The sequence below is a fragment of the Camelus ferus genome, chromosome 13 (genome assembly GCF_009834535.1).
Source record: "Camelus ferus isolate YT-003-E chromosome 13, BCGSAC_Cfer_1.0, whole genome shotgun sequence".
Classification (NCBI taxonomy): Eukaryota; Metazoa; Chordata; class Mammalia; order Artiodactyla; family Camelidae; genus Camelus; species Camelus ferus.
Window position 1 is genome coordinate 18,091,709 of NC_045708.1, and position 233,879 is coordinate 18,325,587.

General features: G+C 47.7%; 12 protein-coding genes and 2 pseudogenes across 29 annotated transcripts; 10 read left to right on the top strand and 4 right to left on the bottom strand.

Moving 5' to 3' along the window:
* The first annotated feature begins 7,862 nt into the window (after positions 1-7,862).
* Positions 7,863-9,488, top strand: LOC102507555 (annotated as a pseudogene).
* A 19,111-nt stretch (positions 9,489-28,599) lies between these two features.
* Positions 28,600-39,885, top strand: PDIK1L (PDLIM1 interacting kinase 1 like). The gene is given in 4 exon segments (XM_032495557.1): positions 28,600-28,954; positions 28,957-29,100; positions 31,584-31,885; positions 35,862-39,885. Coding segments are annotated over 4 exon segments (1,296 nt in total). The 5' UTR covers positions 28,600-28,845; the 3' UTR covers positions 36,603-39,885.
* Positions 31,749-44,979, top strand: LOC116656665 (annotated as a pseudogene).
* A 13,414-nt stretch (positions 44,980-58,393) lies between these two features.
* Positions 58,394-61,563, top strand: FAM110D (family with sequence similarity 110 member D). 2 transcript variants are annotated; one of them, XM_032495559.1, is made up of 2 exons: positions 58,394-58,539; positions 60,325-61,563. In XM_032495559.1, exon 2 carries the CDS (start codon positions 60,419-60,421, stop codon positions 61,229-61,231), a length of 813 nt encoding a protein of 270 aa, XP_032351450.1. In that variant the 5' UTR covers positions 58,394-58,539; positions 60,325-60,418; the 3' UTR covers positions 61,232-61,563. The 2 variants fall into 2 exon arrangements, with proteins under 2 accessions (XP_032351450.1, XP_032351449.1); XM_032495558.1 differs by having other exon boundaries at positions 58,397-58,539; positions 60,322-61,563.
* A 252-nt stretch (positions 61,564-61,815) lies between these two features.
* On the bottom strand, positions 61,816-67,435 carry C13H1orf232 (chromosome 13 C1orf232 homolog). The gene is made up of 4 exons (XM_032495560.1): positions 65,984-67,435; positions 64,607-64,690; positions 64,398-64,495; positions 61,816-62,938 (listed from the first exon to the last, which is right to left on the bottom strand). Exons 1-4 carry the CDS (start codon positions 66,065-66,067, stop codon positions 62,653-62,655), a joined length of 552 nt encoding a protein of 183 aa, XP_032351451.1. The 5' UTR covers positions 66,068-67,435; the 3' UTR covers positions 61,816-62,652.
* Positions 67,356-68,433, top strand: ZNF593 (zinc finger protein 593). The gene is made up of 3 exons (XM_032495561.1): positions 67,356-67,747; positions 67,983-68,045; positions 68,136-68,433. The coding sequence occupies exons 1-3, from the start codon at positions 67,548-67,550 to the stop codon at positions 68,275-68,277; spliced, it is 405 nt and encodes a 134-aa protein (XP_032351452.1). The 5' UTR covers positions 67,356-67,547; the 3' UTR covers positions 68,278-68,433.
* Positions 68,434-68,572: 139 nt separating this feature from the next.
* On the top strand, positions 68,573-81,174 carry CNKSR1 (connector enhancer of kinase suppressor of Ras 1). Of its 6 annotated transcripts, none has more exons than XM_032495550.1 (21): positions 68,573-68,942; positions 73,704-73,861; positions 73,966-74,147; positions 74,753-74,837; positions 75,261-75,302; positions 75,384-75,488; positions 76,123-76,182; positions 76,298-76,366; positions 76,638-76,739; positions 76,826-76,896; positions 76,970-77,046; positions 77,196-77,302; positions 77,380-77,410; positions 77,808-77,980; positions 78,893-78,966; positions 79,131-79,202; positions 79,472-79,545; positions 79,700-79,761; positions 79,889-79,988; positions 80,072-80,253; positions 80,507-81,174. In XM_032495550.1, exons 1-21 carry the CDS (start codon positions 68,768-68,770, stop codon positions 80,774-80,776), a joined length of 2,271 nt encoding a protein of 756 aa, XP_032351441.1. In that variant the 5' UTR covers positions 68,573-68,767; the 3' UTR covers positions 80,777-81,174. The 6 variants fall into 6 exon arrangements, with proteins under 6 accessions (XP_032351441.1, XP_032351445.1, XP_032351442.1 ...); XM_032495556.1 differs by lacking the exon at positions 68,573-68,942 and adding an exon at positions 70,333-71,886 and having other exon boundaries at positions 76,298-76,399; XM_032495555.1 differs by lacking the exon at positions 68,573-68,942 and adding an exon at positions 70,334-71,886.
* A 737-nt stretch (positions 81,175-81,911) lies between these two features.
* CATSPER4 (cation channel sperm associated 4) lies at positions 81,912-96,968 on the top strand. Its single transcript, XM_006189493.3, has 11 exons — positions 81,912-81,983; positions 82,111-82,185; positions 82,590-82,733; positions 85,839-85,940; positions 90,598-90,695; positions 90,855-90,975; positions 91,165-91,298; positions 92,579-92,753; positions 93,570-93,781; positions 94,112-94,259; positions 95,323-96,968. The coding sequence occupies exons 1-11, from the start codon at positions 81,912-81,914 to the stop codon at positions 95,374-95,376; spliced, it is 1,335 nt and encodes a 444-aa protein (XP_006189555.1). The 3' UTR covers positions 95,377-96,968.
* LOC116668310 (putative GPI-anchored protein pfl2) lies at positions 96,967-108,989 on the top strand. 4 transcript variants are annotated; one of them, XM_032495563.1, is made up of 7 exons: positions 96,967-97,046; positions 99,656-100,738; positions 102,325-102,530; positions 103,882-104,037; positions 104,496-104,739; positions 105,223-105,254; positions 108,629-108,989. In XM_032495563.1, the coding sequence occupies exons 2-4, from the start codon at positions 99,970-99,972 to the stop codon at positions 103,936-103,938; spliced, it is 1,032 nt and encodes a 343-aa protein (XP_032351454.1). In that variant the 5' UTR covers positions 96,967-97,046; positions 99,656-99,969; the 3' UTR covers positions 103,939-104,037; positions 104,496-104,739; positions 105,223-105,254; positions 108,629-108,989. The 4 variants fall into 4 exon arrangements, with proteins under 4 accessions (XP_032351454.1, XP_032351455.1, XP_032351456.1 ...); XM_032495564.1 differs by having other exon boundaries at positions 104,519-104,739; XM_032495565.1 differs by having other exon boundaries at positions 102,325-102,507.
* Positions 108,990-111,804: 2,815 nt separating this feature from the next.
* CEP85 (centrosomal protein 85) lies at positions 111,805-146,004 on the top strand. Of its 3 annotated transcripts, XM_032495566.1 has the most exons (16): positions 111,805-111,951; positions 117,051-117,124; positions 119,932-120,084; positions 127,772-128,460; positions 129,267-129,400; positions 129,816-129,933; positions 130,986-131,171; positions 134,602-134,754; positions 134,952-135,103; positions 136,215-136,329; positions 137,202-137,252; positions 139,603-139,710; positions 141,033-141,258; positions 141,652-143,882; positions 144,373-144,709; positions 145,554-146,004. In XM_032495566.1, the coding sequence occupies exons 2-14, from the start codon at positions 117,070-117,072 to the stop codon at positions 141,810-141,812; spliced, it is 2,301 nt and encodes a 766-aa protein (XP_032351457.1). In that variant the 5' UTR covers positions 111,805-111,951; positions 117,051-117,069; the 3' UTR covers positions 141,813-143,882; positions 144,373-144,709; positions 145,554-146,004. The 3 variants fall into 3 exon arrangements, with proteins under 3 accessions (XP_032351457.1, XP_006189552.1, XP_014418821.1); XM_006189490.3 differs by having other exon boundaries at positions 141,652-144,709; XM_014563335.2 differs by lacking the exons at positions 111,805-111,951; positions 117,051-117,124; positions 119,932-120,084 and adding an exon at positions 127,230-127,460 and having other exon boundaries at positions 141,652-144,709.
* On the top strand, positions 144,529-146,004 carry SH3BGRL3 (SH3 domain binding glutamate rich protein like 3). The gene is made up of 3 exons (XM_032495569.1): positions 144,529-144,709; positions 145,275-145,442; positions 145,554-146,004. Exons 1-3 carry the CDS (start codon positions 144,662-144,664, stop codon positions 145,617-145,619), a joined length of 282 nt encoding a protein of 93 aa, XP_032351460.1. The 5' UTR covers positions 144,529-144,661; the 3' UTR covers positions 145,620-146,004.
* Positions 146,005-146,704: 700 nt separating this feature from the next.
* Positions 146,705-167,495, bottom strand: UBXN11 (UBX domain protein 11). Of its 5 annotated transcripts, XR_004325437.1 has the most exons (16): positions 167,423-167,495; positions 163,582-163,687; positions 162,800-162,828; positions 162,113-162,211; positions 160,542-160,642; positions 160,007-160,061; positions 159,471-159,547; positions 157,020-157,146; positions 150,128-150,336; positions 149,770-149,847; positions 148,685-148,802; positions 148,463-148,566; positions 147,340-147,386; positions 147,177-147,250; positions 146,963-147,103; positions 146,738-146,877 (listed from the first exon to the last, which is right to left on the bottom strand). XR_004325437.1 is itself a non-coding variant. In XM_014563315.2 (15 exons), the coding sequence occupies exons 2-15, from the start codon at positions 163,650-163,652 to the stop codon at positions 146,721-146,723; spliced, it is 1,440 nt and encodes a 479-aa protein (XP_014418801.1). In that variant the 5' UTR covers positions 163,653-163,687; positions 167,423-167,495; the 3' UTR covers positions 146,705-146,720. The 5 variants fall into 5 exon arrangements, 4 of the variants coding, with proteins under 4 accessions (XP_014418801.1, XP_014418804.1, XP_032351458.1 ...); XM_014563315.2 differs by lacking the exon at positions 147,340-147,386 and having other exon boundaries at positions 146,705-146,877; XM_014563318.2 differs by lacking the exons at positions 147,340-147,386; positions 162,113-162,211 and having other exon boundaries at positions 146,705-146,877.
* A 10,788-nt stretch (positions 167,496-178,283) lies between these two features.
* On the bottom strand, positions 178,284-206,795 carry CRYBG2 (crystallin beta-gamma domain containing 2). The gene is made up of 22 exons (XM_032495570.1): positions 205,524-206,795; positions 203,443-203,512; positions 201,130-201,869; positions 192,634-195,109; positions 192,162-192,209; positions 191,964-192,076; positions 191,668-191,797; positions 189,626-189,765; positions 188,714-188,840; positions 188,438-188,473; positions 187,935-188,071; positions 187,657-187,783; positions 187,239-187,378; positions 187,015-187,141; positions 186,738-186,770; positions 186,502-186,614; positions 183,408-183,537; positions 182,010-182,149; positions 181,505-181,628; positions 179,725-179,883; positions 178,568-178,727; positions 178,284-178,464 (listed from the first exon to the last, which is right to left on the bottom strand). The coding sequence occupies exons 1-22, from the start codon at positions 205,937-205,939 to the stop codon at positions 178,376-178,378; spliced, it is 5,775 nt and encodes a 1,924-aa protein (XP_032351461.1). The 5' UTR covers positions 205,940-206,795; the 3' UTR covers positions 178,284-178,375.
* A 450-nt stretch (positions 206,796-207,245) lies between these two features.
* Positions 207,246-219,975, bottom strand: ZNF683 (zinc finger protein 683). 3 transcript variants are annotated; one of them, XM_032495571.1, is made up of 7 exons: positions 219,859-219,975; positions 213,766-213,839; positions 212,767-212,894; positions 211,925-212,129; positions 209,797-210,491; positions 208,601-208,729; positions 207,246-207,593 (listed from the first exon to the last, which is right to left on the bottom strand). In XM_032495571.1, exons 3-7 carry the CDS (start codon positions 212,878-212,880, stop codon positions 207,270-207,272), a joined length of 1,467 nt encoding a protein of 488 aa, XP_032351462.1. In that variant the 5' UTR covers positions 212,881-212,894; positions 213,766-213,839; positions 219,859-219,975; the 3' UTR covers positions 207,246-207,269. The 3 variants fall into 3 exon arrangements, with proteins under 3 accessions (XP_032351462.1, XP_032351464.1, XP_006189583.1); XM_032495573.1 differs by lacking the exons at positions 213,766-213,839; positions 219,859-219,975 and adding an exon at positions 213,523-213,583 and having other exon boundaries at positions 212,767-212,891; XM_006189521.3 differs by lacking the exons at positions 213,766-213,839; positions 219,859-219,975 and adding an exon at positions 213,523-213,581.
* Positions 219,976-233,879: the final 13,904 nt, after the last annotated feature.

Sequence of the window (233,879 nt, forward strand, 5' to 3'; positions counted from 1 at the left end):
CACGAGGTCCTCAGTTCGATCCCCACTACCTCTGTTAAAATAAACAAATAAAATAAGCCTGATTATCCTCCCTCAAAAAAATCTTTTTAAAAAAAAAGTAAGTGGCAAAGCCAGGAATCTTATTCATTCATCACATTTTTCTGAGTACTAATATACATCAAGCATCAAGGTGACAGATAAATGAGTAATCCTTTTCCTTGCCTGGAGATATTCACAGCCTAGGGAGGGAGACAGACAGAAATAACTATTATGTAGTGCCATGAAACCCTACCTAGCCACTTAAAAGTTATCCAGATGTTCCCCTCTGCTGTCTATGCAAATCTAAATTTTTCTCCATGTCTTTCTGGACCATCTTCCATGTTGGCAGGCAGAAGCCATTAGAGCAGCTCCAATGGCTGTCTTTAAGGTAGAATGTCATGCAAAGGGACACTGGTATAAGGTGCTGGGGTGAGAGTAGGAGCAGTGACATCAGGCTTCAGAGTGAGCCTCAGAGCCTGTAGAACCTATGGGAGGAATGTCTAGGATCTCACGAAACAGGGGTGGCAGGAGAGTAAGTTTGATCACCTCAGCCTGGAGAGGAGTGAATGATTGGACAAGACCTAGAGACCTGAGACAAGACCTAGTGAGTAGTGAGGACAGATGAGCCAACCTTGGGAAGGGGAAGGAATGGGAGGGAAAAGAAGAGGGGGAACCAGTCACAGAAAGGGGAAGACGCTTAGAGGACAAAGGGTGGGTAATTTCAAAGAGATAGTGGTCCTCCTAAAATGTCAATATGCTAGTTTTTGCTGAGCACTTACTATGTGCTGGGAACTCTGCTAAATACTTCATATGCATTAGTTCATTTCATCACCTCAACAGCCAACAACATAAGAACTATTGTATCCCTATTCCACAGATGAGGAAACTCAGGCTCAGAGAGGTAAAATAACTTTTATGAAGTCACACAGCTTACAAGAAGTAGACCTAGGACAAAACCCAGATATGTTTGACTCAGGAGCCCATGCTCTTCACTTCTGTGCTGAACTGTAAGTCAACACTGCCAGGCCATCCAGGGGCTGGAGGAGGGTAAGGGTTGAAAGGAAACCATTCCTTCTTCCTTGCTCAGTTTTGTTCAGGCCTCAGGCAGCACTGTTCTCCAGGAAAGAGGTCCTCTCCACTACCACAGGAGACAAAGGCTTCAGCCTAACATGGAATTTCATTCTCCTTTGCCTAAGTGACATAGTTATGGCCAAGGAGACCTAAGGGCTGGTGGGCATGGGCTAAAGATAAAGGATTTCCTCCCTGCTAAAAAGTAAAGTGCAAAGCTTCATTTTTGCCTTTGAATGAGGTTGTGAGAGGGTGAGGCTCTCTTACAACCAAGAAGGGACAAGTCTGAGGAAGAAATCAGCTCCCTGAGAATGGCAAAGAGGAACTATAGAAAGCACTGAGGGCACTGATCCCACCACTGTGCTGCCAGTTTACCCACCCCTGGAACTGCCCGCCTCTTTATCCAAGATGTGAGATAACAAATGTGATGACAGTGTAATTATTCTGTTACTTGCAGCAGAGAGCACTCTATATCCCTTCATGATTCTCAAATCTCTAATTCTAGTTCAGAACTCTTGCTCCCCTAAGCTGATGATTTGCTGGGATCTCTACTGGGATGTTCCAATAGCACCTCAAACTCATCATATCCCAAGCAAAATACACCATCTTCCCCACCCCAAGCTCCTCCTTCTGTTTTTCTTGTCTCCGTGTCTTAGTGAACAGCACTCCCATCCAGCCATTTGCATAGACCATGGCTCCTCCTTCCTCCCATTGCCCTTCCAGTCAATCTCTGCATCAAGCATGTATCCGTCTTTACATCTCCCTTGTCATCTTACCATCTGTGAGTCTGACTCTCCCTCTGGACTTTGAAGACTTTGAGGGCAGAAACTGTCTCTATTCATTTCCATACCTCCAGTGCCTGGCTCACAGTAGGTGCAAAAGCAAATGTTTTTAAATAAGTGGACAAATGATTCAGTGAATTAAACATAGAAGCAGCAGGGTTACTGTCAGACTTGGGGGAGACTGAGGTACTTGAGCAAGTTTCTTTTTTTCTTTTTTTTTTTTTTTTTGGCTGAGATGATGCAGCCAGTGGAGATGGGGTATTGGGGTTGATGGAGTAACTTCTAAAGCCTTGGGGGTGGGGGTATAGCTCAGTGACAAAATGTGTGTTTAGCACATGCAAGGTCCTGGGTTCAATCTCCAGTACCTCCACTAAAAAATAAGTTAAATAAAGCCTTGGGAAGGAGAAGGACACTCCAATCTTTAAGCTGGTTGGATAGGAGAGGGGAAAGGATGGATAGGAGAGGAGAAAGGATGGAGATGAGTGAGAATCAGAGGTGTTAGTAGATGGAGAGAAAGGTGCTTATATTGATGACCTCTGTCAGTCAAGAGAAAGATGATGTCACTTTCTGATGCTGAGGCAGGGAAAAGGGTAGCAGAGCAGATGGTGGAAAAAGTTTGGACTAGCCAGTGTGAAACACAGGAGGAAGTGCCCTGGAGAAGGGTGGAAGAACCGTCTGGGAGCAGAAGAGACTCCCTGATGTTTCCCAGCACAGATTTGCCATTTGCAAGGAGCCACTCACATGGCTCTGCTTACTTTCTCCGGCCACACTTGGCAGTCCAGGTGCAAAAGCCAAGCAAATGGACAGTGGGATTGACTCCAGCCTGGGAGTTGGCAAGGCCAGCCCTGCTGAAAGTCAGGGGGTGAGAAAGGGAAATTCCCTCATGGGCCATGCTGGGCACCAAAACATTTCTTGTCATTTAATCCTAACAACAGCCCTGCAAGGGAGCCATTATGATCTTCGTTTTTCCCAGGAGGAAGTGAGATTCAGAGAGTTGATTGGCTTGGCCAAAGACACAAAGCCCAAAGTGGCAGAGCCGAGCTGGGGTTCACATCCAAGGTAGTCTGACTCCTAAACCTGTGCTCCTCACACTGAAGCATCTACTGAGTGCTTATTGCATGTCAGGCATTGTGCTAAGCCCCTTCCATCTGTCCCTCTGGTTCAGTCTTCAAAATAACTCAGTGAGGCAGGGATCATGATTTTCCCTGTTTTGTAGCTGAGCTATAAAGGCTCAGGGAGGCTAAGAAACTTGGCCAAAGTCCCCAAACAGTGAATGGCAGAACCAGCACCAGGAGCAGGAAGTTATAAACCAGTATTATTACCAGTTATTAGAACATACTACGAAGCTATGGACTGGCAAGAGGAAGACAAACATGGACTATGAGACTGAGCCTGAGCCCAGAGCTCATAACTACTACATATTACTGCTTCTCTCTCTGCAAGTCTCTGCACTTCTTCATTTTACTGTTTATTAATGAAAATTCCGAACATACAGAAGTAGAACAGTATAGTGAATTCATGTGATCAAACCCAGATTCAATTGTTATCTACATGTTTCCAGTCTAATTTCATTTATACTCGCCAAAAAGCTTATTTTTTCTGGAATCTTTTAAAGCCAATTTTAGTCATCAAGTCATTTCACCCATAAATACTTTAGTAAGCATTTCTAGCTGATAAGGATTTTTTTTTACATAATTACCATGCCATTATCACAGCAAAACTAACAAAAAATTCTTAATATTATCTAAATCCCAGACAGTTTTAAGAGGCTGCTGATTGTCACAAATGTCTTTCTAGTTAGCTTATCCAAATTAGATCTAAATACAGTCCTACACAGGGCATTTTGTTGTTTTTGTCTCATTAATCTCTTTTAATTTATAACAATTGCCATCCCTACCATTCTTTGTGCCGCTGATTTGTCTGAGACTGATTCTGGGTATTATGATTCTCATTTTGACATATCGGAACTGAAGTTCAGAGAAGTTAACTGACTTGTGGACTGTCACCCAGCTAAGAGACAGAATTCTCATTTGGGACTGCCCCCAAAGTCTGTGTTACTAGTAGGAGGAGCTTTAATGCCAGAGGCGGGGGAGGGTCCCAGCTGGGTAGGGGTCAGGCAAAGCAATAGGGAGAATGGTCTGGGCCTGAAAAGAAAAGGTATAGATGGAAGGTGAGAGCAACAATAATACTATTTTTGACTAATTCCGTGCTTACAAGGAACTGGGCATCTACTAAGAGCTCCGTGGCACCATTTCATCCAGTCTTCACCACAATTATGAGGTCATAGTTATCCCCATTTTACAGATTAAAAAACTGAGGCTTAGCTTGGTATATGGAATTGCCTCAAGTCCCACAACTAGTTTAGGTGGAGCTGGAATAGGCCAGTTTAACCCCAAAGTCTGTGCTCTTTCTGATTGTCACTAGAAGTGGTGGGGCAGAGGTGCTTTCCAGAAACCTGAGATTTTGAGGCCACTTGGTTGGGGGAGAAAACCCTGACCTGGGGCCCAGATACCTGGGCTCCATTTTCCGCTCTGCCAGAGACAAGCAATATGATGCCCAGTAAGCCACACCCACCTCCAGTATCTTCTGCCAAATAGAGCAACCATAAGAGATGATCCCCGAAGGTCCTTGCCCCTCCCCAGTGGCAGGTTTCTTGAAGGAACTGCTCCCTGGAGGGATGACGCAGGCCTGAGGGTAGTGATGCTGGGGAGGAAACCACCCTCCATCTCCCCTTTCATTTTCGCATAGTTTGGGCTTGCTTAGATGTTTTCTTGGTGCATCACAGAACAAATCCTTTCCACGTGCGTGCTGTTCTCCTCCGCAGCCCCCATGACCTTCCCTGGAGGGTGGGGTCTGCCCTGCCCCTTCCTCTAGATTTCCCCCATGAGCCTCTGTGGTGCCTGGGGGTACCCTCAGAAAGGGGAGTGGGGTGGGGACTGTTTTTCTTATGATTTGAGATCCCTGTCACATGCTTCGATGTCACCCTCATCGAAGAATCATCCCAAATCACAGGATCAAACCAATAGGTCATCTGACCTAGAGGCTAAAGCCAGAGCAGTTGCCAGAGGCAGGTCCACAGGGTCTAGGGCATGATTCAGTGCCCCAGGTGCCAGGGCAAAGCCTACTGGGCCTGCCCAAGTGCCACGGAAGGGGCGTAGAGCATCCCGGGATCTCACTATTCAGGGCTGGAAGCCCTATAGGCCTCTTCCCTCCGTCCCCAGATCCAGATGACCATTGTGGGCAGCTACAAGGGCTCTGGGTAGTGGGTGGCATTTAGAGAAAGGGACTGCCCTGGGGGACATGAGGTGCCAATAAGGTCTGGAAGGGGCGCTACATAGATGACCCTGAACTAAAGTATCAAAAGTGCTTTATAAACAGTGAGATGCAATAAACCCTTACTAGAAGGCCCTGAGAGTGTAGAGCAACAAGGAAGAGGCTGCCAGGCACTAATGAGTAGACTGCCCTAGGATAACATGGCTAAGATTGATATCAGATGTTTTGCCTATGTTTTCTCCTAGGAGGTTTATAGTCTTTAAGCCATTTTGAGTTTATTTTTGTGCATGGGGTGAGGAAGTGTTCTAACATCATTGATTTGCATGCCACTGTCCAGTTTTCTCAACACCATTTGCTGAAGAGACTGTCTTTTCTCCATTGTATATTCTTGCCTCCTTTGTTGAAGATTAATTGACCATAGGTCTGTGGGTTTATTTCTGGGGTCTCTAGTCTGTTCCATTGATCCATATGTCTGTTTTTGTGCCAATACCACACTGTTTTGATTACTATATCTCTGTAGTATTATCTGAAGTCTGGGAGAGTTATTCCTACAGCTTTGTTCTTTTTCTTCAGTACTGCTTTGGCAGTTCTGGGTCTGCCAGGCACTAATGGATCTGAGTTCAAGTTTAGGCTCCTCTACATATTAGTTTTGTTAACTTGAGCACATTATTTAACCTCTGTATCTGAATTTTCTCATCTCTAAAATGAGAGTTAGGTAGACAAATTATATCTCTTGGTCTTTCCAGCCTGGAAAGTCTAGGGTTCTGGATGACGGTCTGCTAACGGGCCCTGGAGCATGATTGTATAGAAACGATAGACACGATCTAGTCCAGTCACCCTGACCTAGGAAGTGAGCTGAAAAGGATATGGTTCACAGACAGGAGCAGAGAGGGGGAAAAGCTGATGGGATACACAGTAACCTTCCAGACCCAAGTCACAGAGGCACAGAGCCAACCCTCAAGCACTTGCCCAAAAGGCCAAGCTGATAGTCCTCACCTGAGCCTTAGAGCTTGGCACAGGGAAGATCTTAAATGTTAACACAGATTCCCAGCGTGTGTATACCATCCTACATAGACATGCATTGGACTGTTTGGAAGAAAAGAGGTAAGTTTACTGCAGAGGATAAACAGGTGAAACATACTGAAGCTCTTAGAAGCAGAAGATCTTCCCAAAAAGGTGGCAGTGATTCACTGTAGGGGTCACCAAAGAGGGATGCAGAGATAATAAAGGGAAACAAGGCAAATGCAATCACCAAAAGGGCAGCCCTAGAACCAGTAACTTGGCAACTACCTCTCATAGCTTCAGATCCATCCAATTATTCCCCAGTCTACACAAAGGAAGAATTAGACAAAGCCCAGGGCTTTCAACAGAGATCTAGGAGGCCATGGGTGGCTAGTTAACAAACATGGGCAATGCTTCTTTCCCCAAATTGCAGCTTGTTAAGCCATCAGGGAGGCTCATCACGGAACTCACTAGAGGTGGGAAGTCCTTTATAAATGGCTGGTTGAAGTCATGGTAATTTCTAGCATGGAAAGTATAATCAGTCAGACAGTTGAGACATGACCCATTTGCACAATAAATAACCCCAACACCAGACCCCCCAGAGGTCCCTAGATAAGACCCATTCAGACTAGAGGGACATATCCTGGGGGAGATTGGTAGATTGATTTCACTGTCAGGAGGAGCGTACTTAGTAATTTCATCCATCTCTTGATGCTATTAGACACATTTTTGGGGTGGACAGAAGAGTTCCTGCTAGAACTGAAATGGTAGCTGAAGTGGCTAAGGCATTACTAAAAAATAATCCCCAGGCTTGGGCTCCCAGGATCCCTTCAAAGCGATAATGGTTCTGCATTTGTGTCTCGAGTGATGAAGGGGATAACAAGTGCCCTGGGAATAAAAGGGACCTTGCACTCAGCCTGGAGACCCAATCGTCACGGAAAGTAGAGAGAACTAATCAAAACTTGAAACTGGCCTTAGCCAAGCTATGTCAGGAAACTCAAGAAAACTGGATTAAGTTGCTTCTGATTGCCCTGCTCCAAATGTGGTTAGCCGCAATAGATAAAGTTAAGGTGCATTGAACTTATGTATGGTAGATCCATTGCCCAAGCCTTAACCCCCTTGAAATGAAACAACTCAGGTGTGCCCTCCAGGTGGGAGAAACCATGAAAGCTCTCATGGAATATGGTAACCAGGTGCTGCCAGCTCCCACTGACCTGGCCCTACATCCCTTCCAGCCAGGAGACTGGGTATATCTAAAAACCTGGAAAACCGACAGCCTGCAGGATACCCTGGTAACTGCTGTCATTGTTCTGAGTCTTCTTTGTGCCCCTTCCCCCTAACCCTGGACACCTTCACCCCTATGCTTGCAAAATGAGGGCTCTATACTTCCAATTTATACTGCCCGTCTTGGGAATTGAAACATTCCTCCCCACTGTCAAACAAATTTCTTTTATAATGTGACCAGAGATATTCAGGAAGGATGGAACTTCACTGATTGTTGGATCTGTAATGCCCAACCTGAAACATGAAAAGACCGTCAGACATATTTAAGAGGAAATCCAATAACCAAGAAGGAAGCACTAAATACCACCCTCTTCCCAGAAGATGATAAACTGTAAACAAGTTGAAGTCACAGCTAGTCCTAGTTGTGACACATATGGACCAACAGCACCAACAATATGTGACTCAGGCAGCCCAACGAGGGAAAACACAGTTGAGTTTGGTATCTGGGTGCCCCAATAGGAGCCTAGACATATTTACATGGATGGGAAACCAGAGCATCGACCCTTCCAGGTTTCAAGCCAATAGGACAGGGTTGGCGTGCTTACAAAGAGGAAACATGTTCTTGGGTGAGCCCCAAACTCAGAGAGAGACAGGGCATCCAATGCTTAGACAGGGCCTAGGTGAGGGGATATGTCACCTTAAGAACTGTGGGGCCAGATCCAAACTTAATTAGGGTTTACGATTGGTCCATGACCCCTAGGAAGAAGCCACAATGCTCCAAAAGAGCCACCAAGACAATAATCGCAGGAGTCATTGCACTCATAGGGCGCTAAGGACCCTGGCCGGGGGAACCACATATAAACTGTCACCATAAAAAACATAACAGCCACAGTGGAGACAGTGGCCAGTGAGACTAGCCTCGACTTCAAACTATGAGAACAAATTTGACATGTGGGCGACGGTGGCGGTGGCGGTGGCGGCGGTGGCGGCGGCGGCGGCAGCAGCGGGTTTGGTTGTGCGTGGCACACGGGGTGGGAGCGAAGCCCAGACCCGAAGGAGGTGCTGCCGCAGGCAACCATGGGGAACGTGTTGGGTGCTAACTTGCTGCCCGCAGGGCCGCCGCCTCCGCAGCCTGTGCCTCCCTCCTTGGGACTGCCACCGCCTCTGTCCTCTCCTCCGGGCTTCACGCTGCCGCCACCCGGGGGACGGCCTGGGCGCTGGGGCTGGCACAAGTCGAGGCTCCGAACGGACCCCCGGGACTGAGGCTGCCAGCTCTGGAGCGACCGCGGATGATGGGGCCTGTGGCTGCCTGCTCAGTCCGGGCACGTTTGAGGAGTGCCACCGGAAGTGCAAGGAGCTGTTTCCTATTCAGATGGAAGGTGTCAAGCTCACAATCAACAAAGGGTTGAGTAATCATTTCCAGGTGAACCACACAGTAGCCCTCAGCACAATCGGGTAGTCCAACTACCACTTCGGGGTCACGTATGTGGGGACAAAGCAACTGAGTCCCACAGAGGCATTCCCCGTTCTGGTGGGTGACATGGGTAATAGTGGCAGCCTCAACACTCAGGTCATTCACCAGCTGGGCCCAGGCCTCAGATCAAAGATGGCCATCCAGACGAAGCAGTTGAAGTTTGTGAACTGGCAGGTAGACAGGGAATACCAGGGTTCTGACTTCATGGCAGCTGTCACCTTGGGGAACCCAGACATCCTGGTGGGTTCAGGAATCCTCGTGGCCCACTACCTCCAGAGCATCACACCGTGTCTGGCCCTGGGCGGAGAGCTGGTCTACCACCGGCGGCCTGGGGAGGAAAGCACTGTTATCTCACTAGCTGGGAAATATACATTGAACAACTGGGTGGCAACAGTAACGCTGGGTCAGGTGGGCATGCATGCCACGTACTACCACAAAGCCAGCGACCAGCTGCAGGTGGGTGTGAAGTTTGAGGCCAGCACAAGGATGCAGGACACAAGTGTCTCCTTTGGGTACCATTTGGACCTGCCCAAGGTCACTCCTCTTCAAAGGCTCCGTGGACAGCAACTGGATCATGGGTGACATGTGGAACAGGCTAAACTTTTAAATCCCATACAAAAATCTGTTGGCACACTGGCCAGTACAGTCCTAGATAACTGAATTGCCCAAGATTATCTGTTAGTCGACCAGAGAGGGGTCTGTGCACGTGACAATGCGTCATGTTGCTTTCACGTCAGTGCAAGTGGCCTGACTGAAGAAAGTGCAGACAGCCTACTGAAAAAAAGCAACTTAACAGAAGGCAGCCAGACTGATCTAGCCAAACAAATGAGGAGTGGGGTAAAACAGACTCTCCCTGCGTCACTTGGTTTCTACTTTTCCTGGGCCCCTCAATAACCATTGTCCTCTTGCTGATATTTGGGCCATGTATCTTAAATTGTCTGATGTCCTTTGTCTCCAAAAAGTTAGAATCTATAAAACTTCAAATGGTGGTCACTCAGGGATGTGAACAGTGGGCTAAGGCCTGGCGACAATCAAACATCTAAATGCAGCTAGGGAGAATTTCTGCTCTTCTCCCCGGGTCATGACAAGGGCTAAACTCAGCAGGAAGAAGATGGACTTATTTACTCCTCAGCGCCCCTCAAGAATGAGGAGCAGGACAAAAGACAGAGGAGGGTTTGTCACCACCAAAGCCCATGAATAATTTCCGGGGAATAAAAATAGAATCTGGGTAATAAAGTCTAAATTTTTTTTTCCCTTTGTGCTTAGTGTAGCATCACATGCTCATAGGGCACCGCATGCAGAGGCCTTGCACCTGGCACTCCAAACCTGCGTTCCTAGTGCAAAATGGCTGCACTCAACACTACAGCTTGGCGGGCCATGTGCAGAAGTGCTGTGCCCAACACCGCAACTCAAGATGGCAGCAGCGGGCCGGGTGCAGAGACGCCGCACCCAGTAGGGCATCTGGAGCGTTAGCAGCTCAGGCCCTGTGAGAACTCCACTGGCAGAACACTGAAGCAGCCTGTCCAGGGAAAGCATGTCTAGAGCACACGCTTGCACCCCTCTGTTCTTCGATCAAAGATTAAAACGTTCCTTTGCTTCTGAACCAAACTCATTCTCATTCTATCAGCTCCAATGACACTGGGCAGAAGGATCAGTAACAGAGTGGCATTGTCTTTTATGACCAAGCCTCAGACATCTCACAGTAACATTTCCACTGTATTCTATTGGTCACACAGATCAACCCAGATACAGTGTTGAGGGGAGCGGTGCGGGGGATGGTGGTAAGAGCAGGGAACCACACAAGGGCGTGAGTACCAGGAGGCAAGAATTATCCAGGATCATCTTGGAGGTTAGCTATCAGTCTTTTCTAAGTGTTTTATAGCTATTAATTAATCTATTAATTCATGAGGTCAATGCTGTTATCATCATCTTACAGATAAAAAAATTGTGTCAGAGAGATTAGGTAACTTGCCTAAGGTTAGACTTCCAGGAAACGGTCTTGGAGCAACTATTATGAACTTAATGTTTGTTAAATTCCTTAAATGTTTGTTAAACTCCTTAAAATTCATACGTTGAAAGACTAACCCCCAGTGTGATGGTATTTGGAGATGGGGCCTTTGGAATGTAATTAGGGTTACATAAGGTCATGAGTTGGGGCCCTAGTCTGATGAAACCAGCACCCTTAGAGACCAGAGAGTCTGCTCGCTCTCTCTTTTCATGCACACACACTGAGGAAAGGCCACATGAGCACACAGCAAGGGGGAGGCCACCTACAAGCCAAAAGAAGAGTCCTCCTAGGGAGACGCACCTTGCCAGCACCTTGATCTTGGACATTCCAGCCTCCAGAACTGTGAGAAAAAATTTCTGTTGTTTTAGCCACCCAGTCTGTGATATTTTGTTCTGGCATCCTGAGCAGACTAAGATGGCTACTGAACTTGTAATGCTCAGCATTTGAATGTGGATGGTTGGGCTGCTTAGTCCTTGCTCTTTAACTTTCCTTTCCTCTATTGCCCCATCAACACTGGCCCCGACTCACCCTGACCCCTGCCTAGCCCCGGGGCTGTGTGGAAAGACTCTCCTCACTGACAGGGGGGCCCTGGCGGCACTGGGAAGACCTGGAAAGGGAGCTGGAGGCAGCCATGTGGAAAACTCAAGGCCCAGGGCCCAGTGCTGACCCAATGTTCTGGTGCTTGTATCCCAGAGAGAGTCTAGGGGGCCAGCCGCCCACCCCACCTAGCCTGCTGCTCCCCACTCCAACTAGTTTGAACCTGGGATTTGCCACACACACCCTCAGGATGATCCAGATCATAAACAGTAAGCAGGTGGAAAACAAACTATATTTAAACCTGCAGTTGCTCCATAAACAAAGCTAAGAAACAAGTGACCGTTGGGAGAAAACAGTAGAAACACACATAAAGACAAAGCACCAATATCCACAATGTATTAAAGTTCTAAAAACAAGCAAATGATACAAAAAGGCAATTTACAAAAGAATAAATGCCAATGCCCCCTCACCAAAACCAAGAACAAACAAAACAAGGCAGCGGTTCTCACTAATTTAAAAAATCTCATTAAAACCGCAATAAAATCTGGTTTTTCTGCTATCAGATAGACAAAAATATTAAAGATTAATAGTATCCAAGGTAGGTGAACGTGTAGGGCAATGAACACTGCCACTACTCTCGACCTTGGGGGAGGAAGTGCAATTTGACAAAATTAAAATGTAAAATATTTATACGTGTGACTCAGCAGTTGTATTCTCAGGAATCTATCTTATCAAAAAACCTAGAAAGATAGTGGCAAAAAGACATACATAGCTAGACAGGTATAGGTGGATATTCAGATCTAGAGATCTATTTACATACAGGGATTTTTTTTTGCAATATTGTTTGTAGTAGCAAAACCTTGGAAACAACCCCAATGTCCATCAATGGAACAAATAAATATATTGTTGTGTGGGCGCGTAGTGACTAGTATATAGCAATGAGAATGAACAAATATTGTCACATGCAACAGCGTAGATGAATCATATAAAGAATGGTGGAGAAAGAACTACCTACTGTATGATTCTATCTTTACAAGGTTCAGAAAAGCCCAAACTGATCTAAGCTGTTAGAAGTCAGGATAGTGTTAGCCTTTGTTAGGGGTGGGGTGGGGGCTAGAAGAGGGCACAAGCCAGGCTCCAGGAATGCTAGTCCTGATCTGGTCCCTGACCTGTGTCTGGGTTACACGGGCATATGCATTTTGTGAAACTGCCTTGAACTGTATGCTTACAGACTGTGCCCTTTTTCTGAATGTCTATTATACTTAAAGAAAAAGCTTACTAAAAAATAAAACAGAAGCCCACCCCAATAATCACTCCAATTGTCTGTGCATAAAAAATATATATATACATAAATATTCCTCCCATTTAAAAAACAACATTGAGCTTTCTATGTGGAATGCCAATGTGAAAAGATGTCAACAATATATTGTTAGGCACAAACAGAAAAATATATGACACATATATGTCATCTGATTCTTTTCTATTGAAAAAATAATATACGTGTGTGTATAAATAAACTTATATATCAAAAATATTCTACAGGTATGGAAAATGGCTGGACAGAAATCCCCACTGTTAAAAAGTCACTGTTCTTATGGATTAGAACCCAAGGAGCTCCTTCCTGAGGCCCTCTAACAGGGTCCAGCAGGAAATCTGAGCTACAGCTGAGTGAACTGGGCTCTCCCCTTGGTCAGAGCTGGGTCCTGGCCAGGAGGCAGAGGGGACTTAGGAGCAGAGTTTCTGGAAGCATGGTGAGAACCCAAAGAGCCAGGTCAAGGCCTGGACAAGTGCGTTTAAAGGCCCCTCTGGGCAAAGGGAGGAGGAAGAACTAGTCCTGTCCTCAGGGGCCCCAGTGGTGTTGGGAGAGTGGGGGAAAGTAGGGAGGCACAGCCCTACCCACAGACAGCACTTAATCAACACAGCCCTGTGAGGTAGGGCTGTCTTCATTTCTAGATCAAGGTTAAGTGCCTTGCCCAAGGTCACAAAGGTAGTAAATGGAGCAGTTGGGCCTTGAACCCGAATCTGTCTGAACCTCAAGTAAGGAGCTCTGCACTGAGCTGGAGAGGAGGGGGAGAAAACAGCCGAGAGGTGCAGGCTGCCCCTGGAAAAGACTCAGAAACCCAGGCTGCAGGTCTTCGCTGGGCTCAGAACCCTGGGAGCCCCCAGCCTACAGGGAATCTCAAAAGCAGGTTCTGCCCAGGGTCTGCAGCCACACCATTCAGCTGGGGTCAGGGCTCAACCACTAAATCTGGCCGAGGGGCCCCTGTGTTAACTCAGCACTAACACCTCTGCTGGCAGCTTGGAGGCTGGCATCATCCAAAATAGATCCCAGGAGCAAGAGCCCAGTCAGTCTGCTGCATCTCTGCACACAGCCACCCCCTAACCCCCAACTCCCTGTCTACCCCCTCACTTCCCCTTCCCCCACCCCAACTCCAGCCCCTGGGTTCTGAGTCACTCAGACTATTGGATATTGGGAAGAAACAAAGGATGGGGCCATGGAGCTATGGAACCTAGAACAGCCTGGATCCTGGGTTCAAGTCCCTGAAGGCTGAGCCAGATGTGACTTGGCTAATTGTCCAAAGCAGCATAAGACAAGCTGATTTACTCATTGCTGGGTGCAGGGTGGGAGCAGTAGTTAGTGGCTGGGAGCCTACTCTGTACCAGTTTTATTCAGTCCTTACAACTGTGAGAATTAGATATTAGTGACTCCATTTTACAGATAAAGAAACTGAGGCTCAGAAGGGGAGTAACTTGCCCAGGGTCACCCACAGCTTAGACTCTGGAACCAAGGAAGACCTAGATTTTGAGCCTGGTCCTGTTACTGGCTGTGTGGTCTTGGGCAAGTTACTTTACTTCTCTAAGCCTCAGTTTCCTCATCTATAAAGATGATTTTAAATTAATATCCATCATAAAATTATTGTGAGGATTAAAAAGATAATGTTAAAACTCTTAGCATGATATCTGGTACAGAGACGGTTTTCAGTCCATGTTATTATGATTGAGTCAATTATCTGACCAATGAGAGGGTCCACTCCCTAGGAGAGTGGGGCTAGGGAAAGTTTTTAACCTTCCCAGATCAACGCAAGAGGTCTTCCTGAGAGAAGCAGCATTTCTGTCCCATTTTAACTCAAGACCTTCAGTTCACTGGATGTGTATGGAGGAGGGGGTGTGGTGCGGAGGGTATTTGGGAGAAGGTGGCACAGCTTGGGTAGGGAGAGTTGCCTCAGTCTGCTGTCAGGGGGTCAGGTCAGGTCTAAACACGGGCAAACCTCCAGACCTCCCTCTCGGATGACGTCCTAACAGCCTGCTTGGGCACCTTGGATGATAAACAGGTTGTCACCCTCCAAGCCCCAAGTGAACTTGATAAATCCTGGCAAAGCCGAGGAGAAGAGGCCCATCTATAAATACCCTGTGACTCAGGCTCAGTGTCCTGTTGAAAGAACCGGTTGTGTTTATGGCTCTGTTGCTCTGGGGAGGCATTCCAGCTCGGGGAGGAAGGTCTGGGCCACCCTGAGGTCTCAGTTTGTTCTGTGGGGACATGTTTAGGGTCTGGGGCCAGGCCCACCATGGCCTGGCCTACTGTCCAGTTCATTATGAGACTCTAAGGAGATCTCTCGTCTCCCTGGGTCTCCTGTCATTCAGGAAATGAAACATGTTGGCTCCCCTGTTTTTACAGATGGGCTATGAGGCGGGATGGCCTGGTGACTGGACACACAGGTTTGTTTCTTTTGTTTCCTGGTTTTTTTGTTTTTGTTTTTGTTTTTTGGTGCTGGGAAACCATGGGCTCAAGTTCCAATTTCACACCTTAACTAGCTATGTGACCTTAAACCAGTCACTTCACTTTTCTGAATCTTGGTTTCCTGAACTACAAAGTGGGGATAATAGTGGAAATTCCTTCGCAGGACTGTATGAGGATGAGAAGAGAGTACATAAGGCACTCAGCACTCAGTAACCAGCATATAGTAAACTTTCGGCTGATGATAGGTATTAAGATTTTTAAATATTTTGAAAAAGGAGTACTTCAGGGTTTGGTTCCTCCAGAGAGATATTTAGGGAGTTGATGGTTACCCCAGACCTTTACCATCTCTTATCTCTATGTTTCGAAATTATGAAGAGCCAAGGTATGAAGAAAACAAGACAGTTCCCAAGACTGGTAGGGAAAGGGCAAGTTACTATCATTCATCAAATACCTACTGTGTGCCAGTTGCTGTCACTAACATCATCTCATCTGACTCCCCAGACACCAGCAAGGTATAACTCCCGGAAAACCAAGGCCCAGTGAGGCTAACTAGATGGCAGAGATAGGATTTGAACCCAGGATCTGGGTGCAGTTAAAGCACTTGTTGTGTGTGGCCCACTGCACCACGGTACCTGGCTACTACCTCCCTGGATGAGAAGGTGTCCAAGAAGGGATACAAGTGAGAGAATGAGGAAGGAAGAATCGGGAGCTTGGCAACAGTCTAGGAGAGGACAGAGAACTGGAAGGACATTGGGAGCCAGTTGGGGAAGACACATTTGAGGTGGCTGCTCTGAGGGGTCAGCCAGTGGACAGATGGACAGATGGAAAAGTACAGCTGACTTCAGAAGAAAAATCATTCTGGGATGGAGGGAAGGGCCCTTTGCTCAAGACTGTCTGAAATGATTTCTGAACTTACAAACCCCACAAGACCCTCTTCTACCTGACTTTGAACGCTCTCTCTGAAGCACTCACCTCTGGGCCTTTGCACATGTTGTGTGCTCTGCCTAAAATAGTCTCTTTCTCTTCCCAACTGAGATGTTACCTCTCCAAAGAGGCCTTCCTTAACCACTCTATTTAAATGGGTCCCGATCCCATTACTCCTAGACCCAGCACCTGTTCTTTCCTAAGATTTATCACAATCTATAATTGTTTTACTCAACTTCCTTGTCAATTTATGTACCCAGCCCTACTCAATAAAATATCTGTTCCATAACTACAGGGATTGTATGGGCTTGTTCACTGATATGTCCATAACTTCTGACATACAGTAAAAGCCTAGGAAATACTTGTGGAATGAATGAAAGGTCCAGCCCTGCTTAATCCCCCTGTTTCTGATTCTCTGCTTTTTTGAGACTGGTTTCTCACTATTTCCCCATCACACCCTCCTCATTCTCTCCTCCTAGGTGCCTTTACTTGGAGTGCCCTCTCTCCTCTGCCCATCGAGATCCTGCCCAAACCTTAGCTCCTACTGGACCTCCTCTGGGAAGTCCAACCACCCCTGGATTCAGGGCCCTTGTGAAGTGAACAACTTGCACACCTGTGCATGAAAGCCCTACTCAAAGCACCATCACTTGTATGTGACCTTGGGCAAGTCACTTCAGGGTGACTTTGGACCCCATTTTTCCCCAGTTAATTTAATCCTTCGGATTGGATTATTTCTAAGTGAAATAATTCAAATGTAGAAAAAAGACATAAATGTCGCAAGGTATACTTTGAACTGTTCTTTAAAAGAGAAGATAAAATCTAACAATAATAATGTTAAATGTTATAATAATGAAAGCTACTGTTTAATGAGTGAACAGATCAAGCAGTGAGCAAGGCATTAAGAGCTGTGGTTAAGAGCACATGTTTCAGAGCCTGAGCCTTACCACTTACTCTCTGTGATCTTGAACCAGTGACTTAACCTCTTTGAGCCTCAGTTTCCTCATCTGTAAAATGGAGATGATAAAGATTCCTACTTCATAGGGCTTTTGTTGTTTGTTGTTGTTCAGCAAACTTTTTATTGACTATAATCCAAACACAGAAAAGTATACTGAAAAATGGTGCAGCTCAATGAATTTTCACAAAATAAGCATGGTTGTGTGACCAGCAAGTAGGGCAGTTTTGAGGATTACATGAGCCAACACCTGGACAGTACTTGGAACACTGGTAACGGATGGCTAATGTTACTTGCTCTGTATTTCATGGGCATTGTGATAAGCATTTTATGTACATTATTTTTATTCAATCCTCACAGTAACTCTGTGATGTAGGCACTAATATTACCCTCATTTCAAATAAGGAAACCTAGATTCAGAGAAGTTAAATATACTGGCCAATGTCACAATTAGTAAATGGCAGAGGTAAGAGAAGAACCCAAGTCTTTTACCAAAGTTTTCCTCCCAAACCCCTTGATACACTGATTCTCTAAGACGTCTACGGCAGCATCAACCAATAAGTTAAAAAAAAAAAAATGGTACCTCAATGACCAACTTGGAAAATTCTGGTCTTCTGAATTCTTTTTCTAAAATAATTTCTTTTATTTTTAAAGCCAGCATTTTCTTTTATTTGGTTTTTTGTTTATTTGTTTGTTTGAATTTGATGGGGGGGTAATTAGGCTTATTCATTTTCAGAGAGGGTACTGGAGGTTGAACCCAGGACCTTGTGCATGTTAAGCATGCACTCTACCACTTGAGCTATACCTTCCCCCCCCCAGAATTTTTTATTCAGTTAGATAAATATTTATTGAATACCTACTACGTGCCTGACACTGTTATAGGTACTGGAGGTACAGAGCAAGGAAGATAGAAAAGTTTCCTGTTCTCACGGAGTTTATATTCTTGTAGGAGAAGTCAGACACAAATAAATAAAGCTAATTTCTGATAGTAATAAATGCTATCAAGTAAATAAAACAGGATAATGGGATGGAGAGAGACTTGCCATCAGGGAGACCGCTTTGAGGAAGCAGCAGGTCAAGTAAGGCCCAGAGAAGGTGACCTGGACAGTGTGGAAGAGCAGTTGTGGGGCATCCTAGGGGAAGCCCATTCCGGAGCAGCCATGTTGGAATGTTTGAGGAAGAGATAGAATATGATGCAACTATTCTAAAATACTGCTTTGAAGACTAAAACCTGGAAAAAAGTAAAATTAAAAAAGTACAACATACATTAAGATGATACCTTGTCCCAACCTTTGCTAGCTAGCAAGATTCTCAGAAAAGTGAAATGGTTGATTTATTGAGGTGTGATTGGGGTGGTTTTTAAATTTTTTCTTTTTTGGATAGTATCTGCTGTTGTCACATTGTGGTTTCTGCAATTTTTTTAAAGTCAAAAAGAAGCATTCCAGAAATCTCATACAGACCAAATAAGACAGTTCTCTGGTTACTGTGAAGGTTGTGCACATGAGATGGATGTATCATCTTGGTGAATATGCTGTGCAATCTCCAGCAAGTCACACTCCCTCTCTGGGCCACAAAATAGAACACGCAGGATGCTACATTCCCTGGTACACCTACCAAAAGTGGGCATTGGCAAAGCAAAGCCTTTCTGCCATTCCTGTGACACATAAATACACGATTACTTTTTTCTAATAATAGGAGAAAACATTGAATCATTAATAAAAAATCAATCAAAAGAATGAGATGAGAAGTCATAGACTAAGAGAAAATATTTGCAAAAACGTTTGGTAAAGAACTGTTATCTAACAAAGACGAAGAACTCTTTAAAACTCAACAATAAGAAAATTAACAACCCGATTAAAACGTGGGCAAAAGATCTGAACAGCTCACCAGAGAAGATATACAAATGGAAAATAAGCATATGAAAAGACACTGAACATAATATAGCATCAGGGAATTGCCATTTAAAAAAACAGTACGATTCCACTACACACCCATTAGAATGACCGAATCATTCATTGCCAGGGGTTTGGGAAGAGGAAGTGATTAATGGGTGAAGTACAGGGAATTTTTAAGGCAGTGAAATTATTCGGTATGGTACCATAATGGTAGATACATGTCATTATACATTTGTCAAAACTTATACACACAAAGAATGATGTAATTTATCAACTTTGAGTGATAATGATGTGTCAATGCCGATTCATTGATTGTGACAAATGTACCACTGTACTGCACAATGTTGATGGTGGGGGAGGGTGGGGGGCTGGGGAGGACGGGGTGGGGGCTATATGCAGACTGTACATTCTGCTCACTTTTACTGTGAACCTAAAAATGCTCTAAAAATTTAAGCTTTTTCTTTTTTTAAAGTCATATAAGAAAACAAAGGAGCACTGTCTGGTAAAATTATTAGCTCAGGTCAGGGAGCAGGAATTTCTTGGAAGATCTTTGTTCCCTGAAGTCTGCCACTCACAGGGGAAGGAGCAAAAAGGAAGTCACATGTGAAGGAAGAGTTTAAGCTACCAACACTTACTTTCTACGGGAAGCAGTATACACTAAGTTCTGTGCTTTATATGAATTATTTCATTTGTTCTTTCAATAGCCAGATGGAAATGTTCATATTACACAAAAGAGTTGAAAATGATTATTATTCCCAGATACAGATTTTCCTAGACACCCTGTCTGTCTGAACTCAGAGGTTGAGCTCTAAGCCACTAGTGTGGGTTGGGGGCTCTCTCAGCCTCCTTCCGCCTTCGACATTTCATGATCCCATAAGTTACTTTGTCTCTTCTGGGGGCCCAATTGGGGTGCCTGTTAACTTGGGCATTGGATCCCCTGGAAAGACAGTGCTGTGTCCTTAGGGGACTGAGAATTTAATTGCCTGGAGCTTGACTTCATGCAGGAATTTCACACCTTCCCAGACCCTAGACTGCAGGTGGATGATGTCTAGCTGGAGAAGGGGCCAAGTCTTGCCTGGAAAGGCTGTGCCCACAGAGAGAGTGGGCTCCTTCTCCTGCCCTCAGCCACCTGTTCTTGGCTGCACCCTCCCACCCCTCCACCTTGTCTTTGGAATACTAAATCTAAGAACTGGTGGGGCCAGTTGGGTATTAATATCTGGACCCTGACGTTGGTGCTGATTAGAAGGGCATTCCCTCCTGGCAGCCAAGACATCTGAATGCCTTTTCAGCTCATCTCTCCAAGTCTTCCGTGGCCCTGAAGAGGATGGATAATCATTATAACCACAGCGACCCTGTTTTGAGTGCTGTAGAGTGCCAGACTGTGGTGCTGAACGTGTCACCCACCTGGCTGCATTCAATCCCTTCAGGTGCTTTTAGTGTCTCCGTTATGTACGTGGGGAAACTGAGGCTCGTGAGAGCTCAAGTAGCATGACGCAGGCCACAAAGCAGATGAGCGGCTGGGCAGGAACTCAAATCCCATCTGCCAGCAGCACTGAGCCCTCCGTAGACGGTGAGAGCCAAAGACAGGCGTCCTGCTCAGGATACATAAACACGGCGGCCCAGTTCCTTTAACTTCCAGGAACAGAGTGACTGGGAGGGTGTGGGGTTGGGAGGAGGGTGAGCTTCCAGGAAGTGGATGGCAGGACCAGACCAATTGACCTGGGCCTTATGACAGCACAGCCCACCCTGGGAGAGGGGCCCTCCCCAGGCTTCCGGGTGGGGAATCAGGTGACAGAAACCTCTGTTCCTGTCCAGGGAAAACACGGCTCTGCTTGGGACAGGCCTGGACCCACCTGCTGACCTGTTCTCTTCTGGTGCTGGTTCTCCACCCCTCCTTCCCCTCTTTACTCCTTTTCAGTGCTTGATATTTGGGGCCTCCCAGGACACAGGGTCAATCCTGGGGAGAGGAGAGCAAAGGAGCCCATTGTCCAGGGGCTCACAGTCACAAAGGCCTCAGATTTAGGGTTTGACATTTGCTTTTGAGGGACAGCACGGTGTAGTGCTCCCCTTCAGCTCAGTGGACTCCCTCAGCTCCCAGTCCTTAAGGAAAACTGAGTTCAGTCCAGCATTCCTTGACAGGAATTAAAAAGCTTAAAAAGCCCAGATCCTGTGCACTCTCCCGCCTACCCTTCAATCTACTTCTCATTTCCCTGATCACAGCCTAGCCTACACCACCATCATCTCTTGACTAGACCCATGCAACTGACCTCCTCACATCTCTCTGGCTCACCCTTGATCCAATCTCCACCTAGTCTTTTAAACTAGAAATCTGATCATGTTTCAAATCTCAACTTAAAACCCTTTGGTGATGGAAGGATAAACAAGAATCAATGGGTGAAAGGATAAACAAAATGTAATATGTACATACAATGGAAGATTAATCAGCTTTAAAAATGAAGAAATTCTGACATGCTTCATGAGTGGAACACATTTTGCTAAATGAAAGAAGCTAGACACAAAAGGATAAATATTGTTATATATGCTAGCATGCTTATATGAGTTACCCAGAGTCATCAAATTCACAGGGACAAAAAGAATAGCCCTTGCCAGGGGGCTGGTGAGGGAGGAAATGGAAAGTTATTGTTTAATGGGTACAGAGTTTCAGTTTGGAAAAATGAAAAAGTTCTGGAGATGGATGGGGTTGATGGTTGCACAACAATGTGAATGTACTTAATGCCACTGAATTGTACCCTTAAAAATGATTGATTTTATGTTTTGCATATTTTACCATGATTTTAAAAAAATCAAAGTCACTTTTTATCTCAAAATCCATGACATAGTCTACAAGACTCTGCAGGATTTGGCCTGCTTTGTGTGGGTGTTTTTAGGCTGATCATCATACCTCTTTCCCCTTCAGTTGGGATCTGGACCTGTCAGGAAATGGGAAAGGAAATCAAACAGACGGAGAAAGAAAAATGGAGACTTTGTTACTGATTAAAGTTGGGCTGGAGACAATGCTTGTAACTATAGCTGCAAGGGAGCTTCCTGATACCTTCCTCCGTCCGTTGTTTCCCCCAACTCCTGATTTGAACTTCCACCTCGGTCCTCTGTAGAGCCATCAGGCTCATATATTCCCTCTGCTCAGGGGGTCTTCCCTCCACTGCTCACTTGGCCAGTTGCTACTCACCGGTCATTTCTTAGCATGATGACCCATCCTACCTCCACTCCCTGCCTCTAACACATCTCCTTGTGGCCTTTAGGGTTTCTCCTTCACAGCACTTTTCACAGCTGTGTTTATGTGTCTCTTTCCACGGTCTCCTATGGACGTAAATAAGAAAGTGAGCTCCGGAAGAGCAGGCCCTGTGTACGTTTTGTTCCTGGCCATGTGCCTGGTGCCTGGCACAGCGCCTGCTCTTAGGCTCCACACATGCTGGAGAACTTTATTAGCACCTGTTTCAGGAGAGCTCTGTATACTGTTGGAAGGAGGATCCAGGTAAGACTTTGGGGTTGGGAGGTCAGGGGTAAGCCTAAACATCATTTAGTGCTACGCTGAGCAGCAGGCCTTTTTTGTTTTGCTCTGTGGGGCCTATAGGTTTGTCTAGGGCCCAGTGGCTCAGGACCAGGAGAAGATGGAGAAGCTAAATGCAGTTACCTGGGGCCTCCTTCTCTGCCCTTTCCTGGAACAGTGCTCAGCCCCTGCTCTAAGTAACTGTTGACCAAATATTCAAACAATATCAGTTTGAAGGAGTGCCCAAGTGTATCATTTGGATCCTTAAGTGTCAATTTCAATGCTACCTCCTGTCAAACGCTTTCCTTGAAATCCCTAGGCCCCTTCACATAAGAACAGCTGAGGGTTCCCTCCTCTGGGTTCATGTAACCTCCTTCTGACACTAATCTCATTGTACTGTCTCTGCCCATTTAGGTGTTTCTGTCTCCCCTACTAGACTTTGAGGGCCACAAAGGCAGGAGCCTTGTCTTCTTCACTGCTTTTTCACCAGCATCTGGCATAATTTCTGGCACATAGTAGGTACTCACTAAATAGCTATTGACTTAGTGAATAAAGCGCCCATCATGTGCCAGGCACTAGTTGACTCCTCAAGAGGAATATGTGTAGTGACACCTGCTAGCTGTCCCCCCAGCCTCTGGATTTAAGCCAGTGAGTAAGCTCCATCCTCCAGGACAGGGAGTTTGGTCAAGGACAGGCCCACAACCCTAGGTGAGTCAATCAGGTCCATTCCAAGGGCAGGGCATGTGGAGTTTGGTCTTAACTACCAGAAGCTCCAGATGTTCTCAGTCCTTACTGAGGAGATAACTAGGACCCATCTAAAGACAAAACAGCTAAAGTTGTACCTGGTACATGATCTTCTTGGGCTCCTAAATCTCTTGTCTAGGGGCTGGATCAAAAATGAACACTTTTAGTCTTCTTGGTATAAGCATAGTGAAGGTAAAGGACTAAAGAATCACAGAGCCAGAACTGGAAGAATCCTTAGACATGAGCTGGTCAGACTCTTCATTTTGCAGATGGGGAAATTGAGGCCCAGCGCAGGGAGGAGACTTGCTCAAGGTCACACAGCATATTAGTCCCAGAGCCGGCATTCTCCTTAAAGGAGTTTCTCAAGCAGCCTCCCCCTGCAGAGATGGGGCTGGGGCTCCCCCAGCTGGGTAAGGAGAGAAGAAGGAATACTGATAGGGATTCTCTCTGCTATAATCAGAAAAGAATCACTGGTGGGCCTGGTTATTCAACTTGAAATCTGGTAGCATTTTGATGATGCCTTTTGGTTGGCCTCAGATGAGATGACTTCAGAAGGTACTAAGTCTTTGACAAAGCATCAATGATGCCTCCAGAATTTCTGCAGGGGAGGATATAGGGCCAGCAATCTGATGGGAAAGGGGACCAAGAGATTTGTCTTGAAGTAATATTTGCATAGCAAGCCTACTGTTGTTTCTTAGACCAGGGCTTCTCAGTTTCCACACTATTGACATTTTGAGCAGCACAAATCTTTGTTGTGGAGGACTGTCCTGTGCATTGTAGCATGTTTAGCAGCATCTTTGGTCTCTACCTACTGGATGCCTGTAGCACCTATCCTCCCAGCTGTGATGAACAAAAATATCGCCAGACATTGACTAATGTCCTCTGAAAGGCAAATCGCCCCATTTAAGAAGCTCTGAAATAACTGTATGTCTAAGTGACTGAGAGGGCATGATGGAGATCCTTCTAAAAGAAGAGAGGAGATAAAACTATAAGGAGCCACCCCTTTGTACAAGAAAAAAAAGTCATCAGAAGGATGGTCAACTCTAGGCAGAACTGTGAATTTTGACCTTACATGCTCACCTTTCCTTTCTTGACTATTTTCTTCTCTTTCTTGGCTCCCATTCCTACTCAGAAAAAAATTAAAACTATCCAGGAAAAAAATTAATATCTGCATTCATGCTAAGTGAGACAAGCAGTATACAATAGTCACTAGAGCTTAAAAACACAAACAGTATACACTTAAGATGTGAACATTTCACTGTATCTAAACTATATCTCAAAAGAAAAAAAAACTAAAACACATAGGAATTGTAGTTAGACTAGCGTTCAAGTTCCAATTCAGACATTTTCTAGCTGTGTGACTTTGGACAAGTCTTGTCACCTCAGTTGTAAAAGGGAGCAGTAATAGTATATCTCACAGGATAGCTGCAGAGAGTAAATGAGATGATGTATAAACAGCACCTTGCACAATGCCTGGCGCAGAAGGTACTATGAATATTATCTATTATGTATTTATGTTTATATTACCTATTTACATTTATCTGTAGCTTATAGGTGAAATTGCTCCCTGATGATCTGCTTCCTGTGGACCTGTTCTAATTAGGGGCATCTCCACTTGCCTCTTCCCATGTGACCCCTTTGTTAAGATAGGAAAAATAAGGTCTGGAAACACAGCAATTTACTGGGCTTCACTCCCTGAGTCTTGGCTCCATCAGTGACTTATTAGTCCCTCTGAGTCTCAGTTTATTCAGTTGTAAAATAGTACACTAATACTATCCATTTCGTAGGGCTCTTAAGAGATTTATAAACGACATGACTCTAGGCAGGTCGGGGAATTCAGACCTGCCCTAAGGCTGGGGCAGCAGCTGCACCAACAGAACCTGCCACCAGGGGGCAGAATCGCTACATCCAAGTTCCCACTTATCGAAGACATTTCATTTTTTGAGAGTGGTTGTCTAACTTTTATTATGGAAAAATTCGAACATACACAAAAAAGTAGAATAGCGTAATGAACCTCATGTACCCAGCGCCAGATTTCAACACTTACCAATATTCTGCCAGCCTTCCTCCCTCTTTTTTGTTTGCTATGCTGCTTGTGGAGTATTGTAAAACATACCCCAAACATCATTTCATTTTATCCAGAATACATCAGTGTGCAGTTCTAACTGAAAAAGGCTTTTATTACCACAGGTACTATGTCATCATCACACCTAACAAAAAAAAAAAAACAATTTAATCTATCAGTTCATATTCAAATTTCCCTGATTGTACCAAAGATGTCTTCTGACAGTTAACTCACTTGAATGAGGATCCAAATAAGGTTTTTGCATTTGGTAAGTGTCTTGAGTTTTATGCTTTAACATTCTACCATCCTTTTTTATTTCCATGCCATGAATTTGTTGCAGAAATGAGGTCACTTATCCTGTAGAATGTCCCACATTTTGAGTTTGGCTAATGGTAGTATTTGTTTATGCCCCATATTTCTGGTAAACTGGTAATTAGACCTTGGTTAGATTAGGCTTAGATCCTTTTTTTTCTTTTTTTCCAAGGCAAGAATATTTCATGGAGCGCACTGTTTTCCCCTTTTAGGGATTTTAAGATTGGTCAATGGGTTCAAGTGCTGTCAGCCTAAGGTCTCCTTTACAAAGTTTCCCAACAACTTAAACTCCAGTTGTTTCAGGATCATTTCACGATTATTGCCTAGACTCCTTGTTTCATTAGGTTTTGTAAAACCATGCTTTTCTAATCCTATCATTCCTTCTGCATTTATTAATTGGAATTCCTCTATAAAAATTTATTTTCTTATCTACTCTTCGGTTACCTGCAATATAACTCATCCAGGACAGATATGAAAAAAATTAATTTTCCTCTATGGCTGTTCAGAGTAAATCAGCTGATTCTCTATAAAGCTCTACTGGTAACAAATGTGTTGTTTTCTTTAAGTATCATTAATTAATGGATTTTTACATATTTATATGTTGCAATCTATTAAAGTCATTATTTTTCTTTTAATGCTAAAATTGTTCCATCTTTGGTCAGTGAAGCCCCTTTGTATTGGTTCTTCAGTCATTTTCACATGACTCCTAGAGCCTTTGAAAGCTTCCTTGCTTCCAGGCACAAGATGATCCAACCTCATCTTTCCTGCTCCAGGTTTGAAACTAGTCATTTATCAAAGGAGCCTTGACTTTCTCTGCTTTTTTTTTTTTTTTTTTAAACTGGAAAATGGTATTTAGAGGCCAAATCTGTGCACTAGGGGTGTTCATTACTACTAGGGTTGGTCCCTGTGTCTAGGCCTTTTCAGCAGACAGAGCTTGGAAATATGTTTTTTAAGAGAAAAAATATATATTTTATTCATTCTGCTATCTGTCTCAGGTCTAAAATCATACTAGGCTTCTTTAACACTTGTAACTCTTTTTTTTCATAACTTGAGAATCTTGATTCCCAGTGTCATTAACATAACTAGTTTATTTGCTTTATTCTAAAATATACCAATGATAGCTTCAAAATAGCAACATTAGTATTTGTTACTAACAATATGACTAATGAATGCAATTTAATATTTCTTTGCAGTTCTAGTTTGTCCTTAGATTATATGCCATTAGGGAGGTATAGTCAAAATACAGCCACTTGAAATTACTTTCTCTGTGTAGTTATGCCACTTCATTTGTTTCTATTTGTTTTTAATCTTTATGGAGTATTTTACTCTTTTTATTGAATTTTGTTTTATAAACATTCAACATTTACAACGTTCCAAAATAGTAACTATAATCAGGTACATTCATGCAAGTCTCATTTCCATCCCTACCCACTTCATCCCACATAGGAAACAATTTTTAGATTGAGTTTATTCTTCCATTGCTTAACTTTTAAATATAAGCAATTAATGTATATTTATATCTCCCATTACTTACAGAGAAGATAGTATACTATAAACACCATTATGCAACTTGTTTATTTCCCTTAACAACATATATGGACATCACTACATACTAGTTTGTTTATCAGTATATATAAGAACTCTTCCACATATCTATTTACAGCTGCATAGCACTCCATTTTGTTTATGTACTATAATTTATTCAGCCAGTTCTTCATTGACACAAAAGCAGTTTCCAATCTTTTGCTATAAAAATGCCATAATGAATAGCCTTGTGCATACAGTTTTTTGTATTTTAACAATGTATCACTAGGATAGACTCCTGGAAGTCTAGCCATGACCTAGGATTACTGGGTGAAAGAGTAAATACACATGTAATCTAGCTATAGATTGCCGAATTTCCTTAATTAGAGTTACATCATTTTGCCTTTCCACCAGCAATGTATGACAGTGCTATCCTCAGGTATACTTTGGTACCATATCAGATAGAGGAGGATGAATCACAGACAAGTTTCCTATCTGGGGGAACTCTCAGTCTAACAGAAGGCCTAAGGGCAAACATAATAATATAACGTAATCTTCAGGGCAGATTTATTCTGAGGCTTCAGCTTCAGAGTCCCTCACTTACAGTGATCCTTTCCAAGGCCCCAGCAATGTGTTCACAGGTCCATTTTGTAATCTTTTTCCTAAAGAGGACATCCCTAATTATTTAAACATCTACCTCACAGATGTTAGAGTCAGTTTCATAACTTTGGGGTTATGGGAATGGATTTCAAGTTCTGCAATCGGCTCTAGAGGAGGGGTTCCTGTATTTAACGTCTGAGACAGACAAAAGGAAAAGGCTCCTCATGACCAAACGAGATACCCTTTCCCCTGATTCTGATCAGTTACCCACATACGCAGCTAGCTGTCTACACAAAGCCTCTGTATTTCCCTCTACTTTCAAGGGCAGCAACCAAGCCATGGAACATATCAGTAATTCCAGCAGACAGCTCAAGACTGGTACACGACACTCAGGGCAAAAGTCAGAACAGATTACAGAGTAGTGTTGCCGGGACGAAGGGTAGGAGGAGTGGTTACGCCAGGAGAGTGGGTATTCAAGGCAGGTGACCCCCTACCAAAGACACCTTTCTGTCAAATAAGGCAGAGGTCTACTTCCTCACCTGTAAAAACAGGGCTAGTAATAAAGCCAGACCTTGTGGGATTTTGTAAGGATTAGGAGACACCATTTAAAGATAACCCAGTCCCCGATTCTCAGGACAAGGTCCAAAAATGGAGGAGAGAAAATAAAATGGGTAATTGGTTGATCCTTGAGAGTAGTAACAGGGATTCTTTGCACATCATGCTTTATACAGCACTGGGAGGAGGACCAACCACTTTATTGACAAATAGCAGGTGCTGAATAAATCGTGAAGGAAAGGACATCTGGCGGATGCATACTGATCTGTGTAACTAACTGAATGACCGATTGGTCCGGGTCTCTGAGCAACTGACAGTCCTGGGCTGGCTGTCAAGCGAACGCGTCTTTGGATCCGCTGACAGCTGTCGGGTGCCTCTATGACTCAGACTGACCGTCGGGCCCTGAGAACGGCTGTCCTCCCTGTCAATCCCGGCCCTAGCCGTCTCAAACCTCCGCCTCTCGCCGCGCGCCGGGGGCATCCCGACTCTCCCCGAGGAGCCTGAGAGTGCAGCGGCACCTTCCTCCCCCTGCCGGGCAGGGCACCCATACTCCCGGCGGCCGGGGCCCTGAACAATGAGGCGCCGGCTTCTTTAAGGGAGATACCACCGCGCTGGCCGGGCAGGGGACGGCGTCTTCCCAGATGATCGCACCCAGCCCCGCGCCGCCGCCGCCACCGCCGCCGCGGCAACTGCACCGCCAGCAAACATGGCTCAGTGACTCTGACAAAAGGTGCAGCCTCCCTCCCGGAGGGCGGACGCCAGGCCTCCCATCTCTGGCCGTGCCTCCCCGCGGGCCTGCGGTAGAGGCCCGCATCCCGCGAGCATCCCAGGCCCGCGCCGAGGAAGATGCACCAGGCGATCCACCCCAGCGACCCCGCACACCTGCCCGCAGCTCGGTAGGTCGAGAATGGGGGCGGGGCAGGGGCGGAAGGCCGCGCCGAACGCGCGCACCCCCAGGCCCCGACCTGCTGATGGGGACTACTCCGGGGCCGCCGGCCTCGCGCGCCCGCTACATTTTCAGGGCGACCGAGCCCCAGGCGTGGAGTGGCCTCCGGCCGCCCGAGCCCGGCCACCCCTACGGGGAGGGACACGAGTGGTGCCTTCCAGAGCGCGCACCCCTTCCGCGACTCCCGGCTCCTGAAAGCCATAGGAGCCGGGATGAGGCCAGCGGAGCGCGGGGCGCGCGCCCAATAGGACTAGCGCTTGGCGTCCCGACTCTCACTACGGAAAGCCGGAGGGGGGCGGGGCCGCGCGGCGTAAGGGGGTGTGTCCGCGCGCACCACGGGGGCGCGCGCAGGCCTCTGACTGGAGGCCGCTGCGGCGGAGGCGCGAGCTGCCCGATAATGGCGGCCTGCAGAGCCCGTGAGAGGGAGAAGCGGCGGCGGCTACCCTGAGGTAAATCTGGCTCCTCGGCCTGGCAGAGAGGCCTTGCTGCAGAGCTGAAGGCTCTGCATGTGCCTCCCGCGCCAGGGGGCCTGTCACAGAGCTGTCAGCGGAGTCATCCTAAGGAAGGCCCCCTGAGCCTCAGGCCACCGGCCGCAGCTGCGGCCTCCTCGTCTGCCTGTGGCCTCCTCCCCAGGCCCCGGGCGTCAGCCGCCGGCCCCCGAGGAGTCGGGGCAGTTGCAGGACTGGCTCCTCGGGGTGAAGGGCCTCGGGAGGATCCCCTCCGGGTTTCATCTGGAAGCAGCCGAGGAGGGGGAGGGCCTGATACTTGTCCAATGAGCGGGGCCCTGAGCCGCCGCGTCCGGCAACACCTCTGCCCAGGACTGGCCCTTCCCGGGCGCCAGCAGGTGTACGGCCTGGCGGGCCCACGTCCGAGCGCTGGGTTCGCCTGACAGGCACGAGGGCCCGGGGGTTGCAAGTCGTTAAGTCACCCAGGTTCGCACGGGACGCATCACCGTGCAGTGTTTTCATTCAAGATCTTATGGATTTCATAAACACCTCTCCTCCACTTTATTCAGGTGTTCTTTGTAGGGCGATATGGGACAGCTTCAAAGACACGAGCCACTTTAAGATAGGTAGTAATTGGAGATCCACGGAGAACAGGAAAGAATGTCCACTTGCATATTTGGGGCAGAGGATTCTGTGACAGGAAATCAGACGCTAGGAAATACAGCAGGAATTCGAAGAGTGGGTGTCCAGTTAGAGGAAGTGGGACTAAGAAGCAGCCTCAGAAACTTTCATTTTCTTTATTAAATCTATCCTACGGACTTAAAGTAGCTGGTCCCAATTTCTCAGGCTCTGGTGTCGGTACCTTTTTATTCCCCTAACTGTACAATATTAAAAATTGTACAATTTCAGGTTACTTTTCTTGCCCATGGTGGCAATCTACAGATGAGAATTTTTTCCCGAAGCTCATTAAAATTTTGACATTCTTCGTAAAGGGAAGAGGCACGCTTGAGAGTTTCTTGATTCAATACGTGAGCATTTCTATGTAGGGCCTTTGCCCCTGTCTTTAAATGATTCATCAAGTTGAATTCCAAAGAACTTAATATGAACTCCAGAGAGCCTCTTAATATGTAGGACAGTTTTTGTTGGCAAAAAAATGACCTAGACCTAAATAGCTATTGTCGAAACAACAGAAAGATAACCATATTCTAGGTAACTTACTTTATCTTTAAAGGAACATTTTTCTCCATAAACTTCATCTATTTTGCGAGAAATAAAGAAATAACAACAGCAAAATTAAAATAAGAACATATACAGTTTGACTGTTTTAAATAATAAAAGCAACTACACATTTTCACTTCTATATGTGATCTGGTTCACTTTTAGTCCCTAAACATAAGCCAGGTGTTTGTACTTCTAACTGTGTGAGTTTGTTTTTCATTTTGCCATGTTTATGACCTTTTATGTGTGTGTCAGCTTTCAGGAGAAGCTGGAGTTTTGTTTGTTTTTTCATGATCAGTAAATAAGAGTACTGAATTTTTTTGGTTTTAGCAGTGATGTTTTGAAGCAGTTCATGTAAGAGGCAGTATAGTGTAGTGGTTAAAATTAAGGATGTCAGAGCTAGATGGCCTGGTTTCAAATCCCAGGTCCACTAGTTACTAGCTGTTTGACCTTGGCCATATTGCTTAAACTCTCTGTGCTTTAGTTTCCTCGACTATAAAATGACCATAATAGTATCTACCTCATCATATTGTTAGGATTAAATGAACTTAATATTATAAAGTGTTTGGAACAGTTCATGATACATGGTAAGTACTACATGTTAGCTGCTTTACTATTATTATTAAAATATTTAGATTTGCCCAAGGCATAGCAAATATTGCTCAAGCACTGCAAACAGTGAGACAGTTGGCAACTAAATTGTATATAAGAAGGAATACAAGCCAATAGGTATATTAATTTCAACAGAGTACTTTGTTGATTTTTCCAGAAACCTTGACCTTGAAGATGGTGAGTAGCCAGCCAAAGTACGATCTAATACGGGAGGTAGGCCGAGGTAGTTACGGTGTTGTGTATGAAGCAGTCATCAGAAAGACCTCTGCACGGGTGGCAGTGAAGAAAATTCGATGCCATGCGCCTGAAAATGTTGAACTAGCCCTGCGTGAGTTCTGGGCACTAAGCAGTATCAAGAGCCAACATCCAAATGTGATTCACTTGGAGGAATGCATCCTGCAAAAAGATGGAATGGTGCAAAAGATGTCCCATGGCTCTAATTCTTCCCTTTATTTACAGGTATGTGTGGTTGAATGGGAAATAGTAATAATTTGACCATAGCATTGGTCAGCAGTAAGAGAAATGAGTCAGACGAACTTTACTTTTAAACGCAGGTGTTTATACAGTTAGGAGTAGATGGGGTCTGCCAAGAATTGAGTAGATGTTTGCTTTAAAGCAAGGTTTTATTTAAACCTGTGATGCAAATACCTAAAAATAACAAAGCCACCTGTTATGCCATGATACTTGCCAATCTGCTTAGGAATGGGGCAACATAGGAGCTAGAGAACTGATTGAGACTAGAATCTAATTAGTTCACTTATTTGAAATCAGTTTTTTTGGAACTGAAGGCAGAAGAAAGGGAAAAACTCCACAACCAATAGCAGCACCCATAGGTAATTGAACATTTCTTTATGTATCACTGGCTTGAACATAAGCCTCTGCTTTTTTAGGGGGTTATTTTATTTCTTAACTATGCAGTTCCAGTTAATTTTCATGGAGTGTGTGGCTTAGCACCTGAATGTTATTAACAGTACTAATAGCTTACTATTTGGGTTCCTACTTGTTCTGTGCTCTGGGCTAAGTGCTTTAAAGGCAGTTGCTCAGAACAATCTTATGAGAAAAATACTATTATTATCATCATTACAAATGAAACTGAGGTTTAGAATCGATAATGAATCTATCCAAAATCATATAGCTAGCAAGTGGCAGAATTGGGAGCTAAACATCTGACAGCTAAAACTTGTGCTTTCTTAACCTCTAAATTGTTCACTTGCCTCCAAATTACTCTTCTGTAGACCTGGAGAAAGCATTAACATAAGAAAACAGAAAAGCTTTTTTTTTTTTAGATTGGCTTCTGCCGTAGATCAAAATCTCTAGTAGCTCCATACTTGATAAAGAGAAAAGATACTTAAGACATAGCTAGCTAAAGGCCAGAGCATAATTTCTTAAGTCCAGTCATTCTTGGAACAGGAAACAACTTTCCATGAGTGTGTCTAAATTCAGAATTCACCATCAGGGTACAAAAGTCTGTTTTAAAACAACAAATGCTTTTGGACTAGAAACAACAAAGAAAACAAACACATTAATCTGTGTAAGTAGAAACTTGAAAGTTTCATTGAATGGTGAACAAATATCAGTCTTGAGAACCTAGTTTATACTGCAAGTTTAGCATGCTATAACCTGAAGTCTTAAGACAGGGACTATAAGACACAACCATTTAGCCTCTATTTATTGTTTATTTTTCTACAAGTGCTTATTATGTAACTTGCAAGGATAGGAAATATCAGAAACATTCTTACTATACTCCCTCCTAAAAAGGGATAGACCGTTGCTGGACTTTGCATTGAGTTTTAGATACTAAAATGTGTAATCTCTTTCAGATTACACATGCAAGTACATAAACATATGACTTAGTGTTGATGGTATTCTTGAGTCCACATCAAGCAACCGTCATGGTAACTAGGCATTAGTTAGCTAATCTTTCAAGACTTTAAGATTTCAAGTACTTTCAGACTTGATTCAGTGATTTTTTGTTTTAATCTACAGCCCCTTTTTGTTTAGTAATCTCTTTCATCTTTTTAAAGCCCAGTAGACTTGTGTTTCACCTGTGGTTCTTTTTGCTGGCTGTATGACCTTGGATAAATAACCCAACTTTTCCCAGCACCTATATCTTCATATGTAAGGAATGATAATTTCTACCTTCCATGGGAGTTGTCTAAATTAAAAGTGATGCAGATACAATAATTGGCACATAGGAAATAGTCAGTAATAGGTAGCTCTATTAAAAGTTGTCTTTTGTATGGATTTATTTAGTTAACCAGACATTCATCAACACATTAACAAGTGCCTTCTCTAAATTTACACTAGTAAAGGCAACCAATATTTACATCTAATAAAGACAAATCTGTAGTGTGACCACACAGCCCCTACACATGGTCTTCTCCATTCTTTTACACGAATTTTTTTTTTCTCCATGTTTTTCTGGATATCTTCCTTGTTCTCATTTGGAATTATTCAGTTAGTTCCTCATAGCTAAAAACCTCATCTAGAAGAATTGTAAAGCAAAAATTGAAAGAGGACATATCTTATGCATAGGAACTTAGTGGCCAGTCTGTGTACTTGTAATAACTTGTCAAGAATGAAAAGTACAGGATGGTATAGGTGCATATAGTAGGGAACCTGTCATAATCCCTAGGTTCAGGAATTATGAACTGTTTCAGCTGAAACTTGTGGGGTGAACTGGAGTTAGCCAGGTGAGTCAGTGAGAAAGGTTCCCAGGCAGAAAGAACTGTACATACAAATGTCTAGAAGTAAAAAGCATGAAGCGTTCTAAGAATTGAAAGAAGATAGTAAGACTGCAGTGTACAGGGAGAGTTGTTTTAGATGAGGATAGAAAGAAGCAGGGATCAGAGCACACAGGGTCCCACAGCACATGTTAAACAGCTTAGACTATATCCTAAGAGAACAGGGGAGCTATTAAAGGATTTTAGACAAGAGAACCAATGGCTAACATTCTCTACACTTGAAAATAAGCAGATTGGGCTGTGTATTTCTGTAGCTCTCAACCAGGGGTCCTCAAACTATGGCCCTCAGCCTGTTTTTGTATAGCCTGGATGCTAAAAATAGTTTTTACATTTTTTAAGAGAAGAAGAAAAAGAAGAAGAATATGGAAGAGACCTTATGTGACTTGTCAAGCCTAAAATATATACCGTCTGACTTTATTCTAAATCATTATTTGAATGATGAGACTCTGCATTGCTCAAAATTATTTAGGAAGTTTGCTTTTGAGAATGAAGACAGAAGAAGAGAAGAAATGAAGAAAGAGTGATGGTGCTAGTCTTTAATCTCATCATATTAGTAACAGTGCATCTGGTAAAATAATTGTGTGATCCGGACCTTTCTGTTCTTTCTTTTGGTGTCTCAATGGCAAACAGGCAACAAGGAAAATGCACGCAAAAAAGACATCTGCAAACCATTGCAGTTATGGCTGTTTGCTGTAGGAGGAAGGTGACATGGAGAGGTGTTCCTTGCCCCTGCCCACCAAAATGACAAAAGAGAATACTAGTAGATATACACTTAAAATTAGCGGTTCACTCCCTCTTCAATAACTCTTCACCTTCCCTACTGAGTTTCTGTTCAACTCTTGAGTCTGAAAAGGACACCATAGGGCAAATGCTTTCAAAACACTGTATGCCTGTATTTTAGAATGGTAGTTCATGTTCAGTGAGGTAATTAATACTCTTGAATTTCACATAGTAGGAGAGTTATAATTAGATAATGATACAAATAAAACAGTAGTTTATTCTAGATTTGCAGCTTGTATCAAAGAAATACTTGTATTCAAATTCAGGTTTGAATTTGTATATCAAAATGCATATATGATTTTTATAAATTGGTTCTGAGAAGCCATTTAGTGATGGAGATAACCAACATATTTGTATTTTGCTTGTAGAAGTTTATGAAGTAATGATGTCAGTCTTTATTTTTTATCAGTGACTACAGGAGCACTTTATTTCTGTAACAACTAGTTGCTCCTTGATCATTTTTCCAGATTATGTTGGTAGCGTATGTGCAATGAGCAAGGAGTAGATTTCAGGCAGTTTCATGGAATAGAATTTCCTAATTGATGTTTATACCCCAGCTGGCAGTCTCCCAGGTCTAGCTGCTGAAACTTTGATCTTTTCAGGAAGCTATTAGCTAGATCGTTAGAGTTCAGCTCCATTGACACATGCATGTATAGCCAGTTGGACACTTTTCAAAATAAAGCTATTTTGAAATAAGTTTTTACCTGTCGACTTGGAGATTAGGTGTATTTGTTAGGGGCAGATTGACAGTTTGAAGCACTGAAGTTTAAAATAAAATGCACTGACTGAATAAATATTCATGAAATTTCCTTTTAAAATTAGAGACTAACTTAACCAGTAACTCTTTCTCTATAGCTGAACTGTATAAACTGAGCAGATTATTACAATATGGTTTTTCTTCCTTCTTATAGCTTGTAGAGACTTCATTAAAAGGAGAAATTGCCTTTGATCCCAGAAGCGCCTATTACTTGTGGTTTGTGATGGATTTTTGTGACGGAGGAGATATGAATGAGTATCTATTGTCCAGGAAACCCAATCGTAAAACTAACACCAGCTTCATGCTTCAGCTGAGCAGTGCCCTGGCTTTCTTACATAAAAACCAGATAATCCATCGAGATCTAAAGCCTGATAACATCCTGATTTCTCAAAGCAGGTTGGATACCAGTGACTTGGAACCCACACTAAAAGTGGCTGATTTTGGCCTAAGTAAAGTTTGTTCAGCATCTGGGCAGAACCCAGAAGAACCTGTCAGTGTAAACAAGTGTTTCCTTTCTACAGCATGTGGAACAGATTTCTACATGGCTCCTGAAGTGTGGGAGGGACATTATACAGCAAAAGCTGACATCTTTGCTCTGGGGATTATCATCTGGGCAATGCTGGAAAGGATCACATTCATAGACACAGAGACAAAGAAGGAACTCTTGGGGAGTTATGTAAAACAAGGAACTGAGATTGTGCCTGTTGGGGAGGCGCTTCTGGAAAATCCCAAAATGGAACTTCTCATTCCTGTGAAGAAAAAAACTATGAATGGGCGAATGAAACAACTGATTAAGGAAATGCTGGCTGCAAACCCTCAGGATCGTCCAGATGCTTTTGAACTAGAACTCAGATTAGTACAAATTGCATTTAAAGATAGCAGCTGGGAGACGTGACACATATATTATTTGCAAATATCTTGGATGATATGCTGCTTCTGTTTTAACAGTGATGCAACATAATGTGGCTGAAAAAGAATATAAAAAGCTAAACTCCACCATCTAAGGGTTAAGACTTTATTGTGGGATTTTTTTTTTCTCTCATTTTTCTTAAGTCCAAGCTGGCCATTTTGTTAATACGTTTTAAATGTGTATTACCAATGTGGGTGTAAATTTTTTTAAATGGTCATTGGTAGAAGTTTGGCAGGAAAATTCTCTAAGAGCCAAGAAAAGAAGAGAGTCCAGTTTTCTGGAAATATGTCTCTAAGTATTTTAGACATTCCTTGTCAGTATTAGGAATTTCCATGGAAAAAGAGGTTTGCATGCTGGTAATGCAACCTTTGAAGCTTTGTAAAGGAAACATATATGTATATATTTATGTATATGTAGGTATGTGAATGTGTGCATTTTGCATTCCATATGAAAAAAATGCCACTTCTGTTTAAATTATTTGATGTAGGTTTGGGTTTTTGAGATTTGCTGGTGAAATCAGTGATGAAAAATAAAAGAACCTTCCCTCATCTTCCTACCCTGCCCCTCCCTCTAATGAAATCATACTAATTTTTTTATTTTTGTAATATTATACAGCTTTTTTTTAAGGCATAATTTTGGAGAGTCTAAAATTATCTGATTAAACATAAGTAAAATTAAGTGATCCAAAGCTGCTGAAGTATGCTTGAGCTCTCCAGTGCCCTATAGCTGCAGGAGTTGAATTAGCCATGCAGTCATGTACTGGCAGGTTGGCAAGGACATCCATGATTCAGTCATACCTTGTTTAGGTAACCAAGCATGCAATTAACCAATTAAGCCACTGAACTGGGACATGTCTGCACTTGAGCATCTGCAATCTCAATCTGTTATAAATCTGGACGCAGGAGTCTTCTGTTTCTGAAAACTTTGCTATATATAACTCTAGTACTTGATACATTAATTTTTTATTTCAAGGCTTTGTCTAGGCCTCAGCATAAAGTCGAAGAAACCAAATGAGCTCTACCCTCACATTGCCTGCCCGAATGGTCTTTTGTTTAGTCACTGGAATTCCTTTCTTTTTGGCACTAATGCTGTTTTCTCTTGTCTAATTTGACAGAGTAATGGTAGTGATATAGTTGTATTCAATGTTGATCACCTTTTTCTAAACTGGGAGATGATATCTATACAGTTTGGCAAATGGGTAAAATATTGTGGCATCAGTTATATCTTTCAAATAGAAAAGTTATCAATTCTATACAATCACTTGGTATGGTCTTTGTCAAGAACTAATAGACCATTATTCTTCTTGAAGTCACTTTGATTTTAAACCTATATATAGGTTGTCTACAATTTGTTTTCCTGTAAATGCAGATAGTTCAAATCTAAAAGAAGAAAGTTTTCCTAAAACAGAACATTAACCTTTAAGGTTGTTAATAGTTTGAGACCATTGTGTATAGGTTAATCTTTATAAAGCACTAGAATCTTTGGTCAAAAGTAAAAAAACAAAAAAAAAGAATATTGAAATCATTGATAGTCTCCATAGTCTCCTGAGCTTTTTGGAACTTCCACAACTTTTGGAATATTGCTATCATAAATTTTCCTTATTTAAAATGTGTTAAGGGGACTGTAGAAGGTAAAAAAGCACACAAAAAAAATTGCAGTACATAAAATTTCTGAACTATGCATTACTTGGTTTGGAAGTTTAAAATTCAGACTGAAAGATTTTATTTTCAATAAAATCTTTTAAATAAAAAAATATGCTTTTCAACATCACTTTCAAGCTAATAAATGTAAGAATTCTTTTGGAAATTAGAGATGGAAATATACTGAAATTTCATGATAATTGACCCTGTAGATCAAATTATTATAACATAGATCTGGCCAAGGAGATTGAGTTACTGGAAATAAAAAGTGTCATTATAATGTCTCTTCAATAACAGCACTTCAGCAGAGGTTCATGATGATTTAGGTGACGGTATGCCAATGCTTCATTTGCTCTTTAAATATCTACATGTCATGGTTTCTGAAATACATATTTTTTGTCCAGCTTCATTTAAAATAGTTAATGATTATAATTTATTTTGAAAGTTTACCTGTGAAGTAGAATTCTTTCTTTCATTGGCAGTAAGACTGTGAGGTGATCAGGAAGTTTTTTCTGAAATTTTCTCAAGTCCTTGTGTTCTAAAATAACCTATGATACCAAGCAAAATGATAGTTAAATTCTTTGTCTTTATTTGTTTTTTCAGTTAGGAGGTATTTATTAAGTACCTACTGTGTGCTCAGCACTAAAGGTCAGTTGATAAAATGACAATTTAAAATGGTGTATAGCCACAGGTCTTTTCCAACCAGGAGTAAGAAATAAAAGATGATTAGTGATATTTGGAAATTCCTGGATATTTGCTAGAGGAAAAATTAAAGCAAGAATTTGTGCACAGTGCCTTGCCCATAATAGGTACTCAATAATTAGTCCTCATAGAGTCTCTTGCCATGGTTTGTAGCATTTTTATGAAATTTGTCTTAATTGAAAAAAGACCAAATATTTCAAATAAGCTTATAGGCAGCTGTGGCCAGTTAAAATATGGGGTTGTACAGTTAGTTCCTAGAATGTTATTTTGCACTAGTTGTCACTTAGAAAGATGGGGTTCTTTGTAGATTTTTGGTGCTAAGGGATACTTTGTCATTATGATGAAGTAAGTGTTAAGTGTCAGATAAATAGCACACTGAATAGTTCTTTCTGCTGGTCTGTTTCTTCCTCTTTGTTGTTGTTGTTTTTAACTGTAAAATGTTTATCAATCAAACTATTGTAGCAGCTACAAATAATTCACCAGCATGACAAAATGGTCAAAAAATAAGTCATCAGCACTTCAAAAATGAAAGCAACTTCTGAAATTTTCTTTTAAAATTGTCAAATATATTTTATGAAGAATTTATAAAAGGGGGAAATGATTGTAATTTATTGTTCATGACTTTTTTTTTTAATAAAGTGAGTTTCAACAAAAACGCTGAAAATTCTACATTGCTGCTTTGGTGGCTCTCTGAGAAGTTCTGTAGTGCTTTACTTCATGAATATAAAATAGAGCGTATAAAATGTGAAACTGTCATTTTCAGCCTTATGTGTTAAGTGAAACCTATATATAATACAAGCTGTTGCTGAGGAAAAGATTGAATTACAGGTGTTTCAGAATTTCAAGTTCTCTAAATTTTCATGCTTACAATCTTGCTGTATTAGAAGAACTTGTAGTGCCTGAAATAAATGATTTTTTTTCCTTTTTTCCTTCTATCTCATTAAGCTGAGAATGCATCCCAGACTCAGAATGAAGTATAGTAAATGTACTAAGGATGCAATTTTTCAATCTATAACTTGAGACCGTGGTTTCTTTTCTATAAAAAAAGTCATCTGAGCCACTTTTTTGTTTTCTTTTATAGGTTTTGTTATGTATGCCTTCTCCAGAATAAAGTACTGAGGATGCAGTGTGCTTAGTGGTACAGTGAAACAGCAGAGGGAAAATGGAAGATACAAAACATTAACCCTACATGTGATCTAATGATGAGTAGGAAAGTAGGCATCAGGAATTGCGGCTGCTTCTGACTCTGCCACCTCCTGTATAGCCTTTGCAGACAGGTAAATTTTGCTGTGTATTTAGAGATTACTTTTTAAATTTTAATCTTAAAACTATAAATACTTGTATTTACTAGCCTTTTTGTAATCCTTTGCAGTTTACAAAGCACTTTCACATGGTTTTTACATATCTTTTCAGTGAGTTTTACTTAAAATAGGGGCTGACTTCTTGATGAAATTAACAGTAATTTAATCCCAGTTAGTAAGGTAAAGATTTTACCTTAACACAGGGTTTTAGTGCCTAATCTCTGTCTCCAGTCTGAGTCTTCTCTAACAAATCTTTATCTTTCTCACTGAAGTAATGACCTTGGTTGTTTTGGTCTTTTCTTTAAATTCAAATGTTGCCCTCTTAGTCGACCAATCATAGATGTCCTCTAAAGTGCAGTGTAATGATAGACAGTTGGTTTGTGGTTAGATAATAACTCCCACTTGAGAAAACCTCCCAGCCACACCTCTCAGGGCCACACCTCTTGAGGGCAAAGTGCATCTTTTAAAGGCAGTACTTTCCCTTTTGCAATTGTCATTGGTTCAAAGGGAATGTTTAAAAAAAAAAAGATGCCTAGGCTTTTGACTTCACTCTTTCATTTCCTGTTCAGCCCTGGTATTTCAAGCTTAGCTTGTTCTGAGCAGAGGTTAGGCAACTTAATATTACCAAAGGCACTGTGGTCTTACAGCAGAAGCAAAGGCTTTGGTGTAACAGGTCTCATATTGAATGCTAGTGTTCACCAACTAGCTTTCACCAACACCTACATAATTAATGTATGGAGTTGGGCAAGTCACTTCATCCTGAGCCTCAGTTTACATGTCTATAAAATAGAGATGATACTTACATTTCAGGGGTTTTGTAAGGGTCAGCTATAACACACATAAAGTGTCTTGCATATTAAGTTCTCAGTTGGTTACTGTCTCATTGCTGTTACTGTGTTCTGATTTTGATGTTATGTTGAATGAAAAAATGGATTCCCCAGGAGCCAATGTTCAGTTGTAACTCTGATCCTTCTCCCCTCTGGGAGAATCTGATGAAGGCACTACATCCTCTCCTCAGGAAAATGTTTGCCTGTAATTTTAGGGGATTTATCGACCCTCACATCGACCCCGTGTTAAGGGACCCTGAGCTATAGTCTCCCACTGAGTACCTCTGTGCTAAAGCTCTTGAGTCATACATGAGGAGAAAATGGGCCGTATGTGAGGAGACTTGTAGGGTACTTGCACTGTTTTGTTTCTTAACCTGGTGCTGGTTAGATGAGTATGATTACATTGTGAAAATTCATCAAGCTGGATTCACAATTCTTACACTGTTCTCTAGTTATCTATACTTCAGTAAAACTATAATTTAAACAAATATGCATTGGGGCTGGAGACTACGGTGACAACTATTGTCAGAGGCAGAAAGGGAAAGGAGACAGACTTTGAAATCAGACACTACTTTTCTATTACTAGCTATGTGACTTTCATGAGTTCCCTAACCTCTCAAATCCATAGCTTCCCACATGTATAAAATAGAGATGGTACCAGAGCACTGTGACGATGAAATGAGATGCATGTAGAAATGCACGGCACACTCAACAAATCATTGCTTCTGATTCTCTTTGGAGGACTCAGAGATTGACTCTGAGCCACCTCTACTGCTAATTTACACCCCTGATAGAGAGCAAGTTTGTTTGTTTGTTTGTTATTTAATTTAGATTATATTTTTCCACAATATTTGAAAAATATCTTACATTCCATCACTATAGTGTCCTGCCTGGTTCTTTACCTTGTACCCTCCATAGGTATAGTTCTTAATTAATAATCTCCTTAGCCCAATTTTCTTTCCTCTTTCTGTTTGCTGATAACATGATCAATAGCAATTCAGGATTTCTGCTGTCTCTCTGACATAGATTACCAAGCCTGGAAATTTGGAGAGTACTCATAAGTACTAAATACTAGAATGTCATGCCATTTCTCCTAGCTTTGGGTATAAAGCGGGGAGAGTGTGATTTAACCAGTATGATTTGAGAGGTGACAGCAGAAGCACAGCTGCAAGAGGGCGAGAGAAAAGCATGTCAATACTGACCAAAACTCCAATATCAAGAATAGAGTGAAACTATAGTGGTTTTCAACTCCAACCCACATTAGAATTTTAACTTAGGAAGGTTAAAAAAACACAAAATGAAAACTTCTGCTTCTGCTTCTGACCATTAGAGAGTGGCAGGGCCTAGATTTGTCTTCCTGCCTTAAATGACTAAAATGCCAGACACTGGACAACTAGCAGTGCAGGACAGTGACCCCTGAGAGAAGGGAATCAAATGAAGTAAGTCCTGTGATTGCCCCAGCCTACTTCCTGGAGAGAATCTTCAGGCTGCAATCTCCTTGAGTTGAGGATACAGCATTCAGAGTTCAGGAAGTTCAGGCCAACTAGAATTCATTGGGGAGAGGGAGCTGAACAGAGAAAGAACTCCAGGCATTTGCAGAAAGTTTTTTTTAAGACACTGGCTGAGCACTGATCAGTACGTGCTTGTGAGGAAACTGCCGGAGAGCAGGAGAAACTATCTGAAAGGATCAGGTGGAACAACTCTCTGAGCTCACACAGGGCCAAGGATCATTGCTGTTCCCACTAGCCAGAATGGAAAGACCTAATACATCACGGAAGTACACACATCAAGAGTGAGGCCAAATTAGTCCTAGGCTAGCAAAGCTTAAAAGTAAGTCTTGAAAGGATAATTTTTCCCCCTAAGAAACTTAATGTGCTAGGAGAAAGCTCAAAATTACCTAAAGGAGTACAAAAAATTTCAGTCCTCAGTAACGTAAACTTCACAATGTCTACCATCTAATTAAAAAGTATTAGGTATGCAAAGAAAGCAGGAAAATACAACCCACAATGAACAGAAGAACCAATGGAAACAGACCTCAGAAATAACAGATAATAGAATAGTATACACGGAGGTTAAATATACTTCATATGTATATTTAAAGGCAGAGGAAAGCATGAGCATGGTAAGGAAAGAAGGTATGGAATATATGTATTCCAAAATGAACCTTGAGAGATAAAAAATGTAATTACTGAGATGAAAAATACACAGAAATTTTATATTATAGAAGAAAATATTAGGGACCTTGAAGACATATCAATATAAGCTATACAAAATAAAACAGAGAATGGGGAAGGTTTAGCTCAGTGGTAGAGAACATCCTTAGCATGCACAAGGTCCTGGGTTCAATCCCCAGTATCTCCTCTAAAAATGAATAAATAAATAAACCTAATTACCTCCCTCCCAAAACAAAATAAAACAGAAAAGAGAAAAGACTGGGGAAAAAAAAAAGAATCCAGCATTAGTGAGCTGTGAGACATCAAGTGGCCCATGTACCACTGTGGTCCCAGAAAGAGAGGCGAGAGTTGGAGACAGAGAAAATATCTGAAGTAATAATGGTTAAAACTTTTCTTAAATTTGATGACAGTTATAAACTCAGAGATCCAAGAAGCTCAGCAAGCCCAAGAACAAGAAAACTACACCAGGGTGTATCAGTTACTTAAAATCAATGATAAAATCTTAAATGGAGCCAGAGGAAAAAGTTGCCTTGCATACAAAGGAAAAAATTTAATGACAGATTTGTTGGAAATAATGCAGGCCAAAAGACAGTGGGACAACATCTTTTAAATACTTAAAGAAAACAAATAGTCAGGACCGGCTGCTGAGACTAATGATTCACTGGGGCAGTCTCTGCACATCATGGGGAGATAGACACTGCTGCTTTTGATTGGCCTTGGTCCTCATAGCTCCAAAAAGAAACAGGATCTCGATAAGCTCTATGAGCTGAAGTCCAAAGCGCAACAGATTATGAACCAGTTTGGCCCCTCAGCCCTAATCAACCTCTCCAATTTGTCACTGATAAAACCGGAACCAGCTAACACCCCTCCACAAGGCTCCATGGCCAATAGCACTAGTGGTAAAGATCCCAGGCACTCCTGGGACAGGAGGGCATCTCAGCCCTGAAAACAATGAGATATTGACCAAGAAGAAATTACAAGACTTAGTAAGAGAAGTGGATCCTAATGAGCAATTGGATGAAGATGTAGAGGAGATGCTGCTGCAGATTGCTGATGTTTTTATCAAGAGTGTGGTGACAGCAGCCTGCCAGCTTGCCTGGCATTGCAAGTCCAGCATCCTGGAGGTAAAGGATGTCCAGCTGCATTTAGAGCACCAGTGGAACATGTGGATCCCGGGATCTGGCTCTGAAGAAATCCGACCCTACAAAAAAAGCTTGCACCACAGAAGCTCACAAACAGAATGGCACTGATCCAGAAAACATCCAAGAAGTAACACGCAGAAAGGTCAGGGAATGGACAACAATGTATTTGGAGATACTTGAGCTGAGACCTCAGCTACCTCATCCTTGGATTATTTTTTTAATGCTTTACAGAGAAGCATATATTTTTTGTTAACAGAAATGCAATATCTATAATGACTGAGAGGATCTGCCAAAAGAATAAAGCCTCCTACCCTAACTTCCGGTCCCTTTTCCCTGCCGTCTCAAAGAGGAGCCATGTATCTTTCAGAGAAGATTTTATTTGTGGTTTATTATATAAGTGATTGAATAGGGGACAAAGGATTATGGCCTTGTTTGGTCAGGCAATATTAGCAGGATTTGTAGAGATTTTTGTTTCCTTCTCCTTTCCCCCTTTCCCTGTACTTTGTAATGTCAGTATTTATATGAGTACAAGTTTCATTTGCTTTTCCAGGATAAAGAAGTTATCAATCAAAAAAATTGTCAATCTAGAATTTTACACCCAGATTAAAAAAATCTTTCAAAAATGAAGATAAAATACTTTTTTCAGAAGTCCAAAAGCTGGAAGAACGCATCTCCAGTAGACCAACACTACAAGAAATATTAAAAGAAGGCTTTCAGGGAGAAGGAAAATGACAGCAAATGGATCTGGGTTTAGACAAAGCAATGAAGAGCAACGGAAATGGTAAACGTGTCAAAATACAAAATACTTTTCTTACTTTAAAATCTCATTAAAAGAGGAAAAATAATAACAATGTATTGTGGGGCTTATGATATATGTAGAATTAAATATAGGACAATAATAACACAAAGGCCAGAAGAGGGGTAAAGGAAGTCCGCCATCATTATGTTCTTAAACTATGTGAAGTTATATGAAATTTGAAATAAACTATAATAAGTTAAAGGTACATGCTTTAAACCTTAAAGCAACTACCAAAAAACAAAACAAAACACCAAAGAGATATAGCTAGTAAGCCAATAAAGGACATAAAATGGAATCATCCAAACTACTCAATCCAAAAGAAGGCAGAAAAGGAGGTAAAGGGAACAAAGAACAGATTCGACAAGGAGCAACGTGGCAGATTTAACAATGTGATTTACTGGGCGAAGAGGATAGGTATAGCTCAGTGATACAGCATGTGCTTAGCATGCATGAGGTCCTGGGTTCAATCCCCAGCGCCTCCATTAAAAATAAATACACACACACACACACACACACACACACACACACACACCCCTAATCCTTCCTCCAAAAATGTGATTTACAATGAAGGCTTTGGAACATACCACATCAGTTCTAACCTTTGAAGGGACTGGAGACTCACAGTATTGACCTGAACCTCTAGGGGGGGCTGGACTGAAGGTCAGCCATTCAGATAGTATGTGACCAAGCCCCCATTCAAACTCTGGGCCCCAAAGGCTCAGGTGAGCGCTCCTGGTTGTCATTACTCTGAGTATTGTCACATTTCAACACCAGGAGAGTAATGTGTCTTTGAGGATAACAGAAACTTCACTTTTGGAACCCTCCCAAATTATACCCTTGTGTGTCTCTGCTTTTGCTTTCAATTCTAGTGGGTCTGGTTTTAATGTGTATCCTTTTGCTACACTAAAACTGCAATCATCAGTATAGCACTTTCCTGGATGTCTCCTTCCAGCAAATTATTGAAACCGGGGGTGGCCCTGGGAACTCCTGAATTTGTAGCTAGCTCCTCTGAAGTGAGGGTGGCCCTGGGAATTCCTTAAGTTGCTGTTGGTGTCTGCAGTGAGGGGAGTATGCCCTTAATAGGAGACCGCAAAGGATTATAACTACAATGCAAGAGTTGATGTGAAATAAACCCTGACACTCAGAAGGGAGGGAATATGAAAGTTTCCTATATCAACTTTGGCCTAGGGAAGAAGGGAAAATAAAATTCTCCTCTAAGAATTCATAACTTACAAGCCAGCTCTTTCATAAAATCTGAAGTCAAATCACATTACTTACGTAATGCTAAAATCCTCAAGCAGAGAATTTAAAGTGGTATAGGCTGGTGGTACCAACACATTATTGACAGAAGTACGTGCACATTGTCTCTGAAGGAACTCAAGACCAGCACAGGCCTCAATTCCCACAAATTCATAAGTAATACAAGCAGCTCATGATAAAAAAAAAAAAAAATCACCAAACACACAAGGTAACAAGGCACCATGAGGGAGAATAAGTAGAACTGAGAGATGGCAGAAACAGACCTTCAAAGATACTGGAATTATAAGACACACAACATAAAATAAATCTGTTTGCTATTTTAAGGAAACAAAAGAGAAACTTGATACTCTGTGAGAACTAGTACATTTGAAAAAAGAACCAAACACAATTTTTGAAAATTCAAAAATAAGTTAATTGAAATAGAAAACTCTGTAGACATTAGGTTAGAATTGCTGAGGTAACCATTAAAAGACAGAGCCTATAATTTCCAAGCAAGCAGAAGCGAAGGGTAGGGAGATCAATCTACAAAAAAAGGGAAGTTTTTTTTAAAAAGAGAAGGGATTGCAGTAGTGAAGTTTTAAAGAAAAGTGACCTGCAGGCTCAGGTTAACCCCAAAAGATCTGACCTTGGAAACAAAATTAGGATGCTAGAACTCTCTTTCAATAACATTTCATTAGAGCCCTTGAAAAATAAAAAAGATAGGATTTTCCTTTTGACTTTATTTAATAAAAATATTGTTTATTCTTTGCTTGCTTTTTAGCTAATGTTATTCACAAATGGAGGAACCCCTATTAAATCTTGGAAAATGATGAGTGTACTTTGAGTTTGATTTTGTTATGTTTAAGAAGTTTACAGTATGAAATTAAGAGAGCTGTAGAACACAAAATATAGAGTAATAAAGTTGGATGAGTTTTCTGAAAATTAAAAGGGGAAAAGTATAACAGATATAATTCACATTATAAGAGAGAAAAAATAAATAAAAATATATTAATCTCAGTGAATGAGCTAAATTCTCCAGTTCAAAGATAATGGGTGTCAGCCCAAGTAAAAGAACAAATCCAGCAATGTTCTGTTTACAAAAGCCAGATCTAAAACATAAGAATACAGATTGACAAAGTTTGGAAAAAGAAATATTAGGCAAAAAATAAACAAAAATAAAAAGAACAAAATAAGTGTAGTAAGACAAAAAAAATATCTAGAGATAAAGAGGGTCACTACATAATAAAGTTCAATTCACCACAGAGAGAAAGCACATTTCTGAGTTGGTATACACTAATAACAGCCTCAAAATACAACAGGGCGAAATGGACAAATCCACCATTTCACAGTGGAACATTTTAACATAAATTGTTAAAATTTGTAACAGTAATTGATAGATCAAGTAAACAAATATTCAGTAAGGACATGTGAGATTTGGACCATACAATTAATAGGCTCTATATGTTCTGGTCGTCTGTTGTCTGTCCTCACTGTTAACTCCTACTTCACTGTCTTGATTACTGTAGAATCAAATAAATCAACCCTTAACATCACTCATGTCACACAGCAAGCCCTCAATAGATGTTAGTGATCACAGCAGCAGTAGTAACTTACTATGTGATTTTGGTCGAGCCACTTAACCTATGAGCCAGGTTACCTCTTCTAAAAATGGTCATAAAAAGAAATTATTTTTCCAAGTTGCTTTGCAAACCAAACGAAAATGTTTGTGAAAATATTTCAAAAACTACAAAGATATAAATGAATTATTGCTCTTAACTGGTATTACAAAGCACCAAGTGACGAGGTAAATAACCATCGGAGTGGTCACCAGGTAGAACAGCAGCACTAAGGAAGTCCTTGAAGTGCTCGGTATGCCAGTGGTGTGGACCCTTGGGCTATTGGTGCTGGGAAGAGAGGCGGCCAGTGAAGGCTGATCAGGAAGGCTTCTAGAAGGGTGAAACCTGCCCTCTGGTGGATGAGCCTGGAATACCTTGCTCAAACGCAGAAGAGCTTTCTGGGTGGCTTTGGGTAAACTCCCTAGTCAGAATTTTTACATCCTCTCAATTCCAGGGACTTGATTCCTGTATACATTGTAGGGTAGGGTGGGAGAATTTGGAAACAAAATTCTCATTGTGGCCTGTGCCTCAGTGCCAAGCTCACCTCATCTCAGATTCTTGTTAGGGGCAGTCTCTAAAGGGTGATTGACCATAGCTTACACAGTGCCTCAGTAAACAAAACGGCCTGGGCTCCCATCTCCTGAGGACCAATCTCTTTTAGGTAAGGAGATGGCAAGGGCGGCCTCCCTGATTATGGATGGAACCTCAGGAAGCCAAAGGGGAGCAGATGACTCAGGATCTAGCACTTTTCCGGCCCAAAGATTTATCCTCAATTCTCTTCTAAAGGCATTGAAACATTATCGATGCTCTGGAACTAGAGGGTGCTTAATATTTGTTTATAGAATAAATGTTGAAGGGAGGAGGTAGGAAAGGGAGTCTAAATTTCAGGTAGAGTAGAAAGAGATGTTTTGGAGGAGATGCTCAGAAGCCCCCTTCAGATGGCCTTGGGGTCTCTGAAGGGAAGCCGGAGAGAGGCTGAATTGTTCCTGGGGGCTGGGTATATCCCCAGGGTAATACATTGCTGGTGTCATGGCTGGGTTCTCTGAAAACAGACACTGAGACAGAGTTTGAGGTGCAAGGTGTTTATTGAGGAACAACACCTATGATGAAAAGGGGGGAGGAACAAGGCTTAGGCAGAGGAAGAAGTTAAACTATGATGCAGGCCTGGCAAAACCTTGCTCCACCAATCTGGTGTGGAGCCTCTGAATTAGGCTGGAAGGGCTAGACCTTTAATACTCCACCTCCTCCCATCACCAGATATACAGGCTACCCTGGGAAGGGTGTGACCTTGGGTGACGGGGCTCCTCTGCAGGTTGTGGGCTGCAAGAGATGGGCAGCAAGCCCTTCCTTGAAAGTTGGTGTCACCACAAACCACCTGGAGCACTCAAATCCACTTCCCCGTACACAGTCAAGGAGCATCTCCTTCAGGAGTCCACTGAGGGAACTTGGGAAGGAATGTTAGTGGGACTAACTACAGTCCCCAGCACTGCAGCTGGTCTTGGGGCTGCAGTTAAGACTCATCTCCCTCCTCCTCTACCCATCCCAGGCTCCCCTTACCCTCGGCTACTTACTACTCAGTGACTCACATGGTGCTTTTATCCAGACCCTCATCCTCAGGGAGCCTTCTCAAGCCAGGGTTACCTTACCCGGCCACTTACAGTTACAACTGGGCTAGGGAACACCAAGAAGCACCCAAGTAGATCACCTGAGATCGACACTTACTCCTCTGTGTCCCCGTGGTGTAATGGCAGCCTATTTATAATCAGGTTAAACACTCCCACCGCAACAGTGACCCCACTTGCTGACTACTGATCCCAGTACTCAAGAGCTCAAAGCACCCAGGAGGCAGACATAGCTTATAATTCAATGCAATTTTTTTTTGGCAGAAGCGTCCTCCCCCTTTGATGACCAGGGCCCTTAACCCTGCAGAGTGGCTGGGCTGGGCAAGGTCTCCAGGGGGTTATTAGAATAAGAGCAAATGAGGTCACTCCTGCTTCACCCCCTGGTTCCTATACTTCTACATTCTTCCTAATGGGGACATAGTACCATCAAGATCTTTGATTCAATCAATGCTTTGGAGCAAGTACTGCCCATCAGTGTCCTGTTTTGGCCAGAGCTTTACACCCTCATCTCCTTCAATTGCCAGATATGGGCCACCCTGAGGAGGACATGACTTTGGGGAAGGGGACTCTCAGCAGCTGAAGCAGACCCAAAGGAGGTGACAGCCATAGGCAGTCAGCTAACTGCACTGCCTACAGATGGGAGCTGTGAGCCCTTCCCTGAGGGGACATGATGAGTTAGGGACCCAGATTATCCACGTATGGCTTCTCTTGCCCCCACCGCCCACACACACCTTTTTCCTTAAACTTGCTCTCCTCATGGTCTCAAGATGATAGAGTAGTTCTAAGAATCACATCTAGAGGAGGAAAGGGGCCGTTTCCTCCAGTGTCTCCTTGTGAGCAAGGAACCCTTTCCTAGGACCCTGCAGCAGACTTCCCCTCATGTTTCACTGACCAGAAAGGGAAACTGCATAGTTCTGGAAAGCCTTCTGGGGCCCAAAGGTTATAACACCCTGGTGCCAAGACCCACCTTCTCAAGAGGCTCCCTCAGGCCCACTCCACAGTCCTTCCAGATCCTCTTCAAAATTCATTTATGGAACAAATGTATTGAGAACCCACTAAGCACCAAGTACTGTTCCAGGCACTTGGGATATATCAGTGAACCAAACAGAGATCCTTGCCTTCGCTGAACTTACAGTCTAGTGGTCTAGTTGGGGGTAGGGGGGCATTTGTGAGCACAAATAAGCAAATTGTTCAGTATGTTAGAATGTGATAAGTTAAAAAAAAAATCAAGAAGAAGCAAAGAAAAAGTAGAGCAGAGTAAAAAAAAGATTGGGAGTGCTGCAGAAAGATGCTGGCTGACTAAGGTCAGGGTAGGTCTCACTGGGTAGGATTTTAATAAAGTCCTGAAGTAGATGAAGGAGGTATCAAGCACAGAACTAGAGGAAGGGCATTCCAAGCAGAGGGTCAAAGGCCCTAATGTGGACCTAGTTGGCATGCTCAAGGAACAGGCCAGGAGACCAAATTACCTGGGGCAAAGTGGGTGAGAGCAAGGTTAGTAGGAGATCAGGTCAGAGATCGAAAAGGGCCAGGTCATGTAAAGCCTTGCAAAAGCAGTGAGGGCTGACTTTACTGCGAGTGAAACTTTTTCCAGGAGTTGAGCAGAGAAGTGACATGATTGACGTATATCTTTAAAAGGACTGATCAAGCTGTTATGTTGAGAGTAGACTATTGGGGATGAAGTTAGTTGAAGGGAAACTTAGAAACTATTGCAATAATCCAAGAAAGAGATAGTGGTAATTTGGACCAGGATGGAGTAGGACAGAAGTGATATAAATCTGGATGTCTTCTGAAGATGGAGCCAACAGATGCTGCTGATGGATGAGAGGTGGAAAGTAAGAGAAAGAGTTGTGTCCAAGATTACGCCAAGCTTTTGGCCTCAGCAATTGGAAGATTGCACTGAGATGGAGAGGAATCAACTGAGATGAGGAAGGCAGTAGTGGGAGAGATTTAGGGGAATAGGAGATAGATTAGTAGTTAGTTTCGGACATGTGGATTCTTGGCTTCCCAGAATTAACATCAATTCAAAGCTAACGTCTAGTAATTAGTAAAAGGCCTGGATTTCCTTCCCTTTCCTCCTTGCCTGGAGGAAGATTTACAGTATATGCTTATGGCAGCGCTACAAGGTTCTCCCTTGGGACCTGGCCTCCTATTCAATCAGGACTTTAGGTCTGTGAGTTGGCTTAGCTATGAAAATTAGCTAAAAGGTTGAGATGCTCCATTGGGACAATTTAAGTTAGGCTTTTGGCCATAAGATATGAAGGGTTTTCTGTTATATAACTCAATATTTAATAAGTTGTTCATCTGTTTCATTCCTAGGGACACTGATCAAAGATCCCTGTAAGCCAAAACATTCTGATTATCACTTCATCCTGCTGCACATTACAGTGAAGTCCCCTGCCTTGCCTCTGGCAGTTCAGCCACTTGGCCTCTGCTCCTCTAGGACCCCATCCTCCCCAATGAAATCAGGGAGCCCATCTCAGTGGTGCCTCTTTCAATCAAACTGTAGAGGACATCCACCATACAATTTTTCAAGGATACTGATGCTGCTCTCACTAATGCTTATCTCAACACCTAGGTTCTTCTGCACCCTCTTGAAGAATGTATTTGGTGGGAATAGGGAGTATAAGCAATTTCATGTAATAAATCTTCTCCAACTTTCCTATTTTTTTCTTGTTTGGTTTTTTTTTGCGTGGGAAATTACTAGGTTTATTTATTTTTTAATGGAGGTACTGGGAATTGAACCCAGGACCTCATGCATGCTAAGCAAGCACTCTACCAATTGAGCTATATCCTGCCCCCCTATCTTTTTAGACGTCAGACACATTCACCAGGAGAATGCTGGCATCTCAACCTCACTGAATACAAGTCATGTTGAGTACTAGGTTCAATTAACTGAACAAGCCAACTCCAAGAGCTACTTTCAGCTGCAAGAGATAACACATTAAATCCAGAATCTCTAGTAAGGGTGCCCATAGCAATAAAATCAGTCTGATCTAGTGTTTTATTCTTTCCTTGACCCCACCTCAGTTCTATTCAACCAAGTTCTCCAAGGGTGGAGTCCTGACATCTGTCTTGTTAACAAGCAGCCTAGTAAATTATATATAGCCAGCTGGAATGCACCCAACGAATACCTTTGGGGAACTACTGTCTAATCCACTTTCCTGCTTTTGACAGATCAGTATCTGAAGCTGGAGAGAGAAAGTGACTTGCTCCAGACCAAAAGTGAGTTCATGTCAAAGTCAAGACCATAACTTTGGTCTCCTGACTCCTTACCAGAAGTCCTGCTACTCCTCCAGGCCAGCTTTACCACAAATGTGGAGGTATGTGATCAGCACACCTGAGAAATTAGTATGGAGATGGGTCAAAATGATAGGCAAACCAAGGCTGCACATGTTCAAGCTATGGGCACTGTGATAAAGGTGACCAGGTTTGGGAGAGAATGATGTGTTTCCTTCTGGTTGATTTGTTTTCTAAGAGACTGAAAAATCAACCCAAGAGGGTGAAGCCAAAACGAAATGGGCTGGCTCACCCAAGTGTAAAGACCATGTGTAGGTTTGCTTCAGACAGGACGACATACGGAGGCTCTGCTCATCAAGGTTGGTCTTCACTGTCTCCGCTGTCTGTCAGCTCCGTTCTGGGGCAGGCTGTCCTCTCAGGGCTCTGTCTTCCCAGGTTCTTGCACAGCAGGGCAGAGAGAGAAGATTTGTCTCAGCCATTGCAACAACAGTCCCATAGGCTGTAACGGAGTTACATGTCTGTCTTTAAATAAAGTACTGTAGCCAGAGAAATGCGATAGGCTTTTGACCCAGGCCTAGGTCAAGTGCCCCACTGAGTAATGTTCCCCTACTGTGGGAGCACAGGGGCTGAGAGTGGCAGAAAGGTGGCCAAGATCAGGGTAAGAGTGCCAGAAGAAAGACAGTAATTGCTGAACAGCAAAAACTGCAGGCGTGCCCAGTTCTAGGAACGATGGGGACACTGATGATGACGACATAGCCTAGTGGTAACGTTAAGATGTTAGTTTTAATGCTATGGTGATGTAAGAGATGGTGCTTAGAATGCGCACCTCCTGGGGTGTCTGCACAGCCCTCAACCTTCACCTTCTCTTGAAAATGCCCTCCTCACATATAAAAGGGTAAGTCCTCACGGTTGGGTATGTTCAGTGTGACACAACATCTCCATGACCACAGCTCAGTGCTCCCCTTACAAGTGGCTAGAGGGACTCCTGCCCATTAAAGGGCCCCTGATATCAAAAGCACCCAAAAAGTCATTTAGTAAGGACCACCTGGGCATCTGTCACTCGGGACCCAGTGCTCAAGACTGCACAGTGTAAGCCATAATCCTCAACGTCTGCTGAGACCTAACACCAGTCAGTCCCAAAGAAACAAACACTTCTTCACATCTCTCACCATGTCCTCGAAACAAAAGAGGATGGCATCCTAATGCCAGAAGATGTGCATCGCTGCTGACATTGCAGACAGACACTGTCTGGAGTATGGGAAAGACTGGTGAAAGCACTTAGGTCAGAGAAAAATACAAATTAATTAACGTGTCAAGTCCTTCCTCTTGGAGAGCATGAATGTTGTGGATTCATGCATGAGGGAGTTTCCCAGCAAGTGCTAAGTGTCCATTTTCTTGCTTCACTTTGTGTTCCAGTGTGTAGTATTTGCCATAGTAGCATATGACGGCTGAGGGACCTCCTGAAGGTGCTGTTGGAGTCGTGGTGACAGAGGTGTAGATGATGAGGCATGGAGCAGAATATAGTGGGGGCTGCCCTCCTTCCAGTCCTTGCTTGGGTCCAGAAGACTTGAAGTCCAGCCTAGCCAACAGAGAAGCAAGGCAGGAAGGCCAGTGGGTAGTGAGAGCGGCCTGCCTGAGCCCCACACGAGCGGCAGAATGGAGGCAGGCAGTGCTGCTCCATGGCTAAGAGCCAGCTGGAGTCCCAGCTCTGCCAACTGCAAGCTGTGTGACCCTGGGTGAGTGGCTGCCTCTCCCTGCCAGTTTCCTCACCCACTTCACAGAAAGTTTTGCAGGAGTAAGCGAGGTACTGAGTGTAAAGCACTTAGCATAGTGCCTAGCACAGAGTAAGCACTCAATAAATGTATTTGGTTTTGTTGTTCTAACGCTAGGTTGTAAGCTCCTGGAAGCAGAATCCTATCTATTTTATTCCTATTGTTCCTTGGCAACATGTAGGTGCTCCAGGAAAAGATGTTTAATGATACTTTCCTTCCCACCCCCGCAGCCCCTTCCCTACCCCCCCGCAAGTACCGGGCAGTGGGTGCGCCTGCCGGCTCTGCCCAGAAGCCACACCCCTGCCAGGGAGAGCGGTGGGAGCCAGGCTATTGTTGTGGCCGAGATTCTTTCCGAAACGGAAGGCCCTGAATTAGGGGAGAGCGGCTCTAATCTCCGTGGGTCTCACACGTGGCCAGCGGAGGGGGGCTCTTCCTGTGGTGCTGGGGCTCACCCCTCCCTCTCTCTGAACTCTCCTCCTCTCACCGAACCCACGTCCCCTGCTCCAATTTGATGGAACCCCTGCACCCCATCTTCTCTCTTAGCCCTCCTGAGTGCCTCTCTCTCTCTCTCCCTGGCGCCCCTTCCCTGGCCTCTTGCCCTCGCTGAGACCCTGGCTCCTGCTGTCCTCCTGGCCTCTTGCTCTCGCCAACCCTCCCCCAACTCCCCTACCCTCTCCAGCCTCCCTATGCCCTCCCTCCCATCGCACCCACATCAGAAATCCTCTTCAGACTCAGCTTGGATGCTCTCTCCTCCTTGAAAGCTTCCCACCCTCCCTGGGGCAGAACAGATGCCCCCATGTCCCCTGCTTTGTTCGTCTCTGTCGCAGCAGCACTGCTCTCACTTGAGCTGTGATCAGTCCTTCACACCTCTGTGTCCCCCGACACCCCCACCTCTGCAGCAGGCCAAGCTCCCTGCCAGCAGAAGCCGGGTCTGACCCATCTGTTGACCCCACAGCATGGAGCAGTGTTCAGAATGGTTTGTTGACAGCAGATGAGCGTGAAACTGCTGGATTAGAAAAAAAAAAAAAAAGACTTAGGCCCACGGTGTCAGGAAGGTGGTGAAGATCTAAGAGGCAGACTCCTCTGATGGTTACCAGCACCTGAGCCACTTCTCTGTGCCACACAAGAGCTGGTCTTATTCCCATCTTACACAGGAGGAAACTCAGAGATGTGTAGTTCCAGCTCAAAGCCACACAGCCTGCAAGTGGCAGACCAGGATTAGAATCAAAGGCACCGAGATGTGGTTGGCTGTGGCAAGGGACCTGTAGCTGGCTGGTAAGGGGTGTAATACACATTTCTCCTCTGTGATGATGTGGATCTGGGGTCTGAGACTGGATCTGAAGGGTCTCCCTGACCTGTCTCATTGTTCTGACACTGACCAGAGCTGCACCCCACACACCACCCCCTCCTGGAAGGAGCCAGTTCTGACTCAGGCCCATTCCCGTCAATCCTAATCCTCAAGGTGATCCGGGAATGAGCTGGAAATAGGAAGGAAACATCCCTCAGGTTTGGCCTCCCCTCTCAACCGAGGTCCTGGCTCTAGGGACGGAAGGAGCCACTTTAAGGATCTCCCTGGGGACCCATGACCAGAAAGACAGATGATCTGGTTCAAGGCAAGTGTGGCCAAGAGGCAGGCAGGCAGGCATGCAGGCAGCTAGAGCTCCACCACACGGTCTCCCCGGCCTCATGCCATCCTCTTTCAGGGCTTACTCCTTCAGGGATCTCTCACCCGAAAAGCCAACCCAGTCTGACCTCGCCCTCATGACCCTGCTCTCCAGTATGGTAGGGGTCTGTGTCTATTGACATCCTGGGATAGGGTACTGCCACCCCTCAGTCTGGGAGCTCCTGAGGGCGAGGTTGTGTCTCCCTGCTCTGACTGGGGGCCCCAGGGCTAGGGCTGTGTCTCCCCACTCTGATGCTCCTGAGGAGAGGTGGGGTCACTTCTAGTCACCCTCATCAGACCAGGGGCTACCCCAGGCAGCACCTGTGTTGCACTCTGAATCCCCTCTTTGTGTCCTAGGTCCCTAGAAAAGAGCTGAGAAGGAGGCCCCTGCTGCCCTTCCACCCAACCCGGATGCTCCTTTAAGACCAAAGGGATGGGGGTTGTATAAAAGTCAGACACAACAGCCCCATCCTCCCCCTTCTTCACAGGCCAGGTTTCCTGCCATTGACAGCATCCCAGCTGGGCCCTGCCCAGCCTCATGCTTAACCCTTTCATGACCCAGATCTCAGGGCTACTGGCCTGCACTCCCAACCTTCATCTAGAAAATTAGAATGAAAGTACATATTTCATTGGGTTTTCAGGATTAAATGTGTTAATCATGGTGTGAAGTACTCAGAATAATGCCTAGCATGTATTAGGCTCTCAATAAAAGCTAACTATTATTCCTAATTGTGTGAGCTTAGATAAGTCATTTCACCTATCTGAACCTCTGTCTCTTCAGTAGTCAAATGGAGAAAATAATAAAACCTACTTCCCAAACATGGTCCTGGGGGTGAATTGTGATAGTGTACATGAAAGCATTTTGCAGAGTGCTGTAACAACACAATATAGGATTATCATGGATGGAAAAAAACTTTCTTTAACTAGGTAATAAAAATCTCTTACCCAGAGATTGGTTTTCTGGTTTTCAGACTTATTACCTTACTTGATAGGCAGAGGGTGCAGTGGAAAGAATGGATTTGGGATTGGAATTAGGTAAATCTCTCCTGCTCCAAACCTGTTTCCTTAACTATCAAGTGCGGTGGTCACCCCTGCTGGGTTCTGTTTAGGTTCCTTGGGAGGAACAAAGATCAGAGAACACAGGTGTGAATGTGTTTGCAAACATTAAAAAGTGCTAGAAGGGAGGGAAAGGGATTTGTGAAAAGTGGCCAGATTAGGGGGAGCAGGGAGCTGCAGGGAGACGACCTTTGGGTGGGGGCATTGATCTTTGAGCTCTGGATAGTGCAGTTTACCTGCTGGTGCAGGGGAGGAGTTCTCCTGACACCAGCACTGTGAGATGGGGCTCCTCTTTGAAACATGGAGTGTCAGATAAGAAACTGTGCCAGCTCTTAGAAGTCCCCAGTGTGGGCAGAGAAGGAAGGATATCCTTTACCCAGGCTTGGCCCCAGAATCATTCCTTCATCACCTTCTTCCCAGCCAATCCCATTTGCCATCACAGGACCTTGGGCAGAGGCACCTCCAGTAGGTTCTCTTGTGACCTTCATGTCAAGACATGCTGAGAGGGGCTCACCCTGCACATCTGCAGCACCACTGTCCCCACCCTTAGGTTGCAGATTCCTGGCCTCACCCCTGGGGAGAGCAAGCTTGATACCATCCACACACCCAGACCAGGACAGGTCTGAACCTGCCACAGAGGGGGAAAAACAAGAACAGTTAACTAGAACTCTGCTATGCTTTCCCAATCTGAACTAAGAGGATCTGCCAAGGCCCAGCAGAGGGGGCTGACCCCACCTGAATAGCATGTCCACACCCCAGGCCTCTGGAGGAAGTTTGGGAATCAGGAGACCTTGTCTGAGGTCCTGGCTGTACCCCAAGCTCACTGTGCCTCTGTGCAAATCACTTAACCTGCAAGGGCCTGTGTAAAATAAAGGAGCTGGACTTGATCCAAAAGCCTTCTCCAGCACTGAGTCTTTGACCAGGAGGGAGTTAACAGAGGCCAGGCTCCAGGTCAGGAAGGCAAGGGTTAATCTGGTGTGTGTGTTGGGGTGGGGGGGTGGAGGCTCTCTTGGCTTTTCCTGTGGAGAGTGAGGTTTGGCTGCCACCAAAGTTCCTTCCAGTCCCTGCTGTCCCTCCTGCCCTCAGTCAAGACCTGCCCAGAGACCCAGGCATTCAGCCTCCCTATGCAGAGGTGAGTGTATCCTGAGCCCAAGACTGGGGTGGGAGGGCACCCAGGGACCCAAGGACAAGGAGTCTGGCACCAAGCCAGTGAGCACTGTCCCCTAGCCTGCTTCCAGAGCCAAAGGCTTGGGCAAAGTTTGGACCACTCCCCAGTACTGGGAGAAGATAGGCAAAGGGATGGAGGGCACAGGACTGTCTGCCAGGCTGCTAGGGTGGAACGTCTGTGGTCAGGTACCAAGGCAGCCCGGAAGGCAGGGAAGAGGCAGTAGACAGCAAACTATTTTGGTCCCTGTGTTTAAGAACTTTTTATAGCCTCCTGCTCAGGGCTGGGAAGAGAAGGAGGGGACAGGAGGATACCCATGAGGTCAGACAAGCACAGTGCCCTCCTGGGACCTTGGAATCTGACCTATTGCTGGGTTTAGTCCTTGGGAGGCAGGAAGGAGGGCACTGCCAGGCTCGCCTTGCTACCTGGGTTCCCATTCATCAACTACCTATGAGGCTGACTTACCAAACGCTAGATGGGTGTGTGTGTGTGTGTTTGTGTGTGTGAAGACTGAGCAGGGTGCGCTGGGGTGTGTGGGGTTGTTTGGCAGAGTCTCTGCCCCAGGGCTCCTCACCAGGGCTCCTCCCCCTCATCCCTGGCAAGTTCTGTTCCTTTGTTGCCTACAGACCTGAGGTCCCCTCAGCCCCTAGAACTGATGTGTCCCTCTCAGCTGAATGGAGGATGGGGGGAGTAGGGGAGCAGGGATGGGGTGGAGTGTGCTGAGCCATGTGGGTGGCCCATTCTGTTACTACCAAGGGAACTGTCAGTTCTTGATTTACAACTCTTCCTGGCCCCCTTCCTCAGCAGAAGGGAGGTGGAAGAGAAGGGTCACAGGGTCTCAGGATGAAAAAGGGACAGGGACCCTGAGGGCAGATTTCTGGGAGTGCAGATTATTGGGAAGAATTAGTGGAAGGAACTTCTTACTGAAGTAAGGGGCCCATCTCTAATGGAAATTGCTTGGTTTTACAGTAGTAGGAATAGAAGCAAAATGTAGAGGAAAGTTCTGATATACAAGTTCATTCTGAACTAGTTATGGACCACAAAGGAAGAGACCTGGGTTCTAGTCCCAAGCCCTAACTCTCAGTAAGACCTAAACAAGCCCCCTCCTCTCCCCGGGCCAGTTTTCTCTTCTATGAAATGGAAATGCAGAGGTAATGTTTACAGTTGGGCATTCTGGAATTCCCTTGGCAGAGGCACATAGTGGGTGGCAGCTGGCTGACATGACCTGGTGACCACCTCCCTCTCCTTTCCTGATGGCCCTGCTGGGCCTGGGCAGGACAGTTGGCTGCAGTTACTGGAGGCTCCTACCCTGTGGTTATATCCCTGACCTCTATGCTTGGGGGCGGGATGGGTGGAGCCAGCCTGTGGCTGGGAAGCATCCTTGTCTTGGACTCAAAGTTGCTAGGTTGAGAAGAGGTATTTTTTCCGGTTGAGGCCACTTTCGGGAATTGGGCTGGGAACAGCTGAATTTCCTTTTCCAAGTGTCCTACTTGCTGATGCCTGCTTGGCATGGCCCTGTGGCCATTCTGGGGCACCCTCAAAGGGGCATATGTTGCTAGGTGGCCAGGGAGCCCCTGCCCACTGTTTTTGAGGGATGGGAGGAAGGGATACCTGAGCCTCTGCCCTCTGGGTATGGCACTAGCTGACTTGGATGGGGGAGGGGCGGCTGGCTGATCCTATTCCCGGGAGTGCCTGCAGCAGAGGGGCAGGGACATCTACTCTCCCCCTGACCATTCCTTTTTCCCCCAGCAGGCCCTAGGGAGCCCCAGCCAATTTCTCTCTGCTCCTCAACTATCTGCCTATCTCCAGTTGCTTATGGGGCACTGTCCTGCCCAGCTCTGCTGAGATGCTCCTGGCCTCTCCCTCTACCCCGTCCAGGGGACGGACCCCCAGCGCCGTGGAGAGGCTGGAGGCCGACAAAGCCAAGTATGTCAAGACGCACCAGGTGATAGCGCGACGCCAAGAGCCAGCTCTGCGTGGAGGTCCCGGGCCGCTCACCCCGCACCCCTGCAACGAGCTGGGAACCCCTGCATCGCCCAGGACGCCCAGGCCCGCCCGCCGGGGCAGCGGCAGGCGGCTGCCAAGGCCTGACTCTCTCATCTTCTACCGCCAGAAGCGGGACTGCAAGGTTTCGGTGAACAAAGAGAACGCCAAGGGCCAGGGGCTGGTGCGGCGCCTTTTCCTGGGCTCCCCTCGAGACGCCACCTCGAGCAGCCCGGGCTCAACGGAGCGACCCGCAGCTTCTGGAGGTTGGGCCGCGCCCCAAGATGCCCCGGAGGCGGCGGGAAAGCGGGCATTGTGCCCCACATGCTCGCTGCCCCTGTCGGAGAAGGAGCGCTTCTTCAACTACTGCGGCCTGGAGCGCGCGCTGGTGGAGGTGTTGGGCGCCGAGCGCTTCTCTCCGCAGACCTGGGGCGCCGACGCCAGCCCCCACCCCGGAACGTCACCGCCGCCTGGCTCCGGGGACGCCAGCGACTGGACATCCAGCGATGGCGGCGCAGATCGCCCGGACGGTGCAGAGGGCGGCGGCTCGGAGGCTGCGGGCTCAGCCCGGGACGGGCGCCCCCAGGTGTCGGTAGTGGAGCGCAACGCGCGCGTCATCCAATGGCTGTATGGCTGCCAGCGTGCCCGCGGCCCGCCGCGCGAGTCCGAGGTGTGACAGCTGCTGTTCGGGAGCGTGCTCTCGTGGAGTCTGGGATCCCGGGAAGCGCAAGGGGCGAGCGCGGGGCTGGACCCGGGCACCGGCAGGGACGCCGTGCCTCTGAAGCGCCGGGTGATTTGGGGCAAGCCCTTCCCTCTGGATCTCGGTTTCCCCTCTTGAACCTTGGGAGGATGGGACAAAATGATCCCGAAGGCCCTTCCCAGCACAGACGGCGGAGGGGAAGGGGGCGGGGGCGGCCTCTCGGCCCCTGTGGAGGCCGGGTCGGGCGAGTGAAGACAGGTAGGAGAACAGAGAACCTGCTGAATAAAGTCAAAACGTTATTTAAAGGAGTCAGGAGGTTGGATTGGAGAGGAGACGCACGTGAGTTTTGGAATGTGGGTTCCAGTCTGACTGTGTAACCCTGGGCAAGCACTCAGCCTCTCGGTAACTCAGCTACACCCGTAGGTGATCAAAGAATTTTTGAAATGGTGATAAAGTGCTTGGCAAAGTTCCCAGCACATAGGAAGTGCTCAATAAATGAAGCCGCTGTTACCACAACCGACCCCCAGGTGGGTCCAAACTAGGGCTGGGAGTCAGGAATAGTGCTTTTGGGGAGTTTTGGCGAGGGGTCTGTTTCCGAATCTGGGGTTCACCGGCCCCTAAAAGGCTCCCCCTCTTGGAGTTTTGCTGTCCCTTTTGATTACTAGGTATTGTAGGGCTGAGATGTGGAGGATCCAGAACTGAGGACAATTAAGAAGGACCCTTCAAACTAGGATTTTGAAAACCCACAGCCTCACATCCTGCCACTGCTTCCCTTTCCCTCAAAGACGCAGAAGGTCCCCTGTTTTCCTCACACATTCACATCTCTAAGTCTTTATTCACTATCCTCCTCCCTTTGCCTAGGTTACCTTCCCTTTTCTCTCTACTCATCCTTCTAAGATTACATATATGCATTCTCCCTCAGGAACTCTTGAATTTCTTAGTGGGCCTCATCTCTGAGCTCCCAAGTACAACCTTATTTCAGCCAACTAGTCATCTTATGTGGGGTCTGCTGGTATGGATCTGGGTTCCCGTTAGCCACTGACCTTCCCCTAGTCACGGGACAGTGCACGTAGCAGGGCCACAGACAAAGTTTGTCGACTTAAAAGGAGCTGGACAGGACGGCGGGACGTGTCCTCTGGGGTTCCCCAGATTCCTGGAAAGTTGTACCCTAAATCGAGCACAGCCTATCCAGATACCTGGGATGTCTCTGCATATTTTATGCCTGTACGTTTGTAGGGGAGAAGGTGAGGACCACTCCAGCAGAACCCCGCCCTGAGGTTGTCCACCCCAAAGCAGCCTTCCCCGCCGTCTGGACAAAAGCACGCGGTCACACGAGGTGTCAGGCCACGGTTTTTATCGCGGGAGGGGGCAAGCGGGCGCCCAGTTCGGCTGGCCGGCTAGTCGCTCTTGGGAGCAGCTTTCACCCTCATCTCGGCCAGTTTGTGGGTGAGGAAGCCCCACTTGAAACCAGCCGCGGGATCGGCTTCCCGCGGCTCGGGGCGCTCGGCAGCCTCGTCCCAGACTTCAGGGTCGGGCTCCAGGGTGGGTTCTGCGCCACGCAGGATGGACGCCGCCGCCGCCTGCTGCTGCTGCCACCTGCTGGCGAACGAGTCCCAGAACCCCGGCCCGCGCGGCTCTGCCGCCGCCACGGCAGCCTCCGAGGCAGGCTGCGCCGCCAGGGGGCTGTGGAAAGGGGGCGTGGTCAGGGGGCTGGCCAACAGGCCCCAGAGAGGACAAAGGACAGGAGGCGGGTTCGATGGACTAGCAGAGAGGACAGTGGGGCCCCGGCGAGGTCAGGCGCTGGAGGGGCCCGGGAGAGAGGGGGCCGGTCAAGACCTGGAGGCAAGGGGAGGGCTCAGAGGCACTGAGAAAGGGGGCTGGGGTAGGACAGGGTCAGAGGAGTAGATGAGGGATCTGGGAAGAGGAGGCCGGGATGAGTATTCCTGGGAAGAGAGACGGGATCAGGGGTTCAGGGAAGGAACCCCGGGCGAGGCCAGAGGAGGAGAGCCGGAGGCGCCGAGTTTGGGAAGCTGGGGGAGGAGCCCTGGGAGAGGGGCGGGCCCGAGGATGCTGAGAGACAGTGGGACAGGATGGGGAGTTAGATAAGGGGGAGGGGGCAGGGTCAGACTCTGGAGGCTGTAGTCCGGGAAGACAAGAGTGAAGCCTTGAGGAGAGAGGCGGGGCGGTAACAAGTTTCTGGTTCTGGGATGGAGGGATAGAGGGTTCAGAAAAATGAGAGATCCTGGGGAGATGGACAGGTGGAGCGATCCCAAGGGAAGCAGAAAAGCCTAGATCAGAGGCTTAGGGGAGAGGGGGACTGGGAGGTAGCAGGGACATGTCGGGGGAAGGGCAATCTAGGAGTAGGAGCGGTGATAAGCCTTGAGGCTGAAGCCTCAGGTCTGAAGAAGTCCTTGAAGAGCTGGGAGGGAGAGGGATGAGCAGGGAGGGAGAAAAGGAACAGTGGGGCAGGGGAGATGGGAGAAAGGAATAGGGGAAGATGTGACTAGGCTGGAGGAAAGGGCAGAGATGAAGTGTGTGTCAGAATAGAGTTCGGAGGAAGACAAGGCCCTGGGTCCGACCCCCCCCCCCCAAGCCCCCAGCATAAAGACCTGCTAAGACAGTCCCTAAACTAGTGTGCCTTGAGTCCTCAGGGAGCTTGCTGATAATATACATCCCAGGACTCAGCCAACACCTGCTGAATCAGAATCTTTGAAGGAGGGTCTGGGAATTTATGTTCATCACAAGTTCCCTGGGAGGATGAGGGTTTAGACCAATACTTAGGAACCATTGATCTGAACCTCCCTCTGTTCAAACACCTAAAGCTTCTCTCCTGGGTTCCCTGATTCTGGGCAGATGACCCCTCCCACGTGCATGGGGAGAGAGAGTCCATAATACCTTCTAGCATCTCAATCCCAACAGCTAGTAAATTCCTCATGAGATCTAACCTAATCTCCCAGATATGCTGATTTGGCCTCTTTCCTGCTGAAACAGAAACAGAAACAGCCAGGGGCTGGACCTCTCCTGTCCTCCCTGGTCAGTAAGACTAACAGACCAGAAGGAAAGGACATGGGAGAAGGGGGATCCCAGGCCTGTCCCAGACTTCCCCCACCACCACCACATACACATAAACACACACACATACTGGTCAGCACAGGGCTCTGGTGGCAGCAGCTTGTCCTCATCTTCTTTGTTAAACAGAGATGACATTGTCAGCCAACCTTTCACCCCAACCCCTTGAACCTGGGAGGAAGGGGCTGCAAATCAGGGAACTGCCCCAGCACCACCTCCCAGGACCCCACAGCAGCTTCTGCCAGGCTCCTCAAGGCAGGGGTGGATGAAGGGCGAACTCACCTGGCGGGCCAGCTGTGACAGGGGATTGAAGGCCTCTTCAGTTGGTTCTGCCATCTCAGACTCCACTAACGCTGGGTTCTCCCTCTGGGACACAAGACCGCTAACCAGCATGAGAGAGGCCCCAGAGGAACAGGACCTCTCTCCCCCACTACTAGCTTGGTACACACAGATCAGACACCTCAAACTTCATAGACAAACACATATATTGTGGCCCACTCACATCCTCCAAAAATGCATAAGGTGTACCTCTACACAGTTACCAGTCACACACACACATTACCTGTAGAGGAAATCCCTGCAGATGCCCTTGAGCTCACATATGTGCCCACCCACAGACACATTCATACACACCCCAAAACGTGGACAAGGGCTTGCATGCCGACATGGCACACACCTGTACATGAGCGAGCCTCTGCATGACTACAGCTCTTCACCTGTACATAGACATACCTGCTGTGAAGCACCTACACAAGGACACTTACACAGTTACACCATTCACACCATTCACACCTGTGCACTTCCACAACTGCAGACAGCTGAACAGAGACCCACCTACAGCACACAAAACCTCTCCACCCCTCCACAGACACAACACAGATGCACATACACACACCCAAACATTATACCTGCAGGTGCCTGCGTGCCTCCAGAGACTTTTGCCCAAAATAGACACACCTGAAAGTTCACACCTGCACACACATCTTAACTGGGGATTCCACACCAACACCAGCCCCAATACTGACCCACAGATACTTCTATACAAGCTCAGCCCTGGACACCAACCTGTGTAGACACACACTTATTCACACTCACATACACACACCCCAGAACTAGTTCCTGCCTCTGCCATATCTATTTGTGCAATTGCCACTTATCACAGCCTCCAGATGTAAGACTGTTTCGGAGCCTTTTCATTTTTTTTTTTTATTTTTTTTTAATGTCAGGACAAATATGGTCCAAGTATGGCTCTGATCTGGTGCTGCTACAGTGACCCTCTGTGTACAAGTGCCACTTCCCCAACCTCCAGTACCAGGGGGCTTGCTTTCTCCCAAGGCAAGTCATCTCACTTCTGCTCAGCTCTGCCCATTAGAAAGCTGAGGCAAACTGAGTGTATCTGTGTGGGTTCTGCCCACAGGTCCTAAAAGGATTTCTTCCGTGTGGCAGCACTTAAGATCTTTGGAGGCAGTGACCACTCCTCCAAGTCTTCTCTTCTTCCTTGGTTTCCTTAAATGTCCTGGCTTTCTGACACTGCATGCATCCCTGAATTGCCAGTTGTTTCTGCCCAAATCTCTTTCTCTCAGAGCGTGTCCCTTGCCCTTCTTTGTACCTTTCACTCCTGCTGCCACTCTGCCACCCAGCAAGCAGGACAGTACCCACCTCCGCTCCCAGGTCCTCCTCAGATTCCCCACTCAGGGTCTGTAGTACTTTAGACTTGTAGGTTTTCCAGAAGGCCTGGTTCATGGCTGCAAGGGAAATGGGCCTGGCACCCAGGCACGGGAAGGTGGTGGCTGAGTGGACACCCAGTAGGTCTGGCTCCAGGAACTCAGTGAGGCTCAGAGCCTGCCCCAGGGATCAGATGACTTCATTAAAGATACACCAGCCTCCCCAGATGGCACAGTGCCCAGCAGGCGAACCCAATCCAAAGGAGTCTGTGGTAAGAGTCGGTGTCTGCCAACTTAGCCCCTGATCTTGACCCATATTGGCCAAGAATAATGAAGACATCTCTCTCCACAGAGCCTCCTTCCTGGGCCCAGGAGTTCTTGAATTTGATCATTTGGAATGGCTCCAGAAAGATCCTCTTCCAGTCATGAAGTCCATTTACAAAGTCCTTAGGTTCAGGACCCACAGTGGTGTCCCTGTGACTATAGCTATATAGCTGTGCCCTCAACAGGGCCTTGCTCTATGTCCACACTCAGCCTCTGTGAAATAGAGTGGGAAGGTCCCAAGGCCCCCAGTCAGTGCCTTGGGCTTACATTTCACTGCTTTGTCTGGGCTGGAAACTGATTCCTCTCCCCAGGGATGCATGTGCCTGTCTCCCTGTTTCCTGGCAACACATTCCAAAAAACTAGAGCCCCTGAATTATTGCTGAGTTCCTCTGGTCAGCCTGGAAGGAACCAGGCTCTGGTGCATGGGGAAAAGCTCTCTGGCCCTCTTCCCACTGTGAGTACACAACACTTAGGTTGTACCTCTGCATTTGATGCTAGCCCATGCCTGGAAGCCCAGGACTGAGAGAAAGGGGTCAAAGATAAGAGGTCTTTCTGTGAGTACCTCCTTTTCTTGTGAGAGGAGCTGACCCCTCTTGAGTCTGACAGGATTCCTAAGAACTGTGATCTCTGGGGAGGAACACCCCTCCTTCCCAGATTTGGCTGAGGGGTGGGGGTGGATGAAAGTTGGAGACCACAGGGAATAACTGGGGAGGGGTAAGAAGTGGTGAGGGCTTTATGAGAGACTAGAGGTATCTCGGAAAGTGCTGTGGGGGCCAGGATTCCAAAACTTTGGAATATTCACTCTCATTCATTTATTAATATATTCGCATCACAGACATTTCTCAGTGCCTTCCAGAGATGTTTAAAGCACGCCCTCTCCAACGCGGAGTCTAAGATCTGGAAAGGGGTGAATAGGCCAGATTGAGATAGGTTGGGCCAGGTGGAGCGGGCAGGGCAGCGGACTGGCCTGAATCCCCCCAGGGCACGCACCGCCCCCCTGCCCCTCCAGCAACGGAACAGGATTCTCTGTGGGGCCCCGCCTCAGCTCCATCACTGCCGTCGACGGCCGCTGGGGGGCGCTCAAGGAGCAGCCCGCGCTATTGACGTCATCAGAGGCGGTCTGGCGGAGTCTCATTAGTCACCCGGCGTCACTTGGCGTCATTGATCAGTCCGGAAGCGTCCACACGTGTTCTCCTAACTAGGCTCTGGGACCCCTGGTCCCGCTGTCACCCTCCATGGGTCGCTCCCGCCGGACCGGCGCTCACCGAGCGCACTCCCTGGCCCGCCAGATGAAGGCGAAGCGGCGGCGGCCGGACCTAGATGAGATTCACCGCGAGCTGCGGCCCCAGGTTGCCGCACGGCCCCGTCCAGACCCGAGCGCCGAGCCCGACCCTGACCTGCCAGGGGACGGCCTGCATCGCTGTCTGGCCTGCGCGTGAGTCCCAGCCGGGCCTGGCCTGAGGAAGAAAAGGGTCCGCGGTACGGGCCGGGGATGTGAGGTCCGAGCCCCGGGGCGCGCAGTGTCTCCTCTCCTGGGACCCGTGGGTCTGCTGGCACCCCATCCCTTCAAGCCTGGAGCTGAGCGTCAGGGAACGAACTGGGGTCAGGGAGATAGGCATATCTGAGAGGCATCACCTTCTCACTCTTCTCCTTACCCTCCATCCCTACAGGAGGTACTTCATCGATTCTGCCAACCTGAAGACTCACTTCCGATCCAAAGACCACAAGAAGAGGTATGAAGGAGTAGAAGAGGATTGATGGATGGGTGCCGGTTGGACAGGGCTGGCTTCTGGTTAGCTCTCAACTCCTATTCTTTTTCCCAGACTGAAGCAGCTGAGCGTGGAGCCCTACAGTCAAGAAGAGGCGGAGAGGGCGGCGGGTATGGGTTCCTATGTGCCTCCCCAGTGGCTGGCAGTGCCCACAGAAGTATCCACTGAAGTCTCTGAGATGGACACGTCTACCTGACATGGCCTGAGGATGCAAGGCAGAGGAGCTGCCCATGGACAATGATGCAAGGGCCAGGCTGGGAGAGACTGTGCCAGTCTCTCTTGGCCCTGGGTCTGGGATTTGGATGGCCTCTTCTGGGTGCCCTCCCTCCCAATAAAAGAACTGGATCAAGAAGGCTTTCCTCTGACTCTCTAACCTCCAGGCCACTCCCCAAAACTCCTGCCCTCCAAAAATTCCTCTACTACTCCTGCGTGCAGGGCCCAGGGTGTCTCCTCCCGACTTGATCCAGCTTTGGAACCTGCATCCTTCCCTTCCCTCAGGGGTCCTGGCATCTGAGTTGAAGCCCCCAGTTGGAACCCAAGTGTGTGGAGGGGTAGGATCAGGTTTATACTATCCTGCTTCCAATGAGGGCAGGGACTGACCCCCAGAAATGAAGATTCCTGAGATTGTAGCCTCTGCTGAGTCACCTACCCCCCCAGGACCCAGGTGAGAGGCCGCCCGCTTCATCATGGAGCCTGTGGCGGCCGCCGCTGCGCCACCATCTTCCAGACAGCATAGCAGGAGCCGCCCAGCCCGAGGACAGCCAGCAGTGCAGCCACAACCCCAGCCAGTGAACTCTGGGGCTCTGCCTTCAGCTCCCCGGCTATCTGCATCTGGAGGTGCACAGAGGGTCCGCTTGAGGGGTCAGTTGAGACCACTGGGAAGGTGGGGAGTGGAAGGGGGCTGAGAAGCTACTGGGGGAAGGAGATACAGATGCCATTGCTGGCCAGGGAGATTCCACCCCAATCCCTCTCGCTTCACTGCCCATCTGGGCCCTGGCTGCTCAGGCGGCAGGGAACGTGACAGCCTGGCTGCTGGGTGTCAACCCAGCCATGGTACGGGGAGAAAGGGGTCGGTGCCAGAAACTGCTGGTTAGGGGCGCTTACCTGTAGCACTCGGAAGTAGCCAGGGGTCAGGCGCCGAAATCGCATGGTGGGTGCCGCTAGTCTCCCTGGTGTCCTGTGGGGTGGAAGCGGTAATGAGGACCAGGGGCGTTCAAGGTACCAGGAAGCGGAAATTGGGGCATAGAGGTTCCTGACCTCTCATACACAAGAGAGCCATGCCCTCGGAGGATGCTCACCAGTGTCTGCCTTCCCAGGTCTGTCAGGGGGCGGGGCAACTAGACCTTTAAATCTGTCCCTTCCCCCGCCTGCCCGCCCTGCCAGCCTTAGGAGCAGCTGTCAGGAGAGATCAGCATCAGGCCTGAGCAGCACCTCCCCCACCCACCAGGGAGTCCAGGCTGGGTAGGCAGGAGAGGCCTTGCCTTGTAGCATTCAGAAGTCTCAGACCTGGACCAGGTGTGGAAGGGCCTCCCCAGCCCTGCTCCTGGCCCTATCCCTGCCTCAGATGATTGGATGTCACCAGTTGGCTCTCAGCAAAGGAGGGGTTGGGTGCTTCTTAGTACCCCCCAAACAGGAGTAGGCCTTTTTCACTTGGTTTCTGTTAGGACAATCACACCTGCCTTGGAGAAGGGTGCATTCCACCTCTTTCCCCAAGACGGAGTTCCTGTAGAGATACCCCTACCTCAGTTTGGGGACTATAATAAAAGATCTGAATCTACTGATTAAGAACGCTGTCCGAGGTGCGCTAAAAAATAGTAGCTGACTGTGCCGGGCATTGTTCTAAATACTTTACGTGGGTTATTTCACTTGGTATTGATTATCTCATAAAATGGGGAAAAAAGCATATTTTCAGAATAGCAGCATGTAGAGTATCAGCTTACAGAGAGAATGGAAGGACACCCAGAAAACTTTAACAGTGGCCCACACTGGGGAATGGGATGAGGACATGCTGGGGAAAGGGCACGTCCTCCTTACACTTAATGACCTACTGTTACCTTTGAAATTTTTACAGCATATATGTCCAAAGAACTTTTATAAACTCATAAAACTACCTTCAAAATAGAAGCTGCAGTTTACTCTGTTCCTTGCTGCCTAGCCCTGCCAGTTGCTGGGGGCCCAGAGTAGAGGCACTGGTGTGGTTGTTAGGCCCCCAGTCCTTTTGGGGGCATATGTGAGTATAAGTGGTAAGTTCTTGTTCGTTTCTCTCCTACAAGATTGTGAGTTCAGGGAGGGTGGAGGCTGGCTGATTTCTCACCTCTATGTCTTGTGCCAGCTCAGGGTCAGTGTTGGATGAAATCAGGATGGTGGAGATGGGTCTGTGTTTACTGGGTTTCCCTAGAGCGCCACAGGGAGGCTAATGTAGGAAGAGGCAAAAACATTAGAGGAAGCAGCAAGGAGGAGTGTTGAAGGGATACACACCGTGCAGTGTGTGAAGTAAAGGACAAAGCCAGAGGTGAGGGCCATGTTGCAAATTTGGAACCCACTTGTTTATAAATGAGGGAGCAAGGCCTGTGGGGACCTGGAGTCCCCTTGAAGGAGGCAGCCAATGATCTGCATTCATGTTTGATGCCACCTGTGAAGGGGGAATGGGGTCAGCAGAGCTGGCCAAATTCCAGAGAACTCAATTTGTATGTGAAATTGTTAAATGATGACCATTAAAACACATTACATGGACATCCATGAGCCAAATTTAGACTCTGTTTCGGACACTCCAGAGACATAGCTGCTGTTGATTGTGCCAAGTAGAGGGTCAGTGACCAAATGGTGAATCCACCTGTTCCCACACTGGCGACCCCAGCTTCTCCATTACTCTCTTGCATTCCCTGTCTTTAGTTGTTTGCTGATCAATTAGTGTGAGGAAGTGAGTCAAAGGCCACCCCCACAGTTCAGTGTTATTCATGCTGAGCAACAACACACTGATATCATTCGAAAAGGAAAATTTAAACTTGCCAGTCTTGTTATTTAATGCTAATAAATACATATTACTATGTCATAAATTTGTGATTTTTAATATATTTTGATGGTAATTGTCCTTGTAATCTTTAGCAGTTTGCTTTATGCTTTTAAAAGCATCATTCTGAGAAAGGGTCCAGAGGTTTCCCCAGACTGCCAAAAGGGTCCCCAGTACAAAAAAAAGACGGGGCTAAAAACCAGTTCTGAAGGTTTTAGAGCTGTTAACGTGGGTACTCTGCACAGCAGCACTCTGAAATCGGACTGATGATATCCATTTTACAGATAGGGAAACTGATGCCTGGTGGGTAGCCCTTGGTCTCACAGCTAACAAGCTGCAGAGCCGGGATTTGCACCCAAGCTCTGGCTCCCTAACCTCTGTGCTTTGTTGCTCACTGCTCATTTTTTGGCCCCTCTTTGAGGAGCCTGAAGGTCAGGGTTTCACTTTGCCATCTGAGGTCAATTTTGGGCGGGGATCCCAAGCCAGTTCTGAGGTCGCCTGGGTCACACACCAGTGGCACCGCCCCTGGTTGCCCTGGGATGCCTGAAGAGCTGAGCAGGAGGAGGACAGGCAGTAGGCCAATGGTTGTTGCAGCTCCTCACCTGGGCAGCCACGTGGGCTTAGGTATGCCAGTGGCTCCGCCCTGGGCCCAGCCCAGCCCCTCCCCAGCCAGGGCTCTGGGAGCGGAAATTCCTGTGTAGGCCAGACGGAACGGGTGTGGATCCCAGCTGCCGGACTTGGCCATGGAGCCAGTAGCGACCTGGACCCCCAGGAAAGTGGCGGCTTGGCTGAGAGGTGGGTGGGGCTGGGGCAGTGTTGGGCTTGAGAGGCACTGGGACAGGGAGAGGAAAAGGAAAAATGACCTGTTGAGTCCGTCAGTTGGTTAGTAAGTCAACAAGTATTTATAGAGCGAGCGTCTGCCACGAACCTGGCAGAAGGATAGACGAGAAGACCTCGGGGTCCCTGGAGGAAACAGAAGTGGTCTCCTATCACCCTGGCAGCCTCTTGGGCTGCCAGGGTGGGAATGGGGAGGCAGTAGTTGTGTAATGAAAACAGAGGGTGTCTCCCCAGCAGGCACCACCCCCACTGTACGTCCTTCATCTTCCATCTACCCCAGGGCTTAGGGGGCTGTTACTAAACCCACTTTTCAGAAGCTGAAACTGATGCACAGAAACCGAGACAGGAAGTGATTTGCTCAGGTTTTGGAAAAGGGCCGGCCCTGATGTCTTTTCCCTTCTCCCCACCTTGAGGCTCCCAGTGAGAGAAGCAGAAGCCCCAGCCAGACTGAAGAGTTTGGTACAGCCCCATCCTAGGTCACAGGGGGAGATGAGCCTAGATGGATGCAAAAGGGCCTAGACTGCCGAGAGACTCAGAGGAGTAAAGACTCTTTGACATGCAGCTGGGAGGGCGTAGGTGAGTCAGGACATCCCTCCTCGACGGGGGAGCTGGAGTACATGGATGATGGGGGGCAGACTCAGGGTGATCAGTCTCAGTAAAAGCAGGGATTCAGGGCCAGAGTCAGACTCTCAGACTAGGTTCCAGGCCCAGCCCCTCCGCTCAACAGTTCTGTGACCACAGGTCTCAGTTTCCCTATCCATAAAGTGGAAAAGTTTCCCTATCCATGAAGTGTCTCATTTGGTCCACTTCTCCTGACAAGGGCCTGGCACGTGTAGCTCAATGTCAGGGTCTGTTTAGAGGGAGGCGACCCGGCACATTCACCGTACACAGGAGATCGTGATCAAGTAGGAGAGGTTGATACTCTGGTGCAAGAGTTTATGGAGGTGCAGGGAACAGTGAGAGCAGCAGAGGCCCCCAACTGAGACTGGGGAGTTGTGGAAGGCTTCCTGGAGGGAGTTAGATGAAAAAGGACATGAAAAGCTGGAAGAGCAGTCCAGGCAGAAGCAACAGCACATGTGAGGCAAAAGAGCATTCCAGGAGCTGCAGGGAGTTAGCGCTCTGGTTCTGAAGTGCTGAGTTTGAGGGGCTGGGCCAAGAGATGAGGCTGAAGAGGCAGGTGGTGGTCTGATCAGACAGGGCCTTGTAGATCATGGTAAAGAGCCTGGCAATAATAATATGGGGGCTGTTATTGACTGTCTACCATAAACCAAAAGAGGCCAAGTGCTTGACATGTGTCATGACATTTAATACATATGATTCGAAGGCAGGTGTTTTTACTACCCTCATTTTATAGGTGAGGAAATTGAGACACAGAGTAACTAAGTTACTTGCTCAAGTGCTATCACTCAGGTCTCCTGACTCCATAGCCCCATCAAGCATGACTTGAGCAAGCATCAGAACACCTGGAGGATCTGTTAAAACACAAACTGCTGGGCCTTGCTCCTGAGTTCTGATTCAGCAGGTGGAGGGTGGGGGTGGGTGGAGAATTTGTATCTCTAACAGGTTCTCCAGTGAGGCCGCTGCTGCTGGTCTGGGGACCATCCTTTGAGAGCTGCTGCCCTATACTATCCTACTTCTCAACTCAGTAGCCTTATCCGTGAACTGGGTCTCAGAATTGTCATTAGGACAAGAGCTTTGCAGGAGTGAAGAAGTGACTGGAAAGGCCTTGACACCCCCTGGCTCCCCCTACGCTGACCACCCTCCCACCCCTCCAGGCCTCGATGATTCCCTGCAGGACTATTGCTTTGAGGACTGGGAGCTGCCTGGCAAGTACCTGCTCCAGCTCTGTCCCCGAAGCCTGGAGGCTCTAACTGTGTGGCCTCTGGGCCACCAGGAGCTCATCCTGGAAGGGGTGGAGCAGCTCCGGGCCCTGGTGAGTGAATGGTGGCCACACTGGCTGCAGCTTCTACCCACCTTGGGGGTGCTGATGGGGGGCCGGCCGCTGCCAGGAATTAACCTGCCCCTTCTCTGGCACAGAGCTCTGGGCTCCAGTCAGAGAACCTGCAGAGCCTGACAGAAGGGCTGCTGGAGAGGATCCAGGCATTTCAGAGCTTAGTCCAAGGTCACCTGAGGGGCTGTGCTGACACCCCTGCGAATGTCCTCAGCGCAGCCGTGGAGCTGGTGCAAGAGGCCCGTTCCCTCCTCTTCTGGCTCAACAGGTACCTTAGGCTTTTCCCAGGGTCTGAGTTACTGGTAAGAGGACCTGTTTCATCTTTGGGCTCCTCCAGGCCCTGGGAGAGAAAAATAGAGTTTGGCTTTTGTTCAGATATGGTGCAGCTGGGCAAAGAGGCTAATTGGTCTGTGCAGGAGCATTGGGATGCCTGGGTTCCCACCCCATCTCCAGCTTGTAATCATGACAGTCATATCAACAACACTGCATAGAGAGCTTCTCCACTCCCTTCACTGGCTGCTGCTTGTCTCATAAGTCCTAGCGCTAATGTCACCTCCTCAGGGAAGCCTTCCCTGTTGTACACTCTCAGAGCTCCCTATGCTTCACAGCAGAAGTTAAATCATTATTGATGTAACTAGATGTATAACATCTGTCTCTCCAGTGCCTAAAACAGGGCCTGGCATGTAGTAGGTGCTTGACAGATAAGTCCTATGCTAAAATCTTTAGCTGTATCAGTCATCTTTACCCCAGATCAAAGCCCATCAGAGTGGGTATTACCCGCAAGTCTCAGATGCATAATCAGCTCAGAGTGGTTCAGTGACTTGACTGGTAAGCTCAGTTCCCTAACCATTGCTCTATCCTTCCCCCTGCCAGGTACCTCTTCTCCCACTTAAATGACTTCTCATCCTGCCAGGAGATTGGGGAGTTGTGCAGGGAGCTGGGCCAGGCCTTGCAGGAGGTAGGAGAACCAGGGGCCAGGCTTGGCCCAGACCGTAGAGACCAAGTCAGGGTAGAGCTTTTTATAACTTGTGAATCAGCACAGGATCGGATGTGAGAGCAGAAAGAGGAGAGGGCAGAAAGGGAGGAGGCACAGCCACTGGGTAGGAGGCGTTGGGGGTGTCAGTGGCTCCTAACTGATAGGGCAATTCAGGAAGTTTGTCTCTCAGGAGGGGGAGGGGCCAGGGAGGGCATGTATGGTGACTTCTGGGGGCCTGGCATCAGGGGGAAAGAGATCTTGGGGCCAAAGCTCTGGGGCCATGTCATTCTGGGAAGGGGGACAGGGTACAGGATGCAGGGAGGGACTGCAGGGACTCCCCTGCCCTCGGGGGAAGGCAGTGCCCCCTACTCAGGGTAGGCCTCTGCTCTCTCACTCTGCTTCCAGGACTGTCCAGCGGCTGAGAAGGAGAGCAAAGTCCTGAGGATTGTGAGTATTGGGGCGGTGAGTGGGATGTGGAAATGGGGTGGGATGGGGCTCAGGCTAGACACGCTGCTCTCCCCACGCCAGTGCAGCCACGTAGTTGGGATCTGCCACAGCATCCTGAGCTACAGCCCGGAGGAGCTGCGGGAGCAGAGGGCTGTGCTGGAGCGCGTGCCGCTGGACGATCCTTCGGTGAGCCTGACCTCTCAACTCTCACCTCTGTCACCTCAGCAGCTATGTCTGGGCCCTGAAATCTGGTGCTAGGTTTCCATAGAATCCTATACCGTTATAGCTGGAAAGCCTTTTTTATACGAATGTTAATGGCCCAGAGGACTTCCCTGGGGTCTCGCTGTCATAAGCCCCTTCTCCAGTCCTGGGGGGCTGCAGCTGGTGTGGTCTCAGGTGACACATCCCAGCCCTGAGACATGGACCTGGCAGGTTAGGGGAGAGGGAAAAGGACATGACCTTTCTCTGCTTTAATCTTTGACCAGTTAGGAAAACCAGAGGCCCCAACCCTGCCCTGTCCCATTCCATCCCTGCTCAGCCCATAAGAACGTGGAGAGGGAGCTGCTGCGGGAGCCAGATGGGGTTCTGAATCTCATACCTTGAAAGTCAGCAACCTGCTCCCCTCGGCCCTTGTCGGAGGAGAGGGCAGAGCCCAAAGAGGAGCGGCAGCAAGTTGGAAGGCACACAGCAAGTTGGGTGGTGCCACCTTGAGGCCAGCTCTCCCCTGTCCCAACCACCTACCAGTCCTGGTGCCCAGTGAGGTCTGGCCGTTAATCCTGAGGCCCCTACACCCTCAGTGACTGCAGCTTCTGTCTCGCAGGGCCTGGAGATCCACACCACCAGCAACTGCCTGCACTTCGTGTCTCGAGTGGGCCCCCAGGTGAGAGCCCTGCACCCTTCTCAGCTGCCAACCCCCACAACCCTCTTACATGCCGGCCAAGCCAGCTTCCGGCCCCCCGAGGGTGCACCTTCTGAGCACCCCCACCCCATACCAGGTCCCGGACGACTCCCAGCTTCAGATTCTTCCTGGAGACGAGATTGTCCAGGTCAATGAGCAGGTGGTGGTGAGTGAGGGAAGGGACATGATGGGAGGAACGGCTTCCGAGTAGAACCCAGGCTGGTGGATAAGGAGGTTCCCTGGGGGAGACCAGGGTTATGGGAGCTGCCGTCCATGAGGTGAGCCACCTCACACAGGCCAGACGGGCTCGTGGAGGCTTCCTGGAGTAGGACGAGGGGGAGGCTGAGAGAGCGCTCTGCAGGCAAGGGCTGCTGGGTTGCTTCAGAGCTTCCTGCCAAGTCCAGAGTCCCTGCCCTGTCCCCTGCCCTGTCCCCCAGGTGGGCTGGCCCCATAAGAACGTGGTGAGGGAGCTGCTGCGGGAGCCAGACGGGGTCAGCTTAGTGCTGAAGAAGGTCCCAGTCCCAGAGACACCCCCACAGGTACTTGCTGCCGAAACCTGTTCCCTGCCTGCTTTCAGGCCCTGTCTGTTGCCAGCTCCATCACTCTGTTTCTGATTGTTTTTTAGACCCCTCCTCAGGCCCTGAGCTCCTCACACCCAGTGAGCCCATCACTGGCTCCAGCCCCACTGTCTCCCAGGTAACAGGCTCGGCCTGGGGTGCGTCTTGGTGGGTGAGCCATGGCTCACCTCATCTCTCCCTGATCTCTCCAGGGCCCTGTCTGAAGACGTCTTTGCCTTTGACCTGACTTCAAACCCAAGTCCTGGGCCCAGCCCTGCTGCCTGGACAGGTAACTTCAAAGCTCCACCAGTTGGCAGATTCCCCAGGCAAGGCATATGGGGTGCCTGGCTCTGATCCTGGCCCCTGACACCCCCACCTAGCCACTGGGCCTGGGGCTGAGTTCATAAACCCTTCCTCTCTCTCCTTTCTCCCTGACAGACTCGACTTCCTTTGACCCCGAGCCCCTGCCCGGCCCACCTGCACCCCCAGCCACACTCCCAACAGGGGTAGCAGACACCCCGGAGCCCCTAGAGCACCCTGACAAGGTAAAGCTCAGGGGCTCAGCAAGAGGGGGTGTGTGGCTCTGGACAGACCCTTCTCTAATCTCCTGCGGTCCTTTCAGAGTCCTGTCCTTGGTCGCAAAAAATCAAAAGGTATGAGATGCACTTGACTGGGTGTGTTTGGGCGGGGGGCCCTGGTATAGGAGCTCTTAGAAATCTGCAGTGCTGAGCAAGACTACTCCACACACTTCACACATAGCGTCTCCTGGAAACAGCTCTGTTTCTGGGGTCAGATAGACCTGTGCTCCAGCCTGGGCCTCTCGCCAGTTCTGTGACTTTGGGCAAACAGCTCCTCCTCTAATCTTTGGTTTCCTTGTCTCTAAAATGGGAAGAGGCATCCCCACCCGAGAGCTGACACAGTAACATTCCAAGCACAGAGCATGGGTTCAGAATACCAGCTGAGGGTGCTCGTGGAGGGCAAGGGAGCAGGTCTGAGGGTCTGGGTTGCCTCGCCAGCCCCTCACCAACCGGCTGTGCTATGCTGCTGCAGGCATGGCGACACAGCTGAGCCGCCGGCGGGTGTCCTGCCGGGAGCTGGGCCGGCCTGACTGTGATGGCTGGCTCCTGCTGCGCAAGGTGCCAGGGGGCTTCATGGGCCCGCGCTGGCGCCGCTGCTGGTTTGTGCTCAAGGGACACATGCTCTACTGGTACCGCCAGCCCCAGGTGAGACCCCGTACACACACACACACACACACACACACAGAGGTAGGCAAGTGAGTCACCTCAGGGCCATGGCTTTTGTCCCTCCTCCACCATCCACTTCCATCTGTGGTCACAGGTGGATCCCAGACCCTCCTGGGCCCCAGTGTTCCTATCTGTAAAATGCAGGCACTCTTCAGAGAGAAATGAGTTACTGTGTGTGTAAAAGCAGCCTGGAAAAGGTATCAGAGGCCGTGTAGAATCACTTTAATTCTGCCCGCCTTTCCTTCCTCTTCTGTTAATCTGTTCATCCTAGTGATGGGCTGTTCAAGCAATTGTTTATTCATTCAGTTAACATTCAGGGGGCTACTGTGCACCCAGCTCTGGGCTGGGCACTGGAACACAGGGAAGCATTGGACCATTCCTGTTACTCAGGCCACTGGGGGAGAGGGATGGATACACACCCGGGGACAATACCAGAACACCAGCTATGATGGAGGAAGAGCTCAGGGGTAGGTCGGAGTCCAGCAAAGGTGGCCAGTCCACCTGAGGCATGGCAAAGACTTCCTGAGAAATCCATACCTAAGGGTTAGTCAGATGGAAAGGAGAAAGGAGACCAGGCAGGGAGAAGAGCATTTGCAAAGCTTAGTGGTGTGAAGCAGCTTTGTCTGTGTTGTTGATGCGGCAAATGCAAGAGCAAGCTCCTCTTCTCTGGCTGTTTCTCTGGATATCTTGGGCTCCCCTTTCCAGGCTCAGAGGCACCCCATGGTCACCATCTTGCCCCTACCCCAGATTCCTGCCCTGAACTTTGGGCACTTAAAGATTTGTAGTTAGAGAGCCCAGGAAAGCCCTCTCCCCTCCCCTGCACTCAGGAGCCTGAGCAGGCCTCAAGGGTGTTCGGGCTTCAAGCTGACCCTCACACTGTGATCCCTCCAGGATGAGAAGGCTGAGGGCCTCATCAATGTCTCCAACTACAGCCTGGAAAGTGGACAAGATCAGAAGAAAAAATAGTTAAGTCCTGGGGTGTGACAGGCTAGGAGTGGGGAGAGAAAGGGAGAGGTGGGTGTCAGGAGGGCCAAGGTGAGGGCAGCAGGTAGCTGGGATTCCCAGTCTAGCCTCTCTGAGTTCTGGGTGGGCACCCCCAGGTGAGTGAGGCCCCTCTGCTCCTTGGCAGTGTGTTCCAGCTCACCCATGAAGTGTATAAACCCTTCATCTTTGCTGCTGATACCCTGATGGATCTGAGCATGTGAGTGTTACCTACTTCAACCTGCCCCCCCACTCCCAATTCCCAGCTTGGGAGCCTGAGCTTAGGAGCCTGGATTCGGATCCCAGCTCTCTGACAGCAATTGGTCAAGACACTCACTTCTCTAAGCCTCAGTTTTATCTACTATAAAATGGACTAATAAGAGTTCCTATCTCTCAGGGTTGCTCTGAGGATTAAATTAAATGATATAGGTGAAAGGTCCTGGCATACTTTAAATGGAAACTCCCTAAGACCTGTTTGCCCCTCTGCAGGTGGGTGCGCCATCTCATTACTTGCATTTCCAAGTACCAATCTCCAGGCCGGGCCCCCCTGCCCCGAGAGGAAGGTGGGTATCTCACAGGGGTGGGTCTCACCTGGTTTCACCTGAGCCTCCGCCTTCCCTGGGATGGGGGCTGGGACTTAATTCCCCAAGTCCACTCCCTCGCCTCCCAAAACCCTATGAAGCATAGTAGCTCCCCAAATGCTCCTGTCCACCCCAGACTGCTACAGCGAGACGGAAGCAGAAGACCCTGACGATGAGGCTGGATCCCTCTCTGCCTCTGTGAGTTGGGGGTTGGTGGAGACTGGCCTGGGGGGGGGGGGGCGGGGGGGCGGGGGGGGTACAGCTGTTAAATAGCAGTGCATGGAGCTCAGACTGATACCCTCTTATCCTTCCGCCCTGTCTGCAGCCCAGCCCGGCCCAGGCTGGGAATCTACTCCACAGAGACACATCACCCGCCACCACTCCCACGCAGGGCAGCCCGCGGACCTCCTTTGGCCCTCTGACAGGTGCCGTGTCCGGGTTGGGAGCAGAGATGAAGGGCTGGGGGCTGGGGCGGGCACACCCTCATCCTGCTCTCCCCCTCCCACAGACAGCAGCGAAGGGGCACTGGAAGGAATGGTACGGGGCTTGAGGCAGGGTGGCGTGTCCCTGCTGGGCCAACCTCAGCCCTTCACTCACGAGCAATGGCGGAGCTCTTTCCTGCGGCGCAACCGGGACCCACAGCTCAATGAGCGAGCGCACCGCGTGCGGGCGCTGCAGAGCACGCTCAAGGTCAGCGGGGGGTGCTGGGCACCGCAAGCATATGGGCTGGGGCTTTCGGCTGGGTTCCTGGCCCTCGGCTCTGGGGTCTGCTGTGGTCCGGGCCAAGTTCTAGGTTCCTGGAACTGGGCCCTTGATTTGAAGATGGGGGCTGGACCAGGCCAGATGGTAGATTCTAGGCCCTGGACTCCAGAGCTAGCTCCGGACTCGAACTCTCCCCACTCGCTGGGTGATCATGGCCCCTTAGGCCCTACTTCTCTTCCAGGCAAAGCTGCAGGAGCTGCAGGCCCTTGAGGAAGTACTAGGGGACCCCGAGCTGACTGGAGAGAAATTCCGCCGCTGGAAGGAGCAGAACCAGGAGCTCTACTCAGAGGGCCTGGGGGCCTGGGGAGTGGGGCAGGCTGAGGGCAGCTCCCAAGTCCTGAACTCTGACTCTAGAGAACAGTCTTCCCACCCCGTGCCCTCTGACCCTGAGGAGCACTCCCATCTCTGCCCCCTGACCCCAGAGAGCGACCTACGACCTCCTGACCTCTAACCCTAGCCAGTACCCTAATTCCTGATCTCTGGCCTTGATGACCACCTCAACCCCCAGCCTCTGACAGGTCTAGGACCCAGCATCCCTGGATTCTCTTCCAGGTTGGAAGTAGTGCTAGTCTATGGTTTCACTCTAAGCTGACCTCCTTTGCCTGAGCTTCTGCCATTTCTGTTCCTCTCGCCCCTGGAGTAGGGTGAAATGAAGTGAGCTTTGTGCCAACGAAGGAGCGGGAGGCTGGGCTGAAAGAACTCTCTCCCACCCCGTGCTCTGACCTGTGGGGGCACAGACATTCCCCCTCCATCCCTCAGCACTTCTTCCTTCCCCAAACCAGTCTGCATGGGCATTCTTCACTTTACACAGGAGACGCTTTTAACCAAATAAAGTCAGTTCCTCTAACATGCGTGCCTTTGACTTCCATATTATAATCTGGAATCTGCTTCCCAGAGGGCTCTGGGGTGAAAAGCTGTCAGATGGGGGTGAATGCGCTTGATTACTAGCCCACTGCACAGCCCACCAGCCTGGACTCTGTACCCAAAGCCCCATGCTTGCCAGGACAGATTGCTGATCTGTGGCTGGTGAGGGCTTCTCATGCCCATCTCTCCCTAACTCTTCAGAGACCAGACGGTGCTCTCCTCCCCTATCTCCAGGAGCGGGACAAAGTGAGAAATTGAGACCAGCTTTCACTCTACAGATGGGGAAACATACCTCACATGGAAATGCAGGGTGGGCAGCCCTGGAGATGGGTGGTGCGATGGGTAGCCCGTGGGCAGGGGTGCAGGCTGAGGTCTGCTAGGAAGGCCCAAGAAAGAAATACCTTTCTCTTCTCTCCCTGGCCTAGTCTCACCTCCAGCTCCTCGATGCAGAGCAAGGACATACCCCTGTGTCTCCAATCAGGCTGCACAGGAGACGTAACCTGCTCTCATCAACCTCTGACCTCTGACCCTACCCAGCCCCATGGTGTCTGGCCTTATCTGTGGGGTATGGAGGGGAGGCAGTGGGAGGAACTTCTCTTAGTATGGGAATTCCTTGGTGGAATGCAGACAGAGGTCACAGAGTCCTCTATGATATCACTGCGAGGGGAGCAGGACCGCTTAGAATGAAGTTTCTTTGACGAGTGGGGGTAGACTGAGCAACTATGGCAGATAACCAAAGGATGTGGTGGCAGCATTGGACAGACACCAGCAATATCAAACCTTTGAACTACATGGTAGGCAGCCCCTACCTGGCTCCACTGCCCCAGCTGGGCATCCTGGGGTGGGGTGGGGCACTGGAGGACCATCCTGGGTCCAAGAGGGCAGTGGATGTACTGATGGGCCCTCCCCACACCCTTGCAGAGGGCTGTTCATGAGCCCTACAACCGGCCAGAGGAGCAGGGTTTCATCAACCGCCGAGACATCACTAGCAAAAAGGTAGGGACAAGCTTAAGGGGCTGCAGCCCATGGGGGGGCCTGCAGCAATCCTCACCCCTACAGTGACCCTTCTGCACCTGTGACCCCACCCCCTATGGTATATTAGTAACCTCCTGGCTGTGCCCCTCACAGGAGTCCCTATATAATGACAGTGACTCCCCAGCAGAGAGTCCAAAAGAGTCTGCCTTGCAATGACCCCAACAAAGATCCCCCAGAAGTGACTCACTTTTAGTGGCCATTTAGGTTGTGACCTCTACACTGATGCCCCCATCCCATAATTCCTTCTCAGGCAATCTTTCCCCTAGAGTGGCCCCCAAAGGTTCCCATTCACTGAGAGCAAATGTCCAGGCAGAGGCCTCCTATGGTGATGCCTGCCTGAAGGAAGGTCCCCCGCCCTCTCCCAGGATGCCTGGGACATGCAGGAATTCATCACTCACATGTATGTCAAGCAGCTGCTCCGACACTCGGCCTTCCAGCTGCTGCTGGCCATGTTGCTGGTGATCAACGCCATCACCATCGCTCTCCGCACCAACTCCATCCTTGGCCAGGTGGGACTCCAGCCTGACCTCTGCCCCTGCTTATCTAACAGGGGCCTGGGCAAGGCACTTCCCTTTCTGGGCCTCAGACTCCTCATCTGTTCATGATGGTTGGATTGGATGCTCTTCAAGAGGGTCTCTAGACCCTCTTCCAGGGGTCTAGAGATCAAGAAAGACTTCATGGTAGAGGGGGCCCAGCTTTGATAAATGCATTGGATTTGCAGAGGAAGGGCAAGAGAAAGACAGTGTGAGCAGAGGAAGGCAAATGGGTGCCTCATGGGGAAGGGTATCCCATTTTACTCAATAGTCACTGAGAGAGAATCACTCTGCACTGGACACTGCACTCAGTGCCAGGGTTCCAGGAACAGACACAACAGACCCAGTTCTGTCACAGACAGGTACAAACATGTAATTACGAGTGCCTGGGTGTCACAGAGTATGTAGAGGCTCAAAGGAGGCATTGGGCCTAATCTGGGGGAGTCAGGGAAGTCTTCCTGTAGAAAGGGACATTTAAGCTGAGAGAAAAGAATGAGTAGGAGCTGGCCAGGCAGAGAGGTGGGGAGGAGTGTTTTGGGCAGAAAGAAACAGCATAGAAGTGAGTTCTGTGTGTCCGGCTTGAAGTCCACTATGACTTGAGTCTTATCCTTGATGGATGAGGAGTATACCACATACATGAATGCTATTGAAAATCAATATTTTTTAAACATCCAAGGTGGTGACTGATGAGTCCAGTAATGTTAAGTAATGTTAAGGAGGATTGGGCTTTATCCTACATCATTGAAAAGCCAAAGTTTAAAGTATGAAAGTTACATGACTAGAAATGTATTTTAGAAAACTTACATTGGCTGCCACAGTGTGGACTGTGGAAGGAAGAGACTGAGAATGGGGGAATATGGAGCAAGCAGGACATGTTGCAGATGCTCAGGTGAAAGATGATGGGGCTTGGATGGGGACAATGGCAGTGGAGGGAAAGAGGTTACATGCATTTGAAATTCACTAGGAGTCAGATCCATAGGCCTTCCTGATTGATTTTCTTTATAGCGAACCCTTAGCGAGCACTTACTACAAGTTACTTTAACATTGGTCATTGTCTCACACATGGAGGAAAAGGGAGAGCAGGAAGTTATGTTTCTGACTCAAGCAACTGTGTTGGGATGGTGCTGTTTGTTGGGACGTGGGGACATAGGGAGAGCAGGTTTGGGGAGGACACTGAGGTCAGTTTGAGTTCTGTAGTGTTTGATGTACCCATGCAATATCCACACAGAGATGTTAATGAGTTGCTGGTGATGAAATCTGAAGCACCACAAAGAGCACTGGGGTAGAGGTGGCAACCTGAGAGTGACCAGTATCTAGGTGAATGGTTGCCAAAGCTAAAGGGATGGATGAGGTTGCCTGGGAGAGAGTGTTAAGTGAACAGAAAGCCAAGACAGAGCTCTGAGGAGTGTCTCCACATAGAGAGCAGAAAATAGAGGAGAGGTGCAAAGGATACTGAGGAGGAGTGGCCAGGGGCACAGAGGAACCCCAGGTGCACTATCAAGGAAGGGGCGCAGGGTCAGAGGTTGCTGGGAGACAAGGCACAATAAGGACCATGAAGCATCCCTTGGATTTAGCTCTTGTGACCTTGACAAGAGCTGCCTCTGATGTGGTGGAAGCAGACACCTAATTGCCAAGGTTTGCAGAATGAGTACACTAGTGGGAAGATTGCAACCTATCAGTGGATCATGAAATCATTTCAGAGCGCAGATACCAGCATTTTTATGTAGAATGAAAGAGAATGAAAAAGAATAGAAATTGTGTGTGTGCGTGCATGTGTGCACATGAACAAAAGAGAGAGCGGGGAGGGAGAGGGCAAGCCAGCATTATGATGTAAAATGTAAAATAAATTTATGTTGAGTCCTAGTCAAAAATGCTAAAAACCCTGATATAGGATATGGGCTCATAAAGGTCAAATCCTAGAAGCCTGTGAATGCCAGGCTGGTTTTGAACCTTATCCTGTAGGCCATAGAGAACCATGGAAAGTTTGTGGGTGGAGAAGGCAACTCTGATTTAGCCATAGATGCTCATGATTTAAAGAAGACAGGGGGACATTTGGGAAGCTCTTTCAATAAATAGTGAGGAGAGCCTATTGCCTCCAGTGACCAGCAGAGTGGAGATGAAGGGACAGAAAAGGGGAAAGAAAGCCCTTCCTTATAGGCAGACATCCATGGCCCATGATACCCTTTGGGAATTTGGAACAGGCAGGGAATCCATGATCTTTAGCTCCCATCTGAGTTAAAGGAGCTCTGTCCAGCCTCACATTGGCCAGTGGATGGGGGTGGTGGCAAGGTGTGGGGAGCAGGAGGCTTCCACGTGTGGCTGTGAGACTTGAGACACTGTCTTTGGGCCATGAAGGTGAAGAAAAGGAGGAGTCCAGGTAACTTTGGTAACTGCCAGTGTGCAGTCAGGGCTGAGGGCTGTTCATGTCACAAACTATAGCAGGGTCACAGCTTAATGGGAGATTGGGTGAAAGTGAGTTGGATTTTAAACAGAATTCAGAGTCATCCATCCATCAATCCAGCTACCCAGGGAACGTGTTTTGGACTCATGAGTGGGGGAGGATACCCAGGAGTTTGGTCAGGCCTGGCCTGAGGGATTTGGGAACTGGAGCAGCAGGAATGGTTGAGACAACCAGAGAGCAAGGATGGGTCTTGGTGTCCTCCATCTCAAGGGCCAGGACTTTTCTTCCCAATCCTGGAGTCTATTCTGCCTTTCCTCCACCTTCCTTTTCCTACTCTAGAGGTTAGGAGCAAAGGTTTGTAGTCAGACAACAATCCTTATCACTAGCTGTCTGACCTTGGGCACCTCTCTGATTCCTCAAGTGTAAGATGGGAATATAAAACCTACTGTATAGGCACAATGGTAATGGTAAGATGAAATAATACATTTGCGGCCTTAGCACAATGCCTGGTACATACATGGAAGGTGTGCTCTAAAGGGGGCTACAAAGATGCTAAGGATGAAGAACAGCAGGAATCCAGGCCTTCCCCACCCCCCCTGCAAACATCCCTTCTCCCTCACCTTGCCCAGGCCCCACTCCACTGACCTCTCTGCCCTTCTTTTTCTCTGTCTTCCATGTAGAAACACTATGAGTTGTTCTCTACCATAGATGACATTGTGTTGACCACCCTTATCTTTGAGCTTCTCCTTGGCTGGTTAAATGGCTTCTGGATTTTCTGGAAGGTGAGATCCTGGGCCCTTCCTGCCATCACCTCTATTCCTCCTTAGGGACTGCACTCCGCCTAGGCCTTACCCCTGCACACCTGACCCTATAAACTGAGGGGTGTGTGTGTGTGTGTGCATGCAGAGAGAGAGACTGACTACTTGTGAGGTGTCTGTGACACGGCAGAAAGTAACTCTTGTACTAGTAGTGCAGCCTCCTGGGTTCCAACACCTGATCCAGACTTCTGCAGTTCTGTGATCTTGGGAAAACCTTGATTTCATTATCTGAGAAATGCAATCGAGAGTATCCATCTTAATTTACAGAGTTCAAGAGCAGGAATCAGCAAAGATTTTCTGTGAAGGGTATTGACCTTAAAAATAAAACAATTATTTTACTAGCAAAAATGGGTTTATTTGGAAATAGCAGAGGAATTGCAATTCAGGACAAGCAAGCTACAGCAAAAGCAATAGGCAAGTCCAACAAACAAAGAACGATATTTTATGGAGAAAAAGGAGGAAGGTGGGAGGGGTTGTTTTGAACTAAAGTTCATTGGAGAAAAATGAGAGTTCAAGGTGATGATGGTTTCTCATTGGCTGGGATGCTGGAATAGCTGATTTCTTGCAGGAAATGGAGTGTACCTCTTTTCCTGTTGGGGCCTGTAACTGATAATTGTTTCCTGTTGATGATTCTTCTGCTGAGGTTGGGGCTGAAACTGACAATTCTTCCTGTAATTGACATCTAGTGATAACTGTGTGAGAGCTCCCTCTTCTGGCCCACCGAATCCACTGTAGTGAGGTTTCCTTTTATTAATTTTCACAAGGGCCAGCTTTGTGGGCCATCCAGTGTCTGTTGCAAGCACTCACTTCTGCTGTGGGAGCACAAAAGCAGCCATAGACAGTACTTAGACGAATGAGCGTGGCTGTGTTCCAAATAAAATTTATTTGTGGACACAGAAATTTGAACTTTATATAAATTTCACATCACAAGATATTGTTCTTCTTTTGATTTCCCTTCAACCATTTAAAAATATAAAAATCATTCTAAGCCTGAGAGTCTCACAAAAAAAGGGCTGCTGGCCAGATTTGGCTGTTGGGCTGTAGTTTGCTGACCCCTGTTCTGGAGAGTATCAAAAAGCCATCTGGGTGGGAACAGATCTAAACATTACATAAAATTAGATAAAAACTCAAACAGGACTTCTAGAGTCAAGGGATTTCTCTTGCCTTTGAGCATGTGCAAAAAGAGGCTTTAAAGGAAACTTTATACCTTTCATAAAAGGGAAGCATCATTTAAATACCATGGGGGGCACGTATAGCTCAGTGGTAGAGCACATCCTTAGCATGCCCCAGGTTCTGGGTTCAATCTCCAGTACCTCCATTTAAGTAAACAAATACATACATACATTACCAGGACAACCAATTAGAACTACAAGCTTTCCAGGAGTTAGAGGTGTCACTTCATAGAACACAGAGTGTAGAACCTAGAACAGTATTTCTGAAGTCCGCATGTCTTAAAGACTGCTTTGTGAAAACAGCACTTGAGAGGATGTTTATTAACAGATAATAGAACAGGATGGTTCATGTTTGCATGTCTCCACAGTGGAGACGAGAATAGGCACCATGCTGCTTTTTTTGGGAAGGAGGCACCATGCTTTTTGTGTACATTTCAATGCACCACTTTTTCAGAACTTGTTATAGGATATTTGCAGACATTTTCTTTTTCTTTTTTTCTTTAAAACATTTTTTTACTGAGTTATAGTCATTTTACAATGTGCTGTCAAATTCCAATGTAGAGCACAATTTTTCAGTTATACATGAACATACATATATTCATTGTCACATTTTTTTTTCACTGTGAGCTACCACAAGATCTTGTATCAGAGATTTTCATAAGAGACAGCATTTCTTCCTTCATGTAGACCTGAGATTTCTTTCAGCAGTGGTTAGGAGGGCTTGCACTTTCAAGGCTAAGCGTTTTGTTAGCATAGGAGAACTGGAGCCAGCCTGAGTATCTTGTGTTTCTTCAAGCCACTCTGCTCATCCCCTCAAGGATAAGGCTTCTCAGCTTCAGCATTGTTGACGTTTTGGCCTGGATAATTCTTTGTTGTGGAGGATTGTCCTGTGCATTGTAGGATGTTTGGCAGCATTCCTGGCTTCTACCCACCAGATGTCATTAGCGCACCTTCCTGGTTGTGACATCAAAAATGTAACCAGACATAGCCAAATGTCCTCTGGAGGGCAAAATCACCCTCCAGAACCAATGTCCCAAACCGTAACCTTCATCTGGGGCCAGGCTCCTAGTACCAAATGCCAGGGCTTGTTAGAGGCTGTTTCTGCTGCCTTCCTCCCTACCCCCATCCCCTCCCCTGGTACCAGTGTACAAAGACTGCTCCCTGTTGAATGGGCAGACAGAAAGGGAAGCCAAGGGGAGGGAAAGGGAGAATGTAGGGAAGGGAAGAAAATCTGCAAGTTAATATCTCAAATATCACCCAGCCACATGGGGTTCCCCAAAGTTTTGCCCCCAGCTCTCCCTTTTCCACTGCCCTCATGTGGCTCCTCCCTCCTCCTTATCTCCACAATCTATTAATTACTATTTCACCACCTAAATATTTCTCAGATTTCTCGCTGCCTCGCCATCTCTGCTACCCCCACTAGCTCTTGCCTTGTCTTCTCTCACCAGGATGTTGCTATGGCTTCCGGTGTACCCGACCTGCCATCAAAGTGATTTTCCCAAGGCCCAGGACAAAGTGCCCTTAAATTACTGCAGTGGCTCCCTGTTGCTTATAGGATCAGGTCTAAATGTCTTATTGTGTTTAAGGTCTTCCGTGATGTGGCCCTTGCTTACTTTTGCAGCCTCATCACTCTTGGCCTCACCCTTGGGTGTTCCAGCTACATCAAGCTGCTTGTAGTGGCATTTCCCTGATATATACATGCACACACGCCTGTGCGCGTGCGCACACGCACACACACACGCACACACACACACACACACACACACACACACTCTGCTGTTTCTCACCTTCATGTCTTTGTCCATGCTGACCCCTGGTCTATGAAAGCTCCCTGCTGCTCATTCACTTGCTTTACTCCTACTTACAGCTTAAGATTCATTCAGGTGTCTTCTCTTCCAGGCAGTCTTCCTGTCTCTCTCAGGCTAGGTTAGTTGTTGCTCTGTGACCCCCTAATACTGTGTACTTACCTCTCACCTGGAGTTAAAGTGTGCTGTCTATCCACTTCCTTCAAAACAGTCTGTGAGCCTAGCAGGGCAGGAATCCTCTGTCTTCAGGATCTGATTCAAGGTGTAGCATATAGTAGAAGCTTAAAGCTGAATGGATAGAGGGATGGATCTTAGACAGACTTGTGTCTCCTTGTGTCTGTGATCAGGTACCGACACTCTGAAAGTGAGACACCAGGAGGGCTTGTGTTTATTATTGGACTGTCCAGTAAACTTAGGGCCATTTTTGTCCATTAAAATGGTTTTCTTTTTGAATATTTAATGCAGCTACATATTGTTCAAAATTATATTGAAAGGCACAGACAGAATTCTTGCTTCCACTCCTGTCCCTTCATCTCCCCCCACCCCCACCCTCTTCAGATAATCTTTGTTATTTATAGTCTCTTGTTTATCCTCCTAGTGTTTATTTTGCAATCATAAGCAAATATGTATTATTTTTAGTCCTCCCTTTCCTAACAGTGGCATACTGTAGACACTGTTCTGCACTTTACTTTCGTCACTTAATGGGTCTTTTGCTATCAGTACATAGAGATCTTTCTCATTTTCTTTCTATTCTACACTGTATCCCATTGAATGAATGTGCAGTAGTGTATTCAACCATGTCCCAGTCGATTGCTGGACACTTTAGTTGTCTTCAGCCTCCTTCAAATGTCATTTTGTACGTGTACCAGAGTTTATGTGAGTTGGATTTCTAGAAGTGGGATCACTGGTCAAAGGTAAGTAGAGATCATTTCTTACAACAAATTCTTCTCTGTGGTGGCTGTGCTTGAATTTTTCATACCTGTGAGTCTCTTTTCTTCATCCCCATCCTAAAGGAGTTTGTGCTGTATTGGACAAAGGGCTTGCAAAATGTGTCTTTCTTTCTTCTACAGTGAGAGCTAGATCACCTCTGAGCTGGCTGTGGAAGCACTGCTCCTTAATGTTTTTATCAGTTTAATTTTTTAAATTTTTAACATTTTTTAATGGAGGTACTGGGGATTGAACCCAGGACCTCATGCTTACTAAGCATGTGTTCTACCACTGAGCTATCTCTCTCCCCCCAGTATTTATTTTCATCTTATTATTAATGGGAGTGTGCGTTACACAAAACTGGAGCATCCAGACACTTTCAGGTCACCTGACTGCAGGGCAAGGCCATTGTCAGTAGTGTACTAGCCAAGGTGGGTGCTCAGCTTAGGAACTGACTGTGTGTGTTTGAGAGACTCCATTGTGTGTTTCAGGGACTGCACATGGCTGTTGACACGTATGTGAGACAGTGAGCGCATGCATGTTTTATGGCATGTTTGGGGCCACAGCAGGATGAGTAACAGTGGTGGATGGCCTATGACTGGCCCTTCTCTGAAAAGGCCACTGATGCCCCCATCCCTGGGGTATAGGGAGGGCAGACCCATGAAGTCCCCATGGGCAGGGCCTGACAGACCCTGCTGGGGCTGGCCCACTCCCCAGGATGGCTGGAACATCCTCAACTTCCTTATCATCTTTATCTTGCTCCTGGGATTCTTCATTCATGAACTCAATAATATCTCTATCACCTACACCCTCAGGTAAGCAGGGAACTTGGAGAAAATAAGGGACCTGCCCTGGGAAAGAGACAACAGATTGTTAGCAGGTGGGATCAGCCCTACCTTTCTGGGTGGGGAGGGATGGTGAGGAGGAGGGGTCTGGGAAGGGCCAAGGGGCGCTCCTCAGAGGCTCTGCCACAGGGTGCTTCGTCTGGTGCATGTCTGCATGGCGGTGGAGCCCCTGGGCCGGATCGTCCGCGTCATCCTGCAGTCAGTGCCCGACATGGCCAATATCATGGCCCTCATCCTCTTCTTCATGCTGGTCAGTGCCCTCCCCCACCAGTAGCTCCCTTTCCCTGGACAGGCCTGTGGGTCACTAGGGATGCAGGTGTGCCTGGAGAAGAAGAGAGGCAATGGTCCTGAGTCTCTGTGGTTCCCTCGGCAACTGTTTTCATGTCCTATCTCTAGTGCCCTTGGGTGAAGTCTGGGCGGTCTCTGGTCTCTCTGACAGGTGTTCTCTGTATTTGGGGTCACTCTCTTTGGTGCGTTCGTGCCCATGCATTTCCAGAACATGCAAGTTGCCCTGTATACCCTCTTTATCTGCATCACCCAGGATGGCTGGGTGGACATCTACAGTGATTTTCAGTAAGTGCCCATGGGCTTTGTGGGGGAAGCCCAGCTCAGCCAAGCAAGGCAGGGACTGGGGCTCCCAGGGGTCAAAAAGCTGACTGGGGAGGGAGAAGGGCTCTCAATGAGACTGCAGCTCCAGGGTTTGAGATGAAGACCGTCCAGCAGGAGGGGGGTTCCTGGGGTTTTAACTGGAGAAAAGGAGACTCCCTGGAGCTGGGGTCTGTGGGTTTATAGTCTATTTTAAGCCCCTTCCCCTTGAAACCCCACCCATTCAAGATCCCATTGCAGGCCTGTTTTGGAGATTTCTTCCATTGTACTAAACAGTTGGACAGCTAGGCCTTGGGCAAGGGAGCAGGTCGGTGGTTGCACTGGGGTTTCCAGGGCAGCCTCCCAGCTGCACTGGAGCCCCCAGGCTGCCTGGACTCCTGGGAACTTAGGGTTTCATTTTATTCACTCTGAGAACCACTGCCCAAGGTCATTTTTGGCCACAGATGGCTACCTGGGTTCTGGTCTTTACCTCTTTCCCATTAAGTCTAAACACTATTTGTTTCCAGTCCACTCCCCTGACTGATTTCCTTTTATCTTCTTTGTGTGAGAGTAGAAGCCCAGTTGGTAAGGGGCTTCTGCACTCATTTCTCATTATGATGCAGGCAGTGGGGAAATTATAGAGTGTGCAATAAAAGTGGGCTGGGCTTTTAAGTCTTTGCTCCACCGCACTAGTCATGCAACCTTCTGAGCCTCAGTTTCCTCATCCATCAATTGAGGATTATAATACAGTATTAACTGTGTCATGGATTGCCATGAGGATTAGCAGAGACTGGCATGATATACACACACAAACACACACACACAGACACACCACAGCAAGAAAGAGAGAGAAAACTATTATTTGGGAAAATATTTTATGGGAGATTTAAAACAGGTATTAACAGTGGATGGGCTTTTTTTTCCTGTAATATTTTTCTTCTGATCTTTCTATAATGAGCTTGAATTACTTTGTATAATTAGAACAACATAAATAAAGAGTATTACCAATAGATTAAACTTGATAATGCTGATGTACAAATCCCCACCTTGCAGGGCTGGCTTGAGGACCGCCCACTGCCTGGCAGTACAGCTGGTGCTCAGTAAAGAGCAGCTGCAGGGATTATTAGGAGTAAGGCATTAGATCTGCACAACAGCAGTGAGGCACAGAAGTCCCAGTAGGCCTTGAGATAATTTCCCCATCTCATAGATGAGGAAATGGAGGCCCAAAGGGCCAAGGAGGTGATAGGGCCCCTGACTACCATCTCCAGGATGGAGAAAAGGGAGTATGCAATGGAGATTGGGGGCGCCATCTACTTTGCCATCTTCATCACCATTGGTGCCTTCATTGGCATCAACCTGTTGGTCGTCGTGGTAACCACCAATCTGGAGCAAATGATGAAGGCAGGAGAGCAGGGGCAGCAGCGTCAAATAGCCTTCAGTGAGGTGAGTGAGACGGGGAAGGCAGAGGGGGGAAGAGGGAGAGTGTATATGAATGCTGACTTGAGTGTGGCTGTGTGTGTGTGTGTGTGTGTGTGTGTGTGTGTGTGCGTGCGTGCGCACTCACGTGCACACTCATACACTTGAGGGTCTGGAGAAAGCAAAGCCTGAGACCTGGGGGCAGATCCCCCATCTTGAGTGTCAATTCTCCAGCTGGGGCTTTGGATGGGATGTGGAGGTCCTAGATGTCTAGTTCTATGGCAACTCAAAACTGAGCAGCTGGGTGACCTTAGGGCATTTAGTCAATCCAAGCCTCAATTTCTTCTCCTATAAAATGGAAATAACAATAGTACTTACTTTATAGGTCTATTTTGAGAATTTCATGGATAAATGAATAGCACTTGGCATATATTAAGAGCTCAGTAAATGTTAGCTACAGTTTTATTCATTCAGGGATAGAAATTCTAAAAGGCTGGGGAGTATAGGATGGAGTGTTACCCAGTGTTGAGGGTTGTGGGCTGTGACTTGAGACTAGACGGGGCTTCAGAAGTTTGCTGGGTAGGATTTATTAGGAGTGACATGAGGGAGGGGGTAAGTTTTGAAAACAGGTTATCAATTTCTAAAGAGGTGTAGGATAGGCTTGGCATTTGGAGGTGAGGTCCCACAGCAAAGTAGGGAGGCTAATATTGGTTGGAGCTGAAATGAGAGACATTAGAACCCTGCTGTCCTGAGTGTCACCCTCCCGAAAGCCAAGCAGGAAGGGGCCAGGGGAGAGGAAGTACCAGCTGTGCTGTCCTCCCCTCTCCATTTCCCCCTCCCCAGACAGGTGATGGCGAGGGAATCTGGAATAACCAGCTGTCACTGGTGCACTGTGTGGTCGCCCGTTTGGAGAAGCCTGGTGTCTCCCAGGAGCCGCTTGTGCGGGGCCCCCTGTCGAACCTCTCGGAAAACACATGCGACAACTTTTGCTTGATGCTCGAGGCAATACAGGAGAACCAGATGCAGTACAAGGAGATCCGAGATGAGCTCAACACGTAGGGCGGGTACTGGGGGTACCCCCAAGTCTCATGAGTCAGGGCTGAGTGGAGCCTCAGATTCTTCTGGCCTCATGCCCTCATCATTTTATAATGCAGACCCTGGTGCCCAGAGAGGTTAAGTGACTTGCCCAAGTTTCCCCAGCCTTTCGGTGGAGGAGCTGGAATCCAGACTTCCCAGGTTCTCCCACCTCACAGGAGCCTCGAGCCTCAGTCTGGGTCTCTATCAGAGTAAAGCAGGAGGGCGAAGAGGAGTGGTCACCAGGGAAGACATGGGAGGGCTGCCCCCCAACCCCCACCCCTGGGACGCATTTACCTCTCCCCCTTCAGGATAGTGAACGAGGTACACTCCATCCGCTTCAACCAGGAGCTGGAGGAGGAGCTGAAGCACAGGTACGTGTCCTGGAGCCTGTCAGAGAGCGTGTCCTCCATGGACATCCAGCAAGACTTAATCACCGCGCTCATCACCAGGGAAAAGGTTAGTCATGAGAGACAAAATTAACAAATAATACCTAGATTTGAAAAATAAAATCAAGAAAGTTATCAAATTTCAGATGTCACCAATTAAAGGGATCTCCATTATTCTATATACCCCTTAGAATAAGAAAGACTCAAAGATCTCAGAGGTTCTGAAATGGCGAGGAGGCAAGAATATATGGTTTAGGAATATAGCCATGTATTCCATGAGAAATAGGTAATAGTTCAAATTGGTTATGTCTATAGAGCAGAAATCCAAGTGAGGAAGGCTGGGGCAGGTGGCTGCTATTTTTATTACAGTTTTTGTTTGACTGGTTGACTTTTAAAAATAGCATATGTATAACTTTGTTATTAAGGGTTTATTAAATTTTAAATAAATAAATAAGAAAATAGTATATATCACAACCTCCAATTAAAAAAAAAAAAAACAGGGAAAATGTGCGGCTTCCCAGCTTCCCTTTCCTACCCAATCACTGCTCATCCGACCACCCTGCCCAGTTCAGCCTCTGCCCCATTAGCCAAGGTTTCTGTCTGTTCCAAGATCTGGTCCACCCTCTAGATTACCAAGCACCCCAGCAGTCACCGCCAGTCCGGTTAGGTTCCAACCTTGCCTTCTCCAGGAGGCCCTGCCCCTCCTGTAGGGTTCCACCTACTGAGCCGTCTGGGTTTTAGGTGCCCTCAAAACCACACTTTATTAGTGGGGCTTGAGCTACTGATTGCCTGCTTAATGGCAGATACTTATTCCCACTGGGGTCATAGGATCCTCAGGTCCTGTCTAGGGTGCATAAAAGCAGCCTCCTCCTGAGGGAGGAAGATTCTAGGGAGAAAAAGGACACACTCCCACATTAGGTTCTTTCTCTGCTTCCCACACCATCTGACTGGGAGCGTTGTGAATGTCCACAGCCTGGGCTCCCACGCTCAGAGAAGAGACTAGGCAGGCTAGAGTTAGACATGAAAAACTTCCCTGGGAAGCCTCAATGGGCAGCTGTTGAAGCCGGAGGAAGGGAGTAAGAGTGCATCTGCCATGTCAGGGTTGGGGGATTGACAAGACCTCTTGTTTGCAGGTTCAGGAATCCAACACAAATTTACTCCTTAACAAACATAAGACCAGCCGCTGAGAGCGCAGGATTGGAGCCAAGGGGCATGAGCACACACACCCAACTGCTGCATCTCCCTGCATCACTAGCATGACTTGGCACAGCCTGGCCTGAGCCCAACCTCTCCCTTATACCTAGGCAGATGCCTAGGGATGTAAAGGGGGCGGCATCTCCAGGGCTTGTGCCTGTGAACCCCAGGTCCAGAGGAGCCAGGTTGGAGAAGGATGCTGGATGAGAGTGGGAGCCCTACAGCAAGGATGAGCACAGAAGGGGGTGTTGACCAAGGCAGCCGGGGTCCTAAGGATGGGCATCCCTGGTCCCTTGCCAGACCAGAGTTAGGTGGGGTCTAAGTGGCCCAAGCAGCAAGAAGAAAAAGGTGAGGTCAGTGTGGCCAGGTATCTGTGTGTTGACAATAAAGTTTTGAGTTGGGATCAATGTGTGTGACTGGTGGATCTCTCTAAGCCCTTGGGGCAACCTTGCCCCTCAAAAGCCTGATATCCGATGGGAGAGTCACCGGCTGTCCTCCAGAGCTTCCAGTCTAGTGGGAGAGAGAATCCACACCCTGAAAATTTCTGACTTTAGTGATAGAGATCTAGTTCCTGTCCTTGGGGTCCTAAATTCTGGGGGTGAAAGCCTGGGTCTTATGGTTGGAAATGGCTCTCTGTTGAAGGAGACAGCTCTACCCCCTCTCTCTGTTTGGAGGTAGAGACCAGTCCTCATTCTGAGGAGTTCTAGTCTGATGGGGTCACCATTTTTCAAGTCATGCATGTACAGGAAGCTCCATCCTGGGACAAAAGAAGAATGACTGGGCAAAGTGTGGATCCTGGCAGGCTCTCTGGAGAAGAGCACTGAAGCTTCCTGGAAGACAGCAGGAGGAATTTGAGAGTCAGGTGAATGAAATCTGGTGGAGAACTTGGGACCTGTGAGACCTCTTCAGAACCTTCACACCAAAGACCATTGAGAGCCACAGCAGGTTCCTGAGGCAGGCAATGCAGAGTCTGAGGAAGCTGTGAACAGTCCTGGGCACTACCAACAGCTTCCTTGGAGGGTTCCTGTCCTTGGGCAAGTCACTGGGCCTCATTTTCCCCATCTGTGCAATGGGGAGAAGATAAGATTGATCACCAGCTCTAAAATCAAATGGCAAGATCTCAGCCCCCAGAGTTGGGAGACTGAAGAGATCAGCCCTATGGCTGAGACTCAGGTTCCCTGATGTTGGGTGAGGGGAAGGGAAGGCTGGAAGGCCCAGCTGTTCAGCAAAGACTAACAATTAGAGACCTTGGGGATATTCACCATCTGAAATGGGAGTCCCCAGAGACCCACTGATTGCAGCTGATGGGAAACTCCACCCTCCATCCCTTCCCACCAGCACTGGTTCCAGCCCTGCAAAGCCCCCTGGGGCCTGCTGGGAAGGAATCTGGACAACTGGGGATGGGGTGGTACATTCAGCAGACAGGTGAGAGGTGGCACCAGTGCCAGCAGTGCCTCACTGCTTGGAGCTGCTGTCTGTTCCCCTGTTCCAGCCAGAACCCCTTCCCAGGACCTTCCAGGACCATCAACCAGCAGAACAATGGGCAGCCAGTGGCTTTTGCTGCTGCTGCTGCTGCTGCTGCTGCTGCTGCTGCTGCTGCTGCTGCTGCTGCTGCTGCTGCTGCTGCTGCTATTTATTGAAGATGGAGCCCTCAGTCTGCCTGGTGAGTATCCACATACACTCTTTCCATCCATCCTTCTCTGGGGGCTCTCACAGACCTTCTTCTGGCTCACCAGGGAGGGGAAGAAAGTGGTGGAAGATCAGGCAGTGTGCCCAGGAGGATCTTATAATGTGAGCACAGCTATCCTTCACCCCACCCCTAGATTGTCTGAAAGGCTTGGGGCACCAATGAGTTTAGAGGCAGAAACATGATGGCATGAACTCTAAGGAGTTTCTGGCTTTACCCATCCATCCTCATCCAGGATACTGTCTTTTTCTGTCCACTCCCTCCATTTTGTCTGTCATCTCAGCTGTATCCCCTTTTCTGTCTGTCCTTTCCACTGGGGCTGGGCCAATAGCTCAAGGTTTCAAAAGGCTAATTCCCTCTCAATCTGGCCCAGAACTGAGGGCCCAGGGGCTTGGACCACTGCTGCCCTCCCCTGCCCTACTCCAGCGCCTCACTGAGCCCAGTGTAGGAGTGCAGCCCTGGATCCTGAGCTCTTAGGTCAGTAAGGGGGAAGATATTGGAAGAAGGCAAGAAATTGCATGTCTCAGCAATCCCATGAGTCATGACATTTTCCAAGGACAGGAGTATCCTTGGCAAAGCACCAATTTTAATAAGAGGCGAAGAAGGGGATAATCATTACCAATAGCAGGTTCTACTTATATGCTCAGCACTGTGCTAAGTGCTTCATATGCATTATCTCATTTAATTCTCATGACCGTCAGTGAGGTGGGTACTGTCATCGTTGCTGTTTTACAGTTGAGGAAACTGAGGCTCAGAGACATGAAGTGATTTGTCCCCTCAACGCAGAGCTGGGATTCTGTTCCAGGTCTGACTTTAGAGTCCAGGTCGCACTCCATTGCTTCTCAAAGGAGTTGCTATGGGCAGGAGACCCCAATATCATATAAGTGTCAATTCTCACCAAACATCTTATTGTGACACACTTCCAGTCAAAATCCCAACATGGTTTTTTTATAGAAGTTGATTAGTGGATTCTAATACATATAAGTAAGGAAGAACAAAAACCAAGATAAATTTTGAAGAGCAAGATGGGAGACTCACTCTACCAGATACTGAGACTTACATTAAAGTAACAGTAAGATAATAAGATAATGTGGTGTTGGTGCAGCAATAGACAAGTGAACCAACGGAATGAAAGAGCAGGGAAATCGGTCTGGATGCGTAATGACAGACAACATGACAAATCGATCAGTGGGGAAAGGATGGATTTTTTCATAAGGCGGCAGGGACAACTGGTGAACCACATGGGTAAAACATAAAATCAAATCCAATGGAAACATCTCTTCCTGCAAATAAAAACTCGAGACCTCTGTAACAAGACATCTGTTCCTTTCAGCCTAGAATTTTGTTGCAGACAGATCCATGGATTACTAGAGTTTAGAAGACTCCTGCAATATTAAGCCTGAGTCCCTCACTGTGCTGAGGGGGACATGGACACACTAAGAGGGGTGACGTCTTCCCCAAGATTACACAGCAAGTCAGTAGTAGAGCCAGGTCTAGGGTCTAGATTTCCCATAATCTTTCCATGTATCGTGGCCAGCTCTCCTGCCCTATTGTGACCCCATAGCTCCACACAGGTCTAGAAGAAAGTAGGGGTCAGGTGGAAGAAGCAGAAGCCAGATGGGGGAAGGGGTTGGGAGAAGGGTCAGTGCCTCTTCAGAGCTAGGCTGTGGAAAGGACAAGCCCATCAACTGGACTGGGTCACCTCCAGTTTTCTGAATTAGTCCTTTGACAACTGCCATTAAGTGGTGAGGCATCAGGTGATGGACCTATTTCTGCCCATTGCCCAGGGGAAAAGAAAAGGTTTCTAAGGGATCCAGCTCAGTGTAGCTGATTTGTGCCTTTCCGTGTAGAGAGAGTAGCTGGCTCAGCCATGAGAATGAAGTTATATTTTTGTGAGGCAGTGCAGCGTGCTGGGAAGACATTGACATCCGGGAACTGATGGATCTGGTTTCAAATGCAGTGATGCCACTTCCTGGCTGTGTGACCTTGCACAGATGACTTCACCTGCCTGAGCCTCAGTTTCTTCATGTAATAAGTAGAAATAATAGTCCTTACCTTGGGATGGATGTGAGGATTCAATGCATCAAGGCTTTTGCATTGAAGCAGCCCCTTACTCAGACAAGGTGAAAAACTGAAAGATGTCAGAAATATATTTGAGTGCTAATGCACTAAATGAAGCACTTGGCTTGGAATTAGGGGTCACATTGTACAAAAAATTGTATATCTTTAAATATTGGGATCACAGTGCAGTAAGAAACTCACATCAAAAAAGGTATCAAGAAATCAAAGATTGAGTGCAATAATAGATTTCCATCTTTTGCTGACTCTGTTTCCAGAATAGTCCTTGAGCGGAATGAGACATACTTGCCAGAACCAGTTAAATTCCCTCTCCCTGACATGCACCAGCTGAGATCTATTAGCACAGAGCTAGTGCATAAATGAATGCAAGCCAGTAATAATGCAGTTAACAAGGATATTTTTATTGAATCTTCCAATAAGGATACTTGGTAAGTGAGAACATCTGAGGACAACAGTGCATTGGTGGAGGAGACAGGTGTATTGGTTTCTTTTTGTTTGTTTTATAGGCATTATGACAACCTGGGGGGTCAGCTACGATAACCTCCACAAACAACTCTGTGACCCTGGGAACTGTGGCGCGTTTATCCACAATTTCAGCTTCATACAACAACGAGAGAGACAATGTCCCTGCACTTCCATCCAACACCTCACTGACCACCAGCAGGACAGCAACGTCTGAGTCCCAGAAGCATATAACACCAGCTACTTCTCCCACTTCACCACGAGCCAGCAGCAGATAACCCCAGTACATGAGACTCAGGAGAAGAGATCAAATACTTCTACCACCACAACTTCCAAGGGCACAGAACTGTCAGATTCCATGATGATGTCTATATTGAAGGACCAGGGAGGGACATCCAGAAGCACAGCCTCATCCAGCATGGCCACTTCAGCTAACAGCTCAAAACAGAATCAGAGTGCTCCAACTGCAGCCCCATTAGCATCAAGCTCCAGAGTCAATGGATTGGGCTCATCAGTGTCTGCTGACTCTCCAAAGCCAGCCACAATCATAGCTCCAGTAGCACCAAACATACCAGGCAAGGATGTTACTTCATCAGGGTCCACGACAATCACTGTCTCTGAGAAGTTAGCTACAATGATACCCCCAACAACATCAAACAAAATCACTGATGTGAAAGAATCTTCACTTGTGACAACCAGTGCAGTTACCCATACCACTTCACTAAACACAACCACCCTAGGGGTAACTCTTCTTGGAACAAACACATCTGGGGCTCAGGAAGGGGTAACTGCAGCTGCACCACCAAGTCCAACAACAGCCTGCACAATGAGCGTGCTGTCGGAAAGCCATCAGAACACCATCAAACAAACACCTTCCCAGCCGGTGGAATCAGCCCCCAGTGCTGGCACTATAATGACCCAGTCACCTGAGACAACAGCTGCTCATTCAACAGCCCTTAACCCCAGCAACTTGGGGACAAGAGAATCCTCGGCCATGACTGGGGCCAATCAAACCTCCCCTAAGCACAACAAGAGCAGTAGTCTGGGAGCAAGAGTCTGCGCTTTGGTTGAGTACCCAGCTGATGGGGGAGTTTGCATGTACAATGACAGCTACTATGCCCACTCAAGTAAGTCTGAGAAACTTGTATCTGAACAGCAAAGAACCCTCCACAACTCTGTGAAGGCCCAGACAAACGCACGTCCAAAGGGTATGGGAGGGCCGGTGAGGTTTGGTCAGACACTGACATCTAAAGAGTCCATCTGGGTAGAGGTGATTTCTAGCAAGAGGAAAGGTAGCTGGACATATGAATTTGTTTTAGTTCAGGCTGCTATAACAAAATACCATGTGCTAGGTGTCTTACGAACAACAGAAACCTCTCTCACATTTCTGGAGGCTGGAAGTCCAAGACCAAGGCACCAGGAGGTTTGGTATCTTGTGAGGGCCCACATTCTGGTTCATACACAGCTGTCCTCTTGGTGTGTCCTCACATAATGGAAGGGGCAAGGGAGCTCCCTGGGGTCTTTTATAAGGGCACTAGTCTCATTCAGGAGGGCTCCACCCTCATGACCTAATCACCTCCCCTAGGCCCCACCTCCTCATACCATCACATTGGGTGTTAGGATTTAACACATGGATTTTGGGGAGGACGCAAACATTCAGTCTACAGAAATGTTTTACACTAATATTTCCATAATGTTTTATTTTTTAATGACTAACTGTAAGTGGTTCATCCCAACTTCAACAGAAAATACAGAAAGAGCAGGCCTAGAAAGAAGGGAAGGGTTAAGTATTAGTTTCTCCTTCATCACCCAAAAGCACTGGTACAAGGCACGTATCAGGGCACTGGGTGGTGCCAGGGGCAGAAAATCGACGCTAATTGACTGGAGCAAATTAATTAAGTAAGTAATTTTAAAAATTGAAAACATGAAACAAAAAATTTGTTGACTCATGAGACTAAGAATTACTGAAGAGGATTTGAAGACTCTGACCCCTCTCCCTCATGGCTCTCAAAGGTGCTCCCTCCCTCCCATCCCTCAACGCTGTCTCTTCAGGAGTTTAGGACAAGAAAGAATGAGCCACCGATTTCAAGCAGTTTAGGGCCCTCAAAACTCCCCCAAGGCCCAGACTACCTTTTGAAATGGGAAGGAAATCAAAGAACAAAACAAATTAGTATCTCCAAAAATAATCTTGCAAGGCAAGTAACAGAAACCAAAGGGGCTGCTGAAAGAGAAACAAAGGAATTTATTATAAGGGCATCTCATGAAGCCCGAGGGCAGGCTCCAGCCAGGTTCTCCAGGGACTGGGACTTGGAACTGAATGTGGTCAAAAGCAAGGAGTCCCCTCCCCTTACCTTCTCCCCTTCTGTACCTTGTTCCTCTCTCCATACACTGGTTTTTCCCGTCTCTCAGCCTACGTGGCAAAAGATGGCTGCCTCACAACTCTCAAGCTTTCTATCGCCTCCTTCCAGGCTCAGTTCCTGGGAAAGAGATTTTGAGTGGACCAGCTAAGGCCAGGGATAAGGGGCCCCCAGGGCAATTATGGCAGAGGCGTCTCACCTCTTGTGAGGCAGAGTCTTTGTTTAAGGGAGTCATCGTGGGTCGGGCTAATATCCCCACAGTGTCTCCTCCACCCAGATAAGACCTAGTACCCCTGCCCATGGCATCATCCTAGGAAACTCAGGAGGCCTCTGCTCTGGCTGTTGTCCTCCTACAGAACTACCCAGGGTGTTGGTGGCCCTGCACTGCCAGCAGCAGAAAATTGAGGTGGTCCTGAGCAGCTGCTTCCTGAAGACTCACCACTGGGTGCTGGAGGAAGGCGTCATTTCAGGATGCTCCAGTGTCAGAAAGACAGAGGAGGGTCGCAGTGTCCAGGTCTTTGTGGTGGAGAAGAAGGAGGGTACTTGCGGACTCCGCCCCTTTGTGAGCAAGCTGGGAGGGGCCACCTGATAAGAAGCTGGGGCCTATGCATGTTTCAGGGGAGGGACTGGGAAATGAATATGTTGGTACTTGTTGTCACTTTATTTCCATTTGACTAAGGAATAATTCTCTGCAATGGAGTCAAGTTCTAGCCATCAGACCAGTCTTTTGGGGAGGAAGAGTCCATGTTGTATCTCATTAGGTTTGGAATGCCCTTATAAATGGTCACCATGTTTGATGGACTGGGAAATTGGTTTCCAAACTTGTCAGCCACAGAATCCTTTAAAATAATAACTACCATAACCAGAACCAATATTTATTGATTTCTTCCCATGTGCCATGTACTGTGGGTCAAAATCTTTTCTTCACGTACTATCTCAATAAATCTTCACAATGATCATGTGATGTTCCCATTTACAGATAAGTAATCTAAGGCGCAGAGAATCTGAGGGATTTTCCCAAGTCACACAGCTAGTTATTAACAGAGCTGGTTTGTGCTCCTAACTGCTCACTGTGCTGCCATCTCCTTTTCTTAGAAGGGATTTTACATAAAAGCCAAATTAAAAATAAATATATAAAAGCAAGGCAGCTCTGACTGAATGGGGAGGAGGAAGAATGCCCTGCTGGGGTCAGCTTTTCCCCAACACATAGGACGGCTTTAAAGCCCCTTTGAAGAGGCTCTGCAGCTTCCTGGGCTTGATGATATAGTTCCTCCAGGGTCTTCTGTTATCTCCAGCTCTGCCACCCAGAGATTCATGGGATCTCTTGCTTAGGTCATGAAACAGAGTTGGAAGTTTCAACCTGCAATAGCTAAGTCCATGGCTCTGCCCCTGGAATTCTCTTGTCAGTGTTCTTTTTAATAAAATGTTTGATTTATAGCAACAAAACAAATTATTTTGATTGTTTTTAAAAAATCCTATGGAAACAATGAAATATCAAAAAGATAATCCAAATATTGGGATAGGGACTAGGACCTGGTAATTTTAACAGGCCTCACAGTGATTCTTTTATTCATTTTTTCCAAGTGATTTTAAAATGCACATTGAAATTTGAGACTCCCCAGCACAGAGGTGAAGAACGTGGGCTCTGGGATCAGAGAGACATTGAATTCTGGTTCTGTTACTTGCTTTGGCAAATTTTTAAATTTTCTAAGCCTCAGTTTACTCTTCTGTAAAATGGGACTAATAACAGAACCCTCTACAGAGAGTTGTGATCAGGCCACAGTGCCTGGAATACCACCCATGCTCAGTAAACTTTAACCATTATTTTTATTTAAATAAACAACTTACAGCCAATGAGAATGGGAGAAGGTGGAGATCTGAGGGTAATGGCTGCCTCCTTGTTTTTTTTCTAGACCAACAATAGCCACGCCCTTTATTCTCTGGATGAAGTTTCTGCAGGTCCTCCCTAACCTCACCAATACTGACTACACAACGCTTAGCTTCAGCTGCACGTACCCTCTGGTGGTGAATGTCAGCCAGACTCACCCCTACCCAGTGGTCTCCTTCCTGTGAGTTCTTTTCTATCAGCTGCCTCTCGGATTGGTTGCTGTGGAGGCTCTCAAGTTCCCATTGCTACCTATAATCCAGGCAAAAGGACTCAGCACCCTCAGGATGTTGGCTCCCCGCCATGCCCACCCACCAGTCGTAGGGACCTCTTAGATTGAGACTCAGAGTATTCTCGTGAAAGAAAAAGATGCTCTATAAAGTAATGCATTATGAGTTGTTTATGTAACTTACCTTGAGGTAGGATGGCTTGGATGGCTTCAAGGGTCCTAGGTCAGGGGATCTATGAGGTGGCCCCTCACTTTTTAGGAGGTCCAGGAGGAAGATTAGCAGATTTTCTCCTCCCCTCCCCTAGTTCTCTATGGCTACCAGTGCTCAGTGACATTGGGTGCAAGGCAGAAGGAGAATGATGCCCCTCCCTCTAGGGTTTTGTGGTAAGTGTCTCATTTCTGTCCCTCTCCAGATACATCACCATCTATTTTCCAGGCACTGGGGACACCATTGTCATCCTGAGCATCTTCACAGACCCCCAGCTCTCATCTCCACTTGAGAACAGACCAGCTCCCCTTGGCAAGCCTCTCTACGTGGTCCTCAGAGCCACAAGCAGTGATCCAGACAGATTTGCCCTGGTAGCCAATGTGGTCTTTGCCAGCTCATGTCTCCAGGACAGGTGCTGTTAAGGCCAGGTACCACTTTGTGAAAGAGAGGTGAGTATCTGTTGGGCCCTGGTAACCTTCTTTCAATGCCAGACTAGCTCTTGGACTATAGCTTGTACTGGGTGCTTTTGTACCTGTGAGCACAGATTCTGTCATTCTTCTCTATATCCGTGGTGCATTTAAATGCTGGGAGAAAATAAGTGCTGAGTGAATATTTGTTGAATAAATACAAGTATTATTATCATTCCCATTTTCAGATGAATAAATTAAGGCATAGGGAGATTATGGCCAGTCCAAGATTACAGCCAATTAATGACATTCATTCCTTTTATTCTTTCCTCAATTATTGAGGGCCTACAATAATGAAAGTAAAAAACAAAAATGAAACTAACATTTACGGGTGATATACACTATGTAATAATTTTGACATTTACTCCATGCCAGGCATTGTTCAAATCACTTCACATGTATTAACACACTTAAGCCTCACAAAACACTGTATGGGATAGTGATGTTCTCATTCCTATTTTATAGATGGAGAAACTTCGGCTCAGTTCACATAACTGGTAAGTGACAGACCCTGCTAAGTGTTGGGCCAAACCTTCACCCTCAACAGCTCATGGTCTAGGAGAAGAGCTGGGTTCATCAACATTAACAAGCCTTCATAAAGCACAGTGAATCATTCATTACCTCATTTATTCCTGAAAACAACCCTGTGGAGTGTTATATCCCCCACTTTACAGATTAGAGGGGATTGCAGAGGGTTCAGAGTTTAAATGACTAGTTTAAGGACATAGTGCTGGTCTACTCATGTTCCAGAGTCCAGATTCTGAAATATCACCAAATCCATCCTAGCATGCAATTCTTCCTTTGTCAGGAGAAAATAGAACCTAGTGATTAAGGGTATGGGTGGACACTTCAGGCTGCTACCTGAAGAAACTTGGGTAATCTCCTTAACCTCTCTGAGTCTCAGTGTCCTCATCTTTAAAAAGGAAAGGCACCATCAAGGGGGAAGCTAGAAAGGATTTATTGATGGTAAACTTGAGCCCTGGAATAAAAACCGCAGGATTAAAAAGACTAAATGGGCTTTGGGAAGTACAAGAGACAGAGTTCAGAGAGGTGATTCCTTAATGCCCATGAGAGGTAGCATCCGTGTGGACAGGTATCTAAGTGGGAAGGTAATTTGCTGTCCCTTAGGCTTTTACATTGGCTGTTTTCTCTTCCTGGAATCCTCAACTCCCTGATACCCATATGGAAAATTCTCATCTCCTTCAAGTCTTTGCTAAAATGTCCCCATTTCAATGAAGCCTACCCCATCCATGCTATTTAAAATTGCAACTATCCTCCACTAGATCCCTGTTTCTTTCTTCTATCTACTTATCATCTCCTACTATACACTATATTACATGAGATTATTTACTTTTCTTTATTGTTATTTATTGTCTGTCTCCTCTCACCCACAGAAGAATAGGACGTTTGGTCTGTTTTGTTTGCTCACATTCCCTCATTTTCCCAAGTACCTAGAATGGAGCCTGTGTATCATAAGAATTTCTTTCTGCCTGAGGACTCTACACCATAGGCCTATCCAAGTATGATCAGTTATACTATAGTAAGGGGTTACATTTAGGTTATTGTCATCTCAAAAAAAGTCACCATGACAATAGCGTGGACAGTTGAGGCCATTGTGTCCAAATTCTTGAGCTTATAACTCTATGTCTACCAGACTTTGCCACCAGTAACTGAGGTTTCCTTTTTAAATTTGGAGCAGTTATTGCTAATACATGATCACTGATAAACTATGCCCAGGTTCTTTTACTAAAAAGAGAGAGCCTTAGCAAAAATAAAGAAAAGAAAAATACAAGGTCATCTTGTCATGATTTACTACGACTACACCATCAAAATAATAATAGTGAGAAGTAAGAGGGGAAGGAGAAGAAAGGAAAAGACAGGAGAGAAAAAATGTAAAAAGAAAAAAGGAAGAGAGAAAGAGAAAGAGAGGAAGCAAGGGAAGAAGGAGGAAAAAGAGAATTAAAAAGAGAAAGAAAGAAAAAGAGAGAGGGAGAAAGAAAAAGATAAAATTATTGTCGTTCTCCTAGGATTGACGTGAGGATGAAATGAAATAACGCATGTAAATTCTCAGTACGAGACCCAGCATCTACACCTACACAGGACAAACAAAATAGGGGAAATGAGTGTTTGCTGGGAGCTCCTAACAGTGGGTGACGCCGCCTCTCCCCACAGCTGCCCAGTCAGTAACCGGCTGCTCTGGGGCCTGCGGGCCAACGGGGCCTCTCTGGAGGTGACTCTGGCCTTCAACCTGTTCCGCTTCTCGACCAGCTCTACCTGCACGGCCGAGTGACCCTGTGCGACAAGTGGGCGGGACGCCCGTGTCAGCCAGCGAGTGGGGCAGCCCTGGGCTCCCGGCAGCCTACGCACCCTCTGCCCGGCGGCACTGGTTGGCGCGCTGGGGAGCGGGACTCCCAGTAGAGCCCTCTTCCTGGGGGCGGGACTAAGGAGGAGCCTGAAGGATGGCCGTGCTGGGGATTGGTCTATCCTTCCGGGGGCGGGGCCGAGGGCAGGTCGGGGACCTGAGGATTGACCTAAAGGGCAGGATTTTCGTGGACTCTCTGGGTTTACCTGGGGGTCTCAGGCAAAGGCCTGTCCAGGCTGAGGCAGGGAAGGACCTCGCTACCCTTCTGCTGTGTCCACGCAGACCTGTAGTCAGAAGAGTCCTCCTGGGGTGAATCTAGCTTGGGAGATGTCAGTTTGGAAGGGCCTGGAGAGCGACGCCGGCCGGAAGGTGTTCGGGCCCATCCGATTTAGTGGTAACTGGACCATTTGGGGGTCTCCCTGACTCCTCTTCTAGATCCTCCCACTGATCTCCTCCGAGATCCCGACCCTTCACTGAGCTCCCTCCTACCTAGTATCCATAGACTCCTTCTTCAGTTCAACCATATCTTCCCCAAGCCCATATCCTCCTCGGCTCCTTCTTTGCTCTGGAGTGGTCTCCCTTCACCCAGTCCCAGAGGGACTTCTCTCCTCCCATTCTCATCTTTCCTGCCACACCAGATCACTCTTCTCCCAGTCTCTTTGTCTCTGTGCCAGCCTGCTTTTGTAAATCCTCTTGCTTGTCTGAACAGTCTCTCCCTTCTTTCTATCTTGTGACAACATTCCAAAGCTCCGATCCTCACAGGAAAGCCTATCTTCTTCGTAAGACTGTTCTTATTACAGTCAGAAGGCTCATCATCACATCCTTCTGAGTCCCTGCTTCATCAAGGGGTCACCTTTTGCCCAATCTTGAAATGATGGCAGTGTGCTGGCCTTGTAATTTCGGAATGCCTCCTTAAGATGTCTTTCTTCCTTTGTGGTTTCAGAGCGCAGTGCCTCCAGCAGCAGGACTTTGGCAAGTTGGTACACAGGGATTGCTGTGAGGAAATTCTGAGGTTGCATTAGGGTCTGGGGGTGCACACTGGCTTCTGGCAGGTGCTGGTCTTGGATCCTGTCTCTGCTCAACAATACGTGACCTGGGAGAAGTCAGTTACCCTAAGGCTTAGCTTCCTTAGCAGTATATGGCAGAGTTGTCATTGTGAGGTTGTTGCTTGGTTGTCATAGTCAGAGTTTTATCCTTCATCAGAACCTGAGGCTATCCAGAAGTGATTTAGAATAGGGGTTGAAATTTCAAGAGATAAGGCTAGGAAGGCAACAACAAGTTGGGGGATCGAGTGAGGCCCACAGTGATCTAGAGAATTCATCTCTGTATCTCCATGCATCTCAACCCCTAGTCTAACAGAAGGACTGGCACAGTCCCAGGAAATCTTTGTTGAAAGAATGCATGTTTTTCTAAATAATCCTCAAAGTGGAGTATCTAAGACTAAAAACGTTTCTCAGGCTCTCAAAGCCACCTAATCCAGTTGTATATTCATTTCTTTCTTTCCTGCAGGAGCCTGGATGGCCAGCTTTCTTGTGATGGTGATAGGCTGGATGCTGGGGTAAAATCCTGCACAGACACTTCCCCAACTCTAACTCTTAGCCTTTAGTTTAGTTGTCTGAGGCAAGAGTGGGGTGGAGGAAGATTGATAGAGAGGCATGGCTGTCCTCTTGTTAGGGACCAGAGAGGTTGGGGGTGAAGGTGGAATCCATGTGTGACCCAACTACTGTCTGGCAAGGAATGTGGCCCCTGAGCCTTAGGCAGTGCTTCCCCATCCCACCTTCCCTTCTCATCTCTGGAACTCTTCCAAGGGTGGGATCAGGCAGCACAGTATGGTAGAGGGTAGGGCAGAGGATATGGCCAAATAAATAGTAGGTAATTTTCCTCTTTTGTCTGACTCCTTTTCTGTATTTTGGGACCACAAAGCTTCAAGGCCTCATGAGGAATGGTGTGTGTGTGTGTGTGTGTGTGTGTGTGTGTGTGTGTACATGTGAGAAGTCACTCTATTCTCTATGGTCTCAGTTCTGCCATTTATAAAATGAAAGACTTTGATCAAATGATTTCTGCTTCAACATGGGGACTCTATTGCTCTCATACCAGGGAAAGTTCTTGGGCCTTGGCCACCTGGTTCCAAGTCTTCTTTCTTCTGCAAAATGGGCAAGAGCATTCAATTTCAGAATTAGGATTAAATGGATCCATATAATATTCTGACCATTAATTATCTGCAACCTCATTAACTCCCCCTTCCTAATAGAAGGTGGATACAGGCAGCAATGTGCTATCATTTATTCATTCAAAAACAGGTTGGAATCTACTATGTTGGGCCCTGGGGATTCAACAGTACACAAGATACAGGCTTTGACCTTACAGAGAGGAGAGTTGAGTGCAGGAAGCAAGTTAAGTGGACTGGGAAGCAGGACAGGCTTTAGAAGCTACTTTCACAAAATCACAAGAAGGCCCTGTGCCTCTTTTGTTTTTTCACTTTTGAAATACTACTTTGATTGATATCTATGATAATTTTAGAAATTAATTTCTTCAGAAAATATGTTGTTACAAGCAACAAAATAACAATAAACTTAACAATCTTAACATTTCATTTGCAACAACTTTTCTTATCATTTAATGGTTTAACAGCTCCAGAAAAAAATTCAGTTAAATGATTAACCCATATTATTTTTCATGTACATAAAAATCACAGGTTTATTAAATCAGTACAATTAATGACATTTCATTGGGAATTCATATTGACTTTATATTTCTGGAGTAGACCATTTAAATATCTCTGTTAACAAAAACATTAACACTTGCCCCTATTTAAAATATATCCTAAAGGATAAGAGCAAAATATTATTGACTATATTATGCTTAAGTTTCTCAGAAAGAAAATACGATGAAACAAAGTTAACAGGGAAGCTATTGAATTTAAACTTTACTTAGTTGACCACATTAAAGAAGTCTCTATGCTGTGTAACAATAGGTGCTTATAAAATAATCCACCTGACAACACTAAATGCATGTGAAAGTAGCTCTAACTACATGATTACAAAGATGTAGTCACTTTCTCTCTTTGATTAAATTGGGGTGGGACCAACTCTAGTCCTTTTTCAGTCATGTCAGATGATAGTTCCATTGATTTTTTTATTGAATATGCAAATTTTAAAATATTAAAGTAATTGAAGATTGACTACCTCATAACTAAAAATTGTGAATATTCTCTGAAATTAGAACCAAAAGTCTTTGTTAAAATATAAATGAGGAATCATTCACATTCGAAAATTGGTACCATGATAATGGAGTTGCTTTTAAAATACAGATACCCATTGGAGACAACTGTACAAATGTACTCTTTGCCAACTGTAAATTTAAATCTCTTAAAACACTTCCACTGTTTCCACTCTGGTTTCTCTTCCATTCTCCACATCAGCTCTTCAAATCTTCCCCATTCTTCTCAGTCCTCTACATCCCCCGTTCCCTCCCTCCTTACAGATCACCAAAGAAATAGAAGCCATCAAGTTGGTGTGCCCACCACCTTACTTCTTATCTACCAGTCCACAAATTATTCACTTAGACACCTATCCTTACCATTTATATTTTAATAAAAGCTTCTGGTCTTAATTTCAGAGAATACTCCCTATATTTATCTGTCATATCCTACCCAGGTTCATTATCCATTAAATCTGCTATTTTCTGCCTTCTTACCTTAAAAGGTTATAAGAGAGGGCGAGTGATAAAACTTTGGAGCACATCCCCAGAGCCCTTCCTCTAGAATGAATTTGATCCTGTAATTAACCCTTTAAGTCTGGTTCTTCAATCACACTTCTTTTTCCTTCTAGTTTTATTGGTTATAACTGACATACAGCACTGTATAAGTTTAAAGTGTACAGTATAACGCTCTTACATCCCTCCTGAAATGATTATCATAATGAGTTTAGTGAACATCCATCATCTCATATAGATGCAAAATTAAATAGAAAAAAATTTTTCCTTGTGATGGGAACTCAGGATTTACTCTTAACTTTCATATATAAAATACAGCAGTGTTAATTATATTTACCACAATGTTTCATACAATTTTTTAATGCCTCTCCCTCCCAAGACAGGTTTCCAGTACCTACAATTTTACTATTCGATGGGGTTGTTCCTCCTTTTAAAGAATTTCAGTCTGATTCTTCAAGTATATATTAATGCAAATGAACTTAGTTCCTTTTTCTAGGGACCGAGCTTGAGTAGGGAGGTAAGCCTGATTCCTTCCTCTTCAACCTGAGTCCTGGTCAGACTGACCACTGAGTCTAACCCAGACAAAGTCCTGACCCTGACAAGACAGTGAACCTGGCCACAGCCTAACTCCTGGTCACAACGTGACTCGCTGCTTCAGGTGGGAGTACTGATAAGTGGTGGGAAATGAGAGGAGAATGGGCAGGTTGAGTGGGATCCCCGAATGATTTGCTCTGGCTACTAGCTTCTCCATCTCCAAAGGCCCAAGCAAGCCACTCCAGGCCCTGGCGAGCAGGGCTCCGCCCAGAGACGAGACCCGCCAAAGGGCAGAGAAGACCGCCGAGAGCGGCAACGGCGTCATGCGCAGAGAGATCCGTCCTGTCTCCGCGTCCAGGGCAGCGTGCAGGGGCGGGACACCGGCGCGGCCCGACTCCTGATTGGTCGAAAGCGGGCTGAAAGGGGGCGGGGCCGGGGTGGTGCGCGCTCTGAGGCGCGCGGCCTGGCGGGTGTGTAACGGCCGTTAGGCGAGTCAAGGGAGCGAACCGCCGCCCGCGGCCGACGTATCTGGCAGTAGTTGGTGTCCCTGAGTGAGGGATTTCGCCTCTCGCTTTCAGGCTCACGTAAGTCCTCCTCACTTCGGGGGCCCCCGTCGGACTGACAGACCCTGTTGCCTCCAGCGGAGCCTGAGGCGCGCTAGACCTACCTCCGTGGGGATGGTGGGGGAGCCGCCGGAGAGAGAAGCGCATGCGCAGAGCGACTGAGCGGTTCCCCTTGGGTCTCTGACTGCCCCGGCTTTCTAAAATAATGCCCTCCACACCCCACACACCCTCCAGGGCTCGGTCGCCTCCCTGCCCTCTTCGGCTTGCTCTCTCGCCGTCACTCCACCGCAGTTGCAGGACCGCTGTAAAAGACGGGCCCTGTGCCGGTCCCCGGGGGCGCGGCAGGAGGCGAGTTCCTCACCCTCCCGGAGCGCACAGTCCCGGGAGAGGAGTAGATGTCCGGCGGGTGATTGCTCGGCCAGCACTCAGTAGCGCCGGGTGGACGAGTACAGGGAGCGCAGAACAGAACGACGGAGTCTGAGGGGGCGGGGAGCCCTCCCCGTGGAAGTGAAGTTTGAGCCGAAGTTTGGAGAATGAGTAGAGAACCAAGGTTGGGGGACAGAGAACACTCGTGAAGGCTCTAGGCTGGAGTTTCTGGGCCGGCGCGCTTTTGCTCTCCACGGGATATTTGACAGGGTCTGGAGACATTTTTGATTCTCACAACTCAGAGATTGCTCCTGGCATCAGATGGGCAGAAGTTAGGGGTGCTCCTAAACAGCCCACAGTGTACAGGACAGTCCCGCATCAAAGACTTATCCGACCTCCAGTGTCAGGAGTACTGAGATTAGGGTACCCTGCTATAGACAAAGAGGAGCTGGTTCTTTGGATGAACGGAAAGTTCAGTGTGTTAAAGCTTATTTATGTAATAGAGGGTATTACAGCACTAAACTTAACAGCACAGTAAACCGGGAGGATGAGAACCCTGTTTGTCTTTTACACCAGTCTATTTCCACCACGTCGCGCAGAGCCAGGCAGATAGTAGGCACTCAGTAATTTTACTTAAGGAATTGAGTACTGTGTGCTAGGGAGGAAGGAGTGGTACAAGGACAGTTAAGATAACCATGCCTCATTACTTGCCCTTGGGCCCTGTCTGTTTTATAGTGATCTGGCGGTGGTGTGTGTCTCAGGCTTGTTCTTTGTAAAGGCAACATCTTGGCAAGGATTTGGCTTCTTTTTCTTTAGGTCTGGTTTAATAAATGATCAAGGCGATGAAAATAATGTGATAGTGTGAGATTCTTAATGTGTCTGTGTCAGGTGTCTGTGTATCCCTTCAGATCCTCTCCTATCTTGATGTGGTTCTCTCTACAACTGCCAGGTGCGTTCCACACTAAGATTATAATTCTTCAAGGGGAGAAATATAACAGTCAAAATCTAATTCTTGGGTAGCAACTTGGCAAATAGAGCCGGGGTGGTGACCAAGGGCAAAGTAAAGAAATTATATGAGCTGCCCCTGCTCCTAACTGCTTTGGAGCTTGCAGCTCTGGCTATGTCTGAGGCAGAAACTACAACTTGTGGCACCTTAGTAACTTCCTTTATTTATTCTGTCATACACAGACAGAATGCTGACTATACTATAATATTAGAGCACAGTCCTGACTTTGAAACTTCTTCCTAACTGTACAGCCTTCACCTCTAATCCTTTATTTTGTCATCCATAAAATGAGAGTAATAATAGTAACTATCTCATAGGTTTGATGTAAGCATTAGACATAAGACTGTAGACGTAAGATACTGTAGAGTCTTTAGCTCAGTGCTTGATGGGTCGTGAGGACAGGCATACCTCAGAGATATTGCAGGTAGGGTTCCAGACCACCGCAATAAATTAAATATTGCAAAAAGCGAGCCACACAATTTTTTGGTTTCCCCGTGCTTATTGAAGTCTTGTTTACACTATACTGTAATCTATTAAGTATACAATAGCATTCTGTCTTTTTAAAACATATGTGCCTTAAATAAAAAATATTGCTAATACATGCTAACCATCATCTGCACCTCCAATCTTTTTGCTAGTGGGATCCTCCTGATGACTGAAGGTTGGGGTGGCTGTGGCAATTTCTTAAAATAAGATAGCAGTGAAGTTTGCTGCATCAGTTGCCTCTTCCTTTCATGAATGATTTTTCTGTAACATGCAGTGCTGTTTGATAGTATTTTCCCCACAGTGGAACTTCTTTCAAAATTGGAGTCTATCCTCAAACCCTGCTGCTGCTTTACCAATTAAGTTTATGTAATATTCTAAGTCCTTTGTTGGCATTTCAGCAGTCTTGACAACATCTTCACTAGGAACCACTTTCTATGTTTATCCACAAGAAGCAACTCCTTATCTGTTAGCTTTATCATGAGATCGCAGCAATTCAGTCACATCTTCAGACTCCACTTCTAATTCTAGTCCTGTTGCTATTTCCACCACATCTATAGTTACAATGGTAACATCAAAGATCATTGATCACAGATCACCGTAACGTATTTAAGAATGATTTTTAAAAAGTTTGTAATATTTTGAGAATTACCAAAATGTGACACAGACATGAAGTGAGCAAATGATGTTGGAAAAAATGGCACCCATAGACTTGCTTGATGCAGGGTTGCCACAAATCTTCAAGATGTAAAGAATGCAGTAAAAAGATGTATGCTTGTACTGAATATATGTTAAATTCGTTGAATGAATGAATAGTTCTGTAATTTAAAGGGCTTTGAAAATAGAAACTATCAGTGTTGGGTGCTTTTTTTTTTCTGTCTGCCTCCGTTCGTTCTTACCTTTTTGGCTGTGTAACTGGCTATTTGTGTTTCCTCTTACACATTCATTTCTCTCACTTTTATCTCACAAAGTCTGTCTCCTTCAAATGGTCCTAAAAATTTCCACCAGTAGCCCATCTACTTCTGAAAATTGTAGGAAGAAATTCAGAGTTATTTATTCTGTACTGTTTTTCTCCTTGTGGGAGGTTTTTTTTTTAATTGAGATATAAGTCGTTACCATAAAATTCAATTTTACATGTATACAATTCAGAAGTTTTAGTATATTCAAAAGCTTGGCAACCATCATCACTATGTAATCTCAGAAAATTTTGATTACCCTGGCAAGAAACCCCATACCATTAGCAGTCACTCCCCATATCCCCCCTCCCCACACTCCTCTTAGTCCCTAGGAACCACTAATCTACTGTCTGTATGGATTTGCCAATTCTGGACATTTCATATAAATGGAATCATACAATATGTAGCCTTTTGTGTTTGGCTTCTTTCACTTAGCCTAATGTTTTCATTGTTCTTCCATGTTGTAGCATGTATCAGTATTTCATTCCTTTTTGTTGCCTAATAATACTCCGTTGTGCATTTATACCACATTTTATTTATCCATCAGCTAATGGACATTTAAGTTCTTTCTGCTTTTTGGTTACTATAAATAATACTGCTATATACATTCATGTACAAGATTTTGTGTTGACATATGTTTTTATTTCTCTTGAATATATACCTAGGAGTGGAATTCCTGAGTCATAGGGTAACTCCATGTTTAACTGAGAGTTCTTTTGTCATTCTATTTTCAGCTTCTCTGAATTTGGTAAGGTCTCAGAATCCAGTAGACCTTCCATTTTGGTTTTTTTTTAAAGAAAGGGGTGAAAAAAAGGGTTTTGATATTGACTATTTGATATCACTAGTAGGTAGGTAATCCTTCTGTGTTACCATTAAAACATCAACTGATACTAGCCATAAATGGAAGCGTGTTGTTGTTGTTGTTGTTGTTGTTTTAACTGAACAAAGCTTCTCTTACCCAGTATGTGGAGATCTGGGATTTTAGGGGATGATACAATTTCTGTTATAGATGCAGTGAGGGTTTGGGTTGTTGTTACTAAGAGAAAACCATAGAGGTCAGTAAAGCACATTAGAGAAATAGTGCCATATAGCTTTTTTTTTCTTTTCCAGAGTTAAATTTCACCTCTAAGAATTGTATTCTGTGGATAGGGTTTGTCCCAAACTTTTGGGGCTCTTATCAATTCAAAGTTTCTAGGGGAGGGTATAGCTCAGGGGTAGAGTGTGTGCCTAGCATGCACAGGGTCCTGGGTTCAATCCTCAGTACCTCCATATAAATAAATAAATAAAAACCTAATTACCTCCCCCCAAAACAAATTAAAAATAAAAAGACGAAGTTGCGAAATTCATACTTTATCTTCCAGGGACCATACTGTGTCACTTTTTAATTCATATAAACTGCCAAGTATAATAAAACTATTAATTAAGCACTTAATATGTGTCAGACACTGTTGTAAGTTAATTCTAAATGAATTAGAATGAATTAGGTCCTATCTTTATCCTTGTTTTTATATGAAGGAACTGAGGCACAGAGATATTGAGAAATTTAATTTGCCCAAGGTTACACAGCTAATAAATTGTTAAGTCTTCAAACCCAAACTGTCTGATCAAGAGTCAGTACTCTGAACCACTTCTATGTACTTCTTTTCAAAGTGCTGTGCATATATATTATTATTATTTGCTATTATTGGTTACAATTAAAGGTTTTGTTTACACAGATAGTAATCAGACTTCTGAATTCTCAGAATCTACCATTAGAGTAAATATAAATGTTTTAAGGAATGGGGAAATGAGAAGAAAACCTCATGTTCCCATCTGAGGATTGGGATTCTGCTTATGACCAAGAATTCTGTTCATCTTTGTGCATCATATGGCTAGCTTTCATCACTGGAGGAATTGGGGAATTCATTTTATGTTATTTGTAGTTGAAGCTGTAATATTTCACTCTTGGTTTGGTTATTTAGTTCTATTTCCATCCCACCCTTTCATCCTGTTTCCCTGGGTAAGAAGATCCATGGCATTATTTATTAATTAAAAGTAACACTATTTTTAATTTTTGCAACAGTTGGAGGGATTCTAGGACCCTATGGGATCGGTATTGGGAATCTCTTTGGTTCTAGGTTTTCTCTTCTTGCTTTAGGAAGAGAAGTGGGGTGGAGTATTGAGTTGCTTTGCCTTAAAAATTCTTAGGAGTAAAACATGTGGAATAACACTTGAATACTCTGTGTTTTTGAGAGTTTCAATTGAATGGGAACAAGTTACAGGGAATTAAAAAATAGTGGAGAGATCTAACTGGTTCCTTCATTCTACAGCTGGCTCAAATAACTGTTAATGGCCATGCAGGAGAAATACCCAAGTGAAAGGATCTCTCATGCCACCTCACCAGGTGAGTAGTCAAAGTTTTCCAGGTTAAATTCTGACCTTTGCTCGTTTATTTTATAACAGAAATGTCATGTAAGAGAAATACTGAGCAAACAGGCATTCACTGAAATGCTGGTACTAAAAGAACAAAAATGACATGGGACTACATTGAATGGAAAAATAGGTCTTTCCAAGAAAACAACTATTTATCTCTGGTCTTACATGGCTTCCAACAAAGACCACGTGATTTGTTGGGAGGGGAGGACACATAAAGGATTGGAACAAAATGACTTTGGGACATAGTTCTATTTGAAATCAGAAAAACACAGCATAAATTACTGTGTTCTGTGTTGTCTTTGTAAGTCCTGTGGGTGGGTCAGTCATCTGCTAGCCCACAAAGATTGGAATTCTTCTTGGATGCCAGCAGTCTGACTTGTATTGTCACTAGAGACTCAATAATTTATTTCTAGAATGGATTTACAGGATTTTGAAAGCTCAGTAGATATCCTAAGTTGATATATTAAAAGTATGTGTATATATTATATATAGAGAGAAAAACATATACATGCATACATACACTCAATAGACAATATAAGTACATATGGTATATTCAGATAGGAAGTAGCATTTTAGAAAAATAACTTGAATTCTGGGGTATTTATGAAGAAAGGCTACATTTTATTGAACTAAAGGTCTGTTTCATTTAACTTCAAAATCCCACCGTGCCTCATAGCAGACATTTAATAGATATTTGTTATGTTCTCCTTGGCACATTACCTTGCATATAGTAAGCACTTTGACAAGCGTTTGTTGAATAAATTCAAGATTCGTTCAGCAAATATTTATTGAACATCTGCTATGTGCCACGCACTGTCTAGGGCTGAATTGTCCAATTTCTTATGATAATTATGTGTGTAATGCAAGTTTTTGGAATGTAGCAGTTCCTAACAAACTCTCTGCTTTTCTGATGGCTTTGTTTTCAATAGTCTCTCATTAGATTAATAATGGTCTTAATATATGATGAGGATGCTGCTAATAGGACATGTGACATAACACAAAAAAATTTCAGCTTTCAAACTTGAATTTTGAAATAATCACAAGTCTCTATAACTATACCAAAACATATTTTTATTTTACTATGTATCTCTTTTAGAATTGATGTTTGGAGTGGGTAGATAGAAAAGTGGTAGTGGTGAAGAATGGAAGATTAGTAGTAGAAACAGGGAGTGGTTTCCAGTGGAGGCCAGGAACATGGTAGTAGAGGCCCTCAATCGATTTTCACTATTTCAAAAGACCTGACAGATTGTACACTGACTAAAGAGATAATGCCATATAGACTCACCAAGAGATCAAATTTCTTTGCTTCTGGATAGAATTCTACTAATTTAGTATAGCAATACTGGCTAGTCCTATGCTGATCAGAAGGTCTCATTTTTGGCTAGTTTCCTTTTAAAGATTGTTACAGATTACTGCATGTGTAAAGATTCTTTGAAATAAGGCAGTCCATTGACACCCAAAGAATAAAAGGAGTTTTAAGGGAAAGTGAGGTTGTCTTCAGTAGGAAGAAGAAGTAAGGGTAGCCAAAAAAAGGAGCAGAAATAGAAGAAAGTAGGTTCAAAAGATGGGAGAAGCACTAAATTTGGAAGAAGGGAGGGAATAAGTTGAAGTGTTCAGATATCACTTGTTTCCCACTAGATCATAGAGTCTACAGAACCATAGTTTCTGATTTCAACTCAAACTCTGGTACTTTAAATGGATATGTAACTACCATTACCTGTTTGTTTGTTTACATGGATCATCAGGTAAAGTTTAGAAAAACTATAATGATTTTAAAAAAATAATTTGAATTTAAGTCTTTGCTAGTATGTTAGTAAATCAAGTATTTATTGAACACTTCCTGTCTGCTAGCCCTAAAACAGCAAACTAATAAAGTCAAATAAATCTTATCTCAGTCTTGTTTCATTTTACCTGCTCAGAAATTTTAGTAGTTTCTTTGCATTGCCCCCTAAAATTCTTCAGATTGACTTACAAGACTCACCTTGATCTGGATTCACCCTGCCCATGAGAGTACCATGATTCAGTCAGATAATGGTTTTCAAGAGGGGACTGGAATACCTATTACCCTGTGGAGCATTTGGAAACATACGGGGTATTTTCAGCTTTCACAGTGATGGTGTGATGTAGTGGGTTTTATTGGCATTAGTGGTTGGGGATTAGGGATACTAAGCCATCCAGTAGCATATAGACTATACATTGAAGAATCATCATGCCCAGAATGCCACAAGCGCCTGTTGAGAAACCCTGTAAGAGCAAAGAATATGGGTATTGGAATCAGAACAACCTGGGTTCAAATCTCACATCTTTTCTCTGTAAAATAAGGGTAATAATACTTTTTAGTAAGTATGTAAATGAGATCATGTAAAGTGCTGTGGCTTCTAGATTTCAAAGAATGAAGTTGCTATCAACTATTACTGTCCTAGTACCCCTGGATTCTTGGTAGGTCTTATTTCTGTCTTTGAATGTTCTCACCTCTTGTGCTATTTCCATTTAAAATTAACTAATTCAGAGAATGGCTATAGCTCAATGGTAGAGCGCATGCCTTGTATGCACAAGGTCCTGGGTTCACTCCCCAGAACCTATGTTAAATTTTTAAATAATGAAGTAACATTTTTTAAAAAAATTAACCAATTCAGAGTAGCTGAAATAGGCACAGGAAGAAAGAAAGGGGTGGGGTACCACTATTCTCTTATAGGTTTGAGTGAATTTTTATAAACAGTCTTGTCGAGTTACATGAGCTGGTTCACACTAAACGTAGGAAACTCCACGTTTCAGGTTCCAGTGTGATTCAGAAGGGCAGTTCCCTGGGGACTGAATGGCAGACCCCGGTTATCTCGGAGGCCTTTCGGAGCCGCTTCAGCCGCTGTTCAAGTGTAGCTGACAGTGGGGACACAGCCATTGGCACATCGTGCTCAGACATTGCGGAGGGTAAGTTTGGACTAATAATATGATTACCAATATGTGTTGTCATTTTCAAATTGTGTTCCAAGTATACTGTCATTTCCAGAATATTCATATAAGGAGGGAAGGTATAGTTTAGTGGTAGAGTGCATGCTTAGCATGCACGAGGACCTGGGTTCTATCCCCAGTCCCTCTATTAAATAAAATAATCAATCAATCAATCAATCAATCAATCAATCAAATTACCTCCCCCAAAAAAGCAAAACAAAAAAACCGTAGAATATTCATATAAGTAAGTCCATTCAGTCAAGGAGTTTGCTCAATTCTTCCTACCTTGTGCTTCTCACAGCTGTTCCCTTCCTCTCAACTTTTCCTGTTTGTCTTATCTGAAACAACTTTCTAACAGGTTTCTTGGCCTCAAGTCTTTCCCTCTCCTGCCAGATTAATCTTTCTTAAAGCCTGATTTCATAGTTTCCTTTTCCTGTAAATCCTCGATTGTTTCTATTACTTGGAAGATGAAGGTCAGAGGCCTCAGTTCTGTGATCTGGCCCTATCCCATCCACCCATTCAGATATATTTCTTACTGTCACCAGGTCTTAACTATGCTATGAAAGCACAGAACTTTTTTTTTTTTAACCTGAGCTCCTTCCTTTGTGTGGTTTCCATCTCTTCTTGCCCCTGCCAGCTACGCTGTTCTTATTTTTCATGATTTAGTGAAGTGTCTGACAAGACTTTTCCCATCCATTCCTCCCATTACTGGTCTTCCTTTTTGCAATCTTATATCTTTGGTTTTTTTTCTGCCACTTGTTTTTGCACTTGAATTAAGTAATAACTGTCAGGCAGTACTTTACAAGAGCTTTTTGTTTTTTGTTTTTTCATTTAGATGGTGGATTCCTAAGGAACAGAAAACTTACCGATAATAATTACTCTTTATCAAATACTTTATGATGGATACTGTGCTAAATTTTTTCTACATTTTTTATTAATACCTTTGAGAACTCTATGAAATATATTATTTACATTATGTAGATGAGAAAGCTGAATTTCAAAGTGATTAAATGAGTTGATTAAAGTTACAAAACTAGTTACCTTGGTATTTTATCAGATGCCGTACCCACTCAGATGGCTATAATCAAAAATAATAAGTGTTGGTGAGAATGTAGAGAAACTGGAACCTTTATACATTGCTGGTGGGAATGTAAAATGTTGCAGCTTTGGAAAGCAGTTTGGCAGTTCCTTAAAAGGTTAAACATGGAGTTGCCTTATGACTCAACAAATCTACTTCTAGGTATATATATGTAAGAAAAATGATGAAAACATACATCCAGACAAAAACTTGTACATGAATGTTTATAGCAGCATTATTCATAATAGCCAAAAAATGGAAACAACCCAGTGTCTATTAGTTGACAAATAGAGGAGTAAAATGTGGTATATCCATATGATAGACTATTATTCAACAATAAAAAGAAATGAAGTACTAATACACCCACAAAATGGATGAACTTTAAAAACATTTATGCTTCCCTACAAGTAAAAGTCCAGGACTGGATAGCTTCACTGGGAAATTCTACCAGATATACAAAGAAGAACTCATACCAGTCCTTCTCAAACTCTTCCAGAAGATTGAAAAGGAGAGAATACTCCTAAACTCATTCTGTGAAGCCACCATCACCCTGATACCAAAACCAGGCAAAGACTCCACCAAAAAAGAGAATTACAGACCAATATCACTTATGAATATAGATGCAAAAATCCTTACCAATATATTAGCAAATAGAATCCAACAGCACATAAAAAGATTATACATCATGATCAAGTGGGGTTCATCCCAGGGACACAAGGGTGGTTCAACATACACAAATCAATCAGTGTAATACATCACATCAACAAGAGAAAGGACAAAAACCACATGGTCATCTCAATAGATGCAAAGCATTTGATGAAATTCAACACCCATTTATGATTAAAAACTGTCACCAAAGTGGGTATAGAGGGAACATATCTCAACATAATAACAGCTATATATGACAAATCTACAGCCAGCATGGTACTCAACGGTGAAAAACTCAAAAGCTTCCCACTAAAATCTGGGACAGGACAAGGCTGCCCACTATCACCACTCCTATTCAACATAGTCTTGGAAGTCCTAGCCACAGCAATCAGGCAAGAGAGAAATAAAAGGGATCCAAATTGGAAAAGAAGAGGTAAAAGTGTCACTATATGCAGATGACTTGATACTATATTTAGAAAACCCTAAAAGGTCCACACAAAAACTACTAGAAATAATTGAAGAATTCAGCAAGGTAACAGGTTACAAGATTAATGTTCAAAAATCAGTTGCATTTCTTTACACTAACGATGAATCAACAGAAAAAGAAAGTAAAGAAACAATCCCCTTTAAAATAGCACCCAAAGTAATAAAATACCTAGGAATAAATCTAACCAAGGAGGTGAAAGACTTATACATGGAAAACTATAAAACAGATTAAGGAAATTAAAGAAGACTTTAAAAAAAGGAAAGATAACCCATGCTCCTGGATTGGAAGAATGAATATTGTTAAAATGGTCACACTGCCCAAGGCAATCTACTGATTTAATGCAATCCCTATCAAATTACCCAGTACATATTTCACAGAACTAGAACAAATAAAATTTATATGGAATCACAAAAGAGCTAGAATTGCCAAAGCATTACTGAAGAAAAAGAAAGAGGCTGGAGTAATAACTCTCCCAGACTTCAGACAATACTATAGAGCTACAGTAATCAAAACAGCATGGTATTGGTATAAAAACAGACATATGGACCAATGGAACAGAATAAAGAGCCCAGAAATGAACCCACAAACTTTTGGTCAACTAATCTTCGACAAAGGAGGCAAGAATATACAGTGGAATAAAGACAGTCTTTTCAGCAAATGGTGTTGGGAAAACTGGACAGCAGCATGTAAATCAGTGAAGCTAGAACACTCCCTTATACCATACACAAAAATAAACTCAAAATGGATCAAAGACTTAAACATAAGACAAGATACAATAAACCTCCCAGAAGAAAATATAGGCAAAACATTATCTGACATGCATCTCAAAAATGTTCTCCTAGAACAGTCTACTCAAGCAATAGAAATAAAAGCAAGAATAAACAAATGGGACATAATTAAACTTACAAGCTTCTGCAAAGGAAACCATAAATAAAACAAAATGACAACCTACAGAATGGGAGAAAATTTTTGCAAATGAAACCAACAAAGGCTTGATCTCTGGAATATATAAGCAGCTCGTATGACTTAATAAGAAAAAAATAAACAACCCAATCCAAAAATGGGCAGAAGACCTAAACAAGCAATTCTCCAAGGAAGAAATACAAATGATCAATAGGCACATGAAAAAATGTTCTATATCGCTAATTATCAGAGAAATGCAAATCAAAACTACAATGAGGTATCACCTCACAGCAGTCAGAATGACCATCATTCAAAAGTCCACAAACGACAGATGCTGGAGAGGCTGTGGAGAAAAGGGAACCCTCCTACACTGCTGGTGGGAATGCAGGTTAGTGCAGCCACTGTGGAAAACAGTACGGAGGTTCCTCAAAATACTAGGAATAGACTTATCACATGACCCAGTAATCCTGCTCCTGGGCATCTATCCAGAAGGAACCCACTTCAAAAAGACACCTGCACCCCAATGTTCATAGCAGCACTATTTACAATAGCCAAGACATGGAAACAGCCTAAATGTCCATCGACAGATGACTGGATAAAGAAGATGTGGTATATTTATACAATGGAATACTATTCAGCCATAAAAACCAACAACATAACACCACTTGCAGCAACATGGATGTTCCTGGAGAATGTTATTCTAAGTGAAGTAAGCCAGAAAGAGAAAGAAAAATATCATATGAGATCGCTCATATGTGGAATCTAAAAAAAGAAAAAAAAAAAGAACATAAATACAAAACAGAAACAGACTCATAGACATAGAATACAAACTTGTGGTTACCAAGGGGGCAGGGGGTGGGAAGGGACAGACTGGGATTTCAAAATGTAGAATAGATAAACAAGATTATACTGTAAAGCACAGGGAAATATATACAAGATCTTATGGTAGCTCACATTGAAAAAAAATGTGGCAGTGAATATATGTATGTTTATGTATAACTGAAAAATTGTGCTCTATGCTGGAATTTGACACAACATTGTAAAATGACTATAACTCAATAAAAAATGTTTAAAAAAAACTAAAAAAATAAAATATAAAACCTTAAAAAAATTTTATGCTAAGTAAAAAAAGCCAGGCACAAAAGACCACACATATATATTATATGACTTCACTTGTATGAAATGTCCAAAATAGGCCGATCTGTATAGAGACAGAAAGTAGATTTGGTGTTTGCCTAAGACTAGGGAAGTAAGAGGATATAGAGCATGACTACTAAAGGGTTAAATGGTTTCTTTTGGAGATGATGAAAATGTTCTAAAATTGATTGTATTGATGGTTACACAACTCTGTGAATATACTAAAAACCATTAAATTGTACATTTTGAGTGGGTAAAAATTGTATGGTATAGGAATTATATCTCAGGAAAGCTGTTTAAAAAAAGAATAGAAATGTTTGGAAAAAATAGAAGAATGAAAAGGAACAAAACAAAGCAACTACTAGTACTACTAGTACTGACTCAGACACCTGGCATTGAATTTTAATACTTTAATAGCTGTGTGTTTATGGGCACAATGTTCAGTAAATATTGAGTAGAATTGAATCTTAGATTTCAAGGTAGCTAAGACTTTAAAAATCACTTAATCTAGTTCCTTTTTGCAGGTGAGTTACAAAAATTCCCCAAGGGGTTAAGTAACTTGCCTCATGTCATACAACTAACCAGAGTCAGGTCTCCGAACTGTAGTGTTCTTTCCATCACTTGTGTAATCAAAAGTGTTACTGTCAGTGTAGTTGTGACTTGTTAAGTTTGTGTCTACATGTGCAGTCATGGGACTTTTTTCATTTTGACTAAATAATAGGCCTTTTTAAAATCAAACAATGGTCTGGATTTTTCCCCCTGTTGAATTGACTGGCTGTATTTCATTCAGTCAAATTGTTACACAGATTGTGTGTGACTCTGTGTACTTTTTATTCCTATGGAGAAATATATATATTTCCATAGCATTCTTTTTAAATTGTAGCCTTGACATAGTGGCCAAAGCCATTGGTCTGTAAGTTTTTTTAAAAAGAATCTAAGGTGTCTTTTCTGCTATGTTTGTTATATACCATGGTCTTAGTCTTATTTATGAATCTAACTTGGTTTCTTTGGAGCCCAGCAGACAAGAACACATACGACTGGTATAAAATATAGTCCATAGTTGCATCTTTAAATTGAACAGGCTTTTGATTCCATCCTTCACTAGTATTCTCAAGGGACAAGATAGAGATGGGTACTGGAGAGTTCAGAAGGCTTTCGGCTTTTTGCTGAAGACTGAAACAGTCACTGGCTTAATTCAGACTATCATACTTCCATAAGCCAGTAAAATATGTAGGCAGAAGTGACCACAATTCACAATAGCTTAATCTATCCCTTACAAAGAAAGGAGGGTAGCTAGAAAGAATAAGTTGCTTTTGGGAGTGAGGGTGGAGGTTGGAGAGGAGGGCGTGTGGTTGAGGAGAGGAGAGATTTAGAAATATATCCTTGAAGTGCCAAAAACCTAATGATTTTGGGAATTGTAAACTTCTCTAGATAAAAATCACATATCCTGTACAATAAATTCGGAAAGCCTTTGAAAAGTAGAAGATAATGGCCCTTTTGAAAATGTGTGTTGCTCTTTTGTTTCAAAATGTTCTAAAACACAAACCAGACTTAAAGTGTAATGTAACTTGACATTTTATAGCAGTTTGTCAGAATGATGCAGTTTTCTTAATATAAATAGATAAACACAATAGAAAAGTGACAAATGTTGACAAAGACTTCACTTTATTCTATCATCCAATCACACTCAGTAGAAAATTAGAAAAACCATGTTCTCTTGGGCAGTTGGTACCTTTCTTCCTGGCTTTGATTTTGGCAATACTGCTTTGGGGATTATGGAATCAAAACTGAATTTATTGAGTCCTGAGAAAGTGGTGCTATGGTTGGAGAATGGAAAGTGCTGCTAAATTCATCACAGTAGCCCTTCTATACCACAGTCTTACTATCCTCTGTTCCATAATTATATTTTGGGAATGTGGACCCTTGGTGAAAGCCAATATTACGGTGTCATTATGGAAGATTTCAAGTAGGGAGTTTATAGTCTTAGAAGTCTTCATTACCATCAGTCTATCTTAACAACTCTGTTGGCTAGTTCTGTATTTACATTTTGGGACATCAAAAATGATGTTCTTTGACTCTGAAATGTCCTTTCTTGGTGTTGAGAAGCTGATGCATGTTATCAAAAATCACTAGTGGTTTTGTTTGTTGTTTGTTTTTAGTATGGCCTTTTATATATCTCCAAGATCATCCGAGTAGAGGAAATTAAACACTTTGCATATATTATAAGGGATAATTTGGCTTGCCCATGTTTTTAAAGAGCTGCTTACAGACCCATGTGAGAAGATAACTGATTATACTCATATAGTTCTGGGAAAGTTTAGTGTCTGTCCCCATTAGCCGAGTGTTCTGTGTTAGTTGGTGAAAAATAAAAAATGAAACAAATTGAGGTCTGCCCTTCTCCATGGTAGATGTGTTTGGTTTGGAAAAAATACTGGACATAGTTGAAAAAGGAAGACATTTATATTCCTTGTTCCCTTTAGTCAGTTTTCTGCCTGCTGAAGGTAACAGGTATGTTTCCTCATATTCCTGTCTTGTTGTTTGCTTGCAGCCCACTGCCCCACGGTATACTGTGACCTTGTAGTCCTCTTTATAGAGTAGCACTTTGAAAGTTATAAATATGTAGAAATGTGAACCTTCTGTGGGCTAATCAGAGAGTTGTCTCCCAAGACTAGGCAGGAGCTAAAGGAAACATAAATCTAGTCTAAAGGAAAAGTGAAAAAACCACAGTTGTATACAACCGAAAGGCAAAAGTAAAAGGCAAAATGTAAAAATAGAGGATTTCAGTGTTTACCCACTTGAGACTGCTCACTGTGCTAGAGTGAAACCTGAGAGTTACTAAGAATAACTTCACATATCCCGGCAGTCAAATCTGGTGTGTGGGAGAGAGAACAGAATCCTGATTCAGAGCTGTGCTCCCTGCCCTGGATACAGAGCAGCACCATCCAGTTCGCCTTATTCTTCGGATAGTTAAGAGTCATTGGGGAGCTTTTGGTGGTCACAGAGGATTCTGGCAGCCCTTGGAAAGGACATTTTTATTAGACTGGATTATAGCTTAGAGTTGCCCAGCTCTTAGAAGAGTAGGACCTAATCCATTTCCCTTAAGTAAGTGATTTTTTTTTAAAGTTCAGTTTTTAGCTTTGTTGACTGGCAAGATTTTTTATTCAAATACAAAGGACAGTGTAGGTTAAAAGTGAAGCCAGTATTGTCTTTTGTTGGTTTGCCTTGTAAATGGCATTTGAGATCTTAGAACACACGTCTCCCAGTTAGGCTGCCGTGTTTTTCTGTCTGATACTTGTGACGACAGTGCCCTCTCTGCCTGGTCTCAGGACAGGCAGAGAATGTCCGGCATACAGCCAAACTCAAGAAAACTTGCTGCTTCAGTTTTGACTTATGGAAAACTATTCTCTCCACAGATTTTTGCAGCTCAAGTAGCAGCCCTTCTTTCCAGCCCATCAAAAGCCACGTAACCATTCCAACAGCCCATGTGATGCCTTCTACTTTGGGGACCTCTCCTGCCAAGCCAAATTCTTCTGCTGGACCCTCTTCTTCCAAACTTCCTTTGTCAGGGTTGGCTGAAAGTGTGGGGATGACAAGAAATGGAGACCTCGGTGCAATGAAACGTTCTCCAGGCCTGTCTAGAGATTTCATGTATCTTTGTGGTGCTGCCGGAGAAAATGGAGTTGAGCAGTCCTGGTTTCCAGCAGTGGGCCATGAAAGAGAAGAGGTGAGGAAGTTTGATATTCCCAATATGGAATCCACCCTCAATCAGTCAGCAATGATGGAGACACTTTATTCAGATCCCCACTACCAAGTCTACTTCCACAACCCAAGAACTGACACAAATAAGGAGCTATACAAAGTGTTGCCTGAGACCAAGAAGGCACCAGGCAGTGGGGCAGTGTGTGAGCAGAATGGACCGCACTCCAGCAGCAGTGGGGTTCTCCCTTTGGGACTCCAGCCTGCTCCTGGGCTCTCCAAGCTTCTGCCCTCTCAGGTGTGGCAGCCGAATCCTGACCCTTGGCATCCCCGAGAGCGATCTTGTGAGCTCAGCACTTGTCGACAGCAGCTGGAGTTGATCCGTTTACAGATGGAGCAAATGCAGGTAGAGGCCCTTTCCTTGGACTTTGCAGCTTCTGTTCTGAACTTAGAACTGTATGAGTTTTGTCCTATAAGTTTTGACTCTAAAGAAAACATTTGTCAGGGAGGATGTTTATAGATAGAAAATGAAGTCTTATGAATGCCATCAAATCTGTTGGTGGTCTAATTAAACACGAGGTAAATTCTCCAAAGTAGAGGGTTACAAAGGAAAATTAGGACACCAACACTGATTGTATATGTATATACTTACGTACAAGTCACTAGACTAGGTATTTTAACATACAGAGTCTTATTTAATCCTTGTATAACACTCTGATGAGGTAAATATAGAATTTACCAGGTTCTTAGAATAAGTAATGTCCAGGGTCACAGAGCTGGTTAAGTGGGAGAGCTCTAGGGTTCAAAAACCATCTTTGGATCACGTGTTCTTTCCACTTTACCACTTTTGTGTTTTTAAAAAAAGTCCTTGTGCTGCTTACGAGTGGGAAGGAAGTAAGCAGGACACATTCTCCTTTCCTGGTTAGTGAGGACATTTAGCTCCTTGGTTTGCTTCTCTTGACAGATAATGAAAGATAACTGACCTTTTCTTAGAAACTAGAGCCTTTCTGAGCAGGGAGTGTCCAGTTGGCAGAAGACTCCAGGCAGGTTCTTTCCAGTCATGCATCAGAGCTAAAATTATTTCATAAACACTAAGCTTTCCCAGGCTGAGCCAAAGTAAGCCTTGACTGCAGACCCAGCTAGGTACTGCTCAGGTGTTTTCAGGTGCCTGTAGGTCAAGATCAAGCCCCTCTGGTCCTGCACATCTTTCAGCTTCAGAATGGAGCCATCTGCCACCATCCTGCTGCTTTTGCTCCTTCATTGCCCACGTTAGAGCCAGCACAGTGGATCAGCATCTTGAACAGTAACGAACATCTTCTGAAGGAAAAGGAACTCCTTATTGACAAGTAAGTGGGCAAGGCATGTCATAGTGCCAGCCTCTCTTCCAGTTCCCACTAATGAGGTCTCCCCAAGAGCAGCACAGCCCCTCTGTTTAGGCCCCCAGCTTTGCCTCATGATAGAGCTAGGTTGATAAGCAGCCTAGTCCTGAATCTGACTGTTGTGCTAGGCCAGTTGCATATCTCTGCAGGGGCTGTGGGGAGTGCCTAAAGGAGGCAGCTGGTTCTTAAAACTAGTCTTTCTTTATTTCCTTTCAGTCAGTTTTCTCATTTGTTCTTCCTCCTTCAGCAAAACAGCACTGCCCAGAATCCAAGGTCTTTGCTTACTATGTATGGATTGTACCTTTCTAAGGAAAGTGGGGGCTCATATTGCAAGTAGGTTTGTGTCAGGACCCTGGACCTCATTCTGTTCTGGCTTGTGCAGGCAGAGGAAACATATCTCTCAGCTGGAGCAGAAAGTGCGAGAGAGCGAACTACAAGTCCACAGTGCTCTTTTGGGCCACCCTGCCCCCTTTGGGGATGTCTGCTTGCTGAGGCTGCAGGTAAGCCTTGGCAGCCAGGATGGCATTCCGTTTGTCATAAGTCAGTATCTTCCCTGTTGGGTACTGTTGGGTATCCAGGAGTTAGAAAATGGACCAAGTAATGTAAAGGGTCCCTGCCGTCAAAGAGTAAACATCCTAATTATAATTCTGCCTTGTGGGGTCAGAAAAGGCTTGAGGGTAGAATCAGGTGGATGTCTAGGTGCCTTGGTGTCAGGACATACTTGGGAGAAAAGGCAGAGCAGGGTACATAGTACAATCCTAGAGCTGAGTGATGTTCTGAGAAGTCTTAATCTACCAGCCCTGGCCAAATGGAGGGAGAAGCAGAGGTAACAGGAGATTGAGCCATTCTCACTTTTATTCTTCCACATCTAGGAGCAACTGAAAGAAACCATATTCTTACTGGCTCTAAAAGAAACCTGCTTTATTGAGCAAGCTTATTCTTATTTGGGCTTTAGAGTGATGGTTATTAGGTGGATTATAGTACTATGTTGGCTTTGCCACCTAGTAGGCCTGTTAAGACAATGTTCCATCTTGTAGAATCAGAATGATAGAGTGAGAAAAGCTGTTAGATAAAAATCTTGTTCAGTCCTCTAATTTACTGATGAAAAAATTGAAGCCCAAGGAGGAGGAAGAATTTGCTTAAAGTTATATAGAGAATGAGTGCAGGAGAACCAGGCCTTGAGCCCAGGTCTTCTGATGTATTGTTCTGTGTTCCTGCGTTATACTATAACTTAATTATTGCTTTGAGCCAGTGGTTCTGAAATGTGAGTGTGCATCAGAATCACCTGGAAGGCTTGTTAAAACAGATTATTGAGACCCGTCTCCAGAGTTTCTGATTCATTGGGCCTGGGTATTGGGCTTAATAATTTGCATTTCTGACAAATTCTTAGGTGATGCTGAAGCTGTTAGTCCTAGGACCACACTTTGAGAAGCACTACTTGAAGAAATTCTTAGGGAAGGATTATATTTGACCACAAAGTGTAGTAGGGATAAATAAAGTACATGGGACTGTAAGGGTAAAGAATAGTCATGTATTGAGGATCTTCCTGCAGGAATTGCAACGAGAGAACACTTTCTTACGTGCACAGTTTGCACAGAAGACAGAAGCCTTGAGCAAAGAAAAGGTTGAGCTTGAAAAGAAACTCTCTGCTTCAGAAGTTGAAGTCCAGCTCATCAGAGAGTCACTCAAAGTGGCATTGCAGAAGCATTCAGAGGAGGGGAAGAAACAGGAAGAAAGGGTGAGTTAAGGAGCTGGTAGATTTCTAGCTCACAACAGATTTGGCAGTCAGCCTTCTCCTACCAAACCCTAATCTGTTTCTGGCCCCTACTTTTGGAACCTGGAGGAGCCAATTGGGTGAGTCACCCTACATTGACTTCTCATGCAGAACTGGTCTATTAGAAATGGTACCCCTTCTTTCTGCTTCATCTTCACAAAACTGCCACAGACAGGGGAAGCTGTATAATCAATCCGTCACTGTCCCAGGCTGTAATGGGCCACCAGCTGGCCTGGGTGGAAAACCAGCCTGGGCAGTCACCAGATGATACTGCTGCAAGATGTTTAAACACCGGTGGTACATCCTTCAGTCTGGTTTCTCCTCATTCTGCCATTTGGGGGTTTTTACATTTTTACCAGTGTTCTTTGAATTGCCTTAGAGTGAAATGGGTTATCACAGAAGGAGCTAAATCTTTTGGTTCTGTTTACAGGTTCTAATTCTTGGGAGACCGGTTTAGTAATGTTTAGTTCTGGACCACTTGCATCAAAGTCAGCTAAAGCAGTGTTTCTTTCTTTTTTTTCTTTTTTTTTTTTTAAAGCAGTGCTTCTTAAACTGTAATGTGCTTAAGAATCATTTGGAGATTTTGGTAAAACAGATTCAGTAGTTCTGGGAAGGGAGGGGGCCCAAGATCCTGCATTTCTAATAAGCTCCCAGGTGATGTTGGTGCCACTGGTACAGCACAGACTTAGAGGCTTGTTAAAAAAGAAACTTTTAATCAAAATAATACATGTATCTAAGTTAAATAACCAAGATGTTATCAAATACCAACATGTTTATAGTAAAAATTAGTGGTTCTGTACCCAGCCTCACTCCACAAAGGTGTCTGTCCTCAATTCTTTTCTTTCTCCTGATATATACCTCTGTATTTCTGAATAGTATCTTTATGTTGTATTTTTTGCTGGATTTGTTTCATGGATCCAATATCTTTTCTCTTAAAATATTGATTATACATTTTGGGATATCTGTATCTGCTTATAGTGTTGTTCTTATTTCCTTCAGGTCCTTTTTATTTTGTTTTGGTGTCTTTCATGTTAGAGGCTTGGTGATCCTTCAACGAATGAGTACTCATATTTAAGAATGTAGTGTTTTAAAGCTGCATGGAAACTCTGGGTTCATGGTAATTGCCTGGTGCTGTAGGATGACCAGACTTACATGGCCCTTTTCACTTGGGAACCCTCAAATTTCAGTATCTGAATGTCCTTATCTCACTCCCTCTAGAAAAGAATCTTCAGCTGCCTGGTGGGGGAGGCTTGGGACAGGAATGCTTTTGGTCTTTGGGTTCTCAGCACTGAGAAGGAGATTAGGTTTAGAGCCCCACAGTTCTATACATAGGTTTTTACTTATTTTCAACCCAGTGCTTCACTCTCTCTCCCTGCCATGACTGATATTCCTGACTGGACTCTCTCATTTGATTTAACCAGATACTAAATCTCCAGTCTCCTGTTAGGGAAACCTAGGGTGAGAATGGTATCCAGCTAACCTGAATATAGACTTCCAGTGAACCCCCTATTTTTTAAGTCTATAGCTAATACCTACCTGCCTCAGGTACCTGGTGCTTCGAGTACAGAGGTTCTTGCAGGTTGTGAAGGGCACATTGTTTTCCAAATTGTCTGTAACACCCACTACAGATTATAATTCCTCTGCTCCAAGTCATTTATGCCCCCCCACCCACCCACTTTTACCTTCTGAAAATATGTTGAAATCTCCTGTATACTTTTGTCTCTTCCTCTGTTGACTTTTATGTATTAGTGCTTCATTTCCCTCCTATCATAGGTTTTAGAGATGTTTTCGAAAGGAGAGAAGATAAACATCTCTGGCCAGTCCACCACTTTTTTAGTTCAAAGTTGGTTACCAGCATTTTCAGTAAGATTCCCAGGTGACTGTGATGCTTGTTAAAGTGTGAGAATCACTGGAGAATCACATGGAACTTGAAGAGTACAGATTGTACCTGGGGTAAAGCTTTTGACTGATTTTCAAGGATCTCTCTTAGTTCTTTGTTACCTTTGGATTAAATCAGGTCTGTGTGTCTTTGGCACAAGTAAATAGATCTGCCTTATCTTTTCTCTGCTTTCTCTTACTTCCTTCAGCTTCCTTTTTCATAAGTCAAATAAAAAGCTATAATATGAAAATTTCCATTCATCAAATCTTGATTGATTCTCTGCTCAGTGCCAAGCATTGAGCTATGTATTGGGTATATGATAATAAGCAAGATGGACCCAGCCCCTCCTCTCAAGGAGTCTACAGTCTCATTAGCCCTTCTAGATGATTGCTTAGCTTTACATTATATGTGGTGTTTATGGAAGAATGCATTACCTATCTCACCAGAACAGACCAGACTGGTTGTATGTCTACAAGGAAGTTATATATACTGTTGCAATTCAGTTCTGATGCAGAACTAGTTAACCACCTAGAGTTAGCATCAGACTCCACAGGTTTAAGAGCATGGTCCCCCTAAAAAATGCTTAACTTCAGATGCCAGCTGCATATTTTGGGTTCCCCAGGCCTCCTATACTTATGACCAACCAGGTTCAATAATTCACCTGAATAACTCAGAACCCAGCAAAGTGCTATATTTAGGATTACAGTTTTATTATAAAGATACAAACCAGGAAAAGCCAAGTGAAAAGATAAATAGGACAGGATCTGGGAAAGTCCTGAAAGCAGGGCTTCTATACCTTTTCCCCCATGGAATCAGGGCCTGTCACCCTCCTATCACATCCACATCACTTCCAACCAGGAAGCTCCACTGAGCTTCAGTGTCCAGAGTTTTTTAATTGGATTTTATTATGTAGGCATGATTGACCTCAATCTCCAGTCCTTTCCCCTTCCTCACAGGAAGTTGGGCTCAACTCTATTGGTCTTTATAGTGACCAGCCCCCATTCTGAGTCATCTCATTAGCATGAATGCATTTATGGTGGGCTTGGGCCCACTGTGGATAACAAAGACCCTCCTTTTCTATTACTTGGGAAATTCTATGAGGTTTTTTGTTTGTTTTGGTTTTTGGTTTTTTTGAGTAAGGGTAGATTTATTTAGAGAGATACATACTACATAGAGTAGAGGCTGTTTCAGAAGGCGCTAAGAGTTTAGAAGTTACCTCTCAGAGACCTGGGACAAAGACGAGACAAGTTCTTTATTATACAGTAGAGCTACCAATTTTTAAAAACCTCCCAAGGAGCTTTTCTCCCTTGCCCTTGATTGGAAAGTTCTTATATGTTAACTCTGTAGTTTATGCCCTAATCTCAAATGGCAAAATTTGATCAGATTCCTGCCTTCATTGTAGTAGAAAACATATACAGCTCTAAGGGCAAAGACAGTGGTCACTTGGAAAAAAGTTGATGTTCAAGGTCGTAGATGAGTCAGTGGAGACAAGATTCTTGACGTTTCTTTTCCTAGGTCAAGGGTCGTGATAAGCATATTAATAATTTGAAAAAGAAATGTCAAAAGGAATCAGAGCAGAACCGGGAGAAGCAGCAACGTATTGAGACCTTGGAGCGCTACCTGGCTGACCTGCCCACCCTGGAAGACCATCAGAAGCAGAGCCAGCAGGTAGCAGCAATGTGGGGCAAGCAGGGAGTGGCCAAGCAGGGGGACTGTTCAGCCTCTGCTACATGCAGTTACCCTGTGGCTTCCTGAAAGGAAAGTCCCAAAGGAGTCATGTCCAGACTCACGTCACAAATTTTTTAAGATACTCAGACAGAATCTTCCTTGGCTTGTTGACCTAAGCATGGAATCCTGTCTTTCAGCTTAAGGATTCTGAGTTGAAGAGCACAGAGCTGCAGGAGAGAGTGACTGAGCTGGAGAGTTTGCTGGAGGAGACCCAGGCAGCCTGCAGAGAGAAGGAGGTTCAACTGGAAAGCCTCAGACAGAGGGAAGCAGAATTCTCTACTAGACATAGGTGAATACTCCTGTGGGGGTGAGGAAAGAAGTGGAGAGCTAGGTTCTGATTCTGGCTCCCCACTCACTACCTGTGTGACTTTAGACAAATCCCTTTACTTCTCTGAGCTTCATTTTCTTTGAATTATAAGTAATAGGAAAGCTGCTTATGGGCAAGGATATGTCTTTGACATAGAATGTGGGAGGTGCAGTGGGGTTTGTCCCTGTATCCTTTGGAAGGATCCAACCCAGTGCCTGGCATAGTAATACTGGATAATAATCCTTGAATATATATGTGTTGAATGGACAGGAGTACTTTATAAACTGGAAAATGAGTATCTGTATATTTGCAAAAGTAGATCCTAGTGCTGAGTACTGAGGTTATCCACATTTTGAACCTTATAAGATAAAGACTACCAGGAGCATCTGTTTCTCTTTAGCCTTAGGGATTGCTCTCAATTGCCACAGCAGGTTCTGAGAACAAAACAAGATGCCATAATTACTCTCAGGGTGTCTTGAGATCCTCCTCCATATTAATAGCAGTTCCTGAAAATGTGGTGGCTATGTTTCAACAGCCTCTTGGACCAAATCCAGTTTCTAATGGGATGGATTGGATTTCTCATCCCATATTCAACCATAGTGACCCTGTTGTTTATCTCAGCAGATGGGCCATGATGAAAGTGATTGTGGGGATTCATGGGATCAGACTTGTTGGAAGCGGAAGCAAGGATAGGGGACAAAGTTGGCTCTGCACCAGACTGCAAAGAAAAATATTTTTTTGGCATTTTTCAAAATTTCTGCAATGTAGATGTATGACTTTTTATAATTTAAATACATGTGATGAATGTTTATTTTTAAATATCAAAACAAAGAATAAAAGCCTTGGGCGGGTAGAGAATTGGTGACACATCATATGAATGCTGGCTGTTAGGGAAGGGAACTAACCTAGACTGAGCAAGCAGCTTCTGTGTGGCACTCCCTCCATTACAACAGACAGACCTGAGACATTATCCCCCACTATGGCTTGGAAGGGCCTGAGTCTCTTGCCTCAAAACATAAAATAAATAGCAGAATCAGGAGTCAAAGCCACATCTCTCTTACTTTAGAGTTCTTAAGAGATCACTATCTTTCAGCCTGCAAGATAAGCAGTGTGTGGAGGATGCCAGTGGAGAAGGCCCAGCTCAACAGAGAGAAGATCCCAAAGTGGAAATGGAATCCTGGCAGAAGGAATGTGATTCCCTTCGGAAGGTGACTGAGGATGTCCAGGCTGTAACAGGGGGTAGGCTTAGACGAAAGAAAAGATTGTGTATTGGTAAGGAACCATGAGCCACCTAGGATCTGCTACCCAGAGCTTTTCTCTATTTTCCAAGAAGTTGCCTCTGCATAATAAATTTCCATTTTAGATGTTCATCCTTATGATAGGCAAGCAAAGTTAGGGAGGACATGAACATCCAGACTTGATGCTCCAAAGTTGTGCACTAAAGGTTGGTGCACTTCATTCATGGCTCAGGCCCTATACAGGATCTCTTGCATTGGGCAGAGTTCTAACCAGAGAGATGGCCCTTCTCAGCAGAGAAGAAGGAACCCTGGGCCTGCCAGTGAGATTGAAAGTCAGCAAAAAAGACTCAGAAATGGTTCGGAGGAAACCTGAGGTCTCAAAGGACAGGAAACTGGGCCTGTTTAGCTCTCTTCTTGGATAGTCAGTGTGACCAAAACTATAAGTAATGATAACTTTCATAGCCTTGGATAGGGCAGGCTTCATTAATTTTTAGCCATGTCCTTTATCAGAGAACCAGAATGTACACTGGCTTTATATGAAATTGATTCCACTGTCCTACAGTCATCAGGGTGGGAGTGTCTCTCCACCCCACTTCCCCATGGTCGTCATAGATTTCTCTTTGTTTAAACCTGTTTGTGGCTGGAGCACACGAATGTGAAACTAGTTAATCAGGATAGAGTCTGGGTTATATGTCTGTAGGTAGAGCTAACTTGTCTTCACCCTGTTCTCACTATTGACCGGCTGTAGCCTAATAGCCAGACCACAGATCCTAGTGTAGCCTCTTGCCCTCTGACCTCACTGTCAGCATGTGCTTACAGCCTTCCATAACTTTGCCTTTCAGATTGTGGAGAAGCAACAGCAGAAGATTGACCAGTTGCATTCACAAGTACAGGTGAGCTGGAGTCCTTGGGACATGGTGGGCAGGATTTAATGGTGGAATCTCTGAAATTCAACTAACACTTTATTCTATGCCATGCAGTTTGCTTGGTGTTAGGTGTACAAGAATGAGACCCAATCAGTGCTTTTAGCCTACAGTCTTTTTGGGAAGAGGTTTCAGCACAGTACTGAGAGAGCAATGTCCATATTACCCTGGGGGAGCATAGAAGGGTCAGTGGAAGTGGGGAGGCCAAGGAAGCGTTTCTGGAGATCATGAACCTTGAAGGACGAGGAGGAGTTAGCCAGGCAAAGAAGAGGAGTGGGATAGGATGGTATTGGAATTCCTGATAGAAGGAACAGCATGGTAGGTACATGAAGGCATGAAACAGCAGGGTTTGCGTGTGAAGCTGCAAGCAGTTTGGTATTGTTGAAGTAAGTAAGATGAATGAGAACTGGGCTATGGGAGGGGTCTGTCTATCCTACTAAGTTAGCTTGTATTTTTTAGGTAGGTGATAGGAATCGACATTTAGTCAGGGTGTGATGTGGTCAGGTTTACAACTCAGGCTTGAGTGTGGAAGATGATTGGCACTTGGAGAGAGGCAAGGCTAGAGGCCAGTGGACTGTTGCAGAAATCCTAGCAAAAGATGATGAAGGATGATGCATAAGGCAGCATAGCAAGGAGGAGATGTGAAGGGACAGATTTCAATGAATTTTAGGAGGTAAAATTGAGAGGAATCAGTGACTGACAGAATGTAGGGGGTTGAAGAATAAGGAAAAATCAGACAACTGGTTTCTATTTTGGGCCAGAGTGGGAGTGTCCTTAATTGGGTTCTCCAAGAAATCCTAAGTACACCAGGTTCACTCAGGTTCTCTTTAGACCCTAAAAGAGGTTTTCATACCAAAATGGGTGAGATGCACTCACTCCGAGGAACAACTGAAAGCTGCAGTCCTACCTTTGCCACTATGTGGGTTTGTTTAGCTCATGTATTTCAAGTCTTGTAAGGAGATAGTCAAGCCTAGTGAGTGTTTATATCCATTCAAAATCCCAGGATTTTAGTAGAGTTTTTAATGGATCTCAAAGTATCCTTCCTGGAACCCTGAGGTTCCACAATATTTTTTTTTGGAGGGATTAAGTTTTTTTTTTTAATTATTATTATTATTGTTATTGTTATTATTGTCGTCATCATCATCATCATCATTAGAGGTACTGGGGATTGAACCCAGGATCTCATGCATACTAAGTACGCACCCTACCACTGAGCTAAACACCCCCCCCTCAGCATTTTAAATGGTACGCTTACTCATGATGAGACGTCTCAAACAAATTAAAATGTCAGGTGAACTTGGTGGAATTAGGTGGATTCAAAGTGGTGATGGGTATTTCGTGGTGGCGAGATGTTCTCCTTGGCTGTAAAGTTTTATATTAATACAAAATAGAAAAATTCAGAAATATTATTTATACTTTAGTTGTTCAAATCAGTTTCCAAATGCAGGGGTGGAGGTGGGGAGGAATTAGAATGAATAGAATGAGATGCAGAAGATAACAGATATAAATACCTCCCTCCCCTGACCCTGACTACCCCTACACACAAACACACATATACACAGATACACATTATAACTAGATAGGTGCTGTGAGAGTGCTCTCCTACCCCTTCTCATCTCTGTCAGAAGCATTTCATATACAGTATTGTCAAGGGCATTTGGCTATGAGCTCCTCAAAGATAGAGACTGTTTGGTATTCTTTTCAGTATCCCAGTGCCTGTCAATAGTAAGTGCTCAATAAATAATTGAACTCAATTGGATGTTCCTTGCCCTCAGTAAAGTTATGGTCTAGTGGAGGGGAGGAACCATATGCACAGCCAATGAATGTACTCATGAGCCATCATGGAGGTAGGGCAAGGTTGGGATTAATTGGATCCGATTTGCAGATTGAGAAAGGCTCAGGTGGGCCTAGGAGGTTTCCTGGGTGACAGATCAGAGGAGCAGTCTGGGCAAAGGGGAAGAGAAGTGAACAACAGCACTGGAGCTGGAATCTTTGGGGATGAAAGCCAGTCAGTCACTTGGTGTGGCTGGAGTGGAGGCTATGTGGAGGGATAAAAAGAGATATGGATCGAAAAGTAGGTAAGGGTCAGACTGTCCTGGAATGCCCTGCTGAGGACCTGGCCTTTATTGGTACATGGTCAGTGGCTAGAGGAAGGTTTTGGAGGGAAGTCACAGATCAGGGCTGTTCTAAAATAATCTCTTAGCAATAGTGCATGGGCGGGGTGAAGCTTTACTATAGAGTCCAGACCAGAGACAGTATGGTCTGAAACAGACTTGTTACCCCTGATGTGTTCTTTCACTCTCCTTAATCTGGAATTCAGAGCTTAGAGCAAGAAGTAGCTCAGGAAGAAGGAACAAGCCAGGCCCTGAAAGAAGAGGCCCAACGGAGGGAGACAGCCCTGCAGCAGCTGCGTACAGCTGTGAAAGAGGTGAGCAGCATCAGTGAGGCCTCTTGGTACTGCCTTTACAAACCTGATTTCTCTATGTATCCTCCCAGCCCTCCTCCCACAAGAGTTCCCATGTTTGAGAGGTCCCTGCTAAGCTTTCTTTGACAGAGGAGTAAGAAGATACATTGCATCATCCTTTATATTAAAGGTTGTAATCCTGTCTTTGAGTGGCCGTAATTACCCAGGAGGGCTTTTTGGATATAGAAAACCATTCTCTTATTTTGTCTTCCTGCAGCCACAGGTTTGTGGGGTTGGTTGGGGATGAAGGGTTCAAGAAGACTGAAGGTTTGGTGATCCTCATGGAGTAAACAGCTGTCAGCAGGGGGCAGCCAAGTTCACTGGACAAGTGCCCAGGAAGGGGTCTCCCAGAGCTAAGATTGTCACGTGGCCCAGTGTGGGTGAAGGGCTGGGACTGGAGGAGGAACTCTATTCAGTGTCTTTAAAACAGAGTAGAGGTAGGAAGGGAAGGAGAGTGCATTAAGTTGTTCTGGGAAAGGGAGGGAAAAAGACACAGATACACATTAATAGCTGGTTTATGTAGTGAAGCCTGACTCTACTGAGGTGAAGATCTGAAAAGGCAGAACACATTCCAGCACTGTGTCCTCCAGGTCCCCAGCTTCTCCAGCCCACCCACACAGTGGCCGCTAGCTGTCGTGTTGTCTTTGTTTTGTTTTGTTTTGTTTTGAGATGGGAGGTAATTGGGTTTATTCATTTATTTTAGTTTTTTTTTAATGGAGGTACTGGGTATTGAACCCAGGACCTTGTGCATTCTAAGCATGTACTCTACCACTGAACTATACCCTCCCTCCATGTCATATTATCTTTCTTGCCCCCTTTATTCCTCTGACACACTCTGATCAGGCTGGCTGGTGGCCACTTTTGTCAGGGTGGCAGGGAGAGATTGAAACCAGTGTCTCCTCAGATTTCACGTTAAGCCTTCTCTAATAGCCTGGCTAACAGAGTTGGCTGAGGGATTGGCTTCAGAGAGTTCCGAGGGTTAGGAGTACCTTCTGGTTCCTGAACAGAAACCTGGAGGCTGATGACTCAGTCTGCTAGGGAGCAGTTTCCTCTCCAATGCTGCAGCCCTGTGGGCCCAACCTATCTGCAGGAGAAACTAGGGCTGATACTGGGGAGGAAGGGGGAAGTGCATAGCCTGTTGGGTAGAGGTGGGGAGGAGGTGGGGACATGGCCTTTGACTCATAGTTTCTCATCCACACACATACATACATATATCCACATTCATGGACAGGTATTTCCCTTTTCCCTGGGCCTGGGTTAATGTGTTCACCTGTCTATCTGCTCAGCTTTCAGTACAGAACCAGGACCTGATTGAAAAGAATCTCACACTTCAAGAACACCTGCGGCAGGCCCAACCAGGGTCCCCATCTTCATCAGACACAGCCCAGCTGGCATTTGAGCTGCACCAGGAATTGGCCAGTTGTCTTCAAGATCTGCAGGCTGTCTGTAGCATTGTGACCCAGAGGGCCCAGGGCCGTGACCCCAATCTCTCCCTGCTCCTGGGCATTCACTGTGAGTCCTTAGGCCAGTCTGGGATACAGGAAAGAGTAGCTTTCATTCTGCTCTCACTCCTATCCACCTTTCCTATCCTTATGGCAATGTGTGAACCAGGCTCCATGGGCCTGGTCACCACCCTCTGGGAGTTTATGTGTTTTGCGGAGTAGCCATTGGGTAAATCTGTTTTGGAAACAGACATCCTTTTGGGGTACCTGGATGCAAGACAAAGAAAAAGTGGCTACTAGGAAGCAAGCTTTCACCCCATTATCCCTAGCTGTTTTTTAAAGAGTGCCGTGTTCTAAGACCCTGGACCTCAGAGTACTGCCTGTTCATACTGCCCCCTCCACATAAAAGCATCTCCTGACTGACTTATTAATAATATTCTCTCTAAATGCTCTCCTCCCCTAGCTGCACAGCACCCAGGGACCCACCTAGATTTGCAGAAGCCAGATGTGATCAGGAGGAAACTAGAAGAGGTTCAACAGCTACGCCGTGACATTGAGGACTTAAGGACCATCATGTCAGACAGATACGCCCAGGACATGGGAGAAAACTGTGTCACACAGTGAGGAATGCTGGGGGTGGGACAGGCTGTATTCCCCTAGGGAGAATCTGGTCTGTTGAAAGCCTGGTCTAGCAGGTCCTGCCCTGACAATCTCTTGCCTCCTATCTGCTGCTATTCCCAGAGAGAAGGGGTGGAGGGGAGGTACAAGCCTGCATCTAGGGCCAAGGGCTGATTAGAGAATTTTGTTTGTCCTGCCCTGCACTGGCTTTGCTTTGTTGGATTGCATTTCTCCTGTCATCCTGATTCACCCTTTGAGGGTGAGTTACTAATTAACTTTTGCAGGTGAACTGGTAAGTCCTCACAGACTATTCCTAGCCACAGGCTGACGTCACAGGCAAACAGGCTGCTCACCTCCCTTCTCCATCCTTTGGGGTGGATCCACATTCATTCCCTCTCCATACCTTGGTATTGGTGATGCCCAGAGTTCTTTAGAGGGGCTGGGAATGGCTGAATACCAGTAACAATGGCCATTTGAGAATTCTCAGGCCCCATGTATCAGCCTTCCTGGGAACTGAGTTGGCTCTGGCTTTTCTTAGGCCCAGTTCCTCTGCTTCTTCCTCAGGGCTCTTGTCCTCACAGATGCCTCAGGGTGATCTGTTCATTAGCAAAGTACTCACTTGGGGGCCAAGGGATTATAACCAGGACCTCTTCATATGTGCTGCCATGCCCTTTACAGGAGACCCTACTCTAGTCGCCCTGTGTCCTGGTCATGTGGTTAGCACAGGCCCCTTCTCCTTTGTTCTCAGGCCAGCTGGGCAGCTCCCTTCTTGGGCTTTGAGTGCAGACTCTTCTTCTCTATGGTTCTGGGTTTGGGCAGGATTTTCCCCCAGGATACCACAGGGCAACTGTCAAGCTGCTCACCCCCTTCCCCCAGGGCTGGGGCCAGTGATCAGCCTTCTGATTTGTGCCTCTCTTGCATTTGGGGTTGTGTGTCCTTTCCCTTTCCTGCTCTAGGCTCCTTGAGAGGTCAGAGTACCCAGTATAGGTCAACTTTAAGATACAGCTTTCAATGTTTTTTGTTGTTTGTTTCTCTGGGGCCTTTGGACCCTCTGCTTTCTGGTTTCTCTTGCCTCCTTGTTGAGGGAGCTTCTCACAATTGTTTGTATCTGGTTGTTGGGCCAGCCCCCAATCTCCTCTAGATCTGGAGCCAGGCCAAGCCAGGGCCGTGTGTGGGTAGTGGGGAGCACTGAGCAGTTCAGGAGCCCAGAGTCAGCCACTGGGAGATTCTTGCTAAGCTTTGGACTGGCAGGGCAGCATCCTGGACCTTACTCCTGGGCCTGAATGAGACTCTTAAGTGTTTTTACAAGTCTGTGTTTTATTTATGGAGTGACTTATCCCTTCCATTCAGAACAGCCCCACCCAGCCAGTCCTCTCAGCCTCTGGGCTCCTGACTCCTGAAAACAGAGCTGCCTGGTTGGTCTCCACCCTGTATTGGGAGCCCAGCCACTATGCTCACGGGTATTTTTCCTCATAAAGTTTATAAGCAGTTATTTATATGAATCCTTGTTATGTCAACTGGTTTGTATTGCCTATTTTGATTACAAAATAAAAATTTAACAGACTCTTCAGTTTTCCATTGCCTTCCATCACCATCATCTTTACTCCACCCCTCAGTTTGGATGGTTGGAGCCAAAACCTGGGTGTTTAGCCAAGTTCCCCAAACAGCAGCAAGGAGGGAACTTCGGCAAGTCCAGCCTCATGTCTGTTTCTCTACCACTTCTGCTCCTCTTTTGTTCTGTGCGGACAAATAAGATCTTTTCCTACACCACTTTTCTAATGGGCAAAACTGCCCTGAGTCATAGAGTAAGTTTGTCATTGCAAAGACTTTCAGTGAGCCCCTGAGAAGGAAATCTGCTGTCTGTGGGTTGCTGTAAGGAAGTGGTTTCCCCAGAGCAAGGCAGGGCATTGTGCTTGCCTCAAGGAGCTAGGGTTGTCTTCCTGAGCTATGCTCGGAGCCCTGGACCTGGGAGGGCTTCTGAAGGGCTCCATGTCCAACCCCAGGCAGATAACTGAGTCTGAAGTTGGGCCGGTTGCTGGAGTCTGCTCCTTCTGAACCCCTTGCATTTTGCCAGCAGTAAGTTTTGGAGTGCCATCTGCAGCATGGAGTTGGGGTGGGGCTGGGACCACCCCAGGCCCAGCTGTGATCTTTAACAAGGGCCCAGACTCTCAGCAGTCTTGATACCAACCTCTGGCTCCCTGAGCATGTAGCCATGTCTCCTGCCACCACCATTCCTGTCTAAACCTGCCTATCTGAGCCAAGAGGAAACTTGGGGGGAAATCTAAGCAGGGGCTGTCTCTGCTGTGGTGTGCCTCCTACCCTGCGGGGTTAGCTATGTGTGGATGGCCCTTGGGGAAATGTGTGTGTTGGAGAGCCCCTTGGGGCAAGGTTTGCTAGCTGGCGAACTTTAGGTTTGAAAACAGCCGAAGCTTTAAAAGCCCAGAGCTGAGCAGCGTTGTCGTGGCACCGGGGATTGGTAGTTGAGTGCAGTAAACCCAGGCGAGGCGGAGGAGGAGGCCTCTGGCAAACACTCACCCCCGCCCTCCCTGGCCTTTCTTGCCATCAGGTCGCACTCTAACTTCACACTGTGAGCCTTACGGGCGGTCTTGCGTGGGGCTGGGGTCCTCCAAAAGGAAGGGGAGGAGAACAGAGGGGGCCGGCGGTGCGTGGGGCGGGGTCGCGTAGGCCCCGCCCCAGCCGCGCGCCTGTCCACACCGCCCATTGGTCCCGAGAGCGGTGACTCGCGTGCTGAGCAGGAAGGAAACCGCTCCCGAGCTCGGCGGCCTCGTCTCCAGGCCCTGCAGCTGCTGCCACCGCCGCCCGTCCGCCTGTCGGCCCGTCGTTCTACCCGCAGCATGAGCGGCCTGCGCGTCTACAGCACATCGGTCACCGGCTCCCGCGAAGTGAGTGCACGCCCTGGGCCCGCGCTGGGCACTGGTGGTGGTCCGGGTCCTCAGGACCCGGTGCCCGGGACCCGCCCCCGCCCTGGGTGCGGGGCATGGCCTCCAGGGTTGGGTGGGGAGCAGGATCCACGGTCCCATCCTGAACACCCTTTGGACATCCTGGGCCCTCTGCACCCCCACTACCAGGCTGATCCTTGACCATGTCCTTATCTTGCCCTTCCCCTTCTCTACTGAGTGTGTACCTGGGGCGGAGGTGGCCCCTTACCAGCCTTCACCCAGGCCTGCCCTGCCTTCACCTCACTGACCTCCTGGCTCTCCCCACCCTGCATTTATCTCACTTCGCTTCATTCTGACTCCCCTACCCATGGTTGGTGATCCCTCTCATTCTGCTCCACCACAAGCCTGACTCATCCTACCAACTCCTAGTGGCCAGAAGCTTCCCCTAGGGTGTGGAGGGGGACAGAGGGACAGAAGCTCCTGGCCACAAGCCCTTTCTCTCTGTCCAGAGTTCCCCTCATAAACTCTCCAGTTTGCTCACTAACCCCTGCCTGCCCTCTGCACCCAGATCAAGTCCCAGCAGAGCGAGGTGACCCGCATCCTGGATGGGAAGCGCATCCAGTACCAGCTAGTGGACATCTCCCAGGACAACGCCCTGCGGGATGAGATGCGAGCCCTGGCGGGCAACCCCAAGGCTACCCCACCCCAGATTGTCAACGGGGACCAGTACTGTGGGGTATGGCCCGGGGGCTGGGGGTGGAGGAGTGTTGTAGGAGGATGCCAGCTAGAGTCAGACCTGAGACAAAGCACCAGCACTCAGGTGACCACCTCTCATCCCCTCCCCCAGGACTATGAGCTCTTCGTGGAGGCTGTGGAACAAAACACACTGCAGGAGTTCCTGAAACTGGCCTGAGCCAAGTCAGCCTATTGGACTTCCCGTCACCACATCCCCCCCAAGCCATCAACCCAGCCATGAAGGACCTTGTGACCAACTCCCTATTATTCCTAACCTTCTGACTTTGGAGCCCCTCCCCACAACCCAAGACCTTTCTCCTCCCCTAACTGTAGCCCCCTCTCCTCCATTCAAAGGCAACATTCCTTACCCACTAGTCTTAGAAATTGTCTTAAGCAACAGCCCAAGTGCCAGCTGTCCTCAGCCAGGCCCTGAGGCTGCCACCCTGCCTTGCACTGGCTGATGGGCACCTTTGGTGGTTCCATTAGCCAGGGCTCTGCCAAAGGCCCCGCAGTCCCTGTCCAGGAGCACCACAGAAACAATTAAATGTCCCATTCCATTGGCACTGTGTCTTTCTGGTGTGGCCTAGGCATCCTGGGTCCCTGCTCTGAGCAAGGCTGGAAGATGTGACTGTGCCGAGGCTATGCTCCTATGGGCAGGTCGATAGAGCTATCCCATGTGTGTCACCTGTGTGTGTGATAGTGCATGTGTTTGGGTATATGTCCAGCACACACATCTGTGTGGACCGAGTTTCTTGAGACCATGTGGGTGAGTCACCCTCCAGCTCACATGCATGTGATGAAGCGTGTGCCTTGGAGTGGACTGTATGTTTGCATGCCAGTTAACTTGGCTGTGCCTTGCTGCCACCTGCCCATGTCCCAACCGATCAGCTAGATGTGGGTGTGTCATGGAAATGCCTACTGCCTGCAGTTCTGCCAGGGTGGGGGTAGTGGCTTTGTTGCATAGTGTTGAGGAAGTGTCCCCACATGCTTGTTCTGTGCATGTTTGTGCGCAGGGATCTACTGGCTGTACATTTGCACGTGAGATGCTGCTACCCCAGCTGAGGCTGGGCTGGGGCCAGCCCTCCCGCCCCTCTATCCGCTTAGCCTTTCTGGGCAGAAAGAGGAACCTAGAAGACAAAGACCCAGCAGCCAGGCCCGCCAGCTGGGGCTCGAATTACAGAGAGGGCGGGTCGGTGCCGCCCCCTCCTCGGCGAGCTAGGGCTGCTGGGCTGCACCGCGAAGAGAGCCTCCAGAAGCAGCCGGTGTAGGGGCGGGCGCTTTATTCGGGGCCAGGGGCGGGCAGCGGGGCCTGGCGCGCCCGAAGCAGCAGCGCGACGTTGGGCACCAGGCCCGCGGCCTGCAGCGTGAGAGCGTCATCGTGGTAGACTGTGGGCGGAAACGTGCTGAAGATTTCAAAGGTGGCGGCATCCACGGCCCTGGGGACCGGACAGGACTGAACGAATCAGGCCGGGTCGTGGGGCCAAAGCCTCCCTGCAGCCTCCAGCCCTGCCCCGCGCCCACCTGGCCTGTGCAAGCAGTGCACGTAAGTCGCCAACAGTGTCTTCGGGCCGCATCAGCAGCAGGAAGGCCTGCTCACCATTCTCAGACTTGATGCGCAGCATGGAGAGCCGGGGCGCTGGCGTCTCCGGCGACTCCTGGCTCCTGCGGGCTCAAAATCTGTCTATCCCCCATTGGTGGCCCAACCCCAAGGTCCTCCTCTCCACTCTGCCCTCACCTCTCACGCTCAGCAGCCAAGGCAGGTGTCTCCACCACAATCTCCTGGATCCGGGCAGGCAATGGGCAGCAGTTCTGGAAGGCACCAATGGAGTGGACACAGCCTAGGGCCCTGCCGGAGTCACACCCTCCCCCCCAACACTTAGAGGGTATTTCTCCCTCACCTGGGATGGATGAGACCAAAGAGCCAAAGCGGAGGTGGGGGGATGTTCTGTGTAAACGGGCCCAAGGAAGGAAAATGGAAGGGAACCTTTGGGAGGTGGCCCCATCATTCCCTTCCTTCATGCTAGTGGGGGAGACAGTAACCCACACAGACAGTGACCAGTTTGGATGCCTAACCCAGCATGGGTCAGGGAGGGCTCCCCTGGGGCAGTGACACCTGAGCTGTGACTGAAGGATGAGGAGTCCCTGGAAATGGAGTGGGGGAACAAGGATATTCCAGACAGCATGGGTCAGGGGGAAGGCTTCTGAGAAGACGTAATATATTTGGGAAAGTGTCAGCAGTTCATGTGGCTGAAGTTGGGAATCAGGTTGGACCAGAAGAAAAGGTTGGAGGTAGGAAGGGGACCAGCAAGGAATGTCCGGCCTTACCTAAGAACCGTTGGAAGTTTTCAAGAGGGAAGAGCCAAGATCCAATTTACATTTTTAAAAGAGCACAGAGCCTGCTGGGGGAGGATGGTTGGCAGGGCAGGGGTGGAGGTGGGAGGCCAGTGACAGGCCACTGCAGTTGTCTGGGAGTGGACACTCTGGAGCCCAGACTAGGACAGTGAGCGGTGGGAATGGAGAGAAGAGATGGATTCAGAAGTTCTGGGGATTGGACAGATCTGACAGGACTGGGCCATGTGTGGTGAAGGCAGAGTCCTGGGAACCCTGGGTTTGGTACCTTTCACAGGTGGAGATGGAGTAGGAGTAGCAGGATGGGGAGTGAGGAGGAGGCGATGGGTTCTATGAAGGCCAGGAAGGGGTATCCAAGATTGAAATGGGTATTTTGGTCTGGACCTCAAGAGGGTGGCCTGGACTTGGGCTCACCCCACACCTAGACTCCTCTGACTTTCCCCCTTTTATAGCCATGCCCCAACATTGGCCAGCTGCTCCCTGGGTCCTCCCTCACCAGCTCCATCATTTCCAAGAGACAGTGGAACAGCCCTGAGGGACTCACCTCTCCATCCAGGCTATCCTCAGGGGGCCCAAGCCTGAGCCTCCAGATAAGCCACTGCTCTGGTAAGCTGGGCTAGGGTTGATGGTAAAGCCCCCCAAGAAGGCTGGGGGAGCCATGGCCAGCCTCACCTGCAAGGCGTCCCAGATGGGGCCTCGGACGTCAATCACCTCGCCCTGTCGGATCACACACTTGGGGAGCCTATTCAGAAACTTCTCAGCAGTCATCCTGGAGCCTGCAGGGCATTGGGATCCTTGGCCTGGGGCAGGGACTGAGTGATGGTGGAGGCGGCCACCTGGAGCTTGTTCTGAACAGTGCCCCACCACCTGGCTCAGCCTCAGGGCTGAGCTCACCTGGATGTTCCATCTTGTCCGAGGGCTTTTGAATCCTCTGCCAGCCTACCACACGGCCCTCACCTGGGAACAGGTCCAGCCCATTCTCTGGGTAGACCTGGTTGCGCAGGTCACTCACCTGGCAAGAAGGAAGGGAAACAGCAGCAGGCACAGCTCTTCAGCCCTGGGCTCCATCCCACCCCTGCTTGCCCAAACTGAGGCCCCAGGAATAGGCCCATGGGATGGTTTGATGCAATCCCCATTTTACAGTTGAGGAAGCTGAGGCCCTGGCAGAGAGTGAGAGAGCTGCAGTACATTCTGTTCTCACCAACCTGGGCCCTGCTCTTCCTGCAAGCTCCTCTCATCATGCTGGCTGGAGCCACAGTACTGACATCCTTCTCATAGAGCCCCTCTAAGGAGCCGACCAGGAGGGAAGGGATGAGGTAGTTAGGAGAGGACAAAGCCCATCTTGGTGTGAATTGCCTCAAACGCCCCTGGTCATGACTCACGCTATTTTCCAAGCCCTGGTGGCACACACTCCCTCACATGCCCTCATTGTGGAACCAACGCACCAGCCTCTGGGGCACTGCCTCATGTGCTCCCATCACAGCACTCATCTCCCCACCCACCGCCCCCCCAGCAGGGGGCCGGCTCCATTTCACATCCTTTGGTCCCAACATTTGCCCCCCATGGCACTGCCTTTCACCCCAACCAAGCAGCTCCAGGAACCTCTGGAGGAAGTCAGGCCACTTTTGCATGGACCCTTCACCATTCCTGTGGGGCTGTCTAGGTGTCCAGAATGCTCAGGAGGAGGGGCAGTTGTCCCATGCAGCTGAAGGCTGTGCCTTCAGGATACCAGCAGGGGGCGCTGCCTGCTGCTCGGCGACACACCTCAGCTGCTGATGTAGCAACTGTGGCCACCACAGCCTCCCCACTCCCTTCTTGGCTGTTTCAGGCTCATCCTCCTTCTGGAGGTCATCAGACAGGGGCTCCATGAGGTGAGGCACTGGCCTCTAGTCTCAGACTAGATGATGCCTGAGGAAGCACCCCCACCTGCTCCAAAATCGCCACACAGGGAGTGGGTGGTTTGAGGATCAGCCCATCACCTTAAAGGGGACCCCATCAGGGTACAGCTGCTGGAGCTCTGCAGGAAAGAAGCCATCCAGTATGTCTCGGAGGCAGCGCTGCACGGGAAGAGGTAGGGTGAGACCTGGCTGGACCTGTCTGGTGCCCTCCACCTTGCTTTCCATCTAGATGGCAGGCCCTGGGCTTACTCTGTGGACTACATTCTGGAAATAGAGCCCCAGGACTTGGGGGCAGGAGGGGAGAGCTCTGCAAGTTGTACATGAGCCTGGGTGCCAGGGTGAGCTGCACCCCATCGTCTGTGGCTACTGGTGAGCAGAGGGAAGCGACCAGAGCAGCCTGAGGGTACACAGGGCTGTCTCCCCTCCCCGCCACTCCTACCTGTGTGGAGGGGTCACAGAAAGGCCGGAAGGGCCCATCGAACATCATGATGCCATTCCGGTAGAGCTTCAGTGGGATTGGCTCAAGGCCATGGTGCAGCACTCTGCCGGGCACTGGCGTCACCTGGGTTTCACTGTCTACCACCAGTAGATCCTTCAGGCTGGCCAGCAGCCTGTCAAAGTCCACCTCGGGGGGTACCAGTGAGTCCCCTGGCAAAGAGGATAGACACCCATGAGTCTCTCTTCATGGATGCTGTGTGCTCTAGAGCCCTGGTTTCTACAGCCCCTTCCCATGCTGGCTGGGGTTCTTAGCATCTCCTTAAGTGACCATCTGGGGAGGAAGGACAACACTAGATAATAATAATCACTGTCTTTTATTGAGCATTTACTTTGTGCTAGGGGTTTAGTATCTATTATCCCACTCTCTCTTCATACCAACACTATGCTGTAAGGGTTCTAATCACCCCTACTTTTCAGATTAGGAAACTAAAGGTTAAAGATAATGGCTAGCCTAGGGACACATGCAGTCAGTGGCAGGAACAGAATCAGATCCCAGGTCAGACGTGCCAGGTACCATGTTAGCAGCTGAAAAGCACAGCACAGAGTTCCCATCTGTCTGGGTTCAAATTCCAGCTCCTCCACTTCTACCCTCGTGACTTTGGTCAAGTCATTTAATGCTTTTGAACATTCTCTTTTAGAAGCAGATGATAATAGTACCAGGATGGCTGTGAGGGTGACCATTCCAAGATGACCATGGAAAGGTTTGGAACAAGCATTCCGTCCATGTTAGTTATTGTTACCAACTCTACTGTGCACAAATGGATGTCAGGCTAACCCAGAGGCCATGAGGCAGGGGTTATTTATCTCCATTTTACACATGAGCAAACAGGCCCAGAGATGAAAAATAACTTGCCCAGGCCACTTGGCAAGTTAGAAGAGGAGAATGCCTGGAGTCTGTTTTTCCCACCCATCTGCACCATCAGGAGAGGGAGGTTGGGGTAGGGACAGATGACTATTAGAGAGGATGTCAGGACAGCTGCTGGACAGAACAGATATGAGATAGAGACCTTGGGTTGTGCATCTATTTCTGGGTCACAGACTCCTTTGACAAGCTAACTGCTTTGGCCTCCACTTCTGAGAAATGTGTTGTATATACTAACTGTTCATAGGGGTGCAGATGGGGTGGTAGAGATAGTCAGGGCAGATGCCAGAGCAGAAAGGGTAGAGGGCAGGTGGGATGCTGGTGGGGGACAGTCCTTGGTGAGATCTGGCCCCCTAGTAAATCATCTGCTAGGGTGTAACCCTACAAAACACCCGTGACCTTCTGGGCCTTCTTGGAAGATGTTTTTCATCAGGACAGCCAGGCTGTGGCAGGATGTGGGTCAGGACTCTGGGGACCCAATTCCTTTCCCCATAGTGGTACAGTGGCTGTACCGGGGAAGTACAGATGTGGGTGGCCCTGTTTCCTGTTGCCTTTGAGGCTGCTGAAACGGTAGGCCCCATCTGGCCTTCTCCTCTCCCCTGCATTTCCTACCGCTGCAGGGGCTGCACATGCCCCCCACTTCTTTCTGGGTTCTCTTGGAGTCCCTGAGACTCCCAAGAAAAACTCACAGAACATCCTGGGCCTCCCTGGTATGAGTCAGAACAGTATCAAGACACTATCTTCCTTTAACAACTTACTACTTTCAGAACACCTTGGTAAACCTAAAACTAACAGAAAAGCTCATCTCATTCAATGCCTGCTCCCATCCCTATATTCTTACAGATGGTTAATCTAGGCCTCAAGGTCAGATGACCTGGCTCAAGCAGGCCACATGGAGCAGAGCCAAGAGGACCACTCAGACATGCTGACTGCTAATCCAGTTGCCTCCTGGGGCCTGAGCTTTCTCAGGGAGCTGATGGGTTGACAGGGAAAGGGCAGGTAGAAGCCTAGGGAAGGATGTCAAGAAGCAATGAAAGGGCTCTCAAAGAAAGCAGCTCAAAGGCTCTCAGCCAGGGCTAGGGGTGAAGAAATGAAAGCAAGGTGGGCCGGGCAGGTATCAGATGCAGCAGAGCAGAGGCAAGACAAGGGGCCAAGGAGAAGGAACCACAGCTCTGGTCAAATCAAGGCTAAGAGAATAAGGCAGGAAGAGCCTGGCATTGCCACCTCGCAGCTGGGAATGCCCAGAGAAGCCTGGACCCGTGCAGCAGGTCACATGGGAGGAGGCAGGTCAGAGGTCAAAGTGAGGCATTTCCTCTCTGAGCCACAGCTTTCCCTTCCAGGGATCTGGAGTCTTCATCCTACCCACAAGGTCCAGGTGTGAACTGACTGTAATGATGACTCAGTGTCTACTACCTGCCAGCACCTAGAGACAGGTGTTCCTACTCCCATTTTACATGTTACCATTTTGTAAGGTAACATGCCCCAGGTCACACAGCTTGAAGGGCCCAGTGACACAGCCTCTGTCCTCAGTGACCACGCAGGCTGCCTCTCAGGGTTAGCTCCTCAGACACTGCTCACTGGCGTTCCTTTCCAAGGAGGGGGGCAGTGCAGGGAGATCATCTCTGAGGCCTCATCCAAATTGTGAGAGCCCATGATTTTATTAAAAAGGGGAGTAGCGAGGCATGGAGATCAAGGCTGAGCTCTTTGGCCCAACTCCTAAGACCTCAAAGCCCCGGCACCCCAGCCTGCCCTCAACGTGCTCCCCACTCACTCTGGAGCCACACTGCCAGGGCTGCCACTTCCAAGGTGTGACCTTGGGCACGTGGGCCAATGGCTCTGGGCCTCAGCTTCCTCTTCTATAAAATGAGGACAATAACAGTCCCCACTTCACACGGTTGCTGTGAGGCTCAGAGGAAGTGCCTGGTACACAGTGGCTGTTGCTGTCACTAACACCCCACCCTCCTGTCGTCACGGGACTCAAGGCACTCCCTCACCATCTCCCTGGAAAGACCTTGCCAGGAACCCCTCCACCTGAGCCTGAGACCCCATCCCTCTTGGGTTCCTGGAGCCCTTGGGCTCACTCACTTGCAGTCATCACAGGCTGGTGTCATTCTCTGTTTGCTTATTTGTCTTTCCAACTGCACTGGGGACTCCTTGAATGCAGGCTGGAGCATCTGGCCCCAGGCCTGGCCCAGAGTGGGTGCTCAAGCCCTGGATCCATCCCTCTGTCCTGCCATCCACCAAGTCTGTCTGGAGCACCCAATGCACTCTCCTAGGGTGACTTTCCCTGAGAGTCGTGGCCATGCCTCTACCGAGCCCTGCCCTCCTGAGGCTCACACTTGAGGGAAAGAGACAGTGACAAACGGTGACAATCACATGTGATAAGTGCCACGGTGGGGCTGCAGGGCCCAGAGGAGGGCCAGACCCTGCCACTACCCACAGGTGAGTGGTGGGCCCACCCCAGGCTCCTCACCATCACAGGAGGACCACTTGCCACTGTGAAATCCCAAGATGGTGCCTGAGGCATCCCAGCACGCCCCTCTCAGCACCGCAGGCAAAGGCTGTTGAACAGGAAACAGATGCACTATTTCCACACACCTGCAAGCTGGGCCCTGCTCTGAGGACTTCACCTACATTTGCTCCGCTCTTTAGAGGAGCCGGCTGAGAGAAATTGGGCCTTGAGAGTCTGGTCACCCCCGGGGCCACAAGCAGCCTGTGACACAGGCAGGATTTGACCTCTCTGGCTCCTGCTCTTGAGCATCGTGTTGCCCATCCCCCTCATCCTGTGCATAGGATCAACCCAGCAGACTGGGACCCGCCAGGCCAGGGCGCCCAGGCACAGCCCGCCATCACTTGCATGTGCACACGCCCTGGCCTTTGGGCCGAACCCTGTGCTGGGCACTTTGGAGTATAGCGGGGGCCAAGCAACAGATGGACATGTGACTGTTCACCTACCACGTAGGAGCCCGTGAGAACACTCTACGTGCATGATGGCATTCAGTCCTCCCGGTGGCCTGGGGGTCAATCACACCATCTCCTCACTTCACAGATGAGGATGTGGACTCAGGTGAAGCAGTTTTCCCACACAGGGTCCGACCTGACTCAGGCCCCCCTCCTCAGCCAGAGCCTTTAAGGCTTTCACTCTAACACTGAGCCCCTAACCACATACCCAGGGCAGCTGCAGGGCGGCATAGTGCCTGACACTGAGCAGGCACTCCACCCACATTTGCTGAGCTGAGCTTCAAAGGAGGGGAGAAAAGGAGGCAAGGCACCTGGGGTACACAGCACAGGTCTGAGCTGGTGGGAGTGAGAGTGGGAGGAGCCCAGCTTGCCTGGGGTCTAGGCCAGGCCAATTCCAGGGGCTCAAGAGCAGCCCAGGGACAAGTGAAGCTGGCTGCAGCCACAGAAGAGTCAGCGTGGCTTCCAGAGCAAGAGCAGCAGGGGTGGGAAGAGGTTCCCACACAGATGCAGGAGCCTGGGGCTTGGGGGGAAGGGGAAGATGAGGAAGAGGGCAGGAACTTGGTAAGGGGTAGGTGGAGCTCAAAGGGTGCAAAGAGTCAGAGTTGGCTGGAGCTCTCAGCCCTGAGGCTAAATACCTGACCCAAAGGTGGTGTGACCAGAGCAGAACTGTCTTTCATGTCTCCGCATACCCTGAAGCACCTGGCAGGGCATCCTAACCAATGCTTAATATACCGGTGGGAAGGGTGGGAAGGGGTGGGAGGCCTGAAGCCAAGCCCTTGCAAAGCTTCCTCTCTGCTGGGCCCCTCTTCCCTAAGGCAAGAGTCCCAGGCTCTAGAGCACTTGAATCAGCCCCAGTTTGTCCAAAACAGATGCTCCAGCTCACCTATCCATGGACCTGCTGCCCCAGGGCCTATGGGGAGTGGTACTAAACTGAAGGAGAGTCAAAGAAACAAGCCAGAGCATCAGGGCCAGCCTGAGGCTGGCTTCGTGGACCCGAGGGCCCATGGGGCAGGAGCAGGTGGCACTTGGGGACAAGGCTGTGGGGAGAGGATGGGAAGGAGCCAGAAAAGGAGGGGGTCCCAGAAGGAAAAGCTACTAGAAATGAAAAGCATGTTGTTCATCTGGTAGAAGAGCTAAATCGAGGCCCCTCCATGTTGGATAATCAAAGAGCAAAAGAAGAGGACACACAGAGGGAGCTTGTGGCCTGGCGGCTTTCACAAGTGGCTTCAGAGCCATAGCACTCTGAGCATAAACAAACAACACAAAGCAGAGTGGGGGCTGCTCTCTTCTTTGAGGGGAGAATCCACAGAGTCAGGTCTGGAAACCATCTGTCTGGTCTGACCCCTTCCCCAAAGGAGCAGGGAGGCCCCCAGTGACCAGGAGGAAGGCTCCCTCCAACAAGCCAGCAAGGCCTGAGCCCTCACCACACAGGGGCTGGGGTAGGGCTGGGGGGGTGCAGTGTTGGCAGGCCTCTGGCCCTAGATCCCAGCAACCAACTTTCTTACAGCTTCTAGCAGTCACCTGCCAGAGTCTCACCTCTCACCCGGGCAGTGGTTCCCTGGAGAACTTCCCACAGCATTCAGCCCAGGGCTCAGCTCCCAGCATGACCCAGGTGCCAGGCTGCTCCCCAGCTTTGCCATGTCCCAAATGGGCTTAGTATCGTCCCCCACAGCCATGTGCCCCAAGGTCATCCCTGATTCCTCCCACACCCTCCCTAATATACAATCAACCACCAAGGCCACGGATTCCCCTCCTAAATTCTGCTCTGCCCCCTCTCACCAGCCCCACCCACATCATCCTTATGCTGGGCATCATCTCATCTTTTGCCCGGATGACTGTAACTGCCTCTCAGGGGGCTCTCAGCCTTAAGTCTTACCTCCTTCACTCAAAAGTCTTTAGACTCTTAAGTGCCTCAGTTTCCCTGCCTGGAAAATGGAATAATCCCTGGCCTATGTCAAGGCTATTTATGAAAACGCTTTGAAAGCAGCAAGTGTGGTACAAATGGGAAGTGATGTTTTTGGAACAAGAGTGAGGGGTTGTGCCCCAAGATTTAAGGGGTCTGGCCAAAGTGTAAGAAGTGGGACTCTCATGTTTTCAGTCTGGGTTTTTGCCAAGCAGGAAACTTACGAAACCAAGAGCATGCTGTCATCTTTCAAACAGTCTCCTCAGGAGCCATGCTCACGCTCCCATGAGACAGCCACTGCCTTCTGACAGCGGAAAACAATAAGAGTTCCCAGCTGTGAGGCTGACAACATGCAAGACCAGGCTGGGTGCTGTGTCCAAACCACTGACTCCTTGTAACCCCGTGGGGAAGAGTGCACCCCCATCTACTGACGAGGAACTGGAGGCTCAGAGAATGGAAGTCGAGTGCCCAAGCCACACCTGGAATAGGTGGTGGAGTGAGGTGAGGACCCAGGTGTGAACAACTCCAGAGCCTGGAAAAGTACTTTCTGGGCAACGACCTCTATTCTTTGAAGAGAATGGACCCAGCTTTCAGAAATGGCCAGTTCTAAGTCCCCAAATCTCCAGACTGCATCCTTCGGGATAATAGCAGTTGAGTTAAAAATAAAAAGTGGTGGAGTCCCATAGAAGCAGGTAGATTTCAACGGTTTGCTCTAAATGAACCTGGAGAGGAAGTCCAAAGAGCGGGCCGAGCCCTTGGACTGAGGGGCAGCTTCCAAAGCAGAGGGGCTGCTTTTAAAGGCCACAGCTTTTGGATGGGTGACATTTTGTAAACTATGGTGCCTGAGACAAATGAGGTCTTATTGCGTCTTCTATCTCTGGAGCCTTAGAAAGACGAGCACAAAGAGTCTAGATTAGGTGGTCCGTGATGGAGGCTGAAGCCCTTCCTTCCTGCCCCTGTGTCAGGGACACTGTGTAGGAGGTCTTGGGACACCTCGTGCTGGGAAGTAGGTGCACGAATGAGACGGCCTCTGGACAGCTGCGGGCCATCAGAAGCTGATGGAGAATTCCCTTCACAGGAGGGACCGGGGTAGACTCCCAACTCTACCTGGCTTCCAGAACTTCTTGGCTGTCATCCAGTCCCTCTCGCCATCCTCTGAGTCTGTCTTGTCCTCCGAGTCCTCCTGATCCATGGGCTCGCCCACCCACTGCAGGCCGTAGTCACCGAGAAACCGCTGGGGGAGAGAAGAGGGAGACGGGGGGCCCTGTCAGCTCAGCCTCTCCCTGGAGAAAAGGCACCATCAGCCCAGCCCCCAGCCTCGGACCTCAGCTCCCAGAGCCGACTGGATAGAGGAGACTGGCCAGGGGTCTTGACCACTTCCTGGCTGTGACCTGGGGAAGCCTCTTCACCACCTAGAGCCTCAGGCTCCTCCTTCTAAAATGGAGTTGACAGCACCTGCCCCATGAACTCATGAGGAGGACCACTAAGATAATCCACATCATGTACTTTGCACAGGGCATAAGGAGGAACTCCCTAAAGGCAGCCATTATGGAGGTGGGGAGCCATGAGGGTGTGGCTGGCAGTGACACACCGCTCTGCAGGTCTGAGAGGACATGTCCACCCACACGTGGCCTTTGCCATGGGGAAAATTCCCACTGCTGCTCCCTCATCTCCCTTCCTCTCCTCAACCCACTCCAGCCTGGCCTCCATCTCCGCAACTCACTGAACCTACAGCACAAGCAACCAGCCCAGTGCCCAACCCAGTGGGCACACTTCTGTCTTCACCTCTGGCAACATATGCTCTTCCTTTTCAGCTTCAAATTTCTACCCTTAGATGTCTAACAGGCCTCTCAGAATGAACTTGGCCCAAACAGTCATGACTCCCTGCCCCAACCTCCCAAACCTCTTCCCTCCCAGCCTTCTGGTCTCAGTCAGTGGCACCCCCTCCACCTGGGCCTCATCCATGACCCGTTCCTCCCCTACCCCGCCACAACCCACAAAGCCTGTGGCACCACCTCCAAAGCAGACTCCGTCTACTGCACTGCCTCTCCTCTCATTCAAGCCCAGTCATCTCCCTCCTGGAACTCAAGCTGTGCTTCTACCTGCCTTCCCCGCCCGCTCCTCTATCTGAAACCCTCCTGTGCTTTCCCATTCCTGAGCATTCTTCCCCCCAACCCCACCCCAACTGCCAACGCCCCAACCCCACCCCCGCGGCCTCTTCCTCTCCCTTTTGCACCCCACAACCCCACCACAAGCCAAGCCTGTGTGATGGGGGGGCTTTCATCTCTTCAGCCTGGATCCTCTTTCCCTGGGCCCCGCCTTGTCTTCTAGATCTCTTGCCCAATGTCACCCCGTAGAGTGGCCCAAATCCCAGCCAGGCTCTACTGTGTCACCCATTCAACTATTTCATTGTACTCCATCCATACTTGTGTATCTTCCTATGTACTTGTTTATGTGTCTGTCCCCTCCAGACTGTCAGCCCCATAAGGACAGTGACCCCATCTAACTCCCAGTGCCAAGAGACACTCTGTATGAGTCTGTTAAATTAATGAAGCAATAAATATGTGAATGCTGTGCACGTGGGAGCTGCGATGCCCTTGCCCTGAGGCTCTGGGGGGGCAGCCCTCACCGACTATGGCAGCTGCTCAGAGAAGCCCCACGGGCTGCCAGCAGTCCCAGCAGGCCACTCAGGGAGCAGCTGTTTACCCACAGCCCAAGGTATGAACACATCTGGGTGGGAGGGGCCCTCAGCTGCAGCTGCGGCTTGGGGGTTTGCTTCTGTGGTCTTAAATTAGGTTGGAAGAGGGAGAGGTTAGACCCCAGAAAGAACTTCTGGAGGGGCCAGTGAGAGAGTGGGGGGCACTGAGGAAGCGTGCGTGCCCAGGACCCTCCCTTAAGCCTAGGGTCCCTCCAGTTCAAGCCTTGCTGAGTGAATGGGGGCAAAAAAGGTGGCACTGGGTGAGTGAGGTGCCACATTCAAAGGCAGGGGATGGCAGTGACCAATGTAGTAAACACATATGTCCAGGCACCAGGCTAGGTCCTGGGCGTGCAGCAATGAACAGGAGAAAAGTGGTCCCTCCCATCCTCATGGAGTCCACAGTCCCCTGGAGAAGAGAGATGCGGCACTAAGAAAGCTCAGGACTGAGAAATTGCCCTGTCAGAGGTTGAGGAAGAGCCCCCACCTCAACTTGAGACTGAGGATGAGTGAAAACTGACCAGGGGAAGGTGGAAAAAAATATTTCAGGCAGAGGGAACAGCATGGACCAAGGTCCTGAGGTGGGAAAGAGCTCAATGTGGTCAAAGAACGAGAGGCAGGTCCCCGTGGCTGGAAGGGAGAGTGGTTCAGGACCAGACTGAGGAAGAAGGCAGAGGCTAGCCCAAGCCCAGAAGCGGGTGTGCCTAGAACGGACACCTCCCTGGCTCTTTAAAGTCCCAGTAGTCCTGAGTAAGGAAACAGTGCAGGGCACCCGCATGGGATGTGCAGTGAGGAGGCCCCAGAGAGGTGGGCTCTGACCCAGCCCCTGGGGGCAGGCAGCCCTGGGCCGCCACCTCCCTCACCTCCATCTCCGTGACCTGCCGCTGCAGCTGTGCGCACCTCGTCTCCAGCTCCTCCTGCCGCTGCAGGGTCCCCTGGCCTTCAGGGAAAGATGGGGAGGGGTTCCACTGCCCCAGGACGGAGGCTGCCAGGCCACCTCTGGCCTCGACCAGAGCTCTGGCCTGAGGGTCATCTGGGGAAGCTGATCCTTGAGAACTTGAGGGGTCCCCCGAGAACGGTCTCTTGGCCCCTCCCCCTGCCCTTGGGAGGGGACGCCCTGACTGACTCTCAGGAGGCCACCCCCTCACCCCACCCCCAAAGCAAGGTTCCTGGGGCTGCATTTCTCTCACGCTTTCAGTGGCAGGCCCTGTGCCCAGTGCTGGGCTAGAGCTGCACTCAGGGGACTCCGCCCCACACAGAAGGGCATGGTCCTGGGTGTGTCACTGCTCCTCTGGGCTCCGCAGTCCAGACCCCACCACAGGACTCAGGTTGATGCTCTTGGAACCCTGATGCCTAGGGGTCGCTGGCCCCAGGGAGGTGAAATAGGAGGGCCTCTTACCCTGGTGCTCCTGAAGGGTCTCCACCAATTCCTCCAGGGCCCGTATCTTCCGATCCTGCAGCAACAAGGTGGGAGAGGAGCAGGCCTGATGGTTCCCAGAGCCCAACGGAGCCCCTTCCAGACAGGACAAGCCAGGATTTTTGCCTGTGGGGGCACTGGGGAGACTGCAGCCCCTGCCCCACTTTGGTGCAGCCACCGCTCCTGTACTTCAGGTGATCCCTGTGATTCCACTGAGGTGAGGGAAGGGTGAGGGGCACCCCCAAGTGCCCAGCACTCAGCAGCCACCACTGCCGCCCAGTCCAAGGTCTATGGGCCTTGCTCAGCTGTGAAGATCCTGAGCCTCTCTGCTCAGGTCACAGGGTTCCAGATCGGTCCCAGGCAAGGATTGGCCCTCAGGCTGGGCAGTGTGGTGGGAGAGACGGTTCTAGAACCCATCCACCCTGGCCGATTGCAATAGTAGCCTCATTGGCCTTCCCAGCCCAGGCCCTTCCCCCCCTCAGACAAGCCCCTGGCCCTCTCCCCACTGGGGTCCTACCTTGGACAGCATCTCGTCGGTCTGGGTCTTCATCTGCCGCTCCAGATTCTGCACCTTCCTGGTCATGGTGGCCATCAGCTCCGAGTCGTGGAACACAGGGACTGCCAACCAGACAAAGCCTTAGAGCCCAGGCCTGGAGCTGAGGCTGAGGTATGGGGAGCGGGGAGGTCCCGGGGAGGGGGATCGATCCCCAAGAGCCAAAATAAGACTGATAACAACATTTCCAACTAGACCATGGGGACTGTCCTAAAACTTTTCATAATAAATCGGCTTTTCTGAGGAAAGGAACTACTCAGGAAATTGAGGCACAGAGATTCAGTAACGTGTCCCAGGTGTATGAGCACGTGGTACAACACATGGGTCATGTCACAGGTGACAGCACGTGAGGATCTCCCTGAGGCTGAGTGCAGAGAGAGGGGAAAACAGGCCGGGGGAATGTCACACGGAAAAGCTGAGCTAGCAGGGAGCCGAGGGGGCCAGGCCTGGGAGGCAGGAGGACATCTGGGAGGCAGAGTCATGGAGGCCAAGAGCCCGGGGATGTTCTGAGAAGAGGGAACAGGGAACACTGTGGAATGTTTCCATGCAGGGAAGTGACAGGACAGACAAGTCCTTATTTGTGGCCTTGGTGGGAACAGATGGCTGGCTGGTTGTGGGCTGAGGAGTGACAGCAGGGAGAAGCGGAGAGGCTCGTGGATGACAGCTCTCTACCGGGAAGAGCCGGTTGCTGCTGAAGTGTCCCCAGCTGGGGTGATGGAGATGCTGGCTTTGCGACTGAATGGCTTTGGGGCCAGGCTCCTCCTGTCTCCTTTTCCACCTCAACCCCCTCCCTACCTGTGGGGGGGGGGTTTGGTGGAGGATTGCCTCATCGAATTCTCACCTCAACATGCTGACCTAGGTGTTCCCATCCCCACTTCACACAGGAAGAGATGGAGACAGAGACAGGAAGCTGCTTACCCAAGACAGCACAGCTAGTGGAAAATTCTAACCCCATCCCCAGCTCCTCCAGTCTCCCAGCGCTCCACACAACTCACCCTGCCCGCCCACGTCTCCCCTTCGCCCAGGCCTGCTCAGTCCTGCCTCCTCTGGGAAGCCACCCCAGTGAGCCCCATCCCACTTTGGGCACCTCCATAATTGCAGCGTTGCCATAGCCCTTTGGGGGCAGTGTGGGCCAGGCCAGGGGGGCTGCCTAGGGGACTCTGGGCCTGGCCCAGGGCCCTGCGGAAGCAGGAAGTGGATGGCTGGAGGCTGAACTGCACCCTCAGGCCCTTCATTCCTCTCAGACCCTGAATCCTGGACCCACTGGCATCATACTTGATGGTGACTCCAGTCGGGTTAAGGGTGCCAGCCACAGCCTGGCCTGGGGCTTGGCCAGACCTCCTGAGCAAAGGGTGGGGCCCAAGTGTCAAACCAGGCTCTGGACAGGTCTGGGGTGCAGCCACATGGCCAGTCAGCCAGGAGTATGAGTGCTGCCTCAGATTTAGTAGGCGAGAGCAGGTGCCATGCCTCCCAGGGACCCCCTTTCCCCGGGGCCCTCTCCAGGGACCCAGATCCCTTTGGGCCTCTGCTCTCACCTTGCCTACTCACAGGGGCACCTATGCCACCATAGCAGGAAGGGACAGAGGTCCTTTCTTCCGAGCCATGTGCGTCATTCAGCATGTCCACCTCATCTTCTGCAGACAGGGATGCCCAGGTCACTGCTCTGGGGCTGAGGCCCAGAGGAAATGGGCCTTGGGCCTTGGCCAAGATGAAGCAGCCTGTACTCTGTCCCCCAAGCATGTGAGGATAGAAAACTTGAGATGCTGGGGAGCAAGAATCCAGCCAGAACAGGCCGCTTCTTGGAGTTCTCCTAGTCCAGCTCCTGGGGGGAGCTGAGTGGCCAATGCCAGAACCACAGTGGAGGCAAGAGTGGGGTTGGGATGCAAAGGTCTGAGCCTGCAGGAGGCAGGGCAGCAAAGTGAGGACAGGGCTTCAGGGAGCAAAGGCTGTAGTGGGCTGGAGATGGCTGTCAGGGGAAGGCGGGCTGGGGTCTGGCCCCCTCATGGCCAACCCCATAGTGCATGGAGGGGTTCAAATATAGTGATGACATCTCCGCTAAGGATGTGAGGTCTTCTAATCTGGGAGCTGCAGGTAACACTGGAGTTGGCCAGCTACTTTGGCTGACAGGGGAGTTCATCATGCCCTTTCTCTCCATCCGCCCAAGTGCAAGGACCCTCGGCAGGTGGGAGGTGAGGGGGACATGGGGCAGAGCCCACACTTACCACTTCCGTAGATTTTTATCCCTCGCCTCCTGGGAATGGGGCAGGAAGGAGAAGGAAGACAGACAAGTTAGGACCCCCTGGGTTGCCATCCGGGGGAGGCTCTGGCACCACGTCCTCAGCCAAGCCTGAAGAAGATGGGGCGAGGCCTCTACTTCCTGAGGACATCTGCCCCAAATTCCATCCCAACCGGGGGTGAGCCAAGGTGCAGGCCTCAGGGCGTCCGACTCATCCCAGTGGAGGAGGACAGGGAACGAGCTGAAGGGCAGTGTTGGGCAGAAGATGACAAGAGTCTCCAGGCACAGCAGCGTGGCCCCAGCTCTGCCCTGACACGGCTGCAGGGCCCCAGGCCTGTCACCTAACCTCTGGGTCCCCTCGGCCATGAAGTGAACGACTCAGAGTGGGGCTGAGAAGAGCAACATAAAAAACGCTTTGAAAAGATGACAGTGGTAGATGAAGAGGGTTCCTTTCCTGAGAGCCCAGCACATGGCCAGGCACAGAACAGGTGCGTCATCAGCGTTTGCAGAACTAATCCAGGAAACGAATAAACGGATGGATGCTGAGCCCCCACAGCCCACACCTCACTGGAGGGCACAGCCCAGTGTGAGCTTAGATGCAAGGAGAGCCTCCCAGAAGAAGTACGAGAAAGATAAGGATTTCATGGAAAGATACATAACTTTTTACTGTTTTCCCCAAGATGCTAGGAGCCCATCTCCTAGTCCATGGGAGGGGCCAGGATGAGGGAGGGGCCTGGACACAAAGACCCTGCGAGGCCAGCTCCTTACCCAGGAGTCCCAGGCTCCGACTGCAGAGGCACTCTCCGGGGCTTGCCAAGGGAGGCCAAAGGTGAGCTCATGGTTCTGCTTACAGATTCTAGCTGTCAGGAACTCCCTGGGAAGAAAGAAGGAAGTCAGCCCTTGAGGACAGTCCCTCAGGACCAGGGAATGGCCTGAAACTTCCTCTTCCCTCGTTACTTTTCCCAGGAGGGAGCACCATCCAGGGAGCAGCACTGCTCACTTCTTCCCACTGCCCATGTAGAAGCTTCTAGAGGCAGCCTGGCCTCGGGATCCCTGTGTCTGATGTACACCTGCACCGCTGGATATCCAGCTCTCTGCTCTGATCCTGGAGGCCTCTGGCCTAGCAGTGCTTGGGAAAGGGCGATGGGGTGCAGAGATGGGCCAGAAGACTGGACTTCCCCAAACTTAGAGCCCGGGCACAAGACCACTCAGGAGGCCTGGACCTTTTGTCCATCTATCAAGGAGCTGGTCAACACAAAGCTCAGGTGTTCCCTCCCCTCCTTCCAGAACCCAAGTGCTACCTCCAACATCTCAGAGCCAGAGAGGGGCAAACCAAAGGCAGGATTCCACTAAGACACAGTCTGCATGGCAGGGAGATCAAGAACACAGGCTCTGGATACGCTGTGCCATCCACCAGCGTAACCTGTGCCCCAGTTCCTTTAGTTTAAAGTGGAGATGGTTATAGAACCAGCCAGTTGGGGTTAACACACATAAAGCATCTACTGTGCTGCACTCAAAGAAGTACTTAAAAATACGAATCGTGGTTGTTGTTACTGGCACGTAGAGGGCACTCAGAAATGTTGGTTTCCCTTCCATCCCTCTTCTTTCTGGAAAGATGAATGAACACCAGGGATGGAATTAAAGTCCCCTACTCTATTCAGTGAATTGAGTAGCTAATATCTAGATGTTAGCTAATATTATGTGGCTAATATCTAGAAATTCTAGAATCAAATGACCTCCATCAGGACCCAAATCAAGTCTTTTGCTCCACTTTGGAAATGTGTGGCACTGGCCTCCAACCTGCCCCTGAATCTACTCAGTTAAGGGCAGCCTCCTCGGTCTTCACTCTGGAGTTTGGGACTCATGCCCCGCCCCCTTCTCAGCGGTGCCCTCCAAGGACCAAGCTAGTTTCCTCACCTCCATCATCCAGCCTCCCAGATCTGCTCCCAGTTTGCTCAGCTTCTGCCCAATTGTCCAAGCATCCTCAAGGTTTGTGTGGCCAAATGTGACAGGCCTTGTGGGGTCCCTTCACTAGTCTCCACAGCTGCCAGAGGGATCTTCTTAAACACAAAGCTGGCATGTCACTTCCCTGCTAAAAACTCCCAATGGCTCCTTCTCATTCACGGAAAAAAATTCAAAATTCCTTAACATGGATGATCTGGTCCCTGCCTGTGTCTCTGGACCTCACCCTCCATCACCCACAGCCCCCAACACTGCCCTACACTTAAGCCACTCTGAACTGTCAGCCTTGAAATGCACCAGGCCTTTGCACACATATCTCCCCAGGCCTGAACCCCCCTCACTGGAATGCTCTCTCCACTCTGACTCACACCTTTCCCTTGGCTGGCTAACTCCTTTTCTCTTTTCAGTTTGATTTTATTTGTTCTTTAGTTATATTTTAACTTTTTACTTTAAAATTATTATAGATTCATGGGAAATTAGGACAACAGTAGAGGGGTCTTATGTACCCTTCACCCAGTTTCCCCCAATAGTCACATTTTACATAGCAATATCAAAATCAGGAAATTGACACTGTATAATTTGTTTGTCATTTATTCTATGAAATTTCATCCCCTGTATAGATTCTGTGTGACCACAACTGCAATCAAGATAAGTACAAAACTATTCCATCACCACAAAGATCTCCCTCATGCTACTCCTTTATAGTCACATCCATCTTGCTCCCCACCACCATCCCTAACCCCTGGCAACCACTACTGTCTTCCATCTCTATGATTTTCTTACTTCAAGAATATTATATAAATGGAATCAAATAGCAAGTGATTTTTAAAAAAAACAGCTTTATCAAAATATAATTCACATACTTAACTCTTTTAAAGTATACTGTTCACTGGTCCTTAGTGTATTCAGACTTATGAAACCATCAGCACAATCAATTTTGAAACATTTTTATCACACTAAAAAGCCCCAGGCACTGTGCCTTTTGTGGCTGAAACTGCCCTGTGTGAACTCCCACCAGACCTGATTATCCCTCCCTTCTCCAAATTCTTATAACCATAATCACCTCTCAAAAAGAAACTGGTCAAAAAGACAGACATTAACAAGCATTGGTGAGGATGAGGGGACACTGGAAACTTTGTTGGAATGTAAAATGGTGCAGCTGCTGTGGAACAGTCTGGCAGTTCCTCTAAAGATTAAACAGCTACGGCCCAGCAATTCCACTCCTAGGTATATACCCAAGAGAAGTGAAAACTTAAATCCACACAAAAATTTGTATATCTGTTCATAGCAGCATTATTCATAACAGCCAAAAAGTGGAAACAACCCAAATATTCATCAACCAATGAATGAATAAACACATGTAGTATATCCTTACAACAGAATCTTGGCAACAAAAAAAGAAATGAAATACATGCTACAATGTGAATGGACCTTGAGAACATTATGCTAAGGGGAAGAAATCAGTCACAAAAGACCACCAATTGTTATGATTCCATTTATATGAAATGTCCAGAATGGGTAAATCTATAGAGACAAAGTAGATTAGTGGTTGCCTAGGGTTGGAGGGGTTAGGAGGAGATGGGGGGTGGGGGTTGTGGACAGCTAAAGGATACAGGGTTACCTTTTGAACTGACGAAAATGTTCTAAAATTGATTGTGGTGATGCCTGCAGAAACTCTATGAATATACTAAAAACAACTAAAATTTACATTGTAAAGGTGTGAAATATGTAGTATGTGACTTACATCTCAATAAAGCTATCATACGAAAAAAAAGGACCTGGTCTCCAAAGCAAACCTAAAATCTTCCCTCAAAAAAAGCTCCGCCCACTTCCCCCTTCTTGATGGGAGCCCATCATCCAAACACAGTTTTCCCTCCTTTCCCTCTTACTTCCATCAGTTAAACTCTGCACGTCTCACACACATAGCTCCTGCTTTCCATGGCCACTGTTGGCCATCCTAGCAGGGCTCTCACTGCCCTTCTTTGTGGCTGTCACAACGGCCCAAAACTGATTTACTTCCCTGCTTCTCACTCCAGGCCAATCCAATACACTATCTCCAGACCAGTTTTCCCATGGATTATAGAAGACCCCTAAGAACGACTGTGTTTTCCCATCAGCCCAGTGACTCCTGAGAGCGGGGTTGTCTCCCCTTCCCTCAGACTGGAGACCCTGAGGACAAAGCCACGTCCACTCCCTTCACTTTGGGGGCTTCCGAGATGGGCTGTGCCTCCCGCCTCAGGCAGGCGCCAAAAGGTTGGCCTGTCTGCCCCTTCAGACTCAGGCTTTGAGGGGAAAGCTCTGTCGTACTCCGCTACATCTTTGGGACCCAAATTCATCCCCCCACAGGCCCCACTGCTCTCCAGCACCGACACGAACCAGCTGGCTGCACGCCTTCACTCTCTAAATCTGCTGGAAGCGCTCAAGGCGCGAATCCCACCACCATCCAGCCCGGCCCTGAGAGCCGCGTCACTGCTCCCGCCTCCACACACAGCCATGGTAGGCAGGGGCCTGAATCCGCTCCCAGGACGCGGGGGGGCCTGTAGGAGAGCCGGGCTACGGGGCTGACGAGCCCTCGGGGCTTTCGCGGCTAAAGCCCTAGCCTGCGTGAGGGCTTCTAAGAGCAGAAACGTCTGGGGCTGAGACTCACCGCGCAGGGCCGCCGAGCTGCCTGCAGCGCCGCCATCTTGTTGTCACGCGGTTTCCCAGGCGACCAGGGCCCATGCGCTTCTCATTGGCTAATTCGAGAGGGCCCCTGAGCAACCAGCAAGCAGTGGAGGCGGGTACAGCCGCCTGTGCTCAAATTCTATTGGCCCAGGGAGTCTAAACACTTCGCGGGATACCAAAAATCCCAGAATCCACCGCTCTGAGCGGACTCCAGGTGTGGGGAAAGCGGAGAACCTGTCGTACCACTGGGAGGCAGAGAAAGCGGAGAGCGTGGGGGTAGTTAGATTCATGAAGCTGCTGGAAGTCTCTGGACCTGAATGTATAATCGCGACAATGCCCCTGTTTTACTAAATTGATTTTGGGAGAAATTGCATTTATCCCTCTGAGCTTCTTCCCATCTTATCAATTCAGTACTTTGAATGAGTTCTTTTGAGCATGAATTGAAATGATGTAGGTACTTTAATAAATTTTTTTTTGTTTTTTATTAGAAAGTGTAGCGGATTTATATTGTTAGTTTCAGCTGTACAGCAAAGCGATTCAGTTACACATACTTTTTTTGTTGTTGTTCAGAATCTTTTCCAGTGTTTCTTAAATTTGAATTTCTCTGCTAAATTCTTGACCAGCTGGCGCTGGCACCCAGCAGGACCCTGAGGGTGGTGGGGCACCCAACCCCTGCCTCTTGTTTATGGTTAAAGCTGAAGACACTCAGGCCTCCCTGAGTCACAAAAGAGCATGCTCAAGCAGTTGATGATTAGGCTGTTATTTTACAGATACTGTAACTACTACCATGTAGGCAGCTTTTGGCAAGAAAGAGCTCTCTGCAGAAGGCCCCTTGGTCTTCTGACTAACCTTAAAATAGGCACCCCCCACCATGCCTTTCTTTTGATCACACAATACCTTGCCTAACCTGTTAGTTCTTACCTAGATCAGAGAAGTAGAAATGGAGAATAAGTAATCAACAGATGACCAGCTCACTTCCTCAGCTTCCCCTTCGGTAATCTCACAAATTCTGTGAACAAGATATCATCTAAAGAAAATTCACAGAGAATTGACAGTCATTCATACAACAGGGGATGGCCACTCCAACCACACTTTGTCTGGAGGGGTGGTGCCGTCTCTGACCCCTGTCTCAATGATTACTTCCCTTATTCCCTTTAAAACTTCCATGGATGAGCAGAATCTTCAAAGATGGTCCTTGGGGACACAAGCCCATCATCTCGCTGAATTGTCACATTCTGATTAAAAGCAATTTTCCTTTCTATCAACATTGCCTCTTTTGCTTATTGATTCAAAGAGCAGCAAGCAGCTGGCCCACGTTGATAACAGCGCTCTGAAGGGACGCTCAAATTCTATTTCCTCTGTTTAATAAGTCTTCAAATGAGACTCGCCCTGCCTTTGGATAAGACGTTTCCCCTTCTGAGCCTCACCTGAAAAAGTTAGGTGTTGGATTAGAGCAACTAGAGGTAGTTAAGAGCATGCACTTTGGCCTCAAGAGTTCTGGCTCCTGACTTGTGTGTCTTTGGGCAAGTTATTCACCTTAATTTCTCCTCCTGTAAAATGGGGATAATACCCATGCCGCTAGGTTGCTATGAGAATTAAATGCAATAATGCATACAGAGTACCTATCACAATACCCATACAGAGTAAGTTTTCAAAACGTTTCCTGCTTTTAACTACCATTTGCATTGTCTCACAACCTTCCGGCTGTGGTGGGCTGGGACTCTGACTTCTGGCAACCAATTCCTTATGCCTTGGCTGAACCACCAAAGCCCTTTCTCTGCGGGTCTCAGACTGCATTTTTTACTATTTTCCTTTTGCCTTTAATCTACTGCATTTAGGGGAGAGCAGACTCCTTAAAGTATTCTTTACACACCAATTGGAGACTGAAGGAAGCTACCAATTAATGAGTATCTTCCAAGTGCCAGATGCCAACGTTATAAGCTTTACAGAAGAGAAAACTGAAGCTCAGAGAAGTAAAGTGACTTGCTCAAGGCTATTGGGCAGAAAGTAGTAGAAGTGAATTCAAACCAGAACTGTTTGCCTCCAGAATCTGTGCTCTTTCTAGAAGCTCCCACTTGAGTAAAACAGGCAGGCAAAGATAAAGCAAAGGCGCAGGTGTTATAGGCCCACGGCCAAGGGAAGGGTTCAGGTGGAAAGTGTGACTGGAAGTTGCAGGTAGGGGAGCTCTCTTGCCACTGAGCTGCTCCCAGAAAGTTCTCTGAGGCTTGAGATATATAAGATGACAAAGTCTGAGGTCACGCTGGGGCCAAGTGGTTTTGGGGGGTTGGAGACATAGTCAGGGGATTAGCAACCTTATACTGTCAGCTTGCACACGTTCCTTCTGTTCTTGAAGGTAAAGCAAGGCCCAACAGCGTGGGAGGCGGAGGCTCTGGCCTCATGGGCCCTGCTGTGTTCTGCCCACTGCCTCCCACCTCAGCAAGACTGGGACATGAATCAGCATTTACCCAAGCATTAGGACTTACAACATACGTCCCTCCTACCCACAGCTGGAAGCCTGGCCTGAGATTCTGCAAGGAGGCAGGCTCAGCAAATAGCTAGTTCCTGTGAGGGAGGTGGGAGCCCTCTAACCCAGCAGGCAGTTCATTATTTTTTTAGTAACACTTATTGGGAGAAGTCAGAGCCTTATTACAAAAGTATACATTGTCATCATAGAAATCTGGAAAATAATAATAGCCATCATTTATTGAGAATGTATTAGGAGCCAGCATGACTTGACAAGTCTATGGGGCTGGGCTCTGACACTTCCTAGCTGGCTGTTTCTGTTCCAACTATTCCACTGAGGCTCGGTTTCCGTATCTGGAAAATAGAGATACAAATAGAACCCACCTGGTAGAGTTATTGTGCAAATTGAATTTCTCATAACATTGTTGTATTACTGTTTTTAAAAGGTATTTTCCTAAAAAAAAGTTATGAAAGTGACACAAGAGCCTAAGCTAACCTAATAGTTATTTTTCTTACATATTTTTCTATCTCCCATCTTAGATGGTTCTGGAAATCTTTCCAAGATCTCCAGGCTCACGTAGGATATGAGTGTTGGAAGGACATTGAAGAAGAGTCTGTCCAGCTTCCAAGCTCGCCCAGGATTCCCTCCAGACTTCTGGGGGGTGGGAGCCACTTGGCTTCTTCTTGATTCCATCCTGGGGTGGATGTTCACTGCCTGACAATGCTGGGAAGGCCCTGAAGTGGGAGGAGGGAGGTCCTGAACAACAGAAGGGAGGCTCTTTCTGTGCCTGTTTTCCCACTTGTGGGATGAGGACGTAGACCCCAGCCCTGGAGTAAGAGGGTTCTGGAGCTCTGCATTCTTGAGAATGGACAGAGTCCGCTTTGCTTATAGGTCATTTCCTGAAGGACCTTTATCAGTCATGACTCTTTGAGACAAAAGACTTTATCAGGTCTTAGCAGCTCAGGAGGGAGAGGTAAATAATGGAGAAAGAGGTCACCAAGTCCAGGCATTCCTTCAGAGTAAAAACCTGCTATCTCTCCCACCTCCCTCCTCTCCACCCACGTCACAGGTGCTTTGGGTCAAGCCGTCTCCATGTCCTGTAGACACTGAGGATCTTCATATTCTGTGTCTTGCCCTTCACCCTTCTCAGTGTCCCAGAAACTCTCATGCTCTCTCTTATGTTCAGGCCTCTCCTTCCAATGGGAACATCCTCCTTTAGCCTTTTCCCCTGGGAAAATCCCCCTCAATCCCTCAAGAACTAGTTCAAATATCCTCTCTTCCATGAATATCCCCACTCCCAAGTGGAATTACCCTCTACATTCTAACAGCCCTGCTGCCAGTATAGTATTCCTTTTTCAGTTTTTGTGACTTTTTCAGTATGTGGTTCCCTCTGGGACTATGAACTCCTCAAGGGAAGGGATCCTCACTCATTCAACTTACCTGACACACAGTAGGTATCAATAAACTGTCTGAAATGAGTGGATTGACAGATGGGCAAATGATGAAAACTTCCCTTGGGGTGCTCTGTGGTGCTCTTGGATCACAACCCTCTCTCAGTGCAGATGAAAGCTGCAGGGCAGATCATCCTGTAGTACGTGCTGCAACCCCCTATCTCTCCTCCCACCCCTGAGGTGCTGCATCCCGTCACTGAGCTCAAGCACATACTGAGCACTTGCCCACTGTGGGGCTGTGCTTGGCCCTGGGAACAGTCATTAAAGAACACTGTGAAACCAGGATGGGGAGTGGACTGGGGGTTTTACACACCCAGGCCCCTCTTGTTCTGCAGGTCTCAACGCAAACCTTTCCTTCAAGGGGTCTTCCCTCAACACTAACCTACAATATGTCCTCCTCCCATTTCTCTTTTCTTACGCGACCCTTTTGACTTCCTCATAGCATTTATTGAAATCTTAAATTATCATTATTTTGTATGTTTTCCCCCATTCAAATGTCAGCTCCTTAAGAGGAGGAACTATGCTCATTTTGTCACTTCTGTCTCCCCAGTGTGTGCAGTAACTGACACACAGCGGACACTTAATCTATTATGCTATCATGTTTTCTTGTTATCTATCTCCCACTTCACTAATTAGCCCTTCATTTGTGTCTAATCTGATGTTAAACCTATCCACTGAGTTCTCAATTTCTAGTATTGTATTTTTAAGTTCTAGAATTTCCATTTGGTTCTTTTCTATAATTTCCAGACTACACATTGTTATTTAAAAGTTTGATTGATAATTCCATTATCCAGCTCTTCTGTGTAACTGTTTCTATCACCTGTTGCTTCTCTTGTTGTTGTTTTTTTTTGGGTTTTTTGTTTGTTTGTTTGTTTTGATCAGGTTGTCTTCCATTTCTGTGAGAGTTGGGCTATTGTTTCCTGTTCACTCTTACTCCCCAAGTATAAACTTTCATGGTCCCCACCCAAAGCCTATGGAGGGGGGCAGTTTATCAAGGTTCCCCTTCTTAGCAGGTCTTAAGTTACAGTTTTTCTCCCCAGTTCCATACATTTGTAGAAAGCTGTGCTCAGTTTCTAAGCTGTCTTTTCTGAAAGTGGCAAATACTTTTAGGGGAAAAGCAGCCCCAAAGGAAGGGCTCATCTCTCTCTTCCCCTTAATTCTTTTCTTCCTTGGTAACCTCTCAGTACTTAGTCTGCTATTGCCCCATAATAAGCATTTCCTGACTGAATGAATACAGGCAGGCAGGGCTTGGAGGTGGGCGTGGTCGCCTTATATTCACTCAGCTGTCTGACACCTATATGTGCCATGTTCTGTTTTGTCCTGGGTTAGAGAGGTGGCAAGACCTAGAGGGACCTGGTCTTGGGTCAAGGGATCAGACCATATTCTTAGTGGACACAACCTTTAGAACAGTGACCAACAGAAGGAGCCCTTGGAACACCAAGAACTCCCTCTCTTTGAAGGAGTTTCTGGGGGAAAATGGAAAGTTTCCCAGGAGCAGGTTGCTTCTGAGCTAAGTCTTGAAGAACAAGGAAGAGTTTGCCAGATAAAATAACTAAAGAAGAGCTTTCCTTACAGAGAAAACACATGGGGTGTAAAAGAGTGTGGGGCAGCTGGGGAGATTCGAAGTAGGTGTGGCTGCGGGCTAGGGTGTGGTGTATATGGATATTGGGGTGAAGTATTATGGAACCCAAAACAGAGGCTAGGGAAGAAAACAGGGGCCTTGAATGTCACACTTAAGAGTCTGACCTGGATTCTTGGGAAGAGTTGTAGGGGATGTGGGCTGAGATTTCCCATCTTGCTAGTTAAGGTTCAGAAGTCAGGTATAGAGAAGCTGTAGAGGACACTGAAGAGATGACTAGGTTCTATCTCCAGCTGTGCCATTAACCTGCCCTTCTTGGCCCTCCATTCTCCCATCTGTAAAATAGGGGTTTCTAAGCTCTGTAAGCTTTGTGACCAGGTTCTGTCTATTCAGATGTTGTCAAGACAGAATGAAACTGCTCAGAGGGCAGGAGAGGAGGTGTGAAGCCCCACTTCTCTCAGGTACTGACATTCTCCAGGCACCGCTCCATGCCCCAAACCCTGATGACCCTAAAACCCTTCCAGCACCCGCCAGACCCCCTACCGCTAGCAGTTCAAACTCAAACCATAGCAGAGGCTCAGGATGTAGAAATGAATTTTCTGGTGTTTGCAAGAAAATTTTTGCAAATGTGAGACTGGCCTCTAAGTATCTGCACACAAATCTAGAGCATGGGCCAGCTGGAATTAGCCTGCCCCGCTGCTTTTTTGTAAAACTACCCAGTGTGATGGAGCCAATTTTCAGCAGAGCAATCTTGGACTTCAACATGGGCCTCCTGTTTCCTGGGCCAGCCCCCTTCCAGCATCTGAATCCAGAATCACCCATCCCTACTGGTGCACCAAAGGCAGCCAAGATTTGAGTGGAGGGTGAGGAGAAGCCTCTGGTGAGAGAGCTGATGGGGGTGGACAGGGACAGGTAGTTGAGGGCTGTACCCACTTCCTTCCCTACCCACCCCCAGGGCCTCAAGATTCCTGTCCCTCCCTCTCCACTTCCTGGCTTTCTCTCACCAGCCTTGACTCTCAGTTCTTTTTATTTTGTTTCTTTTTAGCCAGAGCTGGAGGCCCTATGGGCCCACTCAGGTTTTTCTGAGACCCAAAACCATAGAAGGGAAGTGAGAGGGGAATTTCTTTTACTATCTGGCATGCAAATGAGACTAAAGAAGGGAGAGTGAGTGAAGCTGGAGACAAGCCACAGAGCCAACACCTGAGTACTCCAGGAGGGAGGAGACAGGGAACCAAGACTTAATCGGTGACTTCTAGGGCAGTCCCAGAGGTTATATACATGGCTGTAGTTTCAGACAGACCTGGATTCAAATTTACATGACATTGGCTCCGCCATTTACTACCTTGGACAAGTTACTTAATATCCAAGCCTCAGTTTCTTCATCAGCAAAATGGGGATAATTGTAAAACCTACTGCAGAGCTCCTCTGAGAGAACAAAGCAAGAGGATGTCTGAAGAATGGGGCATCGTCCAAACAGCTTTGTGATTCACCTCATCCCCGACCTTTAGCTGGATCTTCATAGCCATCCCCCCTCCCCAAATTCTTCCCTGGCAGTTTAGTCACCTGCTGGTCTCTCCACTAGCCCTCTCCCATCCATCCAAGATTGATACACACAACCCATCTGCTATTTTCTTTATCAAAATCACAAAATGCTAGGTCTTAATAAACTTTAGAAGTAATGCACTTCTGTCTTCTCACTTGAAGTGAGAAACCTGAGGCCTGGAGAGATGAGCTTATCTAGAACCTAGGTTTCTGGGTTCCTAATGCAGTGCTCCTTCGTCTTCCCAGAAACCTACCCCCTCCTCAAATCTTCATGTTCCCCAAGCCTTCACTCTGAACCTGTGGAGCCATCTACAACCTTATCTTGAAACCTAAATCTAACCCAGCCTTTTCTCCTTCAGCCCCTATCCCCCACTGCAATCTCCTTTTAATTATACTGTATTTAATTCTCCAGCAGCTCTTTTGTTAAAGGCTCAGAGAGGTAGTTTCTCACCCAGGGTCTCAGAGTTGATCGGTGATTACACTGAGATTCACTTCCTACGATGCTGGCTCCAAACCCAGGGCCCTATTTACTGCCCCCTACACAGGTGCCCCCTTGGTTTGCCCTCCTCCCATTCCCTGGGATTTGCCCCAGTCCTTATCCAGAACCCATCATCTGCTGGGACCGTAGAATCCAGGGCCTGGTATCCTCAAACCCAAGGTCTGCAGAAAAGCAGTAGCTCCCCACCCTGCCGCATAGGCCTTCCTTCCTCCCCCTTCCACCCCGCCTCCCTACCTCCTCGTTCAAAAGCAGCCAAGTTGAAAGAGGCCTGCAGACAGCCCTGTGATCACCTCCAAAAGCTGCTATCAAGAGAGCCACCGAGAACCTCCCAAGATGAAGGGCTTCCTCTTCCTCCTCCTCCTCATCAGCCTCCTGGTTATGATTCAGGTAAGAGCAGCCCCTCAGAGCCTCTGCACCACCACCTGGGACCCCCACCAAGACCTGCCTGGCTTGAAAGGGAGGGCATGAGGCCCCTGGGCACCCAGCCTTCTCCCATGGGGGCAGAGGCTCTAGCAGGGAAATCAAAGGCTCAGGGGGCCTGGCTCCCAGCCTTCCCAGCCCTTCTGGTTGGGGTCAGACTGTTTGAGGGCTGCCCTGGAGCAGGGCTGCCTCTTAAACCCGAGCCTGGGGAGGCACTTACAGACAGCCAGGCACATTGAGGCACCCAAGGGGTGCTGTGGAATAATAGGAAGTTAAGAGACTTGGGAAGACAGCCCTGACTGAGGGTGGCATCAACCCACAGGGAACTTGGGGAGATGGTCCTGTTGGGAGGGGGCCAGGAAATGTTCAAGTGGAGCCTAATCTGGTTTTGGAGGTGGCAGGGAACCTCTGGGAGAGAAACCTGTTTGTTCAGCAATGCCAGGAAGACAGAAATCTCCCACTCCAGAAACAGCTGGAGTCCCAAAATCAACTGCTATTCCAGGAGGCAGCTGTGGCAGCATCTTATCTCCTATAGGAGATGGGAGCCATCAAGTTCTCAATCAAGAACAGCTTGATCAAGTATCAAGGACAGCTTGATCACCATCAGAAACACCTTAATCTCCACCATGGGCAGCTTAGTTGCAGTTTGATCAGGCATTGAGAACAGTTTGCTCACCATCTGGCCATTTCGTCAGGAAAGAAGTTGCACCCTCCCTGCCCACCCACATGCTGTCAGGTGCCTTCTCACCGGCCCTGTCTCATGTGACCCCCCACAACTCTGATGGGCTCTTCTCCCCATTCACAAGATGAGAAAACTGAGGCTCAGAGAGGCTAAGCCTCTGGCCAGGCTAGTGAAGTCAAGGGCTGGGGCCATAGGCTCCCTTGTCTCCTACATGCTGGAGGAGCTGGTGAACTGGCAGACATGAAAGGAAGATTCCATGGGAGATGGACCAGGGACCAGCTCGAACCCTGCCTGTGTCAAGGCAGGAAGCAGCCAACCGTCCCCACAGGACCTTGTGGCAGAAGTGGTTATGGGGACAGAGAACTGAGGACTGTAGTATCTGCATGGGGGAACTGCACCTCTCAACAACAAATACAAGATTCAAAAGCCCCCTGAACTTGCCCCACTTCTCCTCTTGCAGATACAAACCGGAATCTCAGGAAACCAGACCACCAACAAGAAACCCATGAGTGGGGCCCCAGCTCTTGGCAGCCTGGGTGGTGGCAGCATCCTTCTCTTCCTGACCAACACCCTCATCCAGCTCTTCCATCTCAGCTGAGGGGGGCACGCCTTAGCCACAGCCCTGTGCCCCCTGAGACAGCTGCCACCATCACTAGCAAGAGAAGTGCCCCCCACAAATCCTTGGGAGGGGTTGATGCCAGAGATGACCGGGTTGTGGGAACTGACAGGCGGTGCCTTGGGGGCAATGGCCGACACAGGGAGGTACTGATGTGGAGGGGCAGGTACCACCCAGCCAGGGGTCAATAAAGTTGTCATATACTTGGAGCAGGGTCCTGTGTGTGGTCACTGGACATCACTGGGCCCCAAGAGCCAGGTCTGCAGCAGCACCAAGGAGCCGCCCATGTCCCCATTGGCAGGAGAGATGGTACCAGGAAGCTAACACCCCACCTTCCCTGCCCCAAAGTCCAAATGATGAGGCTCCTCCCCCTTGGATCACCTTGCAGGGACACAGCCCAGAACTTGCCATCTTCACCTCCCCTTTAGTTACATTTGCTTCACCAGTCCCAAGGTGTTTGGGGTCCCAGAGGACCCCCGCCTCCAACCCCAACCCAGACCCTGGACATCTCCAGTTGCAGAGGCTCAGAGAGCTTCCCACTCCACTACCTCAGTGTCTTCAGAACAACAGATTCAGAGAGAACACTCCCCTCCAGTCTCTAGGGGTTCCCAGCCATCCTTCTGGCCTCATGTCTCCAACCACTGGGGGCAGAGAAAGATGAAGAGGCAGCTGTCCATTTCTTCCCCATCTACCCATGGGCTGGGAAGGCAGGAAGGACAAACAGCTGCTCTACCACTCCTGCCCATCCTGGATTTGGGGTGGTGTAATTGGGAGCTGCAGAGTGGGAAGGGAACCCTGGAGAAGCCCCAAGGGCCTTGACCATCTCTGTCTCTTACTGGAGGACCTTGACCAAGGGGTCAAGTGTCTACTAGACTGAGGGACTATGTCCTGCCCTCTCTGAGCTGGGTTAGGGACCAAGAGCCCCTGTCCTGTCTTCTTTGAAGCCAAATCTTCAGGCCTTGAGACCAGAGTTGGGGGAAATTGAGAGGAGCCCTGGTGGGAAGACTCTTTGGGGTTTGGCTCCCACTCACTTCCCCAACCTGGCTCACTGTGCCCCCATCACCCTGAATGTCCAAGTTTCCACCCCTGGACTTGTCTGCATCCCTCTGCCACCCTCTAGCCTGGCTGACTCCTTCTCATCCTCCACATCTCAGCTGAGGGTCCCCTCCTCTGAGCAGTCTGCCTTGCACCCCTAAATGGTTTAGGTTCCTCCCCTGTGCACCCCTCCACTTCTGTTCTTACCCTCTCACTGAGGGTACCACCCCACCTGTCAGAAACCTCCACTGGACTGTGAGTTGCCTGAGGGTGGGGACCAAGGGGCTTGGTTCATGTTTGTGCCCTGCAGATCACTTCCAGACCTGGCTCAGACCAGGCGCTTAGAACACATCATTTTGGAGGACAGTGTGCAAGACCACACTCAGCAGTTAGTCTGGTCCCAGGGCTCCCTCTGGTGGTGGAGGGAGGCATTACATCAGGGCCCCAGAACGAGCTGGGAGGAAAGACCACCTGAGCATAGGAGGGAAGAAGGCAAGTGCACAAACCCTCATACCACCCCCAAATATCAAGGTGCTCAGAGATGAGGATACCTGGGAACATATTAGAAAACAGTTTATATTACAACAAAAAACTGTAAAAACATTTCATCCCAGGGAAAGCCTCCAGGGCTGAGGGGGTAGGGGACGTTCAAAGCACATGGACAGCCCAGATTTGGGACGCCCTGTCCTTGGCCAGCTCCCACAGCACTGCGTGGTCCCGATCGTAGCCTCGGCCACCTGGGGGAGGGGGTAAGAGATGGGGAGATGGTTAGAGAGAGCTGGAGACTCCACTGCCCTCGGCCCATCAAAGTGCCTTCTCCCATACATATGCCCAACTTACCTTTCACATCTAGGATCCGGCCTTCGAACATTTGGCTGCAGATGTGGCCTGAGTCATCAATGCTCCATGTCTGGCGGGGCAGGCGACTCTCAGCCCATAACACCACCTTGGAGCCTGTGCTGGGGGGCCCAATCACCTGCAGGCTCATGGTGGGGGCCACCTGAGGCCCCAGGAAGTTGTCAGGCACAGTCCCTCCCCACCGGGACTCAACCAAACCCAAGACACCCTTGACACACCCAGCTTTGACTCCTGGCTCTTATGGACTATGACTCTGAGCAAATCTCTTAATTCTTCTGGGCTTTGGTTTTCTCAGGGATAGGAATCTTCAAGTACTGGTTGTTGTGAGGGTTCAATGTGAGAAACCATAAAAGAGCTGGAAAAATATTAGCTCCTCCAGGAAGCCCTCTGTGACTGATTCTTGAAGTACAGGCTTTAGCAGCAGACAAGCCTCTACACACTTACTGGCTGTGTGGCTTTCAGCCAGTTACTTCTCTGTGCTCTGATTTCCTTACCTAGAAAATGGGAAGTATAATAGAACCTGCCCCATAGTGCCCTCTAGGGATTACATGAGGCATTCACGTGAAGACATTTGCACAGGTGCCTCCTTCAAATGCCACCTCAGGAAGCGCTCCCCTTGTAAGAGCTACTGATACTCCCTATTTTCCTTTCTTTATTTTTTCCTCTATTACACTTTTCATCATCTAAGGTACTAACATATTTTACTCATTTAAGCTGTTTCTTTCTCTCCCCACTAGGTTGCAAGCTTTAGGAGGGCAAGAGTTGTTTTTTCACTGCTATATTCCCAGCACCTAGAACAGGTCCTGACACAGAGCAGGTGCTCAGGAAGTGTTTGTGGAGTGAATCTATCATGATTGAGAGGATTCACGTCTGTCACAGGATATCAGAGCTGGGCGTCCCTTAGAAGCATTTGGTTCAACACTCTTGCTTTGCAGAGAGGAGACAGAGACCAGAGAAGAGCCCGAATTGCCCAGGGGGTACACAGCCTGCATTCTGCATCTTCCCAGGGTCCTGGCGTATCTGTATCTGTCTCTCTGGTCCAAGGCAGAGTCCTGTTCCTGACTGGACTGGGACTCTGAAAAGTGGCCTTGTGAGTGTCTGGGGCCCTGGTGTCCCTGTCCCAGCCGCTAAGCCAGTACCTGGTTCTTCAGCAGCCCGTCCTCGTGGTACCAGATGCAGCTGCCTCCGGCCCGGAGCTCAGAGACCACCACACGGCCTGCCTTCATGTCTTCCACGTGGTCTGGCACTGCCAAGAATCCCCCCAGCGCCTCATTCCAGAGGCGGAAATAAGCCCGGCGCTGGTGACAGGGGGAGCTGAGAGTCAGGGGTCTCTGGATAGGGATGTTCCCACTCGGGTCCCCAACACTCTCAACTCAGGGCCCTCCAGTATCCCAAGCTCCCAAGCCCTCCCTCCTGCCCCAAACTTTCCTCGACCCGGCTTCTAAGTCACCCCTTCTTTCTCACACATATACAAGGGCACATACGTAGTGCACACCCACACCGTTCCACATCTATAGAGACGCCCACACACTGGCAGATACACCCAAGGTCCACATGGTTGTACAGGAGTTCACAACAGACACAGACACATGGATACACGCAGCCGTGCAAACTCAAACTCTCTGTTCCCCTAGCTGACTCAATGCCAGGCACTTATGTTTGCTAAAAGTTTGGATGCATGCAGGAATACAGATGTGCAAGAATACAGATGTGCACACACACACTTATAGAGAGAAACGTATGCACCACCCACGCTGCTAAGGCACTACGGAAGGGCAGACATTGGGCTGTCAGGTAACAGACCTGGCTCTGCCACAAACCACCTGGGGGTCTTGGATGGTGGTGACAGTAATAATAGCAATCATAATAATCACAGCTGATGTTTGTTGAGTGCTTAACCCCCAAGCACTGGTCTAAGGGCTTTACATACATTATGATCTTCATTCCTCAAAACAACTCTGTCATACATATTATCCCCATTTTAAAGATGAGGAAACCAAGGGCCATGGAGGTAAAGTACTTGCCCAAGATTGCAGAGCAAATCCTTGTCCACTTCTCTGAGCCTTTATTTCCCCATCTGTAAAATGCGAGGGTTGGAGATAATCCCCAAGATTTTTTCTAGCAATGATGTTGTAGGAGACTGAAATAGGGACCACACAAATATCCTCACACAAAGACACACACTCTCAACAGTGTCACAAGTACAGGCACATGCAGTCACAAACACACTCTCACAGAAGTACAGGGGGTGACACACATACCCCCAGAGGTCACCTCCAGAGGACACATGGATACACAGACACAAAAATGCCCTCCGAAGGGACACACACACACACACACGGCCACGCCTCCACATAAATGCACATGCACACAAATGAGACACACGTCCAGACCTGTGCTCATAGATACACGGAAACACAGATATAGACACAGTATTTCCCAAAGTGAGATGTGCTTACTACTGGTTGGTGGTACATGAGATAATTTTCAGTGGATAAACTTATTGTTAAAATTGAACGGTAATGAGTGGAGGGAATAACTCAGTGGTAGAGTGCATGCTCAGCATGCATGAGGTCCTGGGTTCAATCCTCAGTACTTCCATTAAAAAATAAATAAAATTAAAATTAAAAAATTTGAATGGTAATGTATTTATCACAATGTCTATTAAGGAAAAATCATACATACACATCAAACCCCATGATTTTATGGATATTATTCCTTAGGCTAAGGATAAAGTAAAAAAAAAAAGTGAGTAGATTTAGAGGAAAATTTTAAGGAGATAATAGTTCAAGAGGAATGACGGTGTGACAAAAAATTGTCACAAAAGTACACAAATGCTCAGTTTGGGAAACATGGGAAACACACAGCCAGACACACAGCCAGACAGGCCAGCCCAGATGCACTTAACACGCTACCCACCTGCTTGATGGGGTAGAGGGAGCCCACCCTCTGGGTCCCACTGTACGTCAGCCAGTTGGTGATCTCACAGCTGCCCACCAGCCACTGGCGGCCCCGGAAATCACTGTGCTCACACAGCACCCAGCTGGGCCCAGCAAGAGCCAGAGACACAGAAAGGAAGACAGACAGACAGACAGACAAACAGGTAGAGGAGGAGGCACAACCATCAGAATGTTCTCCACCTCCTCTTCTCTCATGCTGGGACTCCTCTGCCTAGGGTTTATCTTTCTGTTCTGGGAGGGGTGGAGGGAGGGGCTGGGAAGTAGACCTGAGGTTTGCAGGGCAGAGTAGGGTCCTGGAAAGGCCCCCAGGCTGGGGTCCAAGCCCTGAGTGCCAGTGACGTTTCTCAGCCTGCACTTCTCCCCCCTCCCACCTGGCTTGGAGGGGAGTAGAGTAGAAGTGGGAGGGAAGACCTGGAAAACCCCCTCACTCACTGGCAGCCCCCGCGCCCGCAGGACACACTTACACGCCCCCCTTGATCCGCACAGACAGCACGTGGTTGTTGAAGCCCTCGGCTTGCAGGCTCCGCACCTCCCTGCTGAGCTCAATCTCCTTCCCCTCGAAGCACTCCAGTCCGTACAGGAGAATGGACGGCTCTGAAAAGTGCTGTGGGCCCAGGGGCACGGACAAGGGGGAAGGCCATGAGAGCCCCAGACTCAGCCCCCCAGTTCCAGACCCCTGACTCCCAGTATTTCAGGCCCTTTTCCCTCCTGAGCTCCACCCCACAGGGCCCCTGACTCCCGGACACTGCCCACTGGGTGCTCTCCAGGATTCTCAGATGCAGCATGTGCCAGACAGAGCCCACTGCCCCTCAAACCTCTTCCCCGCAGTAAATGGCACTTCTAAGAAAGTGCTAAGAATTATACTGATCATTAGAGCTGTTCTCGTTTACTCAGGGCTTACTACATGTTAGGTTCTGTGCTAAGTGCTCTACCTGATCTCATTGGAACTTCTCAACAACCCTCTACAGTAGATGCTGTTGTTATCCCCACGTAGAGGGAAACTGAGGCAGGAGACGGTAACCCACTTGCTCAGGCCCCTAAAGCTGGGCTTCAGAACCAGGTCTGTCTTCAGAGCCCAGCGTGTAGTTGTAAAGAGCTTGGACTCTGGAGCTGGGCTGCCTTGGGAGAACCTGGCTGTGTCTATTGCCAGCTGTGTGACCTGGAGCAAGTCGCATGACCTCTCTGTGCCTCGGTTTTCACTTTGGAAAAAGGGAGACCATAATAAGTAACATAGCTCATAGGGTTGTGGTGAGGATGAAATGCCTGAGTCCATGGGAAGCCTTTTAAACACTGCCTGGAGCAAAGTACAGTAAATGTGCTGCCCCCCTACTGGCTGCCCCCACTGGCCACCCCATCAGTCACCAAGTCCCACAGACTCCAGCTCCTTAATTCAGCCCATGCCACTTCTCTCCCAGTCTTCCTGGTCTAGGACATCATCATTTGTTACAGATGACTGTAGCAGCAGCCCCACTGCCTTCCCCCGTCCACCTGTTCCCCCTCCACCGACCACGCAGCAGGGCCATCTTTCTGTTTCATTCCTCCCTGCCCAGAACCACCACTTCAGGGGTTCGCCCCTGCCCCCAGCCCACCCCTGAGTGCTAGCCCTTCCTGGCCCCGTCCCACCTGGGTGTCAGGACACACCACTCTACACTGTCATCTTTCTGTCCATGTGACCATGGGTTCCTTGAAGGCAAAGCTGTCTCTGATTTATTTCAGGGTCCCCAGGACCTATATCAGCCAGGGCTCAATAGATCTCCAGTAGGTTCAACTGGCTTTGAAGCCCTGGGGTCAAGGGGACCTGGGATGGTTCTGAAAAAGACCACTGCCTCAGAGGGTGCCTGGAACTGGACGGGGTTACTCACCAGGGGCACCCTCCGGAGAGAGCCCAGAACTGTGGAGGCCAGGCAGCCCATGGCTGTGAGAGTGGGGAACTCGCCCTCGGAGAGAATGTGCTGTTCACCCTCAAAGTTCTTCTCATCAAACAGGATCCAGCTGGGGAAGGGAAGAGTGGAGGATATGAGTAGGTGTTTGAGCCCACGCTGTCCTCAGCCTGCCCGGGTGCCCCTGAGATATAGCAGAGTGGATGCAGACTTGATGGGGGGTTCCCCCTGTCCAGGGGAGGCCAAGGATGAACAGGCACTGCAGCAGCAGAGACTAAGGTCAGACTTAAGAAAGGACTGAATAAAATCATACTGCCCTACAGGGGGAAATCTGGCAACATCAAGCAAAACTCCATGCACAATTACTCAGCAATCCTATTTCTCAGTATCTATCCCAAGGACACCTTTAAAAAACATGAAATGACACATATACAAGGCCATTTATTACAGCACTGTTTACAGTATCAGACTGAGAGCAGCCAAATGTCCAGCAATAGGGGATTGGTTGAAGAGACTAACAGTCTGGAATATAGCACAGCAGTCAAAAAGAATGAGGAAGAGCTCTTAAAGGGCTATAAAGAGGTCTCCAAACTGTTAAGTAAAAACAAACAAACAAACAAAAAAACCAAGGTGCATACAATGTTTACAGTATGCTTCCTTTTAAAAAAATTGAGATATAATTTGCATACCATAAAATTGACTCCTTTAAAGTATACAATTCAGTGCTCTTTAAGTATATTTACCAGGTTGTTGTATGCTTCTTTTTGTGTAAGAAAATGGAGGAAGAAAACAAAATATATTTGGTTTCTATAGTTATATGTAAATTTATGAGTGTATATGTGCTTATATCTTCAAAAAGAAACAATGGATGAATAAACTAAACACTAAAAAAAAAATTACCTATAAGGGAGGGAGGAGGAAAGGTAGCAGGAACAGAGATGAAAACTTATTTTTTTAAGTCTTGACTTTGGAACTGTTATGGACTGAATGTTGTGTTTCCCCGAAATTCATATGTTGAAGCCCTAACCTCCAATGTGATGGCCTTTCCAAGGTAATTAGGTTTAGATGAGGTCATAAGGGTAGAGTCCCCATGATGGGATTAGTGTCTTTGTAAGAAGAGATAGGAGCTCTCTCTCAGCCATGTGAGGACACACCAAGAAGGCAGCCATCTGCCAACCAGGAAGAGAGCCCTCATCAGGGAACTGAATCAACCGACACCTTGATCTTGGACTTCCCAACCTACAGATCTGTGGGAAGATAAATTCCTGTTGTTTAAGCCACCCAATGTATGGTATTTTGTTATGGTAGCCCAAGTTGACAAAGAAAGAAACCCTGTAAACATTTTATGCAATTAAAAAACAGAAATAAATATAAATGAGAAGTATTCCTAAAAACTGAAATAAACAAATGAACCTACTATGTATCAGGTTGGTGGCATAACCACACAGAAAAAAAGTATTATTTCAAATGTCTTAAAAACCCAATATTTTGAACTGTACATACCTAATGGGATGTAGGTGAATGTTCTGAGGACAAAAAGAACAACAGAAAGCTCAAACAGCATTCAGTAGTTTTTACTGTTAGTAGTAATAATAGCATTATAATTTTGAAACACCTAGCATGCGGATTTCAGCCTCTAAATAGCATTACCCATCAAAAGCAACCAGGGTTCTTTTGGAAATGGCTGATTCCAGATTTGAGGCAAAAAAGATGTACTAAATGATCCTGAAGCATCTTATTGTACCAGAAAAACAAGGAAGTTTTTAAAAAGCTATTGGGGTCATATCAAAAGTACCCAGGAGGCAACTTGGAGGGGCTCCCATTTGCCAAAGATAAAACAATTTGAGTACACAAAAGAGCACTGACTCCCATGGAATGGAGCATTTCAAATACTTAAAAACCCATGAGTTATAACAATACTTTAAAAAATCTTCATTGGTCAGCTTTGGAGGTTGCTAGGGCATTAATTCAGAAATTATTCTGAAAATTGACGAGAAAGGGGCAAACACTGATTCTTGGGAAAAGGTCAAACTTCCTTTTTTGTATGAAGCATTTTAGGTAAACAAATAGTTGAAAAGGGAAAGTTCTTTATAGAAGTTTTCCAGCTAATACATGTAGAAGGAATAACAAAAATTAGTAAATCATAATTTTGTAACCTCTAAAGAAATAATATATCTAGGCAATTATCATCAATGGATGCTAAAAATCATTAGGTGAAAGGTAAATGAGGAATCTTATAATGTATAGATCTTATTATCATTAAAATGGAACAACCAGACATGTAGCTCCTGATGTGATGCAGTGAGAAGTACATGCACCGCCTATGCAGTCTTCCTGCCAACAAAACAAAACACCCTGAATCTCATCAAGCCTCTAGAGCTAAATACCAATTTACAGGAAATATGGGACACAGAGGAACAAGTTAGAAACAACGCCAGGAAGCAATCAGTCAAATACAGAAAATGGGAAACTTACAGGGCAAATTATTGAGCTTCTTCAAACGAATAAATGGCGTAAAACAAAATGAAGGGGAGGGGACTGTTATACCTTAGAGATCAAATAGATCCAATGCAATGTGTGGACCTTGTCTGGATCCTGAGAAAAACAAACCAATTTCATAAAGGCATTTTTTGAGACAATGGGAGGAATGTGAACAAGGACTGGGTATTAGGTAATAGTAAATTACTGATAATTTGATTTGATGTGGTAATAACTTGTGGCTATGTGGGGGGTGGGGTCCTTTCTTATTAGAGACGCACATTTAAGTATTTACCTGTGAAATTTTATTTTGGGTCGGGGACTTAAAATAGCCCACTTTAAAAATAAAAAGGGGAAAAGGAATAGATGGAACAAGATTGAGGTTCTTTATACTATACTGTCTAGAAGTTTTACGTTTTCCATTAAAATTTTATTTTGCTTTAAGATTGAATGATTTGAGACAGAATAGCTAATCTCAAGGAAATTAAATGAAAGAAATCATTTGAAAGAAAGACCTTCTTCCTATAGACCCGACTTCCAAGCTGAGTTAAGCGCTTCAGGGCAGGTGCACCTCATCTCCCCTCCCTCAGGTCCTTACCTGCCGCCGAGGACACGGCAAGACTGGGGCTGGAAAGAGGAGGGCAGAGATGTCTGGTCATCCTCGAAGGAGATATGGTCGCCCAGAAAGTCGGGGCCAGAAAAAAGCTGAATCTGGCGGCAGAGACGGGAAGAGATGAGAGTGAAGGAGGGAGACGGAGTGAGATAGAATGGGGAAGAGGGAGAGAGAGTTGAAATGAGGGAAGAAGAAACAAAGGACCCCAACAGCTTCTTTACCTTTGAGACAAAGTGCAGATTGTGCTCTCCGACCTGAAGGGAAGGACCAAAGTTTCGAGGCTTAAGGAGGGTACCAGCCCCTAGCCTGTTCCTCTGATTTCAAAATTTCCGACTCTTTCCCAGCTCCCGAACTGACCGGGTCTGCATTAGCGGTGTCCCTTGCCAGAGAACCCGCCCCCAGAGCTCCGAGCCTGGTCCTTCCAGGTCCTTCCGCGGAGGGCGCATCCCAAGCCCCGCCCCCGCCCCAAGAGGCTCCGCCCCCGCAGCGGGCACGCACCTGCAGGACCGGCTGCAGAGAGGCGAGGGCGCTGTTGCCCGCGCCCCAGTCGTCACAGTTACGGTACACCCCCTTCTCCAGCACGTACTGCTCCCCCGAGAAGCCCACCTCCTGATAGGCCACCCACCTGCAGGAAGAGCGGGGAGCGGGTCAGCTCGGCGGAGCCGGCACCTCTGCTGGGACCGCCCCTGGCCTGTCCCACTCCGGGAGCCTCCGTCACTCACACGCCGCTGAGCACATGGATGGCCTGCGTGCGGGGTGCATGTCCGGCCAGCTCCACGTCCCGCAATGCCTCGCTCACCTCCACGCCGTGCCCCTCGAAGTCCATGGCCTCAAACAGCACCAAGGCCGGGTCCCCGAAGTCCTGGGCCCCAGGGACAATCAGGTTTCTCCTGCCCACCGACGGAAACCCCTGGGAGTGCCCAGGCCCCAAGGACGCATCCCACCAGGGGACTTTGTTTCGGGTGAGGTGATCAATGTGGCCTGGGGAAGGGGAGCAGGAAGGAGAGAGGCTAGACCTCAGGGAACACTTCAGGTGCTCTGGAGAACAGGGAGAGGGGGCACAAATTCTTCCCTCAACAAATTGTACCGGGGGAAGTATGGCTGTGGCCAGAGAGGAGATATCCCAATTCTCTTGCTTACCGTCCGGATGACCCGCAGGGAGGTCAGCGCCTCGTTATAGCCTCCCCAGTGTGACCAATCAGCGTATTCCCCCTCCTCCAGCAGATACTGGTGGCCCCGGAAACCTTCCTTCTCGTAGCCCACCCAGCTGGGGGAAGGGGGAGGCAGACGACTCAGTCGCAGGAAGCCCATAGATGTGTAAGCTGCCCCCACCCCCAAGGCAGCCCAGGTCACTTCCCACCCCCGAGGATAGAGGCCAGTGGGGAGAATGGGGTAGAGGGAAGGGTCCTGAGTCTCACCAGCCCCCAAGAACTCGCAGGGACCCCACTGAGGCCAAGTGGGGGCTCTGGCTGTCCTCTGGCTGCTGAAGGTTATAGATGTCTCGGCTCACTTCCCAACTCTGGCCTTGAAAGTCTGGGGCCTCATACACCACAGCCTGGGGGGCGAGGTGGGGGAGGGGGTGGTTTAAGGTTGGTGGGATCTGGACCCAGACATATCCAGACAACCCAGAATAACTCTACCTAGCATCAGCCCAGAGCTAAGCCCTCCCACTTCCTCACTGAGCCCCATGCCCTTACCCAAGTCCTGTCTCTTCCCCAACCTCTGACCTGATCCTTACATATCAAAAGTCAGTTCCTAGTGAGCCCATCCGTTTTCACGGTCTCCCTGACCGTGACCAAGCCTCTGGTCTGCAGCACCTTCCTCTCCCAACTTCTAGTCCAGACCATGGTAACCACACACGCACACACTCCCTACCCAGCCACCCAAAGGCCCTCTTTGACCCTAAAGCCCAGACTCTTACCTTGGGCTCCCCTGGCTTCTCCACACTCGGGCAGCCCTGCAGAGGATATGGAGCTGAGACACCAGCCCAGAGGTGGGGGAAGGCAGATGGGGCTGGTGACCTAGGGGTTACTTGTTCCAGAGACTCCTAAAAATGGCCAACCCATGTCCTCCCTCTCCCCCATCCCCTTGGACTAATCCTCCCTCTTCTCCAATCCCATTCCCAGTAGGAGCTCCCAGGCCCTGCCTCTTTCCCCAGACTACAGGATAAGGCTACTTGGGACCACCTGCTGCTTACCAATCTCATGGGCTTCAGGGAGCCCACACTGGGGTCTGATGCACCCCATGCCTCTGAGGTGGGGTACTCTCCAGGCTCCAGGATGCAGGGAGTGTTTTCAAAGAAGGGTTTGGGGTATAGAAGCCACCTGGGGAGAGGCAGAGAGGCAGCTGCACCCCAGACTCCCAGGAACACAGATGATGGATGGGGTGGAAGGTTTAGAAGGGAGGAGGTTTTGAAGGAGAGGTCCGCCTCAAGGGGACCCTGGGGGACATTTCAGGCCCCCATAATCTCCTGCAGCAGCCACTCATCTCCCTTCCTTTGACCTGGCACACTCTAATTTCACACAGCAGCTGGAGAGTTCTAGCACCCATACCTGGGTAGTTCCCCATTAGCCTCACAATTAGCCCAGCTGCACAAAGAGGCCTTTTTGCTCTGTCCCCCTGCCTTCCTCCTGGGCCTCGCATCTCCCCACTTGCTGCTTTCTCTGGTCATACTGAACTTTCAAAGCTTAGATCTCTTGTCTCTGGGCCTTTACAGGTGCTGTTCCCTCTGCTAGTATACTCTTCCTCATTCATTCAACTAACAAGGCCCTGCTTCAGGCATCTGGGATACAGTAGTGAACAAAATGTACAAAGTCCCAGCGTCATGGAGCTTAGATTCTTCTGGGGCTAACTCACCCCAGCTGAGGGGTCTCCTCCTCCAGGAAGGCTTCTCTGATCTCAGGCTGCTTTGGTGCTGTTCTTTGCTCCTGAAGCCCCATACTCCTCCATCCTGGAACTCTGGATTGCTACTGTCTGCTTGCTTGCCTGGCCCCACCAGTAGACTTAGCACATTTTGAGGGCAGGAACTATGCCCTGTCACCTGTGTGTGTCCGTAGCACCCAGCACAGTAAATGTTTAGTGAAGGGTTTCCAGAACAGCCCAGACTCACAGTCCTGCAGAGACAGTGGCAGATGCCACCTGCAGGGGCCTCTCCAGGTGCTGGGGGTCTTCCAAGGCCTCAGTAAGCTTCACTCGCTGCCCCTTGAGGCCCTCCTCAGAGTACAGACTGATTTCTGGGGTAATGTAGTCCTGCAGAAGAAGGGTGGAAAAATGAAGTGTAAAACAACACCGCGCAGCAGCTACCCCCGACCACATCTGCCTCCCTAAGTCTGCCTAGCTGGGGCTCCCGGGGGCTTCTGGGAAAGCTCTGTGGCCATCTCCTCAGAAGCCAGAAAGCTGACTGGGGTGTTCTCTGCAAGGTTGGCCAGACAAGCCTGAGACTAAAACCTTGCTGGTCTGGTGCTGGCCCTTGGGGACCTGAGACCAAAGTTCCCAGCAGGAGCCTGCCAAGTGCCTTGCTCTTTGCCTTGGCTCTGGGAGCCTGATTTTCAGGCTGCTGGCTGGACGGGCATGATGGACAACCACTTCCTGAGGTCTAACTTTGACCCTTCCTTTGTTTATAGTTCCTGCCCCTGTCCAGACTGGCTTCCACCTGCAACTCATCCCAGGAACCAGCAGTTCCTCTCTGCATTCTGGGTGATCCCCAGGATCATTTTCATTTACAAACTCCTTCATCAAATGATTATGAAGCATCTACTAAGTGCAAGGCATGTGCTAAGGCATGTCCTACCCCTTTTCATTTGGTCCTCCCAATGGGAGTTATTACGCCATTCACAGGCTAGGAAAGTGAGGCTCAGCGAAGTTAAGCAGCCTGCCTGAGGGCACACAGCCTGTAAGTAGCAGGGCCAAGAACAGAGCAGTGTAGTTTTTGTTCACTGTTGCAACCCAGCACCTCCCACATGCCTGGAACACACTAGGCTGAATGAATCAAATGAACCCAGGTCCATCTGACTTCAAAGTCCTTGTTTTTCTCTTGTACCTCATTACCTCCCACATGAAGATGAATTTATTGTGAGAAGCTCACAGTAAATTGTCCACAAACATTTGTGTGTTTCTGGGGAGGCTTTGAAAACTCTTGTCCTCTCCTTTGCGTGGCTGGGCCACTGCCCTAGTTAAGACTCGTCCTCTCTTACCAGGAGGATTGCAACAGCTCTGAACTCGAAGTAATTTGTCCTTCCATTAAAAACAGAAAAAAACAAAACAAAACAAAAAACCAAAAACGTCTGCTAGGCCCTGCTTTTAGACTTATGCTTGCTCTTCTGGGTCTCTCTAGTGGCCAAAGTGGCTTTTTCAAGCTTAATCCTAGTAGTTTGTAAATTTGTGTTATGAAAACAATGTTATTTTCCCCCACTTTACAGATATGAAATTATAGTATGGACAATGTCTTTTCAAACCATGTACCCCTCCCTCAGAGTTCAGGGGTGCCCCTCGGCTGGAAATCACAGCCCTTTCTGGTCTTCCTGCCTCCAGGATCCCCACCTCCTCTTTTCTCCTCCTGGCAACCAGCGGGACGTTTATAAATCTCTAATCTGGTTATATGGCTTTCCTGCTTCAGATCCAGCCCTCATACTGTATTGACCGTGAATCCTGTGGGGCAAAGAGCAGGTCTCCCCCACCTGCTCTTTGCCTGGCACAGTGCCTGGCACACAGCAGACATTAATGAGCATCTGTGAGCAAATGAATCAACACACATCCGTGGCACCTGGGGTCTGGCTGTGGGCCTGAAAGCCTGGGCCCTGGGTCGGGGGTGAGCTCCCACAGCCACTCCCCACACATTTCTGTTGCTCTAACCGAATCCTTCTCCAGCACTAGCTCAAACTTCCCCAGGCTGCTTTCTCAAACTGAGGCTTGGCCTTTGTCTGGCCCCTGCCTCCCCAAGCCAATCTGAGCACCCCCAGAACCCCTTTCTTCTCCAGTTGGCTTCAAGGTCAGGAATCTATAGGTGAGTCCACAGTAAACCCCCTTCAGGCTCCGACCCCATATGATCTTTCCCAGAAATTCCAACTCTAGGTACCTGAGGCCATCTCCCTCCTCAGGGCCCAGGGCTTAGGGTAGACGGGGCACATCTGGTCCCTACCCACAACTACTCACTCTGACTACCATTCTCAGGGAGCCAATGCCTTGGGTACTCCATGCTGGCCCTGGGGCTCCAAGTTCCACATCTCCTTCAGGGAGGACCAGCTTCCGGCCCTGGAACTCCGGCTCTTCATACAGCACCCAGCTGTGGGCACAGAGACCCAGGGTCACTGGGTGGGGAGAGGATGTACCCCAAGGCAGGGTCTCTGGGTAGCTGAGGAGGTTTCTGCCAGGTTGGCCTGGACACTTCTCACTGCCCTCACATTCCCCAGGTTCACACGCAAGAACCCCGCAGGGAACTCCACACTCACCAGCCTCGGACCACCCGTATGGAGGCCACGCAGGCCCAACCAGAAGCATCAGCAGTGTCTTCCCAAACATCCCTGCTGCTGCCTTGGCAGCCAGGCTCTGAGAAGAGGATCATCTGGAGAAGGCATGGAAGGGTCCTCAGGCCCTAGCCCCAGGCCCCCGCCTCCTGCTGCCCCACCCACTTGCCCTCTACCCCCTACCTTTCCAGGCCTGGTGTTCAGCTTGCCCTGGGTCTTCAATGCTGGGCTCTGGAATGAAGGACAGTGATAAGTCTTATGGGGTTGCCTCTTTACTGCCTCCCACAACTGGCCATTCCAGGGATCCCACATCCTCCCTATTGGCCTCCACCCTCAAAGAGGTGGCCCACAGGGGATGCTACACTTGTTCCCAACCCCCAGGGGCTTCATTACCCTATCCCAGGAGCTGGGTGTCTATCACTCCCCTTCCCCAGCTTCCAAGATACCAGACCACCAAGCCCTTTGGAATCCGAATCTCCTGCTCTTTGGATAAGAAGACTGTGGCCCAGATAAACATGATCACACTGAACTAGACCTCAGACCCAAGCCTCTGGCCCCTGGAGACTGCTTCCCAGTGCCAAGATCCTTATACCATCCAAACCCTGGTGCAGGTGAGACCAGGCCCCCTCCCTTGCCCACCCAAGGCCTCACTCACCCACCCCTCCGGGGGCTGGGCACGCACGGACTTCTCTGGAGGTGGCCTTTCGCTGTAGAGCAGAGGCAGCTGTCTTGCCACCTTCCTGAGCCCTGGTGCCCCATGAGGTGGCAGAGTAGATAGTTTTGCACCCAATGGTTCCAAGGTGGGGGTATCCTTGGGGGCAGGCAGCAGACCCCCAAAGAGAAGGCTGCCTCCAAGACGGGAAGTGGGCCTGCTGCCTGCTTGCCACTCTGGCCCCAGTTCTGGGAGGGGGCCCTTGGCACCTGCCACGTGCCTCTTCATCATCTCCAGAGGAGAGCAAGAGACCTGGGGGGGCCGGGCAGAGTGGGAAGTGCTGGGCCCGGCTTTCTCCTGCCTGCGCTGGAGCTTTTCATCATCACTCAGGTAGGGGTTCTCCAGTTCTTCCTCCTCTTCTCCCTTCTCATCCTCTTTTTCTTCCAGTGTGGGCATCTCCTGGGGGCTGGGTCCCAGCACCCATGGCCCAGGCTGGTCCTCCTCGATGGCCGGCAGTGTGGCATACATGGCCAGGTAGGAGGAGCGGGGGGCTCGAGGCAGCCGATGAGTGCGGAGGATCTCAGGGGGCTCCATGCTCCGTAGGGTATCCAGGAAAATCTCCAGGTCTGCAGTCAGGGCCACTTCCTCCTCCTCCCTTGATGGCTCCAGGAGCGTCTTGCCCTTGGTGGAGTCAGGGACAAGCTGGGACTCTGGGCTGGCCTCTGCTCTCATCGGTGCTGGGGCCCGGGGGCCTCCTGGGCTGGGAGACACCTTGCCCACTGAGAAGGCAACAGGGAGAACAGCAGGGCCCTGGGCAACCACTTTCTGGGCAGAAGATGGGGCAGCAGAAGCACCGGGGCCCTGGACAACCTCTTCCTTGGTGAGGGGAGGGGCAGGGCTGCCTTCAGAACCCTGGACAACCTCTTTTTGGGTGCTAGGGCTGCCTTCTGGGCCCTGGACAACCTTGGTTGGTTTGGAGGATGAGGCAGCAAGAGCACTCGGACCCTGTACTACCTCTTTCTTGGGGGAAAGGGAGAAGATAGGGACATTTTCAGAGTCCTGAACAACCTTATTCCTTGGGGAGGATGGAGCAGAAAGACCTCCTTGGCTGGTGACAGCCTTCCTTCTTACAGAGGATGGAGCAAGAGATTGTCCAGGGACTGTAACCACCTCAGTCTTCACCATGGGCAGGATGGTGGCAGCAGGGGGATCTGGAAGCCCCTCCCTTTTTACAGAGGGCAGGGCCTGGGGTTCCCTGGGCTCAAGACTAAGCTGGGCCCTAGCATGAACAGGTACCTCAGGCTTCTCTGGCAGGTGAACTAGGCCCAGGGAGGGATTTGGGGTCTGGAGTCCAGGAGAAGAGGGTACTGGTGCGTGGTCCTGAGAGGTCTGGAGAGGGAGCTGGGTGGGGCTAGAGGCACTCTGCACCCTCGGGACCTCATGGACCCTGGCATTCTGGGCTCTGTCCTGGTCTTGGTCTGGGCGGGCTGCAAGGACATCCTGGTTCTGAGGTGGGTGAGCACCCTCTGGGATGCCTGCAGGGGCCTGGGAAGATCTGTCCTTTGGCTCTGCTGCCCCTGTCTCAGGCAGCTGCCCCAGGGCTGCACCCTCTGTGCTGCCCAGATCTGGGCTCCTTGGCACAACAGCTGTGGGTCTGGGAAGCCGGCTGGCAAGTGGGCTACGCTCAGCAGGCACAAGGCTGGTTAGCAGCTCCAGGGCCTGACTGCGGCTGGGTGAGCCCTCAGCGCGGGGGCTCACCACCATTGCCCGTATCGTGCGGACAGCATTGCGGCCCCTTGGCAGGGCCTCGCCTGAGAATGTTGGCCCCACAGCATTGGTCACAGAGCTGGTCACCCGTCGGTCCACGTGCCCTCCTACCACCATGGTGGTCCGCACAGTGCGCATCACTCGCCGTTCCTCGAGGCTCCGGGGGCTCCCACTGTTGAGACTCACACCTGGGTAGGGGCTTGGCTCACGGGGCCCATGTACTGGCACCAAAAACTCAGTCCTGGCTACAGCTCCCGGGCTTGGCGGCTCAGTCCTGGGGTCCTGAGGGCTGCCATCACCCTGGTCCACAGCCCCCTTGGGCCTTCCCACTGGCCTTTTCTCCTTGATGGGTAGTGTATACTTCTTGGAAAAGATGGGTCCATGGCTCTGGAAGCTCCTGGAGCCAGCCCCATCCCCGGGGCCCTGGTGACTCATAGTCTCTTCTTCCTGTACAGCAAAGCCATTGACTTCCTCTCGACGGTGGCTATACTCAAACATCTTCTCCTGGGGGGCTTCCAACTGGGCCCCTGATACCAGGGACACCTTGTGAAAACGGTGTTTGATCTCTTCCTGGGCAGGGGGCCGCTGCCGCCATGTCAGTGTGGCACTCACCACTCGGGCCTTGTCCCGAGCCAGGGGCCCACTTGCCTCCTCCATGTTGGGCCCCGGCAACCTGTCCTGAGGTGTCCTTGGCCCACTGTGGTCCAGCTCACTGTAGGTGGTGCCAGGAAGAAGAGAGACAGGGTCAGGAGGTGGTGAGGGTGGCTCTCTGCAGTATAGACCAACTACCCCTGACAAAGTCAGGCTGGGTAACCTCCTGCAAGTCATTTGACCTTTTGGGTCTTTGTTTCCTCATCTGTAAAATGGGCATGATCCTCTCAGCCCTCCCACCCCTCTCCCCATTTTCAGGTGATCTCCTATGCCAGGGTCCTTTAAGGGGTGAAGTTGAAGCCTAAGCCTGGAAGGAGAAAGGAGGGAGACAGCAGGAAGGCATATGTGTCTGGCCCACTATTCTGTGGATGGGCTGTGACTCTGCCTAAGGAACCCTGGGGTTAGTCCTCCAGGAGCCCAAAATTAGAGAACTGGAAAGCTGAGAACTAGGCAAGCATTGCTCTGACCCTGCTTCTGACCATTATAAGGGACAGGAAGGAAAGATAGCTTTGGGCTCAAGAAAAGCTGGGTTCCCCCAGCCCTGTCACTCACTAGCAGGATGACCTTGGGCAGCCACTTCTCCCCGTCAAGCTTCAGGGCCCCCAGAACTGGAATAACAAGAGTATGTGCTTCACAGGGTTATTGTCAGGACCCAGTAAGAGGGAAAGAATGAAAACTCACTTTATGGCTCATAAGCTTCCCACTGTCACCTCGGAGAATTGTGACCAAACATGAGGTGTGCACATGTGGGTCCTAGCATGAGCATGTGGTGATAACTTGTGTTGGAGCCTCAGTGCACACCTGTGGGTCTGAATGAAGCACCACAGGGTGCAGCACTTTGGACTTGAATGTATTTTCCCTCAGTTTTCTCCTCTAGGATTATTTCCCCCATTGTACAGATGAAGAAGCTGAGGGTCAAAGAAGATGGATGACTGGTCCAGGATGATGCAGCTGCTAAGTTGCGAAGTCAGGGTTTGAATTCACATCTGAATCCATGTTCAGGCATCTTCCCCTCTGCCCCTGAGGCCAAGGCTCCGAGCACACCCAGCTATTCCTGTGATCCTCTTGGGCAAAGTACATCTCACCTCTACTCCTTGAGGGGTGGGGCCTGGGACTTACTTCTTTTCTGACCCTTCCTTGATCTCTCTAGGTCTCCATTACCTCCTTTACCAAATAGGGGATACTAATAACAACTGCCTAAGAGGAACTTTAAGTTCCCTAGAAACTCTCCCATGAATCTCTGTTTTAATAATAGTAACATCAACAACACCAGCCATTTACTGAGGGCTAACTCTGTGCCAGACATCTTGCTAACTGCTTTTTGTTCATTGTCCTATTGAATCTTCAAGAGAATCCCATGCATTTGATGCCTCATAAATTATTCACTATGGAAAACAGTATGGAATTTCCTTAAAAAACTAAAAATAGAGCTACCATATGATCCAGCAATCCCACTCCTGGGTTTATACCAGGAAAAGATGAAAACTCTAATTCAAAAAGATACATGCACCCTAATGTTCACAGCAGCACTATTTGCAATAGCCAAGACATGGGAACAACCCAAGTGTCCATCAACAGAAAATTGGCTTAAGAAGATATATACATGGACAGAGAGAGAGAGAGAGAGAGAGAGAGAGAGAGAGAGACAGAGAGAGAGAGAGACAGAGAGGAATATTACTCAGCCATAAAAAAGAATGGAAATATTGACATCTGCAGCAATATGGATGGACCTAGGGAATATTATACTTAGTGAAGTAAGTCAGACAGAGAAAGACAAATATTATGATATCACTTACATGTGGAATCTAAAAAATAATACAAATGAACTCATTTACAAAATAGAAACAGACTCACAGACATAGAAAACAAACTTATGGTTATCAAAGGGGAAAGGGGAGAGGATGGATAAACTGGGGGTATGGAATTAATGATACAAACTACTATATATAAAATAGAACTCAGCCATAAAAAAGAATAAAATAATGCCATTTGCAGCAACATGGATGGACCTGGAGATCATCATTCTAAGTGAAGTAAGCCAGAAAAAGAAAGAAAAATACCATGTGATATCACTTATATGTGAAATCTAAAACAAACAAAAGACAAATGAAATTATTTACAAAACAGAAACAGACTCACAGACATAGAAAATGAACTTATGGTTATCAGAGGGGAAGGGGATGGGAAGGGACAAATTGGGAGTTCAGGATTTACAGATACTAATATATATAAAATAGATAAATAACAAGTTCATAACGCATAGCGCAGGGAACCATATTCAATATCTTGTAGTAACCTATGGCGAAAAAGAATATGAAAACAAATATATGTATGTTCACGTATGACTGAAGCATTGTGCTGTACACCAGAAATGGATACAACATTGTAAACTGACTACACTTCAATAAAAATATAGAGAGAAAAAAATAGATAAACAAGGATTAACTATACAGCAAGGGAACTATATTCAAAATCTTGTAATAATCTATAATGGAAAATAATCTGAAAAAAATATATATATGTAACTAAATCACTTTGCTGTATACCTAAAACTAACACAATATTGTAAATCAACTATACTTCAAGTTAAAAAAAGAGAATAAATTATTAGTAAATTATAAACAAACATTCCCATTTTGCAGATGAGGGGGAAAAAGGCTCAGAGAGGTTGTGAAATTTGCTCAGAGTCACACAGTAGCAGAGGCAAGAGTAGAACTCAACCCTAAGGGCTTAACCACCAAATCAAATTCCCTAATGCATCTGGTAAACTGAGACTCTGTGGTTTGAAGATTTACTTCTAAAGGAGGCCACAGCAGTCCTGGAGGGGCCATGCAGCCCCAACTCCGACTTCCAGGCTATACTGAGCAGGGCAATCCTATTTTCAGTTCTCAAGGGCCGGAGGGGTCAACCTGTCTTCAGATCTGTTCCACCTCTCCTTGATGCAGCCCTCAGATCATTATAAGGGAAGTTAAGGCCAGAAATGGACCCATGCCCCCAACTTCCCTCCCCTTCTATTTCCTGTCCTCCTGAGAAGCTGGTGGAACCCAGAACTTTGACCCTGTCTTGTGGCCCCAGTAGTGACTCAGGTTTTATAAGGGCAGAGATGAATGGGGCTGAGGCCCAGGGAAGCCTGACCTGATTCCGGGACCACTGGTGGCTATGAGAGCATGTGGCCTGGCCTGGGACAGGATCTGAGTGGCCCCAGAAAAGCCTTGTGTATAGGGGAGGTGAGGGGCTGAGATGGATGCCCAGTCCTTTCCTCAGGCCAAAATTCCTGACAGTGACACAATAAGACATTTGAGGCCCTGGATTGTAGCCCTTTACTGAGGCCCAACCCTCTCTCCTGTCCTCACTAAGGAGCCCCCTTTCTTCCAACAGAGCCCCTGTCCTCCTTGCTAGGACTACTCCCTCATGGAGCTTCACCCTGGCTGATTCCCCCACGTATCAACTTCATTTCTGACAAACATTAACAACTACCATTCACTAAAATTCCCTGTCCCTGATGGTACTGACAGTAAGGGGCAAAGCCTGGGTTCTAAGTCATTTATTCATTCATTCACTTGTTTGCTCATTCATTCATTCATTCATTCAGTGCTAACTGTGTTAAGTGATGCCCTAGGCCCTGGTAAGGTTCATTTAAAGCCAATTTTCTCTTGAAGTTGGTATCCAAGCAGTCCAGGGGTCAAAGAATTAGGCATAAAAACAGGAACCATATTTGGAAGACCCCATAGATTATGACAAAGGAACAGGAGAGCAGCTTCAAAGGAAGCCTTCGGTGATCAGATCAGATATTATCAGTCACCTCTCAACAATCAGAATTCAATGCCTCTCTCAACCCAGCCCCTGGACAACACCCCTGGTAGTCATTTCACAAACATGTGGTCATTCTCTGCTGCTAGCATACCTCTAGGGACAGGGAGGTCACAATTTGACAGCTGACCCATCCCTGGAGAGTCATGACTGCTAGAATGTTCTTCAAACTATGCAGGAATCTGCCTGCCTATAGCTCCTCTGTTTTGTTCTTCCTCTGAAGACACACCCCAATGACCCAGGATGGTTCTCCTAGGCCAGCAGAAATGCCTATTCCCAGAGCCCTCTCTTCTCCAGGGCCCTGGACCAGAGGTGGATTTGTCGGCAGGATAACCTGTGACCTCCAGACCAGGTGTGTGGGAAAGGGAGAGGCTGAGGAGGGGATGGGGGAGAGTGTGGGAAAGAGCCTTGTCTAACCCAACAAGTCCTGGATTCTCTCTGCTTACTTGTGAGTCACCCCCAAACTAGGCCAAACCAGTCCACAGGCCCACAGCACATGCTGCGTCACACACAGGCACACACAGACACATGGCACAGGCACACAGAGTCACAAAGGCACAAAAACATATACAGACACTTACCAGACCTACACAATCAGACACACAAACACAGAATCAGAGATAGACACAGTAGACACACATGTCACACACACAGAAACACACAGACACAATGACACATGCACACATTCATGATATACACATGGTCAATTCACAGCCCCTAGCCTACCTCCCCTTGAAATTTACCTTCACTTGGACAGGTGTACACACTTAGATGCATACACAGCTCATATATTCCCACTTGCAGCCCCAACTATGTCCTGCCTCGTATTTGCCAATCCTGGCCCAGAGAACCCACCCCCAGAAAGGAGACCTAGAAGGATGTCATCCCTGAAGTTTTGCTTCTTCCCTCTCTAAGTGAGCACTAGCCTCCTTGCGTCTGTCATTATCCACCTGTGCCCAAAATAGCCTGGGAGTGGCAGATGGAGCCCGAGTCCCCCAGCTAAACCTACTGCTCCTTCCTTGACCCTCTCCAGGGCCTGCCTCCTCCACCCACCCTCCGTCTCTCTGCAGTCCTCCCCAAGCTGGAGCACACACACACCCTGAAGCGTGTCTGAGCCAGCCTGGGTCCCACGTCTCTCTCTTCCTTGCAAGATCATTACTCTGACTCCTGCCCAGAGGCCTGGGCATCCCTGCTGCTGCCTCTGCTAGCACAGTGCTGCCAAATCTGCCTCCACTCACAGGTCGCAGAAAGCCCTCGAGTCTGCACAGCAGCCACACTCATCCCTCCACTGTCTGCACGGGGCCCACGGGCATCCATGAGAGGCATCGTAGAGAAGGAATTAGAACACAAGCACTCAGCTTCAAATTCTGGCCCCTTCAGTTTCTAGTTGACTTTGAGCAAGTGCTGAAACCTGTCTGAGCCTTAGTTTCCCTATTGTAATTGGGGTGGGATAGTGAGGGTTAAGTAGAATTATGCTTAGAAAACAAACCATAAATGACAGTCACCACCATCATCAGAAGGAAATCCTCAGAGCCCTGTTGGAGGCCCAATACCCCTCCTGGTGGTTCTAGAGAGGTCCCATGTTCACCTCCTCTTCAGTGAGTTTTAGGGGACCCATTCTTCCACCTCTGAGCCCACCAGCCAGATTTGGGAGAGTCATCTCAACACAAACAAAAACTGAGGCTTGAGAACCTTAGCACCGTGGCCGCCAACACAAAGCCAGGTGGGGTGATTATTACTGCAACTGAGGCGTTATTAATAAGCATCCCTGCTGTTTCCACAGCCCAACTCTCTGGAGTTCAAAGTGTTTTCCTGTAAGCACCTCTTCCTTCCTCATCTCATGCTACCAAATCTACTTGACAACTCAAGGCCCAGAGAGGTTAAGCAACTTGCCCCAGGACATCTAGCACTTTGACTGAGTGCCTTTTCTCAGGCTGGTAATGTGGTCTCCTGAAGAGGCCCAGGCAGTGGTAGGTGTTGCTAAGGATAAGGTGACCCCTCTCTCATTCCTTCCATGACAGGATATCCCCTCCTCAGGTGGACAGAGGAGGAGAGCAGCAGTGGGTCCCAGGAGGTAGCCTGTGGATGAGGGGAGGGGAAGGAGGGCAGAGTTGGGAAGGGGAGGGGATGGCAGTCAGCTCAAGCTCGGGGAGCTGAATGAATGGGCTGTTAGTTGCAGAAGCTCAGAGACAAGATAGAGATCCCAGAGAGGGCAGCCAGGCCAGTTTCCCCTCCCCATGTTACCCTACATGGAGGCTGAAGTCTACTCACCGTTTGTGAGGGGACCCAGGCGGCCAGCCAGCCTGGAGCTCCTGCCGCTGGGCCGCGCTCCTCTGATGTAGATGTGGGGCTCTGAGCCGGGGCTCCTGGGGCGGGTCAGTCAGGCACCTTGTGATGGGGCGGAGCCCCTGCTGAGGCTCCTGCCAGCCCTTGGATTCCTCAGGGCCGCAGGGGTGGGGAGCTGGTTGGGCCGGTTTGGGCTCCTCACTCTCCTCCCCAGGTGCTTGCCCCCGCCCCCGCAGGGTGACAGTGATGTGGTAGCGGGTCCTTCTGGCACAGGGACGCTCATGTAAGGACTGGGCTGGCTCTGACAGGGCTGGCCCTGGACTGGCAGTCTCGCCCTTTGCCCCCTCTGCCCTGGGGGAGGATGCTGGGCGGGGCAGCATGTCTCCCAGGTTGCTGAGTGGCTCAGGCCTCAGAGGAAACTTCGGGGCTGTGTACAGGGGTTGCAGGCAGGCGCAGGCTGGAGATCTCTGTTCCAAATGTCCAGGAGCTGGCACCAAGCATGAGGGGCACTTGGCTGCAGCAGGCTCTGCTGAAGTCACCGCCAGGGCGAGGCTCTCTGGCCCCATGGAGGCATACCTGGCCAGGTCAGAGGCGCTGCCCACAGCTGGCCTCTGTAGGCGTCCCAGAGGTTCAGCAGGCCCCCCTGAGCTGTGTCGTCGCTTCCAAAGCCAGGAACCACAGCTCCCTGCCCGAATGTCCCATTCTGAGAGGCTCTGGACTTGAGCCTGAGGGAAAGCAGAAGCAGGGACCTGGTGACAGCATCTCCCCCTGCCCTCTGGGTACCCTCAACACTCCTGGGTGTCCACCTTGGCACAGGAGGAGCTGAGCCGAGCTCTGACAACAAGCAGAGTTGCCATAAGGAGAGGCTTCCAGGGCCACAAGAGCTGGGCAAGGAGGCAGATCTCTGGAAAGGCCCTTCAGCATTTAACTCACCCCTTCACATTCTACATATGAGGAAAGTGAGGCCCAGAGAGGACACTGATGTGACTAAAGTCACACAGTGAGGGCTCCTGACTCTCAGGCCAACTGCTTATTTCCCAGGAGTCCACTGGCCTCTGGCCCTTTGGCACCAGCTGCCCTGGGGATTAGGGGCTGTGTAGGTATGCCTGCCACAAGTGCCCATGGCCTCTGCCCACCCCAGGCTTCCAGAGAGCCTGCAGCCACCTCCCCAGTGCCCTCCCAGACTGAGATTCCCAAACACACCTGGGAGGAGGTACCTGGACACAGACATGTTCCTGGGACACTGACCTTTGTCTACTGTCTTCCCCAGGGGCACAGTCTAGATGTGGCGGTGAGGGGAGAGGGCTCAGGCCCCCAGACGCATATGGACACTGCCCCTCAAAACCAAGGTTTTTGTTCTTGGCAACAGAGGAGCCAAGTCTGGGGTCAGATTCCTCCTAGCAGGGGCCCTTGATCCCAAATGCGCCAATTTATTCATCTATGAAATAGATGCAGCCTCTCATTCCCCAAGGGCTGAACATCTCAAGAAACAGGAGGGTTGGGTGATTAGTGTGGGGGCTGAGAGCAAGTCAGCCTGGGCTTGACTCTCAGCTCTGTTACTTCCTAGCTGCAATACCTCTTGCACCCCATTTGTAAAGTAGGTGTGATAATAACAGTACCTGCTTCCTGGGAGTGCTGTGAAGATGCTATGAGATAATCCATGCAGAGTACCCGGCACATAATGAGTACTCAATTAAACACTAGTAATTATTGATGGTATTCAGGACCATAGAGAGACACATGGCTGCTTGAGCCACCTCCAGAGGAAGCCCTCTGCTCCTCCGGGGGTGGGGGGGCATCCTGTCTCTGTACAATCCATGGCTCAGGTCCCCACTGCAGATGGAGAAACTGTAGCTAGAAGGTTAAAGCCACTGGTCTAGCGTCACCCTTGGGGGCCATGCTAGGAAGTGGGGAAAAGGGGCCAAAGAGAAGGTCAAGCTAAAGGTGGGAGTGTGGCAAAGGGGGTCCCAAGAAGAGGCACTGCCCTACATGTCTCCCTGAGGGGCCCCAGCATTAAGCAGCTGTTTCCTAAGCATCTAGGCCCCATGTTGAGTGTTCTACATCAGTTACCTTATTTCTCACAACAGCCCCTAAGAGGCACTGTTGTCTCCATTTTGCAGATGGGGAAACTGAGTTTCAGAGGTGGGGAGTGATCTGCACAGGGTCACACAGTGAATCCCTGGCAGAGAAAGGAGAAGAGCACTCCAGTTGCCTGACTTGTAAGTCAGGGTTCTCAAGGCCAGCCCAGCCCTTCCCAGAGCTTCTGCTCCCCTCCCCCACACTTGGATTCTCTCCTACCTTGAGGCTGACATTGCTGGTGCTGCCCTGGCCCTGGGCCAGGTCAGGGCAGCTCTGGCCACCCCAGGGCCTAGGAAGGAAGCACAGGGAAGGGAATGAAGTAGCTTTCTCCTCTCCCACCCCTAGACTGGACCTGGTGATGCCCCCTCTCTTTTTTCAGGGCTCACGGGCAGGATGAGCTCCTAAAACCTTGTGGGGAGGAGGAAGTCTGTGTAGCAGCCTTCTCTCTGCTCTCTCCCACTGCACCCCCAGACACAGAGAGACAGGGATGGACTTGGGACCAAAATGGAGACGAGGCCCGTATCAGGGCCAGAATACAGAAAAAGGACAGTGCCCTAATAATTCAAAAGCTCACCATTTGCTGAGGCTCTTCTCCCTATGCCAGGCTTAGCACTACATGTTATGCCTACATAATCTCCTTTAAGCCTCACGATAATCCTAAAAGGTGGGTATTAGTGTCCCCATTTTTCAGATAAGGTAACCAAGGCCCAGAAAGATATAAAGTAAGTGAATTGCCTGGAGTCACACAGCTAGTAAGCGTTGGAGTTAAGACACTAGGATGGCTCCACTACAAAGACTGGTTGGTCATCACCACACTAATGGGGACAGGATGGAGAAGTGCCTTGGCTGCCCGCTCTGTGCACTCTGCCCCCATCCCAGACAATCAGCAGAGATAGAAGTCCTGTGCCTCAGTGCCAGAGTTCCATTCTCACGGCCAGTGAGAACCAAGTCCAAGTGTACACACCACATGGAATGTATCATCATGTTAGCCCAGGAGCATGCGCAGTCTCTTCCCTGCCCTCCTCGTTACTGACTCACCTGCACTACTGACTCACCTGCACCCCCACCCTGCCTCCTCTCAAGTAGGCAAAGGGAGGAGCACTGCCTTCTGGCCTATAGGGCAGGTTCCTGCCAGGCAGGGTAAAGGGAGGGGGTGTGTCTTCCAGGCAGGGCACTGGCAGGCTGTGGGCACCACTGGCACCCAGGCATAGGGTAGTTAGGCCTTCCCCTCCCTTCTCTGTTTGGTGTGAGACAACAGTACAAACCCCTCCCCTCACCCTGGCCCCACCACGCCCCCAACCCTCCCAGGGCAGGCTGAAGACAGCTATGTCATGATAAGATCAGAACAAATTGCCCAGTAACTGCATAGACATACAAACATTTGTGCCTGAGAGCACACCCCACATTCTTTACAGATATAGGGCCTGTGAGCCACTGGGGTCCTATTTGCTACCCCATTGCAGCCATTCAGCTTGGCCATTCACAAAGATTTTTTCCTCCTTCTCAGACGTCAGCTACCAGTGAACCGGCTAGGAGAGATGAATTAACTTGTTCAAGGTCATGTGGTCGGGGCACCTAGGGTTAGGACAGAGCTCTGGGCCCCTGGCTTGCAGTCCTGAAATCTCTCCAGGCAACAGAGCAGCCCAGTGCTTTAGGATGTGAGCCCTGGAGTCAGACTGCATAAACCTGTGTCCCAGCTCCACCACTTCCCAGCTGTGTGACTGGGGAAGTGACGTCACCTCTCTGAACCTCCATTTACGTATCTGAATCACACAAAATACCTGATTCGTACAGCTGCTGTGAGGATAAACTGAGATAATCCAGGTAAGGCACCAGGCAAGTGGCAAATAAAAGTTTATTGATATTACAATCTGGGGTAACAGGGGAAACCTCTTCCTGGCATCTAAGGGTAAATGCAGGGCAGTCTAAGCCAACTTAGGAATCTGTCACACTTGTGACAAAGGGACATGAAGACCAGAGTTAAACTAGCCTGTGATGTGAGAATCAAAGTCCACAGGGGCGGGATGAGCTATATTTGCCTTTCAACAGTCTCCAGAGAGGAAATCATTGTCTGCAGGCTGCCTGCCAGTCTTAGGAAATTGCAAAATTTGTTTTAATGTTTTAAAAAAGCACAGGGACTTTATAAAGTCCACATATCCAAAATCATGGTACACCGATAGGTATATTTTTATGCTCCCATTCATACACGCTCATTTGAACATCCACTACATTCAAGACACACACGCACACCCTTCTGCCCAGGGGCACCCCACGCGGCCCTCCTTCTCCAAACTCCTCACCTATCCTGGGATCTGGCCTCCTCCGGGGTCCGCTTCCCCTTGCGCTCCCTCCGGGCCCCTAGCCTGGCCAGGTGGCGGGCCAAACGGGCCCCCAGGCCCCCGCGCCCCTCGGCCATGGCAAGGGCAAGGTCCCGGGCTCGGGGTGTCGGGTCACCTGACCGCTCCAGGGCCCCGGGTCCACCTGGATCCCGCTCATTTGCAGAGAAGCTCCTCCTCCGGCCCGCCTCCCTGAGCAAATAGTGCCCCGCCCGCAGGGAGCGGAGGGCTGGGGGTACCGATCCAGATGCTACCCATGCCCCAGGGCAGAGGGTTCGCTCTGCAGGGGTCATCCTCAATCGAGCCACTTTCCTGAGCTCTCGCCCCCCGATGCCCTCACCTCCCCCAGTCCCCGTGGCCCAGTTCTCGGTCCTGTCCATGCTACTTCTTTAGGCCTCCGGAGGCGACAGTGGCCTGAGGGAGGCTGGCAGCCCCCAAGCTGAACCTGCCACAGGTAGGCGGGGAAACAGGGGCCTGGGGCTAAAACGGGCCAAGAGGCTGGACTGAGCAAAATGTCTTTCCCGCCCCCTCAGGAGGAGGAGCTAGAACGTAAGGGCGGGGCCAGGGGAAGGACTGAGTGTGGTCTTGTAGGTGGGTGGGGCCTAGCCTGAACGGTTGGCATGCTGGGCGGGGCCAAAAAGGGGACGGGGTGAGCTGGAAACCAGGACCGTGAGGGCCGAAACCGACCGTGTCTTTGCCCTGCCATGGTGGACCTTTATGAGCTCTCGGGCCCTGTCCCGGTCCCGAGACCCTACAACTCAGCGGGAATCTCGCCCAGTACCCTGTTGGGGAAGCCAATCTGAAACCCACAGGATTGCGAACGGCGCCCTTGCTGGAAGTTGACCAGCTATGGTGATTATAACCTGGGCCTCCTGCCTCCTACCCTTTCCCACCTGCTGCTGCCTAACTCTAGAGGTGGGGGAGGGGCGCACCTTGCACATTTGAGTGGATCCTCTCGGACTGCAGGGAGAAAGACCATCAGGATGGTCCCAGTTCCCCAGGCTCTCTCTGCCAATTGTTACCTGCCTGCAGCCCCTGTAGGACCTCAACCCCTTCCTTGAGCTTGATACCCCCTTAGCCCTTTGCCCTCTGTGATGACTGGTCCTGACACACAGGGGGCCATGATGCTTCTGGGTCATGAGTGGACACTGACATCCTTGTGATCGTGTCCCTCCCACAGGGGGAGCTCAGATCCTGGCATGTACAGAGGGAGGAGCATGCCCCACCTGATCATGGCAAGGAGTACCAGCTGAGGGGGCACAGTGGCCTCTAGGAACTGTGGGACAAGAAGGTGATGAGAAGCAGCAGATAGACATCTGGGCAGGTGCTGGAACATCTGTTCGGAAAAGAGGGCAATGTGTCCTGTGCTTGGCAGCACAGTCTGCACCCTGCAGAGTCCTAGAAGGCTGGACTGTCCATCGGCAAGCTGAGATGGAGGGACTAGTCCCAGATAGGTCCCAAACAGAGAGTGGAACTCAAACCCAGCCAGAGGTAGATGGCTGCAGGCACCCACCCTATGTGGTAGGCAGCGCAGTGTCTTCCTGGCTGTGTCCCCTTGACCTGCTCCCAGGTTGGGGGGTGTGAAGTTTCACAAATACATAGTGACCTTCCCTCCATTGTTGAAGCTCAGGAGGCCTCAACTCATCATAGAGAAAATCCTTTAATTGCTCTGCCTCTGCTGCCTCCCCATGGCAGTCCCGGCATCATTGCTCAAATTGGCTGTCCTTCCTTTCGCCGGGATGCAGAGGACAAGTTGACCTTGTCCACATCCCAGCCCATCTGCCTCTCTGATGGTGCCGCCACAAGATCTAATGACCCCTGGTGCCATCGGGCAAGGCAGGCCAGAGACGCCAGGGGAAGGTGGGTGTGAGCAAGGCCACAGGGCCGTGGAGCGTGCAGCCGATGGTGCAGCTTCAGGTGAACGTACTGGGTGAAGCGACTTGGGCAGACACTGCACTGGAAGGGCCGGGCTCCTGAGTGCAGGCGCAGGTGCGTCTTGAGGTTGCTGGAGCTGCTGAAGCGCTTGTGGCACATCTGATGGGAATGGACACTGGCGTCACCTCTGCCCACCTGGTTGACTCAGGACCTCTGCTCCCTTTCCCCATCTTAGAAATGCCCTCCTGCTACCTCCCAGTAGTGCAAGCCTGGAAGCTTTCCCCCATAATTCTTCCCTGGGGCCCAGTGTCTGGCACATTGGAGCCAGACAGACTGGGTTAGTATCGTGGTTCTTTTACTCCTTGCATGACCTTATATAGGTGACTTCTCCTCTGTGAGTCTTGCTCTCCTTATTGGTAACATGAGACTATTAATACCTAACCTCATTGGTATGGTGGACTGAATGAGATAATCACATAGAACTCTTGTGTGGGGCTGCAGCTTCAGTGGGCGTAATTAACATTTACTGAGAGCTGCCACATGCCAGGAACTGGTCTCATGCAGTCTTTCCCAGGAACCTGGAGAAGCAGGACTAAGTACTACTCAGATATTACAGTAAGAAAGCAGGGGCTCAGAGGAGGGAAGCCACTAGCCAAAGCTCACACAGCAAGTTGGAGGCAGAGCTAGGATTTGAACCCAGTAGCCCAGACTCATAACCCCTATGCTGTTTTCATTTCTGCCTCTGTAAAACAGGGTAAGAGTCCCTACCCTTCTGACCTCCTAAAAGATGGTGAGGCTCAAAGAGGAGAGAGCTAGCATCAAACTGACATTATAAGCAGTGTTTATATGCTTTGCACACACTATAGTGTTAACCTCCAACTATGATGTGAAGTGGGCAATGGATATTCACTTCCCAGGACCCCCAACTTCATTATTCTCCCCTCACAGACATACATCTCTATTCCTTGCTCCAGGCCCAGGGAGTGACCTCCAATATCACATCACAGCCCTTCCCGACCACTTCCTTCCCTGTCCCCACCCTTGCCTCCCGTCTTGTCTCACTTTTTCAGGATGATTGGGGAATGGAGGCCACAGGTGCCACCCCCAGGGTCCTGGAGCTCCTCACCAGTCTGCAGGAGTACAGGGGAGGGGGAAGAGGGTCTCACCAGGCATTCGTGGGGCCGCTCCCCAGTATGCACCAGGTGGTGCTTCTGCAGGTGGGCGAGCTGGGTGAAGCTCTTCTGGCACAGGGCACACTGGAACGGGCGCTCCCCACTGTGCACACGCAGATGGACCTGAGCCAGGTGCAGGAGAAATGCTGCCAACTGCCCAAAGCCCCCCAGCAGGGCCAGGGATCCTCTTCAATCTCTAACCACTTCCCCACAAGGACCTCTTTTTGCCATCAAAGCCTCTCAATCCCCTTGCCTCTGTATCATCTCCCAATCTACCTTTCCCCAGGACACCTTCACCCCACTCTCTCTGCTGCCCTGCAGCAGGGGAGATGGCAGTGGTCAGCAGACCAGAAAAGGGATACCCCATATGTACACACATACATCTTGTTCAGTGCTTCTCAGGGTGTGGTCCACAGACCAGCAGCATCAGCATCACTTGGGAGCATGTTAGAAATGCAGATTCGCAGGCCCGATCCCAGACCAACTGAATTAAAATCTCTGGGGCTGGGGCCTAGGAATCTGCATTACTAGCTCTCCAGGTGACTTAAGGCTCATTAAAGTTTAAGAACTCATGCCCTAGAGGATCCAAAAGGGCTGTTCTCCAATAACCATAGCGTTTCCTCAATTTAGCAGGATTGCACCTAGTTCCCAGTTTTTGCTGATACGCAGAGATGTGTCCATGGTTGCCTCCTGCTGGACAGTGCCTATAATGATAGCTCCAGCACCAGCACGGATGTGTGGGATCCCACTAGAAAAAGTCTGGTTGTCAGGTCTGTAGTCTACACTCACTAAAATTTATCCATTCCCCAGCCTCACCTTCAAATAAATAAACAAGAGTAGGCTTAACTGGGAATCAGAGAGGATGGTTGTTCAAGAAACGACTTTGCACTAGATGTTGAGAGACTGAGATCAAGGCCTGGCTACACCATTAGATCAAAGTAATCTTGGGCAAACCCTTCCTTCAGTTTCCCCATTTTTAACTTAAATGAGATGATCTCCTAGGCAGTCTTTTAGTGTGGTGAGGACTCCTTTCTAGAGATGTGAAACTGAGGGTCCAAATGAATCAGCCAAGGCCCTAGCGGTTGCCCTGGAGTTCTTTCTGGCTTTAAGTTCCCTGATTCTAGAACTAGGCCAGGAGGGGAGTCATTGAAGGGAGCTGAGCAGAAGCAGCAGAACCCGGAGGCACGTACCTTAAGGTTGGAGAGCTGCCCGAAGCTCTTGCCACACACGTTGCACTCATACAGGATTTTGCCATTCTCTTTCTTCAGCGGGTAAGGCAGCCCTGCAGAGCCTGCCTGGGAGCCTGGTGGGGCCCGCTTTGCTGGAACCACCCTGCCAGGATGCTCCAACCCTGTGGAGTAGGTCCTGGCAGCTGTAGGGCCTGGATTCTGGGCCTGGGAAGTTTGGGTTTGGCCAGAGGCTTGAGAGGCCCCTGGGTAGAGATGCGGGGTCTCCCCTTGGGCGCTGGGGTGCCCAGGCTCACTGACACTCATCAGCAAGCTGGGCACAGCCATGGTGGTGAAAGAGGTGTCTTGGGGCAGCATGAAGAGTGGGGGACACTGGACAGAGGGTAGACCCTCATAGGTGACCAGGTAAGGTGGAGGCAGGAGAAGTGGGTATGCAGGATAGAATGGGTGGAGGTGGGGTGGGAATTCTTTGGAGATAGGAACAGGCGGGGGGCAGGAGTGGAAAGCCAGGGGGCTGGGGCTCTTTTTATTCTGCCAGGGGTTTGGGGGAGAGCTGTTGTGAGGAGAGAGGGATGGGCAGGGGGGCCCCTGGCCAACTCTTTCCAGCTGGCTTCCCATTTTGTCCCTGCTTGGAGGGTACTTGGCTTTGAGTTTCTCGTCACTGGAGGAGCCAGCATGCGGCCTTGGTGGCTGGTGCCCTGAGCAGAAAACAGAAGATGATCAGGGACCCCTAGTGAAGTTCTGCTCCTCATCTAACCTGCCTGGCTCGGAGCTGGGAGAGAACTCTAGCTTGCAAAGGCATCTCCCCTCTGGACTTTCTGGTCTGCAATTGCTCTTGGCAGTAAAAGTGGCTAGTATTTGTGCAGTGAGAAACAATTTCAGGGAGAGAAAACAATTTAAGAAGCCTATTAGACATCCAGGTGGAGAAGTCAAGAGGGCAGCTGGATGAATTGGTTTGGAGTTTAAAGGAGCGATTTGAGCTAGAAACATAAATTTGGGTATCATGGGCCCACGGGAGATCCCATAAAGGATGATACTAGATCTGCTGTGTCCAAAATGGGAGCCACTGGACACATGTGACTACATTTAAATTAATTAAAGTAAGTACAATTAAAAATTCAATTCCTCAGTTGCACATTTAAAAGGCTGAAGAGGTATGGTATCCAGATAGCACAGGCATAGAACATTTCCATTATGGCAGAAAGTTATATCAAACTGCTACTCTAGATAAAAAGAAGCAGACAGGAGCAGGGAAAGAAGAGGAAGGGGAGAGGAGAAGAGAGGAGGGGTGAGGAAGGGTGAGGAGGGGAAGGGAGGGAAGAGAAGAAGGCTCAGAACCTAGTTCCTGAGCATGAGATATTTAGGAGGTAAGTAGAAGAGAGCTAGCAAGGGAGACTGAGATGCAACAGTCAGTGAGGTAGGAGTTAAACTAGGAGGGATGTAAAGTAAAATACATATAATATTATATGTATAATATATTAAATATATATAAATATTATATATAAATATTAAAAAGTAGATTGTCTGCTTGGATCCTCATTTATTCACTAAACCAACATTACTGAGCTGTTTTACTCTGTGCTGGGGAAATAAACCCGTGCAGTCTGCCCTCTGGGTCAAGTTGCATAAGGAAATGGTGTATTGTAAGCAATCAACATGGATTATGGAACCCATGGAACATGGGTATAGTGAGATCATACTTCTGTGGAAGAAGAAACCGGCCACAGGGATGTGCCCAAGGTCAGAGAGTTAGCAAGGGCAGAACCAGAACTGCGCCCCCGACTCCCTGACTCCAAGTCAGTGCTCTTATCTTGTAATAAAGATCCCTCTAGCTGAAATGTTCTATGCAGACAAAGCGCCATCCTCAACCCCCGGGGCTTTGACTACACCTACACCAGACCCCATACCCAGGCCTGAGAAAGCCACTGCCCATCTCCTCTGCTCAGGTGTCACCACATGAAAGCCCCCTGAACTTCAAGCCAGAGCTCCAGGCCAAAATGTGGAAGTAGAGTGTGTTTGAGGCTCTGTCCTCACTAGTGACACTGGGTCTCCTCGGTCTCCTGTCCTCAAACCTAACAGTGCCCCCCACCTCCAGCCTCCACCAAGGTGCAGCCCTGTACCCTGGGCTTACTTGTGCTCAAGGCATCCTCTCTGAGACCCTGTGAGGCTGTGCCTAGGGGTGCCGACTGCAGGGCGCACAGGTATAGGTCCAGGCCCTGGGGGCAGGCCAGCAGGGCAGATGTGGCCGGTGCCAGTGTCAAGGGGCACAGCCAGCTCACACAGGACGAGCCATGGGCATCCACTGTGTCTGGAAGTGGCCTGCAGGCTGGGAAGACCTGGAGGGCAGGGGGAAGGGGCTTGGTGGCTGGGGGCTGGGACTTCTGGGTCCCTGAGAAGGTCCCACTCCTGGTTTGGTTTCCAAAGAGAGAGGAGAAGCAAGACCCTTCCACATATACCCACCCACCATGTCTGTCACTCAAATGGCTTCCCCTCCCTCATCCAAATTTCCTCCCTAGGGAGTTATATCCCCACCCCCAGGATTGCCCTCCTCTGTCCCTAGCCCTGTTCTCCCTCCCACCCATCCTTCCTGATCACCCTCACCCCACTGCGTCTCAGATCATCTACTGTGTTTTGAATGGAGCTAAGGGTGAACTTGGAAAAACTCCTCATCAAAGACTCTAAACCCCACAGGATGGTCCTGAGCCCCACCGCACCCCAAGGCCTAGGTCCCAGACGTATAGCCAAGCTTCCAGCGTGGCCTTGACCCTTCTCATGCAAGGGAGAGTCTGGTCCCTGGGGTATAGGAGAGGGTCTGTGGCCTCTCAAGGGCACATCCCCATGATGTGGCAGGGTGGGAATACTCAGGACCAGAGGAATCTAGGTCCCTTCAGATTTCCCCACTTCCTCCTAACGTCCTCTCCCTCTTTCCATAAGTAGCCTGGCTTCAAGGATAGGGCTAGGACCTCACCTTACCTGGTCACCTTGGCAGAGCTGGAATTCCAGGCTGGGGGACAGGGAGCCCCTTGTGCTGCCAAGGAGCTTGGTCTTCTGGCAACAACCCAACTCTGGGGCACGTTCTCCCTTCATGCCCCCGCTATCTGCTGGGAAGACAGATCAATCCCAGGTGAGCAGCAAAGGTCCTCCAAATAGGAGTTTGGCTTTGAGGACTGGCTGTCCCATGAAACCACCATGTGACCTTGAGCCAGTCACTACCCCTCTGACCTCAGTTTCCCTATCTGCAAAATGGGATGATTAGACTGGCTGGCTGATATAAAAGGACTCTCTCAGTGCTGACATTTAGAAGCCAATGATGCTCTCCTGGTAGGTTCAAGAAGAGGACTGAATGGGGGGATTAGCCAATCAGAGGTGAAGAGCAGAGCTGGCCTGATCCCCATCCCTGGAAGAGAGAGGAGAGAGGAAGGTCCTTATGGAGGTTACTTCCAAGTGAGCTCAGAGATCTGAGGAAACATTTCAGACCTCCTCAAGGCCACAGGGAATTGAGAAGCTACTCCCTTCCATGCTGGGAGAGATTCATGACTCCATGACTCTACCAACCACAAGCTCACCAAGGGTTGTCCCTGCATCTCAGCTCATTCACACAGCCTTTCTGGGTAACTGAGGAAGCCCCAGTGTCCCGCTACCCAGACTTCCCAGGAGAGAGTGGGCTGAGTCCCCTGGTTCTGACTGGCCTACAGGTGGCCCTGTCTCAGCTGTCTGTTCAGTCAGTACCTCACTTCTCTGCTGCTTTCACCAAAGGCCACACAGCACGGGGAACACTGGTCTCGGCAAATGTCCCCAGGCCCTTCCTCTTCCCCTCTTGAAGCCCAAGTGCGCTTGGGGCCTGGCACCCTCACATGAGTGTCTCAGCCCTCCAAAACCCTGTCTCTTCTCCCTCTTTCCAGATTCCTCCCAGCCCTGCCCCAGGTCTTAGAACACCCCAGAAGGAGGGGACGCCTGTGTGAGGCTCTTCACCTGGTTCTGCAGAAGTCCCCGCTGGCTGGAGGAGGAAGCAGGTGGGCAGGCGGGCAGCCAGCTTCTGCCTGTGGCTGAGGCCCCCGTGCGTGTGAGATGACAGGAAGACACTACATTAGAAGTTGCCACAAATAGGAAGAGGGGGGCAGGCAGGCAGGCAGAGGGCCCTGCAGACCTGACAAGGGTGAGCCACCCACCAGCCTTTACCTCCCCAAGACAACTCTGCAGGAGTTTTGGACCACAGTGTACTGGGGCTACTCAAACTTCAGTATGTGGGGGTGGGATGGGATGGGGGTGTTAGCTCTGGCTCTCAGAGGACCCAGATGGCTGAGCAAGAAAGGGACAGAGCAAAGCTCAAAGACTGGAGATGGGGTCCTTCTGGGGATGGGGATCCAGCTGGGACAGAGATGGCAGTGATGATGACAGGGAAGACAGTGACAGTGATGGCACGAACTGGAACAAGCAGAGACAAGAGCAGGCAACTTAGGAAGATACAGGGTGAGACAAGGAAGAGAGCAGGGATCTGATCTCACAGAGCAGAGGCCCAGGAGGCAGCAAGTACATCTTCCTCCTTGTCCCATCTCTGATCTCTCTATCCTGGGGAATACTTTTTCTAATTTGATAAAATGCCAAGGCCCCCACTGGGCAAGAGATAATTCAAAGACATTGCAAAATGCTTGTAAGGCATGACTCGGTATCAAAAGGGAGGCCCCTTAGGCTAGAAACAGCTTTTCGGGCTGAGCACTTTGATCATTCCTGTGAGCAGAGGGTGGGTCACCCTCGGGCTTCCCACAAATTCTGTTCAGTTGGTGTGTCTGCAGTATTTGAGCCAGTGTGACAGTCCCCCAGGCCTCAAACTCCACCCTGGCATGCCCCGTCCCCAGGTGGTCTGGAACATACAGGGACATCTTGAACTCTCCACTGTGGGCAAGGGGCATGTCACTCTGCCAGCTTAGCCCCTGGCCGGTATTCACTTCCACTCTGACCTCCATCACTTCCTATCATTATTTACCCATATAACTGACCCCTATGTATCATGAGTATCTCAAGGGCAGGGACCACTCTCTGCTTATTCTTGTTTCCCATGTAGACATTTGTCAGGTTTTTTAGATGTCCAGCATCTGGAACCTTCTCCCACCTGAGTCTGGAGGGAGGCAGAAGGCATATTACACTTTTATAGCCAAAATGACCACATGCTTCATTCCGACCTCCCTGCCCCAACAAGTGATGCAGGCACATGACACGGACCAGGCTGCTCAGATGTGCCCATCCAGTCTGTGATCAGAAGCTGGTGGCCCTGAGGTGGCAGGTCAGTGGTACCCACTCTGTACATGGTACTGCATCAGCTTCCAGGACAGCAGAGGAAAGAGAGGGGTTCAGAGGGGGTCACAGAGTCCTCTCTGTGTGGTCCTGGCGCTCCCAGCTTCCCTTGATCCAGCCGGTTCTCCAAGCCTGGCTCTGCAGCCTTCCCAGACCTTCTCTGAGCGTCCTCAACATCTTTTAAGTGAATTCCTTCTCTCCTTAAATCCTTCTGAAGTGGTTTCTACAGCTTACAACCAAGAATCCTGACATTATACACACCCAGAACAGACGATGAAACACTAGGCTCAGGCTGGAATATTCCAAGGATTAGAGTCAATCGCTACCTTTACAAACAGTTCACTATGTGCCTAGCAGTGTGCTAGGAGCTTCGTAAGGCATTATCTCATTTAATCTTCACAACAAGCCTGTGTGGTTGGTTTTATTATTCCTTTGATAAAGGAACAGAAGCTCAGAGAGAGTAAGCAACTCACCCAGAGTCACACAGCAAATAGTCAAGAGCTCTCTAGTGCCAGCCCTCAGATTCCATGGTCTCTTGGCAATGTGAACCCACCTCCAATGCTACCCCTACTGCTTTGTTTCTGTTCATCATACTCTTTTCTGACGTGCTGTTCCCAATACCTTGACAACCCTCCCTAGTGTCCCTTCCGCCTGGTCTCAGTTGCCCTCTCAGCATCCTTCAGATTAATGAGGAACTTCTCCCATGCACTCCTTGCTGTCTTGATCCACCAACACTCTGCCCCCCAAAGCTAGAGCGCTCCCAGACTCCCAAGCCACAGCTTGCCTCCCTTCCAGCCTCACTGGAATCAAGAGGAGCAAGAGTCTCGCTGGACACCCACGGAAGACCCCACCCACACCCCCCAGGAGGATTTACACACACCTTTGGCTTCCATCTGCCAACTTCACCCCCTCCTGGCATCACACTCTGCTTCCAACTCTCAGAAAAGTCTGTACAACCTCTTGGTTAGGAACAAAAAGGAAAAAGGCCTTGGAGATTTCCAGGTCTCCAATCCCTGAACGACTAGGCTAGCAGTGTCCTGGGAGGCAGGCTAAGGACACAATCCCTCAAGTTCCCACTTGAAACAGCCTCCACCTGCCAACTCCTTCCTTGCTCCCATCTCCTGGGCCCTGCCAGGTCCTCTGTCTTGTCAGCCTCCAGGTCCATTGCGATGCCACCGGCCTAACTGTGATGTCACCAAGTCCCACATTCCCCCAGGGGCAACACGGGGTAGGACCCATGGCCTCCTAACTGGGGAACCTGCACCAATGCCTGGACGCAGATGAGAGACCCAAGCCAAGGCAAGTCCTCGGAGACCAGAGGGGGCTTGGGTAGTGCTCATGGGGGAAAAGTAGGATTGAGGGGCCTTCAGGGGTAAATGGGAGACACTAGGGAGGCCGCAGAAAAGGCCAAAGGGACAAGAGCTGGAGGGGTGGACAGGGGTCCTCAGGATCCTGGCTCACTTCTTACTTCTTCTTTCTGTTTATTACAAAACAGACTAGTGGTAATGATTCAAACAACAGAGAAGATAAAGACCAAAAAAATGGAGGCTCTCCTCCTTCCCAGTTTCCCAGGTGGTCAATGTGAATTATTTGGTATTTATCCTTCCAGACATTTATCCATGAACCTATAAACAAGTAAATGGACTTTTAAATTTTATACACAACTGGATTATATGATAATACTGTTCTGCAGCTTTTTCTATCCAACAACCTACCGTGGCCATCATTTCATGCCAGAATATACACTTCTGCCTCCTGTTTTTTCCTGACTGTAGAGTGTCCCACTGCAAAAGACCGTGTTTATGTCCTGATATGTAGCATTTCTCTGTTGATGGACTCCAGTTTTCCCCCTGTTCCACACAAGACTGCAAATGACCTTCATACAGAGAAAATATGCAGCGTGGTTAAGAATATTAGCTCTCAAGAGGAGGGTATAGCTCAGTGGTAGAATGCCTGCTTAGCATGCATGAGCTCCTGGGCTCAATCCCCAATACCTCTGTTAGAATGTAAACAAACAAGCAAACCCAATTACCTCTCCTCCAAAAAACCCAAAAGACAAAGAAAAAAAAGAAGAAGAAAAAGAACATTAGCTCTCAGACAAAAATAAATACATGTGGAATCTAAAAATAGTATAAATGAACTTATTTACAAAATAGAAACAGACTCACAGACATAGAAAACAAACTTACGGTTACCAAAGGAAAAAGAGGAGCGGGGAGAAACAAATTAGGAGTATATGATTAAAAGATACACACCACTATGAATAAAATAGATAAACAACAAGAATTTATTATATAGCACAGGGAACTATACTCAGTATCTTGTAATAACCTATATTGGAAAAGAATCAGAAAAAATATATATATGTTAAAAAAAAAAAGAATGTTAGCTCTGCTGAATTTAATCCCAGCTCTGTGATTATGGCAAATCATTTAACCTCTGTGCCTATTTCTTCATCTGTCAAATGGGGATAATAGCAGCACTTGCCTCACAGGGTTCTTTCAATGATTCCTCAAGATAATTCATGTAAAGCCCTTAGAACAGTGCCTGGCCCAATGCAAGCACCTGACAAATGTGGATTACTGTTAGTATTGTACATCAGTCTTTGCCTAGTTAGGTATGTATCTGCAAGTCAGCTTTCTAAAAGCTGCTGATGGATATTCCTGGTTTACTTTGGAAGACAGAATTTAGGCAGCACACTTGGAGAGATGAACTACATTCAGTTTTATCGCTTTCTTCATTAACCCCTGGTTGGAGACCACTGCTCTCATCCAATGCAGTCTTGCCCCCACACCAGTCTACACACCGCAGTAATAGCTCCTGGCATTGGAGTCCTCACTGTGTGCCAGGAACCCAGCAAAGTACTTCTACATGCTTTGTGTAACTCAATCAGCACAAAAACCCTGCAATATGTATGCTATTATTCCTGTTTTACAGACAAGAAAACTAAAACTCAGAGAAGGAAAGTGACTAGCCTAAGATCACATGACCCAAGTTGGGGATGCGATTTCCCAGAGGGGAAGGAGAGCTCAGGGAAGCATTGTTGGAAGGGCACCTACGAAGAGGTACAAAAAAGGCCGCTAGCGTGGTACAGTAGAGTCTTGATTCCCTTTAGGGACCAAAGGACCCCCAGAAAAATAAAGATAGACAGAAGCCCAAGTTAAGGTCTAGGGAAATAAACTGTGGAATTAGCACCTGACACCCTGCTGGCACTGTAAAAACCTGTCATTCGTTCATTCACTTACATATTCATTCACATATTTATTGATTGCCAACTATGTATCAGGCATTGGACTAGTTTCTGGGAATTTAGCCCCTAGGAACATGACCCAGACCTTGGAATTTATAATCCAGTTATCAGAAGTTTTGCAGGATGTTGCTGCAATAAAAAGTTGTGTGCAAATATCAGGGTTTATTATTCATTAAGGGGTTTGGGAAGTAAAGTAGAGCCAGGACTATCAGGCTGGTTCATGTAGTCAAAAGAGAAACACAGTGGAACCACAGGCAGAAGCCCCACTTCCTCTTTGAAAACCTCAAAAACTTCTCCAATCCATAACCACTGCCACCTCCAACCTTGAGGACAGCCAGCTGAGTTCCTGGCTGGCTCTGTGCCTGGGTCCTGGAACTCTGTCGCATGTATAATTTGGAGGAGCACCAGGTCAGGAGTCCAGGTCAAGAGGGGACCTGGGACCATCATTCGTTCAGAGAGTTAAGCAGCTCTGTGACTCTGGGACAGCGTTGAGGATGGGGAGCTCAGCCCAGTTCACAGTGCTCTTGCCTTACTCTGTTCTGTGGTTGACACCTCCCTCCTTCTGCCTGACACCCACTTATCTCATCTCCCCGGACAGCCCAGCTGTCAGTCAGATGCAACAAGTTGGCCTTTGGCTTCACACCCTAGGGTGGGGAGATTCTGAGATAGGGCACACCAGCTCTCATATTTGCAGAAAGGGCCTCAAGACTCTTGCAACTTCTTCTGCACCCACCTGTGACCTTCCAGTTCATCTGTGGACAAAACTACAGATATGCCTTCAAATGACATCTGAGATCACCCCACCCATCCTCTCATCTCAACCACTCCAAGAGGATAGGAGATAAAAGAGATCACACAACTGGGATTCAAATGCAGTACAGATAATATACTCTTTTCTTTTTAATTGAAGTATAACAGCTAATATACTCTTAACCACCGTACAACACTGCCTACCATATTCATGGATGCCCTGTCAGCCTTGTGCGAAAACAGGGAAAAACTGAAGTCCACCTATATGCCCACCATTAGAGGAATGTTACATAGAATGTATATCCGTGAACAGAATATTATGTAGCCAAGAAAAAGCAAGGGGTAAATATATTGTGTGCCTCCTGTATGCTAAACCTCTTTGCAATCATCTCACTTAATCTTCCTCAAAATCTTCCAAGGTAAGAATTGTTAATGCCCCCATTTCATAGATGAGCAAACAAAGATTCAGCAAGGGTAAACCAGGTAGCATCGACTCAAATACGTACAATGGCCATGCAGTTAACAAAAAGTGGTCCAGGAATAAGTATGATATAAATGATACCTAACATTCAGCCTTGGGGTCAGGATTAATATGGGACGGTAGAGACTGAAGCAAACCAGAGAGCCTGGGCCATTCACCATAACTCAGCATAATTAGAGGCCAGTGCTACCAGAGGCTCTGACTTTTCTAGAGAATCTGAAGGTCAGGATTCTTATGGAAAATCCCTAGATTTTTTAAAAAGTTGATTCAAATGTTTTAAAACAGTGCTCACCAATCAGGATAGATATGTGTACCAGATTCAGCTGCCTCTGCCCAAAGTCCCAAAGCACTAACTCTTTTCGTGTTTCCAGCTGTCTCCAAAGGATATGACCCACATGACTTCTACGACATTCTTGAGAAACTTCCCTAAAAAATAGAAAAAGAGGGAACACTTCCCAACTCATTCTATGAGGCTAGTATTACCATGATACCAAAACCAAAGACATTACAAGAAAATTACAGACTGATATCTCTTATGAGTATATATGCAAAAATCCACAACAAAACATGAGCAAACAGAATCCAGCACCACATAGGGGAGAGGGTACAGCTCAGTGGTAGAGCACGTGCTTAGCATGCATGGGTCCTGGGTTCAATCCCCAGTGCCTCCATTAAAATAAATAAGTAAATAAATGAACCTAATTACTCCCCCCAAAAAACACAAAAACAAACAAACAAACAAAAAGAATCCAGCAGCACAAAAGAAGGATTATACACCATGACCAAGTAAGAGTTATATAAGAAGTGGTTTAACATCCAAAAATCAATTAATGTAATACACTACATCAATAGAATAAAGGACAAAAACCACATGATCATCTCAATAGAGGCAGAAAATGCGCTTGACAAAATCCAACACTGTTTCATGGTAAAAACATTCACCCAACTAGGAATAGGGAACTTCCTCATCCTGACAAAGGACATCTACAAAGAGCTTGTGGCCAACATTGCACTTAATGGGGAAAGCCTTGTTGCTTTCCCTCTTAGAACAGGAACAAGACAAGGACATTCATTTCTATTCAACATTGTCCTGGAGGCTCTAGCCAGGGCAATTAGGCAAGAAAAAGAAGTAAACGGCATTTAGTTTAGAAAAGAAGAAGTAAAACCATTTCTATACACAGATGACATGCTCTTATATATAGAAGATCCTAAGGAATCCACAAAAACCTATTGGAACTAGTAAATGAGTTCAGCGAGTTTATAGGATACAAAATCAACAAATGGTGCTGGGAAAATTGGATATCCGCATGCAAACAAAATTCTCACACCATATACAAAACTAACTCAAAATGGATCATACACCTAAATATAAGAGCTAAAACCATAAAACTCTTAGAAGAAAATATAGGAACAAACCTCTGTGACAGTGGTTAGTCAAAGCTTTCTTAGATACAACACCAAAAACGCAGGCAATGAAGAGGGGGAAAGGGTAAATTAGACTTTATAAAATTAAAAGCATTTGTGAGCCAAAGGATTCCATCAAGAAATAAAAAGGCTAAAAAAATTAAATGGCTATAATTTTTTTTAAAAAAAGGAAAAGAAGTGTTGGCAAAGATGTAGAGAAATTGGAACTCTCAAACATGTTCGTAGGGATACAACACGGTTCAGCTGCTATGGAAAACAGTCTGGTGGTTCCTCAAAAAGTTAAAGAATTATCATATCACCCAGAAATCCCACTCTTAGACATGTATCAAAAGAATTGAAAACAGGTATTCAAACAAGTACATGTCATGCGTGTTCATAGTAGTGCTGTTCACAATAGTGAAAAGGTAGAAATAGTCCAAATGTCCATCAACAGTGAATAGGTAAATAAATTACAGTATATATATGCAAGGGAATATTATACAATGTGAATGAACCTCCAAAACATTACGCTAAGTGAAAGAAATCAGACATAAAAGGTCACATATTATATAATTTCATTTAAATGAATGTCTAGAATAGATAAATCCATAGAGATGGCAGATTGGTCATTGCCAGGGGCTTAGGGGAAGAGGGAATGGAGAGAAATTGCTTAGTGGGTAAGAGATTTTACTTTGGAATTATGGAAATGTTTTGGAACTAGATATAGGTGGTGGTTGTACATGGTCTGAATGTCCTAATGGCAGTGAATTGTTCACTTTAAAATGGTTAATTTTATGTTACGTGAATTTCACCTCAATAAATTATTTTTTAAAAGAAGAAAGTGAAAAGACAGCCACAGAATGGGAGAACATATTTTCATATCATTTATCTGATAAGGAATTTGTATCTAGAATATATAAACAACTCTTACAACGCAATAGTAAAGGGCGAATAACCCAATCAAAAAATAGGCAAGGATATGAATAGACATTTCTCCAAAGAAGATATACAAATGGCTAATAAGCATATTTTAAAAAATGCTCAACATTGTAAGCCGTTAGAGAAATGCAAATCAAAACCACAATGAACTACTTTTTCACACTCACTAGGATGGTTATTATATTTTAAAAATATAATAAAAGACAGGTGTTGATGACAATATGGAGAAACTGGAATCCTTATACATTGCTGGAGGGAATGCAAAATGGTGGACCACTGTGGGAAATAGTCTGGTGGTTCTTCAAAAATTTAAACAGTTCTCATATGACTCAGCAATTCTATTTTTAGATATAAATACTGGAGAGAATTGAAAACATATGTTCATACAAAAACTTGTATATGAATGTTCATAACAGCATTAGTTGAAATACCTAAAAAGTGGAAACAACCCAAATGTCCATCAATCGATGAATGGATAAACAAAATGTGGCAATATTCATACAATGGGGTATTCTTTATCTGTAAGAAGGGATGAAGAACTGCTACATGCTACAATGTGAACATTAAAAAATTATGTTAATGAAAGAAGCCAATCACAAATGTGATACATTGTATGATTCCATTTATATGAAATGTCCAGAACAGGAAAATCTATGAAGACAGAAAGTAGATTAGTGGTTGCCTAGATCTGGGAGGCAGCTTTTAGTGCAATAAAGATGTTCTAAAATTGATTGTTGTGGTTGCACAACTCTGAATATACTAAAAAACCACTGATTGTCTACTTTAAATGTATGAATTTGTACAGTATGTGTATTATATCTTAAAGCTGTTTAAAAGAGAGAGAGATAGGATATTCTTGCCTTCCTGACACTGGAACGCCTTCCTGGAGTTTCCCATCAATGCCTCCTGCTGGAATGGGAGCTCCCTGAAATGAGAGATTTAGAGAAGTCTCCATTAAAACCAATATGTCAGCCTCCTCACACCATCAACCTAATGGTATGTGAGCAGGAGCAGGCCCTAAGCAAGAGTAATTCGATGCACAGGTTCTGCATAGGCAGAAATGGTGGTGGAAATGATGGCTTGGTACTCAACATCCCTTGCCCCACTCCTAGCATGCCTTCCTATACTGCACAGGAGGAAAGTGAAAAAACTATGTTCTCCAGATTCCCTTGCAGCTAGGATGTTGAGTGTGAATATAGTTCTGCTAATCCAGATATATCTGGGTGAAATTTGGAAGATGAAATTAAAGAGGTCAAAGGCTCTAGGTCAACCTTTTTTTTTTCCGACAGTATCAACAGAGGGCCCAGAGTCAAGGTTTAGCCCCCTCCCTACACACACACACACGATGTGGCTGTGGAGCTAGCACTTACAAATTCTCCATCTCTCTGAGTGAAGCAAAGAGAGCAGCTCCCCAGGCTGGTCAGTTCTGTAGAGTTGTTTTGGAGTTATTCCTGGAGGCCTAGTCTAGAACCAGCTCCCTGTCCCTCCCAGTTATTTTGGAAGCATTTCATGCCTGTATGACATCCCTTTCCACGTGGCAATAGCAATTTATGTCATTTGCAGCCGAGTCATTAGGTATATGCTCACTTCACCTAAGTCTTCTTGCATGAAGACATGTAATCACTCTGAGCTTCCCTTTCCTCATCTTTAGAATGGAAGTAAGAATACCCCTGTGAGGATTAAATATGAAGTATTTTAAGTACCTAGCACACTACTTGGCAATAGTTTTGTGAACTGAAGCTATCTGGTTATTTTATCAAGAGTTATCACAGCTTGTACCCCTGTGAGGTAACAAACTGATTCAGTCTGTATCCTCCTTTCTCCTAGAAGTCTGCCCTGATCTTTCCTATCTCGGCATCCTTAAAACTCAGAGCCAAGTGGTATAGGTCTAGTTGTGTCAGCTATGAGACAGTGGGGCAGGGGACAGACCACCAGTTGGAACTTGGGTGATCTAGGTACCAGCAGCTCTCTTTTACAGATGAAAGATTGAGGCTTAGGGAAGATAAAGGACTTAAGATCAACAAGCCACGAAGGCAGAGAATGGATCTGAAGTCACTTTTGTCTGACTTCAGAGTGTGAGTCCTTTCATCAGCACACTGTACACAGACCTGTTACATTTAGCACGCAATCGACTCCCCACTCAGCTTGAGAACAGGAATTGGCAACCTCATTTCAATGAGAAATTGTCTTGACAGGCAACCCTCTGGAATGCTCAGTGGGCAGGAAAACAAGCCTAGAAAACTGGGGCGATTTGGGTACCACAAAGAGCATTTGGAATGCAGCAGGTCCTTTGCTAGGATCTGCTGAGATGACAACCCTGATTGCTCACCCAAGGAGTCGGCAGAGAAAGAGCTAATGATTCAGATGACAATGACCAAGAACAAGCAGTGCACCAGGTGCTGAGGGAGTTGCAGCGGGGCGGTGGACCTGGAGCTTTGAAGGAACACATACTCTAGCAGGGAGCCCAGGCAGGAAGTTACTCCACCCTCTCCGGCCTATCAGCAGGCCCCAGAGCTTTCCAAGGATACTCTCCCCAGGGCCCCAGAGCTTTCACAACTTCAGAGAGGCCCATCCCACCAATCTCCATCCCACCAACCACCCACTTTTAAGGTTTACTGGGCAACTTCCTTCTCTAAGACCAGAGCTCAGTTCAGCAACCTCTCCTACCTCTGAGGGTCTGCAGCCCTTGCTTCAGACAGACCACTCCTCACGGACACAGCAAATCCTGCCTGGTGTCCTGCCTGGTACAGTGGGAAGAGTAGGAGGTCTGGACTGACCTCAAACCTACATCAGCCCCAGTGTACCTATGTGATCTTGGCATGTTATTGAGTCTCTATGAACCTCTTTCTTCACCTGTAAAAGAGGGTTACTAATACCTAACTTGCTGGAGAGGTAAAGAGAGGTCAGCATAGACTGGGACCCCCATTCAATAGATGCTCATACCCTCCTCCTGGCTCTTCTCCTGCCATTTCTTTTCAGATTCTACCACCCCCCAGGGCAGAGACAGCACCTTATTATCTCTTTATCCACAACCACACCCATCCACACCTGCACACAGACGCTGCTTGACAAAACCTGTCAAATGAGTCAACAACTAGAAGCCTATGGACTAAATCACTCACTTCGTTTGTTTCCTTCATTTGTTTGTTGAACAAATGCATCTTGAGTCTCAACTGGGTGCCAAGCCCTGTGCTTGGTAACAGGGATATAAAACACGAGACAAGGTCCCTGTCCCCGAGAGGCCCACAGTCTGTGATGAACAGACATGTTAGGCATTATAGTCCAGTGTCAACACTGGGCTTTGGGAGTCCAGAGAGAGGCGTCTAACCTGGGAGGTGGGGACAGAGTTGTCAGGGAAAGTTTCCTGGAGGAGGTGGGGTCTCTTCTGACTTCATTTAATGTCTGTGTCCCTCTGGACGTTAGAATAGAAGGACTATGAGGGCAGAGATTTTTGTTTTGTTCACTGCTGTGTCCCTAGCACCTAAAAGACTACCTGGTATATAGTAGGTGCTTGATCAATCTATGTTGAATGAATGAATGAAACAGGCAAAGAAAAGGAAGAGTTCTGGTCAAAGGCTTGGCAGCGGGAGACGGCTCGGCTCCTCTGGGTTCCTGCATTCCCTGTTCTTTTTTCAAGGGACACTAACCCCTTGCAAGGCTCGACCCCTTACAAAGGCTTTCATGCCTCTGTGTTAATCTCACAATAGCCTAGTGAGGTGAGCAGGGCAGATACAATTCTCCCTACTCACCAATGGGGAAACTGATCTCTAGAGAGAAAGAGTGACTGGCCCATGATCCCACGGCAAATTGCTGGCCTTGCTGAGAGAAGAATTCAGTCAAGTCTCCTGGCTCTGAGATCTGGCTCTAACCTGCCTCCCTGGGGGCAGGTCTGCCCTCCAAGGATGGGCAGTGCAAGCTGCGGTACTCAGCTGAGCTGGGTGTCTCCATCTTCAGACCCAGAAAGGGGACCCAAAATCTTCTTCAGCAGGCTGTAGAGGAAGACTCTGGTCCTACAGAATTGAGACAGCATAATAGTGATGATAATGAGGAGGAGGAGGAGAACTGGAAATTTTCTATTGTTATGATAGATTTCTTTTAGTGAGTTCAGTGCTAGACATCTATTCCCTCATTCATTCCTCACCACAACCCTATGAGGTAGATACTCTTCTCCCTATTTAGCAGATTAAAAAAAAAAGCCTGAGCTCAGAAAGGTTATTAACTTGTTTGAAGCCACACAGTTGAATCATAAGCTAAGTCTGTTGAGATTTTTACCATCTTTGCTCATCTACAAAGAGCAAGGGATGTAGGACCACAGGTGTGATGCTGTGATACTAAGGTGCTGTGTTCATCCTGGGGGCCAGGAGGACCTCAGAGCCCCACCCAGGAGGCAGGACCAAAGCCAGACAGCTTCCTTCTAGCACCAGAGTCTAGGGTTAAGTCAACCAGACTAAGTTCAAATCCCATCTCTGCCACTCTAGCTTGCACCTTGAGCAAGTTCTGTAACATACTTCAGTTTGTTTCCTTACCTGGGTACAAAATAGAATTATGACAGGTCCAGGTCTTGGGGTTGTAATGAAGACTGTAGCAGACTGCACATGGAAGGTGCTTAACCCAGCACCGCATCCTGAGTAAGGGCTGGATGAATGAGCTATTAGGAGGATTTTCTTGGGAGGTTCTGGGGATGGCATTATGGGTTCCCAAGCATGCCACCTGAGGGAGGCCACCAACTGCCTCCATGGTGTGCCAAGGATGCTACCTCCTGGGGCTCCCCCGGCAGTAAGATAGCAAGTCACACCTACCACATGTTTTGCTCTCAGTGACAGAAAGAGTGTCCCACTCATACTCTGGGTCTCATTTTGCCGGCAGAGGGTCGGGGAGCCAAAATGGCACCTCTTGCTCTCCCATATGTCAGTGCCCTGCATTGTAGCATCTCTTTCGACTCAGACAAGTGAGCTTACTGACCAACCAGACACTGTGGCTCTCAGCATCACAGCCGTTTCATCCTCCTGGGGTTCCTCAGTCCCAGCACATGTGGACTTCAGGGATCCATGCCAGCCTTTAATGTCTGAATCCCAGTAGACTCCACACCTGCTTCTGGTCATCCAAAATCTCCCAGTCTTGGTAGAAAGACTCCAATAAGAGATGATGAAGAAGACTTTTAAGAGACAAACAGAGAAAGTGTTGCGGAAGCACAGAGCAGAGAGTTTTTCTTCTGCCTAGACCAGGGGAGGCGATCTCACCATTTCACTAATGACTCAAAATGCTTCAGAGGCTTCTCAGAACCCCCACTTTAGCCTATGAGACCTTGTCTGTGCAGCCCCTGCCCAGCCCACCACTAAAATGTACATGACCTCGCTTCATCCTGCCAGAAGAGATAGCATCTTTATTACACAGAAAAGGAAATAAGGCTCAGAGAATTTGAATGATTTGCCTAAGTTCACAAAACAAGCTAGAATCTGAACCCAGACCTTACCCCAGAACCTGTGCTCTTAGAATCAGAGTCATTTTAAGAACTAAACGAGCAACTTGTAACATACTCATATACTTTGGAAAGCACATCAGAGAAATTAAAGACAACATTCATATAACTGTCTTTTGAGTTACCTTCAAAATATTTTCATCTTGATCAAAACCCCGAAGGAATCCAATGATAATATCACCTCTAGATTTGGTCACTCTTAACACATCAAAGGAGACCAAAAGTGTCAACATGAGGTAGCTTACAAAACTAAGGGTCCTCCTTTCTGGACACGATAGGCAGGCACAGATTCTGGAAGATTCTGGAAGACTTGTTCCCTGTGGATTATGGCAATACCAGACTCTGCTCTGCCCTCACCCAGAAGGAGTTTTTAAAGCCCATTGCCTTGAGCAGTATCAGGAACTGAGAAGGCACACTCAAGACAGTTCCAGGCCCGCTCTTTCCAAACTCATTTCCTATGGAAGAATATATTAGAGAACACTACCAGGAGGTCATGACCTCCAGATTAAAGGAGACAGCCGGCCTCTTACAAAAACAGCAGAGGTGTCACAAACTAACTGCTACAAGAAATGATCAAAAATTGTTTCCTGTTCTGAATAGACAATAAGCATTGAGTATCACAGTCACATGCTGAAATTATGAGATACATTGCAAGATATAGTAAAAGATCAAATCTCTTGACTGCAACTCAATATGTGGTTGGTAAATACATTCATATGAAAGTGGAGAAATATTTGTTGAAATGAAATAAGGCTTTTACACATTGGAGACTAGATCGTGAATCTTGTAAGAATTCTTGATGTGTTAGTTCAGGCCCTCCAAAAAGCAAATGTCAAGAGCTCCATGGGCATTTCACCCATGGTGCAGGTGAAACCCCCATGGAGGACAAAGGAAGGAAGGAAGGTTGGGCAGGAAATGTCTTAGACTGCGGTGCTATTCTAAGAAAGCTGCAGCAGAGCCAATGGGAGTCCTCAATCCAAAATTACCCATTACAGGAATCCCCTGTCTCCCAGGATATTCCTGCCTTTCTGTCCTTGCTGACTCAGTTACTGCCTGGGAGCAACCCATGGGAAGTGTGGCCTCAGAGAGAACATGGTGATGGATTTCAGCCATTATGGTTGGGGCATGCACTGCACTTGGGTATGGCATCCCATTTATTGAAGGGCAATAAGTATATCACCACAAGACCAGTCACTGAAATGTGTCTAGTTTTTATTATGCAAGTATTTTCCCAATGCATTAAAAAAAATAAATATCATTAGCCTTAATTGTGTTTTCAGAATGTTGCAGCAAAGTGTGTTATAGCTCAGTGTTACAGCTCAGTTGTGACAGCAACCTGGATCCTGAGGAGAGACCAAGCAGCACTTGGAGGGTTGGAGAACTCAGGTTTATTATGCCAGCGGGCCCAAAGGAGTTAACACTCCAAGCTCTGGCCCTGTCTGTAGGTTTACACAGGCATTTATAGGCTACTAGTCTAGACTTTGCAACATTTTGCAACATCATATGCAAATAAGATGTAACAAATGGACCAATCAGGAGTGACACAAATGGATCAATCAGAAGTGGACTTTATGCAAATGAGGTATTGCAAACAGACCAATCAAGGAGTGAGCTTAGGGAACCAACAGAATCTTAGGGGTAAGTTTCGCTTTCCTAGAAGCAAGCCATTTTACAGAAGCAAAAGGCGAGATAATGCTGCTGGGCCAGGGAATCAGATGGTGCTGGTAGGAAAGTAGTGGCCCTGCCTGGGGGTCCTGCCAGTCTTTTCATGGGGCTTTCCACCTCAGGAACACTCACTGAAGTCTCAGGAAACATTTTGGAAAATTCTGGATTCCATGGCTTCCTGGCCAAGGGAAAATCGGCATTGTGGAAAGAGAACACAGGACAGAGCTGGGAGATCCAGGTTCTAGCCTGATTCTGTCACTAACTTACTGTGGGAGCTTCTTCAAGTTACTTCCTTAGTTTTCACACCTTAAAATGGGTGCAAGGAAGAGAGTCTCCTACTGTCTCTGGGAACCTGATGCTCAGAGCCCCTTAAAGACAGACTCCTGGGCAGAAGATTTCTAGGGCAATGTGGCCACTTTTGTGGCAACAAAGCCGGCTGGTTCTGCACCCCCTACCTTGTGCCCACCTGGGTGTGCCAAGCAGGGACCTTGTTCCCCACCACCCTCTACTCCTGGCTTCTCCTAAGCAGACCTCTCAAATTCTGGTCTTGTGGTTTCCCTCTGTTAGCTGTCATAGCAACTGTGATGCTGGGAGAGGGGGAGGCTCTGGGAGGAGACTGTGGTAGGCAGGGGGAAGGTGTGACCTTCCAGAATTACCCCCCAGGATAGACTGGTGGCCACTTTGAAGCAGACTCTCACCACCACCCTGTTTCCAGGAAACCCCCAGAGGCTGAGTTAAGGAGGGGCTTTTCGGAAATACAGCCTGCTGCAAGATCTTAGGTTTCTTGGACAGATGGGAGACAAGCCAAGGGTCTAAAAATCCAACCAGATTTGGAGAGGGATTACAGAACAGAATCAGGAGGAAGGGGCAAGGTTAGTGGTGAGAGGGTCAGGGTATGAGATCCCCAAGAGCAGGGCCTGTGCCTCCCCCATCTGACTAGAGGTTCTCTGATGGTTGTGTCCTCGTCTCCCCTTGAGATGAGGCAGCCCCACAGTGTGGGCTCTGTGTATTGCATTAGATAGAGACTCTCAGGCAGGGCCTCTGAAATGCAGCCTTGTCCACTTGTCTGCCGAATTCTAGCACAAAGCTTCTTCCCATCTCTGGAAGTCTGCCTTTCTCAGTGCCTCCTCTCTCTTATCTGCGCCTGCCATGTCCTCCACCCCAGGATGCAGCCCTGCCACACTCTTTCCAGAGCCACTGGCTGATTTCCAGCTGCAGCTTCCTCTTGACTTTACTGCCTGTCTTTAGCCTCCTTCCCAACACACTTAAATCAGTTTTGTTTTGTTTTGTTTTGTTTTTTATCTGTTCAATCAGAACACTTTCTTCCTCTGAAAGGGGCAGAGGCCTCTAGCTAACCCATCCCCATTGCACTTCTGATAATTAGCTCCAAATCTGAGATTATACAAATGGTCTACAAAACAGACCACACCCTGTAAATGGTAACAGCGGCCACCCCTGACTGCAGGCAGGGCAATTGCCTGGCAGAATGCTAAGGCTTTACACCTGTCATCTCAGATCATTCCTTCCATCAAGACTACTACAACAGAGATTGACACATTGTAATTGACTAAATTTCAATTTAAAAAAAAAGATTACTATGCAGCTTTCAAAGCTCTCTGGCCCTCACTAGGTGCTGAAGATACTGCAGTCAAAAGCAGACAATGATTCTTGCCCTCCTGGAGTTTACATCCTCACAACAACTCTGGAGGTAGGCACTATTGTTCCCATTTCGTATTACCTAAGGTGATAAAGCCAGTAAGCAGACTCCACATTCAAGCTCAGCTCTTTCTAAGGGCAAAAGCTTTTAAAGAAACATGAGATGTTGGACTTTACAAACTTAAAACACTAGACTACTAGGAACTGGCTCCTGCATAACACTTTCAGTTTATGAAACACAACACTTTCAGTTTATGAAACACTTGGCTCCTTGAAGACCTCAGGGATGGGTTGGGGAAGTATAGGGGAGCCCGGGAAGGCTTGCAGTGCCAGAAAGCAAAGAAGTGCTCAAAGCATGATGAGGACACAAGTGCCCAGGAGCCAGTTGGAAGGAGGTCCCACTGGCCAAATTGGGGGCAATTTAAGCATCAAAATGACTGACAGTAATGGACTATAGCCTATTGAAAAATGAGGAATCCAATGGAGAAGGGAAAGCTCTTCTAACCTATGTAGAAAGATAATATAATTAGAAAATCATTTGGTAACCATCAAAATAATAATTGATTTAGGCAGGGATTAATCAATGGATGCTAAAACTACTGGATGAAAGTTTATGAGAAACAGGATAGGTCATCACAATGTATGTCCCTACAAGATACAAAGGGGAAAAATAGTAAGTTGACAGTGGAGAAACTTGACACCTCAACCAAGTGATTCAAGTTCAACATATAATGGTTCAAATTAATATAATTTATCTCCTGATATAATGTACTGAGGAAGATATATCACTTCTGTGATATTCTTGCCAAAAATGCAAAATTTCAATCTAATCATGAGGAAGCATCAGACAAATCCAAATTGAAGGATATTCTACAAAATAACTAGCCTATTTTTTTTTTTAATGTCAGGTCACAAAAGACAAAAACCAAGGAACTATTCCATATTAAAAAGATAGGGATGCAAAAATTTAATGGAATAAGTGATCCTGGATTGACCCTGGACAAGATATGACATTATTAGAACCTTAGAAGGATAATGGAAAAAACTCGAGTAAAGTCTGTAGATTGTAGCAATTATACTGACTTTGATAATTGTGCTATGAATATGTCTGAGAATGTCCTTGAATTTTTAGAAAACACGCTGTGAAGTAATTAGGGGTAAGGGCAAATGCCTGCAGTTTACTCTGAAATAGCTAAATATTGAAGTATGTAGAGGGAGTGAGAAGGAAGAGATAATGATAACCCAAAAAATTAGGTAAATTTTTAACATTTGGGGAATCTGGGGGAAGGGTGTACAAGAATTCTTTTATCCTTCTTACAACTTTTCTATGAATCTGAGATGATCTCAAAATAAAAAGTTAAAAGAAATATTTTACCATCAATTATCTCTTTGGCTTTTCGTGTATAAGTTAAAAAAGAAGATTCTATCACATTCTTATTTTACAAACGTGGGCAACAAGAGTTTGGAGAACTGAAGGTACTTGCTCAAACTGTTAGTGGTGAATCAGGATTTGAACCCAGATCTCTAAGCTTCAGAGGCTCTTCCATGTGGGTCTGCGGGATGAGTATGTCCCAGTACCTGATGGGGATGCACTCCTCTCTTAGGCTCTATTTTGAGAAATACATCATTCAAACCATTCTCACCTCCCCTCTGTCATCTCAGAATACTTAAGCAACTCAAGTGGACTGGGTCCCCTTTGTCTGCAGCACTACCTGGGAAAGGGTCCATGTAGATGCCTCTGAGTCAGGACTAACACACACCCATGAAGTAGACATCAAAGCCCCTAAGGCCCTTAGAGCTGCTGGATGGGTCACCATAGTAAAGGAATGAACTAGTGGATGAATGGAATCAACACTCACACAGACTCTCATTTTGGCCTAAATACCTTGGATAGTTGGATGTGGCTCCTCTTCTAGGGGCCAGCTCAGGAAGCGCTGAGGAGGGGCAGCTCCAACTCTCTGCAGCCTTCAACATGCTTCTCCTCAGCAAACAAAAGGCCCTGCTATCCCCTTGGCATTCCCATTCCCCATGAGCCATCCACTGGAGGGTGTGGACCACAAGGTAGGAGAGACTGATCAGAAGGACAGGAAGAGTCCAAGGGCCAGTTAAGGCCTGGAGCCAGTAGATAGGGCTCTGGAGTCGCATTCAGGCAGATGCAGGTCTTATTGGACCTGGAACTTTTACATTTTAAGAGACACTCTTTAAGAAAAGAAATACAAGATTATAGATATAAAATGTATACCCCAAGTGAACATTTACTTAGAATGAGAAGGGGAGGGTATAGCTCAAGCGGTAGAGCGCATGCTTAGCATAAACAAGGTCCTGGGTTCAATACCACCTCTAAAAATAAATAAATTAAATAAATAAATTACTTTGCCCCCCCCCAAAAAAAAATGGAAAAAAGAAAAAAAGGACAGAGAAAATAGACATTAAAATTTTTTTTCTTAAAAGAATGAGAAAAGAAGTCAAGATAAATCACAAATTTTAAAAGCTGAAAAATACCACAAACATCATAAAACCTGTTTGTATTAACTAGTTGCCTGCTATACCTCTATACTACTTTTTAACCTACTAGCTGCTGGTACTTCATATTTCAAATTTCTAACTGTGATTAAAAAATTTCATTCCTGCACATTTTATAAAAATATATGAGCATATGACTTGGCTCCCCCCCTCCCCCCACACACACAACCTTGAAAGGGGGCCTGAAGTGTAAACTAAATCAATTTCTATTCCACTCCTGGACAAAAAGTTTTTGAGCTTAGGAAGAGGATGAGCAGGAATTCTCCTTCCCAAGCTTGGTTACTCTAGGAAGGCGCCAGAGAACCTGCTGGCTCTCTCTCCTCCCCTTCTCCCCACAGAATGCAATTCTCAAGAAAACCGAGCCTTGGAAACTGAGGGCTCCAGCTGTGTGTGTTCCACAATGGAAAGGGTTAAACCTCTGACCAAAGCTGGATGTAGCCACAAGGCAGGCATCTTTCCTTACTTCTTAAGGGGCCCTGATCTTTCCTTACTTCTTAAGGGGCCCTGATCTTTCCTGCTTCAGGTTCTGAAGCACATCGTTCTTTCTGTCTGAAGCAGGACCCCTACAGACCCCACCTTCACCTCTTTTCCACACTGCTCAAGATTTAGGCATCTGTTAAGTATCAGTTTAGAAGTCAGTTTCTGGG

Coding starts and splice junctions, on each gene's coding strand:
- CRYBG2 (XM_032495570.1), bottom strand. CDS start 205,939: ATGGACAGGACCGAGAACTGGGCCACGGGGACTGGGGGAGGTGAGGGC. Junction 189,766..191,667: donor CCCTGAGAATGGTAGTCAGA/GTGAGTAGTTGT, acceptor CTTCTTCTGCAG/GACTACATTACCCCAGAAAT. Junction 186,771..187,014: donor CTCTGCAGCCGGTCCTGCAG/GTGCGTGCCCGC, acceptor CCTTCCCTTCAG/GTCGGAGAGCACAATCTGCA.
- ZNF593 (XM_032495561.1), top strand. CDS start 67,548: ATGGGTCGCTCCCGCCGGACCGGCGCTCACCGAGCGCACTCCCTGGCC. Junction 67,748..67,982: donor CATCGCTGTCTGGCCTGCGC/GTGAGTCCCAGC, acceptor CCATCCCTACAG/GAGGTACTTCATCGATTCTG. Junction 68,046..68,135: donor TCCAAAGACCACAAGAAGAG/GTATGAAGGAGT, acceptor TCTTTTTCCCAG/ACTGAAGCAGCTGAGCGTGG.
- CATSPER4 (XM_006189493.3), top strand. CDS start 81,912: ATGGCAGATAACCAAAGGATGTGGTGGCAGCATTGGACAGACACCAGC. Junction 81,984..82,110: donor TCAAACCTTTGAACTACATG/GTAGGCAGCCCC, acceptor ACACCCTTGCAG/AGGGCTGTTCATGAGCCCTA. Junction 85,941..90,597: donor GCTTCTGGATTTTCTGGAAG/GTGAGATCCTGG, acceptor CCCACTCCCCAG/GATGGCTGGAACATCCTCAA.
- ZNF683 (XM_032495571.1), bottom strand. CDS start 212,880: ATGAAGGGAGAACGTGCCCCAGAGTTGGGTTGTTGCCAGAAGACCAAG. Junction 212,130..212,766: donor AGCTCTGCCAAGGTGACCAG/GTAAGGTGAGGT, acceptor CCTGCCCTCCAG/GTCTTCCCAGCCTGCAGGCC. Junction 208,730..209,796: donor GGCAGCTCTCCAACCTTAAG/GTACGTGCCTCC, acceptor CACCTGGCTCAG/GTCCATCTGCGTGTGCACAG.
- FAM110D (XM_032495559.1), top strand. CDS start 60,419: ATGCTCCTGGCCTCTCCCTCTACCCCGTCCAGGGGACGGACCCCCAGC.
- CNKSR1 (XM_032495550.1), top strand. CDS start 68,768: ATGGAGCCTGTGGCGGCCGCCGCTGCGCCACCATCTTCCAGACAGCAT. Junction 68,943..73,703: donor ACAGAGGGTCCGCTTGAGGG/GTCAGTTGAGAC, acceptor CCACCCCTCCAG/GCCTCGATGATTCCCTGCAG. Junction 74,838..75,260: donor TGGGCCAGGCCTTGCAGGAG/GTAGGAGAACCA, acceptor CTCTGCTTCCAG/GACTGTCCAGCGGCTGAGAA.
- C13H1orf232 (XM_032495560.1), bottom strand. CDS start 66,067: ATGAACCAGGCCTTCTGGAAAACCTACAAGTCTAAAGTACTACAGACC. Junction 64,691..65,983: donor AGGAGGACCTGGGAGCGGAG/GTGGGTACTGTC, acceptor CTTGTGTCCCAG/AGGGAGAACCCAGCGTTAGT. Junction 62,939..64,397: donor CCAGAGCCCTGTGCTGACCA/GTATGTGTGTGT, acceptor CCCTTTCCACAG/CCCCCTGGCGGCGCAGCCTG.
- UBXN11 (XM_014563315.2), bottom strand. CDS start 163,652: ATGAGCTCACCTTTGGCCTCCCTTGGCAAGCCCCGGAGAGTGCCTCTG. Junction 150,337..157,019: donor CAAGAAGTTCTGGAAGCCAG/GTAGAGTTGGGA, acceptor CCTCTTTGCCAG/GGGACTCACTGGTACCCCCC. Junction 147,251..148,462: donor CCATCTGGGACGCCTTGCAG/GTGAGGCTGGCC, acceptor GGTGCCTTCCAG/AACTGCTGCCCATTGCCTGC.
- CEP85 (XM_006189490.3), top strand. CDS start 117,070: ATGGCCATGCAGGAGAAATACCCAAGTGAAAGGATCTCTCATGCCACC. Junction 120,085..127,771: donor GTGCTCAGACATTGCGGAGG/GTAAGTTTGGAC, acceptor TTCTCTCCACAG/ATTTTTGCAGCTCAAGTAGC. Junction 128,461..129,266: donor TACAGATGGAGCAAATGCAG/GTAGAGGCCCTT, acceptor CACATCTTTCAG/CTTCAGAATGGAGCCATCTG.
- LOC116668310 (XM_032495562.1), top strand. CDS start 99,970: ATGATGATGTCTATATTGAAGGACCAGGGAGGGACATCCAGAAGCACA.
- SH3BGRL3 (XM_032495569.1), top strand. CDS start 144,662: ATGAGCGGCCTGCGCGTCTACAGCACATCGGTCACCGGCTCCCGCGAA. Junction 144,710..145,274: donor CGGTCACCGGCTCCCGCGAA/GTGAGTGCACGC, acceptor CTCTGCACCCAG/ATCAAGTCCCAGCAGAGCGA. Junction 145,443..145,553: donor ACGGGGACCAGTACTGTGGG/GTATGGCCCGGG, acceptor CCCCTCCCCCAG/GACTATGAGCTCTTCGTGGA.